The sequence below is a fragment of the Aphelocoma coerulescens genome (genome assembly GCF_041296385.1).
Source record: "Aphelocoma coerulescens isolate FSJ_1873_10779 chromosome W unlocalized genomic scaffold, UR_Acoe_1.0 ChrW_unloc_scaf_1, whole genome shotgun sequence".
Classification (NCBI taxonomy): Eukaryota; Metazoa; Chordata; class Aves; order Passeriformes; family Corvidae; genus Aphelocoma; species Aphelocoma coerulescens.
Window position 1 is genome coordinate 15,886,209 of NW_027184080.1, and position 288,358 is coordinate 16,174,566.

A 288,358-nucleotide genomic window follows, 5' to 3' on the forward strand; every position below is an offset into this window, starting at 1 on the left:
CCTGACTGGGCCGAGGGCTACTGCATGAGCGATTTCCTGCTTGATCTGGGCAAAGGCTTGCTGCTGTTCAGGGCCCCAGTGGAAATCGTTCTTCTTGCGGGTAACCAGGTAAGGAGGGCTCACAATCTGGCTGTACTCAGGAATATGCATCCTCCAAAAGCCTATGGCACCTAGGAAAGCTTGTGTTTCCTTCTTGTTGGTTGGTGGAGACATTGCAGTGATCTTATTGATAACCTCAGCGGAAATCTGACGCCGTCCATCTCGCCATTTCACTCCCAGGAACTGGATCTCTCGGGCAGGTCCCTTGACTTTGCTCTTCTTGATGGCGAAACCAGCTTCCAGGAGAATCCGGATAACTTCCTCTCCTTTCTCAAACACTTCTGCTGCCGTGTTCCCCCACACAATGATGTCGTCAATGTACTGCAGATGTTCTGGAGCCTCACCCTTTTCTAGTGCAATCTGGATCAGCCCATGGCAGATGGTGGGACTGTGCTTCCACCCCTGGGGCAGTCGGTTCCAGGTGTACTGCACACCCCTCCAGGTGAAGGCAAACTGAGGCCTGCACTCTGCTGCCAAAGGAATGGAGAAAAATGCATTAGCAATGTCAATAGTGGCATACCACTTTGCTGCTTTGGACTCCAGCTCATACTGGAGCTCCAACATGTCTGGCACAGCAGCCCTCAGTGGTGGAGTCACTTCATTCAAGGCACGATAGTCCACAGTCAATCTCCATTCTCCTTCAGATTTGCGCACAGGCCAAATGGGACTATTGAAGGGTGAGTGGGTCTTGCTGACCACCCCTTGGCTCTCCAGCTCACGGATCATCTTGTGGATGGGAATCACAGCATCTCCACTTGTCCGGTACTGTTGGCGATGCACTGTCGAGGTAGCAATTGGCACTCTTTGTTCTTCCACCTTCAGAAGGCCGACTGCAGACGGGTTCTCTGATAGCCCAGGCAAAGTGTTCAATTGCTTAATGCCCTCTGTCTCCACAGCAGCTATTCCAAAAGCCCACTTGAGTCCCTTTGGGTCTCTAAAATACCCGTTCCGGAGGAAATCTATGCCCAAAATGCACGGGGCCTCTGGGCCAGTCACAATGAGATGTTTCTTCCACTCAGTTCCAGTCAGGCTCACCTCAGCTTCCACCAAGGTCAAATTTTGTGATCCACCTGTTACACCAGAAATAGAAACAGATTCTACCCCCACATGCTGCGATGGAATTATTGTACACTGCGCACCAGTGTCAACCAAGGCATCATATTTTTTGTGGTTCTGATGTACCAGGCTGTACCGGTTTGGCCAAATTTAGAGAGAAGGCACAACCACCCCTCCCCCACCAGGTTCGGGAAAAAAATAAATTTTCCTCGAAGGAAAGTGAAGGAGATAAAACTATTTATTTAACAAACACACGGGAAAGGAAAATGAGGTTAAATGGTAAAATCTTTCGCTGTGGAGGAAAAACCTGGGAAAGCGTTAGAGTCCTCCCTTTGGTCTCCTCGGAGCTGGGGCTTGGCCTAGGGCCAGGCCCTCTGTGACGGGTGGAAAGTCCTCCCGATGTGCTCTGAGCTTGAAAGCAGTCCAGTAGCAAAGGGAGAAAATCCGGAATTCTAGAGAAAGAAAAGCAAAGTCCAACTCTCAGTCTCTCTCCAAAGAACCAGAAACTGAAAAAAAAAACAACTGGCCAAAAGCTGACTGGAACACAGCAAGCCAGGTGCTTCCTCGCTCCCCTGCCGCGGCTGGGGAAAAAAACCCCCTCCTATCTTTATGCGACTTTCAACAAGCTGCAAACTGCTTTGAGAAAGTTTTGCTCAGTTTTTTCTTCTCCCTCTCAGGCTCAGTTTAGAGGCATAGAAAGGCACAAAACTTAATTTCTGGGCATAGGCAGCGATATGGGATACACATCATAACGTCACCCCAAGACATTCCACCCCTTATCCCATATTGTTGGCTCAATGCCCAAACTAAGATATTCTAATTCTACACACACATTAATACACACATCTATATATATATAAACACAGCTATATACGAACAGTGACAGTGACAATCAGCAAGCAGGGGTATACAAGCATTTCACACTACAGGTGGTTTTCACACAACAATCAGATCTCCCTGCGGTACACAACGTGTTGTTCCGTCTTTCTGCATTACCCACCGTGTGCAACCAGGTCCCTGAGCAAAGACAACCCCACGGGTGGGTTTGTCTGTACTCGAGGCAGAATTTATCCACACAGTCTTTCCTAACAGACCTCTGACATGCACTACTGGAGCCTTATCTCCATCTGTTGTATGCAGGGATTCAGATTGGGCTGGACCAGCTCTATTGGTGGAACCTCGGGTGTTAACTAACCAGGTGGCCTTTGCTAGATGCTGTTCCCAATTTTTGAAAGTTCCCCCACCTAGTGCCTTCAAAGTGGTCTTCAACAACCCATTGCACCGTTCCACTTTGCCTGCAGCTGGTGCACGGTAAGGGATGTGGTACACCCACTCAATGCCATGTTCTCTAGCCCAGGTGTTAATAAGGCTGTTCTTAAAATGAGTCCCATTGTCAGATTCAATTCTCTCAGGGGTACCATGCCTCCAAAGGACTTGCTTTTCAAGGCCCAGGTTGGTGTTCCGGGCTGTAGCATGAGGCACAGGGTAGGTCTCCAGCCATCCTGTGGTGGCTTCTACCATTGTGAGCACATAGCGCTTGCCTTGGCGGGTTTGAGGCAGTGTGATGTAATCAATCTGCCAGGCCTCCCCATACTTGTATTTGGACCACCGCCCACCATACCACAGGGGCTTCACCCGCTTGGCCTGCTTGATCGCAGCGCATGTCTCACAATCATGGATGACCTGGGAGATACTGTCCATGGTCAGATCCACCCCTCGATCTCGTGCCCACTTATAGGTGGCGTCTCTGCCCTGATGGCCTGAGGCATCAGGGGCCCATCGAGCTAGGAACAACTCTCCCTTGTGTTTCCAGTCCAAGTCTACCTGTGACACTTCTATCTTTGCAGCCTGATCTACCTGCTCGTTGTTTTGGTGTTCCTCATTAGCCCTACTCTTGGTGACATGGGCATCTACATGGCGGACTTTCACAACCAGCTCTCTTACTCGGGCAGCAATGTTTATCCACTCTTCAGCAGCCCAGATTGGTTTTCCCCTACGCTGCCAATTAGCTTTTCCCCCCTTTTCTAACCATCCCCACAGAGCATTGGCTACCATCCATGAATCAGTGTAGAGGTAGAGCTTTGGCCACTTCTCTCTTTCAGCAATGTCCAGGGCTAGTTGAACAGCTTTGAGTTCAGCGAGTTGGCTTGATCCACCTTCTCCTTCAGTAGCTTTGGCAACCCGTCGTGTGGGACTCCATACGGCTGCTTTCCACTTTCGTTTCATCCCTACGATGCGACAAGAACCGTCGGTGAAAAGAGCGTAGCGTGTGTCTTCTGATGGCAGTTGGTTGTACGGTGGAGCTTCTTCAGCACGTGTCACTTGTTCTTCTTCATCAGCGAGACCAAAGTTTTCACCTTCAGGCCAGTTTGTGGTTATTTCCAAAATCCCAGGGCGATTCAGTTTTCCGATACGGGCGCGCTGTGTGATGAGAGCAATCCATTTGCTCCATGTGGCATTGGTGGCGTGGTGGGAAGAGGGAACCTCTGCTTTGAACATCCACCCCAGCACCGGTAGTCGGGGCGCCAGGAGGAGTTGTGCCTCAGTGCCAATTACCTCTGAGTCGGCTTGGATTCCTTCATAGGCCGCCAAGATTTCCTTCTCTGTTGGAGTGTAGTTGGCTTCAGACCCTCTGTAGCTTCGGCTCCATAATCCCAGTGGTCGGCCCCGAGTCTCACCAGGCACCTTCTGCCAAAGGCTCCAGGACGGGCCGTTGTTCCCGGCTGCAGAGTAGAGCACGTTCTTCACTTCTGGTCCTGTCCTGACTGGGCCGAGGGCTACTGCATGAGCGATTTCCTGCTTGATCTGGGCAAAGGCTTGCTGCTGTTCAGGGCCCCAGTGGAAATCGTTCTTCTTGCGGGTAACCAGGTAAGGAGGGCTCACAATCTGGCTGTACTCAGGAATATGCATCCTCCAAAAGCCTATGGCACCTAGGAAAGCTTGTGTTTCCTTCTTGTTGGTTGGTGGAGACATTGCAGTGATCTTATTGATAACCTCAGCGGAAATCTGACGCCGTCCATCTCGCCATTTCACTCCCAGGAACTGGATCTCTCGGGCAGGTCCCTTGACTTTGCTCTTCTTGATGGCGAAACCAGCTTCCAGGAGAATCCGGATAACTTCCTCTCCTTTCTCAAACACTTCTGCTGCCGTGTTCCCCCACACAATGATGTCGTCAATGTACTGCAGATGTTCTGGAGCCTCACCCTTTTCTAGTGCAATCTGGATCAGCCCATGGCAGATGGTGGGACTGTGCTTCCACCCCTGGGGCAGTCGGTTCCAGGTGTACTGCACACCCCTCCAGGTGAAGGCAAACTGAGGCCTGCACTCTGCTGCCAAAGGAATGGAGAAAAATGCATTAGCAATGTCAATAGTGGCATACCACTTTGCTGCTTTGGACTCCAGCTCATACTGGAGCTCCAACATGTCTGGCACAGCAGCCCTCAGTGGTGGAGTCACTTCATTCAAGGCACGATAGTCCACAGTCAATCTCCATTCTCCTTCAGATTTGCGCACAGGCCAAATGGGACTATTGAAGGGTGAGTGGGTCTTGCTGACCACCCCTTGGCTCTCCAGCTCACGGATCATCTTGTGGATGGGAATCACAGCATCTCCACTTGTCCGGTACTGTTGGCGATGCACTGTCGAGGTAGCAATTGGCACTCTTTGTTCTTCCACCTTCAGAAGGCCGACTGCAGACGGGTTCTCTGATAGCCCAGGCAAAGTGTTCAATTGCTTAATGCCCTCTGTCTCCACAGCAGCTGTTCCAAAAGCCCACTTGAGTCCCTTTGGGTCTCTAAAATACCCGTTCCGGAGGAAATCTATGCCCAAAATGCACGGGGCCTCTGGGCCAGTCACAATGAGATGTTTCTTCCACTCAGTTCCAGTCAGGCTCACCTCAGCTTCCACCAAGGTCAAATTTTGTGATCCACCTGTTACACCAGAAATAGAAACAGATTCTACCCCCACATGCTGCGATGGAATTATTGTACACTGCGCACCAGTGTCAACCAAGGCATCATATTTTTTGTGGTTCTGATGTACCAGGCTGTACCGGTTTGGCCAAATTTAGAGAGAAGGCACAACCACCCCTCCCCCACCAGGTTCGGGAAAAAAATAAATTTTCCTCGAAGGAAAGTGAAGGAGATAAAACTATTTATTTAACAAACACACGGGAAAGGAAAATGAGGTGAAATTGTAAAATCTTTCGCTGTGGAGGAAAAACCTGGGAAAGCGTTAGAGTCCTCCCTTTGGTCTCCTCGGAGCTGGGGCTTGGCCTAGGGCCAGGCCCTCTGTGACGGGTGGAAAGTCCTCCCGATGTGCTCTGAGCTTGAAAGCAGTCCAGTAGCAAAGGGAGAAAATCCGGAATTCTAGAGAAAGAAAAGCAAAGTCCAACTCTCAGTCTCTCTCCAAAGAACCAGAAACTGAAAAAAAAAACAACTGGCCAAAAGCTGACTGGAACACAGCAAGCCGGGTGCTTCCTCGCTCCCCTGCCGCGGCTGGGGAAAAAAAACCCCTCCTATCTTTATGCGACTTTCAACAAGCTGCAAACTGCTTTGAGAAAGTTTTGCTCAGTTTTTTCTTCTCCCTCTCAGGCTCAGTTTAGAGGCATAGAAAGGCACAAAACTTAATTTCTGGGCATAGGCAGCGATATGGGATACACATCATAACGTCACCCCAAGACATTCCACCCCTTATCCCATATTGTTGGCTCAATGCCCAAACTAAGATATTCTAATTCTACACACACATTAATACACACATCTATATATATATAAACACAGCTATATACGAACAGTGACAGTGACAATCAGCAAGCAGGGGTATACAAGCATTTCACACTACAGGTGGTTTTCACACAACAATCAGATCTCCCTGCGGTACACAACGTGTTGTTCCGTCTTTCTGCATTACCCACCGTGTGCAACCAGGTCCCTGAGCAAAGACAACCCCACGGGTGGGTTTGTCTGTACTCGAGGCAGAATTTATCCACACAGTCTTTCCTAACAGACCTCTGACATGCACTACTGGAGCCTTATCTCCATCTGTTGTATGCAGGGATTCAGATTGGGCTGGACCAGCTCTATTGGTGGAACCTCGGGTGTTAACTAACCAGGTGGCCTTTGCTAGATGCTGTTCCAAATTTTTGAAAGTTCCCCCACCTAGTGCCTTCAAAGTGGTCTTCAACAACCCATTGCACCGTTCCACTTTGCCTGCAGCTGGTGCACGGTAAGGGATGTGGTACACCCACTCAATGCCATGTTCTCTAGCCCAGGTGTTAATAAGGCTGTTCTTAAAATGAGTCCCATTGTCAGATTCAATTCTCTCAGGGGTACCATGCCTCCAAAGGACTTGCTTTTCAAGGCCCAGGTTGGTGTTCCGGGCTGTAGCATGAGGCACAGGGTAGGTCTCCAGCCATCCTGTGGTGGCTTCTACCATTGTGAGCACATAGCGCTTGCCTTGGCGGGTTTGAGGCAGTGTGATGTAATCAATCTGCCAGGCCTCCCCATACTTGTATTTGGACCACCGCCCACCATACCACAGGGGCTTCACCCGCTTGGCCTGCTTGATCGCAGCGCATGTCTCACAATCATGGATGACCTGGGAGATACTGTCCATGGTCAGATCCACCCCTCGATCTCGTGCCCACTTATAGGTGGCGTCTCTGCCCTGATGGCCTGAGGCATCAGGGGCCCATCGAGCTAGGAACAACTCTCCCTTGTGTTTCCAGTCCAAGTCTACCTGTGACACTTCTATCTTTGCAGCCTGATCTACCTGCTCGTTGTTTTGGTGTTCCTCATTAGCCCTACTCTTGGTGACATGGGCATCTACATGGCGGACTTTCACAACCAGCTCTCTTACTCGGGCAGCAATGTTTATCCACTCTTCAGCAGCCCAGATTGGTTTTCCCCTACGCTGCCAATTAGCTTTTTCCCCCTTTTCTAACCATCCCCACAGAGCATTGGCTACCATCCATGAATCAGTGTAGAGGTAGAGCTTTGGCCACTTCTCTCTTTCAGCAATGTCCAGGGCTAGTTGAACAGCTTTGAGTTCAGCGAGTTGGCTTGATCCACCTTCTCCTTCAGTAGCTTCGGCAACCCGTCGTGTGGGACTCCATACGGCTGCTTTCCACTTTCGTTTCATCCCTACGATGCGACAAGAACCGTCGGTGAAAAGAGCGTAGCGTGTGTCTTCTGATGGCAGTTGGTTGTACGATGGAGCTTCTTCAGCACGTGTCACTTGTTCTTCTTCATCAGCGAGACCAAAGTTTTCACCTTCAGGCCAGTTTGTGGTTATTTCCAAAATCCCAGGGCGATTCAGTTTTCCGATACGGGCGCGCTGTGTGATGAGAGCAATCCATTTGCTCCATGTGGCATTGGTGGCGTGGTGGGAAGAGGGAACCTCTGCTTTGAACATCCACCCCAGCACCGGTAGTCGGGGCGCCAGGAGGAGTTGTGCCTCAGTGCCAATTACCTCTGAGTCGGCTTGGATTCCTTCATAGGCCGCCAAGATTTCCTTCTCTGTTGGAGTGTAGTTGGCTTCAGACCCTCTGTAGCTTCGGCTCCATAATCCCAGTGGTCGGCCCCGAGTCTCACCAGGCACATTCTGCCAAAGGCTCCAGGACAGGCCGTTGTTCCCGGCTGCAGAGTAGAGCACGTTCTTCACTTCTGGTCCTGTCCTGACTGGGCCGAGGGCTATTGCATGAGCGATTTCCTGCTTGATCTGGGCAAAGGCTTGCTGCTGTTCAGGGCCCCAGTGGAAATCGTTCTTCTTGCGGGTAACCAGGTAAGGAGGGCTCACAATCTGGCTGTACTCAGGAATATGCATCCTCCAGAAGCCTATGGCACCTAGGAAAGCTTGTGTTTCCTTCTTGTTGGTTGGTGGAGACATTGCAGTGATCTTATTGATAACCTCAGCGGGAATCTGACGCCGTCCATCTTGCCATTTCACTCCCAGGAACTGGATCTCTCGGGCAGGTCCCTTGACTTTGCTCTTCTTGATGGCGAAACCAGCTTCCAGGAGAATCCGGATAACTTCCTCTCCTTTCTCAAACACTTCTGCTGCCGTGTTCCCCCACACAATGATGTCGTCAATGTACTGCAGATGTTCTGGAGCCTCACCCTTTTCTAGTGCAATCTGGATCAGCCCATGGCAGATGGTGGGACTGTGCTTCCACCCCTGGGGCAGTCGGTTCCAGGTGTACTGCACACCCCTCCAGGTGAAGGCAAACTGAGGCCTGCACTCTGCTGCCAAAGGAATGGAGAAAAATGCATTAGCAATGTCAATAGTGGCATACCACTTTGCTGCTTTGGACTCCAGCTCATACTGGAGCTCCAACATGTCTGGCACAGCAGCCCTCAGTGGTGGAGTCACTTCATTCAAGGCACGATAGTCCACAGTCAATCTCCATTCTCCTTCAGATTTGCGCACAGGCCAAATGGGACTATTGAAGGGTGAGTGGGTCTTGCTGACCACCCCTTGGCTCTCCAGCTCACGGATCATCTTGTGGATGGGAATCACAGCATCTCCACTTGTCCGGTACTGTTGGCGATGCACTGTCGAGGTAGCAATTGGCACTCTTTGTTCTTCCACCTTCAGAAGGCCGACTGCAGACGGGTTCTCTGATAGCCCAGGCAAAGTGTTCAATTGCTTAATGCCCTCTGTCTCCACAGCAGCTGTTCCAAAAGCCCACTTGAGTCCCTTTGGGTCTCTAAAATACCCGTTCCGGAGGAAATCTATGCCCAAAATGCACGGGGCCTCTGGGCCAGTCACAATGAGATGTTTCTTCCACTCAGTTCCAGTCAGGCTCACCTCAGCTTCCACCAAGGTCAAATTTTGTGATCCACCTGTTACACCAGAAATAGAAACAGATTCTACCCCCACATGCTGCGATGGAATTATTGTACACTGCGCACCAGTGTCAACCAAGGCATCATATTTTTTGTGGTTCTGATGTACCAGGCTGTACCGGTTTGGCCAAATTTAGAGAGAAGGCACAACCACCCCTCCCCCACCAGGTTCGGGAAAAAAATAAATTTTCCTCGAAGGAAAGTGAAGGAGATAAAACTATTTATTTAACAAACACACGGGAAAGGAAAATGAGGTGAAATTGTAAAATCTTTCGCTGTGGAGGAAAAACCTGGGAAAGCGTTAGAGTCCTCCCTTTGGTCTCCTCGGAGCTGGGGCTTGGCCTAGGGCCAGGCCCTCTGTGACGGGTGGAAAGTCCTCCCGATGTGCTCTGAGCTTGAAAGCAGTCCAGTAGCAAAGGGAGAAAATCCGGAATTCTAGAGAAAGAAAAGCAAAGTCCAACTCTCAGTCTCTCTCCAAAGAACCAGAAACTGAAAAAAAAAACAACTGGCCAAAAGCTGACTGGAACACAGCAAGCCGGGTGCTTCCTCGCTCCCCTGCCGCGGCTGGGGAAAAAAACCCCGTCCTATCTTTATGCGACTTTCAACAAGCTGCAAACTGCTTTGAGAAAGTTTTGCTCAGTTTTTTCTTCTCCCTCTCAGGCTCAGTTTAGAGGCATAGAAAGGCACAAAACTTAATTTCTGGGCATAGGCAGCGATATGGGATACACATCATAACGTCACCCCAAGACATTCCACCCCTTATCCCATATTGTTGGCTCAATGCCCAAACTAAGATATTCTAATTCTACACACACATTAATACACACATCTATATATATATAAACACAGCTATATACGAACAGTGACAGTGACAATCAGCAAGCAGGGGTATACAAGCATTTCACACTACAGGTGGTTTTCACACAACAATCAGATCTCCCTGCGGTACACAACGTGTTGTTCCGTCTTTCTGCATTACCCACCGTGTGCAACCAGGTCCCTGAGCAAAGACAACCCCACGGGTGGGTTTGTCTGTACTCGAGGCAGAATTTATCCACACAGTCTTTCCTAACAGACCTCTGACATGCACTACTGGAGCCTTATCTCCATCTGTTGTATGCAGGGATTCAGATTGGGCTGGACCAGCTCTATTGGTGGAACCTCGGGTGTTAACTAACCAGGTGGCCTTTGCTAGATGCTGTTCCCAATTTTTGAAAGTTCCCCCACCTAGTGCCTTCAAAGTGGTCTTCAACAACCCATTGCACCGTTCCACTTTGCCTGCAGCTGGTGCACGGTAAGGGATGTGGTACACCCACTCAATGCCATGTTCTCTAGCCCAGGTGTTAATAAGGCTGTTCTTAAAATGAGTCCCATTGTCAGATTCAATTCTCTCAGGGGTACCATGCCTCCAAAGGACTTGCTTTTCAAGGCCCAGGTTGGTGTTCCGGGCTGTAGCATGAGGCACAGGGTAGGTCTCCAGCCATCCTGTGGTGGCTTCTACCATTGTGAGCACATAGCGCTTGCCTTGGCGGGTTTGAGGCAGTGTGATGTAATCAATCTGCCAGGCCTCCCCATACTTGTATTTGGACCACCGCCCACCATACCACAGGGGCTTCACCCGCTTGGCCTGCTTGATCGCAGCGCATGTCTCACAATCATGGATGACCTGGGAGATACTGTCCATGGTCAGATCCACCCCTCGATCTCGTGCCCACTTATAGGTGGCGTCTCTGCCCTGATGGCCTGAGGCATCAGGGGCCCATCGAGCTAGGAACAACTCTCCCTTGTGTTTCCAGTCCAAGTCTACCTGTGACACTTCTATCTTTGCAGCCTGATCTACCTGCTCGTTGTTTTGGTGTTCCTCATTAGCCCTACTCTTGGTGACATGGGCATCTACATGGCGGACTTTCACAACCAGCTCTCTTACTCGGGCAGCAATGTTTATCCACTCTTCAGCAGCCCAGATTGGTTTTCCCCTACGCTGCCAATTAGCTTTTCCCCCCTTTTCTAACCATCCCCACAGAGCATTGGCTACCATCCATGAATCAGTGTAGAGGTAGAGCTTTGGCCACTTCTCTCTTTCAGCAATGTCCAGGGCTAGTTGAACAGCTTTGAGTTCAGCGAGTTGGCTTGATCCACCTTCTCCTTCAGTAGCTTTGGCAACCCGTCGTGTGGGACTCCATACGGCTGCTTTCCACTTTCGTTTCATCCCTAAGATGCAACAAGAACCGTCGGTGAAAAGAGCGTAGCGTGTGTCTTCTGATGGCAGTTGGTTGTACGGTGGAGCTTCTTCAGCACGTGTCACTTGTTCTTCTTCATCAGCGAGACCAAAGTTTTCACCTTCAGGCCAGTTTGTGGTTATTTCCAAAATCCCAGGGCGATTCAGTTTTCCGATACGGGCGCGCTGTGTGATGAGAGCAATCCATTTGCTCCATGTGGCATTGGTGGCGTGGTGGGAAGAGGGAACCTCTGCTTTGAACATCCACCCCAGCACCGGTAGTCGGGGCGCCAGGAGGAGTTGTGCCTCAGTGCCAATTACCTCTGAGTCGGCTTGGATTCCTTCATAGGCCGCCAAGATTTCCTTCTCTGTTGGAGTGTAGTTGGCTTCAGACCCTCTGTAGCTTCGGCTCCATAATCCCAGTGGTCGGCCCCGAGTCTCACCAGGCACCTTCTGCCAAAGGCTCCAGGACGGGCCGTTGTTCCCGGCTGCAGAGTAGAGCACGTTCTTCACTTCTGGTCCTGTCCTGACTGGGCCGAGGGCTACTGCATGAGCGATTTCCTGCTTGATCTGGGCAAAGGCTTGCTGCTGTTCAGGGCCCCAGTGGAAATCGTTCTTCTTGCGGGTAACCAGGTAAGGAGGGCTCACAATCTGGCTGTACTCAGGAATATGCATCCTCCAAAAGCCTATGGCACCTAGGAAAGCTTGTGTTTCCTTCTTGTTGGTTGGTGGAGACATTGCAGTGATCTTATTGATAACCTCAGCGGAAATCTGACGCCGTCCATCTCGCCATTTCACTCCCAGGAACTGGATCTCTCGGGCAGGTCCCTTGACTTTGCTCTTCTTGATGGCGAAACCAGCTTCCAGGAGAATCCGGATAACTTCCTCTCCTTTCTCAAACACTTCTGCTGCCGTGTTCCCCCACACAATGATGTCGTCAATGTACTGCAGATGTTCTGGAGCCTCACCCTTTTCTAGTGCAATCTGGATCAGCCCATGGCAGATGGTGGGACTGTGCTTCCACCCCTGGGGCAGTCGGTTCCAGGTGTACTGCACACCCCTCCAGGGGAAGGCAAACTGAGGCCTGCACTCTGCTGCCAAAGGAATGGAGAAAAATGCATTAGCAATGTCAATAGTGGCATACCACTTTGCTGCTTTGGACTCCAGCTCATACTGGAGCTCCAACATGTCTGGCACAGCAGCCCTCAGTGGTGGAGTCACTTCATTCAAGGCACGATAGTCCACAGTCAATCTCCATTCTCCTTCAGATTTGCGCACAGGCCAAATGGGACTATTGAAGGGTGAGTGGGTCTTGCTGACCACCCCTTGGCTCTCCAGCTCACGGATCATCTTGTGGATGGGAATCACAGCATCTCCACTTGTCCGGTACTGTTGGCGATGCACTGTCGAGGTAGCAATTGGCACTCTTTGTTCTTCCACCTTCAGAAGGCCGACTGCAGACGGGTTCTCTGATAGCCCAGGCAAAGTGTTCAATTGCTTAATGCCCTCTGTCTCCACAGCAGCTGTTCCAAAAGCCCACTTGAGTCCCTTTGGGTCTCTAAAATACCCGTTCCGGAGGAAATCTATGCCCAAAATGCACGGGGCCTCTGGGCCAGTCACAATGAGATGTTTCTTCCACTCAGTTCCAGTCAGGCTCACCTCAGCTTCCACCAAGGTCAAATTTTGTGATCCACCTGTTACACCAGAAATAGAAACAGATTCTACCCCCACATGCTGCGATGGAATTATTGTACACTGCGCACCAGTGTCAACCAAGGCATCATATTTTTTGTGGTTCTGATGTACCAGGCTGTACCGGTTTGGCCAAATTTAGAGAGAAGGCACAACCACCCCTCCCCCACCAGGTTCGGGAAAAAAATAAATTTTCCTCGAAGGAAAGTGAAGGAGATAAAACTATTTATTTAACAAACACACGGGAAAGGAAAATGAGGTTAAATGGTAAAATCTTTCGCTGTGGAGGAAAAACCTGGGAAAGCGTTAGAGTCCTCCCTTTGGTCTCCTCGGAGCTGGGGCTTGGCCTAGGGCCAGGCCCTCTGTGACGGGTGGAAAGTCCTCCCGATGTGCTCTGAGCTTGAAAGCAGTCCAGTAGCAAAGGGAGAAAATCCGGAATTCTAGAGAAAGAAAAGCAAAGTCCAACTCTCAGTCTCTCTCCAAAGAACCAGAAACTGAAAAAAAAAACAACTGGCCAAAAGCTGACTGGAACACAGCAAGCCAGGTGCTTCCTCGCTCCCCTGCCGCGGCTGGGGAAAAAAAACCCCTCCTATCTTTATGCGACTTTCAACAAGCTGCAAACTGCTTTGAGAAAGTTTTGCTCAGTTTTTTCTTCTCCCTCTCAGGCTCAGTTTAGAGGCATAGAAAGGCACAAAACTTAATTTCTGGGCATAGGCAGCGATATGGGATACACATCATAACGTCACCCCAAGACATTCCACCCCTTATCCCATATTGTTGGCTCAATGCCCAAACTAAGATATTCTAATTCTACACACACATTAATACACACATCTATATATATATAAACACAGCTATATACGAACAGTGACAGTGACAATCAGCAAGCAGGGGTATACAAGCATTTCACACTACAGGTGGTTTTCACACAACAATCAGATCTCCCTGCGGTACACAACGTGTTGTTCCGTCTTTCTGCATTACCCACCGTGTGCAACCAGGTCCCTGAGCAAAGACAACCCCACGGGTGGGTTTGTCTGTACTCGAGGCAGAATTTATCCACACAGTCTTTCCTAACAGACCTCTGACATGCACTACTGGAGCCTTATCTCCATCTGTTGTATGCAGGGATTCAGATTGGGCTGGACCAGCTCTATTGGTGGAACCTCGGGTGTTAACTAACCAGGTGGCCTTTGCTAGATGCTGTTCCCAATTTTTGAAAGTTCCCCCACCTAGTGCCTTCAAAGTGGTCTTCAACAACCCATTGCACCGTTCCACTTTGCCTGCAGCTGGTGCACGGTAAGGGATGTGGTACACCCACTCAATGCCATGTTCTCTAGCCCAGGTGTTAATAAGGCTGTTCTTAAAATGAGTCCCATTGTCAGATTCAATTCTCTCAGGGGTACCATGCCTCCAAAGGACTTGCTTTTCAAGGCCCAGGTTGGTGTTCCGGGCTGTAGCATGAGGCACAGGGTAGGTCTCCAGCCATCCTGTGGTGGCTTCTACCATTGTGAGCACATAGCGCTTGCCTTGGCGGGTTTGAGGCAGTGTGATGTAATCAATCTGCCAGGCCTCCCCATACTTGTATTTGGACCACCGCCCACCATACCACAGGGGCTTCACCCGCTTGGCCTGCTTGATCGCAGCGCATGTCTCACAATCATGGATGACCTGGGAGATACTGTCCATGGTCAGATCCACCCCTCGATCTCGTGCCCACTTATAGGTGGCGTCTCTGCCCTGATGGCCTGAGGCATCAGGGGCCCATCGAGCTAGGAACAACTCTCCCTTGTGTTTCCAGTCCAAGTCTACCTGTGACACTTCTATCTTTGCAGCCTGATCTACCTGCTCGTTGTTTTGGTGTTCCTCATTAGCCCTACTCTTGGTGACATGGGCATCTACATGGCGGACTTTCACAACCAGCTCTCTTACTCGGGCAGCAATGTTTATCCACTCTTCAGCAGCCCAGATTGGTTTTCCCCTACGCTGCCAATTAGCTTTTCCCCCCTTTTCTAACCATCCCCACAGAGCATTGGCTACCATCCATGAATCAGTGTAGAGGTAGAGCTTTGGCCACTTCTCTCTTTCAGCAATGTCCAGGGCTAGTTGAACAGCTTTGAGTTCAGCGAGTTGGCTTGATCCACCTTCTCCTTCAGTAGCTTTGGCAACCCGTCGTGTGGGACTCCATACGGCTGCTTTCCACTTTCGTTTCATCCCTACGATGCGACAAGAACCGTCGGTGAAAAGAGCGTAGCGTGTGTCTTCTGATGGCAGTTGGTTGTACGGTGGAGCTTCTTCAGCACGTGTCACTTGTTCTTCTTCATCAGCGAGACCAAAGTTTTCACCTTCAGGCCAGTTTGTGGTTATTTCCAAAATCCCAGGGCGATTCAGTTTTCCGATACGGGCGCGCTGTGTGATGAGAGCAATCCATTTGCTCCATGTGGCATTGGTGGCGTGGTGGGAAGAGGGAACCTCTGCTTTGAACATCCACCCCAGCACCGGTAGTCGGGGCGCCAGGAGGAGTTGTGCCTCAGTGCCAATTACCTCTGAGTCGGCTTGGATTCCTTCATAGGCCGCCAAGATTTCCTTCTCTGTTGGAGTGTAGTTGGCTTCAGACCCTCTGTAGCTTCGGCTCCATAATCCCAGTGGTCGGCCCCGAGTCTCACCAGGCACCTTCTGCCAAAGGCTCCAGGACGGGCCGTTGTTCCCGGCTGCAGAGTAGAGCACGTTCTTCACTTCTGGTCCTGTCCTGACTGGGCCGAGGGCTACTGCATGAGCGATTTCCTGCTTGATCTGGGCAAAGGCTTGCTGCTGTTCAGGGCCCCAGTGGAAATCGTTCTTCTTGCGGGTAACCAGGTAAGGAGGGCTCACAATCTGGCTGTACTCAGGAATATGCATCCTCCAAAAGCCTATGGCACCTAGGAAAGCTTGTGTTTCCTTCTTGTTGGTTGGTGGAGACATTGCAGTGATCTTATTGATAACCTCAGCGGAAATCTGACGCCGTCCATCTCGCCATTTCACTCCCAGGAACTGGATCTCTCGGGCAGGTCCCTTGACTTTGCTCTTCTTGATGGCGAAACCAGCTTCCAGGAGAATCCGGATAACTTCCTCTCCTTTCTCAAACACTTCTGCTGCCGTGTTCCCCCACACAATGATGTCGTCAATGTACTGCAGATGTTCTGGAGCCTCACCCTTTTCTAGTGCAATCTGGATCAGCCCATGGCAGATGGTGGGACTGTGCTTCCACCCCTGGGGCAGTCGGTTCCAGGTGTACTGCACACCCCTCCAGGTGAAGGCAAACTGAGGCCTGCACTCTGCTGCCAAAGGAATGGAGAAAAATGCATTAGCAATGTCAATAGTGGCATACCACTTTGCTGCTTTGGACTCCAGCTCATACTGGAGCTCCAACATGTCTGGCACAGCAGCCCTCAGTGGTGGAGTCACTTCATTCAAGGCACGATAGTCCACAGTCAATCTCCATTCTCCTTCAGATTTGCGCACAGGCCAAATGGGACTATTGAAGGGTGAGTGGGTCTTGCTGACCACCCCTTGGCTCTCCAGCTCACGGATCATCTTGTGGATGGGAATCACAGCATCTCCACTTGTCCGGTACTGTTGGCGATGCACTGTCGAGGTAGCAATTGGCACTCTTTGTTCTTCCACCTTCAGAAGGCCGACTGCAGACGGGTTCTCTGATAGCCCAGGCAAAGTGTTCAATTGCTTAATGCCCTCTGTCTCCACAGCAGCTGTTCCAAAAGCCCACTTGAGTCCCTTTGGGTCTCTAAAATACCCGTTCCGGAGGAAATCTATGCCCAAAATGCACGGGGCCTCTGGGCCAGTCACAATGAGATGTTTCTTCCACTCAGTTCCAGTCAGGCTCACCTCAGCTTCCACCAAGGTCAAATTTTGTGATCCACCTGTTACACCAGAAATAGAAACAGATTCTACCCCCACATGCTGCGATGGAATTATTGTACACTGCGCACCAGTGTCAACCAAGGCATCATATTTTTTGTGGTTCTGATGTACCAGGCTGTACCGGTTTGGCCAAATTTAGAGAGAAGGCACAACCACCCCTCCCCCACCAGGTTCGGGAAAAAAATAAATTTTCCTCGAAGGAAAGTGAAGGAGATAAAACTATTTATTTAACAAACACACGGGAAAGGAAAATGAGGTGAAACTGTAAAATCTTTCGCTGTGGAGGAAAAACCTGGGAAAGCGTTAGAGTCCTCCCTTTGGTCTCCTCGGAGCTGGGGCTTGGCCTAGGGCCAGGCCCTCTGTGACGGGTGGAAAGTCCTCCCGATGTGCTCTGAGCTTGAAAGCAGTCCAGTAGCAAAGGGAGAAAATCCGGAATTCTAGAGAAAGAAAAGCAAAGTCCAACTCTCAGTCTCTCTCCAAAGAACCAGAAACTGAAAAAAAAAACAACTGGCCAAAAGCTGACTGGAACACAGCAAGCCAGGTGCTTCCTCGCTCCCCTGCCGCGGCTGGGGAAAAAAAACCCCTCCTATCTTTATGCGACTTTCAACAAGCTGCAAACTGCTTTGAGAAAGTTTTGCTCAGTTTTTTCTTCTCCCTCTCAGGCTCAGTTTAGAGGCATAGAAAGGCACAAAACTTAATTTCTGGGCATAGGCAGCGATATGGGATACACATCATAACGTCACCCCAAGACATTCCACCCCTTATCCCATATTGTTGGCTCAATGCCCAAACTAAGATATTCTAATTCTACACACACATTAATACACACATCTATATATATATAAACACAGCTATATACGAACAGTGACAGTGACAATCAGCAAGCAGGGGTATACAAGCATTTCACACTACAGGTGGTTTTCACACAACAATCAGATCTCCCTGCGGTACACAACGTGTTGTTCCGTCTTTCTGCATTACCCACCGTGTGCAACCAGGTCCCTGAGCAAAGACAACCCCACGGGTGGGTTTGTCTGTACTCGAGGCAGAATTTATCCACACAGTCTTTCCTAACAGACCTCTGACATGCACTACTGGAGCCTTATCTCCATCTGTTGTATGCAGGGATTCAGATTGGGCTGGACCAGCTCTATTGGTGGAACCTCGGGTGTTAACTAACCAGGTGGCCTTTGCTAGATGCTGTTCCAAATTTTTGAAAGTTCCCCCACCTAGTGCCTTCAAAGTGGTCTTCAACAACCCATTGCACCGTTCCACTTTGCCTGCAGCTGGTGCACGGTAAGGGATGTGGTACACCCACTCAATGCCATGTTCTCTAGCCCAGGTGTTAATAAGGCTGTTCTTAAAATGAGTCCCATTGTCAGATTCAATTCTCTCAGGGGTACCATGCCTCCAAAGGACTTGCTTTTCAAGGCCCAGGTTGGTGTTCCGGGCTGTAGCATGAGGCACAGGGTAGGTCTCCAGCCATCCTGTGGTGGCTTCTACCATTGTGAGCACATAGCGCTTGCCTTGGCGGGTTTGAGGCAGTGTGATGTAATCAATCTGCCAGGCCTCCCCATACTTGTATTTGGACCACCGCCCACCATACCACAGGGGCTTCACCCGCTTGGCCTGCTTGATCGCAGCGCATGTCTCACAATCATGGATGACCTGGGAGATACTGTCCATGGTCAGATCCACCCCTCGATCTCGTGCCCACTTATAGGTGGCGTCTCTGCCCTGATGGCCTGAGGCATCAGGGGCCCATCGAGCTAGGAACAACTCTCCCTTGTGTTTCCAGTCCAAGTCTACCTGTGACACTTCTATCTTTGCAGCCTGATCTACCTGCTCGTTGTTTTGGTGTTCCTCATTAGCCCTACTCTTGGTGACATGGGCATCTACATGGCGGACTTTCACAACCAGCTCTCTTACTCGGGCAGCAATGTTTATCCACTCTTCAGCAGCCCAGATTGGTTTTCCCCTACGCTGCCAATTAGCTTTTCCCCCCTTTTCTAACCATCCCCACAGAGCATTGGCTACCATCCATGAATCAGTGTAGAGGTAGAGCTTTGGCCACTTCTCTCTTTCAGCAATGTCCAGGGCTAGTTGAACAGCTTTGAGTTCAGCGAGTTGGCTTGATCCACCTTCTCCTTCAGTAGCTTTGGCAACCCGTCGTGTGGGACTCCATACGGCTGCTTTCCACTTTCGTTTCATCCCTACGATGCGACAAGAACCGTCGGTGAAAAGAGCGTAGCGTGTGTCTTCTGATGGCAGTTGGTTGTACGGTGGAGCTTCTTCAGCACGTGTCACTTGTTCTTCTTCATCAGCGAGACCAAAGTTTTCACCTTCAGGCCAGTTTGTGGTTATTTCCAAAATCCCAGGGCGATTCAGTTTTCCGATACGGGCGCGCTGTGTGATGAGAGCAATCCATTTGCTCCATGTGGCATTGGTGGCGTGGTGGGAAGAGGGAACCTCTGCTTTGAACATCCACCCCAGCACCGGTAGTCGGGGCGCCAGGAGGAGTTGTGCCTCAGTGCCAATTACCTCTGAGTCGGCTTGGATTCCTTCATAGGCCGCCAAGATTTCCTTCTCTGTTGGAGTGTAGTTGGCTTCAGACCCTCTGTAGCTTCGGCTCCATAATCCCAGTGGTCGGCCCCGAGTCTCACCAGGCACCTTCTGCCAAAGGCTCCAGGACGGGCCGTTGTTCCCGGCTGCAGAGTAGAGCACGTTCTTCACTTCTGGTCCTGTCCTGACTGGGCCGAGGGCTACTGCATGAGCGATTTCCTGCTTGATCTGGGCAAAGGCTTGCTGCTGTTCAGGGCCCCAGTGGAAATCGTTCTTCTTGCGGGTAACCAGGTAAGGAGGGCTCACAATCTGGCTGTACTCAGGAATATGCATCCTCCAAAAGCCTATGGCACCTAGGAAAGCTTGTGTTTCCTTCTTGTTGGTTGGTGGAGACATTGCAGTGATCTTATTGATAACCTCAGCGGAAATCTGACGCCGTCCATCTCGCCATTTCACTCCCAGGAACTGGATCTCTCGGGCAGGTCCCTTGACTTTGCTCTTCTTGATGGCGAAACCAGCTTCCAGGAGAATCCGGATAACTTCCTCTCCTTTCTCAAACACTTCTGCTGCCGTGTTCCCCCACACAATGATGTCGTCAATGTACTGCAGATGTTCTGGAGCCTCACCCTTTTCTAGTGCAATCTGGATCAGCCCATGGCAGATGGTGGGACTGTGCTTCCACCCCTGGGGCAGTCGGTTCCAGGTGTACTGCACACCCCTCCAGGTGAAGGCAAACTGAGGCCTGCACTCTGCTGCCAAAGGAATGGAGAAAAATGCATTAGCAATGTCAATAGTGGCATACCACTTTGCTGCTTTGGACTCCAGCTCATACTGGAGCTCCAACATGTCTGGCACAGCAGCCCTCAGTGGTGGAGTCACTTCATTCAAGGCACGATAGTCCACAGTCAATCTCCATTCTCCTTCAGATTTGCGCACAGGCCAAATGGGACTATTGAAGGGTGAGTGGGTCTTGCTGACCACCCCTTGGCTCTCCAGCTCACGGATCATCTTGTGGATGGGAATCACAGCATCTCCACTTGTCCGGTACTGTTGGCGATGCACTGTCGAGGTAGCAATTGGCACTCTTTGTTCTTCCACCTTCAGAAGGCCGACTGCAGACGGGTTCTCTGATAGCCCAGGCAAAGTGTTCAATTGCTTAATGCCCTCTGTCTCCACAGCAGCTGTTCCAAAAGCCCACTTGAGTCCCTTTGGGTCTCTAAAATACCCGTTCCGGAGGAAATCTATGCCCAAAATGCACGGGGCCTCTGGGCCAGTCACAATGAGATGTTTCTTCCACTCAGTTCCAGTCAGGCTCACCTCAGCTTCCACCAAGGTCAAATTTTGTGATCCACCTGTTACACCAGAAATAGAAACAGATTCTACCCCCACATGCTGCGATGGAATTATTGTACACTGCGCACCAGTGTCAACCAAGGCATCATATTTTTTGTGGTTCTGATGTACCAGGCTGTACCGGTTTGGCCAAATTTAGAGAGAAGGCACAACCACCCCTCCCCCACCAGGTTCGGGAAAAAAATAAATTTTCCTCGAAGGAAAGTGAAGGAGATAAAACTATTTATTTAACAAACACACGGGAAAGGAAAATGAGGTGAAACTGTAAAATCTTTCGCTGTGGAGGAAAAACCTGGGAAAGCGTTAGAGTCCTCCCTTTGGTCTCCTCGGAGCTGGGGCTTGGCCTAGGGCCAGGCCCTCTGTGACGGGTGGAAAGTCCTCCCGATGTGCTCTGAGCTTGAAAGCAGTCCAGTAGCAAAGGGAGAAAATCCGGAATTCTAGAGAAAGAAAAGCAAAGTCCAACTCTCAGTCTCTCTCCAAAGAACCAGAAACTGAAAAAAAAAACAACTGGCCAAAAGCTGACTGGAACACAGCAAGCCAGGTGCTTCCTCGCTCCCCTGCCGCGGCTGGGGAAAAAAAACCCCTCCTATCTTTATGCGACTTTCAACAAGCTGCAAACTGCTTTGAGAAAGTTTTGCTCAGTTTTTTCTTCTCCCTCTCAGGCTCAGTTTAGAGGCATAGAAAGGCACAAAACTTAATTTCTGGGCATAGGCAGCGATATGGGATACACATCATAACGTCACCCCAAGACATTCCACCCCTTATCCCATATTGTTGGCTCAATGCCCAAACTAAGATATTCTAATTCTACACACACATTAATACACACATCTATATATATATAAACACAGCTATATACGAACAGTGACAGTGACAATCAGCAAGCAGGGGTATACAAGCATTTCACACTACAGGTGGTTTTCACACAACAATCAGATCTCCCTGCGGTACACAACGTGTTGTTCCGTCTTTCTGCATTACCCACCGTGTGCAACCAGGTCCCTGAGCAAAGACAACCCCACGGGTGGGTTTGTCTGTACTCGAGGCAGAATTTATCCACACAGTCTTTCCTAACAGACCTCTGACATGCACTACTGGAGCCTTATCTCCATCTGTTGTATGCAGGGATTCAGATTGGGCTGGACCAGCTCTATTGGTGGAACCTCGGGTGTTAACTAACCAGGTGGCCTTTGCTAGATGCTGTTCCAAATTTTTGAAAGTTCCCCCACCTAGTGCCTTCAAAGTGGTCTTCAACAACCCATTGCACCGTTCCACTTTGCCTGCAGCTGGTGCACGGTAAGGGATGTGGTACACCCACTCAATGCCATGTTCTCTAGCCCAGGTGTTAATAAGGCTGTTCTTAAAATGAGTCCCATTGTCAGATTCAATTCTCTCAGGGGTACCATGCCTCCAAAGGACTTGCTTTTCAAGGCCCAGGTTGGTGTTCCGGGCTGTAGCATGAGGCACAGGGTAGGTCTCCAGCCATCCTGTGGTGGCTTCTACCATTGTGAGCACATAGCGCTTGCCTTGGCGGGTTTGAGGCAGTGTGATGTAATCAATCTGCCAGGCCTCCCCATACTTGTATTTGGACCACCGCCCACCATACCACAGGGGCTTCACCCGCTTGGCCTGCTTGATCGCAGCGCATGTCTCACAATCATGGATGACCTGGGAGATACTGTCCATGGTCAGATCCACCCCTCGATCTCGTGCCCACTTATAGGTGGCGTCTCTGCCCTGATGGCCTGAGGCATCAGGGGCCCATCGAGCTAGGAACAACTCTCCCTTGTGTTTCCAGTCCAAGTCTACCTGTGACACTTCTATCTTTGCAGCCTGATCTACCTGCTCGTTGTTTTGGTGTTCCTCATTAGCCCTACTCTTGGTGACATGGGCATCTACATGGCGGACTTTCACAACCAGCTCTCTTACTCGGGCAGCAATGTTTATCCACTCTTCAGCAGCCCAGATTGGTTTTCCCCTACGCTGCCAATTAGCTTTTTCCCCCTTTTCTAACCATCCCCACAGAGCATTGGCTACCATCCATGAATCAGTGTAGAGGTAGAGCTTTGGCCACTTCTCTCTTTCAGCAATGTCCAGGGCTAGTTGAACAGCTTTGAGTTCAGCGAGTTGGCTTGATCCACCTTCACCTTCAGTAGCTTCGGCAACCCGTCGTGTGGGACTCCATACGGCTGCTTTCCACTTTCGTTTCATCCCTACGATGCGACAAGAACCGTCGGTGAAAAGAGCGTAGCGTGTGTCTTCTGATGGCAGTTGGTTGTACGATGGAGCTTCTTCAGCACGTGTCACTTGTTCTTCTTCATCAGCGAGACCAAAGTTTTCACCTTCAGGCCAGTTTGTGGTTATTTCCAAAATCCCAGGGCGATTCAGTTTTCCGATACAGGCGCGCTGTGTGATGAGAGCAATCCATTTGCTCCATGTGGCATTGGTGGCGTGGTGGGAAGAGGGAACCTCTGCTTTGAACATCCACCCCAGCACCGGTAGTCGGGGCGCCAGGAGGAGTTGTGCCTCAGTGCCAATTACCTCTGAGTCGGCTTGGATTCCTTCATAGGCCGCCAAGATTTCCTTCTCTGTTGGAGTGTAGTTGGCTTCAGACCCTCTGTAGCTTCGGCTCCATAATCCCAGTGGTCGGCCCCGAGTCTCACCAGGCACCTTCTGCCAAAGGCTCCAGGACAGGCCGTTGTTCCCGGCTGCAGAGTAGAGCACGTTCTTCACTTCTGGTCCTGTCCTGACTGGGCCAAGGGCTATTGCATGAGCGATTTCCTGCTTGATCTGGGCAAAGGCTTGCTGCTGTTCAGGGCCCCAGTGGAAATCGTTCTTCTTGCGGGTAACCAGGTAAGGAGGGCTCACAATCTGGCTGTACTCAGGAATATGCATCCTCCAGAAGCCTATGGCACCTAGGAAAGCTTGTGTTTCCTTCTTGTTGGTTGGTGGAGACATTGCAGTGATCTTATTGATAACCTCAGCGGGAATCTGACGCCGTCCATCTTGCCATTTCACTCCCAGGAACTGGATCTCTCGGGCAGGTCCCTTGACTTTGCTCTTCTTGATGGCGAAACCAGCTTCCAGGAGAATCCGGATAACTTCCTCTCCTTTCTCAAACACTTCTGCTGCCGTGTTCCCCCACACAATGATGTCGTCAATGTACTGCAGATGTTCTGGAGCCTCACCCTTTTCTAGTGCAATCTGGATCAGCCCATGGCAGATGGTGGGACTGTGCTTCCACCCCTGGGGCAGTCGGTTCCAGGTGTACTGCACACCCCTCCAGGTGAAGGCAAACTGAGGCCTGCACTCTGCTGCCAAAGGAATGGAGAAAAATGCATTAGCAATGTCAATAGTGGCATACCACTTTGCTGCTTTGGACTCCAGCTCATACTGGAGCTCCAACATGTCTGGCACAGCAGCCCTCAGTGGTGGAGTCACTTCATTCAAGGCACGATAGTCCACAGTCAATCTCCATTCTCCTTCAGATTTGCGCACAGGCCAAATGGGACTATTGAAGGGTGAGTGGGTCTTGCTGACCACCCCTTGGCTCTCCAGCTCACGGATCATCTTGTGGATGGGAATCACAGCATCTCCACTTGTCCGGTACTGTTGGCGATGCACTGTCGAGGTAGCAATTGGCACTCTTTGTTCTTCCACCTTCAGAAGGCCGACTGCAGACGGGTTCTCTGATAGCCCAGGCAAAGTGTTCAATTGCTTAATGCCCTCTGTCTCCACAGCAGCTGTTCCAAAAGCCCACTTGAGTCCCTTTGGGTCTCTAAAATACCCGTTCCGGAGGAAATCTATGCCCAAAATGCACGGGGCCTCTGGGCCAGTCACAATGAGATGTTTCTTCCACTCAGTTCCAGTCAGGCTCACCTCAGCTTCCACCAAGGTCAAATTTTGTGATCCACCTGTTACACCAGAAATAGAAACAGATTCTACCCCCACATGCTGCGATGGAATTATTGTACACTGCGCACCAGTGTCAACCAAGGCATCATATTTTTTGTGGTTCTGATGTACCAGGCTGTACCGGTTTGGCCAAATTTAGAGAGAAGGCACAACCACCCCTCCCCCACCAGGTTCGGGAAAAAAATAAATTTTCCTCGAAGGAAAGTGAAGGAGATAAAACTATTTATTTAACAAACACACGGGAAAGGAAAATGAGGTGAAATTGTAAAATCTTTCGCTGTGGAGGAAAAACCTGGGAAAGCGTTAGAGTCCTCCCTTTGGTCTCCTCGGAGCTGGGGCTTGGCCTAGGGCCAGGCCCTCTGTGACGGGTGGAAAGTCCTCCCGATGTGCTCTGAGCTTGAAAGCAGTCCAGTAGCAAAGGGAGAAAATCCGGAATTCTAGAGAAAGAAAAGCAAAGTCCAACTCTCAGTCTCTCTCCAAAGAACCAGAAACTGAAAAAAAAAACAACTGGCCAAAAGCTGACTGGAACACAGCAAGCCAGGTGCTTCCTCGCTCCCCTGCCGCGGCTGGGGAAAAAAACCCCGTCCTATCTTTATGCGACTTTCAACAAGCTGCAAACTGCTTTGAGAAAGTTTTGCTCAGTTTTTTCTTCTCCCTCTCAGGCTCAGTTTAGAGGCATAGAAAGGCACAAAACTTAATTTCTGGGCATAGGCAGCGATATGGGATACACATCATAACGTCACCCCAAGACATTCCACCCCTTATCCCATATTGTTGGCTCAATGCCCAAACTAAGATATTCTAATTCTACACACACATTAATACACACATCTATATATATATAAACACAGCTATATACGAACAGTGACAGTGACAATCAGCAAGCAGGGGTATACAAGCATTTCACACTACAGGTGGTTTTCACACAACAATCAGATCTCCCTGCGGTACACAACGTGTTGTTCCGTCTTTCTGCATTACCCACCGTGTGCAACCAGGTCCCTGAGCAAAGACAACCCCACGGGTGGGTTTGTCTGTACTCGAGGCAGAATTTATCCACACAGTCTTTCCTAACAGACCTCTGACATGCACTACTGGAGCCTTATCTCCATCTGTTGTATGCAGGGATTCAGATTGGGCTGGACCAGCTCTATTGGTGGAACCTCGGGTGTTAACTAACCAGGTGGCCTTTGCTAGATGCTGTTCCCAATTTTTGAAAGTTCCCCCACCTAGTGCCTTCAAAGTGGTCTTCAACAACCCATTGCACCGTTCCACTTTGCCTGCAGCTGGTGCACAGTAAGGGATGTGGTACACCCACTCAATGCCATGTTCTCTAGCCCAGGTGTTAATAAGGCTGTTCTTAAAATGAGTCCCATTGTCAGATTCAATTCTCTCAGGGGTACCATGCCTCCAAAGGACTTGCTTTTCAAGGCCCAGGTTGGTGTTCCGGGCTGTAGCATGAGGCACAGGGTAGGTCTCCAGCCATCCTGTGGTGGCTTCTACCATTGTGAGCACATAGCGCTTGCCTTGGCGGGTTTGAGGCAGTGTGATGTAATCAATCTGCCAGGCCTCCCCATACTTGTATTTGGACCACCGCCCACCATACCACAGGGGCTTCACCCGCTTGGCCTGCTTGATCGCAGCGCATGTCTCACAATCATGGATGACCTGGGAGATACTGTCCATGGTCAGATCCACCCCTCGATCTCGTGCCCACTTATAGGTGGCGTCTCTGCCCTGATGGCCTGAGGCATCAGGGGCCCATCGAGCTAGGAACAACTCTCCCTTGTGTTTCCAGTCCAAGTCTACCTGTGACACTTCTATCTTTGCAGCCTGATCTACCTGCTCGTTGTTTTGGTGTTCCTCATTAGCCCTACTCTTGGTGACATGGGCATCTACATGGCGGACTTTCACAACCAGCTCTCTTACTCGGGCAGCAATGTTTATCCACTCTTCAGCAGCCCAGATTGGTTTTCCCCTACGCTGCCAATTAGCTTTTCCCCCCTTTTCTAACCATCCCCACAGAGCATTGGCTACCATCCATGAATCAGTGTAGAGGTAGAGCTTTGGCCACTTCTCTCTTTCAGCAATGTCCAGGGCTAGTTGAACAGCTTTGAGTTCAGCGAGTTGGCTTGATCCACCTTCTCCTTCAGTAGCTTTGGCAACCCGTCGTGTGGGACTCCATACGGCTGCTTTCCACTTTCGTTTCATCCCTACGATGCGACAAGAACCGTCGGTGAAAAGAGCGTAGCGTGTGTCTTCTGATGGCAGTTGGTTGTACGGTGGAGCTTCTTCAGCACGTGTCACTTGTTCTTCTTCATCAGCGAGACCAAAGTTTTCACCTTCAGGCCAGTTTGTGGTTATTTCCAAAATCCCAGGGCGATTCAGTTTTCCGATACGGGCGCGCTGTGTGATTAGAGCAATCCATTTGCTCCATGTGGCATTGGTGGCGTGGTGGGAAGAGGGAACCTCTGCTTTGAACATCCACCCCAGCACCGGTAGTCGGGGCGCCAGGAGGAGTTGTGCCTCAGTGCCAATTACCTCTGAGTCGGCTTGGATTCCTTCATAGGCCGCCAAGATTTCCTTCTCTGTTGGAGTGTAGTTGGCTTCAGACCCTCTGTAGCTTCGGCTCCATAATCCCAGTGGTCGGCCCCGAGTCTCACCAGGCACCTTCTGCCAAAGGCTCCAGGACGGGCCGTTGTTCCCGGCTGCAGAGTAGAGCACGTTCTTCACTTCTGGTCCTGTCCTGACTGGGCCGAGGGCTACTGCATGAGCGATTTCCTGCTTGATCTGGGCAAAGGCTTGCTGCTGTTCAGGGCCCCAGTGGAAATCGTTCTTCTTGCGGGTAACCAGGTAAGGAGGGCTCACAATCTGGCTGTACTCAGGAATATGCATCCTCCAAAAGCCTATGGCACCTAGGAAAGCTTGTGTTTCCTTCTTGTTGGTTGGTGGAGACATTGCAGTGATCTTATTGATAACCTCAGCGGAAATCTGACGCCGTCCATCTCGCCATTTCACTCCCAGGAACTGGATCTCTCGGGCAGGTCCCTTGACTTTGCTCTTCTTGATGGCGAAACCAGCTTCCAGGAGAATCCGGATAACTTCCTCTCCTTTCTCAAACACTTCTGCTGCCGTGTTCCCCCACACAATGATGTCGTCAATGTACTGCAGATGTTCTGGAGCCTCACCCTTTTCTAGTGCAATCTGGATCAGCCCATGGCAGATGGTGGGACTGTGCTTCCACCCCTGGGGCAGTCGGTTCCAGGTGTACTGCACACCCCTCCAGGTGAAGGCAAACTGAGGCCTGCACTCTGCTGCCAAAGGAATGGAGAAAAATGCATTAGCAATGTCAATAGTGGCATACCACTTTGCTGCTTTGGACTCCAGCTCATACTGGAGCTCCAACATGTCTGGCACAGCAGCCCTCAGTGGTGGAGTCACTTCATTCAAGGCACGATAGTCCACAGTCAATCTCCATTCTCCTTCAGATTTGCGCACAGGCCAAATGGGACTATTGAAGGGTGAGTGGGTCTTGCTGACCACCCCTTGGCTCTCCAGCTCACGGATCATCTTGTGGATGGGAATCACAGCATCTCCACTTGTCCGGTACTGTCGGCGATGCACTGTCGAGGTAGCAATTGGCACTCTTTGTTCTTCCACCTTCAGAAGGCCGACTGCAGACGGGTTCTCTGATAGCCCAGGCAAAGTGTTCAATTGCTTAATGCCCTCTGTCTCCACAGCAGCTGTTCCAAAAGCCCACTTGAGTCCCTTTGGGTCTCTAAAATACCCGTTCCGGAGGAAATCTATGCCCAAAATGCACGGGGCCTCTGGGCCAGTCACAATGAGATGTTTCTTCCACTCAGTTCCAGTCAGGCTCACCTCAGCTTCCACCAAGGTCAAATTTTGTGATCCACCTGTTACACCAGAAATAGAAACAGATTCTACCCCCACATGCTGCGATGGAATTATTGTACACTGCGCACCAGTGTCAACCAAGGCATCATATTTTTTGTGGTTCTGATGTACCAGGCTGTACCGGTTTGGCCAAATTTAGAGAGAAGGCACAACCACCCCTCCCCCACCAGGTTCGGGAAAAAAATAAATTTTCCTCGAAGGAAAGTGAAGGAGATAAAACTATTTATTTAACAAACACACGGGAAAGGAAAATGAGGTTAAATGGTAAAATCTTTCGCTGTGGAGGAAAAACCTGGGAAAGCGTTAGAGTCCTCCCTTTGGTCTCCTCGGAGCTGGGGCTTGGCCTAGGGCCAGGCCCTCTGTGACGGGTGGAAAGTCCTCCCGATGTGCTCTGAGCTTGAAAGCAGTCCAGTAGCAAAGGGAGAAAATCCGGAATTCTAGAGAAAGAAAAGCAAAGTCCAACTCTCAGTCTCTCTCCAAAGAACCAGAAACTGAAAAAAAAAACAACTGGCCAAAAGCTGACTGGAACACAGCAAGCCAGGTGCTTCCTCGCTCCCCTGCCGCGGCTGGGGAAAAAAAACCCCTCCTATCTTTATGCGACTTTCAACAAGCTGCAAACTGCTTTGAGAAAGTTTTGCTCAGTTTTTTCTTCTCCCTCTCAGGCTCAGTTTAGAGGCATAGAAAGGCACAAAACTTAATTTCTGGGCATAGGCAGCGATATGGGATACACATCATAACGTCACCCCAAGACATTCCACCCCTTATCCCATATTGTTGGCTCAATGCCCAAACTAAGATATTCTAATTCTACACACACATTAATACACACATCTATATATATATAAACACAGCTATATACGAACAGTGACAGTGACAATCAGCAAGCAGGGGTATACAAGCATTTCACACTACAGGTGGTTTTCACACAACAATCAGATCTCCCTGCGGTACACAACGTGTTGTTCCGTCTTTCTGCATTACCCACCGTGTGCAACCAGGTCCCTGAGCAAAGACAACCCCACGGGTGGGTTTGTCTGTACTCGAGGCAGAATTTATCCACACAGTCTTTCCTAACAGACCTCTGACATGCACTACTGGAGCCTTATCTCCATCTGTTGTATGCAGGGATTCAGATTGGGCTGGACCAGCTCTATTGGTGGAACCTCGGGTGTTAACTAACCAGGTGGCCTTTGCTAGATGCTGTTCCCAATTTTTGAAAGTTCCCCCACCTAGTGCCTTCAAAGTGGTCTTCAACAACCCATTGCACCGTTCCACTTTGCCTGCAGCTGGTGCACGGTAAGGGATGTGGTACACCCACTCAATGCCATGTTCTCTAGCCCAGGTGTTAATAAGGCTGTTCTTAAAATGAGTCCCATTGTCAGATTCAATTCTCTCAGGGGTACCATGCCTCCAAAGGACTTGCTTTTCAAGGCCCAGGTTGGTGTTCCGGGCTGTAGCATGAGGCACAGGGTAGGTCTCCAGCCATCCTGTGGTGGCTTCTACCATTGTGAGCACATAGCGCTTGCCTTGGCGGGTTTGAGGCAGTGTGATGTAATCAATCTGCCAGGCCTCCCCATACTTGTATTTGGACCACCGCCCACCATACCACAGGGGCTTCACCCGCTTGGCCTGCTTGATCGCAGCGCATGTCTCACAATCATGGATGACCTGGGAGATACTGTCCATGGTCAGATCCACCCCTCGATCTCGTGCCCACTTATAGGTGGCGTCTCTGCCCTGATGGCCTGAGGCATCAGGGGCCCATCGAGCTAGGAACAACTCTCCCTTGTGTTTCCAGTCCAAGTCTACCTGTGACACTTCTATCTTTGCAGCCTGATCTACCTGCTCGTTGTTTTGGTGTTCCTCATTAGCCCTACTCTTGGTGACATGGGCATCTACATGGCGGACTTTCACAACCAGCTCTCTTACTCGGGCAGCAATGTTTATCCACTCTTCAGCAGCCCAGATTGGTTTTCCCCTACGCTGCCAATTAGCTTTCCCCCCCTTTTCTAACCATCCCCACAGAGCATTGGCTACCATCCATGAATCAGTGTAGAGGTAGAGCTTTGGCCACTTCTCTCTTTCAGCAATGTCCAGGGCTAGTTGAACAGCTTTGAGTTCAGCGAGTTGGCTTGATCCACCTTCTCCTTCAGTAGCTTCGGCAACCCGTCGTGTGGGACTCCATACGGCTGCTTTCCACTTTCGTTTCATCCCTACGATGCGACAAGAACCGTCGGTGAAAAGAGCGTAGCGTGTGTCTTCTGATGGCAGTTGGTTGTACGGTGGAGCTTCTTCAGCACGTGTCACTTGTTCTTCTTCATCAGCGAGACCAAAGTTTTCACCTTCAGGCCAGTTTGTGGTTATTTCCAAAATCCCAGGGCGATTCAGTTTTCCGATACGGGCGCGCTGTGTGATGAGAGCAATCCATTTGCTCCATGTGGCATTGGTGGCGTGGTGGGAAGAGGGAACCTCTGCTTTGAACATCCACCCCAGCACCGGTAGTCGGGGCGCCAGGAGGAGTTGTGCCTCAGTGCCAATTACCTCTGAGTCGGCTTGGATTCCTTCATAGGCCGCCAAGATTTCCTTCTCTGTTGGAGTGTAGTTGGCTTCAGACCCTCTGTAGCTTCGGCTCCATAATCCCAGTGGTCGGCCCCGAGTCTCACCAGGCACCTTCTGCCAAAGGCTCCAGGACGGGCCGTTGTTCCCGGCTGCAGAGTAGAGCACGTTCTTCACTTCTGGTCCTGTCCTGACTGGGCCGAGGGCTACTGCATGAGCGATTTCCTGCTTGATCTGGGCAAAGGCTTGCTGCTGTTCAGGGCCCCAGTGGAAATCGTTCTTCTTGCGGGTAACCAGGTAAGGAGGGCTCACAATCTGGCTGTACTCAGGAATATGCATCCTCCAAAAGCCTATGGCACCTAGGAAAGCTTGTGTTTCCTTCTTGTTGGTTGGTGGAGACATTGCAGTGATCTTATTGATAACCTCAGCGGAAATCTGACGCCGTCCATCTCGCCATTTCACTCCCAGGAACTGGATCTCTCGGGCAGGTCCCTTGACTTTGCTCTTCTTGATGGCGAAACCAGCTTCCAGGAGAATCCGGATAACTTCCTCTCCTTTCTCAAACACTTCTGCTGCCGTGTTCCCCCACACAATGATGTCGTCAATGTACTGCAGATGTTCTGGAGCCTCACCCTTTTCTAGTGCAATCTGGATCAGCCCATGGCAGATGGTGGGACTGTGCTTCCACCCCTGGGGCAGTCGGTTCCAGGTGTACTGCACACCCCTCCAGGTGAAGGCAAACTGAGGCCTGCACTCTGCTGCCAAAGGAATGGAGAAAAATGCATTAGCAATGTCAATAGTGGCATACCACTTTGCTGCTTTGGACTCCAGCTCATACTGGAGCTCCAACATGTCTGGCACAGCAGCCCTCAGTGGTGGAGTCACTTCATTCAAGGCACGATAGTCCACAGTCAATCTCCATTCTCCTTCAGATTTGCGCACAGGCCAAATGGGACTATTGAAGGGTGAGTGGGTCTTGCTGACCACCCCTTGGCTCTCCAGCTCACGGATCATCTTGTGGATGGGAATCACAGCATCTCCACTTGTCCGGTACTGTTGGCGATGCACTGTCGAGGTAGCAATTGGCACTCTTTGTTCTTCCACCTTCAGAAGGCCGACTGCAGACGGGTTCTCTGATAGCCCAGGCAAAGTGTTCAATTGCTTAATGCCCTCTGTCTCCACAGCAGCTGTTCCAAAAGCCCACTTGAGTCCCTTTGGGTCTCTAAAATACCCGTTCCGGAGGAAATCTATGCCCAAAATGCACGGGGCCTCTGGGCCAGTCACAATGAGATGTTTCTTCCACTCAGTTCCAGTCAGGCTCACCTCAGCTTCCACCAAGGTCAAATTTTGTGATCCACCTGTTACACCAGAAATAGAAACAGATTCTACCCCCACATGCTGCGATGGAATTATTGTACACTGCGCACCAGTGTCAACCAAGGCATCATATTTTTTGTGGTTCTGATGTACCAGGCTGTACCGGTTTGGCCAAATTTAGAGAGAAGGCACAACCACCCCTCCCCCACCAGGTTCGGGAAAAAAATAAATTTTCCTCGAAGGAAAGTGAAGGAGATAAAACTATTTATTTAACAAACACACGGGAAAGGAAAATGAGGTTAAATGGTAAAATCTTTCGCTGTGGAGGAAAAACCTGGGAAAGCGTTAGAGTCCTCCCTTTGGTCTCCTCGGAGCTGGGGCTTGGCCTAGGGCCAGGCCCTCTGTGACGGGTGGAAAGTCCTCCCGATGTGCTCTGAGCTTGAAAGCAGTCCAGTAGCAAAGGGAGAAAATCCGGAATTCTAGAGAAAGAAAAGCAAAGTCCAACTCTCAGTCTCTCTCCAAAGAACCAGAAACTGAAAAAAAAAACAACTGGCCAAAAGCTGACTGGAACACAGCAAGCCAGGTGCTTCCTCGCTCCCCTGCCGCGGCTGGGGAAAAAAAACCCCTCCTATCTTTATGCGACTTTCAACAAGCTGCAAACTGCTTTGAGAAAGTTTTGCTCAGTTTTTTCTTCTCCCTCTCAGGCTCAGTTTAGAGGCATAGAAAGGCACAAAACTTAATTTCTGGGCATAGGCAGCGATATGGGATACACATCATAACGTCACCCCAAGACATTCCACCCCTTATCCCATATTGTTGGCTCAATGCCCAAACTAAGATATTCTAATTCTACACACACATTAATACACACATCTATATATATATAAACACAGCTATATACGAACAGTGACAGTGACAATCAGCAAGCAGGGGTATACAAGCATTTCACACTACAGGTGGTTTTCACACAACAATCAGATCTCCCTGCGGTACACAACGTGTTGTTCCGTCTTTCTGCATTACCCACCGTGTGCAACCAGGTCCCTGAGCAAAGACAACCCCACGGGTGGGTTTGTCTGTACTCGAGGCAGAATTTATCCACACAGTCTTTCCTAACAGACCTCTGACATGCACTACTGGAGCCTTATCTCCATCTGTTGTATGCAGGGATTCAGATTGGGCTGGACCAGCTCTATTGGTGGAACCTCGGGTGTTAACTAACCAGGTGGCCTTTGCTAGATGCTGTTCCCAATTTTTGAAAGTTCCCCCACCTAGTGCCTTCAAAGTGGTCTTCAACAACCCATTGCACCGTTCCACTTTGCCTGCAGCTGGTGCACGGTAAGGGATGTGGTACACCCACTCAATGCCATGTTCTCTAGCCCAGGTGTTAATAAGGCTGTTCTTAAAATGAGTCCCATTGTCAGATTCAATTCTCTCAGGGGTACCATGCCTCCAAAGGACTTGCTTTTCAAGGTCCAGGTTGGTGTTCCGGGCTGTAGCATGAGGCACAGGGTAGGTCTCCAGCCATCCTGTGGTGGCTTCTACCATTGTGAGCACATAGCGCTTGCCTTGGCGGGTTTGAGGCAGTGTGATGTAATCAATCTGCCAGGCCTCCCCATACTTGTATTTGGACCACCGCCCACCATACCACAGGGGCTTCACCCGCTTGGCCTGCTTGATCGCAGCGCATGTCTCACAATCATGGATGACCTGGGAGATACTGTCCATGGTCAGATCCACCCCTCGATCTCGTGCCCACTTATAGGTGGCGTCTCTGCCCTGATGGCCTGAGGCATCAGGGGCCCATCGAGCTAGGAACAACTCTCCCTTGTGTTTCCAGTCCAAGTCTACCTGTGACACTTCTATCTTTGCAGCCTGATCTACCTGCTCGTTGTTTTGGTGTTCCTCATTAGCCCTACTCTTGGTGACATGGGCATCTACATGGCGGACTTTCACAACCAGCTCTCTTACTCGGGCAGCAATGTTTATCCACTCTTCAGCAGCCCAGATTGGTTTTCCCCTACGCTGCCAATTAGCTTTCCCCCCCTTTTCTAACCATCCCCACAGAGCATTGGCTACCATCCATGAATCAGTGTAGAGGTAGAGCTTTGGCCACTTCTCTCTTTCAGCAATGTCCAGGGCTAGTTGAACAGCTTTGAGTTCAGCGAGTTGGCTTGATCCACCTTCTCCTTCAGTAGCTTCGGCAACCCGTCGTGTGGGACTCCATACGGCTGCTTTCCACTTTCGTTTCATCCCTACGATGCGACAAGAACCGTCGGTGAAAAGAGCGTAGCGTGTGTCTTCTGATGGCAGTTGGTTGTACGGTGGAGCTTCTTCAGCACGTGTCACTTGTTCTTCTTCATCAGCGAGACCAAAGTTTTCACCTTCAGGCCAGTTTGTGGTTATTTCCAAAATCCCAGGGCGATTCAGTTTTCCGATACGGGCGCGCTGTGTGATGAGAGCAATCCATTTGCTCCATGTGGCATTGGTGGCGTGGTGGGAAGAGGGAACCTCTGCTTTGAACATCCACCCCAGCACCGGTAGTCGGGGCGCCAGGAGGAGTTGTGCCTCAGTGCCAATTACCTCTGAGTCGGCTTGGATTCCTTCATAGGCCGCCAAGATTTCCTTCTCTGTTGGAGTGTAGTTGGCTTCAGACCCTCTGTAGCTTCGGCTCCATAATCCCAGTGGTCGGCCCCGAGTCTCACCAGGCACCTTCTGCCAAAGGCTCCAGGACGGGCCGTTGTTCCCGGCTGCAGAGTAGAGCACGTTCTTCACTTCTGGTCCTGTCCTGACTGGGCCGAGGGCTACTGCATGAGCGATTTCCTGCTTGATCTGGGCAAAGGCTTGCTGCTGTTCAGGGCCCCAGTGGAAATCGTTCTTCTTGCGGGTAACCAGGTAAGGAGGGCTCACAATCTGGCTGTACTCAGGAATATGCATCCTCCAAAAGCCTATGGCACCTAGGAAAGCTTGTGTTTCCTTCTTGTTGGTTGGTGGAGACATTGCAGTGATCTTATTGATAACCTCAGCGGAAATCTGACGCCGTCCATCTCGCCATTTCACTCCCAGGAACTGGATCTCTCGGGCAGGTCCCTTGACTTTGCTCTTCTTGATGGCGAAACCAGCTTCCAGGAGAATCCGGATAACTTCCTCTCCTTTCTCAAACACTTCTGCTGCCGTGTTCCCCCACACAATGATGTCGTCAATGTACTGCAGATGTTCTGGAGCCTCACCCTTTTCTAGTGCAATCTGGATCAGCCCATGGCAGATGGTGGGACTGTGCTTCCACCCCTGGGGCAGTCGGTTCCAGGTGTACTGCACACCCCTCCAGGTGAAGGCAAACTGAGGCCTGCACTCTGCTGCCAAAGGAATGGAGAAAAATGCATTAGCAATGTCAATAGTGGCATACCACTTTGCTGCTTTGGACTCCAGCTCATACTGGAGCTCCAACATGTCTGGCACAGCAGCCCTCAGTGGTGGAGTCACTTCATTCAAGGCACGATAGTCCACAGTCAATCTCCATTCTCCTTCAGATTTGCGCACAGGCCAAATGGGACTATTGAAGGGTGAGTGGGTCTTGCTGACCACCCCTTGGCTCTCCAGCTCACGGATCATCTTGTGGATGGGAATCACAGCATCTCCACTTGTCCGGTACTGTTGGCGATGCACTGTCGAGGTAGCAATTGGCACTCTTTGTTCTTCCACCTTCAGAAGGCCGACTGCAGACGGGTTCTCTGATAGCCCAGGCAAAGTGTTCAATTGCTTAATGCCCTCTGTCTCCACAGCAGCTGTTCCAAAAGCCCACTTGAGTCCCTTTGGGTCTCTAAAATACCCGTTCCGGAGGAAATCTATGCCCAAAATGCACGGGGCCTCTGGGCCAGTCACAATGAGATGTTTCTTCCACTCAGTTCCAGTCAGGCTCACCTCAGCTTCCACCAAGGTCAAATTTTGTGATCCACCTGTTACACCAGAAATAGAAACAGATTCTACCCCCACATGCTGCGATGGAATTATTGTACACTGCGCGCCAGTGTCAACCAAGGCATCATATTTTTTGTGGTTCTGATGTACCAGGCTGTACCGGTTTGGCCAAATTTAGAGAGAAGGCACAACCACCCCTCCCCCACCAGGTTCGGGAAAAAAATAAATTTTCCTCGAAGGAAAGTGAAGGAGATAAAACTATTTATTTAACAAACACACGGGAAAGGAAAATGAGGTTAAATGGTAAAATCTTTCGCTGTGGAGGAAAAACCTGGGAAAGCGTTAGAGTCCTCCCTTTGGTCTCCTCGGAGCTGGGGCTTGGCCTAGGGCCAGGCCCTCTGTGACGGGTGGAAAGTCCTCCCGATGTGCTCTGAGCTTGAAAGCAGTCCAGTAGCAAAGGGAGAAAATCCGGAATTCTAGAGAAAGAAAAGCAAAGTCCAACTCTCAGTCTCTCTCCAAAGAACCAGAAACTGAAAAAAAAAACAACTGGCCAAAAGCTGACTGGAACACAGCAAGCCAGGTGCTTCCTCGCTCCCCTGCCGCGGCTGGGGAAAAAAAACCCCTCCTATCTTTATGCGACTTTCAACAAGCTGCAAACTGCTTTGAGAAAGTTTTGCTCAGTTTTTTCTTCTCCCTCTCAGGCTCAGTTTAGAGGCATAGAAAGGCACAAAACTTAATTTCTGGGCATAGGCAGCGATATGGGATACACATCATAACGTCACCCCAAGACATTCCACCCCTTATCCCATATTGTTGGCTCAATGCCCAAACTAAGATATTCTAATTCTACACACACATTAATACACACATCTATATATATATAAACACAGCTATATACGAACAGTGACAGTGACAATCAGCAAGCAGGGGTATACAAGCATTTCACACTACAGGTGGTTTTCACACAACAATCAGATCTCCCTGCGGTACACAACGTGTTGTTCCGTCTTTCTGCATTACCCACCGTGTGCAACCAGGTCCCTGAGCAAAGACAACCCCACGGGTGGGTTTGTCTGTACTCGAGGCAGAATTTATCCACACAGTCTTTCCTAACAGACCTCTGACATGCACTACTGGAGCCTTATCTCCATCTGTTGTATGCAGGGATTCAGATTGGGCTGGACCAGCTCTATTGGTGGAACCTCGGGTGTTAACTAACCAGGTGGCCTTTGCTAGATGCTGTTCCCAATTTTTGAAAGTTCCCCCACCTAGTGCCTTCAAAGTGGTCTTCAACAACCCATTGCACCGTTCCACTTTGCCTGCAGCTGGTGCACGGTAAGGGATGTGGTACACCCACTCAATGCCATGTTCTCTAGCCCAGGTGTTAATAAGGCTGTTCTTAAAATGAGTCCCATTGTCAGATTCAATTCTCTCAGGGGTACCATGCCTCCAAAGGACTTGCTTTTCAAGGTCCAGGTTGGTGTTCCGGGCTGTAGCATGAGGCACAGGGTAGGTCTCCAGCCATCCTGTGGTGGCTTCTACCATTGTGAGCACATAGCGCTTGCCTTGGCGGGTTTGAGGCAGTGTGATGTAATCAATCTGCCAGGCCTCCCCATACTTGTATTTGGACCACCGCCCACCATACCACAGGGGCTTCACCCGCTTGGCCTGCTTGATCGCAGCGCATGTCTCACAATCATGGATGACCTGGGAGATACTGTCCATGGTCAGATCCACCCCTCGATCTCGTGCCCACTTATAGGTGGCGTCTCTGCCCTGATGGCCTGAGGCATCAGGGGCCCATCGAGCTAGGAACAACTCTCCCTTGTGTTTCCAGTCCAAGTCTACCTGTGACACTTCTATCTTTGCAGCCTGATCTACCTGCTCGTTGTTTTGGTGTTCCTCATTAGCCCTACTCTTGGTGACATGGGCATCTACATGGCGGACTTTCACAACCAGCTCTCTTACTCGGGCAGCAATGTTTATCCACTCTTCAGCAGCCCAGATTGGTTTTCCCCTACGCTGCCAATTAGCTTTTCCCCCCTTTTCTAACCATCCCCACAGAGCATTGGCTACCATCCATGAATCAGTGTAGAGGTAGAGCTTTGGCCACTTCTCTCTTTCAGCAATGTCCAGGGCTAGTTGAACAGCTTTGAGTTCAGCGAGTTGGCTTGATCCACCTTCTCCTTCAGTAGCTTCGGCAACCCGTCGTGTGGGACTCCATACGGCTGCTTTCCACTTTCGTTTCATCCCTACGATGCGACAAGAACCGTCGGTGAAAAGAGCGTAGCGTGTGTCTTCTGATGGCAGTTGGTTGTACGGTGGAGCTTCTTCAGCACGTGTCACTTGTTCTTCTTCATCAGCGAGACCAAAGTTTTCACCTTCAGGCCAGTTTGTGGTTATTTCCAAAATCCCAGGGCGATTCAGTTTTCCGATACGGGCGCGCTGTGTGATGAGAGCAATCCATTTGCTCCATGTGGCATTGGTGGCGTGGTGGGAAGAGGGAACCTCTGCTTTGAACATCCACCCCAGCACCGGTAGTCGGGGCGCCAGGAGGAGTTGTGCCTCAGTGCCAATTACCTCTGAGTCGGCTTGGATTCCTTCATAGGCCGCCAAGATTTCCTTCTCTGTTGGAGTGTAGTTGGCTTCAGACCCTCTGTAGCTTCGGCTCCATAATCCCAGTGGTCGGCCCCGAGTCTCACCAGGCACCTTCTGCCAAAGGCTCCAGGACGGGCCGTTGTTCCCGGCTGCAGAGTAGAGCACGTTCTTCACTTCTGGTCCTGTCCTGACTGGGCCGAGGGCTACTGCATGAGCGATTTCCTGCTTGATCTGGGCAAAGGCTTGCTGCTGTTCAGGGCCCCAGTGGAAATCGTTCTTCTTGCGGGTAACCAGGTAAGGAGGGCTCACAATCTGGCTGTACTCAGGAATATGCATCCTCCAAAAGCCTATGGCACCTAGGAAAGCTTGTGTTTCCTTATTGTTGGTTGGTGGAGACATTGCAGTGATCTTATTGATAACCTCAGCGGAAATCTGACGCCGTCCATCTTGCCATTTCACTCCCAGGAACTGGATCTCTCGGGCAGGTCCCTTGACTTTGCTCTTCTTGATGGCGAAACCAGCTTCCAGGAGAATCCGGATAACTTCCTCTCCTTTCTCAAACACTTCTGCTGCCGTGTTCCCCCACACAATGATGTCGTCAATGTACTGCAGATGTTCTGGAGCCTCACCCTTTTCTAGTGCAATCTGGATCAGCCCATGGCAGATGGTGGGACTGTGCTTCCACCCCTGGGGCAGTCGGTTCCAGGTGTACTGCACACCCCTCCAGGTGAAGGCAAACTGAGGCCTGCACTCTGCTGCCAAAGGAATGGAGAAAAATGCATTAGCAATGTCAATAGTGGCATACCACTTTGCTGCTTTGGACTCCAGCTCATACTGGAGCTCCAACATGTCTGGCACAGCAGCCCTCAGTGGTGGAGTCACTTCATTCAAGGCACGATAGTCCACAGTCAATCTCCATTCTCCTTCAGATTTGCGCACAGGCCAAATGGGACTATTGAAGGGTGAGTGGGTCTTGCTGACCACCCCTTGGCTCTCCAGCTCACGGATCATCTTGTGGATGGGAATCACAGCATCTCCACTTGTCCGGTACTGTCGGCGATGCACTGTCGAGGTAGCAATTGGCACTCTTTGTTCTTCCACCTTCAGAAGGCCGACTGCAGACGGGTTCTCTGATAGCCCAGGCAAAGTGTTCAATTGCTTAATGCCCTCTGTCTCCACAGCAGCTATTCCAAAAGCCCACTTGAGTCCCTTTGGGTCTCTAAAATACCCGTTCCGGAGGAAATCTATGCCCAAAATGCACGGGGCCTCTGGGCCAGTCACAATGAGATGTTTCTTCCACTCAGTTCCAGTCAGGCTCACCTCAGCTTCCACCAAGGTCAAATTTTGTGATCCACCTGTTACACCAGAAATAGAAACAGATTCTACCCCCACATGCTGCGATGGAATTATTGTACACTGCGCGCCAGTGTCAACCAAGGCATCATATTTTTTGTGGTTCTGATGTACCAGGCTGTACCGGTTTGGCCAAATTTAGAGAGAAGGCACAACCACCCCTCCCCCACCAGGTTCGGGAAAAAAATAAATTTTCCTCGAAGGAAAGTGAAGGAGATAAAACTATTTATTTAACAAACACACGGGAAAGGAAAATGAGGTGAAATTGTAAAATCTTTCGCTGTGGAGGAAAAACCTGGGAAAGCGTTAGAGTCCTCCCTTTGGTCTCCTCGGAGCTGGGGCTTGGCCTAGGGCCAGGCCCTCTGTGCCCGGTGGAAAGTCCTCCCGATGTGCTCTGAGCTTGAAAGCAGTCCAGTAGCAAAGGGAGAAAATCCGGAATTCTAGAGAAAGAAAAGCAAAGTCCAACTCTCAGTCTCTCTCCGGAGAACCAGAAACTGAAAAAAAAAACAACTGGCCAAAAGCTGACTGGAACACAGCAAGCCGGGTGCTTCCTCGCTCCCCTGCCGCGGCTGGGGAAAAAAACCCCCTCCTATCTTTATGCGACTTTCAACAAGCTGCAAACTGCTTTGAGAAAGTTGCTCAGTTTTTTCTTCTCCCTCTCAGGCTCAGTTTAGAGGCATAGAAAGGCACAAAACTTAATTTCTGGGCATAGGCAGCGATATGGGATACACATCATAACGTCACCCCAAGACATTCCACCCCTTATCCCATATTGTTGGCTCAATGCCCAAACTAAGATATTCTAATTCTACACACACATTAATACACACATCTATATATATATAAACACAGCTATATACGAACAGTGACAGTGACAATCAGCAAGCAGGGGTATACAAGCATTTCACACTACAGGTGGTTTTCACACAACAATCAGATCTCCCTGCGGTACACAACGTGTTGTTCCATCTTTCTGCATTACCCACCGTGTGCAACCAGGTCCCTGAGCAAAGACAACCCCACGGGTGGGTTTGTCTGTACTCGAGGCAGAATTTATCCACACAGTCTTTCCTAACAGACCTCTGACATGCACTACTGGAGCCTTATCTCCATCTGTTGTATGCAGGGATTCAGATTGGGCTGGACCAGCTCTATTGGTGGAACCTCGGGTGTTAACTAACCAGGTGGCCTTTGCTAGATGCTGTTCCCAATTTTTGAAAGTTCCCCCACCTAGTGCCTTCAAAGTGGTCTTCAACAACCCATTGCACCGTTCCACTTTGCCTGCAGCTGGTGCACGGTAAGGGATGTGGTACACCCACTCAATGCCATGTTCTCTAGCCCAGGTGTTAATAAGGCTGTTCTTAAAATGAGTCCCATTGTCAGATTCAATTCTCTCAGGGGTACCATGCCTCCAAAGGACTTGCTTTTCAAGGCCCAGGTTGGTGTTCCGGGCTGTAGCATGAGGCACAGGGTAGGTCTCCAGCCATCCTGTGGTGGCTTCTACCATTGTGAGCACATAGCGCTTGCCTTGGCGGGTTTGAGGCAGTGTGATGTAATCAATCTGCCAGGCCTCCCCATACTTGTATTTGGACCACCGCCCACCATACCACAGGGGCTTCACCCGCTTGGCCTGCTTGATCGCAGCGCATGTCTCACAATCATGGATGACCTGGGAGATACTGTCCATGGTCAGATCCACCCCTCGATCTCGTGCCCACTTATAGGTGGCGTCTCTGCCCTGATGGCCTGAGGCATCAGGGGCCCATCGAGCTAGGAACAACTCTCCCTTGTGTTTCCAGTCCAAGTCTACCTGTGACACTTCTATCTTTGCAGCCTGATCTACCTGCTCGTTGTTTTGGTGTTCCTCATTAGCCCTACTCTTGGTGACATGGGCATCTACATGGCGGACTTTCACAACCAGCTCTCTTACTCGGGCAGCAATGTTTATCCACTCTTCAGCAGCCCAGATTGGTTTTCCCCTACGCTGCCAATTAGCTTTCCCCCCCTTTTCTAACCATCCCCACAGAGCATTGGCTACCATCCATGAATCAGTGTAGAGGTAGAGCTTTGGCCACTTCTCTCTTTCAGCAATGTCCAGGGCTAGTTGAACAGCTTTGAGTTCAGCGAGTTGGCTTGATCCACCTTCACCTTCAGTAGCTTTGGCAACCCGTCGTGTGGGACTCCATACGGCTGCTTTCCACTTTCGTTTCATCCCTAAGATGCGACAAGAACCGTCGGTGAAAAGAGCGTAGCGTGTGTCTTCTGATGGCAGTTGGTTGTACGGTGGAGCTTCTTCAGCACGTGTCACTTGTTCTTCTTCATCAGCGAGACCAAAGTTTTCACCTTCAGGCCAGTTTGTGGTTATTTCCAAAATCCCAGGGCGATTCAGTTTTCCGATACGGGCGCGCTGTGTGATGAGAGCAATCCATTTGCTCCATGTGGCATTGGTGGCGTGGTGGGAAGAGGGAACCTCTGCTTTGAACATCCACCCCAGCACCGGTAGTCGGGGCGCCAGGAGGAGTTGTGCCTCAGTGCCAATTACCTCTGAGTCGGCTTGGATTCCTTCATAGGCCGCCAAGATTTCCTTCTCTGTTGGAGTGTAGTTGGCTTCAGACCCTCTGTAGCTTCGGCTCCATAATCCCAGTGGTCGGCCCCGAGTCTCACCAGGCACCTTCTGCCAAAGGCTCCAGGATGGGCCGTTGTTCCCGGCTGCAGAGTAGAGCACGTTCTTCACTTCTGGTCCTGTCCTGACTGGGCCGAGGGCTACTGCATGAGCGATTTCCTGCTTGATCTGGGCAAAGGCTTGCTGCTGTTCAGGGCCCCAGTGGAAATCGTTCTTCTTGCGGGTAACCAGGTAAGGAGGGCTCACAATCTGGCTGTACTCAGGAATATGCATCCTCCAAAAGCCTATGGCACCTAGGAAAGCTTGTGTTTCCTTCTTGTTGGTTGGTGGAGACATTGCAGTGATCTTATTGATAACCTCAGCGGAAATCTGACGCCGTCCATCTCGCCATTTCACTCCCAGGAACTGGATCTCTCGGGCAGGTCCCTTGACTTTGCTCTTCTTGATGGCGAAACCAGCTTCCAGGAGAATCCGGATAACTTCCTCTCCTTTCTCAAACACTTCTGCTGCCGTGTTCCCCCACACAATGATGTCGTCAATGTACTGCAGATGTTCTGGAGCCTCACCCTTTTCTAGTGCAATCTGGATCAGCCCATGGCAGATGGTGGGACTGTGCTTCCACCCCTGGGGCAGTCGGTTCCAGGTGTACTGCACACCCCTCCAGGTGAAGGCAAACTGAGGCCTGCACTCTGCTGCCAAAGGAATGGAGAAAAATGCATTAGCAATGTCAATAGTGGCATACCACTTTGCTGCTTTGGACTCCAGCTCATACTGGAGCTCCAACATGTCTGGCACAGCAGCCCTCAGTGGTGGAGTCACTTCATTCAAGGCACGATAGTCCACAGTCAATCTCCATTCTCCTTCAGATTTGCGCACAGGCCAAATGGGACTATTGAAGGGTGAGTGGGTCTTGCTGACCACCCCTTGGCTCTCCAGCTCACGGATCATCTTGTGGATGGGAATCACAGCATCTCCACTTGTCCGGTACTGTTGGCGATGCACTGTCGAGGTAGCAATTGGCACTCTTTGTTCTTCCACCTTCAGAAGGCCGACTGCAGACGGGTTCTCTGATAGCCCAGGCAAAGTGTTCAATTGCTTAATGCCCTCTGTCTCCACAGCAGCTGTTCCAAAAGCCCACTTGAGTCCCTTTGGGTCTCTAAAATACCCGTTCCGGAGGAAATCTATGCCCAAAATGCACGGGGCCTCTGGGCCAGTCACAATGAGATGTTTCTTCCACTCAGTTCCAGTCAGGCTCACCTCAGCTTCCACCAAGGTCAAATTTTGTGATCCACCTGTTACACCAGAAATAGAAACAGATTCTACCCCCACATGCTGCGATGGAATTATTGTACACTGCGCACCAGTGTCAACCAAGGCATCATATTTTTTGTGGTTCTGATGTACCAGGCTGTACCGGTTTGGCCAAATTTAGAGAGAAGGCACAACCACCCCTCCCCCACCAGGTTCGGGAAAAAAATAAATTTTCCTCGAAGGAAAGTGAAGGAGATAAAACTATTTATTTAACAAACACACGGGAAAGGAAAATGAGGTGAAACTGTAAAATCTTTCGCTGTGGAGGAAAAACCTGGGAAAGCGTTAGAGTCCTCCCTTTGGTCTCCTCGGAGCTGGGGCTTGGCCTAGGGCCAGGCCCTCTGTGACGGGTGGAAAGTCCTCCCGATGTGCTCTGAGCTTGAAAGCAGTCCAGTAGCAAAGGGAGAAAATCCGGAATTCTAGAGAAAGAAAAGCAAAGTCCAACTCTCAGTCTCTCTCCAAAGAACCAGAAACTGAAAAAAAAAACAACTGGCCAAAAGCTGACTGGAACACAGCAAGCCAGGTGCTTCCTCGCTCCCCTGCCGCGGCTGGGGAAAAAAAACCCCTCCTATCTTTATGCGACTTTCAACAAGCTGCAAACTGCTTTGAGAAAGTTTTGCTCAGTTTTTTCTTCTCCCTCTCAGGCTCAGTTTAGAGGCATAGAAAGGCACAAAACTTAATTTCTGGGCATAGGCAGCGATATGGGATACACATCATAACGTCACCCCAAGACATTCCACCCCTTATCCCATATTGTTGGCTCAATGCCCAAACTAAGATATTCTAATTCTACACACACATTAATACACACATCTATATATATATAAACACAGCTATATACGAACAGTGACAGTGACAATCAGCAAGCAGGGGTATACAAGCATTTCACACTACAGGTGGTTTTCACACAACAATCAGATCTCCCTGCGGTACACAACGTGTTGTTCCGTCTTTCTGCATTACCCACCGTGTGCAACCAGGTCCCTGAGCAAAGACAACCCCACGGGTGGGTTTGTCTGTACTCGAGGCAGAATTTATCCACACAGTCTTTCCTAACAGACCTCTGACATGCACTACTGGAGCCTTATCTCCATCTGTTGTATGCAGGGATTCAGATTGGGCTGGACCAGCTCTATTGGTGGAACCTCGGGTGTTAACTAACCAGGTGGCCTTTGCTAGATGCTGTTCCCAATTTTTGAAAGTTCCCCCACCTAGTGCCTTCAAAGTGGTCTTCAACAACCCATTGCACCGTTCCACTTTGCCTGCAGCTGGTGCACGGTAAGGGATGTGGTACACCCACTCAATGCCATGTTCTCTAGCCCAGGTGTTAATAAGGCTGTTCTTAAAATGAGTCCCATTGTCAGATTCAATTCTCTCAGGGGTACCATGCCTCCAAAGGACTTGCTTTTCAAGGTCCAGGTTGGTGTTCCGGGCTGTAGCATGAGGCACAGGGTAGGTCTCCAGCCATCCTGTGGTGGCTTCTACCATTGTGAGCACATAGCGCTTGCCTTGGCGGGTTTGAGGCAGTGTGATGTAATCAATCTGCCAGGCCTCCCCATACTTGTATTTGGACCACCGCCCACCATACCACAGGGGCTTCACCCGCTTGGCCTGCTTGATCGCAGCGCATGTCTCACAATCATGGATGACCTGGGAGATACTGTCCATGGTCAGATCCACCCCTCGATCTCGTGCCCACTTATAGGTGGCATCTCTGCCCTGATGGCCTGAGGCATCAGGGGCCCATCGAGCTAGGAACAACTCTCCCTTGTGTTTCCAGTCCAAGTCTACCTGTGACACTTCTATCTTTGCAGCCTGATCTACCTGCTCGTTGTTTTGGTGTTCCTCATTAGCCCTACTCTTGGTGACATGGGCATCTACATGGCGGACTTTCACAACCAGCTCTCTTACTCGGGCAGCAATGTTTATCCACTCTTCAGCAGCCCAGATTGGTTTTCCCCTACGCTGCCAATTAGCTTTTCCCCCCTTTTCTAACCATCCCCACAGAGCATTGGCTACCATCCATGAATCAGTGTAGAGGTAGAGCTTTGGCCACTTCTCTCTTTCAGCAATGTCCAGGGCTAGTTGAACAGCTTTGAGTTCAGCGAGTTGGCTTGATCCACCTTCTCCTTCAGTAGCTTCGGCAACCCGTCGTGTGGGACTCCATACGGCTGCTTTCCACTTTCGTTTCATCCCTACGATGCGACAAGAACCGTCGGTGAAAAGAGCGTAGCGTGTGTCTTCTGATGGCAGTTGGTTGTACGGTGGAGCTTCTTCAGCACGTGTCACTTGTTCTTCTTCATCAGCGAGACCAAAGTTTTCACCTTCAGGCCAGTTTGTGGTTATTTCCAAAATCCCAGGGCGATTCAGTTTTCCGATACGGGCGCGCTGTGTGATGAGAGCAATCCATTTGCTCCATGTGGCATTGGTGGCGTGGTGGGAAGAGGGAACCTCTGCTTTGAACATCCACCCCAGCACCGGTAGTCGGGGCGCCAGGAGGAGTTGTGCCTCAGTGCCAATTACCTCTGAGTCGGCTTGGATTCCTTCATAGGCCGCCAAGATTTCCTTCTCTGTTGGAGTGTAGTTGGCTTCAGACCCTCTGTAGCTTCGGCTCCATAATCCCAGTGGTCGGCCCCGAGTCTCACCAGGCACCTTCTGCCAAAGGCTCCAGGACGGGCCGTTGTTCCCGGCTGCAGAGTAGAGCACGTTCTTCACTTCTGGTCCTGTCCTGACTGGGCCGAGGGCTACTGCATGAGCGATTTCCTGCTTGATCTGGGCAAAGGCTTGCTGCTGTTCAGGGCCCCAGTGGAAATCGTTCTTCTTGCGGGTAACCAGGTAAGGAGGGCTCACAATCTGGCTGTACTCAGGAATATGCATCCTCCAAAAGCCTATGGCACCTAGGAAAGCTTGTGTTTCCTTCTTGTTGGTTGGTGGAGACATTGCAGTGATCTTATTGATAACCTCAGCGGAAATCTGACGCCGTCCATCTTGCCATTTCACTCCCAGGAACTGGATCTCTCGGGCAGGTCCCTTGACTTTGCTCTTCTTGATGGCGAAACCAGCTTCCAGGAGAATCCGGATAACTTCCTCTCCTTTCTCAAACACTTCTGCTGCCGTGTTCCCCCACACAATGATGTCGTCAATGTACTGCAGATGTTCTGGAGCCTCACCCTTTTCTAGTGCAATCTGGATCAGCCCATGGCAGATGGTGGGACTGTGCTTCCACCCCTGGGGCAGTCGGTTCCAGGTGTACTGCACACCCCTCCAGGTGAAGGCAAACTGAGGCCTGCACTCTGCTGCCAAAGGAATGGAGAAAAATGCATTAGCAATGTCAATAGTGGCATACCACTTTGCTGCTTTGGACTCCAGCTCATACTGGAGCTCCAACATGTCTGGCACAGCAGCCCTCAGTGGTGGAGTCACTTCATTCAAGGCACGATAGTCCACAGTCAATCTCCATTCTCCTTCAGATTTGCGCACAGGCCAAATGGGACTATTGAAGGGTGAGTGGGTCTTGCTGACCACCCCTTGGCTCTCCAGCTCACGGATCATCTTGTGGATGGGAATCACAGCATCTCCACTTGTCCGGTACTGTCGGCGATGCACTGTCGAGGTAGCAATTGGCACTCTTTGTTCTTCCACCTTCAGAAGGCCGACTGCAGACGGGTTCTCTGATAGCCCAGGCAAAGTGTTCAATTGCTTAATGCCCTCTGTCTCCACAGCAGCTATTCCAAAAGCCCACTTGAGTCCCTTTGGGTCTCTAAAATACCCGTTCCGGAGGAAATCTATGCCCAAAATGCACGGGGCCTCTGGGCCAGTCACAATGAGATGTTTCTTCCACTCAGTTCCAGTCAGGCTCACCTCAGCTTCCACCAAGGTCAAATTTTGTGATCCACCTGTTACACCAGAAATAGAAACAGATTCTACCCCCACATGCTGCGATGGAATTATTGTACACTGCGCGCCAGTGTCAACCAAGGCATCATATTTTTTGTGGTTCTGATGTACCAGGCTGTACCGGTTTGGCCAAATTTAGAGAGAAGGCACAACCACCCCTCCCCCACCAGGTTCGGGAAAAAAATAAATTTTCCTCGAAGGAAAGTGAAGGAGATAAAACTATTTATTTAACAAACACACGGGAAAGGAAAATGAGGTTAAATGGTAAAATCTTTCGCTGTGGAGGAAAAACCTGGGAAAGCGTTAGAGTCCTCCCTTTGGTCTCCTCGGAGCTGGGGCTTGGCCTAGGGCCAGGCCCTCTGTGCCCGGTGGAAAGTCCTCCCGATGTGCTCTGAGCTTGAAAGCAGTCCAGTAGCAAAGGGAGAAAATCCGGAATTCTAGAGAAAGAAAAGCAAAGTCCAACTCTCAGTCTCTCTCCGGAGAACCAGAAACTGAAAAAAAAAACAACTGGCCAAAAGCTGACTGGAACACAGCAAGCCGGGTGCTTCCTCGCTCCCCTGCCGCGGCTGGGGAAAAAAACCCCCTCCTATCTTTATGCGACTTTCAACAAGCTGCAAACTGCTTTGAGAAAGTTGCTCAGTTTTTTCTTCTCCCTCTCAGGCTCAGTTTAGAGGCATAGAAAGGCACAAAACTTAATTTCTGGGCATAGGCAGCGATATGGGATACACATCATAACGTCACCCCAAGACATTCCACCCCTTATCCCATATTGTTGGCTCAATGCCCAAACTAAGATATTCTAATTCTACACACACATTAATACACACATCTATATATATATAAACACAGCTATATACGAACAGTGACAGTGACAATCAGCAAGCAGGGGTATACAAGCATTTCACACTACAGGTGGTTTTCACACAACAATCAGATCTCCCTGCGGTACACAACGTGTTGTTCCGTCTTTCTGCATTACCCACCGTGTGCAACCAGGTCCCTGAGCAAAGACAACCCCACGGGTGGGTTTGTCTGTACTCGAGGCAGAATTTATCCACACAGTCTTTCCTAACAGACCTCTGACATGCACTACTGGAGCCTTATCTCCATCTGTTGTATGCAGGGATTCAGATTGGGCTGGACCAGCTCTATTGGTGGAACCTCGGGTGTTAACTAACCAGGTGGCCTTTGCTAGATGCTGTTCCCAATTTTTGAAAGTTCCCCCACCTAGTGCCTTCAAAGTGGTCTTCAACAACCCATTGCACCGTTCCACTTTGCCTGCAGCTGGTGCACGGTAAGGGATGTGGTACACCCACTCAATGCCATGTTCTCTAGCCCAGGTGTTAATAAGGCTGTTCTTAAAATGAGTCCCATTGTCAGATTCAATTCTCTCAGGGGTACCATGCCTCCAAAGGACTTGCTTTTCAAGGCCCAGGTTGGTGTTCCGGGCTGTAGCATGAGGCACAGGGTAGGTCTCCAGCCATCCTGTGGTGGCTTCTACCATTGTGAGCACATAGCGCTTGCCTTGGCGGGTTTGAGGCAGTGTGATGTAATCAATCTGCCAGGCCTCCCCATACTTGTATTTGGACCACCGCCCACCATACCACAGGGGCTTCACCCGCTTGGCCTGCTTGATCGCAGCGCATGTCTCACAATCATGGATGACCTGGGAGATACTGTCCATGGTCAGATCCACCCCTCGATCTCGTGCCCACTTATAGGTGGCGTCTCTGCCCTGATGGCCTGAGGCATCAGGGGCCCATCGAGCTAGGAACAACTCTCCCTTGTGTTTCCAGTCCAAGTCTACCTGTGACACTTCTATCTTTGCAGCCTGATCTACCTGCTCGTTGTTTTGGTGTTCCTCATTAGCCCTACTCTTGGTGACATGGGCATCTACATGGCGGACTTTCACAACCAGCTCTCTTACTCGGGCAGCAATGTTTATCCACTCTTCAGCAGCCCAGATTGGTTTTCCCCTACGCTGCCAATTAGCTTTTCCCCCCTTTTCTAACCATCCCCACAGAGCATTGGCTACCATCCATGAATCAGTGTAGAGGTAGAGCTTTGGCCACTTCTCTCTTTCAGCAATGTCCAGGGCTAGTTGAACAGCTTTGAGTTCAGCGAGTTGGCTTGATCCACCTTCTCCTTCAGTAGCTTTGGCAACCCGTCGTGTGGGACTCCATACGGCTGCTTTCCACTTTCGTTTCATCCCTAAGATGCGACAAGAACCGTCGGTGAAAAGAGCGTAGCGTGTGTCTTCTGATGGCAGTTGGTTGTACGGTGGAGCTTCTTCAGCACGTGTCACTTGTTCTTCTTCATCAGCGAGACCAAAGTTTTCACCTTCAGGCCAGTTTGTGGTTATTTCCAAAATCCCAGGGCGATTCAGTTTTCCGATACGGGCGCGCTGTGTGATGAGAGCAATCCATTTGCTCCATGTGGCATTGGTGGCGTGGTGGGAAGAGGGAACCTCTGCTTTGAACATCCACCCCAGCACCGGTAGTCGGGGCGCCAGGAGGAGTTGTGCCTCAGTGCCAATTACCTCTGAGTCGGCTTGGATTCCTTCATAGGCCGCCAAGATTTCCTTCTCTGTTGGAGTGTAGTTGGCTTCAGACCCTCTGTAGCTTCGGCTCCATAATCCCAGTGGTCGGCCCCGAGTCTCACCAGGCACCTTCTGCCAAAGGCTCCAGGATGGGCCGTTGTTCCCGGCTGCAGAGTAGAGCACGTTCTTCACTTCTGGTCCTGTCCTGACTGGGCCGAGGGCTACTGCATGAGCGATTTCCTGCTTGATCTGGGCAAAGGCTTGCTGCTGTTCAGGGCCCCAGTGGAAATCGTTCTTCTTGCGGGTAACCAGGTAAGGAGGGCTCACAATCTGGCTGTACTCAGGAATATGCATCCTCCAAAAGCCTATGGCACCTAGGAAAGCTTGTGTTTCCTTCTTGTTGGTTGGTGGAGACATTGCAGTGATCTTATTGATAACCTCAGCGGAAATCTGACGCCGTCCATCTCGCCATTTCACTCCCAGGAACTGGATCTCTCGGGCAGGTCCCTTGACTTTGCTCTTCTTGATGGCGAAACCAGCTTCCAGGAGAATCCGGATAACTTCCTCTCCTTTCTCAAACACTTCTGCTGCCGTGTTCCCCCACACAATGATGTCGTCAATGTACTGCAGATGTTCTGGAGCCTCACCCTTTTCTAGTGCAATCTGGATCAGCCCATGGCAGATGGTGGGACTGTGCTTCCACCCCTGGGGCAGTCGGTTCCAGGTGTACTGCACACCCCTCCAGGTGAAGGCAAACTGAGGCCTGCACTCTGCTGCCAAAGGAATGGAGAAAAATGCATTAGCAATGTCAATAGTGGCATACCACTTTGCTGCTTTGGACTCCAGCTCATACTGGAGCTCCAACATGTCTGGCACAGCAGCCCTCAGTGGTGGAGTCACTTCATTCAAGGCACGATAGTCCACAGTCAATCTCCATTCTCCTTCAGATTTGCGCACAGGCCAAATGGGACTATTGAAGGGTGAGTGGGTCTTGCTGACCACCCCTTGGCTCTCCAGCTCACGGATCATCTTGTGGATGGGAATCACAGCATCTCCACTTGTCCGGTACTGTTGGCGATGCACTGTCGAGGTAGCAATTGGCACTCTTTGTTCTTCCACCTTCAGAAGGCCGACTGCAGACGGGTTCTCTGATAGCCCAGGCAAAGTGTTCAATTGCTTAATGCCCTCTGTCTCCACAGCAGCTGTTCCAAAAGCCCACTTGAGTCCCTTTGGGTCTCTAAAATACCCGTTCCGGAGGAAATCTATGCCCAAAATGCACGGGGCCTCTGGGCCAGTCACAATGAGATGTTTCTTCCACTCAGTTCCAGTCAGGCTCACCTCAGCTTCCACCAAGGTCAAATTTTGTGATCCACCTGTTACACCAGAAATAGAAACAGATTCTACCCCCACATGCTGCGATGGAATTATTGTACACTGCGCACCAGTGTCAACCAAGGCATCATATTTTTTGTGGTTCTGATGTACCAGGCTGTACCGGTTTGGCCAAATTTAGAGAGAAGGCACAACCACCCCTCCCCCACCAGGTTCGGGAAAAAAATAAATTTTCCTCGAAGGAAAGTGAAGGAGATAAAACTATTTATTTAACAAACACACGGGAAAGGAAAATGAGGTTAAATGGTAAAATCTTTCGCTGTGGAGGAAAAACCTGGGAAAGCGTTAGAGTCCTCCCTTTGGTCTCCTCGGAGCTGGGGCTTGGCCTAGGGCCAGGCCCTCTGTGACGGGTGGAAAGTCCTCCCGATGTGCTCTGAGCTTGAAAGCAGTCCAGTAGCAAAGGGAGAAAATCCGGAATTCTAGAGAAAGAAAAGCAAAGTCCAACTCTCAGTCTCTCTCCAAAGAACCAGAAACTGAAAAAAAAAACAACTGGCCAAAAGCTGACTGGAACACAGCAAGCCAGGTGCTTCCTCGCTCCCCTGCCGCGGCTGGGGAAAAAAAACCCCTCCTATCTTTATGCGACTTTCAACAAGCTGCAAACTGCTTTGAGAAAGTTTTGCTCAGTTTTTTCTTCTCCCTCTCAGGCTCAGTTTAGAGGCATAGAAAGGCACAAAACTTAATTTCTGGGCATAGGCAGCGATATGGGATACACATCATAACGTCACCCCAAGACATTCCACCCCTTATCCCATATTGTTGGCTCAATGCCCAAACTAAGATATTCTAATTCTACACACACATTAATACACACATCTATATATATATAAACACAGCTATATACGAACAGTGACAGTGACAATCAGCAAGCAGGGGTATACAAGCATTTCACACTACAGGTGGTTTTCACACAACAATCAGATCTCCCTGCGGTACACAACGTGTTGTTCCGTCTTTCTGCATTACCCACCGTGTGCAACCAGGTCCCTGAGCAAAGACAACCCCACGGGTGGGTTTGTCTGTACTCGAGGCAGAATTTATCCACACAGTCTTTCCTAACAGACCTCTGACATGCACTACTGGAGCCTTATCTCCATCTGTTGTATGCAGGGATTCAGATTGGGCTGGACCAGCTCTATTGGTGGAACCTCGGGTGTTAACTAACCAGGTGGCCTTTGCTAGATGCTGTTCCCAATTTTTGAAAGTTCCCCCACCTAGTGCCTTCAAAGTGGTCTTCAACAACCCATTGCACCGTTCCACTTTGCCTGCAGCTGGTGCACGGTAAGGGATGTGGTACACCCACTCAATGCCATGTTCTCTAGCCCAGGTGTTAATAAGGCTGTTCTTAAAATGAGTCCCATTGTCAGATTCAATTCTCTCAGGGGTACCATGCCTCCAAAGGACTTGCTTTTCAAGGCCCAGGTTGGTGTTCCGGGCTGTAGCATGAGGCACAGGGTAGGTCTCCAGCCATCCTGTGGTGGCTTCTACCATTGTGAGCACATAGCGCTTGCCTTGGCGGGTTTGAGGCAGTGTGATGTAATCAATCTGCCAGGCCTCCCCATACTTGTATTTGGACCACCGCCCACCATACCACAGGGGCTTCACCCGCTTGGCCTGCTTGATCGCAGCGCATGTCTCACAATCATGGATGACCTGGGAGATACTGTCCATGGTCAGATCCACCCCTCGATCTCGTGCCCACTTATAGGTGGCGTCTCTGCCCTGATGGCCTGAGGCATCAGGGGCCCATCGAGCTAGGAACAACTCTCCCTTGTGTTTCCAGTCCAAGTCTACCTGTGACACTTCTATCTTTGCAGCCTGATCTACCTGCTCGTTGTTTTGGTGTTCCTCATTAGCCCTACTCTTGGTGACATGGGCATCTACATGGCGGACTTTCACAACCAGCTCTCTTACTCGGGCAGCAATGTTTATCCACTCTTCAGCAGCCCAGATTGGTTTTCCCCTACGCTGCCAATTAGCTTTTCCCCCCTTTTCTAACCATCCCCACAGAGCATTGGCTACCATCCATGAATCAGTGTAGAGGTAGAGCTTTGGCCACTTCTCTCTTTCAGCAATGTCCAGGGCTAGTTGAACAGCTTTGAGTTCAGCGAGTTGGCTTGATCCACCTTCTCCTTCAGTAGCTTTGGCAACCCGTCGTGTGGGACTCCATACGGCTGCTTTCCACTTTCGTTTCATCCCTACGATGCGACAAGAACCGTCGGTGAAAAGAGCGTAGCGTGTGTCTTCTGATGGCAGTTGGTTGTACGGTGGAGCTTCTTCAGCACGTGTCACTTGTTCTTCTTCATCAGCGAGACCAAAGTTTTCACCTTCAGGCCAGTTTGTGGTTATTTCCAAAATCCCAGGGCGATTCAGTTTTCCGATACGGGCGCGCTGTGTGATGAGAGCAATCCATTTGCTCCATGTGGCATTGGTGGCGTGGTGGGAAGAGGGAACCTCTGCTTTGAACATCCACCCCAGCACCGGTAGTCGGGGCGCCAGGAGGAGTTGTGCCTCAGTGCCAATTACCTCTGAGTCGGCTTGGATTCCTTCATAGGCCGCCAAGATTTCCTTCTCTGTTGGAGTGTAGTTGGCTTCAGACCCTCTGTAGCTTCGGCTCCATAATCCCAGTGGTCGGCCCCGAGTCTCACCAGGCACCTTCTGCCAAAGGCTCCAGGACGGGCCGTTGTTCCCGGCTGCAGAGTAGAGCACGTTCTTCACTTCTGGTCCTGTCCTGACTGGGCCGAGGGCTACTGCATGAGCGATTTCCTGCTTGATCTGGGCAAAGGCTTGCTGCTGTTCAGGGCCCCAGTGGAAATCGTTCTTCTTGCGGGTAACCAGGTAAGGAGGGCTCACAATCTGGCTGTACTCAGGAATATGCATCCTCCAAAAGCCTATGGCACCTAGGAAAGCTTGTGTTTCCTTCTTGTTGGTTGGTGGAGACATTGCAGTGATCTTATTGATAACCTCAGCGGAAATCTGACGCCGTCCATCTCGCCATTTCACTCCCAGGAACTGGATCTCTCGGGCAGGTCCCTTGACTTTGCTCTTCTTGATGGCGAAACCAGCTTCCAGGAGAATCCGGATAACTTCCTCTCCTTTCTCAAACACTTCTGCTGCCGTGTTCCCCCACACAATGATGTCGTCAATGTACTGCAGATGTTCTGGAGCCTCACCCTTTTCTAGTGCAATCTGGATCAGCCCATGGCAGATGGTGGGACTGTGCTTCCACCCCTGGGGCAGTCGGTTCCAGGTGTACTGCACACCCCTCCAGGTGAAGGCAAACTGAGGCCTGCACTCTGCTGCCAAAGGAATGGAGAAAAATGCATTAGCAATGTCAATAGTGGCATACCACTTTGCTGCTTTGGACTCCAGCTCATACTGGAGCTCCAACATGTCTGGCACAGCAGCCCTCAGTGGTGGAGTCACTTCATTCAAGGCACGATAGTCCACAGTCAATCTCCATTCTCCTTCAGATTTGCGCACAGGCCAAATGGGACTATTGAAGGGTGAGTGGGTCTTGCTGACCACCCCTTGGCTCTCCAGCTCACGGATCATCTTGTGGATGGGAATCACAGCATCTCCACTTGTCCGGTACTGTTGGCGATGCACTGTCGAGGTAGCAATTGGCACTCTTTGTTCTTCCACCTTCAGAAGGCCGACTGCAGACGGGTTCTCTGATAGCCCAGGCAAAGTGTTCAATTGCTTAATGCCCTCTGTCTCCACAGCAGCTGTTCCAAAAGCCCACTTGAGTCCCTTTGGGTCTCTAAAATACCCGTTCCGGAGGAAATCTATGCCCAAAATGCACGGGGCCTCTGGGCCAGTCACAATGAGATGTTTCTTCCACTCAGTTCCAGTCAGGCTCACCTCAGCTTCCACCAAGGTCAAATTTTGTGATCCACCTGTTACACCAGAAATAGAAACAGATTCTACCCCCACATGCTGCGATGGAATTATTGTACACTGCGCACCAGTGTCAACCAAGGCATCATATTTTTTGTGGTTCTGATGTACCAGGCTGTACCGGTTTGGCCAAATTTAGAGAGAAGGCACAACCACCCCTCCCCCACCAGGTTCGGGAAAAAAATAAATTTTCCTCGAAGGAAAGTGAAGGAGATAAAACTATTTATTTAACAAACACACGGGAAAGGAAAATGAGGTGAAACTGTAAAATCTTTCGCTGTGGAGGAAAAACCTGGGAAAGCGTTAGAGTCCTCCCTTTGGTCTCCTCGGAGCTGGGGCTTGGCCTAGGGCCAGGCCCTCTGTGACGGGTGGAAAGTCCTCCCGATGTGCTCTGAGCTTGAAAGCAGTCCAGTAGCAAAGGGAGAAAATCCGGAATTCTAGAGAAAGAAAAGCAAAGTCCAACTCTCAGTCTCTCTCCAAAGAACCAGAAACTGAAAAAAAAAACAACTGGCCAAAAGCTGACTGGAACACAGCAAGCCAGGTGCTTCCTCGCTCCCCTGCCGCGGCTGGGGAAAAAAAACCCCTCCTATCTTTATGCGACTTTCAACAAGCTGCAAACTGCTTTGAGAAAGTTTTGCTCAGTTTTTTCTTCTCCCTCTCAGGCTCAGTTTAGAGGCATAGAAAGGCACAAAACTTAATTTCTGGGCATAGGCAGCGATATGGGATACACATCATAACGTCACCCCAAGACATTCCACCCCTTATCCCATATTGTTGGCTCAATGCCCAAACTAAGATATTCTAATTCTACACACACATTAATACACACATCTATATATATATAAACACAGCTATATACGAACAGTGACAGTGACAATCAGCAAGCAGGGGTATACAAGCATTTCACACTACAGGTGGTTTTCACACAACAATCAGATCTCCCTGCGGTACACAACGTGTTGTTCCGTCTTTCTGCATTACCCACCGTGTGCAACCAGGTCCCTGAGCAAAGACAACCCCACGGGTGGGTTTGTCTGTACTCGAGGCAGAATTTATCCACACAGTCTTTCCTAACAGACCTCTGACATGCACTACTGGAGCCTTATCTCCATCTGTTGTATGCAGGGATTCAGATTGGGCTGGACCAGCTCTATTGGTGGAACCTCGGGTGTTAACTAACCAGGTGGCCTTTGCTAGATGCTGTTCCCAATTTTTGAAAGTTCCCCCACCTAGTGCCTTCAAAGTGGTCTTCAACAACCCATTGCACCGTTCCACTTTGCCTGCAGCTGGTGCACGGTAAGGGATGTGGTACACCCACTCAATGCCATGTTCTCTAGCCCAGGTGTTAATAAGGCTGTTCTTAAAATGAGTCCCATTGTCAGATTCAATTCTCTCAGGGGTACCATGCCTCCAAAGGACTTGCTTTTCAAGGCCCAGGTTGGTGTTCCGGGCTGTAGCATGAGGCACAGGGTAGGTCTCCAGCCATCCTGTGGTGGCTTCTACCATTGTGAGCACATAGCGCTTGCCTTGGCGGGTTTGAGGCAGTGTGATGTAATCAATCTGCCAGGCCTCCCCATACTTGTATTTGGACCACCGCCCACCATACCACAGGGGCTTCACCCGCTTGGCCTGCTTGATCGCAGCGCATGTCTCACAATCATGGATGACCTGGGAGATACTGTCCATGGTCAGATCCACCCCTCGATCTCGTGCCCACTTATAGGTGGCGTCTCTGCCCTGATGGCCTGAGGCATCAGGGGCCCATCGAGCTAGGAACAACTCTCCCTTGTGTTTCCAGTCCAAGTCTACCTGTGACACTTCTATCTTTGCAGCCTGATCTACCTGCTCGTTGTTTTGGTGTTCCTCATTAGCCCTACTCTTGGTGACATGGGCATCTACATGGCGGACTTTCACAACCAGCTCTCTTACTCGGGCAGCAATGTTTATCCACTCTTCAGCAGCCCAGATTGGTTTTCCCCTACGCTGCCAATTAGCTTTTCCCCCCTTTTCTAACCATCCCCACAGAGCATTGGCTACCATCCATGAATCAGTGTAGAGGTAGAGCTTTGGCCACTTCTCTCTTTCAGCAATGTCCAGGGCTAGTTGAACAGCTTTGAGTTCAGCGAGTTGGCTTGATCCACCTTCTCCTTCAGTAGCTTCGGCAACCCGTCGTGTGGGACTCCATACGGCTGCTTTCCACTTTCGTTTCATCCCTACGATGCGACAAGAACCGTCGGTGAAAAGAGCGTAGCGTGTGTCTTCTGATGGCAGTTGGTTGTACGGTGGAGCTTCTTCAGCACGTGTCACTTGTTCTTCTTCATCAGCGAGACCAAAGTTTTCACCTTCAGGCCAGTTTGTGGTTATTTCCAAAATCCCAGGGCGATTCAGTTTTCCGATACGGGCGCGCTGTGTGATGAGAGCAATCCATTTGCTCCATGTGGCATTGGTGGCGTGGTGGGAAGAGGGAACCTCTGCTTTGAACATCCACCCCAGCACCGGTAGTCGGGGCGCCAGGAGGAGTTGTGCCTCAGTGCCAATTACCTCTGAGTCGGCTTGGATTCCTTCATAGGCCGCCAAGATTTCCTTCTCTGTTGGAGTGTAGTTGGCTTCAGACCCTCTGTAGCTTCGGCTCCATAATCCCAGTGGTCGGCCCCGAGTCTCACCAGGCACCTTCTGCCAAAGGCTCCAGGACGGGCCGTTGTTCCCGGCTGCAGAGTAGAGCACGTTCTTCACTTCTGGTCCTGTCCTGACTGGGCCGAGGGCTACTGCATGAGCGATTTCCTGCTTGATCTGGGCAAAGGCTTGCTGCTGTTCAGGGCCCCAGTGGAAATCGTTCTTCTTGCGGGTAACCAGGTAAGGAGGGCTCACAATCTGGCTGTACTCAGGAATATGCATCCTCCAAAAGCCTATGGCACCTAGGAAAGCTTGTGTTTCCTTCTTGTTGGTTGGTGGAGACATTGCAGTGATCTTATTGATAACCTCAGCGGAAATCTGACGCCGTCCATCTTGCCATTTCACTCCCAGGAACTGGATCTCTCGGGCAGGTCCCTTGACTTTGCTCTTCTTGATGGCGAAACCAGCTTCCAGGAGAATCCGGATAACTTCCTCTCCTTTCTCAAACACTTCTGCTGCCGTGTTCCCCCACACAATGATGTCGTCAATGTACTGCAGATGTTCTGGAGCCTCACCCTTTTCTAGTGCAATCTGGATCAGCCCATGGCAGATGGTGGGACTGTGCTTCCACCCCTGGGGCAGTCGGTTCCAGGTGTACTGCACACCCCTCCAGGTGAAGGCAAACTGAGGCCTGCACTCTGCTGCCAAAGGAATGGAGAAAAATGCATTAGCAATGTCAATAGTGGCATACCACTTTGCTGCTTTGGACTCCAGCTCATACTGGAGCTCCAACATGTCTGGCACAGCAGCCCTCAGTGGTGGAGTCACTTCATTCAAGGCACGATAGTCCACAGTCAATCTCCATTCTCCTTCAGATTTGCGCACAGGCCAAATGGGACTATTGAAGGGTGAGTGGGTCTTGCTGACCACCCCTTGGCTCTCCAGCTCACGGATCATCTTGTGGATGGGAATCACAGCATCTCCACTTGTCCGGTACTGTCGGCGATGCACTGTCGAGGTAGCAATTGGCACTCTTTGTTCTTCCACCTTCAGAAGGCCGACTGCAGACGGGTTCTCTGATAGCCCAGGCAAAGTGTTCAATTGCTTAATGCCCTCTGTCTCCACAGCAGCTATTCCAAAAGCCCACTTGAGTCCCTTTGGGTCTCTAAAATACCCGTTCCGGAGGAAATCTATGCCCAAAATGCACGGGGCCTCTGGGCCAGTCACAATGAGATGTTTCTTCCACTCAGTTCCAGTCAGGCTCACCTCAGCTTCCACCAAGGTCAAATTTTGTGATCCACCTGTTACACCAGAAATAGAAACAGATTCTACCCCCACATGCTGCGATGGAATTATTGTACACTGCGCGCCAGTGTCAACCAAGGCATCATATTTTTTGTGGTTCTGATGTACCAGGCTGTACCGGTTTGGCCAAATTTAGAGAGAAGGCACAACCACCCCTCCCCCACCAGGTTCGGGAAAAAAATAAATTTTCCTCGAAGGAAAGTGAAGGAGATAAAACTATTTATTTAACAAACACACGGGAAAGGAAAATGAGGTTAAATGGTAAAATCTTTCGCTGTGGAGGAAAAACCTGGGAAAGCGTTAGAGTCCTCCCTTTGGTCTCCTCGGAGCTGGGGCTTGGCCTAGGGCCAGGCCCTCTGTGCCCGGTGGAAAGTCCTCCCGATGTGCTCTGAGCTTGAAAGCAGTCCAGTAGCAAAGGGAGAAAATCCGGAATTCTAGAGAAAGAAAAGCAAAGTCCAACTCTCAGTCTCTCTCCGGAGAACCAGAAACTGAAAAAAAAAACAACTGGCCAAAAGCTGACTGGAACACAGCAAGCCGGGTGCTTCCTCGCTCCCCTGCCGCGGCTGGGGAAAAAAACCCCCTCCTATCTTTATGCGACTTTCAACAAGCTGCAAACTGCTTTGAGAAAGTTGCTCAGTTTTTTCTTCTCCCTCTCAGGCTCAGTTTAGAGGCATAGAAAGGCACAAAACTTAATTTCTGGGCATAGGCAGCGATATGGGATACACATCATAACGTCACCCCAAGACATTCCACCCCTTATCCCATATTGTTGGCTCAATGCCCAAACTAAGATATTCTAATTCTACACACACATTAATACACACATCTATATATATATAAACACAGCTATATACGAACAGTGACAGTGACAATCAGCAAGCAGGGGTATACAAGCATTTCACACTACAGGTGGTTTTCACACAACAATCAGATCTCCCTGCGGTACACAACGTGTTGTTCCGTCTTTCTGCATTACCCACCGTGTGCAACCAGGTCCCTGAGCAAAGACAACCCCACGGGTGGGTTTGTCTGTACTCGAGGCAGAATTTATCCACATAGTCTTTCCTAACAGACCTCTGACATGCACTACTGGAGCCTTATCTCCATCTGTTGTATGCAGGGATTCAGATTGGGCTGGACCAGCTCTATTGGTGGAACCTCGGGTGTTAACTAACCAGGTGGCCTTTGCTAGATGCTGTTCCCAATTTTTGAAAGTTCCCCCACCTAGTGCCTTCAAAGTGGTCTTCAACAACCCATTGCACCGTTCCACTTTGCCTGCAGCTGGTGCACAGTAAGGGATGTGGTACACCCACTCAATGCCATGTTCTCTAGCCCAGGTGTTAATAAGGCTGTTCTTAAAATGAGTCCCATTGTCAGATTCAATTCTCTCAGGGGTACCATGCCTCCAAAGGACTTGCTTTTCAAGGCCCAGGTTGGTGTTCCGGGCTGTAGCATGAGGCACAGGGTAGGTCTCCAGCCATCCTGTGGTGGCTTCTACCATTGTGAGCACATAGCGCTTGCCTTGGCGGGTTTGAGGCAGTGTGATGTAATCAATCTGCCAGGCCTCCCCATACTTGTATTTGGACCACCGCCCACCATACCACAGGGGCTTCACCCGCTTGGCCTGCTTGATCGCAGCGCATGTCTCACAATCATGGATGACCTGGGAGATACTGTCCATGGTCAGATCCACCCCTCGATCTCGTGCCCACTTATAGGTGGCGTCTCTGCCCTGATGGCCTGAGGCATCAGGGGCCCATCGAGCTAGGAACAACTCTCCCTTGTGTTTCCAGTCCAAGTCTACCTGTGACACTTCTATCTTTGCAGCCTGATCTACCTGCTCGTTGTTTTGGTGTTCCTCATTAGCCCTACTCTTGGTGACATGGGCATCTACATGGCGGACTTTCACAACCAGCTCTCTTACTCGGGCAGCAATGTTTATCCACTCTTCAGCAGCCCAGATTGGTTTTCCCCTACGCTGCCAATTAGCTTTTCCCCCCTTTTCTAACCATCCCCACAGAGCATTGGCTACCATCCATGAATCAGTGTAGAGGTAGAGCTTTGGCCACTTCTCTCTTTCAGCAATGTCCAGGGCTAGTTGAACAGCTTTGAGTTCAGCGAGTTGGCTTGATCCACCTTCTCCTTCAGTAGCTTCGGCAACCCGTCGTGTGGGACTCCATACGGCTGCTTTCCACTTTCGTTTCATCCCTAAGATGCGACAAGAACCGTCGGTGAAAAGAGCGTAGCGTGTGTCTTCTGATGGCAGTTGGTTGTACGGTGGAGCTTCTTCAGCACGTGTCACTTGTTCTTCTTCATCAGCGAGACCAAAGTTTTCACCTTCAGGCCAGTTTGTGGTTATTTCCAAAATCCCAGGGCGATTCAGTTTTCCGATACGGGCGCGCTGTGTGATGAGAGCAATCCATTTGCTCCATGTGGCATTGGTGGCGTGGTGGGAAGAGGGAACCTCTGCTTTGAACATCCACCCCAGCACCGGTAGTCGGGGCGCCAGGAGGAGTTGTGCCTCAGTGCCAATTACCTCTGAGTCGGCTTGGATTCCTTCATAGGCCGCCAAGATTTCCTTCTCTGTTGGAGTGTAGTTGGCTTCAGACCCTCTGTAGCTTCGGCTCCATAATCCCAGTGGTCGGCCCCGAGTCTCACCAGGCACCTTCTGCCAAAGGCTCCAGGATGGGCCGTTGTTCCCGGCTGCAGAGTAGAGCACGTTCTTCACTTCTGGTCCTGTCCTGACTGGGCCGAGGGCTACTGCATGAGCGATTTCCTGCTTGATCTGGGCAAAGGCTTGCTGCTGTTCAGGGCCCCAGTGGAAATCGTTCTTCTTGCGGGTAACCAGGTAAGGAGGGCTCACAATCTGGCTGTACTCAGGAATATGCATCCTCCAAAAGCCTATGGCACCTAGGAAAGCTTGTGTTTCCTTCTTGTTGGTTGGTGGAGACATTGCAGTGATCTTATTGATAACCTCAGCGGAAATCTGACGCCGTCCATCTTGCCATTTCACTCCCAGGAACTGGATCTCTCGGGCAGGTCCCTTGACTTTGCTCTTCTTGATGGCGAAACCAGCTTCCAGGAGAATCCGGATAACTTCCTCTCCTTTCTCAAACACTTCTGCTGCCGTGTTCCCCCACACAATGATGTCGTCAATGTACTGCAGATGTTCTGGAGCCTCACCCTTTTCTAGTGCAATCTGGATCAGCCCATGGCAGATGGTGGGACTGTGCTTCCACCCCTGGGGCAGTCGGTTCCAGGTGTACTGCACACCCCTCCAGGTGAAGGCAAACTGAGGCCTGCACTCTGCTGCCAAAGGAATGGAGAAAAATGCATTAGCAATGTCAATAGTGGCATACCACTTTGCTGCTTTGGACTCCAGCTCATACTGGAGCTCCAACATGTCTGGCACAGCAGCCCTCAGTGGTGGAGTCACTTCATTCAAGGCACGATAGTCCACAGTCAATCTCCATTCTCCTTCAGATTTGCGCACAGGCCAAATGGGACTATTGAAGGGTGAGTGGGTCTTGCTGACCACCCCTTGGCTCTCCAGCTCACGGATCATCTTGTGGATGGGAATCACAGCATCTCCACTTGTCCGGTACTGTCGGCGATGCACTGTCGAGGTAGCAATTGGCACTCTTTGTTCTTCCACCTTCAGAAGGCCGACTGCAGACGGGTTCTCTGATAGCCCAGGCAAAGTGTTCAATTGCTTAATGCCCTCTGTCTCCACAGCAGCTATTCCAAAAGCCCACTTGAGTCCCTTTGGGTCTCTAAAATACCCGTTCCGGAGGAAATCTATGCCCAAAATGCACGGGGCCTCTGGGCCAGTCACAATGAGATGTTTCTTCCACTCAGTTCCAGTCAGGCTCACCTCAGCTTCCACCAAGGTCAAATTTTGTGATCCACCTGTTACACCAGAAATAGAAACAGATTCTACCCCCACATGCTGCGATGGAATTATTGTACACTGCGCGCCAGTGTCAACCAAGGCATCATATTTTTTGTGGTTCTGATGTACCAGGCTGTACCGGTTTGGCCAAATTTAGAGAGAAGGCACAACCACCCCTCCCCCACCAGGTTCGGGAAAAAAATAAATTTTCCTCGAAGGAAAGTGAAGGAGATAAAACTATTTATTTAACAAACACACGGGAAAGGAAAATGAGGTTAAATGGTAAAATCTTTCGCTGTGGAGGAAAAACCTGGGAAAGCGTTAGAGTCCTCCCTTTGGTCTCCTCGGAGCTGGGGCTTGGCCTAGGGCCAGGCCCTCTGTGCCCGGTGGAAAGTCCTCCCGATGTGCTCTGAGCTTGAAAGCAGTCCAGTAGCAAAGGGAGAAAATCCGGAATTCTAGAGAAAGAAAAGCAAAGTCCAACTCTCAGTCTCTCTCCGGAGAACCAGAAACTGAAAAAAAAAACAACTGGCCAAAAGCTGACTGGAACACAGCAAGCCGGGTGCTTCCTCGCTCCCCTGCCGCGGCTGGGGAAAAAAACCCCCTCCTATCTTTATGCGACTTTCAACAAGCTGCAAACTGCTTTGAGAAAGTTGCTCAGTTTTTTCTTCTCCCTCTCAGGCTCAGTTTAGAGGCATAGAAAGGCACAAAACTTAATTTCTGGGCATAGGCAGCGATATGGGATACACATCATAACGTCACCCCAAGACATTCCACCCCTTATCCCATATTGTTGGCTCAATGCCCAAACTAAGATATTCTAATTCTACACACACATTAATACACACATCTATATATATATAAACACAGCTATATACGAACAGTGACAGTGACAATCAGCAAGCAGGGGTATACAAGCATTTCACACTACAGGTGGTTTTCACACAACAATCAGATCTCCCTGCGGTACACAACGTGTTGTTCCGTCTTTCTGCATTACCCACCGTGTGCAACCAGGTCCCTGAGCAAAGACAACCCCACGGGTGGGTTTGTCTGTACTCGAGGCAGAATTTATCCACATAGTCTTTCCTAACAGACCTCTGACATGCACTACTGGAGCCTTATCTCCATCTGTTGTATGCAGGGATTCAGATTGGGCTGGACCAGCTCTATTGGTGGAACCTCGGGTGTTAACTAACCAGGTGGCCTTTGCTAGATGCTGTTCCCAATTTTTGAAAGTTCCCCCACCTAGTGCCTTCAAAGTGGTCTTCAACAACCCATTGCACCGTTCCACTTTGCCTGCAGCTGGTGCACAGTAAGGGATGTGGTACACCCACTCAATGCCATGTTCTCTAGCCCAGGTGTTAATAAGGCTGTTCTTAAAATGAGTCCCATTGTCAGATTCAATTCTCTCAGGGGTACCATGCCTCCAAAGGACTTGCTTTTCAAGGCCCAGGTTGGTGTTCCGGGCTGTAGCATGAGGCACAGGGTAGGTCTCCAGCCATCCTGTGGTGGCTTCTACCATTGTGAGCACATAGCGCTTGCCTTGGCGGGTTTGAGGCAGTGTGATGTAATCAATCTGCCAGGCCTCCCCATACTTGTATTTGGACCACCGCCCACCATACCACAGGGGCTTCACCCGCTTGGCCTGCTTGATCGCAGCGCATGTCTCACAATCATGGATGACCTGGGAGATACTGTCCATGGTCAGATCCACCCCTCGATCTCGTGCCCACTTATAGGTGGCGTCTCTGCCCTGATGGCCTGAGGCATCAGGGGCCCATCGAGCTAGGAACAACTCTCCCTTGTGTTTCCAGTCCAAGTCTACCTGTGACACTTCTATCTTTGCAGCCTGATCTACCTGCTCGTTGTTTTGGTGTTCCTCATTAGCCCTACTCTTGGTGACATGGGCATCTACATGGCGGACTTTCACAACCAGCTCTCTTACTCGGGCAGCAATGTTTATCCACTCTTCAGCAGCCCAGATTGGTTTTCCCCTACGCTGCCAATTAGCTTTTCCCCCCTTTTCTAACCATCCCCACAGAGCATTGGCTACCATCCATGAATCAGTGTAGAGGTAGAGCTTTGGCCACTTCTCTCTTTCAGCAATGTCCAGGGCTAGTTGAACAGCTTTGAGTTCAGCGAGTTGGCTTGATCCACCTTCTCCTTCAGTAGCTTCGGCAACCCGTCGTGTGGGACTCCATACGGCTGCTTTCCACTTTCGTTTCATCCCTACGATGCGACAAGAACCGTCGGTGAAAAGAGCGTAGCGTGTGTCTTCTGATGGCAGTTGGTTGTACGGTGGAGCTTCTTCAGCACGTGTCACTTGTTCTTCTTCATCAGCGAGACCAAAGTTTTCACCTTCAGGCCAGTTTGTGGTTATTTCCAAAATCCCAGGGCGATTCCGTTTTCCGATACGGGCGCGCTGTGTGATGAGAGCAATCCATTTGCTCCATGTGGCATTGGTGGCGTGGTGGGAAGAGGGAACCTCTGCTTTGAACATCCACCCCAGCACCGGTAGTCGGGGCGCCAGGAGGAGTTGTGCCTCAGTGCCAATTACCTCTGAGTCGGCTTGGATTCCTTCATAGGCCGCCAAGATTTCCTTCTCTGTTGGAGTGTAGTTGGCTTCAGACCCTCTGTAGCTTCGGCTCCATAATCCCAGTGGTCGGCCCCGAGTCTCACCAGGCACCTTCTGCCAAAGGCTCCAGGACGGGCCGTTGTTCCCGGCTGCAGAGTAGAGCACGTTCTTCACTTCTGGTCCTGTCCTGACTGGGCCAAGGGCTATTGCATGAGCGATTTCCTGCTTGATCTGGGCAAAGGCTTGCTGCTGTTCAGGGCCCCAGTGGAAATCGTTCTTCTTGCGGGTAACCAGGTAAAGAGGGCTCACAATCTGGCTGTACTCAGGAATATGCATCCTCCAAAAGCCTATGGCACCTAGGAAAGCTTGTGTTTCCTTCTTGTTGGTTGGTGGAGACATTGCAGTGATCTTATTGATAACCTCAGCGGAAATCTGACGCCGTCCATCTCGCCATTTCACTCCCAGGAACTGGATCTCTCGGGCAGGTCCCTTGACTTTGCTCTTCTTGATGGCGAAACCAGCTTCCAGGAGAATCCGGATAACTTCCTCTCCTTTCTCAAACACTTCTGCTGCCGTGTTCCCCCACACAATGATGTCGTCAATGCACTGCAGATGTTCTGGAGCCTCACCCTTTTCTAGTGCAATCTGGATCAGCCCATGGCAGATGGTGGGACTGTGCTGCCACCCCTGGGGCAGTCGGTTCCAGGTGCACACCCCTCCAGGTGAAGGCAAACTGAGGCCTGCACTCTGCTGCCAAAGGAATGGAGAAAAATGCATTAGCAATGTCAATAGTGGCATACCACTTTGCTGCTTTGGACTCCAGCTCATACTGGAGCTCCAACATGTCTGGCACAGCAGCCCTCAGTGGTGGAGTCACTTCATTCAAGGCACGATAGTCCACAGTCAATCTCCATTCTCCTTCAGATTTGCGCACAGGCCAAATGGGACTATTGAAGGGTGAGTGGGTCTTGCTGACCACCCCTTGGCTCTCCAGCTCACGGATCATCTTGTGGATGGGAATCACAGCATCTCCACTTGTCCGGTACTGTCGGCGATGCACTGTCGAGGTAGCAATTGGCACTCTTTGTTCTTCCACCTTCAGAAGGCCGACTGCAGACGGGTTCTCTGATAGCCCAGGCAAAGTGTTCAATTGCTTAATGCCCTCTGTCTCCACAGCAGCTATTCCAAAAGCCCACTTGAGTCCCTTTGGGTCTCTAAAATACCCGTTCCGGAGGAAATCTATGCCCAAAATGCACGGGGCCTCTGGGCCAGTCACAATGAGATGTTTCTTCCACTCAGTTCCAGTCAGGCTCACCTCAGCTTCCACCAAGGTCAAATTTTGTGATCCACCTGTTACACCAGAAATAGAAACAGATTCTACCCCCACATGCTGCGATGGAATTATTGTACACTGCGCGCCAGTGTCAACCAAGGCATCATATTTTTTGTGGTTCTGATGTACCAGGCTGTACCGGTTTGGCCAAATTTAGAGAGAAGGCACAACCACCCCTCCCCCACCAGGTTCGGGAAAAAAATAAATTTTCCTCGAAGGAAAGTGAAGGAGATAAAACTATTTATTTAACAAACACACGGGAAAGGAAAATGAGGTTAAATGGTAAAATCTTTCGCTGTGGAGGAAAAACCTGGGAAAGCGTTAGAGTCCTCCCTTTGGTCTCCTCGGAGCTGGGGCTTGGCCTAGGGCCAGGCCCTCTGTGCCCGGTGGAAAGTCCTCCCGATGTGCTCTGAGCTTGAAAGCAGTCCAGTAGCAAAGGGAGAAAATCCGGAATTCTAGAGAAAGAAAAGCAAAGTCCAACTCTCAGTCTCTCTCCGGAGAACCAGAAACTGAAAAAAAAAACAACTGGCCAAAAGCTGACTGGAACACAGCAAGCCGGGTGCTTCCTCGCTCCCCTGCCGCGGCTGGGGAAAAAAACCCCCTCCTATCTTTATGCGACTTTCAACAAGCTGCAAACTGCTTTGAGAAAGTTGCTCAGTTTTTTCTTCTCCCTCTCAGGCTCAGTTTAGAGGCATAGAAAGGCACAAAACTTAATTTCTGGGCATAGGCAGCGATATGGGATACACATCATAACGTCACCCCAAGACATTCCACCCCTTATCCCATATTGTTGGCTCAATGCCCAAACTAAGATATTCTAATTCTACACACACATTAATACACACATCTATATATATATAAACACAGCTATATACGAACAGTGACAGTGACAATCAGCAAGCAGGGGTATACAAGCATTTCACACTACAGGTGGTTTTCACACAACAATCAGATCTCCCTGCGGTACACAACGTGTTGTTCCGTCTTTCTGCATTACCCACCGTGTGCAACCAGGTCCCTGAGCAAAGACAACCCCACGGGTGGGTTTGTCTGTACTCGAGGCAGAATTTATCCACACAGTCTTTCCTAACAGACCTCTGACATGCACTACTGGAGCCTTATCTCCATCTGTTGTATGCAGGGATTCAGATTGGGCTGGACCAGCTCTATTGGTGGAACCTCGGGTGTTAACTAACCAGGTGGCCTTTGCTAGATGCTGTTCCCAATTTTTGAAAGTTCCCCCACCTAGTGCCTTCAAAGTGGTCTTCAACAACCCATTGCACCGTTCCACTTTGCCTGCAGCTGGTGCACGGTAAGGGATGTGGTACACCCACTCAATGCCATGTTCTCTAGCCCAGGTGTTAATAAGGCTGTTCTTAAAATGAGTCCCATTGTCAGATTCAATTCTCTCAGGGGTACCATGCCTCCAAAGGACTTGCTTTTCAAGGCCCAGGTTGGTGTTCCGGGCTGTAGCATGAGGCACAGGGTAGGTCTCCAGCCATCCTGTGGTGGCTTCTACCATTGTGAGCACATAGCGCTTGCCTTGGCGGGTTTGAGGCAGTGTGATGTAATCAATCTGCCAGGCCTCCCCATACTTGTATTTGGACCACCGCCCACCATACCACAGGGGCTTCACCCGCTTGGCCTGCTTGATCGCAGCGCATGTCTCACAATCATGGATGACCTGGGAGATACTGTCCATGGTCAGATCCACCCCTCGATCTCGTGCCCACTTATAGGTGGCGTCTCTGCCCTGATGGCCTGAGGCATCAGGGGCCCATCGAGCTAGGAACAACTCTCCCTTGTGTTTCCAGTCCAAGTCTACCTGTGACACTTCTATCTTTGCAGCCTGATCTACCTGCTCGTTGTTTTGGTGTTCCTCATTAGCCCTACTCTTGGTGACATGGGCATCTACATGGCGGACTTTCACAACCAGCTCTCTTACTCGGGCAGCAATGTTTATCCACTCTTCAGCAGCCCAGATTGGTTTTCCCCTACGCTGCCAATTAGCTTTTCCCCCCTTTTCTAACCATCCCCACAGAGCATTGGCTACCATCCATGAATCAGTGTAGAGGTAGAGCTTTGGCCACTTCTCTCTTTCAGCAATGTCCAGGGCTAGTTGAACAGCTTTGAGTTCAGCGAGTTGGCTTGATCCACCTTCTCCTTCAGTAGCTTCGGCAACCCGTCGTGTGGGACTCCATACGGCTGCTTTCCACTTTCGTTTCATCCCTACGATGCGACAAGAACCGTCGGTGAAAAGAGCGTAGCGTGTGTCTTCTGATGGCAGTTGGTTGTACGGTGGAGCTTCTTCAGCACGTGTCACTTGTTCTTCTTCATCAGCGAGACCAAAGTTTTCACCTTCAGGCCAGTTTGTGGTTATTTCCAAAATCCCAGGGCGATTCCGTTTTCCGATACGGGCGCGCTGTGTGATGAGAGCAATCCATTTGCTCCATGTGGCATTGGTGGCGTGGTGGGAAGAGGGAACCTCTGCTTTGAACATCCACCCCAGCACCGGTAGTCGGGGCGCCAGGAGGAGTTGTGCCTCAGTGCCAATTACCTCTGAGTCGGCTTGGATTCCTTCATAGGCCGCCAAGATTTCCTTCTCTGTTGGAGTGTAGTTGGCTTCAGACCCTCTGTAGCTTCGGCTCCATAATCCCAGTGGTCGGCCCCGAGTCTCACCAGGCACCTTCTGCCAAAGGCTCCAGGACAGGCCGTTGTTCCCGGCTGCAGAGTAGAGCACGTTCTTCACTTCTGGTCCTGTCCTGACTGGGCCAAGGGCTATTGCATGAGCGATTTCCTGCTTGATCTGGGCAAAGGCTTGCTGCTGTTCAGGGCCCCAGTGGAAATCGTTCTTCTTGCGGGTAACCAGGTAAAGAGGGCTCACAATCTGGCTGTACTCAGGAATATGCATCCTCCAAAAGCCTATGGCACCTAGGAAAGCTTGTGTTTCCTTCTTGTTGGTTGGTGGAGACATTGCAGTGATCTTATTGATAACCTCAGCGGGAATCTGACGCCGTCCATCTTGCCATTTCACTCCCAGGAACTGGATCTCTCGGGCAGGTCCCTTGACTTTGCTCTTCTTGATGGCGAAACCAGCTTCCAGGAGAATCCGGATAACTTCCTCTCCTTTCTCAAACACTTCTGCTGCCGTGTTCCCCCACACAATGATGTCGTCAATGCACTGCAGATGTTCTGGAGCCTCACCCTTTTCTAGTGCAATCTGGATCAGCCCATGGCAGATGGTGGGACTGTGCTGCCACCCCTGGGGCAGTCGGTTCCAGGTGCACACCCCTCCAGGTGAAGGCAAACTGAGGCCTGCACTCTGCTGCCAAAGGAATGGAGAAAAATGCATTAGCAATGTCAATAGTGGCATACCACTTTGCTGCTTTGGACTCCAGCTCATACTGGAGCTCCAACATGTCTGGCACAGCAGCCCTCAGTGGTGGAGTCACTTCATTCAAGGCACGATAGTCCACAGTCAATCTCCATTCTCCTTCAGATTTGCGCACAGGCCAAATGGGACTATTGAAGGGTGAGTGGGTCTTGCTGACCACCCCTTGGCTCTCCAGCTCACGGATCATCTTGTGGATGGGAATCACAGCATCTCCACTTGTCCGGTACTGTCGGCGATGCACTGTCGAGGTAGCAATTGGCACTCTTTGTTCTTCCACCTTCAGAAGGCCGACTGCAGACGGGTTCTCTGATAGCCCAGGCAAAGTGTTCAATTGCTTAATGCCCTCTGTCTCCACAGCAGCTATTCCAAAAGCCCACTTGAGTCCCTTTGGGTCTCTAAAATACCCGTTCCGGAGGAAATCTATGCCCAAAATGCACGGGGCCTCTGGGCCAGTCACAATGAGATGTTTCTTCCACTCAGTTCCAGTCAGGCTCACCTCAGCTTCCACCAAGGTCAAATTTTGTGATCCACCTGTTACACCAGAAATAGAAACAGATTCTACCCCCACATGCTGCGATGGAATTATTGTACACTGCGCGCCAGTGTCAACCAAGGCATCATATTTTTTGTGGTTCTGATGTACCAGGCTGTACCGGTTTGGCCAAATTTAGAGAGAAGGCACAACCACCCCTCCCCCACCAGGTTCGGGAAAAAAATAAATTTTCCTCGAAGGAAAGTGAAGGAGATAAAACTATTTATTTAACAAACACACGGGAAAGGAAAATGAGGTTAAATGGTAAAATCTTTCGCTGTGGAGGAAAAACCTGGGAAAGCGTTAGAGTCCTCCCTTTGGTCTCCTCGGAGCTGGGGCTTGGCCTAGGGCCAGGCCCTCTGTGACGGGTGGAAAGTCCTCCCGATGTGCTCTGAGCTTGAAAGCAGTCCAGTAGCAAAGGGAGAAAATCCGGAATTCTAGAGAAAGAAAAGCAAAGTCCAACTCTCAGTCTCTCTCCGGAGAACCAGAAACTGAAAAAAAAAACAACTGGCCAAAAGCTGACTGGAACACAGCAAGCCTGGTGCTTCCTCGCTCCCCTGCCGCGGCTGGGGAAAAAAACCCCCTCCTATCTTTATGCGACTTTCAACAAGCTGCAAACTGCTTTGAGAAAGTTTTGCTCAGTTTTTTCTTCTCCCTCTCAGGCTCAGTTTAGAGGCATAGAAAGGCACAAAAATTAATTTCTGGGCATAGGCAGCGATATGGGATACACATCATAACGTCACCCCAAGACATTCCACCCCTTATCCCATATTGTTGGCTCAATGCCCAAACTAAGATATTCTAATTCTACACACACATTAATACACACATCTATATATATATATACACAGCTATATACGAACAGTGACAGTGACAATCAGCAAGCAGGGGTATACAAGCATTTCACACTACAGGTGGTTTTCTCACAACAATCAGATCTCCCTGCGGTACACAACGTGTTGTTCCGTCTTTCTGCATTACCCACCGTGTGCAACCAGGTCCCTGAGCAAAGACAACCCCGCGGGTGGGTTTGTCTGTACTCGAGGCAGAATTTATCCACACAGTCTTTCCTAACAGACCTCTGACATGCACTACTGGGACCTTATCTCCATCTGTTGTATGCAGGGATTCAGATTGGGCTGGACCAGCTCTATTGGTGGAACCTCGGGTGTTAACTAACCAGGTGGCCTTTGCTAGATGCTGTTCCCAATTTTTGAAAGTTCCCCCACCTAGTGCCTTCAAAGTGGTCTTCAACAACCCATTGCACCGTTCCACTTTGCCTGCAGCTGGTGCACGGTAAGGGATGTGGTACACCCACTCAATGCCATGTTCTCTAGCCCAGGTGTTAATAAGGCTGTTCTTAAAATGAGTCCCATTGTCAGATTCAATTCTCTCAGGGGTACCATGCCTCCAAAGGACTTGCTTTTCAAGGCCCAGGTTGGTGTTCCGGGCTGTAGCATGAGGCACAGGGTAGGTCTCCAGCCATCCTGTGGTGGCTTCTACCATTGTGAGCACATAGCGCTTGCCTTGGCGGGTTTGAGGCAGTGTGATGTAATCAATCTGCCAGGCCTCCCCATACTTGTATTTGGACCACCGCCCACCATACCACAGGGGCTTCACCCGCTTGGCCTGCTTGATCGCAGCGCATGTCTCACAATCATGGATGACCTGGGAGATACTGTCCATGGTCAGATCCACCCCTCGATCTCGTGCCCACTTATAGGTGGCGTCTCTGCCCTGATGGCCTGAGGCATCAGGGGCCCATCGAGCTAGGAACAACTCTCCCTTGTGTTTCCAGTCCAAGTCTACCTGTGACACTTCTATCTTTGCAGCCTGATCTACCTGCTCGTTGTTTTGGTGTTCCTCATTAGCCCTACTCTTGGTGACATGGGCATCTACATGGCGGACTTTCACAACCAGCTCTCTTACTCGGGCAGCAATGTTTATCCACTCTTCAGCAGCCCAGATTGGTTTTCCCCTACGCTGCCAATTAGCTTTTCCCCCCTTTTCTAACCATCCCCACAGAGCATTGGCTACCATCCATGAATCAGTGTAGAGGTAGAGCTTTGGCCACTTCTCTCTTTCAGCAATGTCCAGGGCTAGTTGAACAGCTTTGAGTTCAGCGAGTTGGCTTGATCCACCTTCTCCTTCAGTAGCTTCGGCAACCCGTCGTGTGGGACTCCATACGGCTGCTTTCCACTTTCGTTTCATCCCTACGATGCGACAAGAACCGTCGGTGAAAAGAGCGTAGCGTGTGTCTTCTGATGGCAGTTGGTTGTACGGTGGAGCTTCTTCAGCACGTGTCACTTGTTCTTCTTCATCAGCGAGACCAAAGTTTTCACCTTCAGGCCAGTTTGTGGTTATTTCCAAAATCCCAGGGCGATTCAGTTTTCCGATACGGGCGCGCTGTGTGATGAGAGCAATCCATTTGCTCCATGTGGCATTGGTGGCGTGGTGGGAAGAGGGAACCTCTGCTTTGAACATCCACCCCAGCACCGGTAGTCGGGGCGCCAGGAGGAGTTGTGCCTCAGTGCCAATTACCTCTGAGTCGGCTTGGATTCCTTCATAGGCCGCCAAGATTTCCTTCTCTGTTGGAGTGTAGTTGGCTTCAGACCCTCTGTAGCTTCGGCTCCATAATCCCAGTGGTCGGCCCCGAGTCTCACCAGGCACCTTCTGCCAAAGGCTCCAGGACAGGCCGTTGTTCCCGGCTGCAGAGTAGAGCACGTTCTTCACTTCTGGTCCTGTCCTGACTGGGCCAAGGGCTATTGCATGAGCGATTTCCTGCTTGATCTGGGCAAAGGCTTGCTGCTGTTCAGGGCCCCAGTGGAAATCGTTCTTCTTGCGGGTAACCAGGTAAAGAGGGCTCACAATCTGGCTGTACTCAGGAATATGCATCCTCCAAAAGCCTATGGCACCTAGGAAAGCTTGTGTTTCCTTCTTGTTGGTTGGTGGAGACATTGCAGTGATCTTATTGATAACCTCAGCGGGAATCTGACGCCGTCCATCTTGCCATTTCACTCCCAGGAACTGGATCTCTCGGGCAGGTCCCTTGACTTTGCTCTTCTTGATGGCGAAACCAGCTTCCAGGAGAATCCGGATAACTTCCTCTCCTTTCTCAAACACTTCTGCTGCCGTGTTCCCCCACACAATGATGTCGTCAATGCACTGCAGATGTTCTGGAGCCTCACCCTTTTCTAGTGCAATCTGGATCAGCCCATGGCAGATGGTGGGACTGTGCTGCCCCCCCTGGGGCAGTCGGTTCCAGGTGCACACCCCTCCAGGTGAAGGCAAACTGAGGCCTGCACTCTGCTGCCAAAGGAATGGAGAAAAATGCATTAGCAATGTCAATAGTGGCATACCACTTTGCTGCTTTGGACTCCAGCTCATACTGGAGCTCCAACATGTCTGGCACAGCAGCCCTCAGTGGTGGAGTCACTTCATTCAAGGCACGATAGTCCACAGTCAATCTCCATTCTCCTTCAGATTTGCGCACAGGCCAAATGGGACTATTGAAGGGTGAGTGGGTCTTGCTGACCACCCCTTGGCTCTCCAGCTCACGGATCATCTTGTGGATGGGAATCACAGCATCTCCACTTGTCCGGTACTGTCGGCGATGCACTGTCGAGGTAGCAATTGGCACTCTTTGTTCTTCCACCTTCAGAAGGCCGACTGCAGACGGGTTCTCTGATAGCCCAGGCAAAGTGTTCAATTGCTTAATGCCCTCTGTCTCCACAGCAGCTATTCCAAAAGCCCACTTGAGTCCCTTTGGGTCTCTAAAATACCCGTTCCGGAGGAAATCTATGCCCAAAATGCACGGGGCCTCTGGGCCAGTCACAATGAGATGTTTCTTCCACTCAGTTCCAGTCAGGCTCACCTCAGCTTCCACCAAGGTCAAATTTTGTGATCCACCTGTTACACCAGAAATAGAAACAGATTCTACCCCCACATGCTGCGATGGAATTATTGTACACTGCGCACCAGTGTCAACCAAGGCATCATATTTTTTGTGGTTCTGATGTACCAGGCTGTACCGGTTTGGCCAAATTTAGAGAGAAGGCACAACCACCCCTCCCCCACCAGGTTCGGGAAAAAAATAAATTTTCCTTGAAGGAAAGTGAAGGAGATAAAACTATTTATTTAACAAACACACGGGAAAGGAAAATGAGGTTAAATGGTAAAATCTTTCGCTGTGGAGGAAAAACCTGGGAAAGCGTTAGAGTCCTCCCTTTGGTCTCCTCGGAGCTGGGGCTTGGCCTAGGGCCAGGCCCTCTGTGACGGGTGGAAAGTCCTCCCGATGTGCTCTGAGCTTGAAAGCAGTCCAGTAGCAAAGGGAGAAAATCCGGAATTCTAGAGAAAGAAAAGCAAAGTCCAACTCTCAGTCTCTCTCCAAAGAACCAGAAACTGAAAAAAAAAACAACTGGCCAAAAGCTGACTGGAACACAGCAAGCCAGGTGCTTCCTCGCTCCCCTGCCTCGGCTGGGGAAAAAAACCCCCTCCTATCTTTATGCGACTTTCAACAAGCTGCAAACTGCTTTGAGAAAGTTTTGCTCAGTTTTTTCTTCTCCCTCTCAGGCTCAGTTTAGAGGCATAGAAAGGCACAAAACTTAATTTCTGGGCATAGGCAGCGATATGGGATACACATCATAACGTCACCCCAAGACATTCCACCCCTTATCCCATATTGTTGGCTCAATGCCCAAACTAAGATATTCTAATTCTACACACACATTAATACACACATCTATATATATATAAACACAGCTATATACGAACAGTGACAGTGACAATCAGCAAGCAGGGGTATACAAGCATTTCACACTACAGGTGGTTTTCACACAACAATCAGATCTCCCTGCGGTACACAACGTGTTGTTCCGTCTTTCTGCATTACCCACCGTGTGCAACCAGGTCCCTGAGCAAAGACAACCCCACGGGTGGGTTTGTCTGTACTCGAGGCAGAATTTATCCACACAGTCTTTCCTAACAGACCTCTGACATGCACTACTGGAGCCTTATCTCCATCTGTTGTATGCAGGGATTCAGATTGGGCTGGACCAGCTCTATTGGTGGAACCTCGGGTGTTAACTAACCAGGTGGCCTTTGCTAGATGCTGTTCCCAATTTTTGAAAGTTCCCCCACCTAGTGCCTTCAAAGTGGTCTTCAACAACCCATTGCACCGTTCCACTTTGCCTGCAGCTGGTGCACGGTAAGGGATGTGGTACACCCACTCAATGCCATGTTCTCTAGCCCAGGTGTTAATAAGGCTGTTCTTAAAATGAGTCCCATTGTCAGATTCAATTCTCTCAGGGGTACCATGCCTCCAAAGGACTTGCTTTTCAAGGCCCAGGTTGGTGTTCCGGGCTGTAGCATGAGGCACAGGGTAGGTCTCCAGCCATCCTGTGGTGGCTTCTACCATTGTGAGCACATAGCGCTTGTCTTGGCGGGTTTGAGGCAGTGTGATGTAATCAATCTGCCAGGCCTCCCCATACTTGTATTTGGACCACCGCCCACCATACCACAGGGGCTTCACCCGCTTGGCCTGCTTGATCGCAGCGCATGTCTCACAATCATGGATGACCTGGGAGATACTGTCCATGGTCAGATCCACCCCTCGATCTCGTGCCCACTTATAGGTGGCGTCTCTGCCCTGATGGCCTGAGGCATCAGGGGCCCATCGAGCTAGGAACAACTCTCCCTTGTGTTTCCAGTCCAAGTCTACCTGTGACACTTCTATCTTTGCAGCCTGATCTACCTGCTCGTTGTTTTGGTGTTCCTCATTAGCCCTACTCTTGGTGACATGGGCATCTACATGGCGGACTTTCACAACCAGCTCTCTTACTCGGGCAGCAATGTTTATCCACTCTTCAGCAGCCCAGATTGGTTTTCCCCTACGCTGCCAATTAGCTTTTCCCCCCTTTTCTAACCATCCCCACAGAGCATTGGCTACCATCCATGAATCAGTGTAGAGGTAGAGCTTTGGCCACTTCTCTCTTTCAGCAATGTCCAGGGCTAGTTGAACAGCTTTGAGTTCAGCGAGTTGGCTTGATCCACCTTCTCCTTCAGTAGCTTCGGCAACCCGTCGTGTGGGACTCCATACGGCTGCTTTCCACTTTCGTTTCATCCCTACGATGCGACAAGAACCGTCGGTGAAAAGAGCGTAGCGTGTGTCTTCTGATGGCAGTTGGTTGTACGGTGGAGCTTCTTCAGCACGTGTCACTTGTTCTTCTTCATCAGCGAGACCAAAGTTTTCACCTTCAGGCCAGTTTGTGGTTATTTCCAAAATCCCAGGGCGATTCAGTTTTCCGATACGGGCGCGCTGTGTGATGAGAGCAATCCATTTGCTCCATGTGGCATTGGTGGCGTGGTGGGAAGAGGGAACCTCTGCTTTGAACATCCACCCCAGCACCGGTAGTCGGGGCGCCAGGAGGAGTTGTGCCTCAGTGCCAATTACCTCTGAGTCGGCTTGGATTCCTTCATAGGCCGCCAAGATTTCCTTCTCTGTTGGAGTGTAGTTGGCTTCAGACCCTCTGTAGCTTCGGCTCCATAATCCCAGTGGTCGGCCCCGAGTCTCACCAGGCACCTTCTGCCAAAGGCTCCAGGACGGGCCGTTGTTCCCGGCTGCAGAGTAGAGCACGTTCTTCACTTCTGGTCCTGTCCTGACTGGGCCGAGGGCTATTGCATGAGCGATTTCCTGCTTGATCTGGGCAAAGGCTTGCTGCTGTTCAGGGCCCCAGTGGAAATCGTTCTTCTTGCGGGTAACCAGGTAAAGAGGGCTCACAATCTGGCTGTACTCAGGAATATGCATCCTCCAAAAGCCTATGGCACCTAGGAAAGCTTGTGTTTCCTTCTTGTTGGTTGGTGGAGACATTGCAGTGATCTTATTGATAACCTCAGCGGGAATCTGACGCCGTCCATCTTGCCACTTCACTCCCAGGAACTGGATCTCTCGGGCAGGTCCCTTGACTTTGCTCTTCTTGATGGCGAAACCAGCTTCCAGGAGAATCCGGATAACTTCCTCTCCTTTCTCAAACACTTCTGCTGCCGTGTTCCCCCACACAATGATGTCGTCAATGTACTGCAGATGTTCTGGAGCCTCACCCTTTTCTAGTGCAATCTGGATCAGCCCATGGCAGATGGTGGGACTGTGCTGCCACCCCTGGGGCAGTCGGTTCCAGGTGCACACCCCTCCAGGTGAAGGCAAACTGAGGCCTGCACTCTGCTGCCAAAGGAATGGAGAAAAATGCATTAGCAATGTCACTAGTGGCATACCACTTTGCTGCTTTGGACTCCAGCTCATACTGGAGCTCCAACATGTCTGGCACAGCAGCCCTCAGTGGTGGAGTCACTTCATTCAAGGCACGATAGTCCACAGTCAATCTCCATTCTCCTTCAGATTTGCGCACAGGCCAAATGGGACTATTGAAGGGTGAGTGGGTCTTGCTGACCACCCCTTGGCTCTCCAGCTCACGGATCATCTTGTGGATGGGAATCACAGCATCTCCACTTGTCCGGTACTGTCGGCGATGCACTGTCGAGGTAGCAATTGGCACTCTTTGTTCTTCCACCTTCAGAAGGCCGACTGCAGACGGGTTCTCTGATAGCCCAGGCAAAGTGTTCAATTGCTTAATGCCCTCTGTCTCCACAGCAGCTATTCCAAAAGCCCCCTTGAGTCCCTTTGGGTCTCTAAAATACCCGTTCCGGAGGAAATCTATGCCCAAAATGCACGGGGCCTCTGGGCCAGTCACAATGAGATGTTTCTTCCACTCAGTTCCAGTCAGGCTCACCTCAGCTTCCACCAAGGTCAAATTTTGTGATCCACCTGTTACACCAGAAATAGAAACAGATTCTACCCCCACATGCTGCGATGGAATTATTGTACACTGCGCGCCAGTGTCAACCAAGGCATCATATTTTTTGTGGTTCTGATGTACCAGGCTGTACCGGTTTGGCCAAATTTAGAGAGAAGGCACAACCACCCCTCCCCCACCAGGTTCGGGAAAAAAATAAATTTTCCTCGAAGGAAAGTGAAGGAGATAAAACTATTTATTTAACAAACACACGGGAAAGGAAAATGAGGTTAAATGGTAAAATCTTTCGCTGTGGAGGAAAAACCTGGGAAAGCGTTAGAGTCCTCCCTTTGGTCTCCTCGGAGCTGGGGCTTGGCCTAGGGCCAGGCCCTCTGTGACGGGTGGAAAGTCCTCCCGATGTGCTCTGAGCTTGAAAGCAGTCCAGTAGCAAAGGGAGAAAATCCGGAATTCTAGAGAAAGAAAAGCAAAGTCCAACTCTCAGTCTCTCTCCGGAGAACCAGAAACTGAAAAAAAAAACAACTGGCCAAAAGCTGACTGGAACACAGCAAGCCGGGTGCTTCCTCGCTCCCCTGCCGCGGCTGGGGAAAAAAACCCCCTCCTATCTTTATGCGACTTTCAACAAGCTGCAAACTGCTTTGAGAAAGTTTTGCTCAGTTTTTTCTTCTCCCTCTCAGGCTCAGTTTAGAGGCATAGAAAGGCACAAAAATTAATTTCTGGGCATAGGCAGCGATATGGGATACACATCATAACGTCACCCCAAGACATTCCACCCCTTATCCCATATTGTTGGCTCAATGCCCAAACTAAGATATTCTAATTCTACACACACATTAATACACACATCTATATATATATATACACAGCTATATACGAACAGTGACAGTGACAATCAGCAAGCAGGGGTATACAAGCATTTCACACTACAGGTGGTTTTCTCACAACAATCAGATCTCCCTGCGGTACACAACGTGTTGTTCCGTCTTTCTGCATTACCCACCGTGTGCAACCAGGTCCCTGAGCAAAGACAACCCCGCGGGTGGGTTTGTCTGTACTCGAGGCAGAATTTATCCACACAGTCTTTCCTAACAGACCTCTGACATGCACTACTGGGACCTTATCTCCATCTGTTGTATGCAGGGATTCAGATTGGGCTGGACCAGCTCTATTGGTGGAACCTCGGGTGTTAACTAACCAGGTGGCCTTTGCTAGATGCTGTTCCCAATTTTTGAAAGTTCCCCCACCTAGTGCCTTCAAAGTGGTCTTCAACAACCCATTGCACCGTTCCACTTTGCCTGCAGCTGGTGCACGGTAAGGGATGTGGTACACCCACTCAATGCCATGTTCTCTAGCCCAGGTGTTAATAAGGCTGTTCTTAAAATGAGTCCCATTGTCAGATTCAATTCTCTCAGGGGTACCATGCCTCCAAAGGACTTGCTTTTCAAGGCCCAGGTTGGTGTTCCGGGCTGTAGCATGAGGCACAGGGTAGGTCTCCAGCCATCCTGTGGTGGCTTCTACCATTGTGAGCACATAGCGCTTGCCTTGGCGGGTTTGAGGCAGTGTGATGTAATCAATCTGCCAGGCCTCCCCATACTTGTATTTGGACCACCGCCCACCATACCACAGGGGCTTCACCCGCTTGGCCTGCTTGATCGCAGCGCATGTCTCACAATCATGGATGACCTGGGAGATACTGTCCATGGTCAGATCCACCCCTCGATCTCGTGCCCACTTATAGGTGGCGTCTCTGCCCTGATGGCCTGAGGCATCAGGGGCCCATCGAGCTAGGAACAACTCTCCCTTGTGTTTCCAGTCCAAGTCTACCTGTGACACTTCTATCTTTGCAGCCTGATCTACCTGCTCGTTGTTTTGGTGTTCCTCATTAGCCCTACTCTTGGTGACATGGGCATCTACATGGCGGACTTTCACAACCAGCTCTCTTACTCGGGCAGCAATGTTTATCCACTCTTCAGCAGCCCAGATTGGTTTTCCCCTACGCTGCCAATTAGCTTTTCCCCCCTTTTCTAACCATCCCCACAGAGCATTGGCTACCATCCATGAATCAGTGTAGAGGTAGAGCTTTGGCCACTTCTCTCTTTCAGCAATGTCCAGGGCTAGTTGAACAGCTTTGAGTTCAGCGAGTTGGCTTGATCCACCTTCACCTTCAGTAGCTTCGGCAACCCGTCGTGTGGGACTCCATACGGCTGCTTTCCACTTTCGTTTCATCCCTACGATGCGACAAGAACCGTCGGTGAAAAGAGCGTAGCGTGTGTCTTCTGATGGCAGTTGGTTGTACGGTGGAGCTTCTTCAGCACGTTTCTCTTGTTCTTCTTCATCAGCGAGACCAAAGTTTTCACCTTCAGGCCAGTTTGTGGTTATTTCCAAAATCCCAGGGCGATTCCGTTTTCCGATACGGGCGCGCTGTGTGATGAGAGCAATCCATTTGCTCCATGTGGCATTGGTGGCGTGGTGGGAAGAGGGAACCTCTGCTTTGAACATCCACCCCAGCACCGGTAGTCGGGGCGCCAGGAGGAGTTGTGCCTCAGTGCCAATTACCTCTGAGTCGGCTTGGATTCCTTCATAGGCCGCCAAGATTTCCTTCTCTGTTGGAGTGTAGTTGGCTTCAGACCCTCTGTAGCTTCGGCTCCATAATCCCAGTGGTCGGCCCCGAGTCTAACCAGGCACCTTCTGCCAAAGGCTCCAGGACAGGCCGTTGTTCCCGGCTGCAGAGTAGAGCACGTTCTTCACTTCTGGTCCTGTCCTGACTGGGCCAAGGGCTATTGCATGAGCGATTTCCTGCTTGATCTGGGCAAAGGCTTGCTGCTGTTCAGGGCCCCAGTGGAAATCGTTCTTCTTGCGGGTAACCAGGTAAAGAGGGCTCACAATCTGGCTGTACTCAGGAATATGCATCCTCCAAAAGCCTATGGCACCTAGGAAAGCTTGTGTTTCCTTCTTGTTGGTTGGTGGAGACATTGCAGTGATCTTATTGATAACCTCAGCGGGAATCTGACGCCGTCCATCTTGCCATTTCACTCCCAGGAACTGGATCTCTCGGGCAGGTCCCTTGACTTTGCTCTTCTTGATGGCGAAACCAGCTTCCAGGAGAATCCGGATAACTTCCTCTCCTTTCTCAAACACTTCTGCTGCCGTGTTCCCCCACACAATGATGTCGTCAATGCACTGCAGATGTTCTGGAGCCTCACCCTTTTCTAGTGCAATCTGGATCAGCCCATGGCAGATGGTGGGACTGTGCTGCCACCCCTGGGGCAGTCGGTTCCAGGTGCACACCCCTCCAGGTGAAGGCAAACTGAGGCCTGCACTCTGCTGCCAAAGGAATGGAGAAAAATGCATTAGCAATGTCAATAGTGGCATACCACTTTGCTGCTTTGGACTCCAGCTCATACTGGAGCTCCAACATGTCTGGCACAGCAGCCCTCAGTGGTGGAGTCACTTCATTCAAGGCACGATAGTCCACAGTCAATCTCCATTCTCCTTCAGATTTGCGCACAGGCCAAATGGGACTATTGAAGGGTGAGTGGGTCTTGCTGACCACCCCTTGGCTCTCCAGCTCACGGATCATCTTGTGGATGGGAATCACAGCATCTCCACTTGTCCGGTACTGTCGGCGATGCACTGTCGAGGTAGCAATTGGCACTCTTTGTTCTTCCACCTTCAGAAGGCCGACTGCAGACGGGTTCTCTGATAGCCCAGGCAAAGTGTTCAATTGCTTAATGCCCTCTGTCTCCACAGCAGCTATTCCAAAAGCCCACTTGAGTCCCTTTGGGTCTCTAAAATACCCGTTCCGGAGGAAATCTATGCCCAAAATGCACGGGGCCTCTGGGCCAGTCACAATGAGATGTTTCTTCCACTCAGTTCCAGTCAGGCTCACCTCAGCTTCCACCAAGGTCAAATTTTGTGATCCACCTGTTACACCAGAAATAGAAACAGATTCTACCCCCACATGCTGCGATGGAATTATTGTACACTGCGCGCCAGTGTCAACCAAGGCATCATATTTTTTGTGGTTCTGATGTACCAGGCTGTACCGGTTTGGCCAAATTTAGAGAGAAGGCACAACCACCCCTCCCCCACCAGGTTCGGGAAAAAAATAAATTTTCCTTGAAGGAAAGTGAAGGAGATAAAACTATTTATTTAACAAACACACGGGAAAGGAAAATGAGGTTAAATGGTAAAATCTTTCGCTGTGGAGGAAAAACCTGGGAAAGCGTTAGAGTCCTCCCTTTGGTCTCCTCGGAGCTGGGGCTTGGCCTAGGGCCAGGCCCTCTGTGACGGGTGGAAAGTCCTCCCGATGTGCTCTGAGCTTGAAAGCAGTCCAGTAGCAAAGGGAGAAAATCCGGAATTCTAGAGAAAGAAAAGCAAAGTCCAACTCTCAGTCTCTCTCCAAAGAACCAGAAACTGAAAAAAAAAACAACTGGCCAAAAGCTGACTGGAACACAGCAAGCCAGGTGCTTCCTCGCTCCCCTGCCTCGGCTGGGGAAAAAAACCCCCTCCTATCTTTATGCGACTTTCAACAAGCTGCAAACTGCTTTGAGAAAGTTTTGCTCAGTTTTTTCTTCTCCCTCTCAGGCTCAGTTTAGAGGCATAGAAAGGCACAAAACTTAATTTCTGGGCATAGGCAGCGATATGGGATACACATCATAACGTCACCCCAAGACATTCCACCCCTTATCCCATATTGTTGGCTCAATGCCCAAACTAAGATATTCTAATTCTACACACACATTAATACACACATCTATATATATATAAACACAGCTATATACGAACAGTGACAGTGACAATCAGCAAGCAGGGGTATACAAGCATTTCACACTACAGGTGGTTTTCACACAACAATCAGATCTCCCTGCGGTACACAACGTGTTGTTCCGTCTTTCTGCATTACCCACCGTGTGCAACCAGGTCCCTGAGCAAAGACAACCCCACGGGTGGGTTTGTCTGTACTCGAGGCAGAATTTATCCACACAGTCTTTCCTAACAGACCTCTGACATGCACTACTGGAGCCTTATCTCCATCTGTTGTATGCAGGGATTCAGATTGGGCTGGACCAGCTCTATTGGTGGAACCTCGGGTGTTAACTAACCAGGTGGCCTTTGCTAGATGCTGTTCCCAATTTTTGAAAGTTCCCCCACCTAGTGCCTTCAAAGTGGTCTTCAACAACCCATTGCACCGTTCCACTTTGCCTGCAGCTGGTGCACGGTAAGGGATGTGGTACACCCACTCAATGCCATGTTCTCTAGCCCAGGTGTTAATAAGGCTGTTCTTAAAATGAGTCCCATTGTCAGATTCAATTCTCTCAGGGGTACCATGCCTCCAAAGGACTTGCTTTTCAAGGCCCAGGTTGGTGTTCCGGGCTGTAGCATGAGGCACAGGGTAGGTCTCCAGCCATCCTGTGGTGGCTTCTACCATTGTGAGCACATAGCGCTTGTCTTGGCGGGTTTGAGGCAGTGTGATGTAATCAATCTGCCAGGCCTCCCCATACTTGTATTTGGACCACCGCCCACCATACCACAGGGGCTTCACCCGCTTGGCCTGCTTGATCGCAGCGCATGTCTCACAATCATGGATGACCTGGGAGATACTGTCCATGGTCAGATCCACCCCTCGATCTCGTGCCCACTTATAGGTGGCGTCTCTGCCCTGATGGCCTGAGGCATCAGGGGCCCATCGAGCTAGGAACAACTCTCCCTTGTGTTTCCAGTCCAAGTCTACCTGTGACACTTCTATCTTTGCAGCCTGATCTACCTGCTCGTTGTTTTGGTGTTCCTCATTAGCCCTACTCTTGGTGACATGGGCATCTACATGGCGGACTTTCACAACCAGCTCTCTTACTCGGGCAGCAATGTTTATCCACTCTTCAGCAGCCCAGATTGGTTTTCCCCTACGCTGCCAATTAGCTTTTCCCCCCTTTTCTAACCATCCCCACAGAGCATTGGCTACCATCCATGAATCAGTGTAGAGGTAGAGCTTTGGCCACTTCTCTCTTTCAGCAATGTCCAGGGCTAGTTGAACAGCTTTGAGTTCAGCGAGTTGGCTTGATCCACCTTCTCCTTCAGTAGCTTTGGCAACCCGTCGTGTGGGACTCCATACGGCTGCTTTCCACTTTCGTTTCATCCCTACGATGCGACAAGAACCGTCGGTGAAAAGAGCGTAGCGTGTGTCTTCTGATGGCAGTTGGTTGTACGGTGGAGCTTCTTCAGCACGTGTCACTTGTTCTTCTTCATCAGCGAGACCAAAGTTTTCACCTTCAGGCCAGTTTGTGGTTATTTCCAAAATCCCAGGGCGATTCAGTTTTCCGATACGGGCGCGCTGTGTGATGAGAGCAATCCATTTGCTCCATGTGGCATTGGTGGCGTGGTGGGAAGAGGGAACCTCTGCTTTGAACATCCACCCCAGCACCGGTAGTCGGGGCGCCAGGAGGAGTTGTGCCTCAGTGCCAATTACCTCTGAGTCGGCTTGGATTCCTTCATAGGCCGCCAAGATTTCCTTCTCTGTTGGAGTGTAGTTGGCTTCAGACCCTCTGTAGCTTCGGCTCCATAATCCCAGTGGTCGGCCCCGAGTCTCACCAGGCACCTTCTGCCAAAGGCTCCAGGACGGGCCGTTGTTCCCGGCTGCAGAGTAGAGCACGTTCTTCACTTCTGGTCCTGTCCTGACTGGGCCGAGGGCTATTGCATGAGCGATTTCCTGCTTGATCTGGGCAAAGGCTTGCTGCTGTTCAGGGCCCCAGTGGAAATCGTTCTTCTTGCGGGTAACCAGGTAAAGAGGGCTCACAATCTGGCTGTACTCAGGAATATGCATCCTCCAAAAGCCTATGGCACCTAGGAAAGCTTGTGTTTCCTTCTTGTTGGTTGGTGGAGACATTGCAGTGATCTTATTGATAACCTCAGCGGGAATCTGACGCCGTCCATCTTGCCACTTCACTCCCAGGAACTGGATCTCTCGGGCAGGTCCCTTGACTTTGCTCTTCTTGATGGCGAAACCAGCTTCCAGGAGAATCCGGATAACTTCCTCTCCTTTCTCAAACACTTCTGCTGCCGTGTTCCCCCACACAATGATGTCGTCAATGTACTGCAGATGTTCTGGAGCCTCACCCTTTTCTAGTGCAATCTGGATCAGCCCATGGCAGATGGTGGGACTGTGCTGCCACCCCTGGGGCAGTCGGTTCCAGGTGCACACCCCTCCAGGTGAAGGCAAACTGAGGCCTGCACTCTGCTGCCAAAGGAATGGAGAAAAATGCATTAGCAATGTCACTAGTGGCATACCACTTTGCTGCTTTGGACTCCAGCTCATACTGGAGCTCCAACATGTCTGGCACAGCAGCCCTCAGTGGTGGAGTCACTTCATTCAAGGCACGATAGTCCACAGTCAATCTCCATTCTCCTTCAGATTTGCGCACAGGCCAAATGGGACTATTGAAGGGTGAGTGGGTCTTGCTGACCACCCCTTGGCTCTCCAGCTCACGGATCATCTTGTGGATGGGAATCACAGCATCTCCACTTGTCCGGTACTGTCGGCGATGCACTGTCGAGGTAGCAATTGGCACTCTTTGTTCTTCCACCTTCAGAAGGCCGACTGCAGACGGGTTCTCTGATAGCCCAGGCAAAGTGTTCAATTGCTTAATGCCCTCTGTCTCCACAGCAGCTATTCCAAAAGCCCACTTGAGTCCCTTTGGGTCTCTAAAATACCCGTTCCGGAGGAAATCTATGCCCAAAATGCACGGGGCCTCTGGGCCAGTCACAATGAGATGTTTCTTCCACTCAGTTCCAGTCAGGCTCACCTCAGCTTCCACCAAGGTCAAATTTTGTGATCCACCTGTTACACCAGAAATAGAAACAGATTCTACCCCCACATGCTGCGATGGAATTATTGTACACTGCGCGCCAGTGTCAACCAAGGCATCATATTTTTTGTGGTTCTGATGTACCAGGCTGTACCGGTTTGGCCAAATTTAGAGAGAAGGCACAACCACCCCTCCCCCACCAGGTTCGGGAAAAAAATAAATTTTCCTCGAAGGAAAGTGAAGGAGATAAAACTATTTATTTAACAAACACACGGGAAAGGAAAATGAGGTTAAATGGTAAAATCTTTCGCTGTGGAGGAAAAACCTGGGAAAGCGTTAGAGTCCTCCCTTTGGTCTCCTCGGAGCTGGGGCTTGGCCTAGGGCCAGGCCCTCTGTGACGGGTGGAAAGTCCTCCCGATGTGCTCTGAGCTTGAAAGCAGTCCAGTAGCAAAGGGAGAAAATCCGGAATTCTAGAGAAAGAAAAGCAAAGTCCAACTCTCAGTCTCTCTCCGGAGAACCAGAAACTGAAAAAAAAAACAACTGGCCAAAAGCTGACTGGAACACAGCAAGCCGGGTGCTTCCTCGCTCCCCTGCCGCGGCTGGGGAAAAAAACCCCCTCCTATCTTTATGCGACTTTCAACAAGCTGCAAACTGCTTTGAGAAAGTTTTGCTCAGTTTTTTCTTCTCCCTCTCAGGCTCAGTTTAGAGGCATAGAAAGGCACAAAAATTAATTTCTGGGCATAGGCAGCGATATGGGATACACATCATAACGTCACCCCAAGACATTCCACCCCTTATCCCATATTGTTGGCTCAATGCCCAAACTAAGATATTCTAATTCTACACACACATTAATACACACATCTATATATATATAAACACAGCTATATACGAACAGTGACAGTGACAATCAGCAAGCAGGGGTATACAAGCATTTCACACTACAGGTGGTTTTCACACAACAATCAGATCTCCCTGCGGTACACAACGTGTTGTTCCGTCTTTCTGCATTACCCACCGTGTGCAACCAGGTCCCTGAGCAAAGACAACCCCACGGGTGGGTTTGTCTGTACTCGAGGCAGAATTTATCCACACAGTCTTTCCTAACAGACCTCTGACATGCACTACTGGAGCCTTATCTCCATCTGTTGTATGCAGGGATTCAGATTGGGCTGGACCAGCTCTATTGGTGGAACCTCGGGTGTTAACTAACCAGGTGGCCTTTGCTAGATGCTGTTCCCAATTTTTGAAAGTTCCCCCACCTAGTGCCTTCAAAGTGGTCTTCAACAACCCATTGCACCGTTCCACTTTGCCTGCAGCTGGTGCACGGTAAGGGATGTGGTACACCCACTCAATGCCATGTTCTCTAGCCCAGGTGTTAATAAGGCTGTTCTTAAAATGAGTCCCATTGTCAGATTCAATTCTCTCAGGGGTACCATGCCTCCAAAGGACTTGCTTTTCAAGGCCCAGGTTGGTGTTCCGGGCTGTAGCATGAGGCACAGGGTAGGTCTCCAGCCATCCTGTGGTGGCTTCTACCATTGTGAGCACATAGCGCTTGCCTTGGCGGGTTTGAGGCAGTGTGATGTAATCAATCTGCCAGGCCTCCCCATACTTGTATTTGGACCACCGCCCACCATACCACAGGGGCTTCACCCGCTTGGCCTGCTTGATCGCAGCGCATGTCTCACAATCATGGATGACCTGGGAGATACTGTCCATGGTCAGATCCACCCCTCGATCTCGTGCCCACTTATAGGTGGCGTCTCTGCCCTGATGGCCTGAGGCATCAGGGGCCCATCGAGCTAGGAACAACTCTCCCTTGTGTTTCCAGTCCAAGTCTACCTGTGACACTTCTATCTTTGCAGCCTGATCTACCTGCTCGTTGTTTTGGTGTTCCTCATTAGCCCTACTCTTGGTGACATGGGCATCTACATGGCGGACTTTCACAACCAGCTCTCTTACTCGGGCAGCAATGTTTATCCACTCTTCAGCAGCCCAGATTGGTTTTCCCCTACGCTGCCAATTAGCTTTTCCCCCCTTTTCTAACCATCCCCACAGAGCATTGGCTACCATCCATGAATCAGTGTAGAGGTAGAGCTTTGGCCACTTCTCTCTTTCAGCAATGTCCAGGGCTAGTTGAACAGCTTTGAGTTCAGCGAGTTGGCTTGATCCACCTTCTCCTTCAGTAGCTTTGGCAACCCGTCGTGTGGGACTCCATACGGCTGCTTTCCACTTTCGTTTCATCCCTACGATGCGACAAGAACCGTCGGTGAAAAGAGCGTAGCGTGTGTCTTCTGATGGCAGTTGGTTGTACGGTGGAGCTTCTTCAGCACGTGTCACTTGTTCTTCTTCATCAGCGAGACCAAAGTTTTCACCTTCAGGCCAGTTTGTGGTTATTTCCAAAATCCCAGGGCGATTCAGTTTTCCGATACGGGCGCGCTGTGTGATGAGAGCAATCCATTTGCTCCATGTGGCATTGGTGGCGTGGTGGGAAGAGGGAACCTCTGCTTTGAACATCCACCCCAGCACCGGTAGTCGGGGCGCCAGGAGGAGTTGTGCCTCAGTGCCAATTACCTCTGAGTCGGCTTGGATTCCTTCATAGGCCGCCAAGATTTCCTTCTCTGTTGGAGTGTAGTTGGCTTCAGACCCTCTGTAGCTTCGGCTCCATAATCCCAGTGGTCGGCCCCGAGTCTCACCAGGCACCTTCTGCCAAAGGCTCCAGGACGGGCCGTTGTTCCCGGCTGCAGAGTAGAGCACGTTCTTCACTTCTGGTCCTGTCCTGACTGGGCCGAGGGCTATTGCATGAGCGATTTCCTGCTTGATCTGGGCAAAGGCTTGCTGCTGTTCAGGGCCCCAGTGGAAATCGTTCTTCTTGCGGGTAACCAGGTAAAGAGGGCTCACAATCTGGCTGTACTCAGGAATATGCATCCTCCAAAAGCCTATGGCACCTAGGAAAGCTTGTGTTTCCTTCTTGTTGGTTGGTGGAGACATTGCAGTGATCTTATTGATAACCTCAGCGGGAATCTGACGCCGTCCATCTTGCCACTTCACTCCCAGGAACTGGATCTCTCGGGCAGGTCCCTTGACTTTGCTCTTCTTGATGGCGAAACCAGCTTCCAGGAGAATCCGGATAACTTCCTCTCCTTTCTCAAACACTTCTGCTGCCGTGTTCCCCCACACAATGATGTCGTCAATGTACTGCAGATGTTCTGGAGCCTCACCCTTTTCTAGTGCAATCTGGATCAGCCCATGGCAGATGGTGGGACTGTGCTGCCACCCCTGGGGCAGTCGGTTCCAGGTGCACACCCCTCCAGGTGAAGGCAAACTGAGGCCTGCACTCTGCTGCCAAAGGAATGGAGAAAAATGCATTAGCAATGTCACTAGTGGCATACCACTTTGCTGCTTTGGACTCCAGCTCATACTGGAGCTCCAACATGTCTGGCACAGCAGCCCTCAGTGGTGGAGTCACTTCATTCAAGGCACGATAGTCCACAGTCAATCTCCATTCTCCTTCAGATTTGCGCACAGGCCAAATGGGACTATTGAAGGGTGAGTGGGTCTTGCTGACCACCCCTTGGCTCTCCAGCTCACGGATCATCTTGTGGATGGGAATCACAGCATCTCCACTTGTCCGGTACTGTCGGCGATGCACTGTCGAGGTAGCAATTGGCACTCTTTGTTCTTCCACCTTCAGAAGGCCGACTGCAGACGGGTTCTCTGATAGCCCAGGCAAAGTGTTCAATTGCTTAATGCCCTCTGTCTCCACAGCAGCTATTCCAAAAGCCCACTTGAGTCCCTTTGGGTCTCTAAAATACCCGTTCCGGAGGAAATCTATGCCCAAAATGCACGGGGCCTCTGGGCCAGTCACAATGAGATGTTTCTTCCACTCAGTTCCAGTCAGGCTCACCTCAGCTTCCACCAAGGTCAAATTTTGTGATCCACCTGTTACACCAGAAATAGAAACAGATTCTACCCCCACATGCTGCGATGGAATTATTGTACACTGCGCGCCAGTGTCAACCAAGGCATCATATTTTTTGTGGTTCTGATGTACCAGGCTGTACCGGTTTGGCCAAATTTAGAGAGAAGGCACAACCACCCCTCCCCCACCAGGTTCGGGAAAAAAATAAATTTTCCTCGAAGGAAAGTGAAGGAGATAAAACTATTTATTTAACAAACACACGGGAAAGGAAAATGAGGTTAAATGGTAAAATCTTTCGCTGTGGAGGAAAAACCTGGGAAAGCGTTAGAGTCCTCCCTTTGGTCTCCTCGGAGCTGGGGCTTGGCCTAGGGCCAGGCCCTCTGTGACGGGTGGAAAGTCCTCCCGATGTGCTCTGAGCTTGAAAGCAGTCCAGTAGCAAAGGGAGAAAATCCGGAATTCTAGAGAAAGAAAAGCAAAGTCCAACTCTCAGTCTCTCTCCGGAGAACCAGAAACTGAAAAAAAAAACAACTGGCCAAAAGCTGACTGGAACACAGCAAGCCGGGTGCTTCCTCGCTCCCCTGCCGCGGCTGGGGAAAAAAACCCCCTCCTATCTTTATGCGACTTTCAACAAGCTGCAAACTGCTTTGAGAAAGTTTTGCTCAGTTTTTTCTTCTCCCTCTCAGGCTCAGTTTAGAGGCATAGAAAGGCACAAAAATTAATTTCTGGGCATAGGCAGCGATATGGGATACACATCATAACGTCACCCCAAGACATTCCACCCCTTATCCCATATTGTTGGCTCAATGCCCAAACTAAGATATTCTAATTCTACACACACATTAATACACACATCTATATATATATATACACAACTATATACGAACAGTGACAGTGACAATCAGCAAGCAGGGGTATACAAGCATTTCACACTACAGGTGGTTTTCTCACAACAATCAGATCTCCCTGCGGTACACAACGTGTTGTTCCGTCTTTCTGCATTACCCACCGTGTGCAACCAGGTCCCTGAGCAAAGACAACCCCGCGGGTGGGTTTGTCTGTACTCGAGGCAGAATTTATCCACACAGTCTTTCCTAACAGACCTCTGACATGCACTACTGGGACCTTATCTCCATCTGTTGTATGCAGGGATTCAGATTGGGCTGGACCAGCTCTATTGGTGGAACCTCGGGTGTTAACTAACCAGGTGGCCTTTGCTAGATGCTGTTCCCAATTTTTGAAAGTTCCCCCACCTAGTGCCTTCAAAGTGGTCTTCAACAACCCATTGCACCGTTCCACTTTGCCTGCAGCTGGTGCACGGTAAGGGATGTGGTACACCCACTCAATGCCATGTTCTCTAGCCCAGGTGTTAATAAGGCTGTTCTTAAAATGAGTCCCATTGTCAGATTCAATTCTCTCAGGGGTACCATGCCTCCAAAGGACTTGCTTTTCAAGGCCCAGGTTGGTGTTCCGGGCTGTAGCATGAGGCACAGGGTAGGTCTCCAGCCATCCGGTGGTGGCTTCTACCATTGTGAGCACATAGCGCTTGCCTTGGCGGGTTTGAGGCAGTGTGATGTAATCAATCTGCCAGGCCTCCCCATACTTGTATTTGGACCACCGCCCACCATACCACAGGGGCTTCACCCGCTTGGCCTGCTTGATCGCAGCGCATGTCTCACAATCATGGATGACCTGGGAGATACTGTCCATGGTCAGATCCACCCCTCGATCTCGTGCCCACTTATAGGTGGCGTCTCTGCCCTGATGGCCTGAGGCATCAGGGGCCCATCGAGCTAGGAACAACTCTCCCTTGTGTTTCCAGTCCAAGTCTACCTGTGACACTTCTATCTTTGCAGCCTGATCTACCTGCTCGTTGTTTTGGTGTTCCTCATTAGCCCTACTCTTGGTGACATGGGCATCTACATGGCGGACTTTCACAACCAGCTCTCTTACTCGGGCAGCAATGTTTATCCACTCTTCAGCAGCCCAGATTGGTTTTCCCCTACGCTGCCAATTAGCTTTTCCCCCCTTTTCTAACCATCCCCACAGAGCATTGGCTACCATCCATGAATCAGTGTAGAGGTAGAGCTTTGGCCACTTCTCTCTTTCAGCAATGTCCAGGGCTAGTTGAACAGCTTTGAGTTCAGCGAGTTGGCTTGATCCACCTTCACCTTCAGTAGCTTCGGCAACCCGTCGTGTGGGACTCCATACGGCTGCTTTCCACTTTCGTTTCATCCCTACGATGCGACAAGAACCGTCGGTGAAAAGAGCGTAGCGTGTGTCTTCTGATGGCAGTTGGTTGTACGGTGGAGCTTCTTCAGCACGTGTCTCTTGTTCTTCTTCATCAGCGAGACCAAAGTTTTCACCTTCAGGCCAGTTTGTGGTTATTTCCAAAATCCCAGGGCGATTCCGTTTTCCGATACGGGCGCGCTGTGTGATGAGAGCAATCCATTTGCTCCATGTGGCATTGGTGGCGTGGTGGGAAGAGGGAACCTCTGCTTTGAACATCCACCCCAGCACCGGTAGTCGGGGCGCCAGGAGGAGTTGTGCCTCAGTGCCAATTACCTCTGAGTCGGCTTGGATTCCTTCATAGGCCGCCAAGATTTCCTTCTCTGTTGGAGTGTAGTTGGCTTCAGACCCTCTGTAGCTTCGGCTCCATAATCCCAGTGGTCGGCCCCGAGTCTCACCAGGCACCTTCTGCCAAAGGCTCCAGGACAGGCCGTTGTTCCCGGCTGCAGAGTAGAGCACGTTCTTCACTTCTGGTCCTGTCCTGACTGGGCCAAGGGCTATTGCATGAGCGATTTCCTGCTTGATCTGGGCAAAGGCTTGCTGCTGTTCAGGGCCCCAGTGGAAATCGTTCTTCTTGCGGGTAACCAGGTAAAGAGGGCTCACAATCTGGCTGTACTCAGGAATATGCATCCTCCAAAAGCCTATGGCACCTAGGAAAGCTTGTGTTTCCTTCTTGTTGGTTGGTGGAGACATTGCAGTGATCTTATTGATAACCTCAGCGGGAATCTGACGCCGTCCATCTTGCCATTTCACTCCCAGGAACTGGATCTCTCGGGCAGGTCCCTTGACTTTGCTCTTCTTGATGGCGAAACCAGCTTCCAGGAGAATCCGGATAACTTCCTCTCCTTTCTCAAACACTTCTGCTGCCGTGTTCCCCCACACAATGATGTCGTCAATGCACTGCAGATGTTCTGGAGCCTCACCCTTTTCTAGTGCAATCTGGATCAGCCCATGGCAGATGGTGGGACTGTGCTGCCACCCCTGGGGCAGTCGGTTCCAGGTGCACACCCCTCCAGGTGAAGGCAAACTGAGGCCTGCACTCTGCTGCCAAAGGAATGGAGAAAAATGCATTAGCAATGTCACTAGTGGCATACCACTTTGCTGCTTTGGACTCCAGCTCATACTGGAGCTCCAACATGTCTGGCACAGCAGCCCTCAGTGGTGGAGTCACTTCATTCAAGGCACGATAGTCCACAGTCAATCTCCATTCTCCTTCAGATTTGCGCACAGGCCAAATGGGACTATTGAAGGGTGAGTGGGTCTTGCTGACCACCCCTTGGCTCTCCAGCTCACGGATCATCTTGTGGATGGGAATCACAGCATCTCCACTTGTCCGGTACTGTCGGCGATGCACTGTCGAGGTAGCAATTGGCACTCTTTGTTCTTCCACCTTCAGAAGGCCGACTGCAGACGGGTTCTCTGATAGCCCAGGCAAAGTGTTCAATTGCTTAATGCCCTCTGTCTCCACAGCAGCTATTCCAAAAGCCCACTTGAGTCCCTTTGGGTCTCTAAAATACCCGTTCCGGAGGAAATCTATGCCCAAAATGCACGGGGCCTCTGGGCCAGTCACAATGAGATGTTTCTTCCACTCAGTTCCAGTCAGGCTCACCTCAGCTTCCACCAAGGTCAAATTTTGTGATCCACCTGTTACACCAGAAATAGAAACAGATTCTACCCCCACATGCTGCGATGGAATTATTGTACACTGCGCGCCAGTGTCAACCAAGGCATCATATTTTTTGTGGTTCTGATGTACCAGGCTGTACCGGTTTGGCCAAATTTAGAGAGAAGGCACAACCACCCCTCCCCCACCAGGTTCGGGAAAAAAATAAATTTTCCTCGAAGGAAAGTGAAGGAGATAAAACTATTTATTTAACAAACACACGGGAAAGGAAAATGAGGTTAAATGGTAAAATCTTTCGCTGTGGAGGAAAAACCTGGGAAAGCGTTAGAGTCCTCCCTTTGGTCTCCTCGGAGCTGGGGCTTGGCCTAGGGCCAGGCCCTCTGTGACGGGTGGAAAGTCCTCCCGATGTGCTCTGAGCTTGAAAGCAGTCCAGTAGCAAAGGGAGAAAATCCGGAATTCTAGAGAAAGAAAAGCAAAGTCCAACTCTCAGTCTCTCTCCGGAGAACCAGAAACTGAAAAAAAAAACAACTGGCCAAAAGCTGACTGGAACACAGCAAGCCGGGTGCTTCCTCGCTCCCCTGCCGCGGCTGGGGAAAAAAACCCCCTCCTATCTTTATGCGACTTTCAACAAGCTGCAAACTGCTTTGAGAAAGTTTTGCTCAGTTTTTTCTTCTCCCTCTCAGGCTCAGTTTAGAGGCATAGAAAGGCACAAAAATTAATTTCTGGGCATAGGCAGCGATATGGGATACACATCATAACGTCACCCCAAGACATTCCACCCCTTATCCCATATTGTTGGCTCAATGCCCAAACTAAGATATTCTAATTCTACACACACATTAATACACACATCTATATATATATATACACAACTATATACGAACAGTGACAGTGACAATCAGCAAGCAGGGGTATACAAGCATTTCACACTACAGGTGGTTTTCTCACAACAATCAGATCTCCCTGCGGTACACAACGTGTTGTTCCGTCTTTCTGCATTACCCACCGTGTGCAACCAGGTCCCTGAGCAAAGACAACCCCGCGGGTGGGTTTGTCTGTACTCGAGGCAGAATTTATCCACACAGTCTTTCCTAACAGACCTCTGACATGCACTACTGGGACCTTATCTCCATCTGTTGTATGCAGGGATTCAGATTGGGCTGGACCAGCTCTATTGGTGGAACCTCGGGTGTTAACTAACCAGGTGGCCTTTGCTAGATGCTGTTCCCAATTTTTGAAAGTTCCCCCACCTAGTGCCTTCAAAGTGGTCTTCAACAACCCATTGCACCGTTCCACTTTGCCTGCAGCTGGTGCACGGTAAGGGATGTGGTACACCCACTCAATGCCATGTTCTCTAGCCCAGGTGTTAATAAGGCTGTTCTTAAAATGAGTCCCATTGTCAGATTCAATTCTCTCAGGGGTACCATGCCTCCAAAGGACTTGCTTTTCAAGGCCCAGGTTGGTGTTCCGGGCTGTAGCATGAGGCACAGGGTAGGTCTCCAGCCATCCTGTGGTGGCTTCTACCATTGTGAGCACATAGCGCTTGCCTTGGCGGGTTTGAGGCAGTGTGATGTAATCAATCTGCCAGGCCTCCCCATACTTGTATTTGGACCACCGCCCACCATACCACAGGGGCTTCACCCGCTTGGCCTGCTTGATCGCAGCGCATGTCTCACAATCATGGATGACCTGGGAGATACTGTCCATGGTCAGATCCACCCCTCGATCTCGTGCCCACTTATAGGTGGCGTCTCTGCCCTGATGGCCTGAGGCATCAGGGGCCCATCGAGCTAGGAACAACTCTCCCTTGTGTTTCCAGTCCAAGTCTACCTGTGACACTTCTATCTTTGCAGCCTGATCTACCTGCTCGTTGTTTTGGTGTTCCTCATTAGCCCTACTCTTGGTGACATGGGCATCTACATGGCGGACTTTCACAACCAGCTCTCTTACTCGGGCAGCAATGTTTATCCACTCTTCAGCAGCCCAGATTGGTTTTCCCCTACGCTGCCAATTAGCTTTTCCCCCCTTTTCTAACCATCCCCACAGAGCATTGGCTACCATCCATGAATCAGTGTAGAGGTAGAGCTTTGGCCACTTCTCTCTTTCAGCAATGTCCAGGGCTAGTTGAACAGCTTTGAGTTCAGCGAGTTGGCTTGATCCACCTTCACCTTCAGTAGCTTCGGCAACCCGTCGTGTGGGACTCCATACGGCTGCTTTCCACTTTCGTTTCATCCCTACGATGCGACAAGAACCGTCGGTGAAAAGAGCGTAGCGTGTGTCTTCTGATGGCAGTTGGTTGTACGGTGGAGCTTCTTCAGCACGTGTCTCTTGTTCTTCTTCATCAGCGAGACCAAAGTTTTCACCTTCAGGCCAGTTTGTGGTTATTTCCAAAATCCCAGGGCGATTCCGTTTTCCGATACGGGCGCGCTGTGTGATGAGAGCAATCCATTTGCTCCATGTGGCATTGGTGGCGTGGTGGGAAGAGGGAACCTCTGCTTTGAACATCCACCCCAGCACCGGTAGTCGGGGCGCCAGGAGGAGTTGTGCCTCAGTGCCAATTACCTCTGAGTCGGCTTGGATTCCTTCATAGGCCGCCAAGATTTCCTTCTCTGTTGGAGTGTAGTTGGCTTCAGACCCTCTGTAGCTTCGGCTCCATAATCCCAGTGGTCGGCCCCGAGTCTCACCAGGCACCTTCTGCCAAAGGCTCCAGGACAGGCCGTTGTTCCCGGCTGCAGAGTAGAGCACGTTCTTCACTTCTGGTCCTGTCCTGACTGGGCCAAGGGCTATTGCATGAGCGATTTCCTGCTTGATCTGGGCAAAGGCTTGCTGCTGTTCAGGGCCCCAGTGGAAATCGTTCTTCTTGCGGGTAACCAGGTAAAGAGGGCTCACAATCTGGCTGTACTCAGGAATATGCATCCTCCAAAAGCCTATGGCACCTAGGAAAGCTTGTGTTTCCTTCTTGTTGGTTGGTGGAGACATTGCAGTGATCTTATTGATAACCTCAGCGGGAATCTGACGCCGTCCATCTTGCCATTTCACTCCCAGGAACTGGATCTCTCGGGCAGGTCCCTTGACTTTGCTCTTCTTGATGGCGAAACCAGCTTCCAGGAGAATCCGGATAACTTCCTCTCCTTTCTCAAACACTTCTGCTGCCGTGTTCCCCCACACAATGATGTCGTCAATGCACTGCAGATGTTCTGGAGCCTCACCCTTTTCTAGTGCAATCTGGATCAGCCCATGGCAGATGGTGGGACTGTGCTGCCACCCCTGGGGCAGTCGGTTCCAGGTGCACACCCCTCCAGGTGAAGGCAAACTGAGGCCTGCACTCTGCTGCCAAAGGAATGGAGAAAAATGCATTAGCAATGTCAATAGTGGCATACCACTTTGCTGCTTTGGACTCCAGCTCATACTGGAGCTCCAACATGTCTGGCACAGCAGCCCTCAGTGGTGGAGTCACTTCATTCAAGGCACGATAGTCCACAGTCAATCTCCATTCTCCTTCAGATTTGCGCACAGGCCAAATGGGACTATTGAAGGGTGAGTGGGTCTTGCTGACCACCCCTTGGCTCTCCAGCTCACGGATCATCTTGTGGATGGGAATCACAGCATCTCCACTTGTCCGGTACTGTCGGCGATGCACTGTCGAGGTAGCAATTGGCACTCTTTGTTCTTCCACCTTCAGAAGGCCGACTGCAGACGGGTTCTCTGATAGCCCAGGCAAAGTGTTCAATTGCTTAATGCCCTCTGTCTCCACAGCAGCTATTCCAAAAGCCCACTTGAGTCCCTTTGGGTCTCTAAAATACCCGTTCCGGAGGAAATCTATGCCCAAAATGCACGGGGCCTCTGGGCCAGTCACAATGAGATGTTTCTTCCACTCAGTTCCAGTCAGGCTCACCTCAGCTTCCACCAAGGTCAAATTTTGTGATCCACCTGTTACACCAGAAATAGAAACAGATTCTACCCCCACATGCTGCGATGGAATTATTGTACACTGCGCGCCAGTGTCAACCAAGGCATCATATTTTTTGTGGTTCTGATGTACCAGGCTGTACCGGTTTGGCCAAATTTAGAGAGAAGGCACAACCACCCCTCCCCCACCAGGTTCGGGAAAAAAATAAATTTTCCTTGAAGGAAAGTGAAGGAGATAAAACTATTTATTTAACAAACACACGGGAAAGGAAAATGAGGTTAAATGGTAAAATCTTTCGCTGTGGAGGAAAAACCTGGGAAAGCGTTAGAGTCCTCCCTTTGGTCTCCTCGGAGCTGGGGCTTGGCCTAGGGCCAGGCCCTCTGTGACGGGTGGAAAGTCCTCCCGATGTGCTCTGAGCTTGAAAGCAGTCCAGTAGCAAAGGGAGAAAATCCGGAATTCTAGAGAAAGAAAAGCAAAGTCCAACTCTCAGTCTCTCTCCAAAGAACCAGAAACTGAAAAAAAAAACAACTGGCCAAAAGCTGACTGGAACACAGCAAGCCAGGTGCTTCCTCGCTCCCCTGCCTCGGCTGGGGAAAAAAACCCCCTCCTATCTTTATGCGACTTTCAACAAGCTGCAAACTGCTTTGAGAAAGTTTTGCTCAGTTTTTTCTTCTCCCTCTCAGGCTCAGTTTAGAGGCATAGAAAGGCACAAAACTTAATTTCTGGGCATAGGCAGCGATATGGGATACACATCATAACGTCACCCCAAGACATTCCACCCCTTATCCCATATTGTTGGCTCAATGCCCAAACTAAGATATTCTAATTCTACACACACATTAATACACACATCTATATATATATAAACACAGCTATATACGAACAGTGACAGTGACAATCAGCAAGCAGGGGTATACAAGCATTTCACACTACAGGTGGTTTTCACACAACAATCAGATCTCCCTGCGGTACACAACGTGTTGTTCCGTCTTTCTGCATTACCCACCGTGTGCAACCAGGTCCCTGAGCAAAGACAACCCCACGGGTGGGTTTGTCTGTACTCGAGGCAGAATTTATCCACACAGTCTTTCCTAACAGACCTCTGACATGCACTACTGGAGCCTTATCTCCATCTGTTGTATGCAGGGATTCAGATTGGGCTGGACCAGCTCTATTGGTGGAACCTCGGGTGTTAACTAACCAGGTGGCCTTTGCTAGATGCTGTTCCCAATTTTTGAAAGTTCCCCCACCTAGTGCCTTCAAAGTGGTCTTCAACAACCCATTGCACCGTTCCACTTTGCCTGCAGCTGGTGCACGGTAAGGGATGTGGTACACCCACTCAATGCCATGTTCTCTAGCCCAGGTGTTAATAAGGCTGTTCTTAAAATGAGTCCCATTGTCAGATTCAATTCTCTCAGGGGTACCATGCCTCCAAAGGACTTGCTTTTCAAGGCCCAGGTTGGTGTTCCGGGCTGTAGCATGAGGCACAGGGTAGGTCTCCAGCCATCCTGTGGTGGCTTCTACCATTGTGAGCACATAGCGCTTGCCTTGGCGGGTTTGAGGCAGTGTGATGTAATCAATCTGCCAGGCCTCCCCATACTTGTATTTGGACCACCGCCCACCATACCACAGGGGCTTCACCCGCTTGGCCTGCTTGATCGCAGCGCATGTCTCACAATCATGGATGACCTGGGAGATACTGTCCATGGTCAGATCCACCCCTCGATCTCGTGCCCACTTATAGGTGGCGTCTCTGCCCTGATGGCCTGAGGCATCAGGGGCCCATCGAGCTAGGAACAACTCTCCCTTGTGTTTCCAGTCCAAGTCTACCTGTGACACTTCTATCTTTGCAGCCTGATCTACCTGCTCGTTGTTTTGGTGTTCCTCATTAGCCCTACTCTTGGTGACATGGGCATCTACATGGCGGACTTTCACAACCAGCTCTCTTACTCGGGCAGCAATGTTTATCCACTCTTCAGCAGCCCAGATTGGTTTTCCCCTACGCTGCCAATTAGCTTTTCCCCCCTTTTCTAACCATCCCCACAGAGCATTGGCTACCATCCATGAATCAGTGTAGAGGTAGAGCTTTGGCCACTTCTCTCTTTCAGCAATGTCCAGGGCTAGTTGAACAGCTTTGAGTTCAGCGAGTTGGCTTGATCCACCTTCTCCTTCAGTAGCTTTGGCAACCCGTCGTGTGGGACTCCATACGGCTGCTTTCCACTTTCGTTTCATCCCTACGATGCGACAAGAACCGTCGGTGAAAAGAGCGTAGCGTGTGTCTTCTGATGGCAGTTGGTTGTACGGTGGAGCTTCTTCAGCACGTGTCACTTGTTCTTCTTCATCAGCGAGACCAAAGTTTTCACCTTCAGGCCAGTTTGTGGTTATTTCCAAAATCCCAGGGCGATTCAGTTTTCCGATACGGGCGCGCTGTGTGATGAGAGCAATCCATTTGCTCCATGTGGCATTGGTGGCGTGGTGGGAAGAGGGAACCTCTGCTTTGAACATCCACCCCAGCACCGGTAGTCGGGGCGCCAGGAGGAGTTGTGCCTCAGTGCCAATTACCTCTGAGTCGGCTTGGATTCCTTCATAGGCCGCCAAGATTTCCTTCTCTGTTGGAGTGTAGTTGGCTTCAGACCCTCTGTAGCTTCGGCTCCATAATCCCAGTGGTCGGCCCCGAGTCTCACCAGGCACCTTCTGCCAAAGGCTCCAGGACGGGCCGTTGTTCCCGGCTGCAGAGTAGAGCACGTTCTTCACTTCTGGTCCTGTCCTGACTGGGCCGAGGGCTATTGCATGAGCGATTTCCTGCTTGATCTGGGCAAAGGCTTGCTGCTGTTCAGGGCCCCAGTGGAAATCGTTCTTCTTGCGGGTAACCAGGTAAAGAGGGCTCACAATCTGGCTGTACTCAGGAATATGCATCCTCCAAAAGCCTATGGCACCTAGGAAAGCTTGTGTTTCCTTCTTGTTGGTTGGTGGAGACATTGCAGTGATCTTATTGATAACCTCAGCGGGAATCTGACGCCGTCCATCTTGCCACTTCACTCCCAGGAACTGGATCTCTCGGGCAGGTCCCTTGACTTTGCTCTTCTTGATGGCGAAACCAGCTTCCAGGAGAATCCGGATAACTTCCTCTCCTTTCTCAAACACTTCTGCTGCCGTGTTCCCCCACACAATGATGTCGTCAATGTACTGCAGATGTTCTGGAGCCTCACCCTTTTCTAGTGCAATCTGGATCAGCCCATGGCAGATGGTGGGACTGTGCTGCCACCCCTGGGGCAGTCGGTTCCAGGTGCACACCCCTCCAGGTGAAGGCAAACTGAGGCCTGCACTCTGCTGCCAAAGGAATGGAGAAAAATGCATTAGCAATGTCACTAGTGGCATACCACTTTGCTGCTTTGGACTCCAGCTCATACTGGAGCTCCAACATGTCTGGCACAGCAGCCCTCAGTGGTGGAGTCACTTCATTCAAGGCACGATAGTCCACAGTCAATCTCCATTCTCCTTCAGATTTGCGCACAGGCCAAATGGGACTATTGAAGGGTGAGTGGGTCTTGCTGACCACCCCTTGGCTCTCCAGCTCACGGATCATCTTGTGGATGGGAATCACAGCATCTCCACTTGTCCGGTACTGTCGGCGATGCACTGTCGAGGTAGCAATTGGCACTCTTTGTTCTTCCACCTTCAGAAGGCCGACTGCAGACGGGTTCTCTGATAGCCCAGGCAAAGTGTTCAATTGCTTAATGCCCTCTGTCTCCACAGCAGCTATTCCAAAAGCCCACTTGAGTCCCTTTGGGTCTCTAAAATACCCGTTCCGGAGGAAATCTATGCCCAAAATGCACGGGGCCTCTGGGCCAGTCACAATGAGATGTTTCTTCCACTCAGTTCCAGTCAGGCTCACCTCAGCTTCCACCAAGGTCAAATTTTGTGATCCACCTGTTACACCAGAAATAGAAACAGATTCTACCCCCACATGCTGCGATGGAATTATTGTACACTGCGCGCCAGTGTCAACCAAGGCATCATATTTTTTGTGGTTCTGATGTACCAGGCTGTACCGGTTTGGCCAAATTTAGAGAGAAGGCACAACCACCCCTCCCCCACCAGGTTCGGGAAAAAAATAAATTTTCCTCGAAGGAAAGTGAAGGAGATAAAACTATTTATTTAACAAACACACGGGAAAGGAAAAAGGTTAAATGGTAAAATCTTTCGCTGTGGAGGAAAAACCTGGGAAAGCGTTAGAGTCCTCCCTTTGGTCTCCTCGGAGCTGGGGCTTGGCCTAGGGCCAGGCCCTCTGTGACGGGTGGAAAGTCCTCCCGATGTGCTCTGAGCTTGAAAGCAGTCCAGTAGCAAAGGGAGAAAATCCGGAATTCTAGAGAAAGAAAAGCAAAGTCCAACTCTCAGTCTCTCTCCGGAGAAGCAGAAACTGAAAAAAAAAACAACTGGCCAAAAGCTGACTGGAACACAGCAAGCCGGGTGCTTCCTCGCTCCCCTGCCGCGGCTGGGGAAAAAAAACCCCTCCTATCTTTATGCGACTTTCAACAAGCTGCAAACTGCTTTGAGAAAGTTTTGCTCAGTTTTTTCTTCTCCCTCTCAGGCTCAGTTTAGAGGCATAGAAAGGCACAAAACTTAATTTCTGGGCATAGGCAGCGATATGGGATACACATCATAACGTCACCCCAAGACATTCCACCCCTTATCCCATATTGTTGGCTCAATGCCCAAACTAAGATATTCTAATTCTACACACACATTAATACACACATCTATATATATATAAACACAGCTATATACGAACAGTGACAGTGACAATCAGCAAGCAGGGGTATACAAGCATTTCACACTACAGGTGGTTTTCACACAACAATCAGATCTCCCTGCGGTACACAACGTGTTGTTCCGTCTTTCTGCATTACCCACCGTGTGCAACCAGGTCCCTGAGCAAAGACAACCCCACGGGTGGGTTTGTCTGTACTCGAGGCAGAATTTATCCACACAGTCTTTCCTAACAGACCTCTGACATGCACTACTGGAGCCTTATCTCCATCTGTTGTATGCAGGGATTCAGATTGGGCTGGACCAGCTCTATTGGTGGAACCTCGGGTGTTAACTAACCAGGTGGCCTTTGCTAGATGCTGTTCCCAATTTTTGAAAGTTCCCCCACCTAGTGCCTTCAAAGTGGTCTTCAACAACCCATTGCACCGTTCCACTTTGCCTGCAGCTGGTGCACGGTAAGGGATGTGGTACACCCACTCAATGCCATGTTCTCTAGCCCAGGTGTTAATAAGGCTGTTCTTAAAATGAGTCCCATTGTCAGATTCAATTCTCTCAGGGGTACCATGCCTCCAAAGGACTTGCTTTTCAAGGCCCAGGTTGGTGTTCCGGGCTGTAGCATGAGGCACAGGGTAGGTCTCCAGCCATCCTGTGGTGGCTTCTACCATTGTGAGCACATAGCGCTTGCTTTGGCGGGTTTGAGGCAGTGTGATGTAATCAATCTGCCAGGCCTCCCCATACTTGTATTTGGACCACCGCCCACCATACCACAGGGGCTTCACCCGCTTGGCCTGCTTGATCGCAGCGCATGTCTCACAATCATGGATGACCTGGGAGATACTGTCCATGGTCAGATGCACCCCTCGATCTCGTGCCCACTTATAGGTGGCGTCTCTGCCCTGATGGCCTGAGGCATCAGGGGCCCATCGAGCTAGGAACAACTCTCCCTTGTGTTTCCAGTCCAAGTCTACCTGTGACACTTCTATCTTTGCAGCCTGATCTACCTGCTCGTTGTTTTGGTGTTCCTCATTAGCCCTACTCTTGGTGACATGGGCATCTACATGGCGGACTTTCACAACCAGCTCTCTTACTCGGGCAGCAATGTTTATCCACTCTTCAGCAGCCCAGATTGGTTTTCCCCTACGCTGCCAATTAGCTTTTCCCCCCTTTTCTAACCATCCCCACAGAGCATTGGCTACCATCCATGAATCAGTGTAGAGGTAGAGCTTTGGCCACTTCTCTCTTTCAGCAATGTCCAGGGCTAGTTGAACAGCTTTGAGTTCAGCGAGTTGGCTTGATCCACCTTCTCCTTCAGTAGCTTTGGCAACCCGTCGTGTGGGACTCCATACGGCTGCTTTCCACTTTCGTTTCATCCCTACGATGCGACAAGAACCGTCGGTGAAAAGAGCGTAGCGTGTGTCTTCTGATGGCAGTTGGTTGTACGGTGGAGCTTCTTCAGCACGTGTCACTTGTTCTTCTTCATCAGCGAGACCAAAGTTTTCACCTTCAGGCCAGTTTGTGGTTATTTCCAAAATCCCAGGGCGATTCCGTTTTCCGATACGGGCGCGCTGTGTGATGAGAGCAATCCATTTGCTCCATGTGGCATTGGTGGCGTGGTGGGAAGAGGGAACCTCTGCTTTGAACATCCACCCCAGCACCGGTAGTCGGGGCGCCAGGAGGAGTTGTGCCTCAGTGCCAATTACCTCTGAGTCGGCTTGGATTCCTTCATAGGCCGCCAAGATTTCCTTCTCTGTTGGAGTGTAGTTGGCTTCAGACCCTCTGTAGCTTCGGCTCCATAATCCCAGTGGTCGGCCCCGAGTCTCACCAGGCACCTTCTGCCAAAGGCTCCAGGACGGGCCGTTGTTCCCGGCTGCAGAGTAGAGCACGTTCTTCACTTCTGGTCCTGTCCTGACTGGGCCGAGGGCTATTGCATGAGCGATTTCCTGCTTGATCTGGGCAAAGGCTTGCTGCTGTTCAGGGCCCCAGTGGAAATCGTTCTTCTTGCGGGTAACCAGGTAAAGAGGGCTCACAATCTGGCTGTACTCAGGAATATGCATCCTCCAAAAGCCTATGGCACCTAGGAAAGCTTGTGTTTCCTTCTTGTTGGTTGGTGGAGACATTGCAGTGATCTTATTGATAACCTCAGCGGGAATCTGACGCCGTCCATCTTGCCACTTCACTCCCAGGAACTGGATCTCTCGGGCAGGTCCCTTGACTTTGCTCTTCTTGATGGCGAAACCAGCTTCCAGGAGAATCCGGATAACTTCCTCTCCTTTCTCAAACACTTCTGCTGCCGTGTTCCCCCACACAATGATGTCGTCAATGTACTGCAGATGTTCTGGAGCCTCACCCTTTTCTAGTGCAATCTGGATCAGCCCATGGCAGATGGTGGGACTGTGCTTCCACCCCTGGGGCAGTCGGTTCCAGGTGTACTGCACACCCCTCCAGGTGAAGGCAAACTGAGGCCTGCACTCTGCTGCCAAAGGAATGGAGAAAAATGCATTAGCAATGTCACTAGTGGCATACCACTTTGCTGCTTTGGACTCCAGCTCATACTGGAGCTCCAACATGTCTGGCACAGCAGCCCTCAGTGGTGGAGTCACTTCATTCAAGGCACGATAGTCCACAGTCAATCTCCATTCTCCTTCAGATTTGCGCACAGGCCAAATGGGACTATTGAAGGGTGAGTGGGTCTTGCTGACCACCCCTTGGCTCTCCAGCTCACGGATCATCTTGTGGATGGGAATCACAGCATCTCCACTTGTCCGGTACTGTCGGCGATGCACTGTCGAGGTAGCAATTGGCACTCTTTGTTCTTCCACCTTCAGAAGGCCGACTGCAGACGGGTTCTCTGATAGCCCAGGCAAAGTGTTCAATTGCTTAATGCCCTCTGTCTCCACAGCAGCTATTCCAAAAGCCCACTTGAGTCCCTTTGGGTCTCTAAAATACCCGTTCCGGAGGAAATCTATGCCCAAAATGCACGGGGCCTCTGGGCCAGTCACAATGAGATGTTTCTTCCACTCAGTTCCAGTCAGGCTCACCTCAGCTTCCACCAAGGTCAAATTTTGTGATCCACCTGTTACACCAGAAATAGAAACAGATTCTACCCCCACATGCTGCGATGGAATTATTGTACACTGCGCGCCAGTGTCAACCAAGGCATCATATTTTTTGTGGTTCTGATGTACCAGGCTGTACCGGTTTGGCCAAATTTAGAGAGAAGGCACAACCACCCCTCCCCCACCAGGTTCGGGAAAAAAATAAATTTTCCTCGAAGGAAAGTGAAGGAGATAAAACTATTTATTTAACAAACACACGGGAAAGGAAAATGAGGTTAAATGGTAAAATCTTTCGCTGTGGAGGAAAAACCTGGGAAAGCGTTAGAGTCCTCCCTTTGGTCTCCTCGGAGCTGGGGCTTGGCCTAGGGCCAGGCCCTCTGTGACGGGTGGAAAGTCCTCCCGATGTGCTCTGAGCTTGAAAGCAGTCCAGTAGCAAAGGGAGAAAATCCGGAATTCTAGAGAAAGAAAAGCAAAGTCCAACTCTCAGTCTCTCTCCGGAGAACCAGAAACTGAAAAAAAAAACAACTGGCCAAAAGCTGACTGGAACACAGCAAGCCTGGTGCTTCCTCGCTCCCCTGCCGCGGCTGGGGAAAAAAACCCCCTCCTATCTTTATGCGACTTTCAACAAGCTGCAAACTGCTTTGAGAAAGTTTTGCTCAGTTTTTTCTTCTCCCTCTCAGGCTCAGTTTAGAGGCATAGAAAGGCACAAAAATTAATTTCTGGGCATAGGCAGCGATATGGGATACACATCATAACGTCACCCCAAGACATTCCACCCCTTATCCCATATTGTTGGCTCAATGCCCAAACTAAGATATTCTAATTCTACACACACATTAATACACACATCTATATATATATATACACAGCTATATACGAACAGTGACAGTGACAATCAGCAAGCAGGGGTATACAAGCATTTCACACTACAGGTGGTTTTCTCACAACAATCAGATCTCCCTGCGGTACACAACGTGTTGTTCCGTCTTTCTGCATTACCCACCGTGTGCAACCAGGTCCCTGAGCAAAGACAACCCCGCGGGTGGGTTTGTCTGTACTCGAGGCAGAATTTATCCACACAGTCTTTCCTAACAGACCTCTGACATGCACTACTGGAGCCTTATCTCCATCTGTTGTATGCAGGGATTCAGATTGGGCTGGACCAGCTCTATTGGTGGAACCTCGGGTGTTAACTAACCAGGTGGCCTTTGCTAGATGCTGTTCCCAATTTTTGAAAGTTCCCCCACCTAGTGCCTTCAAAGTGGTCTTCAACAACCCATTGCACCGTTCCACTTTGCCTGCAGCTGGTGCACGGTAAGGGATGTGGTACACCCACTCAATGCCATGTTCTCTAGCCCAGGTGTTAATAAGGCTGTTCTTAAAATGAGTCCCATTGTCAGATTCAATTCTCTCAGGGGTACCATGCCTCCAAAGGACTTGCTTTTCAAGGCCCAGGTTGGTGTTCCGGGCTGTAGCATGAGGCACAGGGTAGGTCTCCAGCCATCCTGTGGTGGCTTCTACCATTGTGAGCACATAGCGCTTGCCTTGGCGGGTTTGAGGCAGTGTGATGTAATCAATCTGCCAGGCCTCCCCATACTTGTATTTGGACCACCGCCCACCATACCACAGGGGCTTCACCCGCTTGGCCTGCTTGATCGCAGCGCATGTCTCACAATCATGGATGACCTGGGAGATACTGTCCATGGTCAGATCCACCCCTCGATCTCGTGCCCACTTATAGGTGGCGTCTCTGCCCTGATGGCCTGAGGCATCAGGGGCCCATCGAGCTAGGAACAACTCTCCCTTGTGTTTCCAGTCCAAGTCTACCTGTGACACTTCTATCTTTGCAGCCTGATCTACCTGCTCGTTGTTTTGGTGTTCCTCATTAGCCCTACTCTTGGTGACATGGGCATCTACATGGCGGACTTTCACAACCAGCTCTCTTACTCGGGCAGCAATGTTTATCCACTCTTCAGCAGCCCAGATTGGTTTTCCCCTACGCTGCCAATTAGCTTTTCCCCCCTTTTCTAACCATCCCCACAGAGCATTGGCTACCATCCATGAATCAGTGTAGAGGTAGAGCTTTGGCCACTTCTCTCTTTCAGCAATGTCCAGGGCTAGTTGAACAGCTTTGAGTTCAGCGAGTTGGCTTGATCCACCTTCACCTTCAGTAGCTTCGGCAACCCGTCGTGTGGGACTCCATACGGCTGCTTTCCACTTTCGTTTCATCCCTACGATGCGACAAGAACCGTCGGTGAAAAGAGCGTAGCGTGTGTCTTCTGATGGCAGTTGGTTGTACGGTGGAGCTTCTTCAGCACGTGTCTCTTGTTCTTCTTCATCAGCGAGACCAAAGTTTTCACCTTCAGGCCAGTTTGTGGTTATTTCCAAAATCCCAGGGCGATTCCGTTTTCCGATACGGGCGCGCTGTGTGATGAGAGCAATCCATTTGCTCCATGTGGCATTGGTGGCGTGGTGGGAAGAGGGAACCTCTGCTTTGAACATCCACCCCAGCACCGGTAGTCGGGGCGCCAGGAGGAGTTGTGCCTCAGTGCCAATTACCTCTGAGTCGGCTTGGATTCCTTCATAGGCCGCCAAGATTTCCTTCTCTGTTGGAGTGTAGTTGGCTTCAGACCCTCTGTAGCTTCGGCTCCATAATCCCAGTGGTCGGCCCCGAGTCTCACCAGGCACCTTCTGCCAAAGGCTCCAGGACAGGCCGTTGTTCCCGGCTGCAGAGTAGAGCACGTTCTTCACTTCTGGTCCTGTCCTGACTGGGCCAAGGGCTATTGCATGAGCGATTTCCTGCTTGATCTGGGCAAAGGCTTGCTGCTGTTCAGGGCCCCAGTGGAAATCGTTCTTCTTGCGGGTAACCAGGTAAAGAGGGCTCACAATCTGGCTGTACTCAGGAATATGCATCCTCCAAAAGCCTATGGCACCTAGGAAAGCTTGTGTTTCCTTCTTGTTGGTTGGTGGAGACATTGCAGTGATCTTATTGATAACCTCAGCGGGAATCTGACGCCGTCCATCTTGCCATTTCACTCCCAGGAACTGGATCTCTCGGGCAGGTCCCTTGACTTTGCTCTTCTTGATGGCGAAACCAGCTTCCAGGAGAATCCGGATAACTTCCTCTCCTTTCTCAAACACTTCTGCTGCCGTGTTCCCCCACACAATGATGTCGTCAATGCACTGCAGATGTTCTGGAGCCTCACCCTTTTCTAGTGCAATCTGGATCAGCCCATGGCAGATGGTGGGACTGTGCTGCCACCCCTGGGGCAGTCGGTTCCAGGTGCACACCCCTCCAGGTGAAGGCAAACTGAGGCCTGCACTCTGCTGCCAAAGGAATGGAGAAAAATGCATTAGCAATGTCAATAGTGGCATACCACTTTGCTGCTTTGGACTCCAGCTCATACTGGAGCTCCAACATGTCTGGCACAGCAGCCCTCAGTGGTGGAGTCACTTCATTCAAGGCACGATAGTCCACAGTCAATCTCCATTCTCCTTCAGATTTGCGCACAGGCCAAATGGGACTATTGAAGGGTGAGTGGGTCTTGCTGACCACCCCTTGGCTCTCCAGCTCACGGATCATCTTGTGGATGGGAATCACAGCATCTCCACTTGTCCGGTACTGTCGGCGATGCACTGTCGAGGTAGCAATTGGCACTCTTTGTTCTTCCACCTTCAGAAGGCCGACTGCAGACGGGTTCTCTGATAGCCCAGGCAAAGTGTTCAATTGCTTAATGCCCTCTGTCTCCACAGCAGCTATTCCAAAAGCCCACTTGAGTCCCTTTGGGTCTCTAAAATACCCGTTCCGGAGGAAATCTATGCCCAAAATGCACGGGGCCTCTGGGCCAGTCACAATGAGATGTTTCTTCCACTCAGTTCCAGTCAGGCTCACCTCAGCTTCCACCAAGGTCAAATTTTGTGATCCACCTGTTACACCAGAAATAGAAACAGATTCTACCCCCACATGCTGCGATGGAATTATTGTACACTGCGCGCCAGTGTCAACCAAGGCATCATATTTTTTGTGGTTCTGATGTACCAGGCTGTACCGGTTTGGCCAAATTTAGAGAGAAGGCACAACCACCCCTCCCCCACCAGGTTCGGGAAAAAAATAAATTTTCCTCGAAGGAAAGTGAAGGAGATAAAACTATTTATTTAACAAACACACGGGAAAGGAAAATGAGGTTAAATGGTAAAATCTTTCGCTGTGGAGGAAAAACCTGGGAAAGCGTTAGAGTCCTCCCTTTGGTCTCCTCGGAGCTGGGGCTTGGCCTAGGGCCAGGCCCTCTGTGACGGGTGGAAAGTCCTCCCGATGTGCTCTGAGCTTGAAAGCAGTCCAGTAGCAAAGGGAGAAAATCCGGAATTCTAGAGAAAGAAAAGCAAAGTCCAACTCTCAGTCTCTCTCCGGAGAACCAGAAACTGAAAAAAAAAACAACTGGCCAAAAGCTGACTGGAACACAGCAAGCCTGGTGCTTCCTCGCTCCCCTGCCGCGGCTGGGGAAAAAAACCCCCTCCTATCTTTATGCGACTTTCAACAAGCTGCAAACTGCTTTGAGAAAGTTTTGCTCAGTTTTTTCTTCTCCCTCTCAGGCTCAGTTTAGAGGCATAGAAAGGCACAAAAATTAATTTCTGGGCATAGGCAGCGATATGGGATACACATCATAACGTCACCCCAAGACATTCCACCCCTTATCCCATATTGTTGGCTCAATGCCCAAACTAAGATATTCTAATTCTACACACACATTAATACACACATCTATATATATATATACACAGCTATATACGAACAGTGACAGTGACAATCAGCAAGCAGGGGTATACAAGCATTTCACACTACAGGTGGTTTTCTCACAACAATCAGATCTCCCTGCGGTACACAACGTGTTGTTCCGTCTTTCTGCATTACCCACCGTGTGCAACCAGGTCCCTGAGCAAAGACAACCCCGCGGGTGGGTTTGTCTGTACTCGAGGCAGAATTTATCCACACAGTCTTTCCTAACAGACCTCTGACATGCACTACTGGAGCCTTATCTCCATCTGTTGTATGCAGGGATTCAGATTGGGCTGGACCAGCTCTATTGGTGGAACCTCGGGTGTTAACTAACCAGGTGGCCTTTGCTAGATGCTGTTCCCAATTTTTGAAAGTTCCCCCACCTAGTGCCTTCAAAGTGGTCTTCAACAACCCATTGCACCGTTCCACTTTGCCTGCAGCTGGTGCACGGTAAGGGATGTGGTACACCCACTCAATGCCATGTTCTCTAGCCCAGGTGTTAATAAGGCTGTTCTTAAAATGAGTCCCATTGTCAGATTCAATTCTCTCAGGGGTACCATGCCTCCAAAGGACTTGCTTTTCAAGGCCCAGGTTGGTGTTCCGGGCTGTAGCATGAGGCACAGGGTAGGTCTCCAGCCATCCTGTGGTGGCTTCTACCATTGTGAGCACATAGCGCTTGCCTTGGCGGGTTTGAGGCAGTGTGATGTAATCAATCTGCCAGGCCTCCCCATACTTGTATTTGGACCACCGCCCACCATACCACAGGGGCTTCACCCGCTTGGCCTGCTTGATCGCAGCGCATGTCTCACAATCATGGATGACCTGGGAGATACTGTCCATGGTCAGATCCACCCCTCGATCTCGTGCCCACTTATAGGTGGCGTCTCTGCCCTGATGGCCTGAGGCATCAGGGGCCCATCGAGCTAGGAACAACTCTCCCTTGTGTTTCCAGTCCAAGTCTACCTGTGACACTTCTATCTTTGCAGCCTGATCTACCTGCTCGTTGTTTTGGTGTTCCTCATTAGCCCTACTCTTGGTGACATGGGCATCTACATGGCGGACTTTCACAACCAGCTCTCTTACTCGGGCAGCAATGTTTATCCACTCTTCAGCAGCCCAGATTGGTTTTCCCCTACGCTGCCAATTAGCTTTTCCCCCCTTTTCTAACCATCCCCACAGAGCATTGGCTACCATCCATGAATCAGTGTAGAGGTAGAGCTTTGGCCACTTCTCTCTTTCAGCAATGTCCAGGGCTAGTTGAACAGCTTTGAGTTCAGCGAGTTGGCTTGATCCACCTTCACCTTCAGTAGCTTCGGCAACCCGTCGTGTGGGACTCCATACGGCTGCTTTCCACTTTCGTTTCATCCCTACGATGCGACAAGAACCGTCGGTGAAAAGAGCGTAGCGTGTGTCTTCTGATGGCAGTTGGTTGTACGGTGGAGCTTCTTCAGCACGTGTCTCTTGTTCTTCTTCATCAGCGAGACCAAAGTTTTCACCTTCAGGCCAGTTTGTGGTTATTTCCAAAATCCCAGGGCGATTCCGTTTTCCGATACGGGCGCGCTGTGTGATGAGAGCAATCCATTTGCTCCATGTGGCATTGGTGGCGTGGTGGGAAGAGGGAACCTCTGCTTTGAACATCCACCCCAGCACCGGTAGTCGGGGCGCCAGGAGGAGTTGTGCCTCAGTGCCAATTACCTCTGAGTCGGCTTGGATTCCTTCATAGGCCGCCAAGATTTCCTTCTCTGTTGGAGTGTAGTTGGCTTCAGACCCTCTGTAGCTTCGGCTCCATAATCCCAGTGGTCGGCCCCGAGTCTCACCAGGCACCTTCTGCCAAAGGCTCCAGGACAGGCCGTTGTTCCCGGCTGCAGAGTAGAGCACGTTCTTCACTTCTGGTCCTGTCCTGACTGGGCCAAGGGCTATTGCATGAGCGATTTCCTGCTTGATCTGGGCAAAGGCTTGCTGCTGTTCAGGGCCCCAGTGGAAATCGTTCTTCTTGCGGGTAACCAGGTAAAGAGGGCTCACAATCTGGCTGTACTCAGGAATATGCATCCTCCAAAAGCCTATGGCACCTAGGAAAGCTTGTGTTTCCTTCTTGTTGGTTGGTGGAGACATTGCAGTGATCTTATTGATAACCTCAGCGGGAATCTGACGCCGTCCATCTTGCCATTTCACTCCCAGGAACTGGATCTCTCGGGCAGGTCCCTTGACTTTGCTCTTCTTGATGGCGAAACCAGCTTCCAGGAGAATCCGGATAACTTCCTCTCCTTTCTCAAACACTTCTGCTGCCGTGTTCCCCCACACAATGATGTCGTCAATGCACTGCAGATGTTCTGGAGCCTCACCCTTTTCTAGTGCAATCTGGATCAGCCCATGGCAGATGGTGGGACTGTGCTGCCACCCCTGGGGCAGTCGGTTCCAGGTGCACACCCCTCCAGGTGAAGGCAAACTGAGGCCTGCACTCTGCTGCCAAAGGAATGGAGAAAAATGCATTAGCAATGTCAATAGTGGCATACCACTTTGCTGCTTTGGACTCCAGCTCATACTGGAGCTCCAACATGTCTGGCACAGCAGCCCTCAGTGGTGGAGTCACTTCATTCAAGGCACGATAGTCCACAGTCAATCTCCATTCTCCTTCAGATTTGCGCACAGGCCAAATGGGACTATTGAAGGGTGAGTGGGTCTTGCTGACCACCCCTTGGCTCTCCAGCTCACGGATCATCTTGTGGATGGGAATCACAGCATCTCCACTTGTCCGGTACTGTCGGCGATGCACTGTCGAGGTAGCAATTGGCACTCTTTGTTCTTCCACCTTCAGAAGGCCGACTGCAGACGGGTTCTCTGATAGCCCAGGCAAAGTGTTCAATTGCTTAATGCCCTCTGTCTCCACAGCAGCTATTCCAAAAGCCCACTTGAGTCCCTTTGGGTCTCTAAAATACCCGTTCCGGAGGAAATCTATGCCCAAAATGCACGGGGCCTCTGGGCCAGTCACAATGAGATGTTTCTTCCACTCAGTTCCAGTCAGGCTCACCTCAGCTTCCACCAAGGTCAAATTTTGTGATCCACCTGTTACACCAGAAATAGAAACAGATTCTACCCCCACATGCTGCGATGGAATTATTGTACACTGCGCACCAGTGTCAACCAAGGCATCATATTTTTTGTGGTTCTGATGTACCAGGCTGTACCGGTTTGGCCAAATTTAGAGAGAAGGCACAACCACCCCTCCCCCACCAGGTTCGGGAAAAAAATAAATTTTCCTTGAAGGAAAGTGAAGGAGATAAAACTATTTATTTAACAAACACACGGGAAAGGAAAATGAGGTTAAATGGTAAAATCTTTCGCTGTGGAGGAAAAACCTGGGAAAGCGTTAGAGTCCTCCCTTTGGTCTCCTCGGAGCTGGGGCTTGGCCTAGGGCCAGGCCCTCTGTGACGGGTGGAAAGTCCTCCCGATGTGCTCTGAGCTTGAAAGCAGTCCAGTAGCAAAGGGAGAAAATCCGGAATTCTAGAGAAAGAAAAGCAAAGTCCAACTCTCAGTCTCTCTCCAAAGAACCAGAAACTGAAAAAAAAAACAACTGGCCAAAAGCTGACTGGAACACAGCAAGCCAGGTGCTTCCTCGCTCCCCTGCCTCGGCTGGGGAAAAAAACCCCCTCCTATCTTTATGCGACTTTCAACAAGCTGCAAACTGCTTTGAGAAAGTTTTGCTCAGTTTTTTCTTCTCCCTCTCAGGCTCAGTTTAGAGGCATAGAAAGGCACAAAACTTAATTTCTGGGCATAGGCAGCGATATGGGATACACATCATAACGTCACCCCAAGACATTCCACCCCTTATCCCATATTGTTGGCTCAATGCCCAAACTAAGATATTCTAATTCTACACACACATTAATACACACATCTATATATATATAAACACAGCTATATACGAACAGTGACAGTGACAATCAGCAAGCAGGGGTATACAAGCATTTCACACTACAGGTGGTTTTCACACAACAATCAGATCTCCCTGCGGTACACAACGTGTTGTTCCGTCTTTCTGCATTACCCACCGTGTGCAACCAGGTCCCTGAGCAAAGACAACCCCACGGGTGGGTTTGTCTGTACTCGAGGCAGAATTTATCCACACAGTCTTTCCTAACAGACCTCTGACATGCACTACTGGAGCCTTATCTCCATCTGTTGTATGCAGGGATTCAGATTGGGCTGGACCAGCTCTATTGGTGGAACCTCGGGTGTTAACTAACCAGGTGGCCTTTGCTAGATGCTGTTCCCAATTTTTGAAAGTTCCCCCACCTAGTGCCTTCAAAGTGGTCTTCAACAACCCATTGCACCGTTCCACTTTGCCTGCAGCTGGTGCACGGTAAGGGATGTGGTACACCCACTCAATGCCATGTTCTCTAGCCCAGGTGTTAATAAGGCTGTTCTTAAAATGAGTCCCATTGTCAGATTCAATTCTCTCAGGGGTACCATGCCTCCAAAGGACTTGCTTTTCAAGGCCCAGGTTGGTGTTCCGGGCTGTAGCATGAGGCACAGGGTAGGTCTCCAGCCATCCTGTGGTGGCTTCTACCATTGTGAGCACATAGCGCTTGTCTTGGCGGGTTTGAGGCAGTGTGATGTAATCAATCTGCCAGGCCTCCCCATACTTGTATTTGGACCACCGCCCACCATACCACAGGGGCTTCACCCGCTTGGCCTGCTTGATCGCAGCGCATGTCTCACAATCATGGATGACCTGGGAGATACTGTCCATGGTCAGATCCACCCCTCGATCTCGTGCCCACTTATAGGTGGCGTCTCTGCCCTGATGGCCTGAGGCATCAGGGGCCCATCGAGCTAGGAACAACTCTCCCTTGTGTTTCCAGTCCAAGTCTACCTGTGACACTTCTATCTTTGCAGCCTGATCTACCTGCTCGTTGTTTTGGTGTTCCTCATTAGCCCTACTCTTGGTGACATGGGCATCTACATGGCGGACTTTCACAACCAGCTCTCTTACTCGGGCAGCAATGTTTATCCACTCTTCAGCAGCCCAGATTGGTTTTCCCCTACGCTGCCAATTAGCTTTTCCCCCCTTTTCTAACCATCCCCACAGAGCATTGGCTACCATCCATGAATCAGTGTAGAGGTAGAGCTTTGGCCACTTCTCTCTTTCAGCAATGTCCAGGGCTAGTTGAACAGCTTTGAGTTCAGCGAGTTGGCTTGATCCACCTTCTCCTTCAGTAGCTTTGGCAACCCGTCGTGTGGGACTCCATACGGCTGCTTTCCACTTTCGTTTCATCCCTACGATGCGACAAGAACCGTCGGTGAAAAGAGCGTAGCGTGTGTCTTCTGATGGCAGTTGGTTGTACGGTGGAGCTTCTTCAGCACGTGTCACTTGTTCTTCTTCATCAGCGAGACCAAAGTTTTCACCTTCAGGCCAGTTTGTGGTTATTTCCAAAATCCCAGGGCGATTCAGTTTTCCGATACGGGCGCGCTGTGTGATGAGAGCAATCCATTTGCTCCATGTGGCATTGGTGGCGTGGTGGGAAGAGGGAACCTCTGCTTTGAACATCCACCCCAGCACCGGTAGTCGGGGCGCCAGGAGGAGTTGTGCCTCAGTGCCAATTACCTCTGAGTCGGCTTGGATTCCTTCATAGGCCGCCAAGATTTCCTTCTCTGTTGGAGTGTAGTTGGCTTCAGACCCTCTGTAGCTTCGGCTCCATAATCCCAGTGGTCGGCCCCGAGTCTCACCAGGCACCTTCTGCCAAAGGCTCCAGGACGGGCCGTTGTTCCCGGCTGCAGAGTAGAGCACGTTCTTCACTTCTGGTCCTGTCCTGACTGGGCCGAGGGCTATTGCATGAGCGATTTCCTGCTTGATCTGGGCAAAGGCTTGCTGCTGTTCAGGGCCCCAGTGGAAATCGTTCTTCTTGCGGGTAACCAGGTAAAGAGGGCTCACAATCTGGCTGTACTCAGGAATATGCATCCTCCAAAAGCCTATGGCACCTAGGAAAGCTTGTGTTTCCTTCTTGTTGGTTGGTGGAGACATTGCAGTGATCTTATTGATAACCTCAGCGGGAATCTGACGCCGTCCATCTTGCCACTTCACTCCCAGGAACTGGATCTCTCGGGCAGGTCCCTTGACTTTGCTCTTCTTGATGGCGAAACCAGCTTCCAGGAGAATCCGGATAACTTCCTCTCCTTTCTCAAACACTTCTGCTGCCGTGTTCCCCCACACAATGATGTCGTCAATGTACTGCAGATGTTCTGGAGCCTCACCCTTTTCTAGTGCAATCTGGATCAGCCCATGGCAGATGGTGGGACTGTGCTGCCACCCCTGGGGCAGTCGGTTCCAGGTGCACACCCCTCCAGGTGAAGGCAAACTGAGGCCTGCACTCTGCTGCCAAAGGAATGGAGAAAAATGCATTAGCAATGTCACTAGTGGCATACCACTTTGCTGCTTTGGACTCCAGCTCATACTGGAGCTCCAACATGTCTGGCACAGCAGCCCTCAGTGGTGGAGTCACTTCATTCAAGGCACGATAGTCCACAGTCAATCTCCATTCTCCTTCAGATTTGCGCACAGGCCAAATGGGACTATTGAAGGGTGAGTGGGTCTTGCTGACCACCCCTTGGCTCTCCAGCTCACGGATCATCTTGTGGATGGGAATCACAGCATCTCCACTTGTCCGGTACTGTCGGCGATGCACTGTCGAGGTAGCAATTGGCACTCTTTGTTCTTCCACCTTCAGAAGGCCGACTGCAGACGGGTTCTCTGATAGCCCAGGCAAAGTGTTCAATTGCTTAATGCCCTCTGTCTCCACAGCAGCTATTCCAAAAGCCCACTTGAGTCCCTTTGGGTCTCTAAAATACCCGTTCCGGAGGAAATCTATGCCCAAAATGCACGGGGCCTCTGGGCCAGTCACAATGAGATGTTTCTTCCACTCAGTTCCAGTCAGGCTCACCTCAGCTTCCACCAAGGTCAAATTTTGTGATCCACCTGTTACACCAGAAATAGAAACAGATTCTACCCCCACATGCTGCGATGGAATTATTGTACACTGCGCGCCAGTGTCAACCAAGGCATCATATTTTTTGTGGTTCTGATGTACCAGGCTGTACCGGTTTGGCCAAATTTAGAGAGAAGGCACAACCACCCCTCCCCCACCAGGTTCGGGAAAAAAATAAATTTTCCTCGAAGGAAAGTGAAGGAGATAAAACTATTTATTTAACAAACACACGGGAAAGGAAAATGAGGTTAAATGGTAAAATCTTTCGCTGTGGAGGAAAAACCTGGGAAAGCGTTAGAGTCCTCCCTTTGGTCTCCTCGGAGCTGGGGCTTGGCCTAGGGCCAGGCCCTCTGTGACGGGTGGAAAGTCCTCCCGATGTGCTCTGAGCTTGAAAGCAGTCCAGTAGCAAAGGGAGAAAATCCGGAATTCTAGAGAAAGAAAAGCAAAGTCCAACTCTCAGTCTCTCTCCGGAGAACCAGAAACTGAAAAAAAAAACAACTGGCCAAAAGCTGACTGGAACACAGCAAGCCTGGTGCTTCCTCGCTCCCCTGCCGCGGCTGGGGAAAAAAACCCCCTCCTATCTTTATGCGACTTTCAACAAGCTGCAAACTGCTTTGAGAAAGTTTTGCTCAGTTTTTTCTTCTCCCTCTCAGGCTCAGTTTAGAGGCATAGAAAGGCACAAAAATTAATTTCTGGGCATAGGCAGCGATATGGGATACACATCATAACGTCACCCCAAGACATTCCACCCCTTATCCCATATTGTTGGCTCAATGCCCAAACTAAGATATTCTAATTCTACACACACATTAATACACACATCTATATATATATATACACAGCTATATACGAACAGTGACAGTGACAATCAGCAAGCAGGGGTATACAAGCATTTCACACTACAGGTGGTTTTCTCACAACAATCAGATCTCCCTGCGGTACACAACGTGTTGTTCCGTCTTTCTGCATTACCCACCGTGTGCAACCAGGTCCCTGAGCAAAGACAACCCCGCGGGTGGGTTTGTCTGTACTCGAGGCAGAATTTATCCACACAGTCTTTCCTAACAGACCTCTGACATGCACTACTGGGACCTTATCTCCATCTGTTGTATGCAGGGATTCAGATTGGGCTGGACCAGCTCTATTGGTGGAACCTCGGGTGTTAACTAACCAGGTGGCCTTTGCTAGATGCTGTTCCCAATTTTTGAAAGTTCCCCCACCTAGTGCCTTCAAAGTGGTCTTCAACAACCCATTGCACCGTTCCACTTTGCCTGCAGCTGGTGCACGGTAAGGGATGTGGTACACCCACTCAATGCCATGTTCTCTAGCCCAGGTGTTAATAAGGCTGTTCTTAAAATGAGTCCCATTGTCAGATTCAATTCTCTCAGGGGTACCATGCCTCCAAAGGACTTGCTTTTCAAGGCCCAGGTTGGTGTTCCGGGCTGTAGCATGAGGCACAGGGTAGGTCTCCAGCCATCCTGTGGTGGCTTCTACCATTGTGAGCACATAGCGCTTGCCTTGGCGGGTTTGAGGCAGTGTGATGTAATCAATCTGCCAGGCCTCCCCATACTTGTATTTGGACCACCGCCCACCATACCACAGGGGCTTCACCCGCTTGGCCTGCTTGATCGCAGCGCATGTCTCACAATCATGGATGACCTGGGAGATACTGTCCATGGTCAGATCCACCCCTCGATCTCGTGCCCACTTATAGGTGGCGTCTCTGCCCTGATGGCCTGAGGCATCAGGGGCCCATCGAGCTAGGAACAACTCTCCCTTGTGTTTCCAGTCCAAGTCTACCTGTGACACTTCTATCTTTGCAGCCTGATCTACCTGCTCGTTGTTTTGGTGTTCCTCATTAGCCCTACTCTTGGTGACATGGGCATCTACATGGCGGACTTTCACAACCAGCTCTCTTACTCGGGCAGCAATGTTTATCCACTCTTCAGCAGCCCAGATTGGTTTTCCCCTACGCTGCCAATTAGCTTTTTCCCCCTTTTCTAACCATCCCCACAGAGCATTGGCTACCATCCATGAATCAGTGTAGAGGTAGAGCTTTGGCCACTTCTCTCTTTCAGCAATGTCCAGGGCTAGTTGAACAGCTTTGAGTTCAGCGAGTTGGCTTGATCCACCTTCACCTTCAGTAGCTTCGGCAACCCGTCGTGTGGGACTCCATACGGCTGCTTTCCACTTTCGTTTCATCCCTACGATGCGACAAGAACCGTCGGTGAAAAGAGCGTAGCGTGTGTCTTCTGATGGCAGTTGGTTGTACGGTGGAGCTTCTTCAGCACGTGTCTCTTGTTCTTCTTCATCAGCGAGACCAAAGTTTTCACCTTCAGGCCAGTTTGTGGTTATTTCCAAAATCCCAGGGCGATTCCGTTTTCCGATACGGGCGCGCTGTGTGATGAGAGCAATCCATTTGCTCCATGTGGCATTGGTGGCGTGGTGGGTAGAGGGAACCTCTGCTTTGAACATCCACCCCAGCACCGGTAGTCGGGGCGCCAGGAGGAGTTGTGCCTCAGTGCCAATTACCTCTGAGTCGGCTTGGATTCCTTCATAGGCCGCCAAGATTTCCTTCTCTGTTGGAGTGTAGTTGGCTTCAGACCCTCTGTAGCTTCGGCTCCATAATCCCAGTGGTCGGCCCCGAGTCTCACCAGGCACCTTCTGCCAAAGGCTCCAGGACGGGCCGTTGTTCCTGGCTGCAGAGTAGAGCACGTTCTTCACTTCTGGTCCTGTCCTGACTGGGCTGAGGGCTACTGCATGAGCGATTTCCTGCTTGATCTGGGCAAAGGCTTGCTGCTGTTCAAGGCCCCAGTGGAAATCGTTCTTCTTGCGGGTAACCAGGTAAAGAGGGCTCACAATCTGGCTGTACTCAGGAATATGCATCCTCCAAAAGCCTATGGCACCTAGGAAAGCTTGTGTTTCCTTCTTGTTGGTTGGTGGAGACATTGCAGTGATCTTATTGATAACCTCAGCGGGAATCTGACGCCGTCCATCTTGCCACTTCACTCCCAGGAACTGGATCTCTCGGGCAGGTCCCTTGACTTTGCTCTTCTTGATGGCGAAACCAGCTTCCAGGAGAATCCGGATAACTTCCTCTCCTTTCTCAAACACTTCTGCTGCCGTGTTCCCCCACACAATGATGTCGTCAATGTACTGCAGATGTTCTGGAGCCTCACCCTTTTCTAGTGCAATCTGGATCAGCCCATGGCAGATGGTGGGACTGTGCTTCCACCCCTGGGGCAGTCGGTTCCAGGTGTACTGCACACCCCTCCAGGTGAAGGCAAACTGAGGCCTGCACTCTGCTGCCAATGGAATGGAGAAAAATGCATTAGCAATGTCACTAGTGACATACCACTTTGCTGCTTTGGACTCCAGCTCATACTGGAGCTCCAACATGTCTGGCACAGCAGCCCTCAGTGGTGGAGTCACTTCATTCAAGGCACGATAGTCCACAGTCAATCTCCATTCTCCTTCAGATTTGCGCACAGGCCAAATGGGACTATTGAAGGGTGAGTGGGTCTTGCTGACCACCCCTTGGCTCTCCAGCTCACGGATCATCTTGTGGATGGGAATCACAGCATCTCCACTTGTCCGGTACTGTCGGCGATGCACTGTCGAGGTAGCAATTGGCACTCTTTGTTCTTCCACCTTCAGAAGGCCGACTGCAGACGGGTTCTCTGATAGCCCAGGCAAAGTGTTCAATTGCTTAATGCCCTCTGTCTCCACAGCAGCTATTCCAAAAGCCCACTTGAGTCCCTTTGGGTCTCTAAAATACCCGTTCCGGAGGAAATCTATGCCCAAAATGCACGGGGCCTCTGGGCCAGTCACAATGAGATGTTTCTTCCACTCAGTTCCAGTCAGGCTCACCTCAGCTTCCACCAAGGTCAAATTTTGTGATCCACCTGTTACACCAGAAATAGAAACAGATTCTACCCCCACATGCTGCGATGGAATTATTGTACACTGCGCGCCAGTGTCAACCAAGGCATCATATTTTTTGTGGTTCTGATGTACCAGGCTGTACCGGTTTGGCCAAATTTAGAGAGAAGGCACAACCACCCCTCCCCCACCAGGTTCGGGAAAAAAATAAATTTTCCTCGAAGGAAAGTGAAGGAGATAAAACTATTTATTTAACAAACACACGGGAAAGGAAAATGAGGTTAAATGGTAAAATCTTTCGCTGTGGAGGAAAAACCTGGGAAAGCGTTAGAGTCCTCCCTTTGGTCTCCTCGGAGCTGGGGCTTGGCCCAGGGCCAGGCCCTCTGTGACGGGTGGAAAGTCCTCCCGATGTGCTCTGAGCTTGAAAGCAGTCCAGTAGCAAAGGGAGAAAATCCGGAATTCTAGAGAAAGAAAAGCAAAGTCCAACTCTCAGTCTCTCTCCGGAGAACCAGAAACTGAAAAAAAAAACAACTGGCCAAAAGCTGACTGGAACACAGCAAGCCGGGTGCTTCCTCGCTTCCCTGCCGCGGCTGGGGAAAAAAACCCCCTCCTATCTTTATGCGACTTTCAACAAGCTGCAAACTGCTTTGAGAAAGTTTTGCTCAGTTTTTTCTTCTCCCTCTCAGGCTCAGTTTAGAGGCATAGAAAGGCACAAAAATTAATTTCTGGGCATAGGCAGCGATATGGGATACACATCATAACGTCACCCCAAGACATTCCACCCCTTATCCCATATTGTTGGCTCAATGCCCAAACTAAGATATTCTAATTCTACACACACATTAATACACACATCTATATATATATATATACACAGCTATATACGAACAGTGACAGTGACAATCAGCAAGCAGGGGTATACAAGCATTTCACACTACAGGTGGTTTTCTCACAACAATCAGATCTCCCTGCGGTACACAACGTGTTGTTCCGTCTTTCTGCATTACCCACCGTGTGCAACCAGGTCCCTGAGCAAAGACAACCCCACGGGTGGGTTTGTCTGTACTCGAGGCAGAATTTATCCACACAGTCTTTCCTAACAGACCTCTGACATGCACTACTGGAGCCTTATCTCCATCTGTTGTATGCAGGGATTCAGATTGGGCTGGACCAGCTCTATTGGTGGAACCTCGGGTGTTAACTAACCAGGTGGCCTTTGCTAGATGCTGTTCCCAATTTTTGAAAGTTCCCCCACCTAGTGCCTTCAAAGTGGTCTTCAACAACCCATTGCACCGTTCCACTTTGCCTGCAGCTGGTGCACGGTAAGGGATGTGGTACACCCACTCAATGCCATGTTCTCTAGCCCAGGTGTTAATAAGGCTGTTCTTAAAATGAGTCCCATTGTCAGATTCAATTCTCTCAGGGGTACCATGCCTCCAAAGGACTTGCTTTTCAAGGCCCAGGTTGGTGTTCCGGGCTGTAGCATGAGGCACAGGGTAGGTCTCCAGCCATCCTGTGGTGGCTTCTACCATTGTGAGCACATAGCGCTTGCTTTGGCGGGTTTGAGGCAGTGTGATGTAATCAATCTGCCAGGCCTCCCCATACTTGTATTTGGACCACCGCCCACCATACCACAGGGGCTTCACCCGCTTGGCCTGCTTGATCGCAGCGCATGTCTCACAATCATGGATGACCTGGGAGATACTGTCCATGGTCAGATCCACCCCTCGATCTCGTGCCCACTTATAGGTGGCGTCTCTGCCCTGATGGCCTGAGGCATCAGGGGCCCATCGAGCTAGGAACAACTCTCCCTTGTGTTTCCAGTCCAAGTCTACCTGTGACACTTCTATCTTTGCAGCCTGATCTACCTGCTCGTTGTTTTGGTGTTCCTCATTAGCCCTACTCTTGGTGACATGGGCATCTACATGGCGGACTTTCACAACCAGCTCTCCTACTCGGGCAGCAATGTTTATCCACTCTTCAGCAGCCCAGATTGGTTTTCCCCTACGCTGCCAATTAGCTTTTCCCCCCTTTTCTAACCATCCCCACAGAGCATTGGCTACCATCCATGAATCAGTGTAGAGGTAGAGCTTTGGCCACTTCTCTCTTTCAGCAATGTCCAGGGCTAGTTGAACAGCTTTGAGTTCAGCGAGTTGGCTTGATCCACCTTCTCCTTCAGTAGCTTCGGCAACCCGTCGTGTGGGACTCCATACGGCTGCTTTCCACTTTCGTTTCATCCCTACGATGCGACAAGAACCGTCGGTGAAAAGAGCGTAGCGTGTGTCATCTGATGGCAGTTGGTTGTACGGTGGAGCTTCTTCAGCACGTGTCTCTTGTTCTTCTTCATCAGCGAGACCAAAGTTTTCACCTTCAGGCCAGTTTGTGGTTATTTCCAAAATCCCAGGGCGATTCCGTTTTCCGATACGGGCGCGCTGTGTGATGAGAGCAATCCATTTGCTCCATGTGGCATTGGTGGCGTGGTGGGAAGAGGGAACCTCTGCTTTGAACATCCACCCCAGCACCGGTAGTCGGGGCGCCAGGAGGAGTTGTGCCTCAGTGCCAATTACCTCTGAGTCGGCTTGGATTCCTTCATAGGCCGCCAAGATTTCCTTCTCTGTTGGAGTGTAGTTGGCTTCAGACCCTCTGCAGCTTTGGCTCCATAATCCCAGTGGTCGGCCCCGAGTCTCACCAGGCACCTTCTGCCAAAGGCTCCAGGACGGGCCGTTGTTCCCGGCTGCAGAGTAGAGCATGTTCTTCACTTCTGGTCCTGTCCTGACTATGCTGAGGGCTACTGCATGAGCAATTTCCTGCTTGATCTGGGCAAAGGCTTGCTGCTGTTCAGGGCCCCAGTGGAAATCGTTCTTCTTGCGGGTAACCAGGTAAAGAGGGCTCACAATCTGGCTGTACTCAGGAATATGCATCCTCCAAAAGCCTATGGCACCTAGGAAAGCTTGTGTTTCCTTCTTGTTGGTTGGTGGAGACATTGCAGTGATCTTATTGATAACCTCAGCGGAAATCTGACGCCGTCCATCTTGCCATTTCACTCCCAGGAACTGGATCTCTCGGGCAGGTCCCTTGACTTTGCTCTTCTTGATGGCGAAACCAGCTTCCAGGAGAATCCGGATAACTTCCTCTCCTTTCTCAAACACTTCTGCTGCCATGTTCCCCCACACAATGATGTCGTCAATGTACTGCAGATGTTCTGGAGCCTCACCCTTTTCTAGTGCAATCTGGATCAGCCCATGGCAGATGGTGGGACTGTGCTTCCACCCCTGGGGCAGTCGGTTCCAGGTGTACTGCACACCCCTCCAGGGGAAGGCAAACTGAGGCCTGCACTCTGCTGCCAAAGGAATGGAGAAAAATGCATTAGCAATGTCAATAGTGGCATACCACTTTGCTGCTTTGGACTCCAGCTCATACTGGAGCTCCAACATGTCTGGCACAGCAGCCCTCAGTGGTGGAGTCACTTCATTCAAGGCACGATAGTCCACAGTCAATCTCCATTCTCCTTCAGATTTGCACACAGGCCAAATGGGACTATTGAAGGGTGAGTGGGTCTTGCTGACCACCCCTCTGCTCTCCAGCTCACGGATCATCTTGTGGATGGGAATCACAGCATCTCCACTTGTCCGGTACTGTCGGCGATGCACTGTCGAGGTAGCAATTGGCACTCTTTGTTCTTCCACCTTCAGAAGGCCGACTGCAGACGGGTTCTCTGATAGCCCAGGCAAAGTGTTCAATTGCTTAATGCCCTCTGTCTCCACAGCAGCTATTCCAAAAGCCCACTTGAGTCCCTTTGGGTCTCTAAAATACCCGTTCCGGAGGAAATCTATGCCCAAAATGCACGGGGCCTCTGGGCCAGTCACAATGAGATGTTTCTTCCACTCAGTTCCAGTCAGGCTCACCTCAGCTTCCACCAAGGTCAAATTTTGTGATCCACCTGTTACACCAGAAATAGAAACAGATTCTACCCCCACATGCTGCGATGGAATTATTGTACACTGCGCACCAGTGTCAACCAAGGCATCATATTTTTTGTGGTTCTGATGTACCAGGCTGTACCGGTTTGGCCAAATTTAGAGAGAAGGCACAACCACCCCTCCCCCACCAGGTTCGGGAAAAAAATAAATTTTCCTCGAAGGAAAGTGAAGGAGATAAAACTATTTATTTAACAAACACAAGGGAAAGGAAAATGAGGTTAAATGGTAAAATCTTTCGCTGTGGAGGAAAAACCTGGGAAAGCGTTAGAGTCCTCCCTTTGGTCTCCTCGGAGCTGGGGCTTGGCCTAGGGCCAGGCCCTCTGTGCCCGGTGGAAAGTCCTCCCGATGTGCTCTGAGCTTGAAAGCAGTCCAGTAGCAAAGGGAGAAAATCCGGAATTCTAGAGAAAGAAAAGCAAAGTCCAACTCTCAGTCTCTCTCCGGAGAAGCAGAAACTGAAAAAAAAAACAACTGGCCAAAAGCTGACTGGAACACAGCAAGCCGGGTGCTTCCTCGCTCCCCTGCCGCGGCTGGGGAAAAAAAACCCCTCCTATCTTTATGCGACTTTCAACAAGCTGCAAACTGCTTTGAGAAAGTTTTGCTCAGTTTTTTCTTCTCCCTCTCAGGCTCAGTTTAGAGGCATAGAAAGGCACAAAAATTAATTTCTGGGCATAGGCAGCGATATGGGATACACATCATAACGTCACCCCAAGACATTCCACCCCTTATCCCATATTGTTGGCTCAATGCCCAAACTAAGATATTCTAATTCTACACACACATTAATACACACATCTATATATATATAAACACAGCTATATACGAACAGTGACAGTGACAATCAGCAAGCAGGGGTATACAAGCATTTCACACTACAGGTGGTTTTCACACAACAATCAGATCTCCCTGCGGTACACAACGTGTTGTTCCGTCTTTCTGCATTACCCACCGTGTGCAACCAGGTCCCTGAGCAAAGACAACCCCACGGGTGGGTTTGTCTGTACTCGAGGCAGAATTTATCCACACAGTCTTTCCTAACAGACCTCTGACATGCACTACTGGAGCCTTATCTCCATCTGTTGTATGCAGGGATTCAGATTGGGCTGGACCAGCTCTATTGGTGGAACCTCGGGTGTTAACTAACCAGGTGGCCTTTGCTAGATGCTGTTCCCAATTTTTGAAAGTTCCCCCACCTAGTGCCTTCAAAGTGGTCTTCAACAACCCATTGCACCGTTCCACTTTGCCTGCAGCTGGTGCACGGTAAGGGATGTGGTACACCCACTCAATGCCATGTTCTCTAGCCCAGGTGTTAATAAGGCTGTTCTTAAAATGAGTCCCATTGTCAGATTCAATTCTCTCAGGGGTACCATGCCTCCAAAGGACTTGCTTTTCAAGGCCCAGGTTGGTGTTCCGGGCTGTAGCATGAGGCACAGGGTAGGTCTCCAGCCATCCTGTGGTGGCTTCTACCATTGTGAGCACATAGCGCTTGCCTTGGCGGGTTTGAGGCAGTGTGATGTAATCAATCTGCCAGGCCTCCCCATACTTGTATTTGGACCACCGCCCACCATACCACAGGGGCTTCACCCGCTTGGCCTGCTTGATCGCAGCGCATGTCTCACAATCATGGATGACCTGGGAGATACTGTCCATGGTCAGATCCACCCCTCGATCTCGTGCCCACTTATAGGTGGCGTCTCTGCCCTGATGGCCTGAGGCATCAGGGGCCCATCGAGCTAGGAACAACTCTCCCTTGTGTTTCCAGTCCAAGTCTACCTGTGACACTTCTATCTTTGCAGCCTGATCTACCTGCTCGTTGTTTTGGTGTTCCTCATTAGCCCTACTCTTGGTGACATGGGCATCTACATGGCGGACTTTCACAACCAGCTCTCTTACTCGGGCAGCAATGTTTATCCACTCTTCAGCAGCCCAGATTGGTTTTCCCCTACGCTGCCAATTAGCTTTTCCCCCCTTTTCTAACCATCCCCACAGAGCATTGGCTACCATCCATGAATCAGTGTAGAGGTAGAGCTTTGGCCACTTCTCTCTTTCAGCAATGTCCAGGGCTAGTTGAACAGCTTTGAGTTCAGCGAGTTGGCTTGATCCACCTTCACCTTCAGTAGCTTCGGCAACCCGTCGTGTGGGACTCCATACGGCTGCTTTCCACTTTCGTTTCATCCCTACGATGCGACAAGAACCGTCGGTGAAAAGAGCGTAGCGTGTGTCTTCTGATGGCAGTTGGTTGTACGGTGGAGCTTCTTCAGCACGTGTCACTTGTTCTTCTTCATCAGCGAGACCAAAGTTTTCACCTTCAGGCCAGTTTGTGGTTATTTCCAAAATCCCAGGGCGATTCCGTTTTCCGATACGGGCGCGCTGTGTGATGAGAGCAATCCATTTGCTCCATGTGGCATTGGTGGCGTGGTGGGAAGAGGGAACCTCTGCTTTGAACATCCACCCCAGCACCGGTAGTCGGGGCGCCAGGAGGAGTTGTGCCTCAGTGCCAATTACCTCTGAGTCGGCTTGGATTCCTTCATAGGCCGCCAAGATTTCCTTCTCTGTTGGAGTGTAGTTGGCTTCAGACCCTCTGTAGCTTCGGCTCCATAATCCCAGTGGTCGGCCCCGAGTCTCACCAGGCACCTTCTGCCAAAGGCTCCAGGACGGGCCGTTGTTCCCGGCTGCAGAGTAGAGCACGTTCTTCACTTCTGGTCCGGTCCTGACTGGGCCGAGGGCTACTGCATGAGCGATTTCCTGCTTGATCTGGGCAAAGGCTTGCTGCTGTTCAGGGCCCCAGTGGAAATCGTTCTTCTTGCGGGTAACCAGGTAAAGAGGGCTCACAATCTGGCTGTACTCAGGAATATGCATCCTCCAAAAGCCTATGGCACCTAGGAAAGCTTGTGTTTCCTTCTTGTTGGTTGGTGGAGACATTGCAGTGATCTTATTGATAACCTCAGCGGGAATCTGACGCCGTCCATCTTGCCATTTCACTCCCAGGAACTGGATCTCTCGGGCAGGTCCCTTGACTTTGCTCTTCTTGATGGCGAAACCAGCTTCCAGGAGAATCCGGATAACTTCCTCTCCTTTCTCAAACACTTCTGCTGCCGTGTTCCCCCACACAATGATGTCGTCAATGTACTGCAGATGTTCTGGAGCCTCACCCTTTTCTAGTGCAATCTGGATCAGCCCATGGCAGATGGTGGGACTGTGCTTCCACCCCTGGGGCAGTCGGTTCCAGGTGTACTGCACACCCCTCCAGGGGAAGGCAAACTGAGGCCTGCACTCTGCTGCCAAAGGAATGGAGAAAAATGCATTAGCAATGTCAATAGTGGCATACCACTTTGCTGCTTTGGACTCCAGCTCATACTGGAGCTCCAACATGTCTGGCACAGCAGCCCTCAGTGGTGGAGTCACTTCATTCAAGGCACGATAGTCCACAGTCAATCTCCATTCTCCTTCAGATTTGCGCACAGGCCAAATGGGACTATTGAAGGGTGAGTGGGTCTTGCTGACCACCCCTTGGCTCTCCAGCTCACGGATCATCTTGTGGATGGGAATCACAGCATCTCCACTTGTCCGGTACTGTCGGCGATGCACTGTCGAGGTAGCAATTGGCACTCTTTGTTCTTCCACCTTCAGAAGGCCGACTGCAGACGGGTTCTCTGATAGCCCAGGCAAAGTGTTCAATTGCTTAATGCCCTCTGTCTCCACAGCAGCTATTCCAAAAGCCCACTTGAGTCCCTTTGGGTCTCTAAAATACCCGTTCCGGAGGAAATCTATGCCCAAAATGCACGGGGCCTCTGGGCCAGTCACAATGAGATGTTTCTTCCACTCAGTTCCAGTCAGGCTCACCTCAGCTTCCACCAAGGTCAAATTTTGTGATCCACCTGTTACACCAGAAATAGAAACAGATTCTACCCCCACATGCTGCGATGGAATTATTGTACACTGCGCACCAGTGTCAACCAAGGCATCATATTTTTTGTGGTTCTGATGTACCAGGCTGTACCGGTTTGGCCAAATTTAGAGAGAAGGCACAACCACCCCTCCCCCACCAGGTTCGGGAAAAAAATAAATTTTCCTCGAAGGAAAGTGAAGGAGATAAAACTATTTATTTAACAAACACAAGGGAAAGGAAAATGAGGTTAAATGGTAAAATCTTTCGCTGTGGAGGAAAAACCTGGGAAAGCGTTAGAGTCCTCCCTTTGGTCTCCTCGGAGCTGGGGCTTGGCCTAGGGCCAGGCCCTCTGTGCCCGGTGGAAAGTCCTCCCGATGTGCTCTGAGCTTGAAAGCAGTCCAGTAGCAAAGGGAGAAAATCCGGAATTCTAGAGAAAGAAAAGCAAAGTCCAACTCTCAGTCTCTCTCCGGAGAAGCAGAAACTGAAAAAAAAAACAACTGGCCAAAAGCTGACTGGAACACAGCAAGCCGGGTGCTTCCTCGCTCCCCTGCCGCGGCTGGGGAAAAAAAACCCCTCCTATCTTTATGCGACTTTCAACAAGCTGCAAACTGCTTTGAGAAAGTTTTGCTCAGTTTTTTCTTCTCCCTCTCAGGCTCAGTTTAGAGGCATAGAAAGGCACAAAACTTAATTTCTGGGCATAGGCAGCGATATGGGATACACATCATAACGTCACCCCAAGACATTCCACCCCTTATCCCATATTGTTGGCTCAATGCCCAAACTAAGATATTCTAATTCTACACACACATTAATACACACATCTATATATATATAAACACAGCTATATACGAACAGTGACAGTGACAATCAGCAAGCAGGGGTATACAAGCATTTCACACTACAGGTGGTTTTCACACAACAATCAGATCTCCCTGCGGTACACAACGTGTTGTTCCGTCTTTCTGCATTACCCACCGTGTGCAACCAGGTCCCTGAGCAAAGACAACCCCACGGGTGGGTTTGTCTGTACTCGAGGCAGAATTTATCCACACAGTCTTTCCTAACAGACCTCTGACATGCACTACTGGAGCCTTATCTCCATCTGTTGTATGCAGGGATTCAGATTGGGCTGGACCAGCTCTATTGGTGGAACCTCGGGTGTTAACTAACCAGGTGGCCTTTGCTAGATGCTGTTCCCAATTTTTGAAAGTTCCCCCACCTAGTGCCTTCAAAGTGGTCTTCAACAACCCATTGCACCGTTCCACTTTGCCTGCAGCTGGTGCACGGTAAGGGATGTGGTACACCCACTCAATGCCATGTTCTCTAGCCCAGGTGTTAATAAGGCTGTTCTTAAAATGAGTCCCATTGTCAGATTCAATTCTCTCAGGGGTACCATGCCTCCAAAGGACTTGCTTTTCAAGGCCCAGGTTGGTGTTCCGGGCTGTAGCATGAGGCACAGGGTAGGTCTCCAGCCATCCTGTGGTGGCTTCTACCATTGTGAGCACATAGCGCTTGCTTTGGCGGGTTTGAGGCAGTGTGATGTAATCAATCTGCCAGGCCTCCCCATACTTGTATTTGGACCACCGCCCACCATACCACAGGGGCTTCACCCGCTTGGCCTGCTTGATCGCAGCGCATGTCTCACAATCATGGATGACCTGGGAGATACTGTCCATGGTCAGATCCACCCCTCGATCTCGTGCCCACTTATAGGTGGCGTCTCTGCCCTGATGGCCTGAGGCATCAGGGGCCCATCGAGCTAGGAACAACTCTCCCTTGTGTTTCCAGTCCAAGTCTACCTGTGACACTTCTATCTTTGCAGCCTGATCTACCTGCTCGTTGTTTTGGTGTTCCTCATTAGCCCTACTCTTGGTGACATGGGCATCTACATGGCGGACTTTCACAACCAGCTCTCTTACTCGGGCAGCAATGTTTATCCACTCTTCAGCAGCCCAGATTGGTTTTCCCCTACGCTGCCAATTAGCTTTTCCCCCCTTTTCTAACCATCCCCACAGAGCATTGGCTACCATCCATGAATCAGTGTAGAGGTAGAGCTTTGGCCACTTCTCTCTTTCAGCAATGTCCAGGGCTAGTTGAACAGCTTTGAGTTCAGCGAGTTGGCTTGATCCACCTTCACCTTCAGTAGCTTCGGCAACCCGTCGTGTGGGACTCCATACGGCTGCTTTCCACTTTCGTTTCATCCCTACGATGCGACAAGAACCGTCGGTGAAAAGAGCGTAGCGTGTGTCTTCTGATGGCAGTTGGTTGTACGGTGGAGCTTCTTCAGCACGTGTCACTTGTTCTTCTTCATCAGCGAGACCAAAGTTTTCACCTTCAGGCCAGTTTGTGGTTATTTCCAAAATCCCAGGGCGATTCCGTTTTCCGATACGGGCGCGCTGTGTGATGAGAGCAATCCATTTGCTCAATGTGGCATTGGTGGCGTGGTGGGTAGAGGGAACCTCTGCTTTGAACATCCACCCCAGCACCGGTAGTCGGGGCGCCAGGAGGAGTTGTGCCTCAGTGCCAATTACCTCTGAGTCGGCTTGGATTCCTTCATAGGCCGCCAAGATTTCCTTCTCTGTTGGAGTGTAGTTGGCTTCAGACCCTCTGTAGCTTCGGCTCCATAATCCCAGTGGTCGGCCCCGAGTCTCACCAGGCACCTTCTGCCAAAGGCTCCAGGACGGGCCGTTGTTCCTGGCTGCAGTGTAGAGCACGTTCTTCACTTCTGGTCCTGTCCTGACTGGGCTGAGGGCTACTGCATGAGCGATTTCCTGCTTGATCTGGGCAAAGGCTTGCTGCTGTTCAAGGCCCCAGTGGAAATCGTTCTTCTTGCGGGTAACCAGGTAAAGAGGGCTCACAATCTGGCTGTACTCAGGAATATGCATCCTCCAAAAGCCTATGGCACCTAGGAAAGCTTGTGTTTCCTTCTTGTTGGTTGGTGGAGACATTGCAGTGATCTTATTGATAACCTCAGCGGGAATCTGACGCCGTCCATCTTGCCATTTAACTCCCAGGAACTGGATCTCTCGGGCAGGTCCCTTGACTTTGCTCTTCTTGATGGCGAAACCAGCTTCCAGGAGAATCCGGATAACTTCCTCTCCTTTCTCAAACACTTCTGCTGCCGTGTTCCCCCACACAATGATGTCGTCAGTGTACTGCAGATGTTCTGGAGCCTCACCCTTTTCTAGTGCAATCTGGATCAGCCCATGGCAGATGGTGGGACTGTGCTTCCACCCCTGGGGCAGTCGGTTCCAGGTGTACTGCACACCCCTCCAGGGGAAGGCAAACTGAGGCCTGCACTCTGCTGCCAAAGGAATGGAGAAAAATGCATTAGCAATGTCACTAGTGACATACCACTTTGCTGCTTTGGACTCCAGCTCATACTGGAGCTCCAACATGTCTGGCACAGCAGCCCTCAGTGGTGGAGTCACTTCATTCAAGGCACGATAGTCCACAGTCAATCTCCATTCTCCTTCAGATTTGCGCACAGGCCAAATGGGACTATTGAAGGGTGAGTGGGTCTTGCTGACCACCCCTTGGCTCTCCAGCTCACGGATCATCTTGTGGATGGGAATCACAGCATCTCCACTTGTCCGGTACTGTTGGCGATGCACTGTCGAGGTAGCAATTGGCACTCTTTGTTCTTCCACCTTCAGAAGGCCGACTGCAGACGGGTTCTCTGATAGCCCAGGCAAAGTGTTCAATTGCTTAATGCCCTCTGTCTCCACAGCAGCTGTTCCAAAAGCCCACTTGAGTCCCTTTGGGTCTCTAAAATACCCGTTCCGGAGGAAATCTATGCCCAAAATGCACGGGGCCTCTGGGCCAGTCACAATGAGATGTTTCTTCCACTCAGTTCCAGTCAGGCTCACCTCAGCTTCCACCAAGGTCAAATTTTGTGATCCACCTGTTACACCAGAAATAGAAACAGATTCTACCCCCACATGCTGCGATGGAATTATTGTACACTGCGCACCAGTGTCAACCAAGGCATCATATTTTTTGTGGTTCTGATGTACCAGGCTGTACCGGTTTGGCCAAATTTAGAGAGAAGGCACAACCACCCCTCCCCCACCAGGTTCGGGAAAAAAATAAATTTTCCTCGAAGGAAAGTGAAGGAGATAAAACTATTTATTTAACAAACACACGGGAAAGGAAAATGAGGTTAAATGGTAAAATCTTTCGCTGTGGAGGAAAAACCTGGGAAAGCGTTAGAGTCCTCCCTTTGGTCTCCTCAGAGCTGGGGCTTGGCCTAGGGCCAGGCCCTCTGTGACGGGTGGAAAGTCCTCCCGATGTGCTCTGAGCTTGAAAGCAGTCCAGTAGCAAAGGGAGAAAATCCGGAATTCTAGAGAAAGAAAAGCAAAGTCCAACTCTCAGTCTCTCTCCGGAGAAGCAGAAACTGAAAAAAAAAACAACTGGCCAAAAGCTGACTGGAACACAGCAAGCCGGGTGCTTCCTCGCTCCCCTGCCGCGGCTGGGGAAAAAAAACCCCTCCTATCTTTATGCGACTTTCAACAAGCTGCAAACTGCTTTGAGAAAGTTTTGCTCAGTTTTTTCTTCTCCCTCTCAGGCTCAGTTTAGAGGCATAGAAAGGCACAAAACTTAATTTCTGGGCATAGGCAGCGATATGGGATACACATCATAACGTCACCCCAAGACATTCCACCCCTTATCCCATATTGTTGGCTCAATGCCCAAACTAAGATATTCTAATTCTACACACACATTAATACACACATCTATATATATATAAACACAGCTATATACGAACAGTGACAGTGACAATCAGCAAGCAGGGGTATACAAGCATTTCACACTACAGGTGGTTTTCACACAACAATCAGATCTCCCTGCGGTACACAACGTGTTGTTCCGTCTTTCTGCATTACCCACCGTGTGCAACCAGGTCCCTGAGCAAAGACAACCCCACGGGTGGGTTTGTCTGTACTCGAGGCAGAATTTATCCACACAGTCTTTCCTAACAGACCTCTGACATGCACTACTGGAGCCTTATCTCCATCTGTTGTATGCAGGGATTCAGATTGGGCTGGACCAGCTCTATTGGTGGAACCTCGGGTGTTAACTAACCAGGTGGCCTTTGCTAGATGCTGTTCCCAATTTTTGAAAGTTCCCCCACCTAGTGCCTTCAAAGTGGTCTTCAACAACCCATTGCACCGTTCCACTTTGCCTGCAGCTGGTGCACGGTAAGGGATGTGGTACACCCACTCAATGCCATGTTCTCTAGCCCAGGTGTTAATAAGGCTGTTCTTAAAATGAGTCCCATTGTCAGATTCAATTCTCTCAGGGGTACCATGCCTCCAAAGGACTTGCTTTTCAAGGCCCAGGTTGGTGTTCCGGGCTGTAGCATGAGGCACAGGGTAGGTCTCCAGCCATCCTGTGGTGGCTTCTACCATTGTGAGCACATAGCGCTTGCTTTGGCGGGTTTGAGGCAGTGTGATGTAATCAATCTGCCAGGCCTCCCCATACTTGTATTTGGACCACCGCCCACCATACCACAGGGGCTTCACCCGCTTGGCCTGCTTGATCGCAGCGCATGTCTCACAATCATGGATGACCTGGGAGATACTGTCCATGGTCAGATCCACCCCTCGATCTCGTGCCCACTTATAGGTGGCGTCTCTGCCCTGATGGCCTGAGGCATCAGGGGCCCATCGAGCTAGGAACAACTCTCCCTTGTGTTTCCAGTCCAAGTCTACCTGTGACACTTCTATCTTTGCAGCCTGATCTACCTGCTCGTTGTTTTGGTGTTCCTCATTAGCCCTACTCTTGGTGACATGGGCATCTACATGGCGGACTTTCACAACCAGCTCTCTTACTCGGGCAGCAATGTTTATCCACTCTTCAGCAGCCCAGATTGGTTTTCCCCTACGCTGCCAATTAGCTTTTCCCCCCTTTTCTAACCATCCCCACAGAGCATTGGCTACCATCCATGAATCAGTGTAGAGGTAGAGCTTTGGCCACTTCTCTCTTTCAGCAATGTCCAGGGCTAGTTGAACAGCTTTGAGTTCAGCGAGTTGGCTTGATCCACCTTCACCTTCAGTAGCTTCGGCAACCCGTCGTGTGGGACTCCATACGGCTGCTTTCCACTTTCGTTTCATCCCTACGATGCGACAAGAACCGTCGGTGAAAAGAGCGTAGCGTGTGTCTTCTGATGGCAGTTGGTTGTACGGTGGAGCTTCTTCAGCACGTGTCACTTGTTCTTCTTCATCAGCGAGACCAAAGTTTTCACCTTCAGGCCAGTTTGTGGTTATTTCCAAAATCCCAGGGCGATTCCGTTTTCCGATACGGGCGCGCTGTGTGATGAGAGCAATCCATTTGCTCAATGTGGCATTGGTGGCGTGGTGGGTAGAGGGAACCTCTGCTTTGAACATCCACCCCAGCACCGGTAGTCGGGGCGCCAGGAGGAGTTGTGCCTCAGTGCCAATTACCTCTGAGTCGGCTTGGATTCCTTCATAGGCCGCCAAGATTTCCTTCTCTGTTGGAGTGTAGTTGGCTTCAGACCCTCTGTAGCTTCGGCTCCATAATCCCAGTGGTCGGCCCCGAGTCTCACCAGGCACCTTCTGCCAAAGGCTCCAGGACGGGCCGTTGTTCCTGGCTGCAGAGTAGAGCACGTTCTTCACTTCTGGTCCTGTCCTGACTGGGCTGAGGGCTACTGCATGAGCGATTTCCTGCTTGATCTGGGCAAAGGCTTGCTGCTGTTCAAGGCCCCAGTGGAAATCGTTCTTCTTGCGGGTAACCAGGTAAAGAGGGCTCACAATCTGGCTGTACTCAGGAATATGCATCCTCCAAAAGCCTATGGCACCTAGGAAAGCTTGTGTTTCCTTCTTGTTGGTTGGTGGAGACATTGCAGTGATCTTATTGATAACCTCAGCGGGAATCTGACGCCGTCCATCTTGCCATTTAACTCCCAGGAACTGGATCTCTCGGGCAGGTCCCTTGACTTTGCTCTTCTTGATGGCGAAACCAGCTTCCAGGAGAATCCGGATAACTTCCTCTCCTTTCTCAAACACTTCTGCTGCCGTGTTCCCCCACACAATGATGTCGTCAGTGTACTGCAGATGTTCTGGAGCCTCACCCTTTTCTAGTGCAATCTGGATCAGCCCATGGCAGATGGTGGGACTGTGCTTCCACCCCTGGGGCAGTCGGTTCCAGGTGTACTGCACACCCCTCCAGGGGAAGGCAAACTGAGGCCTGCACTCTGCTGCCAAAGGAATGGAGAAAAATGCATTAGCAATGTCACTAGTGACATACCACTTTGCTGCTTTGGACTCCAGCTCATACTGGAGCTCCAACATGTCTGGCACAGCAGCCCTCAGTGGTGGAGTCACTTCATTCAAGGCACGATAGTCCACAGTCAATCTCCATTCTCCTTCAGATTTGCGCACAGGCCAAATGGGACTATTGAAGGGTGAGTGGGTCTTGCTGACCACCCCTTGGCTCTCCAGCTCACGGATCATCTTGTGGATGGGAATCACAGCATCTCCACTTGTCCGGTACTGTCGGCGATGCACTGTCGAGGTAGCAATTGGCACTCTTTGTTCTTCCACCTTCAGAAGGCCGACTGCAGACGGGTTCTCTGATAGCCCAGGCAAAGTGTTCAATTGCTTAATGCCCTCTGTCTCCACAGCAGCTGTTCCAAAAGCCTACTTGAGTCCCTTTGGGTCTCTAAAATACCCGTTCCGGAGGAAATCTATGCCCAAAATGCACGGGGCCTCTGGGCCAGTCACAATGAGATGTTTCTTCCACTCAGTTCCAGTCAGGCTCACCTCAGCTTCCACCAAGGTCAAATTTTGTGATCCACCTGTTACACCAGAAATAGAAACAGATTCTACCCCCACATGCTGCGATGGAATTATTGTACACTGCGCACCAGTGTCAACCAAGGCATCATATTTTTTGTGGTTCTGATGTACCAGGCTGTACCGGTTTGGCCAAATTTAGAGAGAAGGCACAACCACCCCTCCCCCACCAGGTTCGGGAAAAAAATAAATTTTCCTCGAAGGAAAGTGAAGGAGATAAAACTATTTATTTAACAAACACACGGGAAAGGAAAATGAGGTTAAATGGTAAAATCTTTCGCTGTGGAGGAAAAACCTGGGAAAGCGTTAGAGTCCTCCCTTTGGTCTCCTCAGAGCTGGGGCTTGGCCTAGGGCCAGGCCCTCTGTGACGGGTGGAAAGTCCTCCCGATGTGCTCTGAGCTTGAAAGCAGTCCAGTAGCAAAGGGAGAAAATCCGGAATTCTAGAGAAAGAAAAGCAAAGTCCAACTCTCAGTCTCTCTCCGGAGAAGCAGAAACTGAAAAAAAAAACAACTGGCCAAAAGCTGACTGGAACACAGCAAGCCGGGTGCTTCCTCGCTCCCCTGCCGCGGCTGGGGAAAAAAACCCCCTCCTATCTTTATGCGACTTTCAACAAGCTGCAAACTGCTTTGAGAAAGTTTTGCTCAGTTTTTTCTTCTCCCTCTCAGGCTCAGTTTAGAGGCATAGAAAGGCACAAAACTTAATTTCTGGGCATAGGCAGCGATATGGGATACACATCATAACGTCACCCCAAGACATTCCACCCCTTATCCCATATTGTTGGCTCAATGCCCAAACTAAGATATTCTAATTCTACACACACATTAATACACACATCTATATATATATAAACACAGCTATATACGAACAGTGACAGTGACAATCAGCAAGCAGGGGTATACAAGCATTTCACACTACAGGTGGTTTTCACACAACAATCAGATCTCCCTGCGGTACACAACGTGTTGTTCCGTCTTTCTGCATTACCCACCGTGTGCAACCAGGTCCCTGAGCAAAGACAACCCCGCGGGTGGGTTTGTCTGTACTCGAGGCAGAATTTATCCACACAGTCTTTCCTAACAGACCTCTGACATGCACTACTGGAGCCTTATCTCCATCTGTTGTATGCAGGGATTCAGATTGGGCTGGACCAGCTCTATTGGTGGAACCTCGGGTGTTAACTAACCAGGTGGCCTTTGCTAGATGCTGTTCCCAATTTTTGAAAGTTCCCCCACCTAGTGCCTTCAAAGTGGTCTTCAACAACCCATTGCACCGTTCCACTTTGCCTGCAGCTGGTGCACGGTAAGGGATGTGGTACACCCACTCAATGCCATGTTCTCTAGCCCAGGTGTTAATAAGGCTGTTCTTAAAATGAGTCCCATTGTCAGATTCAATTCTCTCAGGGGTACCATGCCTCCAAAGGACTTGCTTTTCAAGGCCCAGGTTGGTGTTCCGGGCTGTAGCATGAGGCACAGGGTAGGTCTCCAGCCATCCTGTGGTGGCTTCTACCATTGTGAGCACATAGCGCTTGCCTTGGCGGGTTTGAGGCAGTGTGATGTAATCAATCTGCCAGGCCTCCCCATACTTGTATTTGGACCACCGCCCACCATACCACAGGGGCTTCACCCGCTTGGCCTGCTTGATCGCAGCGCATGTCTCACAATCATGGATGACCTGGGAGATACTGTCCATGGTCAGATCCACCCCTCGATCTCGTGCCCACTTATAGGTGGCGTCTCTGCCCTGATGGCCTGAGGCATCAGGGGCCCATCGAGCTAGGAACAACTCTCCCTTGTGTTTCCAGTCCAAGTCTACCTGTGACACTTCTATCTTTGCAGCCTGATCTACCTGCTCGTTGTTTTGGTGTTCCTCATTAGCCCTACTCTTGGTGACATGGGCATCTACATGGCGGACTTTCACAACCAGCTCTCTTACTCGGGCAGCAATGTTTATCCACTCTTCAGCAGCCCAGATTGGTTTTCCCCTACGCTGCCAATTAGCTTTTTCCCCCTTTTCTAACCATCCCCACAGAGCATTGGCTACCATCCATGAATCAGTGTAGAGGTAGAGCTTTGGCCACTTCTCTCTTTCAGCAATGTCCAGGGCTAGTTGAACAGCTTTGAGTTCAGCGAGTTGGCTTGATCCACCTTCTCCTTCAGTAGCTTCGGCAACCCGTCGTGTGGGACTCCATACGGCTGCTTTCCACTTTCGTTTCATCCCTACGATGCGACAAGAACCGTCGGTGAAAAGAGCGTAGCGTGTGTCTTCTGATGGCAGTTGGTTGTACGGTGGAGCTTCTTCAGCACGTGTCACTTGTTCTTCTTCATCAGCGAGACCAAAGTTTTCACCTTCAGGCCAGTTTGTGGTTATTTCCAAAATCCCAGGGCGATTCCGTTTTCCGATACGGGCGCGCTGTGTGATGAGAGCAATCCATTTGCTCCATGTGGCATTGGTGGCGTGGTGGGAAGAGGGAACCTCTGCTTTGAACATCCACCCCAGCACCGGTAGTCGGGGCGCCAGGAGGAGTTGTGCCTCAGTGCCAATTACCTCTGAGTTGGCTTGGATTCCTTCATAGGCCCCCAAGATTTCCTTCTCTGTTGGAGTGTAGTTGGCTTCAGACCCTCTGTAGCTTCGGCTCCATAATCCCAGTGGTCGGCCCCGAGTCTCACCAGGCACCTTCTGCCAAAGGCTCCAGGACGGGCCGTTGTTCCCGGCTGCAGAGTAGAGCACGTTCTTCACTTCTGGTCCTGTCCTGACTGGGCTGAGGGCTACTGCATGAGCGATTTCCTGCTTGATCTGGGCAAAGGCTTGCTGCTGTTCAGGGCCCCAGTGGAAATCGTTCTTCTTGCGGGTAACCAGGTAAAGAGGGCTCACAATCTGGCTGTACTCAGGAATATGCATCCTCCAAAAGCCTATGGCACCTAGGAAAGCTTGTGTTTCCTTCTTGTTGGTTGGTGGAGACATTGCAGTGATCTTATTGATAACCTCAGCGGGAATCTGACGCCGTCCATCTTGCCATTTCACTCCCAGGAACTGGATCTCTCGGGCAGGTCCCTTGACTTTGCTCTTCTTGATGGCGAAACCAGCTTCCAGGAGAATCCGGAAAACTTCCTCTCCTTTCTCAAACACTTCTGCTGCCGTGTTCCCCCACACAATGATGTCGTCAATGTACTGCAGATGTTCTGGAGCCTCACCCTTTTCTAGTGCAATCTGGATCAGCCCATGGCAGATGGTGGGACTGTGCTTCCACCCCTGGGGCAGTCGGTTCCAGGTGTACTGCACACCCCTCCAGGGGAAGGCAAACTGAGGCCTGCACTCTGCTGCCAAAGGAATGGAGAAAAATGCATTAGCAATGTCACTAGTGACATACCACTTTGCTGCTTTGGACTCCAGCTCATACTGGAGCTCCAACATGTCTGGCACAGCAGCCCTCAGTGGTGGAGTCACTTCATTCAAGGCACGATAGTCCACAGTCAATCTCCATTCTCATTCAGATTTGCGCACAGGCCAAATGGGACTATTGAAGGGTGAGTGGGTCTTGCTGACCACCCCTTGGCTCTCCAGCTCACGGATCATCTTGTGGATGGGAATCACAGCATCTCCACTTGTCCGGTACTGTCGGCGATGCACTGTCGAGGTAGCAATTGGCACTCTTTGTTCTTCCACCTTCAGAAGGCCGACTGCAGACGGGTTCTCTGATAGCCCAGGCAAAGTGTTCAATTGCTTAATGCCCTCTGTCTCCACAGCAGCTGTTCCAAAAGCCCACTTGAGTCCCTTTGGGTCTCTAAAATACCCGTTCCGGAGGAAATCTATGCCCAAAATGCACGGGGCCTCTGGGCCAGTCACAATGAGATGTTTCTTCCACTCAGTTCCAGTCAGGCTCACCTCAGCTTCCACCAAGGTCAAATTTTGTGATCCACCTGTTACACCAGAAATAGAAACAGATTCTACCCCCACATGCTGCGATGGAATTATTGTACACTGGGCACCAGTGTCAACCAAGGCATCATATTTTTTGTGGTTCTGATGTACCAGGCTGTACCGGTTTGGCCAAATTTAGAGAGAAGGCACAACCACCCCTCCCCCACCAGGTTCGGGAAAAAAATAAATTTTCCTCGAAGGAAAGTGAAGGAGATAAAACTATTTATTTAACAAACACACGGGAAAGGAAAATGAGGTTAAATGGTAAAATCTTTCGCTGTGGAGGAAAAACCTGGGAAAGCGTTAGAGTCCTCCCTTTGGTCTCCTCGGAGCTGGGGCTTGGCACAGGGCCAGGCCCTCTGTGCCCGGTGGAAAGTCCTCCCGATGTGCTCTGAGCTTGAAAGCAGTCCAGTAGCAAAGGGAGAAAATCCGGAATTCTAGAGAAAGAAAAGCAAAGTCCAACTCTCAGTCTCTCTCCGGAGAAGCAGAAACTGAAAAAAAAAACAACTGGCCAAAAGCTGACTGGAACACAGCAAGCCGGGTGCTTCCTCGCTCCCCTGCCGCGGCTGGGGAAAAAAAACCCCTCCTATCTTTATGCGACTTTCAACAAGCTGCAAACTGCTTTGAGAAAGTTTTGCTCAGTTTTTTCTTCTCCCTCTCAGGCTCAGTTTAGAGGCATAGAAAGGCACAAAACTTAATTTCTGGGCATAGGCAGCGATATGGGATACACATCATAACGTCACCCCAAGACATTCCACCCCTTATCCCATATTGTTGGCTCAATGCCCAAACTAAGATATTCTAATTCTACACACACATTAATACACACATCTATATATATATAAACACAGCTATATACGAACAGTGACAGTGACAATCAGCAAGCAGGGGTATACAAGCATTTCACACTACAGGTGGTTTTCACACAACAATCAGATCTCCCTGCGGTACACAACGTGTTGTTCCGTCTTTCTGCATTACCCACCGTGTGCAACCAGGTCCCTGAGCAAAGACAACCCCACGGGTGGGTTTGTCTGTACTCGAGGCAGAATTTATCCACACAGTCTTTCCTAACAGACCTCTGACATGCACTACTGGAGCCTTATCTCCATCTGTTGTATGCAGGGATTCAGATTGGGCTGGACCAGCTCTATTGGTGGAACCTCGGGTGTTAACTAACCAGGTGGCCTTTGCTAGATGCTGTTCCCAATTTTTGAAAGTTCCCCCACCTAGTGCCTTCAAAGTGGTCTTCAACAACCCATTGCACCGTTCCACTTTGCCTGCAGCTGGTGCACGGTAAGGGATGTGGTACACCCACTCAATGCCATGTTCTCTAGCCCAGGTGTTAATAAGGCTGTTCTTAAAATGAGTCCCATTGTCAGATTCAATTCTCTCAGGGGTACCATGCCTCCAAAGGACTTGCTTTTCAAGGCCCAGGTTGGTGTTCCGGGCTGTAGCATGAGGCACAGGGTAGGTCTCCAGCCATCCTGTGGTGGCTTCTACCATTGTGAGCACATAGCGCTTGCCTTGGCGGGTTTGAGGCAGTGTGATGTAATCAATCTGCCAGGCCTCCCCATACTTGTATTTGGACCACCGCCCACCATACCACAGGGGCTTCACCCGCTTGGCCTGCTTGATCGCAGCGCATGTCTCACAATCATGGATGACCTGGGAGATACTGTCCATGGTCAGATCCACCCCTCGATCTCGTGCCCACTTATAGGTGGCGTCTCTGCCCTGATGGCCTGAGGCATCAGGGGCCCATCGAGCTAGGAACAACTCTCCCTTGTGTTTCCAGTCCAAGTCTACCTGTGACACTTCTATCTTTGCAGCCTGATCTACCTGCTCGTTGTTTTGGTGTTCCTCATTAGCCCTACTCTTGGTGACATGGGCATCTACATGGCGGACTTTCACAACCAGCTCTCTTACTCGGGCAGCAATGTTTATCCACTCTTCAGCAGCCCAGATTGGTTTTCCCCTACGCTGCCAATTAGCTTTTCCCCCCTTTTCTAACCATCCCCACAGAGCATTGGCTACCATCCATGAATCAGTGTAGAGGTAGAGCTTTGGCCACTTCTCTCTTTCAGCAATGTCCAGGGCTAGTTGAACAGCTTTGAGTTCAGCGAGTTGGCTTGATCCACCTTCACCTTCAGTAGCTTCGGCAACCCGTCGTGTGGGACTCCATACGGCTGCTTTCCACTTTCGTTTCATCCCTACGATGCGACAAGAACCGTCGGTGAAAAGAGCGTAGCGTGTGTCTTCTGATGGCAGTTGGTTGTACGGTGGAGCTTCTTCAGCACGTGTCACTTGTTCTTCTTCATCAGCGAGACCAAAGTTTTCACCTTCAGGCCAGTTTGTGGTTATTTCCAAAATCCCAGGGCGATTCCGTTTTCCGATACGGGCGCGCTGTGTGATGAGAGCAATCCATTTGCTCCATGTGGCATTGGTGGCGTGGTGGGTAGAGGGAACCTCTGCTTTGAACATCCACCCCAGCACCGGTAGTCGGGGCGCCAGGAGGAGTTGTGCCTCAGTGCCAATTACCTCTGAGTTGGCTTGGATTCCTTCATAGGCCGCCAAGATTTCCTTCTCTGTTGGAGTGTAGTTGGCTTCAGACCCTCTGTAGCTTCGGCTCCATAATCCCAGTGGTCGGCCCCGAGTCTCACCAGGCACCTTCTGCCAAAGGCTCCAGGACGGGCCGTTGTTCCTGGCTGCAGTGTAGAGCACGTTCTTCACTTCTGGTCCTGTCCTGACTGGGCCGAGGGCTACTGCATGAGCGATTTCCTGCTTGATCTGGGCAAAGGCTTGCTGCTGTTCAAGGCCCCAGTGGAAATCGTTCTTCTTGCGGGTAACCAGGTAAAGAGGGCTCACAATCTGGCTGTACTCAGGAATATGCATCCTCCAAAAGCCTATGGCACCTAGGAAAGCTTGTGTTTCCTTCTTGTTGGTTGGTGGAGACATTGCAGTGATCTTATTGATAACCTCAGCGGAAATCTGACGCCGTCCATCTTGCCATTTAACTCCCAGGAACTGGATCTCTCGGGCAGGTCCCTTGACTTTGCTCTTCTTGATGGCGAAACCAGCTTCCAGGAGAATCCGGATAACTTCCTCTCCTTTCTCAAACACTTCTGCTGCCGTGTTCCCCCACACAATGATGTCGTCAATGTACTGCAGATGTTCTGGAGCCTCACCCTTTTCTAGTGCAATCTGGATCAGCCCATGGCAGATGGTGGGACTGTGCTTCCACCCCTGGGGCAGTCGGTTCCAGGTGTACTGCACACCCCTCCAGGGGAAGGCAAACTGAGGCCTGCACTCTGCTGCCAAAGGAATGGAGAAAAATGCATTAGCAATGTCACTAGTGACATACCACTTTGCTGCTTTGGACTCCAGCTCATACTGGAGCTCCAACATGTCTGGCACAGCAGCCCTCAGTGGTGGAGTCACTTCATTCAAGGCACGATAGTCCACAGTCAATCTCCATTCTCCTTCAGATTTGCGCACAGGCCAAATGGGACTATTGAAGGGTGAGTGGGTCTTGCTGACCACCCCTTGGCTCTCCAGCTCACGGATCATCTTGTGGATGGGAATCACAGCATCTCCACTTGTCCGGTACTGTCGGCGATGCACTGTCGAGGTAGCAATTGGCACTCTTTGTTCTTCCACCTTCAGAAGGCCGACTGCAGACGGGTTCTCTGATAGCCCAGGCAAAGTGTTCAATTGCTTAATGCCCTCTGTCTCCACAGCAGCTGTTCCAAAAGCCCACTTGAGTCCCTTTGGGTCTCTAAAATACCCGTTCCGGAGGAAATCTATGCCCAAAATGCACGGGGCCTCTGGGCCAGTCACAATGAGATGTTTCTTCCACTCAGTTCCAGTCAGGCTCACCTCAGCTTCCACCAAGGTCAAATTTTGTGATCCACCTGTTACACCAGAAATAGAAACAGATTCTACCCCCACATGCTGCGATGGAATTATTGTACACTGGGCACCAGTGTCAACCAAGGCATCATATTTTTTGTGCTTCTGATGTACCAGGCTGTACCGGTTTGGCCAAATTTAGAGAGAAGGCACAACCACCCCTCCCCCACCAGGTTCGGGAAAAAAATAAATTTTCCTCGAAGGAAAGTGAAGGAGATAAAACTATTTATTTAACAAACACAAGGGAAAGGAAAATGAGGTTAAATGGTAAAATCTTTCGCTGTGGAGGAAAAACCTGGGAAAGCGTTAGAGTCCTCCCTTTGGTCTCCTCGGAGCTGGGGCTTGGCCCAGGGCCAGGCCCTCTGTGCCCGGTGGAAAGTCCTCCCGATGTGCTCTGAGCTTGAAAGCAGTCCAGTAGCAAAGGGAGAAAATCCGGAATTCTAGAGAAAGAAAAGCAAAGTCCAACTCTCAGTCTCTCTCCGGAGAAGCAGAAACTGAAAAAAAAAACAACTGGCCAAAAGCTGACTGGAACACAGCAAGCCGGGTGCTTCCTCGCTCCCCTGCCGCGGCTGGGGAAAAAAAACCCCTCCTATCTTTATGCGACTTTCAACAAGCTGCAAACTGCTTTGAGAAAGTTTTGCTCAGTTTTTTCTTCTCCCTCTCAGGCTCAGTTTAGAGGCATAGAAAGGCACAAAACTTAATTTCTGGGCATAGGCAGCGATATGGGATACACATCATAACGTCACCCCAAGACATTCCACCCCTTATCCCATATTGTTGGCTCAATGCCCAAACTAAGATATTCTAATTCTACACACACATTAATACACACATCTATATATATATAAACACAGCTATATACGAACAGTGACAGTGACAATCAGCAAGCAGGGGTATACAAGCATTTCACACTACAGGTGGTTTTCTCACAACAATCAGATCTCCCTGCGGTACACAACGTGTTGTTCCGTCTTTCTGCATTACCCACCGTGTGCAACCAGGTCCCTGAGCAAAGACAACCCCACGGGTGGGTTTGTCTGTACTCGAGGCAGAATTTATCCACACAGTCTTTCCTAACAGACCTCTGACATGCACTACTGGGACCTTATCTCCATCTGTTGTATGCAGGGATTCAGATTGGGCTGGACCAGCTCTATTGGTGGAACCTCGGGTGTTAACTAACCAGGTGGCCTTTGCTAGATGCTGTTCCCAATTTTTGAAAGTTCCCCCACCTAGTGCCTTCAAAGTGGTCTTCAACAACCCATTGCACCGTTCCACTTTGCCTGCAGCTGGTGCACGGTAAGGGATGTGGTACACCCACTCAATGCCATGTTCTCTAGCCCAGGTGTTAATAAGGCTGTTCTTAAAATGAGTCCCATTGTCAGATTCAATTCTCTCAGGGGTACCATGCCTCCAAAGGACTTGCTTTTCAAGGCCCAGGTTGGTGTTCCGGGCTGTAGCATGAGGCACAGGGTAGGTCTCCAGCCATCCTGTGGTGGCTTCTACCATTGTGAGCACATAGCGCTTGCCTTGGCGGGTTTGAGGCAGTGTGATGTAATCAATCTGCCAGGCCTCCCCATACTTGTATTTGGACCACCGCCCACCATACCACAGGGGCTTCACCCGCTTGGCCTGCTTGATCGCAGCGCATGTCTCACAATCATGGATGACCTGGGAGATACTGTCCATGGTCAGATCCACCCCTCGATCTCGTGCCCACTTATAGGTGGCGTCTCTGCCCTGATGGCCTGAGGCATCAGGGGCCCATCGAGCTAGGAACAACTCTCCCTTGTGTTTCCAGTCCAAGTCTACCTGTGACACTTCTATCTTTGCAGCCTGATCTACCTGCTCGTTGTTTTGGTGTTCCTCATTAGCCCTACTCTTGGTGACATGGGCATCTACATGGCGGACTTTCACAACCAGCTCTCTTACTCGGGCAGCAATGTTTATCCACTCTTCAGCAGCCCAGATTGGTTTTCCCCTACGCTGCCAATTAGCTTTTCCCCCCTTTTCTAACCATCCCCACAGAGCATTGGCTACCATCCATGAATCAGTGTAGAGGTAGAGCTTTGGCCACTTCTCTCTTTCAGCAATGTCCAGGGCTAGTTGAACAGCTTTGAGTTCAGCGAGTTGGCTTGATCCACCTTCTCCTTCAGTAGCTTCGGCAACCCGTCGTGTGGGACTCCATACGGCTGCTTTCCACTTTCGTTTCATCCCTACGATGCGACAAGAACCGTCGGTGAAAAGAGCGTAGCGTGTGTCTTCTGATGGCAGTTGGTTGTACGGTGGAGCTTCTTCAGCACGTGTCACTTGTTCTTCTTCATCAGCGAGACCAAAGTTTTCACCTTCAGGCCAGTTTGTGGTTATTTCCAAAATCCCAGGGCGATTCCGTTTTCCGATACGGGCGCGCTGTGTGATGAGAGCAATCCATTTGCTCCATGTGGCATTGGTGGCGTGGTGGGTAGAGGGAACCTCTGTTTTGAACATCCACCCCAGCACCGGTAGTCGGGGCGCCAGGAGGAGTTGTGCCTCAGTGCCACTTACCTCTGAGTTGGCTTGGATTCCTTCATAGGCCCCCAAGATTTCCTTCTCTGTTGGAGTGTAGTTGGCTTCAGACCCTCTGTAGCTTTGGCTCCATAATCCCAGTGATCGGCCCCGAGTCTCACCAGGCACCTTCTGCCAAAGGCTCCAGGACAGGCCGTTGTTCCCGGCTGCAGTGTAGAGCACGTTCTTCACTTCTGGTCCTGTCCTGACTGGGCTGAGGGCTACTGCATGAGCGATTTCCTGCTTGATCTGGGCAAAGGCTTGCTGCTGTTCAGGGCCCCAGTGGAAATCGTTCTTCTTGCGGGTAACCAGGTAAAGAGGGCTCACAATCTGGCTGTACTCAGGAATATGCATCCTCCAAAAGCCTATGGCACCTAGGAAAGCTTGTGTTTCCTTCTTGTTGGTTGGTGGAGACATTGCAGTGATCTTATTGATAACCTCAGCGGGAATCTGACGCCGTCCATCTTGCCACTTCACTCCCAGGAACTGGATCTCTCGGGCAGGTCCCTTGACTTTGCTCTTCTTGATGGCGAAACCAGCTTCCAGGAGAATCCGGATAACTTCCTCTCCTTTCTCAAACACTTCTGCTGCCGTGTTCCCCCACACAATGATGTCGTCAATGTACTGCAGATGTTCTGGAGCCTCACCCTTTTCTAGTGCAATCTGGATCAGCCCATGGCAGATGGTGGGACTGTGCTTCCACCCCTGGGGCAGTTGGTTCCAGGTGTACTGCACACCCCTCCAGGGGAAGGCAAACTGAGGCCTGCACTCTGCTGCCAAAGGAATGGAGAAAAATGCATTAGCAATGTCAATAGTGGCATACCACTTTGCTGCTTTGGACTCCAGCTCATACTGGAGCTCCAACATGTCTGGCACAGCAGCCCTCAGTGGTGGAGTCACTTCATTCAAGGCACGATAGTCCACAGTCAATCTCCATTCTCCTTCAGATTTGCGCACAGGCCAAATGGGACTATTGAAGGGTGAGTGGGTCTTGCTGACCACCCCTTGGCTCTCCAGCTCACGGATCATCTTGTGGATGGGAATCACAGCATCTCCACTTGTCCGGTACTGTCGGCGATGCACTGTCGAGGTAGCAATTGGCACTCTTTGTTCTTCCACCTTCAGAAGGCCGACTGCAGACGGGTTCTCTGATAGCCCAGGCAAAGTGTTCAATTGCTTAATGCCCTCTGTCTCCACAGCAGCTATTCCAAAAGCCCACTTGAGTCCCTTTGGGTCTCTAAAATACCCGTTCCGGAGGAAATCTATGCCCAAAATGCACGGGGCTTCTGGGCCAGTCACAATGAGATGTTTCTTCCACTCAGTTCCAGTCAGGCTCACCTCAGCTTCCACCAAGGTCAAATTTTGTGATCCACCTGTTACACCAGAAATAGAAACAGATTCTACCCCCACATGCTGCGATGGAATTATTGTACACTGGGCACCAGTGTCAACCAAGGCATCATATTTTTTGTGCTTCTGATGTACCAGGCTGTACCGGTTTGGCCAAATTTAGAGAGAAGGCACAACCACCCCTCCCCCACCAGGTTCGGGAAAAAAATAAATTTTCCTCGAAGGAAAGTGAAGGAGATAAAACTATTTATTTAACAAACACAAGGGAAAGGAAAATGAGGTTAAATGGTAAAATCTTTCGCTGTGGAGGAAAAACCTGGGAAAGCGTTAGAGTCCTCCCTTTGGTCCCCTCGGAGCTGGGGCTTGGCCCAGGGCCAGGCCTTCTGTGCCCGGTGGAAAGTCCTCCCGATGTGCTCTGAGCTTGAAAGCAGTCCAGTAGCAAAGGGAGAAAATCCGGAATTCTAGAGAAAGAAAAGCAAAGTCCAACTCTCAGTCTCTCTCCGGAGAAGCAGAAACTGAAAAAAAAAACAACTGGCCAAAAGCTGACTGGAACACAGCAAGCCGGGTGCTTCCTCGCTCCCCTGCCGCGGCTGGGGAAAAAAAACCCCTCCTATCTTTATGCGACTTTCAACAAGCTGCAAACTGCTTTGAGAAAGTTTTGCTCAGTTTTTTCTTCTCCCTCTCAGGCTCAGTTTAGAGGCATAGAAAGGCACAAAACTTAATTTCTGGGCATAGGCAGCGATATGGGATACACATCATAACGTCACCCCAAGACATTCCACCCCTTATCCCATATTGTTGGCTCAATGCCCAAACTAAGATATTCTAATTCTACACACACATTAATACACACATCTATATATATATAAACACAGCTATATACGAACAGTGACAGTGACAATCAGCAAGCAGGGGTATACAAGCATTTCACACTACAGGTGGTTTTCACACAACAATCAGATCTCCCTGCGGTACACAACGTGTTGTTCCGTCTTTCTGCATTACCCACCGTGTGCAACCAGGTCCCTGAGCAAAGACAACCCCACGGGTGGGTTTGTCTGTACTCGAGGCAGAATTTATCCACACAGTCTTTCCTAACAGACCTCTGACATGCACTACTGGAGCCTTATCTCCATCTGTTGTATGCAGGGATTCAGATTGGGCTGGACCAGCTCTATTGGTGGAACCTCGGGTGTTAACTAACCAGGTGGCCTTTGCTAGATGCTGTTCCCAATTTTTGAAAGTTCCCCCACCTAGTGCCTTCAAAGTGGTCTTCAACAACCCATTGCACCGTTCCACTTTGCCTGCAGCTGGTGCACGGTAAGGGATGTGGTACACCCACTCAATGCCATGTTCTCTAGCCCAGGTGTTAATAAGGCTGTTCTTAAAATGAGTCCCATTGTCAGATTCAATTCTCTCAGGGGTACCATGCCTCCAAAGGACTTGCTTTTCAAGGCCCTTGTTGGTGTTCCGGGCTGTAGCATGAGGCACAGGGTAGGTCTCCAGCCATCCTGTGGTGGCTTCTACCATTGTGAGCACATAGCGCTTGCCTTGGCGGGTTTGAGGCAGTGTGATGTAATCAATCTGCCAGGCCTCCCCATACTTGTATTTGGACCACCGCCCACCATACCACAGGGGCTTCACCCGCTTGGCCTGCTTGATCGCAGCGCATGTCTCACAATCATGGATGACCTGGGAGATACTGTCCATGGTCAGATCCACCCCTCGATCTCGTGCCCACTTATAGGTGGCGTCTCTGCCCTGATGGCCTGAGGCATCAGGGGCCCATCGAGCTAGGAACAACTCTCCCTTGTGTTTCCAGTCCAAGTCTACCTGTGACACTTCTATCTTTGCAGCCTGATCTACCTGCTCGTTGTTTTGGTGTTCCTCATTAGCCCTACTCTTGGTGACATGGGCATCTACATGGCGGACTTTCACAACCAGCTCTCTTACTCGGGCAGCAATGTTTATCCACTCTTCAGCAGCCCAGATTGGTTTTCCCCTACGCTGCCAATTAGCTTTTCCCCCCTTTTCTAACCATCCCCACAGAGCATTGGCTACCATCCATGAATCAGTGTAGAGGTAGAGCTTTGGCCACTTCTCTCTTTCAGCAATGTCCAGGGCTAGTTGAACAGCTTTGAGTTCAGCGAGTTGGCTTGATCCACCTTCTCCTTCAGTAGCTTCGGCAACCCGTCGTGTGGGACTCCATACGGCTGCTTTCCACTTTCGTTTCATCCCTACGATGCGACAAGAACCGTCGGTGAAAAGAGCGTAGCGTGTGTCTTCTGATGGCAGTTGGTTGTACGGTGGAGCTTCTTCAGCACGTGTCACTTGTTCTTCTTCATCAGCGAGACCAAAGTTTTCACCTTCAGGCCAGTTTGTGGTTATTTCCAAAATCCCAGGGCGATTCCGTTTTCCGATACGGGCGCGCTGTGTGATGAGAGCAATCCATTTGCTCCATGTGGCATTGGTGGCGTGGTGGGTAGAGGGAACCTCTGTTTTGAACATCCACCCCAGCACCGGTAGTCGGGGCGCCAGGAGGAGTTGTGCCTCAGTGCCACTTACCTCTGAGTTGGCTTGGATTCCTTCATAGGCCCCCAAGATTTCCTTCTCTGTTGGAGTGTAGTTGGCTTCAGACCCTCTGTAGCTTTGGCTCCATAATCCCAGTGATCGGCCCCGAGTCTCACCAGGCACCTTCTGCCAAAGGCTCCAGGACAGGCCGTTGTTCCCGGCTGCAGTGTAGAGCACGTTCTTCACTTCTGGTCCTGTCCTGACTGGGCTGAGGGCTACTGCATGAGCGATTTCCTGCTTGATCTGGGCAAAGGCTTGCTGCTGTTCAGGGCCCCAGTGGAAATCGTTCTTCTTGCGGGTAACCAGGTAAAGAGGGCTCACAATCTGGCTGTACTCAGGAATATGCATCCTCCAAAAGCCTATGGCACCTAGGAAAGCTTGTGTTTCCTTCTTGTTGGTTGGTGGAGACATTGCAGTGATCTTATTGATAACCTCAGCGGGAATCTGACGCCGTCCATCTTGCCATTTCACTCCCAGGAACTGGATCTCTCGGGCAGGTCCCTTGACTTTGCTCTTCTTGATGGCGAAACCAGCTTCCAGGAGAATCCGGATAACTTCCTCTCCTTTCTCAAACACTTCTGCTGCCGTGTTCCCCCACACAATGATGTCGTCAATGTACTGCAGATGTTCTGGAGCCTCACCCTTTTCTAGTGCAATCTGGATCAGCCCATGGCAGATGGTGGGACTGTGCTTCCACCCCTGGGGCAGTTGGTTCCAGGTGTACTGCACACCCCTCCAGGGGAAGGCAAACTGAGGCCTGCACTCTGCTGCCAAAGGAATGGAGAAAAATGCATTAGCAATGTCAATAGTGGCATACCACTTTGCTGCTTTGGACTCCAGCTCATACTGGAGCTCCAACATGTCTGGCACAGCAGCCCTCAGTGGTGGAGTCACTTCATTCAAGGCACGATAGTCCACAGTCAATCTCCATTCTCCTTCAGATTTGCGCACAGGCCAAATGGGACTATTGAAGGGTGAGTGGGTCTTGCTGACCACCCCTTGGCTCTCCAGCTCACGGATCATCTTGTGGATGGGAATCACAGCATCTCCACTTGTCCGGTACTGTCGGCGATGCACTGTCGAGGTAGCAATTGGCACTCTTTGTTCTTCCACCTTCAGAAGGCCGACTGCAGACGGGTTCTCTGATAGCCCAGGCAAAGTGTTCAATTGCTTAATGCCCTCTGTCTCCACAGCAGCTATTCCAAAAGCCCACTTGAGTCCCTTTGGGTCTCTAAAATACCCGTTCCGGAGGAAATCTATGCCCAAAATGCACGGGGCTTCTGGGCCAGTCACAATGAGATGTTTCTTCCACTCAGTTCCAGTCAGGCTCACCTCAGCTTCCACCAAGGTCAAATTTTGTGATCCACCTGTTACACCAGAAATAGAAACAGATTCTACCCCCACATGCTGCGATGGAATTATTGTACACTGCGCACCAGTGTCAACCAAGGCATCATATTTTTTGTGGTTCTGATGTACCAGGCTGTACCGGTTTGGCCAAATTTAGAGAGAAGGCACAACCACCCCTCCCCCACCAGGTTCGGGAAAAAAATAAATTTTCCTCGAAGGAAAGTGAAGGAGATAAAACTATTTATTTAACAAACACAAGGGAAAGGAAAATGAGGTTAAATGGTAAAATCTTTCGCTGTGGAGGAAAAACCTGGGAAAGCGTTAGAGTCCTCCCTTTGGTCCCCTCGGAGCTGGGGCTTGGCCCAGGGCCAGGCCCTCTGTGCCCGGTGGAAAGTCCTCCCGATGTGCTCTGAGCTTGAAAGCAGTCCAGTAGCAAAGGGAGAAAATCCGGAATTCTAGAGAAAGAAAAGCAAAGTCCAACTCTCAGTCTCTCTCCGGAGAAGCAGAAACTGAAAAAAAAAACAACTGGCCAAAAGCTGACTGGAACACAGCAAGCCGGGTGCTTCCTCGCTCCCCTGCCGCGGCTGGGGAAAAAAAACCCCTCCTATCTTTATGCGACTTTCAACAAGCTGCAAACTGCTTTGAGAAAGTTTTGCTCAGTTTTTTCTTCTCCCTCTCAGGCTCAGTTTAGAGGCATAGAAAGGCACAAAACTTAATTTCTGGGCATAGGCAGCGATATGGGATACACATCATAACGTCAGCCCAAGACATTCCACCCCTTATCCCATATTGTTGGCTCAATGCCCAAACTAAGATATTCTAATTCTACACACACATTAATACACACATCTATATATATATAAACACAGCTATATACGAACAGTGACAGTGACAATCAGCAAGCAGGGGTATACAAGCATTTCACACTACAGGTGGTTTTCACACAACAATCAGCTCTCCCTGCGGTACACAACGTGTTGTTCCGTCTTTCTGCATTACCCACCGTGTGCAACCAGGTCCCTGAGCAAAGACAACCCCACGGGTGGGTTTGTCTGTACTCGAGGCAGAATTTATCCACACAGTCTTTCCTAACAGACCTCTGACATGCACTACTGGAGCCTTATCTCCATCTGTTGTATGCAGGGATTCAGATTGGGCTGGACCAGCTCTATTGGTGGAACCTCGGGTGTTAACTAACCAGGTGGCCTTTGCTAGATGCTGTTCCCAATTTTTGAAAGTTCCCCCACCTAGTGCCTTCAAAGTGGTCTTCAACAACCCATTGCACCGTTCCACTTTGCCTGCAGCTGGTGCATGGTAAGGGATGTGGTACACCCACTCAATGCCATGTTCTCTAGCCCAGGTGTTAATAAGGCTGTTCTTAAAATAAGTCCCATTGTCAGATTCAATTCTCTCAGGGGTACCATGCCTCCAAAGGACTTGCTTTTCAAGGCCCAGGTTGGTGTTCCGGGCTGTAGCATGAGGCACAGGGTAGGTCTCCAGCCATCCTGTGGTGGCTTCTACCATTGTGAGCACATAGCGCTTGCCTTGGCGGGTTTGAGGCAGTGTGATGTAATCAATCTGCCAGGCCTCCCCATACTTGTATTTGGACCACCGCCCACCATACCACAGGGGCTTCACCCGCTTGGCCTGCTTGATCGCAGCGCATGTCTCACAATCATGGATGACCTGGGAGATACTGTCCATGGTCAGATCCACCCCTCAATCTCGTGCCCACTTATAGGTGGCGTCTCTGCCCTGATGGCCTGAGGCATCAGGGGCCCATCGAGCTAGGAACAACTCTCCCTTGTGTTTCCAGTCCAAGTCTACCTGTGACACTTCTATCTTTGCAGCCTGATCTACCTGCTCGTTGTTTTGGTGTTCCTCATTAGCCCTACTCTTGGTGACATGGGCATCTACATGGCGGACTTTCACAACCAGCTCTCTTACTCGGGCAGCAATGTTTATCCACTCTTCAGCAGCCCAGATTGGTTTTCCCCTACGCTGCCAATTAGCTTTTCCCCCCTTTTCTAACCATCCCCACAGAGCATTGGCTACCATCCATGAATCAGTGTAGAGGTAGAGCTTTGGCCACTTCTCTCTTTCAGCAATGTCCAGGGCTAGTTGAACAGCTTTGAGTTCAGCGAGTTGGCTTGATCCACCTTCTCCTTCAGTAGCTTCGGCAACCCGTCGTGTGGGACTCCATACGGCTGCTTTCCACTTTCGTTTCATCCCTACGATGCGACAAGAACCGTCGGTGAAAAGAGCGTAGCGTGTGTCTTCTGATGGCAGTTGGTTGTACGGTGGAGCTTCTTCAGCACGTGTCACTTGTTCTTCTTCATCAGCGAGACCAAAGTTTTCACCTTCAGGCCAGTTTGTGGTTATTTCCAAAATCCCAGGGCGATTCCGTTTTCCGATACGGGCGCGCTGTGTGATGAGAGCAATCCATTTGCTCCATGTGGCATTGGTGGCGTGGTGGGTAGAGGGAACCTCTGTTTTGAACATCCACCCCCGCACCGGTAGTCGGGGCGCCAGGAGGAGTTGTGCCTCAGTGCCAATTACCTCTGAGTCGGCTTGGATTCCTTCATAGGCCCCCAAGATTTCCTTCTCTGTTGGAGTGTAGTTGGCTTCAGACCCTCTGTAGCTTCGGCTCCATAATCCCAGTGGTCGGCCCCGAATCTCACCAGGCACCTTCTGCCAAAGGCTCCAGGACGGGCCGTTGTTCCCGGCTGCAGAGTAGAGCACGTTCTTCACTTCTGGTCCTGTCCTGACTGGGCTGAGGGCTACTGCATGAGCGATTTCCTGCTTGATCTGGGCAAAGGCTTGCTGCTGTTCAGGGCCCCAGTGGAAATCGTTCTTCTTGCGGGTAACCAGGTAAAGAGGGCTCACAATCTGGCTGTACTCAGGAATATGCATCCTCCAAAAGCCTATGGCACCTAGGAAAGCTTGTGTTTCCTTCTTGTTGGTTGGTGGAGACATTGCAGTGATCTTATTGATAACCTCAGCGGGAATCTGACGCCGTCCATCTTGCCATTTCACTCCCAGGAACTGGATCTCTCGGGCAGGTCCCTTGACTTTGCTCTTCTTGATGGCGAAACCAGCTTCCAGGAGAATCCGGATAACTTCCTCTCCTTTCTCAAACACTTCTGCTGCCGTGTTCCCCCACACAATGATGTCGTCAATGTACTGCAGATGTTCTGGAGCCTCACCCTTTTCTAGTGCAATCTGGATCAGCCCATGGCAGATGGTGGGACTGTGCTTCCACCCCTGGGGCAGTCGGTTCCAGGTGTACTGCACACCCCTCCAGGGGAAGGCAAACTGAGGCCTGCACTCTGCTGCCAAAGGAATGGAGAAAAATGCATTAGCAATGTCAATAGTGGCATACCACTTTGCTGCTTTGGACTCCAGCTCATACTGGAGCTCCAACATGTCTGGCACAGCAGCCCTCAGTGGTGGAGTCACTTCATTCAAGGCACGATAGTCCACAGTCAATCTCCATTCTCCTTCAGATTTGCGCACAGGCCAAATGGGACTATTGAAGGGTGAGTGGGTCTTGCTGACCACCCCTTGGCTCTCCAGCTCACGGATCATCTTGTGGATGGGAATCACAGCATCTCCACTTGTCCGGTACTGTCGGCGATGCACTGTCGAGGTAGCAATTGGCACTCTTTGTTCTTCCACCTTCAGAAGGCCGACTGCAGACGGGTTCTCTGATAGCCCAGGCAAAGTGTTCAATTGCTTAATGCCCTCTGTCTCCACAGCAGCTATTCCAAAAGCCCACTTGAGTCCCTTTGGGTCTCTAAAATACCCGTTCCGGAGGAAATCTATGCCCAAAATGCACGGGGCTTCTGGGCCAGTCACAATGAGATGTTTCTTCCACTCAGTTCCAGTCAGGCTCACCTCAGCTTCCACCAAGGTCAAATTTTGTGATCCACCTGTTACACCAGAAATAGAAACAGATTCTACCCCCACATGCTGCGATGGAATTATTGTACACTGGGCACCAGTGTCAACCAAGGCATCATATTTTTTGTGCTTCTGATGTACCAGGCTGTACCGGTTTGGCCAAATTTAGAGAGAAGGCACAACCACCCCTCCCCCACCAGGTTCGGGAAAAAAATAAATTTTCCTCGAAGGAAAGTGAAGGAGATAAAACTATTTATTTAACAAACACAAGGGAAAGGAAAATGAGGTTAAATGGTAAAATCTTTCGCTGTGGAGGAAAAACCTGGGAAAGCGTTAGAGTCCTCCCTTTGGTCCCCTCGGAGCTGGGGCTTGGCCCAGGGCCAGGCCCTCTGTGCCCGGTGGAAAGTCCTCCCGATGTGCTCTGAGCTTGAAAGCAGTCCAGTAGCAAAGGGAGAAAATCCGGAATTCTAGAGAAAGAAAAGCAAAGTCCAACTCTCAGTCTCTCTCCGGAGAAGCAGAAACTGAAAAAAAAAACAACTGGCCAAAAGCTGACTGGAACACAGCAAGCCGGGTGCTTCCTCGCTCCCCTGCCGCGGCTGGGGAAAAAAAACCCCTCCTATCTTTATGCGACTTTCAACAAGCTGCAAACTGCTTTGAGAAAGTTTTGCTCAGTTTTTTCTTCTCCCTCTCAGGCTCAGTTTAGAGGCATAGAAAGGCACAAAAATTAATTTCTGGGCATAGGCAGCGATATGGGATACACATCATAACGTCACCCCAAGACATTCCACCCCTTATCCCATATTGTTGGCTCAATGCCCAAACTAAGATATTCTAATTCTACACACACATTAATACACACATCTATATATATATAAACACAGCTATATACGAACAGTGACAGTGACAATCAGCAAGCAGGGGTATACAAGCATTTCACACTACAGGTGGTTTTCACACAACAATCAGATCTCCCTGCGGTACACAACGTGTTGTTCCGTCTTTCTGCATTACCCACCGTGTGCAACCAGGTCCCTGAGCAAAGACAACCCCACGGGTGGGTTTGTCTGTACTCGAGGCAGAATTTATCCACACAGTCTTTCCTAACAGACCTCTGACATGCACTACTGGAGCCTTATCTCCATCTGTTGTATGCAGGGATTCAGATTGGGCTGGACCAGCTCTATTGGTGGAACCTCGGGTGTTAACTAACCAGGTGGCCTTTGCTAGATGCTGTTCCCAATTTTTGAAAGTTCCCCCACCTAGTGCCTTCAAAGTGGTCTTCAACAACCCATTGCACCGTTCCACTTTGCCTGCAGCTGGTGCACGGTAAGGGATGTGGTACACCCACTCAATGCCATGTTCTCTAGCCCAGGTGTTAATAAGGCTGTTCTTAAAATGAGTCCCATTGTCAGATTCAATTCTCTCAGGGGTACCATGCCTCCAAAGGACTTGCTTTTCAAGGCCCTTGTTGGTGTTCCGGGCTGTAGCATGAGGCACAGGGTAGGTCTCCAGCCATCCTGTGGTGGCTTCTACCATTGTGAGCACATAGCGCTTGCCTTGGCGGGTTTGAGGCAGTGTGATGTAATCAATCTGCCAGGCCTCCCCATACTTGTATTTGGACCACCGCCCACCATACCACAGGGGCTTCACCCGCTTGGCCTGCTTGATCGCAGCGCATGTCTCACAATCATGGATGACCTGGGAGATACTGTCCATGGTCAGATCCACCCCTCGATCTCGTGCCCACTTATAGGTGGCGTCTCTGCCCTGATGGCCTGAGGCATCAGGGGCCCATCGAGCTAGGAACAACTCTCCCTTGTGTTTCCAGTCCAAGTCTACCTGTGACACTTCTATCTTTGCAGCCTGATCTACCTGCTCGTTGTTTTGGTGTTCCTCATTAGCCCTACTCTTGGTGACATGGGCATCTACATGGCGGACTTTCACAACCAGCTCTCTTACTCGGGCAGCAATGTTTATCCACTCTTCAGCAGCCCAGATTGGTTTTCCCCTACGCTGCCAATTAGCTTTTCCCCCCTTTTCTAACCATCCCCACAGAGCATTGGCTACCATCCATGAATCAGTGTAGAGGTAGAGCTTTGGCCACTTCTCTCTTTCAGCAATGTCCAGGGCTAGTTGAACAGCTTTGAGTTCAGCGAGTTGGCTTGATCCACCTTCACCTTCAGTAGCTTCGGCAACCCGTCGTGTGGGACTCCATACGGCTGCTTTCCACTTTCGTTTCATCCCTACGATGCGACAAGAACCGTCGGTGAAAAGAGCGTAGCGTGTGTCTTCTGATGGCAGTTGGTTGTACGGTGGAGCTTCTTCAGCACGTGTCACTTGTTCTTCTTCATCAGCGAGACCAAAGTTTTCACCTTCAGGCCAGTTTGTGGTTATTTCCAAAATCCCAGGGCGATTCCGTTTTCCGATACGGGCGCGCTGTGTGATGAGAGCAATCCATTTGCTCCATGTGGCATTGGTGGCGTGGTGGGTAGAGGGAACCTCTGTTTTGAACATCCACCCCCGCACCGGTAGTCGGGGCGCCAGGAGGAGTTGTGCCTCAGTGCCAATTACCTCTGAGTTGGCTTGGATTCCTTCATAGGCCCCCAAGATTTCCTTCTCTGTTGGAGTGTAGTTGGCTTCAGACCCTCTGTAGCTTTGGCTCCATAATCCCAGTGGTCGGCCCCGAATCTCACCAGGCACCTTCTGCCAAAGGCTCCAGGACGGGCCGTTGTTCCCGGCTGCAGAGTAGAGCACGTTCTTCACTTCTGGTCCTGTCCTGACTGGGCTGAGGGCTACTGCATGAGCGATTTCCTGCTTGATCTGGGCAAAGGCTTGCTGCTGTTCAGGGCCCCAGTGGAAATCGTTCTTCTTGCGGGTAACCAGGTAAAGAGGGCTCACAATCTGGCTGTACTCAGGAATATGCATCCTCCAAAAGCCTATGGCACCTAGGAAAGCTTGTGTTTCCTTCTTGTTGGTTGGTGGAGACATTGCAGTGATCTTATTGATAACCTCAGCGGGAATCTGACGCCGTCCATCTTGCCATTTCACTCCCAGGAACTGGATCTCTCGGGCAGGTCCCTTGACTTTGCTCTTCTTGATGGCGAAACCAGCTTCCAGGAGAATCCGGATAACTTCCTCTCCTTTCTCAAACACTTCTGCTGCCGTGTTCCCCCACACAATGATGTCGTCAATGTACTGCAGATGTTCTGGAGCCTCACCCTTTTCTAGTGCAATCTGGATCAGCCCATGGCAGATGGTGGGACTGTGCTTCCACCCCTGGGGCAGTCGGTTCCAGGTGTACTGCACACCCCTCCAGGGGAAGGCAAACTGAGGCCTGCACTCTGCTGCCAAAGGAATGGAGAAAAATGCATTAGCAATGTCAATAGTGGCATACCACTTTGCTGCTTTGGACTCCAGCTCATACTGGAGCTCCAACATGTCTGGCACAGCAGCCCTCAGTGGTGGAGTCACTTCATTCAAGGCACGATAGTCCACAGTCAATCTCCATTCTCCTTCAGATTTGCGCACAGGCCAAATGGGACTATTGAAGGGTGAGTGGGTCTTGCTGACCACCCCTTGGCTCTCCAGCTCACGGATCATCTTGTGGATGGGAATCACAGCATCTCCACTTGTCCGGTACTGTCGGCGATGCACTGTCGAGGTAGCAATTGGCACTCTTTGTTCTTCCACCTTCAGAAGGCCGACTGCAGACGGGTTCTCTGATAGCCCAGGCAAAGTGTTCAATTGCTTAATGCCCTCTGTCTCCACAGCAGCTATTCCAAAAGCCCACTTGAGTCCCTTTGGGTCTCTAAAATACCCGTTCCGGAGGAAATCTATGCCCAAAATGCACGGGGCTTCTGGGCCAGTCACAATGAGATGTTTCTTCCACTCAGTTCCAGTCAGGCTCACCTCAGCTTCCACCAAGGTCAAATTTTGTGATCCACCTGTTACACCAGAAATAGAAACAGATTCTACCCCCACATGCTGCGATGGAATTATTGTACACTGGGCACCAGTGTCAACCAAGGCATCATATTTTTTGTGCTTCTGATGTACCAGGCTGTACCGGTTTGGCCAAATTTAGAGAGAAGGCACAACCACCCCTCCCCCACCAGGTTCGGGAAAAAAATAAATTTTCCTCGAAGGAAAGTGAAGGAGATAAAACTATTTATTTAACAAACACAAGGGAAAGGAAAATGAGGTTAAATGGTAAAATCTTTCGCTGTGGAGGAAAAACCTGGGAAAGCGTTAGAGTCCTCCCTTTGGTCCCCTCGGAGCTGGGGCTTGGCCCAGGGCCAGGCCCTCTGTGCCCGGTGGAAAGTCCTCCCGATGTGCTCTGAGCTTGAAAGCAGTCCAGTAGCAAAGGGAGAAAATCCGGAATTCTAGAGAAAGAAAAGCAAAGTCCAACTCTCAGTCTCTCTCCGGAGAAGCAGAAACTGAAAAAAAAAACAACTGGCCAAAAGCTGACTGGAACACAGCAAGCCGGGTGCTTCCTCGCTCCCCTGCCGCGGCTGGGGAAAAAAAACCCCTCCTATCTTTATGCGACTTTCAACAAGCTGCAAACTGCTTTGAGAAAGTTTTGCTCAGTTTTTTCTTCTCCCTCTCAGGCTCAGTTTAGAGGCATAGAAAGGCACAAAAATTAATTTCTGGGCATAGGCAGCGATATGGGATACACATCATAACGTCACCCCAAGACATTCCACCCCTTATCCCATATTGTTGGCTCAATGCCCAAACTAAGATATTCTAATTCTACACACACATTAATACACACATCTATATATATATAAACACAGCTATATACGAACAGTGACAGTGACAATCAGCAAGCAGGGGTATACAAGCATTTCACACTACAGGTGGTTTTCACACAACAATCAGATCTCCCTGCGGTACACAACGTGTTGTTCCGTCTTTCTGCATTACCCACCGTGTGCAACCAGGTCCCTGAGCAAAGACAACCCCACGGGTGGGTTTGTCTGTACTCGAGGCAGAATTTATCCACACAGTCTTTCCTAACAGACCTCTGACATGCACTACTGGAGCCTTATCTCCATCTGTTGTATGCAGGGATTCAGATTGGGCTGGACCAGCTCTATTGGTGGAACCTCGGGTGTTAACTAACCAGGTGGCCTTTGCTAGATGCTGTTCCCAATTTTTGAAAGTTCCCCCACCTAGTGCCTTCAAAGTGGTCTTCAACAACCCATTGCACCGTTCCACTTTGCCTGCAGCTGGTGCACGGTAAGGGATGTGGTACACCCACTCAATGCCATGTTCTCTAGCCCAGGTGTTAATAAGGCTGTTCTTAAAATGAGTCCCATTGTCAGATTCAATTCTCTCAGGGGTACCATGCCTCCAAAGGACTTGCTTTTCAAGGCCCTTGTTGGTGTTCCGGGCTGTAGCATGAGGCACAGGGTAGGTCTCCAGCCATCCTGTGGTGGCTTCTACCATTGTGAGCACATAGCGCTTGCCTTGGCGGGTTTGAGGCAGTGTGATGTAATCAATCTGCCAGGCCTCCCCATACTTGTATTTGGACCACCGCCCACCATACCACAGGGGCTTCACCCGCTTGGCCTGCTTGATCGCAGCGCATGTCTCACAATCATGGATGACCTGGGAGATACTGTCCATGGTCAGATCCACCCCTCGATCTCGTGCCCACTTATAGGTGGCGTCTCTGCCCTGATGGCCTGAGGCATCAGGGGCCCATCGAGCTAGGAACAACTCTCCCTTGTGTTTCCAGTCCAAGTCTACCTGTGACACTTCTATCTTTGCAGCCTGATCTACCTGCTCGTTGTTTTGGTGTTCCTCATTAGCCCTACTCTTGGTGACATGGGCATCTACATGGCGGACTTTCACAACCAGCTCTCTTACTCGGGCAGCAATGTTTATCCACTCTTCAGCAGCCCAGATTGGTTTTCCCCTACGCTGCCAATTAGCTTTTCCCCCCTTTTCTAACCATCCCCACAGAGCATTGGCTACCATCCATGAATCAGTGTAGAGGTAGAGCTTTGGCCACTTCTCTCTTTCAGCAATGTCCAGGGCTAGTTGAACAGCTTTGAGTTCAGCGAGTTGGCTTGATCCACCTTCTCCTTCAGTAGCTTCGGCAACCCGTCGTGTGGGACTCCATACGGCTGCTTTCCACTTTCGTTTCATCCCTACGATGCGACAAGAACCGTCGGTGAAAAGAGCGTAGCGTGTGTCTTCTGATGGCAGTTGGTTGTACGGTGGAGCTTCTTCAGCACGTGTCACTTGTTCTTCTTCATCAGCGAGACCAAAGTTTTCACCTTCAGGCCAGTTTGTGGTTGTTTCCAAAATCCCAGGGCGATTCCGTTTTCCGATACGGGCGCGCTGTGTGATGAGAGCAATCCATTTGCTCCATGTGGCATTGGTGGCGTGGTGGGTAGAGGGAACCTCTGTTTTGAACATCCACCCCCGCACCGGTAGTCGGGGCGCCAGGAGGAGTTGTGCCTCAGTGCCAATTACCTCTGAGTTGGCTTGGATTCCTTCATAGGCCGCCAAGATTTCCTTCTCTGTTGGAGTGTAGTTGGCTTCAGACCCTCTGTAGCTTTGGCTCCATAATCCCAGTGGTCGGCCCCGAATCTCACCAGGCACCTTCTGCCAAAGGCTCCAGGACGGGCCGTTGTTCCCGGCTGCAGAGTAGAGCACGTTCTTCACTTCTGGTCCTGTCCTGACTGGGCTGAGGGCTACTGCATGAGCGATTTCCTGCTTGATCTGGGCAAAGGCTTGCTGCTGTTCAGGGCCCCAGTGGAAATCGTTCTTCTTGCGGGTAACCAGGTAAAGAGGGCTCACAATCTGGCTGTACTCAGGAATATGCATCCTCCAAAAGCCTATGGCACCTAGGAAAGCTTGTGTTTCCTTCTTGTTGGTTGGTGGAGACATTGCAGTGATCTTATTGATAACCTCAGCGGGAATCTGACGCCGTCCATCTTGCCATTTCACTCCCAGGAACTGGATCTCTCGGGCAGGTCCCTTGACTTTGCTCTTCTTGATGGCGAAACCAGCTTCCAGGAGAATCCGGATAACTTCCTCTCCTTTCTCAAACACTTCTGCTGCCGTGTTCCCCCACACAATGATGTCGTCAATGTACTGCAGATGTTCTGGAGCCTCACCCTTTTCTAGTGCAATCTGGATCAGCCCATGGCAGATGGTGGGACTGTGCTTCCACCTCTGGGGCAGTCGGTTCCAGGTGTACTGCACACCCCTCCAGGGGAAGGCAAACTGAGGCCTGCACTCTGCTGCCAAAGGAATGGAGAAAAATGCATTAGCAATGTCAATAGTGGCATACCACTTTGCTGCTTTGGACTCCAGCTCATACTGGAGCTCCAACATGTCTGGCACAGCAGCCCTCAGTGGTGGAGTCACTTCATTCAAGGCACGATAGTCCACAGTCAATCTCCATTCTCCTTCAGATTTGCGCACAGGCCAAATGGGACTATTGAAGGGTGAGTGGGTCTTGCTGACCACCCCTTGGCTCTCCAGCTCACGGATCATCTTGTGGATGGGAATCACAGCATCTCCACTTGTCCGGTACTGTCGGCGATGCACTGTCGAGGTAGCAATTGGCACTCTTTGTTCTTCCACCTTCAGAAGGCCGACTGCAGACGGGTTCTCTGATAGCCCAGGCAAAGTGTTCAATTGCTTAATGCCCTCTGTCTCCACAGCAGCTATTCCAAAAGCCCACTTGAGTCCCTTTGGGTCTCTAAAATACCCGTTCCGGAGGAAATCTATGCCCAAAATGCACGGGGCTTCTGGGCCAGTCACAATGAGATGTTTCTTCCACTCAGTTCCAGTCAGGCTCACCTCAGCTTCCACCAAGGTCAAATTTTGTGATCCACCTGTTACACCAGAAATAGAAACAGATTCTACCCCCACATGCTGCGATGGAATTATTGTACACTGCGCACCAGTGTCAACCAAGGCATCATATTTTTTGTGGTTCTGATGTACCAGGCTGTACCGGTTTGGCCAAATTTAGAGAGAAGGCACAACCACCCCTCCCCCACCAGGTTCGGGAAAAAAATAAATTTTCCTCGAAGGAAAGTGAAGGAGATAAAACTATTTATTTAACAAACACAAGGGAAAGGAAAATGAGGTTAAATGGTAAAATCTTTCGCTGTGGAGGAAAAACCTGGGAAAGCGTTAGAGTCCTCCCTTTGGTCCCCTCGGAGCTGGGGCTTGGCCCAGGGCCAGGCCCTCTGTGCCCGGTGGAAAGTCCTCCCGATGTGCTCTGAGCTTGAAAGCAGTCCAGTAGCAAAGGGAGAAAATCCGGAATTCTAGAGAAAGAAAAGCAAAGTCCAACTCTCAGTCTCTCTCCGGAGAAGCAGAAACTGAAAAAAAAAACAACTGGCCAAAAGCTGACTGGAACACAGCAAGCCGGGTGCTTCCTCGCTCCCCTGCCGCGGCTGGGGAAAAAAAACCCCTCCTATCTTTATGCGACTTTCAACAAGCTGCAAACTGCTTTGAGAAAGTTTTGCTCAGTTTTTTCTTCTCCCTCTCAGGCTCAGTTTAGAGGCATAGAAAGGCACAAAAATTAATTTCTGGGCATAGGCAGCGATATGGGATACACATCATAACGTCAGCCCAAGACATTCCACCCCTTATCCCATATTGTTGGCTCAATGCCCAAACTAAGATATTCTAATTCTACACACACATTAATACACACATCTATATATATATAAACACAGCTATATACGAACAGTGACAGTGACAATCAGCAAGCAGGGGTATACAAGCATTTCACACTACAGGTGGTTTTCACACAACAATCAGATCTCCCTGCGGTACACAACGTGTTGTTCCGTCTTTCTGCATTACCCACCGTGTGCAACCAGGTCCCTGAGCAAAGACAACCCCACGGGTGGGTTTGTCTGTACTCGAGGCAGAATTTATCCACACAGTCTTTCCTAACAGACCTCTGACATGCACTACTGGAGCCTTATCTCCATCTGTTGTATGCAGGGATTCAGATTGGGCTGGACCAGCTCTATTGGTGGAACCTCGGGTGTTAACTAACCAGGTGGCCTTTGCTAGATGCTGTTCCCAATTTTTGAAAGTTCCCCCACCTAGTGCCTTCAAAGTGGTCTTCAACAACCCATTGCACCGTTCCACTTTGCCTGCAGCTGGTGCACGGTAAGGGATGTGGTACACCCACTCAATGCCATGTTCTCTAGCCCAGGTGTTAATAAGGCTGTTCTTAAAATGAGTCCCATTGTCAGATTCAATTCTCTCAGGGGTACCATGCCTCCAAAGGACTTGCTTTTCAAGGCCCAGGTTGGTGTTCCGGGCTGTAGCATGAGGCACAGGGTAGGTCTCCAGCCATCCTGTGGTGGCTTCTACCATTGTGAGCACATAGCGCTTGCCTTGGCGGGTTTGAGGCAGTGTGATGTAATCAATCTGCCAGGCCTCCCCATACTTGTATTTGGACCACCGCCCACCATACCACAGGGGCTTCACCCGCTTGGCCTGCTTGATCGCAGCGCATGTCTCACAATCATGGATGACCTGGGAGATACTGTCCATGGTCAGATCCACCCCTCGATCTCGTGCCCACTTATAGGTGGCGTCTCTGCCCTGATGGCCTGAGGCATCAGGGGCCCATCGAGCTAGGAACAACTCTCCCTTGTGTTTCCAGTCCAAGTCTACCTGTGACACTTCTATCTTTGCAGCCTGATCTACCTGCTCGTTGTTTTGGTGTTCCTCATTAGCCCTACTCTTGGTGACATGGGCATCTACATGGCGGACTTTCACAACCAGCTCTCTTACTCGGGCAGCAATGTTTATCCACTCTTCAGCAGCCCAGATTGGTTTTCCCCTACGCTGCCAATTAGCTTTTCCCCCCTTTTCTAACCATCCCCACAGAGCATTGGCTACCATCCATGAATCAGTGTAGAGGTAGAGCTTTGGCCACTTCTCTCTTTCAGCAATGTCCAGGGCTAGTTGAACAGCTTTGAGTTCAGCGAGTTGGCTTGATCCACCTTCTCCTTCAGTAGCTTCGGCAACCCGTCGTGTGGGACTCCATACGGCTGCTTTCCACTTTCGTTTCATCCCTACGATGCGACAAGAACCGTCGGTGAAAAGAGCGTAGCGTGTGTCTTCTGATGGCAGTTGGTTGTACGGTGGAGCTTCTTCAGCACGTGTCACTTGTTCTTCTTCATCAGCGAGACCAAAGTTTTCACCTTCAGGCCAGTTTGTGGTTATTTCCAAAATCCCAGGGCGATTCCGTTTTCCGATACGGGCGCGCTGTGTGATGAGAGCAATCCATTTGCTCCATGTGGCATTGGTGGCGTGGTGGGTAGAGGGAACCTCTGTTTTGAACATCCACCCCAGCACCGGTAGTCGGGGCGCCAGGAGGAGTTGTGCCTCAGTGCCAATTACCTCTGAGTCGGCTTGGATTCCTTCATAGGCCGCCAAGATTTCCTTCTCTGTTGGAGTGTAGTTGGCTTCAGACCCTCTGTAGCTTCGGCTCCATAATCCCTGTGGTCGGCCCCGAGTCTCACCAGGCACCTTCTGCCAAAGGCTCCAGGACGGGCCGTTGTTCCCGGCTGCAGAGTAGAGCACGTTCTTCACTTCTGGTCCTGTCCTGACTGGGCTGAGGGCTACTGCATGAGCGATTTCCTGCTTGATCTGGGCAAAGGCTTGCTGCTGTTCAGGGCCCCAGTGGAAATCGTTCTTCTTGCGGGTAACCAGGTAAAGAGGGCTCACAATCTGGCTGTACTCAGGAATATGCATCCTCCAAAAGCCTATGGCACCTAGGAAAGCTTGTGTTTCCTTCTTGTTGGTTGGTGGAGACATTGCAGTGATCTTATTGATAACCTCAGCGGGAATCTGACGCCGTCCATCTTGCCATTTCACTCCCAGGAACTGGATCTCTCGGGCAGGTCCCTTGACTTTGCTCTTCTTGATGGCGAAACCAGCTTCCAGGAGAATCCGGATAACTTCCTCTCCTTTCTCAAACACTTCTGCTGCCGTGTTCCCCCACACAATGATGTCGTCAATGTACTGCAGATGTTCTGGAGCCTCACCCTTTTCTAGTGCAATCTGGATCAGCCCATGGCAGATGGTGGGACTGTGCTTCCACCCCTGGGGCAGTCGGTTCCAGGTGTACTGCACACCCCTCCAGGGGAAGGCAAACTGAGGCCTGCACTCTGCTGCCAAAGGAATGGAGAAAAATGCATTAGCAATGTCAATAGTGGCATACCACTTTGCTGCTTTGGACTCCAGCTCATACTGGAGCTCCAACATGTCTGGCACAGCAGCCCTCAGTGGTGGAGTCACTTCATTCAAGGCACGATAGTCCACAGTCAATCTCCATTCTCCTTCAGATTTGCGCACAGGCCAAATGGGACTATTGAAGGGTGAGTGGGTCTTGCTGACCACCCCTTGGCTCTCCAGCTCACGGATCATCTTGTGGATGGGAATCACAGCATCTCCACTTGTCCGGTACTGTCGGCGATGCACTGTCGAGGTAGCAATTGGCACTCTTTGTTCTTCCACCTTCAGAAGGCCGACTGCAGACGGGTTCTCTGATAGCCCAGGCAAAGTGTTCAATTGCTTAATGCCCTCTGTCTCCACAGCAGCTATTCCAAAAGCCCACTTGAGTCCCTTTGGGTCTCTAAAATACCCGTTCCGGAGGAAATCTATGCCCAAAATGCACGGGGCTTCTGGGCCAGTCACAATGAGATGTTTCTTCCACTCAGTTCCAGTCAGGCTCACCTCAGCTTCCACCAAGGTCAAATTTTGTGATCCACCTGTTACACCAGAAATAGAAACAGATTCTACCCCCACATGCTGCGATGGAATTATTGTACACTGCGCACCAGTGTCAACCAAGGCATCATATTTTTTGTGGTTCTGATGTACCAGGCTGTACCGGTTTGGCCAAATTTAGAGAGAAGGCACAACCACCCCTCCCCCACCAGGTTCGGGAAAAAAATAAATTTTCCTCGAAGGAAAGTGAAGGAGATAAAACTATTTATTTAACAAACACAAGGGAAAGGAAAATGAGGTTAAATGGTAAAATCTTTCGCTGTGGAGGAAAAACCTGGGAAAGCGTTAGAGTCCTCCCTTTGGTCCCCTCGGAGCTGGGGCTTGGCCCAGGGCCAGGCCCTCTGTGCCCGGTGGAAAGTCCTCCCGATGTGCTCTGAGCTTGAAAGCAGTCCAGTAGCAAAGGGAGAAAATCTGGAATTCTAGAGAAAGAAAAGCAAAGTCCAACTCTCAGTCTCTCTCCGGAGAAGCAGAAACTGAAAAAAAAAACAACTGGCCAAAAGCTGACTGGAACACAGCAAGCCGGGTGCTTCCTCGCTCCCCTGCCGCGGCTGGGGAAAAAAAACCCCTCCTATCTTTATGCGACTTTCAACAAGCTGCAAACTGCTTTGAGAAAGTTTTGCTCAGTTTTTTCTTCTCCCTCTCAGGCTCAGTTTAGAGGCATAGAAAGGCACAAAAATTAATTTCTGGGCATAGGCAGCGATATGGGATACACATCATAACGTCAGCCCAAGACATTCCACCCCTTATCCCATATTGTTGGCTCAATGCCCAAACTAAGATATTCTAATTCTACACACACATTAATACACACATCTATATATATATAAACACAGCTATATACGAACAGTGACAGTGACAATCAGCAAGCAGGGGTATACAAGCATTTCACACTACAGGTGGTTTTCACACAACAATCAGATCTCCCTGCGGTACACAACGTGTTGTTCCGTCTTTCTGCATTACCCACCGTGTGCAACCAGGTCCCTGAGCAAAGACAACCCCACGGGTGGGTTTGTCTGTACTCGAGGCAGAATTTATCCACACAGTCTTTCCTAACAGACCTCTGACATGCACTACTGGAGCCTTATCTCCATCTGTTGTATGCAGGGATTCAGATTGGGCTGGACCAGCTCTATTGGTGGAACCTCGGGTGTTAACTAACCAGGTGGCCTTTGCTAGATGCTGTTCCCAATTTTTGAAAGTTCCCCCACCTAGTGCCTTCAAAGTGGTCTTCAACAACCCATTGCACCGTTCCACTTTGCCTGCAGCTGGTGCACGGTAAGGGATGTGGTACACCCACTCAATGCCATGTTCTCTAGCCCAGGTGTTAATAAGGCTGTTCTTAAAATGAGTCCCATTGTCAGATTCAATTCTCTCAGGGGTACCATGCCTCCAAAGGACTTGCTTTTCAAGGCCCAGGTTGGTGTTCCGGGCTGTAGCATGAGGCACAGGGTAGGTCTCCAGCCATCCTGTGGTGGCTTCTACCATTGTGAGCACATAGCGCTTGCCTTGGCGGGTTTGAGGCAGTGTGATGTAATCAATCTGCCAGGCCTCCCCATACTTGTATTTGGACCACCGCCCACCATACCACAGGGGCTTCACCCGCTTGGCCTGCTTGATCGCAGCGCATGTCTCACAATCATGGATGACCTGGGAGATACTGTCCATGGTCAGATCCACCCCTCGATCTCGTGCCCACTTATAGGTGGCGTCTCTGCCTGATGGCCTGAGGCATCAGGGGCCCATCGAGCTAGGAACAACTCTCCCTTGTGTTTCCAGTCCAAGTCTACCTGTGACACTTCTATCTTTGCAGCCTGATCTACCTGCTCGTTGTTTTGGTGTTCCTCATTAGCCCTACTCTTGGTGACATGGGCATCTACATGGCGGACTTTCACAACCAGCTCTCTTACTCGGGCAGCAATGTTTATCCACTCTTCAGCAGCCCAGATTGGTTTTCCCCTACGCTGCCAATTAGCTTTTCCCCCCTTTTCTAACCATCCCCACAGAGCATTGGCTACCATCCATGAATCAGTGTAGAGGTAGAGCTTTGGCCACTTCTCTCTTTCAGCAATGTCCAGGGCTAGTTGAACAGCTTTGAGTTCAGCGAGTTGGCTTGATCCACCTTCTCCTTCAGTAGCTTCGGCAACCCGTCGTGTGGGACTCCATACGGCTGCTTTCCACTTTCGTTTCATCCCTACGATGCGACAAGAACCGTCGGTGAAAAGAGCGTAGCGTGTGTCTTCTGATGGCAGTTGGTTGTACGGTGGAGCTTCTTCAGCACGTGCCACTTGTTCTTCTTCATCAGCGAGACCAAAGTTTTCACCTTCAGGCCAGTTTGTGGTTATTTCCAAAATCCCAGGGCGATTCAGTTTTCCGATACGGGCGCGCTGTGTGATGAGAGCAATCCATTTGCTCCATGTGGCATTGGTGGCGTGGTGGGTAGAGGGAACCTCTGTTTTGAACATCCACCCCCGCACCGGTAGTCGGGGCGCCAGGAGGAGTTGTGCCTCAGTGCCAATTACCTCTGAGTCGGCTTGGATTCCTTCATAGGCCGCCAAGATTTCCTTCTCTGTTGGAGTGTAGTTGGCTTCAGACCCTCTGTAGCTTCGGCTCCATAATCCCAGTGGTCGGCCCCGAGTCTCACCAGGCACCTTCTGCCAAAGGCTCCAGGACGGGCCGTTGTTCCCGGCTGCAGAGTAGAGCACGTTCTTCACTTCTGGTCCTGTCCTGACTGGGCTGAGGGCTACTGCATGAGCGATTTCCTGCTTGATCTGGGCAAAGGCTTGCTGCTGTTCAGGGCCCCAGTGGAAATCGTTCTTCTTGCGGGTAACCAGGTAAAGAGGGCTCACAATCTGGCTGTACTCAGGAATATGCATCCTCCAAAAGCCTATGGCACCTAGGAAAGCTTGTGTTTCCTTCTTGTTGGTTGGTGGAGACATTGCAGTGATCTTATTGATAACCTCAGCGGGAATCTGACGCCGTCCATCTTGCCATTTCACTCCCAGGAACTGGATCTCTCGGGCAGATCCCTTGACTTTGCTCTTCTTGATGGCGAAACCAGCTTCCAGGAGAATCCGGATAACTTCCTCTCCTTTCTCAAACACTTCTGCTGCCGTGTTCCCCCACACAATGATGTCGTCAATGTACTGCAGATGTTCTGGAGCCTCACCCTTTTCTAGTGCAATCTGGATCAGCCCATGGCAGATGGTGGGACTGTGCTTCCACCCCTGGGGCAGTCGGTTCCAGGTGTACTGCACACCCCTCCAGGGGAAGGCAAACTGAGGCCTGCACTCTGCTGCCAAAGGAATGGAGAAAAATGCATTAGCAATGTCAATAGTGGCATACCACTTTGCTGCTTTGGACTCCAGCTCATACTGGAGCTCCAACATGTCTGGCACAGCAGCCCTCAGTGGTGGAGTCACTTCATTCAAGGCACGATAGTCCACAGTCAATCTCCATTCTCCTTCAGATTTGCGCACAGGCCAAATGGGACTATTGAAGGGTGAGTGGGTCTTGCTGACCACCCCTTGGCTCTCCAGCTCACGGATCATCTTGTGGATGGGAATCACAGCATCTCCACTTGTCCGGTACTGTCGGCGATGCACTGTCGAGGTAGCAATTGGCACTCTTTGTTCTTCCACCTTCAGAAGGCCGACTGCAGACGGGTTCTCTGATAGCCCAGGCAAAGTGTTCAATTGCTTAATGCCCTCTGTCTCCACAGCAGCTATTCCAAAAGCCCACTTGAGTCCCTTTGGGTCTCTAAAATACCCGTTCCGGAGGAAATCTATGCCCAAAATGCACGGGGCTTCTGGGCCAGTCACAATGAGATGTTTCTTCCACTCAGTTCCAGTCAGGCTCACCTCAGCTTCCACCAAGGTCAAATTTTGTGATCCACCTGTTACACCAGAAATAGAAACAGATTCTACCCCCACATGCTGCGATGGAATTATTGTACACTGCGCACCAGTGTCAACCAAGGCATCATATTTTTTGTGGTTCTGATGTACCAGGCTGTACCGGTTTGGCCAAATTTAGAGAGAAGGCACAACCACCCCTCCCCCACCAGGTTCGGGAAAAAAATAAATTTTCCTCGAAGGAAAGTGAAGGAGATAAAACTATTTATTTAACAAACACAAGGGAAAGGAAAATGAGGTTAAATGGTAAAATCTTTCGCTGTGGAGGAAAAACCTGGGAAAGCGTTAGAGTCCTCCCTTTGGTCTCCTCGGAGCTGGGGCTTGGCCCAGGGCCAGGCCCTCTGTGCCCGGTGGAAAGTCCTCCCGATGTGCTCTGAGCTTGAAAGCAGTCCAGTAGCAAAGGGAGAAAATCTGGAATTCTAGAGAAAGAAAAGCAAAGTCCAACTCTCAGTCTCTCTCCGGAGAAGCAGAAACTGAAAAAAAAAACAACTGGCCAAAAGCTGACTGGAACACAGCAAGCCGGGTGCTTCCTCGCTCCCCTGCCGCGGCTGGGGAAAAAAAACCCCTCCTATCTTTATGCGACTTTCAACAAGCTGCAAACTGCTTTGAGAAAGTTTTGCTCAGTTTTTTCTTCTCCCTCTCAGGCTCAGTTTAGAGGCATAGAAAGGCACAAAACTTAATTTCTGGGCATAGGCAGCGATATGGGATACACATCATAACGTCACCCCAAGACATTCCACCCCTTATCCCATATTGTTGGCTCAATGCCCAAACTAAGATATTCTAATTCTACACACACATTAATACACACATCTATATATATATAAACACAGCTATATACGAACAGTGACAGTGACAATCAGCAAGCAGGGGTATACAAGCATTTCACACTACAGGTGGTTTTCACACAACAATCAGATCTCCCTGCGGTACACAACGTGTTGTTCCGTCTTTCTGCATTACCCACCGTGTGCAACCAGGTCCCTGAGCAAAGACAACCCCACGGGTGGGTTTGTCTGTACTCGAGGCAGAATTTATCCACACAGTCTTTCCTAACAGACCTCTGACATGCACTACTGGAGCCTTATCTCCATCTGTTGTATGCAGAGATTCAGATTGGGCTGGACCAGCTCTATTGGTGGAACCTCGGGTGTTAACTAACCAGGTGGCCTTTGCTAGATGCTGTTCCCAATTTTTGAAAGTTCCCCCACCTAGTGCCTTCAAAGTGGTCTTCAACAACCCATTGCACCGTTCCACTTTGCCTGCAGCTGGTGCACGGTAAGGGATGTGGTACACCCACTCAATGCCATGTTCTCTAGCCCAGGTGTTAATAAGGCTGTTCTTAAAATGAGTCCCATTGTCAGATTCAATTCTCTCAGGGGTACCATGCCTCCAAAGGACTTGCTTTTCAAGGCCCAGGTTGGTGTTCCGGGCTGTAGCATGAGGCACAGGGTAGGTCTCCAGCCATCCTGTGGTGGCTTCTACCATTGTGAGCACATAGCGCTTGCCTTGGCGGGTTTGAGGCAGTGTGATGTAATCAATCTGCCAGGCCTCCCCATACTTGTATTTGGACCACCGCCCACCATACCACAGGGGCTTCACCCGCTTGGCCTGCTTGATCGCAGCGCATGTCTCACAATCATGGATGACCTGGGAGATACTGTCCATGGTCAGATCCACCCCTCGATCTCGTGCCCACTTATAGGTGGCGTCTCTGCCCTGATGGCCTGAGGCATCAGGGGCCCATCGAGCTAGGAACAACTCTCCCTTGTGTTTCCAGTCCAAGTCTACCTGTGACACTTCTATCTTTGCAGCCTGATCTACCTGCTCGTTGTTTTGGTGTTCCTCATTAGCCCTACTCTTGGTGACATGGGCATCTACATGGCGGACTTTCACAACCAGCTCTCTTACTCGGGCAGCAATGTTTATCCACTCTTCAGCAGCCCAGATTGGTTTTCCCCTACGCTGCCAATTAGCTTTTCCCCCCTTTTCTAACCATCCCCACAGAGCATTGGCTACCATCCATGAATCAGTGTAGAGGTAGAGCTTTGGCCACTTCTCTCTTTCAGCAATGTCCAGGGCTAGTTGAACAGCTTTGAGTTCAGCGAGTTGGCTTGATCCACCTTCTCCTTCAGTAGCTTCGGCAACCCGTCGTGTGGGACTCCATACGGCTGCTTTCCACTTTCGTTTCATCCCTACGATGCGACAAGAACCGTCGGTGAAAAGAGCGTAGCGTGTGTCTTCTGATGGCAGTTGGTTGTACGGTGGAGCTTCTTCAGCACGTGTCACTTGTTCTTCTTCATCAGCGAGACCAAAGTTTTCACCTTCAGGCCAGTTTGTGGTTATTTCCAAAATCCCAGGGCGATTCCGTTTTCCGATACGGGCGCGCTGTGTGATGAGAGCAATCCATTTGCTCCATGTGGCATTGGTGGCGTGGTGGGTAGAGGGAACCTCTGCTTTGAACATCCACCCCAGCACCGGTAGTCGGGGCGCCAGGAGGAGTTGTGCCTCAGTGCCAATTACCTCTGAGTCGGCTTGGATTCCTTCATAGGCCGCCAAGATTTCCTTCTCTGTTGGAGTGTAGTTGGCTTCAGACCCTCTGTAGCTTCGGCTCCATAATCCCAGTGGTCGGCCCCGAGTCTCACCAGGCACCTTCTGCCAAAGGCTCCAGGACGGGCCGTTGTTCCCGGCTGCAGAGTAGAGCACGTTCTTCACTTCTGGTCCTGTCCTGACTGGGCTGAGGGCTACTGCATGAGCGATTTCCTGCTTGATCTGGGCAAAGGCTTGCTGCTGTTCAGGGCCCCAGTGGAAATCGTTCTTCTTGCGGGTAACCAGGTAAAGAGGGCTCACAATCTTGCTGTACTCAGGAATATGCATCCTCCAAAAGCCTATGGCACCTAGGAAAGCTTGTGTTTCCTTCTTGTTGGTTGGTGGAGACATTGCAGTGATCTTATTGATAACCTCAGCGGGAATCTGACGCCGTCCATCTTGCCATTTCACTCCCAGGAACTGGATCTCTCGGGCAGGTCCCTTGACTTTGCTCTTCTTGATGGCGAAACCAGCTTCCAGGAGAATCCGGATAACTTCCTCTCCTTTCTCAAACACTTCTGCTGCCGTGTTCCCCCACACAATGATGTCGTCAATGTACTGCAGATGTTCTGGAGCCTCACCCTTTTCTAGTGCAATCTGGATCAGCCCATGGCAGATGGTGGGACTGTGCTTCCACCCCTGGGGCAGTCGGTTCCAGGTGTACTGCACACCCCTCCAGGGGAAGGCAAACTGAGGCCTGCACTCTGCTGCCAAAGGAATGGAGAAAAATGCATTAGCAATGTCAATAGTGGCATACCACTTTGCTGCTTTGGACTCCAGCTCATACTGGAGCTCCAACATGTCTGGCACAGCAGCCCTCAGTGGTGGAGTCACTTCATTCAAGGCACGATAGTCCACAGTCAATCTCCATTCTCCTTCAGATTTGCGCACAGGCCAAATGGGACTATTGAAGGGTGAGTGGGTCTTGCTGACCACCCCTTGGCTCTCCAGCTCACGGATCATCTTGTGGATGGGAATCACAGCATCTCCACTTGTCCGGTACTGTCGGCGATGCACTGTCGAGGTAGCAATTGGCACTCTTTGTTCTTCCACCTTCAGAAGGCCGACTGCAGACGGGTTCTCTGATAGCCCAGGCAAAGTGTTCAATTGCTTAATGCCCTCTGTCTCCACAGCAGCTATTCCAAAAGCCCACTTGAGTCCCTTTGGGTCTCTAAAATACCCGTTCCGGAGGAAATCTATGCCCAAAATGCACGGGGCTTCTGGGCCAGTCACAATGAGATGTTTCTTCCACTCAGTTCCAGTCAGGCTCACCTCAGCTTCCACCAAGGTCAAATTTTGTGATCCACCTGTTACACCAGAAATAGAAACAGATTCTACCCCCACATGCTGCGATGGAATTATTGTACACTGCGCACCAGTGTCAACCAAGGCATCATATTTTTTGTGGTTCTGATGTACCAGGCTGTACCGGTTTGGCCAAATTTAGAGAGAAGGCACAACCACCCCTCCCCCACCAGGTTCGGGAAAAAAATAAATTTTCCTCGAAGGAAAGTGAAGGAGATAAAACTATTTATTTAACAAACACAAGGGAAAGGAAAATGAGGTTAAATGGTAAAATCTTTCGCTGTGGAGGAAAAACCTGGGAAAGCGTTAGAGTCCTCCCTTTGGTCCCCTCGGAGCTGGGGCTTGGCCCAGGGCCAGGCCCTCTGTGCCCGGTGGAAAGTCCTCCCGATGTGCTCTGAGCTTGAAAGCAGTCCAGTAGCAAAGGGAGAAAATCTGGAATTCTAGAGAAAGAAAAGCAAAGTCCAACTCTCAGTCTCTCTCCGGAGAAGCAGAAACTGAAAAAAAAAACAACTGGCCAAAAGCTGACTGGAACACAGCAAGCCGGGTGCTTCCTCGCTCCCCTGCCGCGGCTGGGGAAAAAAAACCCCTCCTATCTTTATGCGACTTTCAACAAGCTGCAAACTGCTTTGAGAAAGTTTTGCTCAGTTTTTTCTTCTCCCTCTCAGGCTCAGTTTAGAGGCATAGAAAGGCACAAAACTTAATTTCTGGGCATAGGCAGCTATATGGGATACACATCATAACGTCAGCCCAAGACATTCCACCCCTTATCCCATATTGTTGGCTCAATGCCCAAACTAAGATATTCTAATTCTACACACACATTAATACACACATCTATATATATATAAACACAGCTATATACGAACAGTGACAGTGACAATCAGCAAGCAGGGGTATACAAGCATTTCACACTACAGGTGGTTTTCACACAACAATCAGATCTCCCTGCGGTACACAACGTGTTGTTCCGTCTTTCTGCATTACCCACCGTGTGCAACCAGGTCCCTGAGCAAAGACAACCCCACGGGTGGGTTTGTCTGTACTCGAGGCAGAATTTATCCACACAGTCTTTCCTAACAGACCTCTGACATGCACTACTGGAGCCTTATCTCCATCTGTTGTATGCAGGGATTCAGATTGGGCTGGACCAGCTCTATTGGTGGAACCTCGGGTGTTAACTAACCAGGTGGCCTTTGCTAGATGCTGTTCCCAATTTTTGAAAGTTCCCCCACCTAGTGCCTTCAAAGTGGTCTTCAACAACCCATTGCACCGTTCCACTTTGCCTGCAGCTGGTGCACGGTAAGGGATGTGGTACACCCACTCAATGCCATGTTCTCTAGCCCAGGTGTTAATAAGGCTGTTCTTAAAATGAGTCCCATTGTCAGATTCAATTCTCTCAGGGGTACCATGCCTCCAAAGGACTTGCTTTTCAAGGCCCTTGTTGGTGTTCCGGGCTGTAGCATGAGGCACAGGGTAGGTCTCCAGCCATCCTGTGGTGGCTTCTACCATTGTGAGCACATAGCGCTTGCCTTGGCGGGTTTGAGGCAGTGTGATGTAATCAATCTGCCAGGCCTCCCCATACTTGTATTTGGACCACCGCCCACCATACCACAGGGGCTTCACCCGCTTGGCCTGCTTGATCGCAGCGCATGTCTCACAATCATGGATGACCTGGGAGATACTGTCCATGGTCAGATCCACCCCTCGATCTCGTGCCCACTTATAGGTGGCGTCTCTGCCCTGATGGCCTGAGGCATCAGGGGCCCATCGAGCTAGGAACAACTCTCCCTTGTGTTTCCAGTCCAAGTCTACCTGTGACACTTCTATCTTTGCAGCCTGATCTACCTGCTCGTTGTTTTGGTGTTCCTCATTAGCCCTACTCTTGGTGACATGGGCATCTACATGGCGGACTTTCACAACCAGCTCTCTTACTCGGGCAGCAATGTTTATCCACTCTTCAGCAGCCCAGATTGGTTTTCCCCTACGCTGCCAATTAGCTTTTCCCCCCTTTTCTAACCATCCCCACAGAGCATTGGCTACCATCCATGAATCAGTGTAGAGGTAGAGCTTTGGCCACTTCTCTCTTTCAGCAATGTCCAGGGCTAGTTGAACAGCTTTGAGTTCAGCGAGTTGGCTTGATCCACCTTCACCTTCAGTAGCTTCGGCAACCCGTCGTGTGGGACTCCATACGGCTGCTTTCCACTTTCGTTTCATCCCTACGATGCGACAAGAACCGTCGGTGAAAAGAGCGTAGCGTGTGTCTTCTGATGGCAGTTGGTTGTACGGTGGAGCTTCTTCAGCACGTGTCACTTGTTCTTCTTCATCAGCGAGACCAAAGTTTTCACCTTCAGGCCAGTTTGTGGTTATTTCCAAAATCCCAGGGCGATTCCGTTTTCCGATACGGGCGCGCTGTGTGATGAGAGCAATCCATTTGCTCCATGTGGCATTGGTGGCGTGGTGGGTAGAGGGAACCTCTGCTTTGAACATCCACCCCAGCACCGGTAGTCGGGGCGCCAGGAGGAGTTGTGCCTCAGTGCCAATTACCTCTGAGTCGGCTTGGATTCCTTCATAGGCCGCCAAGATTTCCTTCTCTGTTGGAGTGTAGTTGGCTTCAGACCCTCTGTAGCTTCGGCTCCATAATCCCAGTGGTCGGCCCCGAGTCTCACCAGGCACCTTCTGCCAAAGGCTCCAGGACGGGCCGTTGTTCCCGGCTGCAGAGTAGAGCACGTTCTTCACTTCTGGTCCTGTCCTGACTGGGCTGAGGGCTACTGCATGAGTGATTTCCTGCTTGATCTGGGCAAAGGCTTGCTGCTGTTCAGGGCCCCAGTGGAAATCGTTCTTCTTGCGGGTAACCAGGTAAAGAGGGCTCACAATCTGGCTGTACTCAGGAATATGCATCCTCCAAAAGCCTATGGCACCTAGGAAAGCTTGTGTTTCCTTCTTGTTGGTTGGTGGAGACATTGCAGTGATCTTATTGATAACCTCAGCGGGAATCTGACGCCGTCCATCTTGCCATTTCACTCCCAGGAACTGGATCTCTCGGGCAGGTCCCTTGACTTTGCTCTTCTTGATGGCGAAACCAGCTTCCAGGAGAATCCGGATAACTTCCTCTCCTTTCTCAAACACTTCTGCTGCCGTGTTCCCCCACACAATGATGTCGTCAATGTACTGCAGATGTTCTGGAGCCTCACCCTTTTCTAGTGCAATCTGGATCAGCCCATGGCAGATGGTGGGACTGTGCTTCCACCCCTGGGGCAGTCGGTTCCAGGTGTACTGCACACCCCTCCAGGGGAAGGCAAACTGAGGCCTGCACTCTGCTGCCAAAGGAATGGAGAAAAATGCATTAGCAATGTCAATAGTGGCATACCACTTTGCTGCTTTGGACTCCAGCTCATACTGGAGCTCCAACATGTCTGGCACAGCAGCCCTCAGTGGTGGAGTCACTTCATTCAAGGCACGATAGTCCACAGTCAATCTCCATTCTCCTTCAGATTTGCGCACAGGCCAAATGGGACTATTGAAGGGTGAGTGGGTCTTGCTGACCACCCCTTGGCTCTCCAGCTCACGGATCATCTTGTGGATGGGAATCACAGCATCTCCACTTGTCCGGTACTGTCGGCGATGCACTGTCGAGGTAGCAATTGGCACTCTTTGTTCTTCCACCTTCAGAAGGCCGACTGCAGACGGGTTCTCTGATAGCCCAGGCAAAGTGTTCAATTGCTTAATGCCCTCTGTCTCCACAGCAGCTATTCCAAAAGCCCACTTGAGTCCCTTTGGGTCTCTAAAATACCCGTTCCGGAGGAAATCTATGCCCAAAATGCACGGGGCTTCTGGGCCAGTCACAATGAGATGTTTCTTCCACTCAGTTCCAGTCAGGCTCACCTCAGCTTCCACCAAGGTCAAATTTTGTGATCCACCTGTTACACCAGAAATAGAAACAGATTCTACCCCCACATGCTGCGATGGAATTATTGTACACTGCGCACCAGTGTCAACCAAGGCATCATATTTTTTGTGGTTCTGATGTACCAGGCTGTACCGGTTTGGCCAAATTTAGAGAGAAGGCACAACCACCCCTCCCCCACCAGGTTCGGGAAAAAAATAAATTTTCCTCGAAGGAAAGTGAAGGAGATAAAACTATTTATTTAACAAACACAAGGGAAAGGAAAATGAGGTTAAATGGTAAAATCTTTCGCTGTGGAGGAAAAACCTGGGAAAGCGTTAGAGTCCTCCCTTTGGTCTCCTCGGAGCTGGGGCTTGGCCCAGGGCCAGGCCCTCTGTGCCCGGTGGAAAGTCCTCCCGATGTGCTCTGAGCTTGAAAGCAGTCCAGTAGCAAAGGGAGAAAATCTGGAATTCTAGAGAAAGAAAAGCAAAGTCCAACTCTCAGTCTCTCTCCGGAGAAGCAGAAACTGAAAAAAAAAACAACTGGCCAAAAGCTGACTGGAACACAGCAAGCCGGGTGCTTCCTCGCTCCCCTGCCGCGGCTGGGGAAAAAAAACCCCTCCTATCTTTATGCGACTTTCAACAAGCTGCAAACTGCTTTGAGAAAGTTTTGCTCAGTTTTTTCTTCTCCCTCTCAGGCTCAGTTTAGAGGCATAGAAAGGCACAAAAATTAATTTCTGGGCATAGGCAGCGATATGGGATACACATCATAACGTCCCCCCAAGACATTCCACCCCTTATCCCATATTGTTGGCTCAATGCCCAAACTAAGATATTCTAATTCTACACACACATTAATACACACATCTATATATATATAAACACAGCTATATACGAACAGTGACAGTGACAATCAGCAAGCAGGGGTATACAAGCATTTCACACTACAGGTGGTTTTCACACAACAATCAGATCTCCCTGCGGTACACAACGTGTTGTTCCGTCTTTCTGCATTACCCACCGTGTGCAACCAGGTCCCTGAGCAAAGACAACCCCACGGGTGGGTTTGTCTGTACTCGAGGCAGAATTTATCCACACAGTCTTTCCTAACAGACCTCTGACATGCACTACTGGAGCCTTATCTCCATCTGTTGTATGCAGGGATTCAGATTGGGCTGGACCAGCTCTATTGGTGGAACCTCGGGTGTTAACTAACCAGGTGGCCTTTGCTAGATGCTGTTCCCAATTTTTGAAAGTTCCCCCACCTAGTGCCTTCAAAGTGGTCTTCAACAACCCATTGCACCGTTCCACTTTGCCTGCAGCTGGTGCATGGTAAGGGATGTGGTACACCCACTCAATGCCATGTTCTCTAGCCCAGGTGTTAATAAGGCTGTTCTTAAAATGAGTCCCATTGTCAGATTCAATTCTCTCAGGGGTACCATGCCTCCAAAGGACTTGCTTTTCAAGGCCCAGGTTGGTGTTCCGGGCTGTAGCATGAGGCACAGGGTAGGTCTCCAGCCATCCTGTGGTGGCTTCTACCATTGTGAGCACATAGCGCTTGCCTTGGCGGGTTTGAGGCAGTGTGATGTAATCAATCTGCCAGGCCTCCCCATACTTGTATTTGGACCACCGCCCACCATACCACAGGGGCTTCACCCGCTTGGCCTGCTTGATCGCAGCGCATGTCTCACAATCATGGATGACCTGGGAGATACTGTCCATGGTCAGATCCACCCCTCGATCTCGTGCCCACTTATAGGTGGCGTCTCTGCCCTGATGGCCTGAGGCATCAGGGGCCCATCGAGCTAGGAACAACTCTCCCTTGTGTTTCCAGTCCAAGTCTACCTGTGACACTTCTATCTTTGCAGCCTGATCTACCTGCTCGTTGTTTTGGTGTTCCTCATTAGCCCTACTCTTGGTGACATGGGCATCTACATGGCGGACTTTCACAACCAGCTCTCTTACTCGGGCAGCAATGTTTATCCACTCTTCAGCAGCCCAGATTGGTTTTCCCCTACGCTGCCAATTAGCTTTTCCCCCCTTTTCTAACCATCCCCACAGAGCATTGGCTACCATCCATGAATCAGTGTAGAGGTAGAGCTTTGGCCACTTCTCTCTTTCAGCAATGTCCAGGGCTAGTTGAACAGCTTTGAGTTCAGCGAGTTGGCTTGATCCACCTTCTCCTTCAGTAGCTTCGGCAACCCGTCGTGTGGGACTCCATACGGCTGCTTTCCACTTTCGTTTCATCCCTACGATGCGACAAGAACCGTCGGTGAAAAGAGCGTAGCGTGTGTCTTCTGATGGCAGTTGGTTGTACGGTGGAGCTTCTTCAGCACGTGTCACTTGTTCTTCTTCATCAGCGAGACCAAAGTTTTCACCTTCAGGCCAGTTTGTGGTTATTTCCAAAATCCCAGGGCGATTCCGTTTTCCGATACGGGCGCGCTGTGTGATGAGAGCAATCCATTTGCTCCATGTGGCATTGGTGGCGTGGTGGGTAGAGGGAACCTCTGCTTTGAACATCCACCCCAGCACCGGTAGTCGGGGCGCCAGGAGGAGTTGTGCCTCAGTGCCAATTACCTCTGAGTCGGCTTGGATTCCTTCATAGGCCGCCAAGATTTCCTTCTCTGTTGGAGTGTAGTTGGCTTCAGACCCTCTGTAGCTTCGGCTCCATAATCCCAGTGGTCGGCCCCGAGTCTCACCAGGCACCTTCTGCCAAAGGCTCCAGGACGGGCCGTTGTTCCCGGCTGCAGAGTAGAGCACGTTCTTCACTTCTGGTCCTGTCCTGACTGGGCTGAGGGCTACTGCATGAGCGATTTCCTGCTTGATCTGGGCAAAGGCTTGCTGCTGTTCAGGGCCCCAGTGGAAATCGTTCTTCTTGCGGGTAACCAGGTAAAGAGGGCTCACAATCTGGCTGTACTCAGGAATATGCATCCTCCAAAAGCCTATGGCACCTAGGAAAGCTTGTGTTTCCTTCTTGTTGGTTGGTGGAGACATTGCAGTGATCTTATTGATAACCTCAGCGGGAATCTGACGCCGTCCATCTTGCCATTTCACTCCCAGGAACTGGATCTCTCGGGCAGGTCCCTTGACTTTGCTCTTCTTGATGGCGAAACCAGCTTCCAGGAGAATCCGGATAACTTCCTCTCCTTTCTCAAACACTTCTGCTGCCGTGTTCCCCCACACAATGATGTCGTCAATGTACTGCAGATGTTCTGGAGCCTCACCCTTTTCTAGTGCAATCTGGATCAGCCCATGGCAGATGGTGGGACTGTGCTTCCACCCCTGGGGCAGTCGGTTCCAGGTGTACTGCACACCCCTCCAGGGGAAGGCAAACTGAGGCCTGCACTCTGCTGCCAAAGGAATGGAGAAAAATGCATTAGCAATGTCAATAGTGGCATACCACTTTGCTGCTTTGGACTCCAGCTCTTCTGGAGCTCCAACATGTCTGGCACAGCAGCCCTCAGTGGTGGAGTCACTTCATTCAAGGCACGATAGTCCACAGTCAATCTCCATTCTCCTTCAGATTTGCGCACAGGCCAAATGGGACTATTGAAGGGTGAGTGGGTCTTGCTGACCACCCCTTGGCTCTCCAGCTCACGGATCATCTTGTGGATGGGAATCACAGCATCTCCACTTGTCCGGTACTGTCGGCGATGCACTGTCGAGGTAGCAATTGGCACTCTTTGTTCTTCCACCTTCAGAAGGCCGACTGCAGACGGGTTCTCTGATAGCCCAGGCAAAGTGTTCAATTGCTTAATGCCCTCTGTCTCCACAGCAGCTATTCCAAAAGCCCACTTGAGTCCCTTTGGGTCTCTAAAATACCCGTTCCGGAGGAAATCTATGCCCAAAATGCACGGGGCTTCTGGGCCAGTCACAATGAGATGTTTCTTCCACTCAGTTCCAGTCAGGCTCACCTCAGCTTCCACCAAGGTCAAATTTTGTGATCCACCTGTTACACCAGAAATAGAAACAGATTCTACCCCCACATGCTGCGATGGAATTATTGTACACTGCGCACCAGTGTCAACCAAGGCATCATATTTTTTGTGGTTCTGATGTACCAGGCTGTACCGGTTTGGCCAAATTTAGAGAGAAGGCACAACCACCCCTCCCCCACCAGGTTCGGGAAAAAAATAAATTTTCCTCGAAGGAAAGTGAAGGAGATAAAACTATTTATTTAACAAACACAAGGGAAAGGAAAATGAGGTTAAATGGTAAAATCTTTCGCTGTGGAGGAAAAACCTGGGAAAGCGTTAGAGTCCTCCCTTTGGTCTCCTCGGAGCTGGGGCTTGGCCCAGGGCCAGGCCCTCTGTGCCCGGTGGAAAGTCCTCCCGATGTGCTCTGAGCTTGAAAGCAGTCCAGTAGCAAAGGGAGAAAATCTGGAATTCTAGAGAAAGAAAAGCAAAGTCCAACTCTCAGTCTCTCTCCGGAGAAGCAGAAACTGAAAAAAAAAACAACTGGCCAAAAGCTGACTGGAACACAGCAAGCCGGGTGCTTCCTCGCTCCCCTGCCGCGGCTGGGGAAAAAAAACCCCTCCTATCTTTATGCGACTTTCAACAAGCTGCAAACTGCTTTGAGAAAGTTTTGCTCAGTTTTTTCTTCTCCCTCTCAGGCTCAGTTTAGAGGCATAGAAAGGCACAAAAATTAATTTCTGGGCATAGGCAGCGATATGGGATACACATCATAACGTCCCCCCAAGACATTCCACCCCTTATCCCATATTGTTGGCTCAATGCCCAAACTAAGATATTCTAATTCTACACACACATTAATACACACATCTATATATATATAAACACAGCTATATACGAACAGTGACAGTGACAATCAGCAAGCAGGGGTATACAAGCATTTCACACTACAGGTGGTTTTCACACAACAATCAGATCTCCCTGCGGTACACAACGTGTTGTTCCGTCTTTCTGCATTACCCACCGTGTGCAACCAGGTCCCTGAGCAAAGACAACCCCACGGGTGGGTTTGTCTGTACTCGAGGCAGAATTTATCCACACAGTCTTTCCTAACAGACCTCTGACATGCACTACTGGAGCCTTATCTCCATCTGTTGTATGCAGGGATTCAGATTGGGCTGGACCAGCTCTATTGGTGGAACCTCGGGTGTTAACTAACCAGGTGGCCTTTGCTAGATGCTGTTCCCAATTTTTGAAAGTTCCCCCACCTAGTGCCTTCAAAGTGGTCTTCAACAACCCATTGCACCGTTCCACTTTGCCTGCAGCTGGTGCATGGTAAGGGATGTGGTACACCCACTCAATGCCATGTTCTCTAGCCCAGGTGTTAATAAGGCTGTTCTTAAAATGAGTCCCATTGTCAGATTCAATTCTCTCAGGGGTACCATGCCTCCAAAGGACTTGCTTTTCAAGGCCCAGGTTGGTGTTCCGGGCTGTAGCATGAGGCACAGGGTAGGTCTCCAGCCATCCTGTGGTGGCTTCTACCATTGTGAGCACATAGCGCTTGCCTTGGCGGGTTTGAGGCAGTGTGATGTAATCAATCTGCCAGGCCTCCCCATACTTGTATTTGGACCACCGCCCACCATACCACAGGGGCTTCACCCGCTTGGCCTGCTTGATCGCAGCGCATGTCTCACAATCATGGATGACCTGGGAGATACTGTCCATGGTCAGATCCACCCCTCGATCTCGTGCCCACTTATAGGTGGCGTCTCTGCCCTGATGGCCTGAGGCATCAGGGGCCCATCGAGCTAGGAACAACTCTCCCTTGTGTTTCCAGTCCAAGTCTACCTGTGACACTTCTATCTTTGCAGCCTGATCTACCTGCTCGTTGTTTTGGTGTTCCTCATTAGCCCTACTCTTGGTGACATGGGCATCTACATGGCGGACTTTCACAACCAGCTCTCTTACTCGGGCAGCAATGTTTATCCACTCTTCAGCAGCCCAGATTGGTTTTCCCCTACGCTGCCAATTAGCTTTTCCCCCCTTTTCTAACCATCCCCACAGAGCATTGGCTACCATCCATGAATCAGTGTAGAGGTAGAGCTTTGGCCACTTCTCTCTTTCAGCAATGTCCAGGGCTAGTTGAACAGCTTTGAGTTCAGCGAGTTGGCTTGATCCACCTTCTCCTTCAGTAGCTTCGGCAACCCGTCGTGTGGGACTCCATACGGCTGCTTTCCACTTTCGTTGCATCCCTACGATGCGACAAGAACCGTCGGTGAAAAGAGCGTAGCGTGTGTCTTCTGATGGCAGTTGGTTGTACGGTGGAGCTTCTTCAGCACGTGTCACTTGTTCTTCTTCATCAGCGAGACCAAAGTTTTCACCTTCAGGCCAGTTTGTGGTTATTTCCAAAATCCCAGGGCGATTCCGTTTTCCGATACGGGCGCGCTGTGTGATGAGAGCAATCCATTTGCTCCATGTGGCATTGGTGGCGTGGTGGGTAGAGGGAACCTCTGCTTTGAACATCCACCCCAGCACCGGTAGTCGGGGCGCCAGGAGGAGTTGTGCCTCAGTGCCAATTACCTCTGAGTCGGCTTGGATTCCTTCATAGGCCGCCAAGATTTCCTTCTCTGTTGGAGTGTAGTTGGCTTCAGACCCTCTGTAGCTTCGGCTCCATAATCCCAGTGGTCGGCCCCGAGTCTCACCAGGCACCTTCTGCCAAAGGCTCCAGGACGGGCCGTTGTTCCCGGCTGCAGAGTAGAGCACGTTCTTCACTTCTGGTCCTGTCCTGACTGGGCTGAGGGCTACTGCATGAGCGATTTCCTGCTTGATCTGGGCAAAGGCTTGCTGCTGTTCAGGGCCCCAGTGGAAATCGTTCTTCTTGCGGGTAACCAGGTAAAGAGGGCTCACAATCTGGCTGTACTCAGGAATATGCATCCTCCAAAAGCCTATGGCACCTAGGAAAGCTTGTGTTTCCTTCTTGTTGGTTGGTGGAGACATTGCAGTGATCTTATTGATAACCTCAGCGGGAATCTGACGCCGTCCATCTTGCCATTTCACTCCCAGGAACTGGATCTCTCGGGCAGGTCCCTTGACTTTGCTCTTCTTGATGGCGAAACCAGCTTCCAGGAGAATCCGGATAACTTCCTCTCCTTTCTCAAACCCTTCTGCTGCCGTGTTCCCCCACACAATGATGTCGTCAATGTACTGCAGATGTTCTGGAGCCTCACCCTTTTCTAGTGCAATCTGGATCAGCCCATGGCAGATGGTGGGACTGTGCTTCCACCCCTGGGGCAGTCGGTTCCAGGTGTACTGCACACCCCTCCAGGTGAAGGCAAACTGAGGCCTGCACTCTGCTGCCAAAGGAATGGAGAAAAATGCATTAGCAATGTCAATAGTGGCATACCACTTTGCTGCTTTGGACTCCAGCTCATACTGGAGCTCCAACATGTCTGGCACAGCAGCCCTCAGTGGTGGAGTCACTTCATTCAAGGCACGATAGTCCACAGTCAATCTCCATTCTCCTTCAGATTTGCGCACAGGCCAAATGGGACTATTGAAGGGTGAGTGGGTCTTGCTGACCACCCCTTGGCTCTCCAGCTCACGGATCATCTTGTGGATGGGAATCACAGCATCTCCACTTGTCCGGTACTGTCGGCGATGCACTGTCGAGGTAGCAATTGGCACTCTTTGTTCTTCCACCTTCAGAAGGCCGACTGCAGACGGGTTCTCTGATAGCCCAGGCAAAGTGTTCAATTGCTTAATGCCCTCTGTCTCCACAGCAGCTATTCCAAAAGCCCACTTGAGTCCCTTTGGGTCTCTAAAATACCCGTTCCGGAGGAAATCTATGCCCAAAATGCACGGGGCTTCTGGGCCAGTCACAATGAGATGTTTCTTCCACTCAGTTCCAGTCAGGCTCACCTCAGCTTCCACCAAGGTCAAATTTTGTGATCCACCTGTTACACCAGAAATAGAAACAGATTCTACCCCCACATGCTGCGATGGAATTATTGTACACTGCGCACCAGTGTCAACCAAGGCATCATATTTTTTGTGGTTCTGATGTACCAGGCTGTACCGGTTTGGCCAAATTTAGAGAGAAGGCACAACCACCCCTCCCCCACCAGGTTCGGGAAAAAAATAAATTTTCCTCGAAGGAAAGTGAAGGAGATAAAACTATTTATTTAACAAACACAAGGGAAAGGAAAATGAGGTTAAATGGTAAAATCTTTCGCTGTGGAGGAAAAACCTGGGAAAGCGTTAGAGTCCTCCCTTTGGTCTCCTCGGAGCTGGGGCTTGGCCCAGGGCCAGGCCCTCTGTGCCCGGTGGAAAGTCCTCCCGATGTGCTCTGAGCTTGAAAGCAGTCCAGTAGCAAAGGGAGAAAATCTGGAATTCTAGAGAAAGAAAAGCAAAGTCCAACTCTCAGTCTCTCTCCGGAGAAGCAGAAACTGAAAAAAAAAACAACTGGCCAAAAGCTGACTGGAACACAGCAAGCCGGGTGCTTCCTCGCTCCCCTGCCGCGGCTGGGGAAAAAAAACCCCTCCTATCTTTATGCGACTTTCAACAAGCTGCAAACTGCTTTGAGAAAGTTTTGCTCAGTTTTTTCTTCTCCCTCTCAGGCTCAGTTTAGAGGCATAGAAAGGCACAAAAATTAATTTCTGGGCATAGGCAGCGATATGGGATACACATCATAACGTCCCCCCAAGACATTCCACCCCTTATCCCATATTGTTGGCTCAATGCCCAAACTAAGATATTCTAATTCTACACACACATTAATACACACATCTATATATATATAAACACAGCTATATACGAACAGTGACAGTGACAATCAGCAAGCAGGGGTATACAAGCATTTCACACTACAGGTGGTTTTCACACAACAATCAGATCTCCCTGCGGTACACAACGTGTTGTTCCGTCTTTCTGCATTACCCACCGTGTGCAACCAGGTCCCTGAGCAAAGACAACCCCACGGGTGGGTTTGTCTGTACTCGAGGCAGAATTTATCCACACAGTCTTTCCTAACAGACCTCTGACATGCACTACTGGAGCCTTATCTCCATCTGTTGTATGCAGGGATTCAGATTGGGCTGGACCAGCTCTATTGGTGGAACCTCGGGTGTTAACTAACCAGGTGGCCTTTGCTAGATGCTGTTCCCAATTTTTGAAAGTTCCCCCACCTAGTGCCTTCAAAGTGGTCTTCAACAACCCATTGCACCGTTCCACTTTGCCTGCAGCTGGTGCATGGTAAGGGATGTGGTACACCCACTCAATGCCATGTTCTCTAGCCCAGGTGTTAATAAGGCTGTTCTTAAAATGAGTCCCATTGTCAGATTCAATTCTCTCAGGGGTACCATGCCTCCAAAGGACTTGCTTTTCAAGGCCCAGGTTGGTGTTCCGGGCTGTAGCATGAGGCACAGGGTAGGTCTCCAGCCATCCTGTGGTGGCTTCTACCATTGTGAGCACATAGCGCTTGCCTTGGCGGGTTTGAGGCAGTGTGATGTAATCAATCTGCCAGGCCTCCCCATACTTGTATTTGGACCACCGCCCACCATACCACAGGGGCTTCACCCGCTTGGCCTGCTTGATCGCAGCGCATGTCTCACAATCATGGATGACCTGGGAGATACTGTCCATGGTCAGATCCACCCCTCGATCTCGTGCCCACTTATAGGTGGCGTCTCTGCCCTGATGGCCTGAGGCATCAGGGGCCCATCGAGCTAGGAACAACTCTCCCTTGTGTTTCCAGTCCAAGTCTACCTGTGACACTTCTATCTTTGCAGCCTGATCTACCTGCTCGTTGTTTTGGTGTTCCTCATTAGCCCTACTCTTGGTGACATGGGCATCTACATGGCGGACTTTCACAACCAGCTCTCTTACTCGGGCAGCAATGTTTATCCACTCTTCAGCAGCCCAGATTGGTTTTCCCCTACGCTGCCAATTAGCTTTTCCCCCCTTTTCTAACCATCCCCACAGAGCATTGGCTACCATCCATGAATCAGTGTAGAGGTAGAGCTTTGGCCACTTCTCTCTTTCAGCAATGTCCAGGGCTAGTTGAACAGCTTTGAGTTCAGCGAGTTGGCTTGATCCACCTTCTCCTTCAGTAGCTTCGGCAACCCGTCGTGTGGGACTCCATACGGCTGCTTTCCACTTTCGTTGCATCCCTACGATGCGACAAGAACCGTCGGTGAAAAGAGCGTAGCGTGTGTCTTCTGATGGCAGTTGGTTGTACGGTGGAGCTTCTTCAGCACGTGTCACTTGTTCTTCTTCATCAGCGAGACCAAAGTTTTCACCTTCAGGCCAGTTTGTGGTTATTTCCAAAATCCCAGGGCGATTCCGTTTTCCGATACGGGCGCGCTGTGTGATGAGAGCAATCCATTTGCTCCATGTGGCATTGGTGGCGTGGTGGGTAGAGGGAACCTCTGCTTTGAACATCCACCCCAGCACCGGTAGTCGGGGCGCCAGGAGGAGTTGTGCCTCAGTGCCAATTACCTCTGAGTCGGCTTGGATTCCTTCATAGGCCGCCAAGATTTCCTTCTCTGTTGGAGTGTAGTTGGCTTCAGACCCTCTGTAGCTTCGGCTCCATAATCCCAGTGGTCGGCCCCGAGTCTCACCAGGCACCTTCTGCCAAAGGCTCCAGGACGGGCCGTTGTTCCCGGCTGCAGAGTAGAGCACGTTCTTCACTTCTGGTCCTGTCCTGACTGGGCTGAGGGCTACTGCATGAGCGATTTCCTGCTTGATCTGGGCAAAGGCTTGCTGCTGTTCAGGGCCCCAGTGGAAATCGTTCTTCTTGCGGGTAACCAGGTAAAGAGGGCTCACAATCTGGCTGTACTCAGGAATATGCATCCTCCAAAAGCCTATGGCACCTAGGAAAGCTTGTGTTTCCTTCTTGTTGGTTGGTGGAGACATTGCAGTGATCTTATTGATAACCTCAGCGGGAATCTGACGCCGTCCATCTTGCCATTTCACTCCCAGGAACTGGATCTCTCGGGCAGGTCCCTTGACTTTGCTCTTCTTGATGGCGAAACCAGCTTCCAGGAGAATCCGGATAACTTCCTCTCCTTTCTCAAACACTTCTGCTGCCGTGTTCCCCCACACAATGATGTCGTCAATGTACTGCAGATGTTCTGGAGCCTCACCCTTTTCTAGTGCAATCTGGATCAGCCCATGGCAGATGGTGGGACTGTGCTTCCACCCCTGGGGCAGTCGGTTCCAGGTGTACTGCACACCCCTCCAGGGGAAGGCAAACTGAGGCCTGCACTCTGCTGCCAAAGGAATGGAGAAAAATGCATTAGCAATGTCAATAGTGGCATACCACTTTGCTGCTTTGGACTCCAGCTCATACTGGAGCTCCAACATGTCTGGCACAGCAGCCCTCAGTGGTGGAGTCACTTCATTCAAGGCACGATAGTCCACAGTCAATCTCCATTCTCCTTCAGATTTGCGCACAGGCCAAATGGGACTATTGAAGGGTGAGTGGGTCTTGCTGACCACCCCTTGGCTCTCCAGCTCACGGATCATCTTGTGGATGGGAATCACAGCATCTCCACTTGTCCGGTACTGTCGGCGATGCACTGTCGAGGTAGCAATTGGCACTCTTTGTTCTTCCACCTTCAGAAGGCCGACTGCAGACGGGTTCTCTGATAGCCCAGGCAAAGTGTTCAATTGCTTAATGCCCTCTGTCTCCACAGCAGCTATTCCAAAAGCCCACTTGAGTCCCTTTGGGTCTCTAAAATACCCGTTCCGGAGGAAATCTATGCCCAAAATGCACGGGGCTTCTGGGCCAGTCACAATGAGATGTTTCTTCCACTCAGTTCCAGTCAGGCTCACCTCAGCTTCCACCAAGGTCAAATTTTGTGATCCACCTGTTACACCAGAAATAGAAACAGATTCTACCCCCACATGCTGCGATGGAATTATTGTACACTGCGCACCAGTGTCAACCAAGGCATCATATTTTTTGTGGTTCTGATGTACCAGGCTGTACCGGTTTGGCCAAATTTAGAGAGAAGGCACAACCACCCCTCCCCCACCAGGTTCGGGAAAAAAATAAATTTTCCTCGAAGGAAAGTGAAGGAGATAAAACTATTTATTTAACAAACACAAGGGAAAGGAAAATGAGGTTAAATGGTAAAATCTTTCGCTGTGGAGGAAAAACCTGGGAAAGCGTTAGAGTCCTCCCTTTGGTCTCCTCGGAGCTGGGGCTTGGCCCAGGGCCAGGCCCTCTGTGCCCGGTGGAAAGTCCTCCCGATGTGCTCTGAGCTTGAAAGCAGTCCAGTAGCAAAGGGAGAAAATCTGGAATTCTAGAGAAAGAAAAGCAAAGTCCAACTCTCAGTCTCTCTCCGGAGAAGCAGAAACTGAAAAAAAAAACAACTGGCCAAAAGCTGACTGGAACACAGCAAGCCGGGTGCTTCCTCGCTCCCCTGCCGCGGCTGGGGAAAAAAAACCCCTCCTATCTTTATGCGACTTTCAACAAGCTGCAAACTGCTTTGAGAAAGTTTTGCTCAGTTTTTTCTTCTCCCTCTCAGGCTCAGTTTAGAGGCATAGAAAGGCACAAAAATTAATTTCTGGGCATAGGCAGCGATATGGGATACACATCATAACGTCCCCCCAAGACATTCCACCCCTTATCCCATATTGTTGGCTCAATGCCCAAACTAAGATATTCTAATTCTACACACACATTAATACACACATCTATATATATATAAACACAGCTATATACGAACAGTGACAGTGACAATCAGCAAGCAGGGGTATACAAGCATTTCACACTACAGGTGGTTTTCACACAACAATCAGATCTCCCTGCGGTACACAACGTGTTGTTCCGTCTTTCTGCATTACCCACCGTGTGCAACCAGGTCCCTGAGCAAAGACAACCCCACGGGTGGGTTTGTCTGTACTCGAGGCAGAATTTATCCACACAGTCTTTCCTAACAGACCTCTGACATGCACTACTGGAGCCTTATCTCCATCTGTTGTATGCAGGGATTCAGATTGGGCTGGACCAGCTCTATTGGTGGAACCTCGGGTGTTAACTAACCAGGTGGCCTTTGCTAGATGCTGTTCCCAATTTTTGAAAGTTCCCCCACCTAGTGCCTTCAAAGTGGTCTTCAACAACCCATTGCACCGTTCCACTTTGCCTGCAGCTGGTGCATGGTAAGGGATGTGGTACACCCACTCAATGCCATGTTCTCTAGCCCAGGTGTTAATAAGGCTGTTCTTAAAATGAGTCCCATTGTCAGATTCAATTCTCTCAGGGGTACCATGCCTCCAAAGGACTTGCTTTTCAAGGCCCAGGTTGGTGTTCCGGGCTGTAGCATGAGGCACAGGGTAGGTCTCCAGCCATCCTGTGGTGGCTTCTACCATTGTGAGCACATAGCGCTTGCCTTGGCGGGTTTGAGGCAGTGTGATGTAATCAATCTGCCAGGCCTCCCCATACTTGTATTTGGACCACCGCCCACCATACCACAGGGGCTTCACCCGCTTGGCCTGCTTGATCGCAGCGCATGTCTCACAATCATGGATGACCTGGGAGATACTGTCCATGGTCAGATCCACCCCTCGATCTCGTGCCCACTTATAGGTGGCGTCTCTGCCCTGATGGCCTGAGGCATCAGGGGCCCATCGAGCTAGGAACAACTCTCCCTTGTGTTTCCAGTCCAAGTCTACCTGTGACACTTCTATCTTTGCAGCCTGATCTACCTGCTCGTTGTTTTGGTGTTCCTCATTAGCCCTACTCTTGGTGACATGGGCATCTACATGGCGGACTTTCACAACCAGCTCTCTTACTCGGGCAGCAATGTTTATCCACTCTTCAGCAGCCCAGATTGGTTTTCCCCTACGCTGCCAATTAGCTTTTCCCCCCTTTTCTAACCATCCCCACAGAGCATTGGCTACCATCCATGAATCAGTGTAGAGGTAGAGCTTTGGCCACTTCTCTCTTTCAGCAATGTCCAGGGCTAGTTGAACAGCTTTGAGTTCAGCGAGTTGGCTTGATCCACCTTCTCCTTCAGTAGCTTCGGCAACCCGTCGTGTGGGACTCCATACGGCTGCTTTCCACTTTCGTTGCATCCCTACGATGCGACAAGAACCGTCGGTGAAAAGAGCGTAGCGTGTGTCTTCTGATGGCAGTTGGTTGTACGGTGGAGCTTCTTCAGCACGTGTCACTTGTTCTTCTTCATCAGCGAGACCAAAGTTTTCACCTTCAGGCCAGTTTGTGGTTATTTCCAAAATCCCAGGGCGATTCCGTTTTCCGATACGGGCGCGCTGTGTGATGAGAGCAATCCATTTGCTCCATGTGGCATTGGTGGCGTGGTGGGTAGAGGGAACCTCTGCTTTGAACATCCACCCCAGCACCGGTAGTCGGGGCGCCAGGAGGAGTTGTGCCTCAGTGCCAATTACCTCTGAGTCGGCTTGGATTCCTTCATAGGCCGCCAAGATTTCCTTCTCTGTTGGAGTGTAGTTGGCTTCAGACCCTCTGTAGCTTCGGCTCCATAATCCCAGTGGTCGGCCCCGAGTCTCACCAGGCACCTTCTGCCAAAGGCTCCAGGACGGGCCGTTGTTCCCGGCTGCAGAGTAGAGCACGTTCTTCACTTCTGGTCCTGTCCTGACTGGGCTGAGGGCTACTGCATGAGCGATTTCCTGCTTGATCTGGGCAAAGGCTTGCTGCTGTTCAGGGCCCCAGTGGAAATCGTTCTTCTTGCGGGTAACCAGGTAAAGAGGGCTCACAATCTGGCTGTACTCAGGAATATGCATCCTCCAAAAGCCTATGGCACCTAGGAAAGCTTGTGTTTCCTTCTTGTTGGTTGGTGGAGACATTGCAGTGATCTTATTGATAACCTCAGCGGGAATCTGACGCCGTCCATCTTGCCATTTCACTCCCAGGAACTGGATCTCTCGGGCAGGTCCCTTGACTTTGCTCTTCTTGATGGCGAAACCAGCTTCCAGGAGAATCCGGATAACTTCCTCTCCTTTCTCAAACCCTTCTGCTGCCGTGTTCCCCCACACAATGATGTCGTCAATGTACTGCAGATGTTCTGGAGCCTCACCCTTTTCTAGTGCAATCTGGATCAGCCCATGGCAGATGGTGGGACTGTGCTTCCACCCCTGGGGCAGTCGGTTCCAGGTGTACTGCACACCCCTCCAGGTGAAGGCAAACTGAGGCCTGCACTCTGCTGCCAAAGGAATGGAGAAAAATGCATTAGCAATGTCAATAGTGGCATACCACTTTGCTGCTTTGGACTCCAGCTCATACTGGAGCTCCAACATGTCTGGCACAGCAGCCCTCAGTGGTGGAGTCACTTCATTCAAGGCACGATAGTCCACAGTCAATCTCCATTCTCCTTCAGATTTGCGCACAGGCCAAATGGGACTATTGAAGGGTGAGTGGGTCTTGCTGACCACCCCTTGGCTCTCCAGCTCACGGATCATCTTGTGGATGGGAATCACAGCATCTCCACTTGTCCGGTACTGTCGGCGATGCACTGTCGAGGTAGCAATTGGCACTCTTTGTTCTTCCACCTTCAGAAGGCCGACTGCAGACGGGTTCTCTGATAGCCCAGGCAAAGTGTTCAATTGCTTAATGCCCTCTGTCTCCACAGCAGCTATTCCAAAAGCCCACTTGAGTCCCTTTGGGTCTCTAAAATACCCGTTCCGGAGGAAATCTATGCCCAAAATGCACGGGGCTTCTGGGCCAGTCACAATGAGATGTTTCTTCCACTCAGTTCCAGTCAGGCTCACCTCAGCTTCCACCAAGGTCAAATTTTGTGATCCACCTGTTACACCAGAAATAGAAACAGATTCTACCCCCACATGCTGCGATGGAATTATTGTACACTGCGCACCAGTGTCAACCAAGGCATCATATTTTTTGTGGTTCTGATGTACCAGGCTGTACCGGTTTGGCCAAATTTAGAGAGAAGGCACAACCACCCCTCCCCCACCAGGTTCGGGAAAAAAATAAATTTTCCTCGAAGGAAAGTGAAGGAGATAAAACTATTTATTTAACAAACACAAGGGAAAGGAAAATGAGGTTAAATGGTAAAATCTTTCGCTGTGGAGGAAAAACCTGGGAAAGCGTTAGAGTCCTCCCTTTGGTCTCCTCGGAGCTGGGGCTTGGCCTAGGGCCAGGCCCTCTGTGACGGGTGGAAAGTCCTCCCGATGTGCTCTGAGCTTGAAAGCAGTCCAGTAGCAAAGGGAGAAAATCCGGAATTCTAGAGAAAGAAAAGCAAAGTCCAACTCTCAGTCTCTCTCCGGAGAAGCAGAAACTGAAAAAAAAAACAACTGGCCAAAAGCTGACTGGAACACAGCAAGCCGGGTGCTTCCTCGCTCCCCTGCCGCGGCTGGGGAAAAAAAACCCCTCCTATCTTTATGTGACTTTCAACAAGCTGCAAACTGCTTTGAGAAAGTTTTGCTCAGTTTTTTCTTCTCCCTCTCAGGCTCAGTTTAGAGGCATAGAAAGGCACAAAAATTAATTTCTGGGCATAGGCAGCGATATGGGATACACATCATAACGTCCCCCCAAGACATTCCACCCCTTATCCCATATTGTTGGCTCAATGCCCAAACTAAGATATTCTAATTCTACACACACATTAATACACACATCTATATATATATAAACACAGCTATATACGAACAGTGACAGTGACAATCAGCAAGCAGGGGTATACAAGCATTTCACACTACAGGTGGTTTTCACACAACAATCAGATCTCCCTGCGGTACACAACGTGTTGTTCCGTCTTTCTGCATTACCCACCGTGTGCAACCAGGTCCCTGAGCAAAGACAACCCCACGGGTGGGTTTGTCTGTACTCGAGGCAGAATTTATCCACACAGTCTTTCCTAACAGACCTCTGACATGCACTACTGGAGCCTTATCTCCATCTGTTGTATGCAGGGATTCAGATTGGGCTGGACCAGCTCTATTGGTGGAACCTCGGGTGTTAACTAACCAGGTGGCCTTTGCTAGATGCTGTTCCCAATTTTTGAAAGTTCCCCCACCTAGTGCCTTCAAAGTGGTCTTCAACAACCCATTGCACCGTTCCACTTTGCCTGCAGCTGGTGCATGGTAAGGGATGTGGTACACCCACTCAATGCCATGTTCTCTAGCCCAGGTGTTAATAAGGCTGTTCTTAAAATGAGTCCCATTGTCAGATTCAATTCTCTCAGGGGTACCATGCCTCCAAAGGACTTGCTTTTCAAGGCCCAGGTTGGTGTTCCGGGCTGTAGCATGAGGCACAGGGTAGGTCTCCAGCCATCCTGTGGTGGCTTCTACCATTGTGAGCACATAGCGCTTGCCTTGGCGGGTTTGAGGCAGTGTGATGTAATCAATCTGCCAGGCCTCCCCATACTTGTATTTGGACCACCGCCCACCATACCACAGGGGCTTCACCCGCTTGGCCTGCTTGATCGCAGCGCATGTCTCACAATCATGGATGACCTGGGAGATACTGTCCATGGTCAGATCCACCCCTCGATCTCGTGCCCACTTATAGGTGGCGTCTCTGCCCTGATGGCCTGAGGCATCAGGGGCCCATCGAGCTAGGAACAACTCTCCCTTGTGTTTCCAGTCCAAGTCTACCTGTGACACTTCTATCTTTGCAGCCTGATCTACCTGCTCGTTGTTTTGGTGTTCCTCATTAGCCCTACTCTTGGTGACATGGGCATCTACATGGCGGACTTTCACAACCAGCTCTCTTACTCGGGCAGCAATGTTTATCCACTCTTCAGCAGCCCAGATTGGTTTTCCCCTACGCTGCCAATTAGCTTTTCCCCCCTTTTCTAACCATCCCCACAGAGCATTGGCTACCATCCATGAATCAGTGTAGAGGTAGAGCTTTGGCCACTTCTCTCTTTCAGCAATGTCCAGGGCTAGTTGAAGAGCTTTGAGTTCAGCGAGTTGGCTTGATCCACCTTCTCCTTCAGTAGCTTCGGCAACCCGTCGTGTGGGACTCCATACGGCTGCTTTCCACTTTCGTTTCATCCCTACGATGCGACAAGAACCGTCGGTGAAAAGAGCGTAGCGTGTGTCTTCTGATGGCAGTTGGTTGTACGGTGGAGCTTCTTCAGCACGTGTCACTTGTTCTTCTTCATCAGCGAGACCAAAGTTTTCACCTTCAGGCCAGTTTGTGGTTATTTCCAAAATCCCAGGGCGATTCCGTTTTCCGATACGGGCGCGCTGTGTGATGAGAGCAATCCATTTGCTCCATGTGGCATTGGTGGCGTGGTGGGTAGAGGGAACCTCTGCTTTGAACATCCACCCCCGCACCGGTAGTCGGGGCGCCAGGAGGAGTTGTGCCTCAGTGCCAATTACCTCTGAGTCGGCTTGGATTCCTTCATAGGCCGCCAAGATTTCCTTCTCTGTTGGAGTGTAGTTGGCTTCAGACCCTCTGTAGCTTCGGCTCCATAATCCCAGTGGTCGGCCCCGAGTCTCACCAGGCACCTTCTGCCAAAGGCTCCAGGACGGGCCGTTGTTCCCGGCTGCAGAGTAGAGCACGTTCTTCACTTCTGGTCCTGTCCTGACTGGGCTGAGGGCTACTGCATGAGCGATTTCCTGCTTGATCTGGGCAAAGGCTTGCTGCTGTTCAGGGCCCCAGTGGAAATCGTTCTTCTTGCGGGTAACCAGGTAAAGAGGGCTCACAATCTGGCTGTACTCAGGAATATGCATCCTCCAAAAGCCTATGGCACCTAGGAAAGCTTGTGTTTCCTTCTTGTTGGTTGGTGGAGACATTGCAGTGATCTTATTGATAACCTCAGCGGGAATCTGACGCCGTCCATCTTGCCATTTCACTCCCAGGAACTGGATCTCTCGGGCAGGTCCCTTGACTTTGCTCTTCTTGATGGCGAAACCAGCTTCCAGGAGAATCCGGATAACTTCCTCTCCTTTCTCAAACCCTTCTGCTGCCGTGTTCCCCCACACAATGATGTCGTCAATGTACTGCAGATGTTCTGGAGCCTCACCCTTTTCTAGTGCAATCTGGATCAGCCCATGGCAGATGGTGGGACTGTGCTTCCACCCCTGGGGCAGTCGGTTCCAGGTGTACTGCACACCCCTCCAGGGGAAGGCAAACTGAGGCCTGCACTCTGCTGCCAAAGGAATGGAGAAAAATGCATTAGCAATGTCAATAGTGGCATACCACTTTGCTGCTTTGGACTCCAGCTCATACTGGAGCTCCAACATGTCTGGCACAGCAGCCCTCAGTGGTGGAGTCACTTCATTCAAGGCACGATAGTCCACAGTCAATCTCCATTCTCCTTCAGATTTGCGCACAGGCCAAATGGGACTATTGAAGGGTGAGTGGGTCTTGCTGACCACCCCTTGGCTCTCCAGCTCACGGATCATCTTGTGGATGGGAATCACAGCATCTCCACTTGTCCGGTACTGTCGGCGATGCACTGTCGAGGTAGCAATTGGCACTCTTTGTTCTTCCACCTTCAGAAGGCCGACTGCAGACGGGTTCTCTGATAGCCCAGGCAAAGTGTTCAATTGCTTAATGCCCTCTGTCTCCACAGCAGCTATTCCAAAAGCCCACTTGAGTCCCTTTGGGTCTCTAAAATACCCGTTCCGGAGGAAATCTATGCCCAAAATGCACGGGGCTTCTGGGCCAGTCACAATGAGATGTTTCTTCCACTCAGTTCCAGTCAGGCTCACCTCAGCTTCCACCAAGGTCAAATTTTGTGATCCACCTGTTACACCAGAAATAGAAACAGATTCTACCCCCACATGCTGCGATGGAATTATTGTACACTGCGCACCAGTGTCAACCAAGGCATCATATTTTTTGTGGTTCTGATGTACCAGGCTGTACCGGTTTGGCCAAATTTAGAGAGAAGGCAAAACCACCCCTCCCCCACCAGGTTCGGGAAAAAAATAAATTTTCCTCGAAGGAAAGTGAAGGAGATAAAACTATTTATTTAACAAACACAAGGGAAAGGAAAATGAGGTTAAATGGTAAAATCTTTCGCTGTGGAGGAAAAACCTGGGAAAGCGTTAGAGTCCTCCCTTTGGTCTCCTCGGAGCTGGGGCTTGGCCCAGGGCCAGGCCCTCTGTGCCCGGTGGAAAGTCCTCCCGATGTGCTCTGAGCTTGAAAGCAGTCCAGTAGCAAAGGGAGAAAATCTGGAATTCTAGAGAAAGAAAAGCAAAGTCCAACTCTCAGTCTCTCTCCGGAGAAGCAGAAACTGAAAAAAAAAACAACTGGCCAAAAGCTGACTGGAACACAGCAAGCCGGGTGCTTCCTCGCTCCCCTGCCGCGGCTGGGGAAAAAAACCCCTCCTATCTTTATGCGACTTTCAACAAGCTGCAAACTGCTTTGAGAAAGTTTTGCTCAGTTTTTTCTTCTCCCTCTCAGGCTCAGTTTAGAGGCATAGAAAGGCACAAAAATTAATTTCTGGGCATAGGCAGCGATATGGGATACACATCATAACGTCCCCCCAAGACATTCCACCCCTTATCCCATATTGTTGGCTCAATGCCCAAACTAAGATATTCTAATTCTACACACACATTAATACACACATCTATATATATATAAACACAGCTATATACGAACAGTGACAGTGACAATCAGCAAGCAGGGGTATACAAGCATTTCACACTACAGGTGGTTTTCACACAACAATCAGATCTCCCTGCGGTACACAACGTGTTGTTCCGTCTTTCTGCATTACCCACCGTGTGCAACCAGGTCCCTGAGCAAAGACAACCCCACGGGTGGGTTTGTCTGTACTCGAGGCAGAATTTATCCACACAGTCTTTCCTAACAGACCTCTGACATGCACTACTGGAGCCTTATCTCCATCTGTTGTATGCAGGGATTCAGATTGGGCTGGACCAGCTCTATTGGTGGAACCTCGGGTGTTAACTAACCAGGTGGCCTTTGCTAGATGCTGTTCCCAATTTTTGAAAGTTCCCCCACCTAGTGCCTTCAAAGTGGTCTTCAACAACCCATTGCACCGTTCCACTTTGCCTGCAGCTGGTGCACGGTAAGGGATGTGGTACACCCACTCAATGCCATGTTCTCTAGCCCAGGTGTTAATAAGGCTGTTCTTAAAATGAGTCCCATTGTCAGATTCAATTCTCTCAGGGGTACCATGCCTCCAAAGGACTTGCTTTTCAAGGCCCAGGTTGGTGTTCCGGGCTGTAGCATGAGGCACAGGGTAGGTCTCCAGCCATCCTGTGGTGGCTTCTACCATTGTGAGCACATAGCGCTTGCCTTGGCGGGTTTGAGGCAGTGTGATGTAATCAATCTGCCAGGCCTCCCCATACTTGTATTTGGACCACCGCCCACCATACCACAGGGGCTTCACCCGCTTGGCCTGCTTGATCGCAGCGCATGTCTCACAATCATGGATGACCTGGGAGATACTGTCCATGGTCAGATCCACCCCTCGATCTCGTGCCCACTTATAGGTGGCGTCTCTGCCCTGATGGCCTGAGGCATCAGGGGCCCATCGAGCTAGGAACAACTCTCCCTTGTGTTTCCAGTCCAAGTCTACCTGTGACACTTCTATCTTTGCAGCCTGATCTACCTGCTCGTTGTTTTGGTGTTCCTCATTAGCCCTACTCTTGGTGACATGGGCATCTACATGGCGGACTTTCACAACCAGCTCTCTTACTCGGGCAGCAATGTTTATCCACTCTTCAGCAGCCCAGATTGGTTTTCCCCTACGCTGCCAATTAGCTTTTCCCCCCTTTTCTAACCATCCCCACAGAGCATTGGCTACCATCCATGAATCAGTGTAGAGGTAGAGCTTTGGCCACTTCTCTCTTTCAGCAATGTCCAGGGCTAGTTGAACAGCTTTGAGTTCAGCGAGTTGGCTTGATCCACCTTCTCCTTCAGTAGCTTCGGCAACCCGTCGTGTGGGACTCCATACGGCTGCTTTCCACTTTCGTTGCATCCCTACGATGCGACAAGAACCGTCGGTGAAAAGAGCGTAGCGTGTGTCTTCTGATGGCAGTTGGTTGTACGGTGGAGCTTCTTCAGCACGTGTCACTTGTTCTTCTTCATCAGCGAGACCAAAGTTTTCACCTTCAGGCCAGTTTGTGGTTATTTCCAAAATCCCAGGGCGATTCCGTTTTTCGATACGGGCGCGCTGTGTGATGAGAGCAATCCATTTGCTCCATGTGGCATTGGTGGCGTGGTGGGTAGAGGGAACCTCTGCTTTGAACATCCACCCCAGCACCGGTAGTCGGGGCGCCAGGAGGAGTTGTGCCTCAGTGCCAATTACCTCTGAGTCGGCTTGGATTCCTTCATAGGCCGCCAAGATTTCCTTCTCTGTTGGAGTGTAGTTGGCTTCAGACCCTCTGTAGCTTTGGCTCCATAATCCCAGTGGTCGGCCCCGAGTCTCACCAGGCACCTTCTGCCAAAGGCTCCAGGACGGGCCGTTGTTCCCGGCTGCAGAGTAGAGCACGTTCTTCACTTCTGGTCCTGTCCTGACTGGGCTGAGGGCTACTGCATGAGCGATTTCCTGCTTGATCTGGGCAAAGGCTTGCTGCTGTTCAGGGCCCCAGTGGAAATCGTTCTTCTTGCGGGTAACCAGGTAAAGAGGGCTCACAATCTGGCTGTACTCAGGAATATGCATCCTCCAAAAGCCTATGGCACCTAGGAAAGCTTGTGTTTCCTTCTTGTTGGTTGGTGGAGACATTGCAGTGATCTTATTGATAACCTCAGCGGGAATCTGACGCCGTCCATCTTGCCATTTCACTCCCAGGAACTGGATCTCTCGGGCAGGTCCCTTGACTTTGCTCTTCTTGATGGCGAAACCAGCTTCCAGGAGAATCCGGATAACTTCCTCTCCTTTCTCAAACACTTCTGCTGCCGTGTTCCCCCACACAATGATGTCGTCAATGTACTGCAGATGTTCTGGAGCCTCACCCTTTTCTAGTGCAATCTGGATCAGCCCATGGCAGATGGTGGGACTGTGCTTCCACCCCTGGGGCAGTCGGTTCCAGGTGTACTGCACACCCCTCCAGGGGAAGGCAAACTGAGGCCTGCACTCTGCTGCCAAAGGAATGGAGAAAAATGCATTAGCAATGTCAATAGTGGCATACCACTTTGCTGCTTTGGACTCCAGCTCATACTGGAGCTCCAACATGTCTGGCACAGCAGCCCTCAGTGGTGGAGTCACTTCATTCAAGGCACGATAGTCCACAGTCAATCTCCATTCTCCTTCAGATTTGCGCACAGGCCAAATGGGACTATTGAAGGGTGAGTGGGTCTTGCTGACCACCCCTTGGCTCTCCAGCTCACGGATCATCTTGTGGATGGGAATCACAGCATCTCCACTTGTCCGGTACTGTCGGCGATGCACTGTCGAGGTAGCAATTGGCACTCTTTGTTCTTCCACCTTCAGAAGGCCGACTGCAGACGGGTTCTCTGATAGCCCAGGCAAAGTGTTCAATTGCTTAATGCCCTCTGTCTCCACAGCAGCTATTCCAAAAGCCCACTTGAGTCCCTTTGGGTCTCTAAAATACCCGTTCCGGAGGAAATCTATGCCCAAAATGCACGGGGCTTCTGGGCCAGTCACAATGAGATGTTTCTTCCACTCAGTTCCAGTCAGGCTCACCTCAGCTTCCACCAAGGTCAAATTTTGTGATCCACCTGTTACACCAGAAATAGAAACAGATTCTACCCCCACATGCTGCGATGGAATTATTGTACACTGCGCACCAGTGTCAACCAAGGCATCATATTTTTTGTGGTTCTGATGTACCAGGCTGTACCGGTTTGGCCAAATTTAGAGAGAAGGCACAACCACCCCTCCCCCACCAGGTTCGGGAAAAAAATAAATTTTCCTCGAAGGAAAGTGAAGGAGATAAAACTATTTATTTAACAAACACAAGGGAAAGGAAAATGAGGTTAAATGGTAAAATCTTTCGCTGTGGAGGAAAAACCTGGGAAAGCGTTAGAGTCCTCCCTTTGGTCTCCTCGGAGCTGGGGCTTGGCCCAGGGCCAGGCCCTCTGTGCCCGGTGGAAAGTCCTCCCGATGTGCTCTGAGCTTGAAAGCAGTCCAGTAGCAAAGGGAGAAAATCTGGAATTCTAGAGAAAGAAAAGCAAAGTCCAACTCTCAGTCTCTCTCCGGAGAAGCAGAAACTGAAAAAAAAAACAACTGGCCAAAAGCTGACTGGAACACAGCAAGCCGGGTGCTTCCTCGCTCCCCTGCCGCGGCTGGGGAAAAAAAACCCCTCCTATCTTTATGCGACTTTCAACAAGCTGCAAACTGCTTTGAGAAAGTTTTGCTCAGTTTTTTCTTCTCCCTCTCAGGCTCAGTTTAGAGGCATAGAAAGGCACAAAAATTAATTTCTGGGCATAGGCAGCGATATGGGATACACATCATAACGTCCCCCCAAGACATTCCACCCCTTATCCCATATTGTTGGCTCAATGCCCAAACTAAGATATTCTAATTCTACACACACATTAATACACACATCTATATATATATAAACACAGCTATATACGAACAGTGACAGTGACAATCAGCAAGCAGGGGTATACAAGCATTTCACACTACAGGTGGTTTTCACACAACAATCAGATCTCCCTGCGGTACACAACGTGTTGTTCCGTCTTTCTGCATTACCCACCGTGTGCAACCAGGTCCCTGAGCAAAGACAACCCCACGGGTGGGTTTGTCTGTACTCGAGGCAGAATTTATCCACACAGTCTTTCCTAACAGACCTCTGACATGCACTACTGGAGCCTTATCTCCATCTGTTGTATGCAGGGATTCAGATTGGGCTGGACCAGCTCTATTGGTGGAACCTCGGGTGTTAACTAACCAGGTGGCCTTTGCTAGATGCTGTTCCCAATTTTTGAAAGTTCCCCCACCTAGTGCCTTCAAAGTGGTCTTCAACAACCCATTGCACCGTTCCACTTTGCCTGCAGCTGGTGCACGGTAAGGGATGTGGTACACCCACTCAATGCCATGTTCTCTAGCCCAGGTGTTAATAAGGCTGTTCTTAAAATGAGTCCCATTGTCAGATTCAATTCTCTCAGGGGTACCATGCCTCCAAAGGACTTGCTTTTCAAGGCCCAGGTTGGTGTTCCGGGCTGTAGCATGAGGCACAGGGTAGGTCTCCAGCCATCCTGTGGTGGCTTCTACCATTGTGAGCACATAGCGCTTGCCTTGGCGGGTTTGAGGCAGTGTGATGTAATCAATCTGCCAGGCCTCCCCATACTTGTATTTGGACCACCGCCCACCATACCACAGGGGCTTCACCCGCTTGGCCTGCTTGATCGCAGCGCATGTCTCACAATCATGGATGACCTGGGAGATACTGTCCATGGTCAGATCCACCCCTCGATCTCGTGCCCACTTATAGGTGGCGTCTCTGCCCTGATGGCCTGAGGCATCAGGGGCCCATCGAGCTAGGAACAACTCTCCCTTGTGTTTCCAGTCCAAGTCTACCTGTGACACTTCTATCTTTGCAGCCTGATCTACCTGCTCGTTGTTTTGGTGTTCCTCATTAGCCCTACTCTTGGTGACATGGGCATCTACATGGCGGACTTTCACAACCAGCTCTCTTACTCAGGCAGCAATGTTTATCCACTCTTCAGCAGCCCAGATTGGTTTTCCCCTACGCTGCCAATTAGCTTTTCCCCCCTTTTCTAACCATCCCCACAGAGCATTGGCTACCATCCATGAATCAGTGTAGAGGTAGAGCTTTGGCCACTTCTCTCTTTCAGCAATGTCCAGGGCTAGTTGAACAGCTTTGAGTTCAGCGAGTTGGCTTGATCCACCTTCACCTTCAGTAGCTTCGGCAACCCGTCGTGTGGGACTCCATACGGCTGCTTTCCACTTTCGTTTCATCCCTACGATGCGACAAGAACCGTCGGTGAAAAGAGCGTAGCGTGTGTCTTCTGATGGCAGTTGGTTGTACGGTGGAGCTTCTTCAGCACGTGTCACTTGTTCTTCTTCATCAGCGAGACCAAAGTTTTCACCTTCAGGCCAGTTTGTGGTTATTTCCAAAATCCCAGGGCGATTCCGTTTTCCGATACGGGCGCGCTGTGTGATGAGAGCAATCCATTTGCTCCATGTGGCATTGGTGGCGTGGTGGGTAGAGGGAACCTCTGTTTTGAACATCCACCCCAGCACCGGTAGTCGGGGCGCCAGGAGGAGTTGTGCCTCAGTGCCAATTACCTCTGAGTCGGCTTGGATTCCTTCATAGGCCGCCAAGATTTCCTTCTCTGTTGGAGTGTAGTTGGCTTCAGACCCTCTGTAGCTTCGGCTCCATAATCCCAGTGGTCGGCCCCGAGTCTCACCAGGCACCTTCTGCCAAAGGCTCCAGGACGGGCCGTTGTTCCCGGCTGCAGAGTAGAGCACGTTCTTCACTTCTGGTCCTGTCCTGACTGGGCTGAGGGCTACTGCATGAGCGATTTCCTGCTTGATCTGGGCAAAGGCTTGCTGCTGTTCAGGGCCCCAGTGGAAATCGTTCTTCTTGCGGGTAACCAGGTAAAGAGGGCTCACAATCTGGCTGTACTCAGGAATATGCATCCTCCAAAAGCCTATGGCACCTAGGAAAGCTTGTGTTTCCTTCTTGTTGGTTGGTGGAGACATTGCAGTGATCTTATTGATAACCTCAGCGGGAATCTGACGCCGTCCATCTTGCCATTTCACTCCCAGGAACTGGATCTCTCGGGCAGGTCCCTTGACTTTGCTCTTCTTGATGGCGAAACCAGCTTCCAGGAGAATCCGGATAACTTCCTCTCCTTTCTCAAACCCTTCTGCTGCCGTGTTCCCCCACACAATGATGTCGTCAATGTACTGCAGATGTTCTGGAGCCTCACCCTTTTCTAGTGCAATCTGGATCAGCCCATGGCAGATGGTGGGACTGTGCTTCCACCCCTGGGGCAGTCGGTTCCAGGTGTACTGCACACCCCTCCAGGGGAAGGCAAACTGAGGCCTGCACTCTGCTGCCAAAGGAATGGAGAAAAATGCATTAGCAATGTCAATAGTGGCATACCACTTTGCTGCTTTGGACTCCAGCTCATACTGGAGCTCCAACATGTCTGGCACAGCAGCCCTCAGTGGTGGAGTCACTTCATTCAAGGCACGATAGTCCACAGTCAATCTCCATTCTCCTTCAGATTTGCGCACAGGCCAAATGGGACTATTGAAGGGTGAGTGGGTCTTGCTGACCACCCCTTGGCTCTCCAGCTCACGGATCATCTTGTGGATGGGAATCACAGCATCTCCACTTGTCCGGTACTGTCGGCGATGCACTGTCGAGGTAGCAATTGGCACTCTTTGTTCTTCCACCTTCAGAAGGCCGACTGCAGACGGGTTCTCTGATAGCCCAGGCAAAGTGTTCAATTGCTTAATGCCCTCTGTCTCCACAGCAGCTATTCCAAAAGCCCACTTGAGTCCCTTTGGGTCTCTAAAATACCCGTTCCGGAGGAAATCTATGCCCAAAATGCACGGGGCTTCTGGGCCAGTCACAATGAGATGTTTCTTCCACTCAGTTCCAGTCAGGCTCACCTCAGCTTCCACCAAGGTCAAATTTTGTGATCCACCTGTTACACCAGAAATAGAAACAGATTCTACCCCCACATGCTGCGATGGAATTATTGTACACTGCGCACCAGTGTCAACCAAGGCATCATATTTTTTGTGGTTCTGATGTACCAGGCTGTACCGGTTTGGCCAAATTTAGAGAGAAGGCACAACCACCCCTCCCCCACCAGGTTCGGGAAAAAAATAAATTTTCCTCGAAGGAAAGTGAAGGAGATAAAACTATTTATTTAACAAACACAAGGGAAAGGAAAATGAGGTTAAATGGTAAAATCTTTCGCTGTGGAGGAAAAACCTGGGAAAGCGTTAGAGTCCTCCCTTTGGTCCCCTCGGAGCTGGGGCTTGGCCCAGGGCCAGGCCCTCTGTGCCCGGTGGAAAGTCCTCCCGATGTGCTCTGAGCTTGAAAGCAGTCCAGTAGCAAAGGGAGAAAATCTGGAATTCTAGAGAAAGAAAAGCAAAGTCCAACTCTCAGTCTCTCTCCGGAGAAGCAGAAACTGAAAAAAAAAACAACTGGCCAAAAGCTGACTGGAACACAGCAAGCCGGGTGCTTCCTCGCTCCCCTGCCGCGACTGGGGAAAAAAAAACCCCTCCTATCTTTATGCGACTTTCAACAAGCTGCAAACTGCTTTGAGAAAGTTTTGCTCAGTTTTTTCTTCTCCCTCTCAGGCTCAGTTTAGAGGCATAGAAAGGCACAAAAATTAATTTCTGGGCATAGGCAGCGATATGGGATACACATCATAACGTCCCCCCAAGACATTCCACCCCTTATCCCATATTGTTGGCTCAATGCCCAAACTAAGATATTCTAATTCTACACACACATTAATACACACATCTATATATATATAAACACAGCTATATACGAACAGTGACAGTGACAATCAGCAAGCAGGGGTATACAAGCATTTCACACTACAGGTGGTTTTCACACAACAATCAGATCTCCCTGCGGTACACAACGTGTTGTTCCGTCTTTCTGCATTACCCACCGTGTGCAACCAGGTCCCTGAGCAAAGACAACCCCACGGGTGGGTTTGTCTGTACTCGAGGCAGAATTTATCCACACAGTCTTTCCTAACAGACCTCTGACATGCACTACTGGAGCCTTATCTCCATCTGTTGTATGCAGGGATTCAGATTGGGCTGGACCAGCTCTATTGGTGGAACCTCGGGTGTTAACTAACCAGGTGGCCTTTGCTAGATGCTGTTCCCAATTTTTGAAAGTTCCCCCACCTAGTGCCTTCAAAGTGGTCTTCAACAACCCATTGCACCGTTCCACTTTGCCTGCAGCTGGTGCATGGTAAGGGATGTGGTACACCCACTCAATGCCATGTTCTCTAGCCCAGGTGTTAATAAGGCTGTTCTTAAAATGAGTCCCATTGTCAGATTCAATTCTCTCAGGGGTACCATGCCTCCAAAGGACTTGCTTTTCAAGGCCCAGGTTGGTGTTCCGGGCTGTAGCATGAGGCACAGGGTAGGTCTCCAGCCATCCTGTGGTGGCTTCTACCATTGTGAGCACATAGCGCTTGCCTTGGCGGGTTTGAGGCAGTGTGATGTAATCAATCTGCCAGGCCTCCCCATACTTGTATTTGGACCACCGCCCACCATACCACAGGGGCTTCACCCGCTTGGCCTGCTTGATCGCAGCGCATGTCTCACAATCATGGATGACCTGGGAGATACTGTCCATGGTCAGATCCACCCCTCGATCTCGTGCCCACTTATAGGTGGCGTCTCTGCCCTGATGGCCTGAGGCATCAGGGGCCCATCGAGCTAGGAACAACTCTCCCTTGTGTTTCCAGTCCAAGTCTACCTGTGACACTTCTATCTTTGCAGCCTGATCTACCTGCTCGTTGTTTTGGTGTTCCTCATTAGCCCTACTCTTGGTGACATGGGCATCTACATGGCGGACTTTCACAACCAGCTCTCTTACTCAGGCAGCAATGTTTATCCACTCTTCAGCAGCCCAGATTGGTTTTCCCCTACGCTGCCAATTAGCTTTTCCCCCCTTTTCTAACCATCCCCACAGAGCATTGGCTACCATCCATGAATCAGTGTAGAGGTAGAGCTTTGGCCACTTCTCTCTTTCAGCAATGTCCAGGGCTAGTTGAACAGCTTTGAGTTCAGCGAGTTGGCTTGATCCACCTTCACCTTCAGTAGCTTCGGCAACCCGTCGTGTGGGACTCCATACGGCTGCTTTCCACTTTCGTTTCATCCCTACGATGCGACAAGAACCGTCGGTGAAAAGAGCGTAGCGTGTGTCTTCTGATGGCAGTTGGTTGTACGGTGGAGCTTCTTCAGCACGTGTCACTTGTTCTTCTTCATCAGCGAGACCAAAGTTTTCACCTTCAGGCCAGTTTGTGGTTATTTCCAAAATCCCAGGGCGATTCCGTTTTCCGATACGGGCGCGCTGTGTGATGAGAGCAATCCATTTGCTCCATGTGGCATTGGTGGCGTGGTGGGTAGAGGGAACCTCTGTTTTGAACATCCACCCCCGCACCGGTAGTCGGGGCGCCAGGAGGAGTTGTGCCTCAGTGCCAATTACCTCTGAGTCGGCTTGGATTCCTTCATAGGCCGCCAAGATTTCCTTCTCTGTTGGAGTGTAGTTGGCTTCAGACCCTCTGTAGCTTCGGCTCCATAATCCCAGTGGTCGGCCCCGAGTCTCACCAGGCACCTTCTGCCAAAGGCTCCAGGACGGGCCGTTGTTCCCGGCTGCAGAGTAGAGCACGTTCTTCACTTCTGGTCCTGTCCTGACTGGGCTGAGGGCTACTGCATGAGCGATTTCCTGCTTGATCTGGGCAAAGGCTTGCTGCTGTTCAGGGCCCCAGTGGAAATCGTTCTTCTTGCGGGTAACCAGGTAAAGAGGGCTCACAATCTGGCTGTACTCAGGAATATGCATCCTCCAAAAGCCTATGGCACCTAGGAAAGCTTGTGTTTCCTTCTTGTTGGTTGGTGGAGACATTGCAGTGATCTTATTGATAACCTCAGCGGGAATCTGACGCCGTCCATCTTGCCATTTCACTCCCAGGAACTGGATCTCTCGGGCAGGTCCCTTGACTTTGCTCTTCTTGATGGCGAAACCAGCTTCCAGGAGAATCCGGATAACTTCCTCTCCTTTCTCAAACACTTCTGCTGCCGTGTTCCCCCACACAATGATGTCGTCAATGTACTGCAGATGTTCTGGAGCCTCACCCTTTTCTAGTGCAATCTGGATCAGCCCATGGCAGATGGTGGGACTGTGCTTCCACCCCTGGGGCAGTCGGTTCCAGGTGTACTGCACACCCCTCCAGGGGAAGGCAAACTGAGGCCTGCACTCTGCTGCCAAAGGAATGGAGAAAAATGCATTAGCAATGTCAATAGTGGCATACCACTTTGCTGCTTTGGACTCCAGCTCATACTGGAGCTCCAACATGTCTGGCACAGCAGCCCTCAGTGGTGGAGTCACTTCATTCAAGGCACGATAGTCCACAGTCAATCTCCATTCTCCTTCAGATTTGCGCACAGGCCAAATGGGACTATTGAAGGGTGAGTGGGTCTTGCTGACCACCCCTTGGCTCTCCAGCTCACGGATCATCTTGTGGATGGGAATCACAGCATCTCCACTTGTCCGGTACTGTCGGCGATGCACTGTCGAGGTAGCAATTGGCACTCTTTGTTCTTCCACCTTCAGAAGGCCGACTGCAGACGGGTTCTCTGATAGCCCAGGCAAAGTGTTCAATTGCTTAATGCCCTCTGTCTCCACAGCAGCTATTCCAAAAGCCCACTTGAGTCCCTTTGGGTCTCTAAAATACCCGTTCCGGAGGAAATCTATGCCCAAAATGCACGGGGCCTCTGGGCCAGTCACAATGAGATGTTTCTTCCACTCAGTTCCAGTCAGGCTCACCTCAGCTTCCACCAAGGTCAAATTTTGTGATCCACCTGTTACACCAGAAATAGAAACAGATTCTACCCCCACATGCTGCGATGGAATTATTGTACACTGCGCACCAGTGTCAACCAAGGCATCATATTTTTTGTGGTTCTGATGTACCAGGCTGTACCGGTTTGGCCAAATTTAGAGAGAAGGCACAACCACCCCTCCCCCACCAGGTTCGGGAAAAAAATAAATTTTCCTCGAAGGAAAGTGAAGGAGATAAAACTATTTATTTAACAAACACAAGGGAAAGGAAAATGAGGTTAAATGGTAAAATCTTTCGCTGTGGAGGAAAAACCTGGGAAAGCGTTAGAGTCCTCCCTTTGGTCTCCTCGGAGCTGGGGCTTGGCCCAGGGCCAGGCCCTCTGTGCCCGGTGGAAAGTCCTCCCGATGTGCTCTGAGCTTGAAAGCAGTCCAGTAGCAAAGGGAGAAAATCTGGAATTCTAGAGAAAGAAAAGCAAAGTCCAACTCTCAGTCTCTCTCCGGAGAAGCAGAAACTGAAAAAAAAAACAACTGGCCAAAAGCTGACTGGAACACAGCAAGCCGGGTGCTTCCTCGCTCCCCTGCCGCGACTGGGGAAAAAAAACCCCTCCTATCTTTATGCGACTTTCAACAAGCTGCAAACTGCTTTGAGAAAGTTTTGCTCAGTTTTTTCTTCTCCCTCTCAGGCTCAGTTTAGAGGCATAGAAAGGCACAAAAATTAATTTCTGGGCATAGGCAGCGATATGGGATACACATCATAACGTCACCCCAAGACATTCCACCCCTTATCCCATATTGTTGGCTCAATGCCCAAACTAAGATATTCTAATTCTACACACACATTAATACACACATCTATATATATATAAACACAGCTATATACGAACAGTGACAGTGACAATCAGCAAGCAGGGGTATACAAGCATTTCACACTACAGGTGGTTTTCACACAACAATCAGATCTCCCTGCGGTACACAACGTGTTGTTCCGTCTTTCTGCATTACCCACCGTGTGCAACCAGGTCCCTGAGCAAAGACAACCCCACGGGTGGGTTTGTCTGTACTCGAGGCAGAATTTATCCACACAGTCTTTCCTAACAGACCTCTGACATGCACTACTGGAGCCTTATCTCCATCTGTTGTATGCAGGGATTCAGATTGGGCTGGACCAGCTCTATTGGTGGAACCTCGGGTGTTAACTAACCAGGTGGCCTTTGCTAGATGCTGTTCCCAATTTTTGAAAGTTCCCCCACCTAGTGCCTTCAAAGTGGTCTTCAACAACCCATTGCACCGTTCCACTTTGCCTGCAGCTGGTGCACGGTAAGGGATGTGGTACACCCACTCAATGCCATGTTCTCTAGCCCAGGTGTTAATAAGGCTGTTCTTAAAATGAGTCCCATTGTCAGATTCAATTCTCTCAGGGGTACCATGCCTCCAAAGGACTTGCTTTTCAAGGCCCAGGTTGGTGTTCCGGGCTGTAGCATGAGGCACAGGGTAGGTCTCCAGCCATCCTGTGGTGGCTTCTACCATTGTGAGCACATAGCGCTTGCCTTGGCGGGTTTGAGGCAGTGTGATGTAATCAATCTGCCAGGCCTCCCCATACTTGTATTTGGACCACCGCCCACCATACCACAGGGGCTTCACCCGCTTGGCCTGCTTGATCGCAGCGCATGTCTCACAATCATGGATGACCTGGGAGATACTGTCCATGGTCAGATCCACCCCTCGATCTCGTGCCCACTTATAGGTGGCGTCTCTGCCCTGATGGCCTGAGGCATCAGGGGCCCATCGAGCTAGGAACAACTCTCCCTTGTGTTTCCAGTCCAAGTCTACCTGTGACACTTCTATCTTTGCAGCCTGATCTACCTGCTCGTTGTTTTGGTGTTCCTCATTAGCCCTACTCTTGGTGACATGGGCATCTACATGGCGGACTTTCACAACCAGCTCTCTTACTCAGGCAGCAATGTTTATCCACTCTTCAGCAGCCCAGATTGGTTTTCCCCTACGCTGCCAATTAGCTTTTCCCCCCTTTTCTAACCATCCCCACAGAGCATTGGCTACCATCCATGAATCAGTGTAGAGGTAGAGCTTTGGCCACTTCTCTCTTTCAGCAATGTCCAGGGCTAGTTGAACAGCTTTGAGTTCAGCGAGTTGGCTTGATCCACCTTCACCTTCAGTAGCTTCGGCAACCCGTCGTGTGGGACTCCATACGGCTGCTTTCCACTTTCGTTTCATCCCTACGATGCGACAAGAACCGTCGGTGAAAAGAGCGTAGCGTGTGTCTTCTGATGGCAGTTGGTTGTACGGTGGAGCTTCTTCAGCACGTGTCACTTGTTCTTCTTCATCAGCGAGACCAAAGTTTTCACCTTCAGGCCAGTTTGTGGTTATTTCCAAAATCCCAGGGCGATTCCGTTTTCCGATACGGGCGCGCTGTGTGATGAGAGCAATCCATTTGCTCCATGTGGCATTGGTGGCGTGGTGGGTAGAGGGAACCTCTGTTTTGAACATCCACCCCAGCACCGGTAGTCGGGGCGCCAGGAGGAGTTGTGCCTCAGTGCCAATTACCTCTGAGTCGGCTTGGATTCCTTCATAGGCCGCCAAGATTTCCTTCTCTGTTGGAGTGTAGTTGGCTTCAGACCCTCTGTAGCTTCGGCTCCATAATCCCAGTGGTCGGCCCCGAGTCTCACCAGGCACCTTCTGCCAAAGGCTCCAGGACGGGCCGTTGTTCCCGGCTGCAGAGTAGAGCACGTTCTTCACTTCTGGTCCTGTCCTGACTGGGCTGAGGGCTACTGCATGAGCGATTTCCTGCTTGATCTGGGCAAAGGCTTGCTGCTGTTCAGGGCCCCAGTGGAAATCGTTCTTCTTGCGGGTAACCAGGTAAAGAGGGCTCACAATCTGGCTGTACTCAGGAATATGCATCCTCCAAAAGCCTATGGCACCTAGGAAAGCTTGTGTTTCCTTCTTGTTGGTTGGTGGAGACATTGCAGTGATCTTATTGATAACCTCAGCGGGAATCTGACGCCGTCCATCTTGCCATTTCACTCCCAGGAACTGGATCTCTCGGGCAGGTCCCTTGACTTTGCTCTTCTTGATGGCGAAACCAGCTTCCAGGAGAATCCGGATAACTTCCTCTCCTTTCTCAAACCCTTCTGCTGCCGTGTTCCCCCACACAATGATGTCGTCAATGTACTGCAGATGTTCTGGAGCCTCACCCTTTTCTAGTGCAATCTGGATCAGCCCATGGCAGATGGTGGGACTGTGCTTCCACCCCTGGGGCAGTCGGTTCCAGGTGTACTGCACACCCCTCCAGGGGAAGGCAAACTGAGGCCTGCACTCTGCTGCCAAAGGAATGGAGAAAAATGCATTAGCAATGTCAATAGTGGCATACCACTTTGCTGCTTTGGACTCCAGCTCATACTGGAGCTCCAACATGTCTGGCACAGCAGCCCTCAGTGGTGGAGTCACTTCATTCAAGGCACGATAGTCCACAGTCAATCTCCATTCTCCTTCAGATTTGCGCACAGGCCAAATGGGACTATTGAAGGGTGAGTGGGTCTTGCTGACCACCCCTTGGCTCTCCAGCTCACGGATCATCTTGTGGATGGGAATCACAGCATCTCCACTTGTCCGGTACTGTCGGCGATGCACTGTCGAGGTAGCAATTGGCACTCTTTGTTCTTCCACCTTCAGAAGGCCGACTGCAGACGGGTTCTCTGATAGCCCAGGCAAAGTGTTCAATTGCTTAATGCCCTCTGTCTCCACAGCAGCTATTCCAAAAGCCCACTTGAGTCCCTTTGGGTCTCTAAAATACCCGTTCCGGAGGAAATCTATGCCCAAAATGCACGGGGCTTCTGGGCCAGTCACAATGAGATGTTTCTTCCACTCAGTTCCAGTCAGGCTCACCTCAGCTTCCACCAAGGTCAAATTTTGTGATCCACCTGTTACACCAGAAATAGAAACAGATTCTACCCCCACATGCTGCGATGGAATTATTGTACACTGCGCACCAGTGTCAACCAAGGCATCATATTTTTTGTGGTTCTGATGTACCAGGCTGTACCGGTTTGGCCAAATTTAGAGAGAAGGCACAACCACCCCTCCCCCACCAGGTTCGGGAAAAAAATAAATTTTCCTCGAAGGAAAGTGAAGGAGATAAAACTATTTATTTAACAAACACAAGGGAAAGGAAAATGAGGTTAAATGGTAAAATCTTTCGCTGTGGAGGAAAAACCTGGGAAAGCGTTAGAGTCCTCCCTTTGGTCTCCTCGGAGCTGGGGCTTGGCCTAGGGCCAGGCCCTCTGTGACGGGTGGAAAGTCCTCCCGATGTGCTCTGAGCTTGAAAGCAGTCCAGTAGCAAAGGGAGAAAATCCGGAATTCTAGAGAAAGAAAAGCAAAGTCCAACTCTCAGTCTCTCTCCGGAGAAGCAGAAACTGAAAAAAAAAACAACTGGCCAAAAGCTGACTGGAACACAGCAAGCCGGGTGCTTCCTCGCTCCCCTGCCGCGACTGGGGAAAAAAAAACCCCTCCTATCTTTATGCGACTTTCAACAAGCTGCAAACTGCTTTGAGAAAGTTTTGCTCAGTTTTTTCTTCTCCCTCTCAGGCTCAGTTTAGAGGCATAGAAAGGCACAAAACTTAATTTCTGGGCATAGGCAGCGATATGGGATACACATCATAACGTCACCCCAAGACATTCCACCCCTTATCCCATATTGTTGGCTCAATGCCCAAACTAAGATATTCTAATTCTACACACACATTAATACACACATCTATATATATATAAACACAGCTATATACGAACAGTGACAGTGACAATCAGCAAGCAGGGGTATACAAGCATTTCACACTACAGGTGGTTTTCACACAACAATCAGATCTCCCTGCGGTACACAACGTGTTGTTCCGTCTTTCTGCATTACCCACCGTGTGCAACCAGGTCCCTGAGCAAAGACAACCCCACGGGTGGGTTTGTCTGTACTCGAGGCAGAATTTATCCACACAGTCTTTCCTAACAGACCTCTGACATGCACTACTGGAGCCTTATCTCCATCTGTTGTATGCAGGGATTCAGATTGGGCTGGACCAGCTCTATTGGTGGAACCTCGGGTGTTAACTAACCAGGTGGCCTTTGCTAGATGCTGTTCCCAATTTTTGAAAGTTCCCCCACCTAGTGCCTTCAAAGTGGTCTTCAACAACCCATTGCACCGTTCCACTTTGCCTGCAGCTGGTGCACGGTAAGGGATGTGGTACACCCACTCAATGCCATGTTCTCTAGCCCAGGTGTTAATAAGGCTGTTCTTAAAATGAGTCCCATTGTCAGATTCAATTCTCTCAGGGGTACCATGCCTCCAAAGGACTTGCTTTTCAAGGCCCAGGTTGGTGTTCCGGGCTGTAGCATGAGGCACAGGGTAGGTCTCCAGCCATCCTGTGGTGGCTTCTACCATTGTGAGCACATAGCGCTTGCCTTGGCGGGTTTGAGGCAGTGTGATGTAATCAATCTGCCAGGCCTCCCCATACTTGTATTTGGACCACCGCCCACCATACCACAGGGGCTTCACCCGCTTGGCCTGCTTGATCGCAGCGCATGTCTCACAATCATGGATGACCTGGGAGATACTGTCCATGGTCAGATCCACCCCTCGATCTCGTGCCCACTTATAGGTGGCGTCTCTGCCCTGATGGCCTGAGGCATCAGGGGCCCATCGAGCTAGGAACAACTCTCCCTTGTGTTTCCAGTCCAAGTCTACCTGTGACACTTCTATCTTTGCAGCCTGATCTACCTGCTCGTTGTTTTGGTGTTCCTCATTAGCCCTACTCTTGGTGACATGGGCATCTACATGGCGGACTTTCACAACCAGCTCTCTTACTCGGGCAGCAATGTTTATCCACTCTTCAGCAGCCCAGATTGGTTTTCCCCTACGCTGCCAATTAGCTTTTCCCCCCTTTTCTAACCATCCCCACAGAGCATTGGCTACCATCCATGAATCAGTGTAGAGGTAGAGCTTTGGCCACTTCTCTCTTTCAGCAATGTCCAGGGCTAGTTGAACAGCTTTGAGTTCAGCGAGTTGGCTTGATCCACCTTCTCCTTCAGTAGCTTTGGCAACCCGTCGTGTGGGACTCCATACGGCTGCTTTCCACTTTCGTTTCATCCCTACGATGCGACAAGAACCGTCGGTGAAAAGAGCGTAGCGTGTGTCTTCTGATGGCAGTTGGTTGTACGGTGGAGCTTCTTCAGCACGTGTCACTTGTTCTTCTTCATCAGCGAGACCAAAGTTTTCACCTTCAGGCCAGTTTGTGGTTATTTCCAAAATCCCAGGGCGATTCCGTTTTCCGATACGGGCGCGCTGTGTGATGAGAGCAATCCATTTGCTCCATGTGGCATTGGTGGCGTGGTGGGAAGAGGGAACCTCTGCTTTGAACATCCACCCCAGCACCGGTAGTCGGGGCGCCAGGAGGAGTTGTGCCTCAGTGCCAATTACCTCTGAGTCGGCTTGGATTCCTTCATAGGCCGCCAAGATTTCCTTCTCTGTTGGAGTGTAGTTGGCTTCAGACCCTCTGTAGCTTCGGCTCCATAATCCCAGTGGTCGGCCCCGAGTCTCACCAGGCACCTTCTGCCAAAGGCTCCAGGACGGGCCGTTGTTCCCGGCTGCAGAGTAGAGCACGTTCTTCACTTCTGGTCCTGTCCTGACTGGGCCGAGGGCTACTGCATGAGCGATTTCCTGCTTGATCTGGGCAAAGGCTTGCTGCTGTTCAGGGCCCCAGTGGAAATCGTTCTTCTTGCGGGTAACCAGGTAAGGAGGGCTCACAATCTGGCTGTACTCAGGAATATGCATCCTCCAAAAGCCTATGGCACCTAGGAAAGCTTGTGTTTCCTTCTTGTTGGTTGGTGGAGACATTGCAGTGATCTTATTGATAACCTCAGCGGAAATCTGACGCCGTCCATCTTGCCATTTCACTCCCAGGAACTGGATCTCTCGGGCAGGTCCCTTGACTTTGCTCTTCTTGATGGCGAAACCAGCTTCCAGGAGAATCCGGATAACTTCCTCTCCTTTCTCAAACACTTCTGCTGCCGTGTTCCCCCACACAATGATGTCGTCAATGTACTGCAGATGTTCTGGAGCCTCACCCTTTTCTAGTGCAATCTGGATCAGCCCATGGCAGATGGTGGGACTGTGCTTCCACCCCTGGGGCAGTCGGTTCCAGGTGTACTGCACACCCCTCCAGGTGAAGGCAAACTGAGGCCTGCACTCTGCTGCCAAAGGAATGGAGAAAAATGCATTAGCAATGTCAATAGTGGCATACCACTTTGCTGCTTTGGACTCCAGCTCATACTGGAGCTCCAACATGTCTGGCACAGCAGCCCTCAGTGGTGGAGTCACTTCATTCAAGGCACGATAGTCCACAGTCAATCTCCATTCTCCTTCAGATTTGCGCACAGGCCAAATGGGACTATTGAAGGGTGAGTGGGTCTTGCTGACCACCCCTTGGCTCTCCAGCTCACGGATCATCTTGTGGATGGGAATCACAGCATCTCCACTTGTCCGGTACTGTCGGCGATGCACTGTCGAGGTAGCAATTGGCACTCTTTGTTCTTCCACCTTCAGAAGGCCGACTGCAGACGGGTTCTCTGATAGCCCAGGCAAAGTGTTCAATTGCTTAATGCCCTCTGTCTCCACAGCAGCTATTCCAAAAGCCCACTTGAGTCCCTTTGGGTCTCTAAAATACCCGTTCCGGAGGAAATCTATGCCCAAAATGCACGGGGCCTCTGGGCCAGTCACAATGAGATGTTTCTTCCACTCAGTTCCAGTCAGGCTCACCTCAGCTTCCACCAAGGTCAAATTTTGTGATCCACCTGTTACACCAGAAATAGAAACAGATTCTACCCCCACATGCTGCGATGGAATTATTGTACACTGCGCGCCAGTGTCAACCAAGGCATCATATTTTTTGTGGTTCTGATGTACCAGGCTGTACCGGTTTGGCCAAATTTAGAGAGAAGGCACAACCACCCCTCCCCCACCAGGTTCGGGAAAAAAATAAATTTTCCTCGAAGGAAAGTGAAGGAGATAAAACTATTTATTTAACAAACACACGGGAAAGGAAAATGAGGTTAAATGGTAAAATCTTTCGCTGTGGAGGAAAAACCTGGGAAAGCGTTAGAGTCCTCCCTTTGGTCTCCTCGGAGCTGGGGCTTGGCCTAGGGCCAGGCCCTCTGTGCCCGGTGGAAAGTCCTCCCGATGTGCTCTGAGCTTGAAAGCAGTCCAGTAGCAAAGGGAGAAAATCCGGAATTCTAGAGAAAGAAAAGCAAAGTCCAACTCTCAGTCTCTCTCCGGAGAACCAGAAACTGAAAAAAAAAACAACTGGCCAAAAGCTGACTGGAACACAGCAAGCCGGGTGCTTCCTCGCTCCCCTGCCGCGGCTGGGGAAAAAAACCCCCTCCTATCTTTATGCGACTTTCAACAAGCTGCAAACTGCTTTGAGAAAGTTGCTCAGTTTTTTCTTCTCCCTCTCAGGCTCAGTTTAGAGGCATAGAAAGGCACAAAACTTAATTTCTGGGCATAGGCAGCGATATGGGATACACATCATAACGTCACCCCAAGACATTCCACCCCTTATCCCATATTGTTGGCTCAATGCCCAAACTAAGATATTCTAATTCTACACACACATTAATACACACATCTATATATATATAAACACAGCTATATACGAACAGTGACAGTGACAATCAGCAAGCAGGGGTATACAAGCATTTCACACTACAGGTGGTTTTCACACAACAATCAGATCTCCCTGCGGTACACAACGTGTTGTTCCGTCTTTCTGCATTACCCACCGTGTGCAACCAGGTCCCTGAGCAAAGACAACCCCACGGGTGGGTTTGTCTGTACTCGAGGCAGAATTTATCCACACAGTCTTTCCTAACAGACCTCTGACATGCACTACTGGAGCCTTATCTCCATCTGTTGTATGCAGGGATTCAGATTGGGCTGGACCAGCTCTATTGGTGGAACCTCGGGTGTTAACTAACCAGGTGGCCTTTGCTAGATGCTGTTCCCAATTTTTGAAAGTTCCCCCACCTAGTGCCTTCAAAGTGGTCTTCAACAACCCATTGCACCGTTCCACTTTGCCTGCAGCTGGTGCACGGTAAGGGATGTGGTACACCCACTCAATGCCATGTTCTCTAGCCCAGGTGTTAATAAGGCTGTTCTTAAAATGAGTCCCATTGTCAGATTCAATTCTCTCAGGGGTACCATGCCTCCAAAGGACTTGCTTTTCAAGGCCCAGGTTGGTGTTCCGGGCTGTAGCATGAGGCACAGGGTAGGTCTCCAGCCATCCTGTGGTGGCTTCTACCATTGTGAGCACATAGCGCTTGCCTTGGCGGGTTTGAGGCAGTGTGATGTAATCAATCTGCCAGGCCTCCCCATACTTGTATTTGGACCACCGCCCACCATACCACAGGGGCTTCACCCGCTTGGCCTGCTTGATCGCAGCGCATGTCTCACAATCATGGATGACCTGGGAGATACTGTCCATGGTCAGATCCACCCCTCGATCTCGTGCCCACTTATAGGTGGCGTCTCTGCCCTGATGGCCTGAGGCATCAGGGGCCCATCGAGCTAGGAACAACTCTCCCTTGTGTTTCCAGTCCAAGTCTACCTGTGACACTTCTATCTTTGCAGCCTGATCTACCTGCTCGTTGTTTTGGTGTTCCTCATTAGCCCTACTCTTGGTGACATGGGCATCTACATGGCGGACTTTCACAACCAGCTCTCTTACTCGGGCAGCAATGTTTATCCACTCTTCAGCAGCCCAGATTGGTTTTCCCCTACGCTGCCAATTAGCTTTTCCCCCCTTTTCTAACCATCCCCACAGAGCATTGGCTACCATCCATGAATCAGTGTAGAGGTAGAGCTTTGGCCACTTCTCTCTTTCAGCAATGTCCAGGGCTAGTTGAACAGCTTTGAGTTCAGCGAGTTGGCTTGATCCACCTTCTCCTTCAGTAGCTTCGGCAACCCGTCGTGTGGGACTCCATACGGCTGCTTTCCACTTTCGTTTCATCCCTACGATGCGACAAGAACCGTCGGTGAAAAGAGCGTAGCGTGTGTCTTCTGATGGCAGTTGGTTGTACGGTGGAGCTTCTTCAGCACGTGTCACTTGTTCTTCTTCATCAGCGAGACCAAAGTTTTCACCTTCAGGCCAGTTTGTGGTTATTTCCAAAATCCCAGGGCGATTCCGTTTTCCGATACGGGCGCGCTGTGTGATGAGAGCAATCCATTTGCTCCATGTGGCATTGGTGGCGTGGTGGGAAGAGGGAACCTCTGCTTTGAACATCCACCCCAGCACCGGTAGTCGGGGCGCCAGGAGGAGTTGTGCCTCAGTGCCAATTACCTCTGAGTCGGCTTGGATTCCTTCATAGGCCGCCAAGATTTCCTTCTCTGTTGGAGTGTAGTTGGCTTCAGACCCTCTGTAGCTTCGGCTCCATAATCCCAGTGGTCGGCCCCGAGTCTCACCAGGCACCTTCTGCCAAAGGCTCCAGGACGGGCCGTTGTTCCCGGCTGCAGAGTAGAGCACGTTCTTCACTTCTGGTCCTGTCCTGACTGGGCCGAGGGCTACTGCATGAGCGATTTCCTGCTTGATCTGGGCAAAGGCTTGCTGCTGTTCAGGGCCCCAGTGGAAATCGTTCTTCTTGCGGGTAACCAGGTAAGGAGGGCTCACAATCTGGCTGTACTCAGGAATATGCATCCTCCAAAAGCCTATGGCACCTAGGAAAGCTTGTGTTTCCTTCTTGTTGGTTGGTGGAGACATTGCAGTGATCTTATTGATAACCTCAGCGGAAATCTGACGCCGTCCATCTTGCCATTTCACTCCCAGGAACTGGATCTCTCGGGCAGGTCCCTTGACTTTGCTCTTCTTGATGGCGAAACCAGCTTCCAGGAGAATCCGGATAACTTCCTCTCCTTTCTCAAACACTTCTGCTGCCGTGTTCCCCCACACAATGATGTCGTCAATGTACTGCAGATGTTCTGGAGCCTCACCCTTTTCTAGTGCAATCTGGATCAGCCCATGGCAGATGGTGGGACTGTGCTTCCACCCCTGGGGCAGTCGGTTCCAGGTGTACTGCACACCCCTCCAGGTGAAGGCAAACTGAGGCCTGCACTCTGCTGCCAAAGGAATGGAGAAAAATGCATTAGCAATGTCAATAGTGGCATACCACTTTGCTGCTTTGGACTCCAGCTCATACTGGAGCTCCAACATGTCTGGCACAGCAGCCCTCAGTGGTGGAGTCACTTCATTCAAGGCACGATAGTCCACAGTCAATCTCCATTCTCCTTCAGATTTGCGCACAGGCCAAATGGGACTATTGAAGGGTGAGTGGGTCTTGCTGACCACCCCTTGGCTCTCCAGCTCACGGATCATCTTGTGGATGGGAATCACAGCATCTCCACTTGTCCGGTACTGTCGGCGATGCACTGTCGAGGTAGCAATTGGCACTCTTTGTTCTTCCACCTTCAGAAGGCCGACTGCAGACGGGTTCTCTGATAGCCCAGGCAAAGTGTTCAATTGCTTAATGCCCTCTGTCTCCACAGCAGCTATTCCAAAAGCCCACTTGAGTCCCTTTGGGTCTCTAAAATACCCGTTCCGGAGGAAATCTATGCCCAAAATGCACGGGGCCTCTGGGCCAGTCACAATGAGATGTTTCTTCCACTCAGTTCCAGTCAGGCTCACCTCAGCTTCCACCAAGGTCAAATTTTGTGATCCACCTGTTACACCAGAAATAGAAACAGATTCTACCCCCACATGCTGCGATGGAATTATTGTACACTGCGCGCCAGTGTCAACCAAGGCATCATATTTTTTGTGGTTCTGATGTACCAGGCTGTACCGGTTTGGCCAAATTTAGAGAGAAGGCACAACCACCCCTCCCCCACCAGGTTCGGGAAAAAAATAAATTTTCCTCGAAGGAAAGTGAAGGAGATAAAACTATTTATTTAACAAACACACGGGAAAGGAAAATGAGGTTAAATGGTAAAATCTTTCGCTGTGGAGGAAAAACCTGGGAAAGCGTTAGAGTCCTCCCTTTGGTCTCCTCGGAGCTGGGGCTTGGCCTAGGGCCAGGCCCTCTGTGCCCGGTGGAAAGTCCTCCCGATGTGCTCTGAGCTTGAAAGCAGTCCAGTAGCAAAGGGAGAAAATCCGGAATTCTAGAGAAAGAAAAGCAAAGTCCAACTCTCAGTCTCTCTCCGGAGAACCAGAAACTGAAAAAAAAAACAACTGGCCAAAAGCTGACTGGAACACAGCAAGCCGGGTGCTTCCTCGCTCCCCTGCCGCGGCTGGGGAAAAAAACCCCCTCCTATCTTTATGCGACTTTCAACAAGCTGCAAACTGCTTTGAGAAAGTTGCTCAGTTTTTTCTTCTCCCTCTCAGGCTCAGTTTAGAGGCATAGAAAGGCACAAAACTTAATTTCTGGGCATAGGCAGCGATATGGGATACACATCATAACGTCACCCCAAGACATTCCACCCCTTATCCCATATTGTTGGCTCAATGCCCAAACTAAGATATTCTAATTCTACACACACATTAATACACACATCTATATATATATAAACACAGCTATATACGAACAGTGACAGTGACAATCAGCAAGCAGGGGTATACAAGCATTTCACACTACAGGTGGTTTTCACACAACAATCAGATCTCCCTGCGGTACACAACGTGTTGTTCCGTCTTTCTGCATTACCCACCGTGTGCAACCAGGTCCCTGAGCAAAGACAACCCCACGGGTGGGTTTGTCTGTACTCGAGGCAGAATTTATCCACACAGTCTTTCCTAACAGACCTCTGACATGCACTACTGGAGCCTTATCTCCATCTGTTGTATGCAGGGATTCAGATTGGGCTGGACCAGCTCTATTGGTGGAACCTCGGGTGTTAACTAACCAGGTGGCCTTTGCTAGATGCTGTTCCCAATTTTTGAAAGTTCCCCCACCTAGTGCCTTCAAAGTGGTCTTCAACAACCCATTGCACCGTTCCACTTTGCCTGCAGCTGGTGCACGGTAAGGGATGTGGTACACCCACTCAATGCCATGTTCTCTAGCCCAGGTGTTAATAAGGCTGTTCTTAAAATGAGTCCCATTGTCAGATTCAATTCTCTCAGGGGTACCATGCCTCCAAAGGACTTGCTTTTCAAGGCCCAGGTTGGTGTTCCGGGCTGTAGCATGAGGCACAGGGTAGGTCTCCAGCCATCCTGTGGTGGCTTCTACCATTGTGAGCACATAGCGCTTGCCTTGGCGGGTTTGAGGCAGTGTGATGTAATCAATCTGCCAGGCCTCCCCATACTTGTATTTGGACCACCGCCCACCATACCACAGGGGCTTCACCCGCTTGGCCTGCTTGATCGCAGCGCATGTCTCACAATCATGGATGACCTGGGAGATACTGTCCATGGTCAGATCCACCCCTCGATCTCGTGCCCACTTATAGGTGGCGTCTCTGCCCTGATGGCCTGAGGCATCAGGGGCCCATCGAGCTAGGAACAACTCTCCCTTGTGTTTCCAGTCCAAGTCTACCTGTGACACTTCTATCTTTGCAGCCTGATCTACCTGCTCGTTGTTTTGGTGTTCCTCATTAGCCCTACTCTTGGTGACATGGGCATCTACATGGCGGACTTTCACAACCAGCTCTCTTACTCGGGCAGCAATGTTTATCCACTCTTCAGCAGCCCAGATTGGTTTTCCCCTACGCTGCCAATTAGCTTTTCCCCCCTTTTCTAACCATCCCCACAGAGCATTGGCTACCATCCATGAATCAGTGTAGAGGTAGAGCTTTGGCCACTTCTCTCTTTCAGCAATGTCCAGGGCTAGTTGAACAGCTTTGAGTTCAGCGAGTTGGCTTGATCCACCTTCTCCTTCAGTAGCTTCGGCAACCCGTCGTGTGGGACTCCATACGGCTGCTTTCCACTTTCGTTTCATCCCTACGATGCGACAAGAACCGTCGGTGAAAAGAGCGTAGCGTGTGTCTTCTGATGGCAGTTGGTTGTACGGTGGAGCTTCTTCAGCACGTGTCACTTGTTCTTCTTCATCAGCGAGACCAAAGTTTTCACCTTCAGGCCAGTTTGTGGTTATTTCCAAAATCCCAGGGCGATTCCGTTTTCCGATACGGGCGCGCTGTGTGATGAGAGCAATCCATTTGCTCCATGTGGCATTGGTGGCGTGGTGGGAAGAGGGAACCTCTGCTTTGAACATCCACCCCAGCACCGGTAGTCGGGGCGCCAGGAGGAGTTGTGCCTCAGTGCCAATTACCTCTGAGTCGGCTTGGATTCCTTCATAGGCCGCCAAGATTTCCTTCTCTGTTGGAGTGTAGTTGGCTTCAGACCCTCTGTAGCTTCGGCTCCATAATCCCAGTGGTCGGCCCCGAGTCTCACCAGGCACCTTCTGCCAAAGGCTCCAGGACGGGCCGTTGTTCCCGGCTGCAGAGTAGAGCACGTTCTTCACTTCTGGTCCTGTCCTGACTGGGCCGAGGGCTATTGCATGAGCGATTTCCTGCTTGATCTGGGCAAAGGCTTGCTGCTGTTCAGGGCCCCAGTGGAAATCGTTCTTCTTGCGGGTAACCAGGTAAAGAGGGCTCACAATCTGGCTGTACTCAGGAATATGCATCCTCCAAAAGCCTATGGCACCTAGGAAAGCTTGTGTTTCCTTCTTGTTGGTTGGTGGAGACATTGCAGTGATCTTATTGATAACCTCAGCGGGAATCTGACGCCGTCCATCTTGCCATTTCACTCCCAGGAACTGGATCTCTCGGGCCGGTCCCTTGACTTTGCTCTTCTTGATGGCGAAACCAGCTTCCAGGAGAATCCGGATAACTTCCTCTCCTTTCTCAAACACTTCTGCTGCCGTGTTCCCCCACACAATGATGTCGTCAATGCACTGCAGATGTTCTGGAGCCTCACCCTTTTCTAGTGCAATCTGGATCAGCCCATGGCAGATGGTGGGACTGTGCTGCCACCCCTGGGGCAGTCGGTTCCAGGTGCACACCCCTCCAGGTGAAGGCAAACTGAGGCCTGCACTCTGCTGCCAAAGGAATGGAGAAAAATGCATTAGCAATGTCAATAGTGGCATACCACTTTGCTGCTTTGGACTCCAGCTCATACTGGAGCTCCAACATGTCTGGCACAGCAGCCCTCAGTGGTGGAGTCACTTCATTCAAGGCACGATAGTCCACAGTCAATCTCCATTCTCCTTCAGATTTGCGCACAGGCCAAATGGGACTATTGAAGGGTGAGTGGGTCTTGCTGACCACCCCTTGGCTCTCCAGCTCACGGATCATCTTGTGGATGGGAATCACAGCATCTCCACTTGTCCGGTACTGTCGGCGATGCACTGTCGAGGTAGCAATTGGCACTCTTTGTTCTTCCACCTTCAGAAGGCCGACTGCAGACGGGTTCTCTGATAGCCCAGGCAAAGTGTTCAATTGCTTAATGCCCTCTGTCTCCACAGCAGCTATTCCAAAAGCCCACTTGAGTCCCTTTGGGTCTCTAAAATACCCGTTCCGGAGGAAATCTATGCCCAAAATGCACGGGGCCTCTGGGCCAGTCACAATGAGATGTTTCTTCCACTCAGTTCCAGTCAGGCTCACCTCAGCTTCCACCAAGGTCAAATTTTGTGATCCACCTGTTACACCAGAAATAGAAACAGATTCTACCCCCACATGCTGCGATGGAATTATTGTACACTGCGCGCCAGTGTCAACCAAGGCATCATATTTTTTGTGGTTCTGATGTACCAGGCTGTACCGGTTTGGCCAAATTTAGAGAGAAGGCACAACCACCCCTCCCCCACCAGGTTCGGGAAAAAAATAAATTTTCCTCGAAGGAAAGTGAAGGAGATAAAACTATTTATTTAACAAACACACGGGAAAGGAAAATGAGGTTAAATGGTAAAATCTTTCGCTGTGGAGGAAAAACCTGGGAAAGCGTTAGAGTCCTCCCTTTGGTCTCCTCGGAGCTGGGGCTTGGCCTAGGGCCAGGCCCTCTGTGACGGGTGGAAAGTCCTCCCGATGTGCTCTGAGCTTGAAAGCAGTCCAGTAGCAAAGGGAGAAAATCCGGAATTCTAGAGAAAGAAAAGCAAAGTCCAACTCTCAGTCTCTCTCCGGAGAACCAGAAACTGAAAAAAAAAACAACTGGCCAAAAGCTGACTGGAACACAGCAAGCCTGGTGCTTCCTCGCTCCCCTGCCGCGGCTGGGGAAAAAAACCCCCTCCTATCTTTATGCGACTTTCAACAAGCTGCAAACTGCTTTGAGAAAGTTTTGCTCAGTTTTTTCTTCTCCCTCTCAGGCTCAGTTTAGAGGCATAGAAAGGCACAAAAATTAATTTCTGGGCATAGGCAGCGATATGGGATACACATCATAACGTCACCCCAAGACATTCCACCCCTTATCCCATATTGTTGGCTCAATGCCCAAACTAAGATATTCTAATTCTACACACACATTAATACACACATCTATATATATATAAACACAGCTATATACGAACAGTGACAGTGACAATCAGCAAGCAGGGGTATACAAGCATTTCACACTACAGGTGGTTTTCACACAACAATCAGATCTCCCTGCGGTACACAACGTGTTGTTCCGTCTTTCTGCATTACCCACCGTGTGCAACCAGGTCCCTGAGCAAAGACAACCCCACGGGTGGGTTTGTCTGTACTCGAGGCAGAATTTATCCACACAGTCTTTCCTAACAGACCTCTGACATGCACTACTGGAGCCTTATCTCCATCTGTTGTATGCAGGGATTCAGATTGGGCTGGACCAGCTCTATTGGTGGAACCTCGGGTGTTAACTAACCAGGTGGCCTTTGCTAGATGCTGTTCCCAATTTTTGAAAGTTCCCCCACCTAGTGCCTTCAAAGTGGTCTTCAACAACCCATTGCACCGTTCCACTTTGCCTGCAGCTGGTGCACGGTAAGGGATGTGGTACACCCACTCAATGCCATGTTCTCTAGCCCAGGTGTTAATAAGGCTGTTCTTAAAATGAGTCCCATTGTCAGATTCAATTCTCTCAGGGGTACCATGCCTCCAAAGGACTTGCTTTTCAAGGCCCAGGTTGGTGTTCCGGGCTGTAGCATGAGGCACAGGGTAGGTCTCCAGCCATCCTGTGGTGGCTTCTACCATTGTGAGCACATAGCGCTTGCCTTGGCGGGTTTGAGGCAGTGTGATGTAATCAATCTGCCAGGCCTCCCCATACTTGTATTTGGACCACCGCCCACCATACCACAGGGGCTTCACCCGCTTGGCCTGCTTGATCGCAGCGCATGTCTCACAATCATGGATGACCTGGGAGATACTGTCCATGGTCAGATCCACCCCTCGATCTCGTGCCCACTTATAGGTGGCGTCTCTGCCCTGATGGCCTGAGGCATCAGGGGCCCATCGAGCTAGGAACAACTCTCCCTTGTGTTTCCAGTCCAAGTCTACCTGTGACACTTCTATCTTTGCAGCCTGATCTACCTGCTCGTTGTTTTGGTGTTCCTCATTAGCCCTACTCTTGGTGACATGGGCATCTACATGGCGGACTTTCACAACCAGCTCTCTTACTCGGGCAGCAATGTTTATCCACTCTTCAGCAGCCCAGATTGGTTTTCCCCTACGCTGCCAATTAGCTTTTCCCCCCTTTTCTAACCATCCCCACAGAGCATTGGCTACCATCCATGAATCAGTGTAGAGGTAGAGCTTTGGCCACTTCTCTCTTTCAGCAATGTCCAGGGCTAGTTGAACAGCTTTGAGTTCAGCGAGTTGGCTTGATCCACCTTCTCCTTCAGTAGCTTCGGCAACCCGTCGTGTGGGACTCCATACGGCTGCTTTCCACTTTCGTTTCATCCCTACGATGCGACAAGAACCGTCGGTGAAAAGAGCGTAGCGTGTGTCTTCTGATGGCAGTTGGTTGTACGGTGGAGCTTCTTCAGCACGTGTCACTTGTTCTTCTTCATCAGCGAGACCAAAGTTTTCACCTTCAGGCCAGTTTGTGGTTATTTCCAAAATCCCAGGGCGATTCCGTTTTCCGATACGGGCGCGCTGTGTGATGAGAGCAATCCATTTGCTCCATGTGGCATTGGTGGCGTGGTGGGAAGAGGGAACCTCTGCTTTGAACATCCACCCCAGCACCGGTAGTCGGGGCGCCAGGAGGAGTTGTGCCTCAGTGCCAATTACCTCTGAGTCGGCTTGGATTCCTTCATAGGCCGCCAAGATTTCCTTCTCTGTTGGAGTGTAGTTGGCTTCAGACCCTCTGTAGCTTCGGCTCCATAATCCCAGTGGTCGGCCCCGAGTCTCACCAGGCACCTTCTGCCAAAGGCTCCAGGACAGGCCGTTGTTCCCGGCTGCAGAGTAGAGCACGTTCTTCACTTCTGGTCCTGTCCTGACTGGGCCAAGGGCTATTGCATGAGCGATTTCCTGCTTGATCTGGGCAAAGGCTTGCTGCTGTTCAGGGCCCCAGTGGAAATCGTTCTTCTTGCGGGTAACCAGGTAAAGAGGGCTCACAATCTGGCTGTACTCAGGAATATGCATCCTCCAAAAGCCTATGGCACCTAGGAAAGCTTGTGTTTCCTTCTTGTTGGTTGGTGGAGACATTGCAGTGATCTTATTGATAACCTCAGCGGGAATCTGACGCCGTCCATCTTGCCATTTCACTCCCAGGAACTGGATCTCTCGGGCCGGTCCCTTGACTTTGCTCTTCTTGATGGCGAAACCAGCTTCCAGGAGAATCCGGATAACTTCCTCTCCTTTCTCAAACACTTCTGCTGCCGTGTTCCCCCACACAATGATGTCGTCAATGCACTGCAGATGTTCTGGAGCCTCACCCTTTTCTAGTGCAATCTGGATCAGCCCATGGCAGATGGTGGGACTGTGCTGCCACCCCTGGGGCAGTCGGTTCCAGGTGCACACCCCTCCAGGTGAAGGCAAACTGAGGCCTGCACTCTGCTGCCAAAGGAATGGAGAAAAATGCATTAGCAATGTCAATAGTGGCATACCACTTTGCTGCTTTGGACTCCAGCTCATACTGGAGCTCCAACATGTCTGGCACAGCAGCCCTCAGTGGTGGAGTCACTTCATTCAAGGCACGATAGTCCACAGTCAATCTCCATTCTCCTTCAGATTTGCGCACAGGCCAAATGGGACTATTGAAGGGTGAGTGGGTCTTGCTGACCACCCCTTGGCTCTCCAGCTCACGGATCATCTTGTGGATGGGAATCACAGCATCTCCACTTGTCCGGTACTGTCGGCGATGCACTGTCGAGGTAGCAATTGGCACTCTTTGTTCTTCCACCTTCAGAAGGCCGACTGCAGACGGGTTCTCTGATAGCCCAGGCAAAGTGTTCAATTGCTTAATGCCCTCTGTCTCCACAGCAGCTATTCCAAAAGCCCACTTGAGTCCCTTTGGGTCTCTAAAATACCCGTTCCGGAGGAAATCTATGCCCAAAATGCACGGGGCCTCTGGGCCAGTCACAATGAGATGTTTCTTCCACTCAGTTCCAGTCAGGCTCACCTCAGCTTCCACCAAGGTCAAATTTTGTGATCCACCTGTTACACCAGAAATAGAAACAGATTCTACCCCCACATGCTGCGATGGAATTATTGTATACTGCGCGCCAGTGTCAACCAAGGCATCATATTTTTTGTGGTTCTGATGTACCAGGCTGTACCGGTTTGGCCAAATTTAGAGAGAAGGCACAACCACCCCTCCCCCACCAGGTTCGGGAAAAAAATAAATTTTCCTCGAAGGAAAGTGAAGGAGATAAAACTATTTATTTAACAAACACACGGGAAAGGAAAATGAGGTTAAATGGTAAAATCTTTCGCTGTGGAGGAAAAACCTGGGAAAGCGTTAGAGTCCTCCCTTTGGTCTCCTCGGAGCTGGGGCTTGGCCTAGGGCCAGGCCCTCTGTGACGGGTGGAAAGTCCTCCCGATGTGCTCTGAGCTTGAAAGCAGTCCAGTAGCAAAGGGAGAAAATCCGGAATTCTAGAGAAAGAAAAGCAAAGTCCAACTCTCAGTCTCTCTCCGGAGAACCAGAAACTGAAAAAAAAAACAACTGGCCAAAAGCTGACTGGAACACAGCAAGCCTGGTGCTTCCTCGCTCCCCTGCCGCGGCTGGGGAAAAAAACCCCCTCCTATCTTTATGCGACTTTCAACAAGCTGCAAACTGCTTTGAGAAAGTTTTGCTCAGTTTTTTCTTCTCCCTCTCAGGCTCAGTTTAGAGGCATAGAAAGGCACAAAAATTAATTTCTGGGCATAGGCAGCGATATGGGATACACATCATAACGTCACCCCAAGACATTCCACCCCTTATCCCATATTGTTGGCTCAATGCCCAAACTAAGATATTCTAATTCTACACACACATTAATACACACATCTATATATATATAAACACAGCTATATACGAACAGTGACAGTGACAATCAGCAAGCAGGGGTATACAAGCATTTCACACTACAGGTGGTTTTCACACAACAATCAGATCTCCCTGCGGTACACAACGTGTTGTTCCGTCTTTCTGCATTACCCACCGTGTGCAACCAGGTCCCTGAGCAAAGACAACCCCACGGGTGGGTTTGTCTGTACTCGAGGCAGAATTTATCCACACAGTCTTTCCTAACAGACCTCTGACATGCACTACTGGAGCCTTATCTCCATCTGTTGTATGCAGGGATTCAGATTGGGCTGGACCAGCTCTATTGGTGGAACCTCGGGTGTTAACTAACCAGGTGGCCTTTGCTAGATGCTGTTCCCAATTTTTGAAAGTTCCCCCACCTAGTGCCTTCAAAGTGGTCTTCAACAACCCATTGCACCGTTCCACTTTGCCTGCAGCTGGTGCACGGTAAGGGATGTGGTACACCCACTCAATGCCATGTTCTCTAGCCCAGGTGTTAATAAGGCTGTTCTTAAAATGAGTCCCATTGTCAGATTCAATTCTCTCAGGGGTACCATGCCTCCAAAGGACTTGCTTTTCAAGGCCCAGGTTGGTGTTCCGGGCTGTAGCATGAGGCACAGGGTAGGTCTCCAGCCATCCTGTGGTGGCTTCTACCATTGTGAGCACATAGCGCTTGCCTTGGCGGGTTTGAGGCAGTGTGATGTAATCAATCTGCCAGGCCTCCCCATACTTGTATTTGGACCACCGCCCACCATACCACAGGGGCTTCACCCGCTTGGCCTGCTTGATCGCAGCGCATGTCTCACAATCATGGATGACCTGGGAGATACTGTCCATGGTCAGATCCACCCCTCGATCTCGTGCCCACTTATAGGTGGCGTCTCTGCCCTGATGGCCTGAGGCATCAGGGGCCCATCGAGCTAGGAACAACTCTCCCTTGTGTTTCCAGTCCAAGTCTACCTGTGACACTTCTATCTTTGCAGCCTGATCTACCTGCTCGTTGTTTTGGTGTTCCTCATTAGCCCTACTCTTGGTGACATGGGCATCTACATGGCGGACTTTCACAACCAGCTCTCTTACTCGGGCAGCAATGTTTATCCACTCTTCAGCAGCCCAGATTGGTTTTCCCCTACGCTGCCAATTAGCTTTTCCCCCCTTTTCTAACCATCCCCACAGAGCATTGGCTACCATCCATGAATCAGTGTAGAGGTAGAGCTTTGGCCACTTCTCTCTTTCAGCAATGTCCAGGGCTAGTTGAACAGCTTTGAGTTCAGCGAGTTGGCTTGATCCACCTTCTCCTTCAGTAGCTTCGGCAACCCGTCGTGTGGGACTCCATACGGCTGCTTTCCACTTTCGTTTCATCCCTACGATGCGACAAGAACCGTCGGTGAAAAGAGCGTAGCGTGTGTCTTCTGATGGCAGTTGGTTGTACGGTGGAGCTTCTTCAGCACGTGTCACTTGTTCTTCTTCATCAGCGAGACCAAAGTTTTCACCTTCAGGCCAGTTTGTGGTTATTTCCAAAATCCCAGGGCGATTCCGTTTTCCGATACGGGCGCGCTGTGTGATGAGAGCAATCCATTTGCTCCATGTGGCATTGGTGGCGTGGTGGGTAGAGGGAACCTCTGCTTTGAACATCCACCCCAGCACCGGTAGTCGGGGCGCCAGGAGGAGTTGTGCCTCAGTGCCAATTACCTCTGAGTCGGCTTGGATTCCTTCATAGGCCGCCAAGATTTCCTTCTCTGTTGGAGTGTAGTTGGCTTCAGACCCTCTGTAGCTTTGGCTCCATAATCCCAGTGGTCGGCCCCGAGTCTCACCAGGCACCTTCTGCCAAAGGCTCCAGGACGGGCCGTTGTTCCCGGCTGCAGAGTAGAGCACGTTCTTCACTTCTGGTCCTGTCCTGACTGGGCCGAGGGCTATTGCATGAGCGATTTCCTGCTTGATCTGGGCAAAGGCTTGCTGCTGTTCAGGGCCCCAGTGGAAATCGTTCTTCTTGCGGGTAACCAGGTAAAGAGGGCTCACAATCTGGCTGTACTCAGGAATATGCATCCTCCAAAAGCCTATGGCACCTAGGAAAGCTTGTGTTTCCTTCTTGTTGGTTGGTGGAGACATTGCAGTGATCTTATTGATAACCTCAGCGGGAATCTGACGCCGTCCATCTTGCCACTTCACTCCCAGGAACTGGATCTCTCGGGCAGGTCCCTTGACTTTGCTCTTCTTGATGGCGAAACCAGCTTCCAGGAGAATCCGGATAACTTCCTCTCCTTTCTCAAACACTTCTGCTGCCGTGTTCCCCCACACAATGATGTCGTCAATGTACTGCAGATGTTCTGGAGCCTCACCCTTTTCTAGTGCAATCTGGATCAGCCCATGGCAGATGGTGGGACTGTGCTTCCACCCCTGGGGCAGTCGGTTCCAGGTGTACTGCACACCCCTCCAGGTGAAGGCAAACTGAGGCCTGCACTCTGCTGCCAAAGGAATGGAGAAAAATGCATTAGCAATGTCAATAGTGGCATACCACATTGCTGCTTTGGACTCCAGCTCATACTGGAGCTCCAACATGTCTGGCACAGCAGCCCTCAGTGGTGGAGTCACTTCATTCAAGGCACGATAGTCCACAGTCAATCTCCATTCTCCTTCAGATTTGCGCACAGGCCAAATGGGACTATTGAAGGGTGAGTGGGTCTTGCTGACCACCCCTTGGCTCTCCAGCTCACGGATCATCTTGTGGATGGGAATCACAGCATCTCCACTTGTCCGGTACTGTCGGCGATGCACTGTCGAGGTAGCAATTGGCACTCTTTGTTCTTCCACCTTCAGAAGGCCGACTGCAGACGGGTTCTCTGATAGCCCAGGCAAAGTGTTCAATTGCTTAATGCCCTCTGTCTCCACAGCAGCTATTCCAAAAGCCCACTTGAGTCCCTTTGGGTCTCTAAAATACCCGTTCCGGAGGAAATCTATGCCCAAAATGCACGGGGCCTCTGGGCCAGTCACAATGAGATGTTTCTTCCACTCAGTTCCAGTCAGGCTCACCTCAGCTTCCACCAAGGTCAAATTTTGTGATCCACCTGTTACACCAGAAATAGAAACAGATTCTACCCCCACATGCTGCGATGGAATTATTGTACACTGCGCGCCAGTGTCAACCAAGGCATCATATTTTTTGTGGTTCTGATGTACCAGGCTGTACCGGTTTGGCCAAATTTAGAGAGAAGGCACAACCACCCCTCCCCCACCAGGTTCGGGAAAAAAATAAATTTTCCTCGAAGGAAAGTGAAGGAGATAAAACTATTTATTTAACAAACACACGGGAAAGGAAAATGAGGTTAAATGGTAAAATCTTTCGCTGTGGAGGAAAAACCTGGGAAAGCGTTAGAGTCCTCCCTTTGGTCTCCTCGGAGCTGGGGCTTGGCCTAGGGCCAGGCCCTCTGTGCCCGGTGGAAAGTCCTCCCGATGTGCTCTGAGCTTGAAAGCAGTCCAGTAGCAAAGGGAGAAAATCCGGAATTCTAGAGAAAGAAAAGCAAAGTCCAACTCTCAGTCTCTCTCCGGAGAACCAGAAACTGAAAAAAAAAACAACTGGCCAAAAGCTGACTGGAACACAGCAAGCCTGGTGCTTCCTCGCTCCCCTGCCGCGGCTGGGGAAAAAAACCCCCTCCTATCTTTATGCGACTTTCAACAAGCTGCAAACTGCTTTGAGAAAGTTTTGCTCAGTTTTTTCTTCTCCCTCTCAGGCTCAGTTTAGAGGCATAGAAAGGCACAAAACTTAATTTCTGGGCATAGGCAGCGATATGGGATACACATCATAACGTCACCCCAAGACATTCCACCCCTTATCCCATATTGTTGGCTCAATGCCCAAACTAAGATATTCTAATTCTACACACACATTAATACACACATCTATATATATATAAACACAGCTATATACGAACAGTGACAGTGACAATCAGCAAGCAGGGGTATACAAGCATTTCACACTACAGGTGGTTTTCACACAACAATCAGATCTCCCTGCGGTACACAACGTGTTGTTCCGTCTTTCTGCATTACCCACCGTGTGCAACCAGGTCCCTGAGCAAAGACAACCCCGCGGGTGGGTTTGTCTGTACTCGAGGCAGAATTTATCCACACAGTCTTTCCTAACAGACCTCTGACATGCACTACTGGAGCCTTATCTCCATCTGTTGTATGCAGGGATTCAGATTGGGCTGGACCAGCTCTATTGGTGGAACCTCGGGTGTTAACTAACCAGGTGGCCTTTGCTAGATGCTGTTCCCAATTTTTGAAAGTTCCCCCACCTAGTGCCTTCAAAGTGGTCTTCAACAACCCATTGCACCGTTCCACTTTGCCTGCAGCTGGTGCACGGTAAGGGATGTGGTACACCCACTCAATGCCATGTTCTCTAGCCCAGGTGTTAATAAGGCTGTTCTTAAAATGAGTCCCATTGTCAGATTCAATTCTCTCAGGGGTACCATGCCTCCAAAGGACTTGCTTTTCAAGGCCCAGGTTGGTGTTCCGGGCTGTAGCATGAGGCACAGGGTAGGTCTCCAGCCATCCTGTGGTGGCTTCTACCATTGTGAGCACATAGCGCTTGCCTTGGCGGGTTTGAGGCAGTGTGATGTAATCAATCTGCCAGGCCTCCCCATACTTGTATTTGGACCACCGCCCACCATACCACAGGGGCTTCACCCGCTTGGCCTGCTTGATCGCAGCGCATGTCTCACAATCATGGATGACCTGGGAGATACTGTCCATGGTCAGATCCACCCCTCGATCTCGTGCCCACTTATAGGTGGCGTCTCTGCCCTGATGGCCTGAGGCATCAGGGGCCCATCGAGCTAGGAACAACTCTCCCTTGTGTTTCCAGTCCAAGTCTACCTGTGACACTTCTATCTTTGCAGCCTGATCTACCTGCTCGTTGTTTTGGTGTTCCTCATTAGCCCTACTCTTGGTGACATGGGCATCTACATGGCGGACTTTCACAACCAGCTCTCTTACTCGGGCAGCAATGTTTATCCACTCTTCAGCAGCCCAGATTGGTTTTCCCCTACGCTGCCAATTAGCTTTTTCCCCCTTTTCTAACCATCCCCACAGAGCATTGGCTACCATCCATGAATCAGTGTAGAGGTAGAGCTTTGGCCACTTCTCTCTTTCAGCAATGTCCAGGGCTAGTTGAACAGCTTTGAGTTCAGCGAGTTGGCTTGATCCACCTTCTCCTTCAGTAGCTTCGGCAACCCGTCGTGTGGGACTCCATACGGCTGCTTTCCACTTTCGTTTCATCCCTACGATGCGACAAGAACCGTCGGTGAAAAGAGCGTAGCGTGTGTCTTCTGATGGCAGTTGGTTGTACGGTGGAGCTTCTTCAGCACGTGTCACTTGTTCTTCTTCATCAGCGAGACCAAAGTTTTCACCTTCAGGCCAGTTTGTGGTTATTTCCAAAATCCCAGGGCGATTCCGTTTTCCGATACGGGCGCGCTGTGTGATGAGAGCAATCCATTTGCTCCATGTGGCATTGGTGGCGTGGTGGGAAGAGGGAACCTCTGCTTTGAACATCCACCCCAGCACCGGTAGTCGGGGCGCCAGGAGGAGTTGTGCCTCAGTGCCAATTACCTCTGAGTTGGCTTGGATTCCTTCATAGGCCCCCAAGATTTCCTTCTCTGTTGGAGTGTAGTTGGCTTCAGACCCTCTGTAGCTTCGGCTCCATAATCCCAGTGGTCGGCCCCGAGTCTCACCAGGCACCTTCTGCCAAAGGCTCCAGGACGGGCCGTTGTTCCCGGCTGCAGAGTAGAGCACGTTCTTCACTTCTGGTCCTGTCCTGACTGGGCTGAGGGCTACTGCATGAGCGATTTCCTGCTTGATCTGGGCAAAGGCTTGCTGCTGTTCAGGGCCCCAGTGGAAATCGTTCTTCTTGCGGGTAACCAGGTAAAGAGGGCTCACAATCTGGCTGTACTCAGGAATATGCATCCTCCAAAAGCCTATGGCACCTAGGAAAGCTTGTGTTTCCTTCTTGTTGGTTGGTGGAGACATTGCAGTGATCTTATTGATAACCTCAGCGGGAATCTGACGCCGTCCATCTTGCCATTTCACTCCCAGGAACTGGATCTCTCGGGCAGGTCCCTTGACTTTGCTCTTCTTGATGGCGAAACCAGCTTCCAGGAGAATCCGGATAACTTCCTCTCCTTTCTCAAACACTTCTGCTGCCGTGTTCCCCCACACAATGATGTCGTCAATGCACTGCAGATGTTGTGGAGCCTCACCCTTTTCTAGTGCAATCTGGATCAGCCCATGGCAGATGGTGGGACTGTGCTGCCACCCCTGGGGCAGTCGGTTCCAGGTGCACACCCCTCCAGGTGAAGGCAAACTGAGGCCTGCACTCTGCTGCCAAAGGAATGGAGAAAAATGCATTAGCAATGTCAATAGTGGCATACCACTTTGCTGCTTTGGACTCCAGCTCATACTGGAGCTCCAACATGTCTGGCACAGCAGCCCTCAGTGGTGGAGTCACTTCATTCAAGGCACGATAGTCCACAGTCAATCTCCATTCTCCTTCAGATTTGCGCACAGGCCAAATGGGACTATTGAAGGGTGAGTGGGTCTTGCTGACCACCCCTTGGCTCTCCAGCTCACGGATCATCTTGTGGATGGGAATCACAGCATCTCCACTTGTCCGGTACTGTCGGCGATGCACTGTCGAGGTAGCAATTGGCACTCTTTGTTCTTCCACCTTCAGAAGGCCGACTGCAGACGGGTTCTCTGATAGCCCAGGCAAAGTGTTCAATTGCTTAATGCCCTCTGTCTCCACAGCAGCTATTCCAAAAGCCCACTTGAGTCCCTTTGGGTCTCTAAAATACCCGTTCCGGAGGAAATCTATGCCCAAAATGCACGGGGCCTCTGGGCCAGTCACAATGAGATGTTTCTTCCACTCAGTTCCAGTCAGGCTCACCTCAGCTTCCACCAAGGTCAAATTTTGTGATCCACCTGTTACACCAGAAATAGAAACAGATTCTACCCCCACATGCTGCGATGGAATTATTGTACACTGCGCGCCAGTGTCAACCAAGGCATCATATTTTTTGTGGTTCTGATGTACCAGGCTGTACCGGTTTGGCCAAATTTAGAGAGAAGGCAAGACCACCCCTCCCCCACCAGGTTCGGGAAAAAAATAAATTTTCCTCGAAGGAAAGTGAAGGAGATAAAACTATTTATTTAACAAACACACGGGAAAGGAAAATGAGGTTAAATGGTAAAATCTTTCGCTGTGGAGGAAAAACCTGGGAAAGCGTTAGAGTCCTCCCTTTGGTCTCCTCGGAGCTGGGGCTTGGCCTAGGGCCAGGCCCTCTGTGCCCGGTGGAAAGTCCTCCCGATGTGCTCTGAGCTTGAAAGCAGTCCAGTAGCAAAGGGAGAAAATCCGGAATTCTAGAGAAAGAAAAGCAAAGTCCAACTCTCAGTCTCTCTCCGGAGAACCAGAAACTGAAAAAAAAAACAACTGGCCAAAAGCTGACTGGAACACAGCAAGCCTGGTGCTTCCTCGCTCCCCTGCCGCGGCTGGGGAAAAAAACCCCCTCCTATCTTTATGCGACTTTCAACAAGCTGCAAACTGCTTTGAGAAAGTTTTGCTCAGTTTTTTCTTCTCCCTCTCAGGCTCAGTTTAGAGGCATAGAAAGGCACAAAACTTAATTTCTGGGCATAGGCAGCGATATGGGATACACATCATAACGTCACCCCAAGACATTCCACCCCTTATCCCATATTGTTGGCTCAATGCCCAAACTAAGATATTCTAATTCTACACACACATTAATACACACATCTATATATATATAAACACAGCTATATACGAACAGTGACAGTGACAATCAGCAAGCAGGGGTATACAAGCATTTCACACTACAGGTGGTTTTCACACAACAATCAGATCTCCCTGCGGTACACAACGTGTTGTTCCGTCTTTCTGCATTACCCACCGTGTGCAACCAGGTCCCTGAGCAAAGACAACCCCACGGGTGGGTTTGTCTGTACTCGAGGCAGAATTTATCCACACAGTCTTTCCTAACAGACCTCTGACATGCACTACTGGAGCCTTATCTCCATCTGTTGTATGCAGGGATTCAGATTGGGCTGGACCAGCTCTATTGGTGGAACCTCGGGTGTTAACTAACCAGGTGGCCTTTGCTAGATGCTGTTCCCAATTTTTGAAAGTTCCCCCACCTAGTGCCTTCAAAGTGGTCTTCAACAACCCATTGCACCGTTCCACTTTGCCTGCAGCTGGTGCACGGTAAGGGATGTGGTACACCCACTCAATGCCATGTTCTCTAGCCCAGGTGTTAATAAGGCTGTTCTTAAAATGAGTCCCATTGTCAGATTCAATTCTCTCAGGGGTACCATGCCTCCAAAGGACTTGCTTTTCAAGGCCCAGGTTGGTGTTCCGGGCTGTAGCATGAGGCACAGGGTAGGTCTCCAGCCATCCTGTGGTGGCTTCTACCATTGTGAGCACATAGCGCTTGCCTTGGCGGGTTTGAGGCAGTGTGATGTAATCAATCTGCCAGGCCTCCCCATACTTGTATTTGGACCACCGCCCACCATACCACAGGGGCTTCACCCGCTTGGCCTGCTTGATCGCAGCGCATGTCTCACAATCATGGATGACCTGGGAGATACTGTCCATGGTCAGATCCACCCCTCGATCTCGTGCCCACTTATAGGTGGCGTCTCTGCCCTGATGGCCTGAGGCATCAGGGGCCCATCGAGCTAGGAACAACTCTCCCTTGTGTTTCCAGTCCAAGTCTACCTGTGACACTTCTATCTTTGCAGCCTGATCTACCTGCTCGTTGTTTTGGTGTTCCTCATTAGCCCTACTCTTGGTGACATGGGCATCTACATGGCGGACTTTCACAACCAGCTCTCTTACTCGGGCAGCAATGTTTATCCACTCTTCAGCAGCCCAGATTGGTTTTCCCCTACGCTGCCAATTAGCTTTTCCCCCCTTTTCTAACCATCCCCACAGAGCATTGGCTACCATCCATGAATCAGTGTAGAGGTAGAGCTTTGGCCACTTCTCTCTTTCAGCAATGTCCAGGGCTAGTTGAACAGCTTTGAGTTCAGCGAGTTGGCTTGATCCACCTTCTCCTTCAGTAGCTTCGGCAACCCGTCGTGTGGGACTCCATACGGCTGCTTTCCACTTTCGTTTCATCCCTACGATGCGACAAGAACCGTCGGTGAAAAGAGCGTAGCGTGTGTCTTCTGATGGCAGTTGGTTGTACGGTGGAGCTTCTTCAGCACGTGTCACTTGTTCTTCTTCATCAGCGAGACCAAAGTTTTCACCTTCAGGCCAGTTTGTGGTTATTTCCAAAATCCCAGGGCGATTCCGTTTTCCGATACGGGCGCGCTGTGTGATGAGAGCAATCCATTTGCTCCATGTGGCATTGGTGGCGTGGTGGGAAGAGGGAACCTCTGCTTTGAACATCCACCCCAGCACCGGTAGTCGGGGCGCCAGGAGGAGTTGTGCCTCAGTGCCAATTACCTCTGAGTCGGCTTGGATTCCTTCATAGGCCGCCAAGATTTCCTTCTCTGTTGGAGTGTAGTTGGCTTCAGACCCTCTGTAGCTTCGGCTCCATAATCCCAGTGGTCGGCCCCGAGTCTCACCAGGCACCTTCTGCCAAAGGCTCCAGGACGGGCCGTTGTTCCCGGCTGCAGAGTAGAGCACGTTCTTCACTTCTGGTCCTGTCCTGACTGGGCCAAGGGCTATTGCATGAGCGATTTCCTGCTTGATCTGGGCAAAGGCTTGCTGCTGTTCAGGGCCCCAGTGGAAATCGTTCTTCTTGCGGGTAACCAGGTAAAGAGGGCTCACAATCTGGCTGTACTCAGGAATATGCATCCTCCAAAAGCCTATGGCACCTAGGAAAGCTTGTGTTTCCTTCTTGTTGGTTGGTGGAGACATTGCAGTGATCTTATTGATAACCTCAGCGGAAATCTGACGCCGTCCATCTCGCCATTTCACTCCCAGGAACTGGATCTCTCGGGCAGGTCCCTTGACTTTGCTCTTCTTGATGGCGAAACCAGCTTCCAGGAGAATCCGGATAACTTCCTCTCCTTTCTCAAACACTTCTGCTGCCGTGTTCCCCCACACAATGATGTCGTCAATGCACTGCAGATGTTCTGGAGCCTCACCCTTTTCTAGTGCAATCTGGATCAGCCCATGGCAGATGGTGGGACTGTGCTGCCACCCCTGGGGCAGTCGGTTCCAGGTGCACACCCCTCCAGGTGAAGGCAAACTGAGGCCTGCACTCTGCTGCCAAAGGAATGGAGAAAAATGCATTAGCAATGTCAATAGTGGCATACCACTTTGCTGCTTTGGACTCCAGCTCATACTGGAGCTCCAACATGTCTGGCACAGCAGCCCTCAGTGGTGGAGTCACTTCATTCAAGGCACGATAGTCCACAGTCAATCTCCATTCTCCTTCAGATTTGCGCACAGGCCAAATGGGACTATTGAAGGGTGAGTGGGTCTTGCTGACCACCCCTTGGCTCTCCAGCTCACGGATCATCTTGTGGATGGGAATCACAGCATCTCCACTTGTCCGGTACTGTCGGCGATGCACTGTCGAGGTAGCAATTGGCACTCTTTGTTCTTCCACCTTCAGAAGGCCGACTGCAGACGGGTTCTCTGATAGCCCAGGCAAAGTGTTCAATTGCTTAATGCCCTCTGTCTCCACAGCAGCTATTCCAAAAGCCCACTTGAGTCCCTTTGGGTCTCTAAAATACCCGTTCCGGAGGAAATCTATGCCCAAAATGCACGGGGCCTCTGGGCCAGTCACAATGAGATGTTTCTTCCACTCAGTTCCAGTCAGGCTCACCTCAGCTTCCACCAAGGTCAAATTTTGTGATCCACCTGTTACACCAGAAATAGAAACAGATTCTACCCCCACATGCTGCGATGGAATTATTGTACACTGCGCGCCAGTGTCAACCAAGGCATCATATTTTTTGTGGTTCTGATGTACCAGGCTGTACCGGTTTGGCCAAATTTAGAGAGAAGGCACAACCACCCCTCCCCCACCAGGTTCGGGAAAAAAATAAATTTTCCTCGAAGGAAAGTGAAGGAGATAAAACTATTTATTTAACAAACACACGGGAAAGGAAAATGAGGTTAAATGGTAAAATCTTTCGCTGTGGAGGAAAAACCTGGGAAAGCGTTAGAGTCCTCCCTTTGGTCTCCTCGGAGCTGGGGCTTGGCCTAGGGCCAGGCCCTCTGTGCCCGGTGGAAAGTCCTCCCGATGTGCTCTGAGCTTGAAAGCAGTCCAGTAGCAAAGGGAGAAAATCCGGAATTCTAGAGAAAGAAAAGCAAAGTCCAACTCTCAGTCTCTCTCCGGAGAACCAGAAACTGAAAAAAAAAACAACTGGCCAAAAGCTGACTGGAACACAGCAAGCCGGGTGCTTCCTCGCTCCCCTGCCGCGGCTGGGGAAAAAAACCCCCTCCTATCTTTATGCGACTTTCAACAAGCTGCAAACTGCTTTGAGAAAGTTTTGCTCAGTTTTTTCTTCTCCCTCTCAGGCTCAGTTTAGAGGCATAGAAAGGCACAAAAATTAATTTCTGGGCATAGGCAGCGATATGGGATACACATCATAACGTCACCCCAAGACATTCCACCCCTTATCCCATATTGTTGGCTCAATGCCCAAACTAAGATATTCTAATTCTACACACACATTAATACACACATCTATATATATATATACACAGCTATATACGAACAGTGACAGTGACAATCAGCAAGCAGGGGTATACAAGCATTTCACACTACAGGTGGTTTTCTCACAACAATCAGATCTCCCTGCGGTACACAACGTGTTGTTCCGTCTTTCTGCATTACCCACCGTGTGCAACCAGGTCCCTGAGCAAAGACAACCCCGCGGGTGGGTTTGTCTGTACTCGAGGCAGAATTTATCCACACAGTCTTTCCTAACAGACCTCTGACATGCACTACTGGGACCTTATCTCCATCTGTTGTATGCAGGGATTCAGATTGGGCTGGACCAGCTCTATTGGTGGAACCTCGGGTGTTAACTAACCAGGTGGCCTTTGCTAGATGCTGTTCCCAATTTTTGAAAGTTCCCCCACCTAGTGCCTTCAAAGTGGTCTTCAACAACCCATTGCACCGTTCCACTTTGCCTGCAGCTGGTGCACGGTAAGGGATGTGGTACACCCACTCAATGCCATGTTCTCTAGCCCAGGTGTTAATAAGGCTGTTCTTAAAATGAGTCCCATTGTCAGATTCAATTCTCTCAGGGGTACCATGCCTCCAAAGGACTTGCTTTTCAAGGCCCAGGTTGGTGTTCCGGGCTGTAGCATGAGGCACAGGGTAGGTCTCCAGCCATCCTGTGGTGGCTTCTACCATTGTGAGCACATAGCGCTTGCCTTGGCGGGTTTGAGGCAGTGTGATGTAATCAATCTGCCAGGCCTCCCCATACTTGTATTTGGACCACCGCCCACCATACCACAGGGGCTTCACCCGCTTGGCCTGCTTGATCGCAGCGCATGTCTCACAATCATGGATGACCTGGGAGATACTGTCCATGGTCAGATCCACCCCTCGATCTCGTGCCCACTTATAGGTGGCGTCTCTGCCCTGATGGCCTGAGGCATCAGGGGCCCATCGAGCTAGGAACAACTCTCCCTTGTGTTTCCAGTCCAAGTCTACCTGTGACACTTCTATCTTTGCAGCCTGATCTACCTGCTCGTTGTTTTGGTGTTCCTCATTAGCCCTACTCTTGGTGACATGGGCATCTACATGGCGGACTTTCACAACCAGCTCTCTTACTCGGGCAGCAATGTTTATCCACTCTTCAGCAGCCCAGATTGGTTTTCCCCTACGCTGCCAATTAGCTTTTCCCCCCTTTTCTAACCATCCCCACAGAGCATTGGCTACCATCCATGAATCAGTGTAGAGGTAGAGCTTTGGCCACTTCTCTCTTTCAGCAATGTCCAGGGCTAGTTGAACAGCTTTGAGTTCAGCGAGTTGGCTTGATCCACCTTCACCTTCAGTAGCTTCGGCAACCCGTCGTGTGGGACTCCATACGGCTGCTTTCCACTTTCGTTTCATCCCTACGATGCGACAAGAACCGTCGGTGAAAAGAGCGTAGCGTGTGTCTTCTGATGGCAGTTGGTTGTACGGTGGAGCTTCTTCAGCACGTGTCTCTTGTTCTTCTTCATCAGCGAGACCAAAGTTTTCACCTTCAGGCCAGTTTGTGGTTATTTCCAAAATCCCAGGGCGATTCCGTTTTCCGATACGGGCGCGCTGTGTGATGAGAGCAATCCATTTGCTCCATGTGGCATTGGTGGCGTGGTGGGAAGAGGGAACCTCTGCTTTGAACATCCACCCCAGCACCGGTAGTCGGGGCGCCAGGAGGAGTTGTGCCTCAGTGCCAATTACCTCTGAGTCGGCTTGGATTCCTTCATAGGCCGCCAAGATTTCCTTCTCTGTTGGAGTGTAGTTGGCTTCAGACCCTCTGTAGCTTCGGCTCCATAATCCCAGTGGTCGGCCCCGAGTCTCACCAGGCACCTTCTGCCAAAGGCTCCAGGACAGGCCGTTGTTCCCGGCTGCAGAGTAGAGCACGTTCTTCACTTCTGGTCCTGTCCTGACTGGGCCAAGGGCTATTGCATGAGCGATTTCCTGCTTGATCTGGGCAAAGGCTTGCTGCTGTTCAGGGCCCCAGTGGAAATCGTTCTTCTTGCGGGTAACCAGGTAAAGAGGGCTCACAATCTGGCTGTACTCAGGAATATGCATCCTCCAAAAGCCTATGGCACCTAGGAAAGCTTGTGTTTCCTTCTTGTTGGTTGGTGGAGACATTGCAGTGATCTTATTGATAACCTCAGCGGGAATCTGACGCCGTCCATCTTGCCATTTCACTCCCAGGAACTGGATCTCTCGGGCAGGTCCCTTGACTTTGCTCTTCTTGATGGCGAAACCAGCTTCCAGGAGAATCCGGATAACTTCCTCTCCTTTCTCAAACACTTCTGCTGCCGTGTTCCCCCACACAATGATGTCGTCAATGCACTGCAGATGTTCTGGAGCCTCACCCTTTTCTAGTGCAATCTGGATCAGCCCATGGCAGATGGTGGGACTGTGCTGCCACCCCTGGGGCAGTCGGTTCCAGGTGCACACCCCTCCAGGTGAAGGCAAACTGAGGCCTGCACTCTGCTGCCAAAGGAATGGAGAAAAATGCATTAGCAATGTCAATAGTGGCATACCACTTTGCTGCTTTGGACTCCAGCTCATACTGGAGCTCCAACATGTCTGGCACAGCAGCCCTCAGTGGTGGAGTCACTTCATTCAAGGCACGATAGTCCACAGTCAATCTCCATTCTCCTTCAGATTTGCGCACAGGCCAAATGGGACTATTGAAGGGTGAGTGGGTCTTGCTGACCACCCCTTGGCTCTCCAGCTCACGGATCATCTTGTGGATGGGAATCACAGCATCTCCACTTGTCCGGTACTGTCGGCGATGCACTGTCGAGGTAGCAATTGGCACTCTTTGTTCTTCCACCTTCAGAAGGCTGACTGCAGACGGGTTCTCTGATAGCCCAGGCAAAGTGTTCAATTGCTTAATGCCCTCTGTCTCCACAGCAGCTATTCCAAAAGCCCACTTGAGTCCCTTTGGGTCTCTAAAATACCCGTTCCGGAGGAAATCTATGCCCAAAATGCACGGGGCCTCTGGGCCAGTCACAATGAGATGTTTCTTCCACTCAGTTCCAGTCAGGCTCACCTCAGCTTCCACCAAGGTCAAATTTTGTGATCCACCTGTTACACCAGAAATAGAAACAGATTCTACCCCCACATGCTGCGATGGAATTATTGTACACTGCGCGCCAGTGTCAACCAAGGCATCATATTTTTTGTGGTTCTGATGTACCAGGCTGTACCGGTTTGGCCAAATTTAGAGAGAAGGCACAACCACCCCTCCCCCACCAGGTTCGGGAAAAAAATAAATTTTCCTTGAAGGAAAGTGAAGGAGATAAAACTATTTATTTAACAAACACACGGGAAAGGAAAATGAGGTTAAATGGTAAAATCTTTCGCTGTGGAGGAAAAACCTGGGAAAGCGTTAGAGTCCTCCCTTTGGTCTCCTCGGAGCTGGGGCTTGGCCTAGGGCCAGGCCCTCTGTGACGGGTGGAAAGTCCTCCCGATGTGCTCTGAGCTTGAAAGCAGTCCAGTAGCAAAGGGAGAAAATCCGGAATTCTAGAGAAAGAAAAGCAAAGTCCAACTCTCAGTCTCTCTCCAAAGAACCAGAAACTGAAAAAAAAAACAACTGGCCAAAAGCTGACTGGAACACAGCAAGCCAGGTGCTTCCTCGCTCCCCTGCCTCGGCTGGGGAAAAAAACCCCCTCCTATCTTTATGCGACTTTCAACAAGCTGCAAACTGCTTTGAGAAAGTTTTGCTCAGTTTTTTCTTCTCCCTCTCAGGCTCAGTTTAGAGGCATAGAAAGGCACAAAACTTAATTTCTGGGCATAGGCAGCGATATGGGATACACATCATAACGTCACCCCAAGACATTCCACCCCTTATCCCATATTGTTGGCTCAATGCCCAAACTAAGATATTCTAATTCTACACACACATTAATACACACATCTATATATATATAAACACAGCTATATACGAACAGTGACAGTGACAATCAGCAAGCAGGGGTATACAAGCATTTCACACTACAGGTGGTTTTCACACAACAATCAGATCTCCCTGCGGTACACAACGTGTTGTTCCGTCTTTCTGCATTACCCACCGTGTGCAACCAGGTCCCTGAGCAAAGACAACCCCACGGGTGGGTTTGTCTGTACTCGAGGCAGAATTTATCCACACAGTCTTTCCTAACAGACCTCTGACATGCACTACTGGAGCCTTATCTCCATCTGTTGTATGCAGGGATTCAGATTGGGCTGGACCAGCTCTATTGGTGGAACCTCGGGTGTTAACTAACCAGGTGGCCTTTGCTAGATGCTGTTCCCAATTTTTGAAAGTTCCCCCACCTAGTGCCTTCAAAGTGGTCTTCAACAACCCATTGCACCGTTCCACTTTGCCTGCAGCTGGTGCACGGTAAGGGATGTGGTACACCCACTCAATGCCATGTTCTCTAGCCCAGGTGTTAATAAGGCTGTTCTTAAAATGAGTCCCATTGTCAGATTCAATTCTCTCAGGGGTACCATGCCTCCAAAGGACTTGCTTTTCAAGGCCCAGGTTGGTGTTCCGGGCTGTAGCATGAGGCACAGGGTAGGTCTCCAGCCATCCTGTGGTGGCTTCTACCATTGTGAGCACATAGCGCTTGTCTTGGCGGGTTTGAGGCAGTGTGATGTAATCAATCTGCCAGGCCTCCCCATACTTGTATTTGGACCACCGCCCACCATACCACAGGGGCTTCACCCGCTTGGCCTGCTTGATCGCAGCGCATGTCTCACAATCATGGATGACCTGGGAGATACTGTCCATGGTCAGATCCACCCCTCGATCTCGTGCCCACTTATAGGTGGCGTCTCTGCCCTGATGGCCTGAGGCATCAGGGGCCCATCGAGCTAGGAACAACTCTCCCTTGTGTTTCCAGTCCAAGTCTACCTATGACACTTCTATCTTTGCAGCCTGATCTACCTGCTCGTTGTTTTGGTGTTCCTCATTAGCCCTACTCTTGGTGACATGGGCATCTACATGGCGGACTTTCACAACCAGCTCTCTTACTCGGGCAGCAATGTTTATCCACTCTTCAGCAGCCCAGATTGGTTTTCCCCTACGCTGCCAATTAGCTTTTCCCCCCTTTTCTAACCATCCCCACAGAGCATTGGCTACCATCCATGAATCAGTGTAGAGGTAGAGCTTTGGCCACTTCTCTCTTTCAGCAATGTCCAGGGCTAGTTGAACAGCTTTGAGTTCAGCGAGTTGGCTTGATCCACCTTCTCCTTCAGTAGCTTTGGCAACCCGTCGTGTGGGACTCCATACGGCTGCTTTCCACTTTCGTTTCATCCCTACGATGCGACAAGAACCGTCGGTGAAAAGAGCGTAGCGTGTGTCTTCTGATGGCAGTTGGTTGTACGGTGGAGCTTCTTCAGCACGTGTCACTTGTTCTTCTTCATCAGCGAGACCAAAGTTTTCACCTTCAGGCCAGTTTGTGGTTATTTCCAAAATCCCAGGGCGATTCAGTTTTCCGATACGGGCGCGCTGTGTGATGAGAGCAATCCATTTGCTCCATGTGGCATTGGTGGCGTGGTGGGAAGAGGGAACCTCTGCTTTGAACATCCACCCCAGCACCGGTAGTCGGGGCGCCAGGAGGAGTTGTGCCTCAGTGCCAATTACCTCTGAGTCGGCTTGGATTCCTTCATAGGCCGCCAAGATTTCCTTCTCTGTTGGAGTGTAGTTGGCTTCAGACCCTCTGTAGCTTCGGCTCCATAATCCCAGTGGTCGGCCCCGAGTCTCACCAGGCACCTTCTGCCAAAGGCTCCAGGACGGGCCGTTGTTCCCGGCTGCAGAGTAGAGCACGTTCTTCACTTCTGGTCCTGTCCTGACTGGGCCGAGGGCTATTGCATGAGCGATTTCCTGCTTGATCTGGGCAAAGGCTTGCTGCTGTTCAGGGCCCCAGTGGAAATCGTTCTTCTTGCGGGTAACCAGGTAAAGAGGGCTCACAATCTGGCTGTACTCAGGAATATGCATCCTCCAAAAGCCTATGGCACCTAGGAAAGCTTGTGTTTCCTTCTTGTTGGTTGGTGGAGACATTGCAGTGATCTTATTGATAACCTCAGCGGGAATCTGACGCCGTCCATCTTGCCATTTCACTCCCAGGAACTGGATCTCTCGGGCAGGTCCCTTGACTTTGCTCTTCTTGATGGCGAAACCAGCTTCCAGGAGAATCCGGATAACTTCCTCTCCTTTCTCAAACACTTCTGCTGCCGTGTTCCCCCACACAATGATGTCGTCAATGTACTGCAGATGTTCTGGAGCCTCACCCTTTTCTAGTGCAATCTGGATCAGCCCATGGCAGATGGTGGGACTGTGCTGCCACCCCTGGGGCAGTCGGTTCCAGGTGCACACCCCTCCAGGTGAAGGCAAACTGAGGCCTGCACTCTGCTGCCAAAGGAATGGAGAAAAATGCATTAGCAATGTCACTAGTGGCATACCACTTTGCTGCTTTGGACTCCAGCTCATACTGGAGCTCCAACATGTCTGGCACAGCAGCCCTCAGTGGTGGAGTCACTTCATTCAAGGCACGATAGTCCACAGTCAATCTCCATTCTCCTTCAGATTTGCGCACAGGCCAAATGGGACTATTGAAGGGTGAGTGGGTCTTGCTGACCACCCCTTGGCTCTCCAGCTCACGGATCATCTTGTGGATGGGAATCACAGCATCTCCACTTGTCCGGTACTGTCGGCGATGCACTGTCGAGGTAGCAATTGGCACTCTTTGTTCTTCCACCTTCAGAAGGCCGACTGCAGACGGGTTCTCTGATAGCCCAGGCAAAGTGTTCAATTGCTTAATGCCCTCTGTCTCCACAGCAGCTATTCCAAAAGCCCACTTGAGTCCCTTTGGGTCTCTAAAATACCCGTTCCGGAGGAAATCTATGCCCAAAATGCACGGGGCCTCTGGGCCAGTCACAATGAGATGTTTCTTCCACTCAGTTCCAGTCAGGCTCACCTCAGCTTCCACCAAGGTCAAATTTTGTGATCCACCTGTTACACCAGAAATAGAAACAGATTCTACCCCCACATGCTGCGATGGAATTATTGTACACTGCGCGCCAGTGTCAACCAAGGCATCATATTTTTTGTGGTTCTGATGTACCAGGCTGTACCGGTTTGGCCAAATTTAGAGAGAAGGCACAACCACCCCTCCCCCACCAGGTTCGGGAAAAAAATAAATTTTCCTCGAAGGAAAGTGAAGGAGATAAAACTATTTATTTAACAAACACACGGGAAAGGAAAAAGGTTAAATGGTAAAATCTTTCGCTGTGGAGGAAAAACCTGGGAAAGCGTTAGAGTCCTCCCTTTGGTCTCCTCGGAGCTGGGGCTTGGCCTAGGGCCAGGCCCTCTGTGACCGGTGGAAAGTCCTCCCGATGTGCTCTGAGCTTGAAAGCAGTCCAGTAGCAAAGGGAGAAAATCCGGAATTCTAGAGAAAGAAAAGCAAAGTCCAACTCTCAGTCTCTCTCCGGAGAACCAGAAACTGAAAAAAAAAACAACTGGCCAAAAGCTGACTGGAACACAGCAAGCCTGGTGCTTCCTCGCTCCCCTGCCGCGGCTGGGGAAAAAAACCCCCTCCTATCTTTATGCGACTTTCAACAAGCTGCAAACTGCTTTGAGAAAGTTTTGCTCAGTTTTTTCTTCTCCCTCTCAGGCTCAGTTTAGAGGCATAGAAAGGCACAAAAATTAATTTCTGGGCATAGGCAGCGATATGGGATACACATCATAACGTCACCCCAAGACATTCCACCCCTTATCCCATATTGTTGGCTCAATGCCCAAACTAAGATATTCTAATTCTACACACACATTAATACACACATCTATATATATATATACACAGCTATATACGAACAGTGACAGTGACAATCAGCAAGCAGGGGTATACAAGCATTTCACACTACAGGTGGTTTTCTCACAACAATCAGATCTCCCTGCGGTACACAACGTGTTGTTCCGTCTTTCTGCATTACCCACCGTGTGCAACCAGGTCCCTGAGCAAAGACAACCCCGCGGGTGGGTTTGTCTGTACTCGAGGCAGAATTTATCCACACAGTCTTTCCTAACAGACCTCTGACATGCACTACTGGAGCCTTATCTCCATCTGTTGTATGCAGGGATTCAGATTGGGCTGGACCAGCTCTATTGGTGGAACCTCGGGTGTTAACTAACCAGGTGGCCTTTGCTAGATGCTGTTCCCAATTTTTGAAAGTTCCCCCACCTAGTGCCTTCAAAGTGGTCTTCAACAACCCATTGCACCGTTCCACTTTGCCTGCAGCTGGTGCACGGTAAGGGATGTGGTACACCCACTCAATGCCATGTTCTCTAGCCCAGGTGTTAATAAGGCTGTTCTTAAAATGAGTCCCATTGTCAGATTCAATTCTCTCAGGGGTACCATGCCTCCAAAGGACTTGCTTTTCAAGGCCCAGGTTGGCGTTCCGGGCTGTAGCATGAGGCACAGGGTAGGTCTCCAGCCATCCTGTGGTGGCTTCTACCATTGTGAGCACATAGCGCTTGCCTTGGCGGGTTTGAGGCAGTGTGATGTAATCAATCTGCCAGGCCTCCCCATACTTGTATTTGGACCACCGCCCACCATACCACAGGGGCTTCACCCGCTTGGCCTGCTTGATCGCAGCGCATGTCTCACAATCATGGATGACCTGGGAGATACTGTCCATGGTCAGATCCACCCCTCGATCTCGTGCCCACTTATAGGTGGCGTCTCTGCCCTGATGGCCTGAGGCATCAGGGGCCCATCGAGCTAGGAACAACTCTCCCTTGTGTTTCCAGTCCAAGTCTACCTGTGACACTTCTATCTTTGCAGCCTGATCTACCTGCTCGTTGTTTTGGTGTTCCTCATTAGCCCTACTCTTGGTGACATGGGCATCTACATGGCGGACTTTCACAACCAGCTCTCTTACTCGGGCAGCAATGTTTATCCACTCTTCAGCAGCCCAGATTGGTTTTCCCCTACGCTGCCAATTAGCTTTTTCCCCCTTTTCTAACCATCCCCACAGAGCATTGGCTACCATCCATGAATCAGTGTAGAGGTAGAGCTTTGGCCACTTCTCTCTTTCAGCAATGTCCAGGGCTAGTTGAACAGCTTTGAGTTCAGCGAGTTGGCTTGATCCACCTTCACCTTCAGTAGCTTCGGCAACCCGTCGTGTGGGACTCCATACGGCTGCTTTCCACTTTCGTTTCATCCCTACGATGCGACAAGAACCGTCGGTGAAAAGAGCGTAGCGTGTGTCTTCTGATGGCAGTTGGTTGTACGGTGGAGCTTCTTCAGCACGTGTCTCTTGTTCTTCTTCATCAGCGAGACCAAAGTTTTCACCTTCAGGCCAGTTTGTGGTTATTTCCAAAATCCCAGGGCGATTCCGTTTTCCGATACGGGCGCGCTGTGTGATGAGAGCAATCCATTTGCTCCATGTGGCATTGGTGGCGTGGTGGGTAGAGGGAACCTCTGCTTTGAACATCCACCCCAGCACCGGTAGTCGGGGCGCCAGGAGGAGTTGTGCCTCAGTGCCAATTACCTCTGAGTCGGCTTGGATTCCTTCATAGGCCGCCAAGATTTCCTTCTCTGTTGGAGTGTAGTTGGCTTCAGACCCTCTGTAGCTTCGGCTCCATAATCCCAGTGGTCGGCCCCGAGTCTCACCAGGCACCTTCTGCCAAAGGCTCCAGGACGGGCCGTTGTTCCTGGCTGCAGAGTAGAGCACGTTCTTCACTTCTGGTCCTGTCCTGACTGGGCTGAGGGCTACTGCATGAGCGATTTCCTGCTTGATCTGGGCAAAGGCTTGCTGCTGTTCAAGGCCCCAGTGGAAATCGTTCTTCTTGCGGGTAACCAGGTAAAGAGGGCTCACAATCTGGCTGTACTCAGGAATATGCATCCTCCAAAAGCCTATGGCACCTAGGAAAGCTTGTGTTTCCTTCTTGTTGGTTGGTGGAGACATTGCAGTGATCTTATTGATAACCTCAGCGGGAATCTGACGCCGTCCATCTTGCCATTTCACTCCCAGGAACTGGATCTCTCGGGCAGGTCCCTTGACTTTGCTCTTCTTGATGGCGAAACCAGCTTCCAGGAGAATCCGGATAACTTCCTCTCCTTTCTCAAACACTTCTGCTGCCGTGTTCCCCCACACAATGATGTCGTCAATGTACTGCAGATGTTCTGGAGCCTCACCCTTTTCTAGTGCAATCTGGATCAGCCCATGGCAGATGGTGGGACTGTGCTTCCACCCCTGGGGCAGTCGGTTCCAGGTGTACTGCACACCCCTCCAGGTGAAGGCAAACTGAGGCCTGCACTCTGCTGCCAAAGGAATGGAGAAAAATGCATTAGCAATGTCACTAGTGACATACCACTTTGCTGCTTTGGACTCCAGCTCATACTGGAGCTCCAACATGTCTGGCACAGCAGCCCTCAGTGGTGGAGTCACTTCATTCAAGGCACGATAGTCCACAGTCAATCTCCATTCTCCTTCAGATTTGCGCACAGGCCAAATGGGACTATTGAAGGGTGAGTGGGTCTTGCTGACCACCCCTTGGCTCTCCAGCTCACGGATCATCTTGTGGATGGGAATCACAGCATCTCCACTTGTCCGGTACTGTCGGCGATGCACTGTCGAGGTAGCAATTGGCACTCTTTGTTCTTCCACCTTCAGAAGGCCGACTGCAGACGGGTTCTCTGATAGCCCAGGCAAAGTGTTCAATTGCTTAATGCCCTCTGTCTCCACAGCAGCTATTCCAAAAGCCCACTTGAGTCCCTTTGGGTCTCTAAAATACCCGTTCCGGAGGAAATCTATGCCCAAAATGCACGGGGCCTCTGGGCCAGTCACAATGAGATGTTTCTTCCACTCAGTTCCAGTCAGGCTCACCTCAGCTTCCACCAAGGTCAAATTTTGTGATCCACCTGTTACACCAGAAATAGAAACAGATTCTACCCCCACATGCTGCGATGGAATTATTGTACACTGCGCGCCAGTGTCAACCAAGGCATCATATTTTTTGTGGTTCTGATGTACCAGGCTGTACCGGTTTGGCCAAATTTAGAGAGAAGGCACAACCACCCCTCCCCCACCAGGTTCGGGAAAAAAATAAATTTTCCTCGAAGGAAAGTGAAGGAGATAAAACTATTTATTTAACAAACACACGGGAAAGGAAAATGAGGTTAAATGGTAAAATCTTTCGCTGTGGAGGAAAAACCTGGGAAAGCGTTAGAGTCCTCCCTTTGGTCTCCTCGGAGCTGGGGCTTGGCCCAGGGCCAGGCCCTCTGTGACGGGTGGAAAGTCCTCCCGATGTGCTCTGAGCTTGAAAGCAGTCCAGTAGCAAAGGGAGAAAATCCGGAATTCTAGAGAAAGAAAAGCAAAGTCCAACTCTCAGTCTCTCTCCGGAGAACCAGAAACTGAAAAAAAAAACAACTGGCCAAAAGCTGACTGGAACACAGCAAGCCTGGTGCTTCCTCGCTCCCCTGCCGCGGCTGGGGAAAAAAACCCCCTCCTATCTTTATGCGACTTTCAACAAGCTGCAAACTGCTTTGAGAAAGTTTTGCTCAGTTTTTTCTTCTCCCTCTCAGGCTCAGTTTAGAGGCATAGAAAGGCACAAAAATTAATTTCTGGGCATAGGCAGCGATATGGGATACACATCATAACGTCACCCCAAGACATTCCACCCCTTATCCCATATTGTTGGCTCAATGCCCAAACTAAGATATTCTAATTCTACACACACATTAATACACACATCTATATATATATAAACACAGCTATATACGAACAGTGACAGTGACAATCAGCAAGCAGGGGTATACAAGCATTTCACACTACAGGTGGTTTTCACACAACAATCAGATCTCCCTGCGGTACACAACGTGTTGTTCCGTCTTTCTGCATTACCCACCGTGTGCAACCAGGTCCCTGAGCAAAGACAACCCCACGGGTGGGTTTGTCTGTACTCGAGGCAGAATTTATCCACACAGTCTTTCCTAACAGACCTCTGACATGCACTACTGGAGCCTTATCTCCATCTGTTGTATGCAGGGATTCAGATTGGGCTGGACCAGCTCTATTGGTGGAACCTCGGGTGTTAACTAACCAGGTGGCCTTTGCTAGATGCTGTTCCCAATTTTTGAAAGTTCCCCCACCTAGTGCCTTCAAAGTGGTCTTCAACAACCCATTGCACCGTTCCACTTTGCCTGCAGCTGGTGCACGGTAAGGGATGTGGTACACCCACTCAATGCCATGTTCTCTAGCCCAGGTGTTAATAAGGCTGTTCTTAAAATGAGTCCCATTGTCAGATTCAATTCTCTCAGGGGTACCATGCCTCCAAAGGACTTGCTTTTCAAGGCCCAGGTTGGTGTTCCGGGCTGTAGCATGAGGCACAGGGTAGGTCTCCAGCCATCCTGTGGTGGCTTCTACCATTGTGAGCACATAGCGCTTGCCTTGGCGGGTTTGAGGCAGTGTGATGTAATCAATCTGCCAGGCCTCCCCATACTTGTATTTGGACCACCGCCCACCATACCACAGGGGCTTCACCCGCTTGGCCTGCTTGATCGCAGCGCATGTCTCACAATCATGGATGACCTGGGAGATACTGTCCATGGTCAGATCCACCCCTCGATCTCGTGCCCACTTATAGGTGGCGTCTCTGCCCTGATGGCCTGAGGCATCAGGGGCCCATCGAGCTAGGAACAACTCTCCCTTGTGTTTCCAGTCCAAGTCTACCTGTGACACTTCTATCTTTGCAGCCTGATCTACCTGCTCGTTGTTTTGGTGTTCCTCATTAGCCCTACTCTTGGTGACATGGGCATCTACATGGCGGACTTTCACAACCAGCTCTCTTACTCGGGCAGCAATGTTTATCCACTCTTCAGCAGCCCAGATTGGTTTTCCCCTACGCTGCCAATTAGCTTTTCCCCCCTTTTCTAACCATCCCCACAGAGCATTGGCTACCATCCATGAATCAGTGTAGAGGTAGAGCTTTGGCCACTTCTCTCTTTCAGCAATGTCCAGGGCTAGTTGAACAGCTTTGAGTTCAGCGAGGTGGCTTGATCCACCTTCTCCTTCAGTAGCTTCGGCAACCCGTCGTGTGGGACTCCATACGGCTGCTTTCCACTTTCGTTTCATCCCTACGATGCGACAAGAACCGTCGGTGAAAAGAGCGTAGCGTGTGTCTTCTGATGGCAGTTGGTTGTACGGTGGAGCTTCTTCAGCACGTGTCACTTGTTCTTCTTCATCAGCGAGACCAAAGTTTTCACCTTCAGGCCAGTTTGTGGTTATTTCCAAAATCCCAGGGCGATTCCGTTTTCCGATACGGGCGCGCTGTGTGATGAGAGCAATCCATTTGCTCCATGTGGCATTGGTGGCGTGGTGGGTAGAGGGAACCTCTGCTTTGAACATCCACCCCAGCACCGGTAGTCGGGGCGCCAGGAGGAGTTGTGCCTCAGTGCCAATTACCTCTGAGTCGGCTTGGATTCCTTCATAGGCCGCCAAGATTTCCTTCTCTGTTGGAGTGTAGTTGGCTTCAGACCCTCTGTAGCTTTGGCTCCATAATCCCAGTGGTCGGCCCCGAGTCTCACCAGGCACCTTCTGCCAAAGGCTCCAGGACGGGCCGTTGTTCCCGGCTGCAGAGTAGAGCACGTTCTTCACTTCTGGTCCTGTCCTGACTGGGCCGAGGGCTATTGCATGAGCGATTTCCTGCTTGATCTGGGCAAAGGCTTGCTGCTGTTCAGGGCCCCAGTGGAAATCGTTCTTCTTGCGGGTAACCAGGTAAAGAGGGCTCACAATCTGGCTGTACTCAGGAATATGCATCCTCCAAAAGCCTATGGCACCTAGGAAAGCTTGTGTTTCCTTCTTGTTGGTTGGTGGAGACATTGCAGTGATCTTATTGATAACCTCAGCGGGAATCTGACGCCGTCCATCTTGCCACTTCACTCCCAGGAACTGGATCTCTCGGGCAGGTCCCTTGACTTTGCTCTTCTTGATGGCGAAACCAGCTTCCAGGAGAATCCGGATAACTTCCTCTCCTTTCTCAAACACTTCTGCTGCCGTGTTCCCCCACACAATGATGTCGTCAATGTACTGCAGATGTTCTGGAGCCTCACCCTTTTCTAGTGCAATCTGGATCAGCCCATGGCAGATGGTGGGACTGTGCTTCCACCCCTGGGGCAGTCGGTTCCAGGTGTACTGCACACCCCTCCAGGTGAAGGCAAACTGAGGCCTGCACTCTGCTGCCAAAGGAATGGAGAAAAATGCATTAGCAATGTCAATAGTGGCATACCACTTTGCTGCTTTGGACTCCAGCTCATACTGGAGCTCCAACATGTCTGGCACAGCAGCCCTCAGTGGTGGAGTCACTTCATTCAAGGCACGATAGTCCACAGTCAATCTCCATTCTCCTTCAGATTTGCGCACAGGCCAAATGGGACTATTGAAGGGTGAGTGGGTCTTGCTGACCACCCCTTGGCTCTCCAGCTCACGGATCATCTTGTGGATGGGAATCACAGCATCTCCACTTGTCCGGTACTGTCGGCGATGCACTGTCGAGGTAGCAATTGGCACTCTTTGTTCTTCCACCTTCAGAAGGCCGACTGCAGACGGGTTCTCTGATAGCCCAGGCAAAGTGTTCAATTGCTTAATGCCCTCTGTCTCCACAGCAGCTATTCCAAAAGCCCACTTGAGTCCCTTTGGGTCTCTAAAATACCCGTTCCGGAGGAAATCTATGCCCAAAATGCACGGGGCCTCTGGGCCAGTCACAATGAGATGTTTCTTCCACTCAGTTCCAGTCAGGCTCACCTCAGCTTCCACCAAGGTCAAATTTTGTGATCCACCTGTTACACCAGAAATAGAAACAGATTCTACCCCCACATGCTGCGATGGAATTATTGTACACTGCGCGCCAGTGTCAACCAAGGCATCATATTTTTTGTGGTTCTGATGTACCAGGCTGTACCGGTTTGGCCAAATTTAGAGAGAAGGCACAACCACCCCTCCCCCACCAGGTTCGGGAAAAAAATAAATTTTCCTCGAAGGAAAGTGAAGGAGATAAAACTATTTATTTAACAAACACACGGGAAAGGAAAAAGGTTAAATGGTAAAATCTTTCGCTGTGGAGGAAAAACCTGGGAAAGCGTTAGAGTCCTCCCTTTGGTCTCCTCGGAGCTGGGGCTTGGCCTAGGGCCAGGCCCTCTGTGACGGGTGGAAAGTCCTCCCGATGTGCTCTGAGCTTGAAAGCAGTCCAGTAGCAAAGGGAGAAAATCCGGAATTCTAGAGAAAGAAAAGCAAAGTCCAACTCTCAGTCTCTCTCCGGAGAACCAGAAACTGAAAAAAAAAACAACTGGCCAAAAGCTGACTGGAACACAGCAAGCCTGGTGCTTCCTCGCTCCCCTGCCGCGGCTGGGGAAAAAAACCCCCTCCTATCTTTATGCGACTTTCAACAAGCTGCAAACTGCTTTGAGAAAGTTTTGCTCAGTTTTTTCTTCTCCCTCTCAGGCTCAGTTTAGAGGCATAGAAAGGCACAAAAATTAATTTCTGGGCATAGGCAGCGATATGGGATACACATCATAACGTCACCCCAAGACATTCCACCCCTTATCCCATATTGTTGGCTCAATGCCCAAACTAAGATATTCTAATTCTACACACACATTAATACACACATCTATATATATATATACACAGCTATATACGAACAGTGACAGTGACAATCAGCAAGCAGGGGTATACAAGCATTTCACACTACAGGTGGTTTTCTCACAACAATCAGATCTCCCTGCGGTACACAACGTGTTGTTCCGTCTTTCTGCATTACCCACCGTGTGCAACCAGGTCCCTGAGCAAAGACAACCCCGCGGGTGGGTTTGTCTGTACTCGAGGCAGAATTTATCCACACAGTCTTTCCTAACAGACCTCTGACATGCACTACTGGAGCCTTATCTCCATCTGTTGTATGCAGGGATTCAGATTGGGCTGGACCAGCTCTATTGGTGGAACCTCGGGTGTTAACTAACCAGGTGGCCTTTGCTAGATGCTGTTCCCAATTTTTGAAAGTTCCCCCACCTAGTGCCTTCAAAGTGGTCTTCAACAACCCATTGCACCGTTCCACTTTGCCTGCAGCTGGTGCACGGTAAGGGATGTGGTACACCCACTCAATGCCATGTTCTCTAGCCCAGGTGTTAATAAGGCTGTTCTTAAAATGAGTCCCATTGTCAGATTCAATTCTCTCAGGGGTACCATGCCTCCAAAGGACTTGCTTTTCAAGGCCCAGGTTGGTGTTCCGGGCTGTAGCATGAGGCACAGGGTAGGTCTCCAGCCATCCTGTGGTGGCTTCTACCATTGTGAGCACATAGCGCTTGCCTTGGCGGGTTTGAGGCAGTGTGATGTAATCAATCTGCCAGGCCTCCCCATACTTGTATTTGGACCACCGCCCACCATACCACAGGGGCTTCACCCGCTTGGCCTGCTTGATCGCAGCGCATGTCTCACAATCATGGATGACCTGGGAGATACTGTCCATGGTCAGATCCACCCCTCGATCTCGTGCCCACTTATAGGTGGCGTCTCTGCCCTGATGGCCTGAGGCATCAGGGGCCCATCGAGCTAGGAACAACTCTCCCTTGTGTTTCCAGTCCAAGTCTACCTGTGACACTTCTATCTTTGCAGCCTGATCTACCTGCTCGTTGTTTTGGTGTTCCTCATTAGCCCTACTCTTGGTGACATGGGCATCTACATGGCGGACTTTCACAACCAGCTCTCTTACTCGGGCAGCAATGTTTATCCACTCTTCAGCAGCCCAGATTGGTTTTCCCCTACGCTGCCAATTAGCTTTTCCCCCCTTTTCTAACCATCCCCACAGAGCATTGGCTACCATCCATGAATCAGTGTAGAGGTAGAGCTTTGGCCACTTCTCTCTTTCAGCAATGTCCAGGGCTAGTTGAACAGCTTTGAGTTCAGCGAGTTGGCTTGATCCACCTTCTCCTTCAGTAGCTTCGGCAACCCGTCGTGTGGGACTCCATACGGCTGCTTTCCACTTTCGTTTCATCCCTACGATGCGACAAGAACCGTCGGTGAAAAGAGCGTAGCGTGTGTCTTCTGATGGCAGTTGGTTGTACGGTGGAGCTTCTTCAGCACGTGTCACTTGTTCTTCTTCATCAGCGAGACCAAAGTTTTCACCTTCAGGCCAGTTTGTGGTTATTTCCAAAATCCCAGGGCGATTCCGTTTTCCGATACGGGCGCGCTGTGTGATGAGAGCAATCCATTTGCTCCATGTGGCATTGGTGGCGTGGTGGGTAGAGGGAACCTCTGCTTTGAACATCCACCCCAGCACCGGTAGTCGGGGCGCCAGGAGGAGTTGTGCCTCAGTGCCAATTACCTCTGAGTCGGCTTGGATTCCTTCATAGGCCGCCAAGATTTCCTTCTCTGTTGGAGTGTAGTTGGCTTCAGACCCTCTGTAGCTTTGGCTCCATAATCCCAGTGGTCGGCCCCGAGTCTCACCAGGCACCTTCTGCCAAAGGCTCCAGGACGGGCCGTTGTTCCCGGCTGCAGAGTAGAGCACGTTCTTCACTTCTGGTCCTGTCCTGACTGGGCCGAGGGCTATTGCATGAGCGATTTCCTGCTTGATCTGGGCAAAGGCTTGCTGCTGTTCAGGGCCCCAGTGGAAATCGTTCTTCTTGCGGGTAACCAGGTAAAGAGGGCTCACAATCTGGCTGTACTCAGGAATATGCATCCTCCAAAAGCCTATGGCACCTAGGAAAGCTTGTGTTTCCTTCTTGTTGGTTGGTGGAGACATTGCAGTGATCTTATTGATAACCTCAGCGGGAATCTGACGCCGTCCATCTTGCCACTTCACTCCCAGGAACTGGATCTCTCGGGCAGGTCCCTTGACTTTGCTCTTCTTGATGGCGAAACCAGCTTCCAGGAGAATCCGGATAACTTCCTCTCCTTTCTCAAACACTTCTGCTGCCGTGTTCCCCCACACAATGATGTCGTCAATGTACTGCAGATGTTCTGGAGCCTCACCCTTTTCTAGTGCAATCTGGATCAGCCCATGGCAGATGGTGGGACTGTGCTTCCACCCCTGGGGCAGTCGGTTCCAGGTGTACTGCACACCCCTCCAGGTGAAGGCAAACTGAGGCCTGCACTCTGCTGCCAAAGGAATGGAGAAAAATGCATTAGCAATGTCACTAGTGGCATACCACTTTGCTGCTTTGGACTCCAGCTCATACTGGAGCTCCAACATGTCTGGCACAGCAGCCCTCAGTGGTGGAGTCACTTCATTCAAGGCACGATAGTCCACAGTCAATCTCCATTCTCCTTCAGATTTGCGCACAGGCCAAATGGGACTATTGAAGGGTGAGTGGGTCTTGCTGACCACCCCTTGGCTCTCCAGCTCACGGATCATCTTGTGGATGGGAATCACAGCATCTCCACTTGTCCGGTACTGTCGGCGATGCACTGTCGAGGTAGCAATTGGCACTCTTTGTTCTTCCACCTTCAGAAGGCCGACTGCAGACGGGTTCTCTGATAGCCCAGGCAAAGTGTTCAATTGCTTAATGCCCTCTGTCTCCACAGCAGCTATTCCAAAAGCCCACTTGAGTCCCTTTGGGTCTCTAAAATACCCGTTCCGGAGGAAATCTATGCCCAAAATGCACGGGGCCTCTGGGCCAGTCACAATGAGATGTTTCTTCCACTCAGTTCCAGTCAGGCTCACCTCAGCTTCCACCAAGGTCAAATTTTGTGATCCACCTGTTACACCAGAAATAGAAACAGATTCTACCCCCACATGCTGCGATGGAATTATTGTACACTGCGCGCCAGTGTCAACCAAGGCATCATATTTTTTGTGGTTCTGATGTACCAGGCTGTACCGGTTTGGCCAAATTTAGAGAGAAGGCACAACCACCCCTCCCCCACCAGGTTCGGGAAAAAAATAAATTTTCCTCGAAGGAAAGTGAAGGAGATAAAACTATTTATTTAACAAACACACGGGAAAGGAAAATGAGGTTAAATGGTAAAATCTTTCGCTGTGGAGGAAAAACCTGGGAAAGCGTTAGAGTCCTCCCTTTGGTCTCCTCGGAGCTGGGGCTTGGCCTAGGGCCAGGCCCTCTGTGCCCGGTGGAAAGTCCTCCCGATGTGCTCTGAGCTTGAAAGCAGTCCAGTAGCAAAGGGAGAAAATCCGGAATTCTAGAGAAAGAAAAGCAAAGTCCAACTCTCAGTCTCTCTCCGGAGAACCAGAAACTGAAAAAAAAAACAACTGGCCAAAAGCTGACTGGAACACAGCAAGCCTGGTGCTTCCTCGCTCCCCTGCCGCGGCTGGGGAAAAAAACCCCCTCCTATCTTTATGCGACTTTCAACAAGCTGCAAACTGCTTTGAGAAAGTTTTGCTCAGTTTTTTCTTCTCCCTCTCAGGCTCAGTTTAGAGGCATAGAAAGGCACAAAACTTAATTTCTGGGCATAGGCAGCGATATGGGATACACATCATAACGTCACCCCAAGACATTCCACCCCTTATCCCATATTGTTGGCTCAATGCCCAAACTAAGATATTCTAATTCTACACACACATTAATACACACATCTATATATATATAAACACAGCTATATACGAACAGTGACAGTGACAATCAGCAAGCAGGGGTATACAAGCATTTCACACTACAGGTGGTTTTCACACAACAATCAGATCTCCCTGCGGTACACAACGTGTTGTTCCGTCTTTCTGCATTACCCACCGTGTGCAACCAGGTCCCTGAGCAAAGACAACCCCGCGGGTGGGTTTGTCTGTACTCGAGGCAGAATTTATCCACACAGTCTTTCCTAACAGACCTCTGACATGCACTACTGGAGCCTTATCTCCATCTGTTGTATGCAGGGATTCAGATTGGGCTGGACCAGCTCTATTGGTGGAACCTCGGGTGTTAACTAACCAGGTGGCCTTTGCTAGATGCTGTTCCCAATTTTTGAAAGTTCCCCCACCTAGTGCCTTCAAAGTGGTCTTCAACAACCCATTGCACCGTTCCACTTTGCCTGCAGCTGGTGCACGGTAAGGGATGTGGTACACCCACTCAATGCCATGTTCTCTAGCCCAGGTGTTAATAAGGCTGTTCTTAAAATGAGTCCCATTGTCAGATTCAATTCTCTCAGGGGTACCATGCCTCCAAAGGACTTGCTTTTCAAGGCCCAGGTTGGTGTTCCGGGCTGTAGCATGAGGCACAGGGTAGGTCTCCAGCCATCCTGTGGTGGCTTCTACCATTGTGAGCACATAGCGCTTGCCTTGGCGGGTTTGAGGCAGTGTGATGTAATCAATCTGCCAGGCCTCCCCATACTTGTATTTGGACCACCGCCCACCATACCACAGGGGCTTCACCCGCTTGGCCTGCTTGATCGCAGCGCATGTCTCACAATCATGGATGACCTGGGAGATACTGTCCATGGTCAGATCCACCCCTCGATCTCGTGCCCACTTATAGGTGGCGTCTCTGCCCTGATGGCCTGAGGCATCAGGGGCCCATCGAGCTAGGAACAACTCTCCCTTGTGTTTCCAGTCCAAGTCTACCTGTGACACTTCTATCTTAGCAGCCTGATCTACCTGCTCGTTGTTTTGGTGTTCCTCATTAGCCCTACTCTTGGTGACATGGGCATCTACATGGCGGACTTTCACAACCAGCTCTCTTACTCGGGCAGCAATGTTTATCCACTCTTCAGCAGCCCAGATTGGTTTTCCCCTACGCTGCCAATTAGCTTTTCCCCCCTTTTCTAACCATCCCCACAGAGCATTGGCTACCATCCATGAATCAGTGTAGAGGTAGAGCTTTGGCCACTTCTCTCTTTCAGCAATGTCCAGGGCTAGTTGAACAGCTTTGAGTTCAGCGAGTTGGCTTGATCCACCTTCTCCTTCAGTAGCTTCGGCAACCCGTCGTGTGGGACTCCATACGGCTGCTTTCCACTTTCGTTTCATCCCTACGATGCGACAAGAACCGTCGGTGAAAAGAGCGTAGCGTGTGTCTTCTGATGGCAGTTGGTTGTACGGTGGAGCTTCTTCAGCACGTGTCACTTGTTCTTCTTCATCAGCGAGACCAAAGTTTTCACCTTCAGGCCAGTTTGTGGTTATTTCCAAAATCCCAGGGCGATTCCGTTTTCCGATACGGGCGCGCTGTGTGATGAGAGCAATCCATTTGCTCCATGTGGCATTGGTGGCGTGGTGGGTAGAGGGAACCTCTGCTTTGAACATCCACCCCAGCACCGGTAGTCGGGGCGCCAGGAGGAGTTGTGCCTCAGTGCCAATTACCTCTGAGTCGGCTTGGATTCCTTCATAGGCCGCCAAGATTTCCTTCTCTGTTGGAGTGTAGTTGGCTTCAGACCCTCTGTAGCTTTGGCTCCATAATCCCAGTGGTCGGCCCCGAGTCTCACCAGGCACCTTCTGCCAAAGGCTCCAGGACGGGCCGTTGTTCCCGGCTGCAGAGTAGAGCACGTTCTTCACTTCTGGTCCTGTCCTGACTGGGCCGAGGGCTACTGCATGAGCGATTTCCTGCTTGATCTGGGCAAAGGCTTGCTGCTGTTCAGGGCCCCAGTGGAAATCGTTCTTCTTGCGGGTAACCAGGTAAAGAGGGCTCACAATCTGGCTGTACTCAGGAATATGCATCCTCCAAAAGCCTATGGCACCTAGGAAAGCTTGTGTTTCCTTCTTGTTGGTTGGTGGAGACATTGCAGTGATCTTATTGATAACCTCAGCGGGAATCTGACGCCGTCCATCTTGCCACTTCACTCCCAGGAACTGGATCTCTCGGGCAGGTCCCTTGACTTTGCTCTTCTTGATGGCGAAACCAGCTTCCAGGAGAATCCGGATAACTTCCTCTCCTTTCTCAAACACTTCTGCTGCCGTGTTCCCCCACACAATGATGTCGTCAATGTACTGCAGATGTTCTGGAGCCTCACCCTTTTCTAGTGCAATCTGGATCAGCCCATGGCAGATGGTGGGACTGTGCTGCCACCCCTGGGGCAGTCGGTTCCAGGTGTACTGCACACCCCTCCAGGTGAAGGCAAACTGAGGCCTGCACTCTGCTGCCAAAGGAATGGAGAAAAATGCATTAGCAATGTCAATAGTGGCATACCACTTTGCTGCTTTGGACTCCAGCTCATACTGGAGCTCCAACATGTCTGGCACAGCAGCCCTCAGTGGTGGAGTCACTTCATTCAAGGCACGATAGTCCACAGTCAATCTCCATTCTCCTTCAGATTTGCGCACAGGCCAAATGGGACTATTGAAGGGTGAGTGGGTCTTGCTGACCACCCCTTGGCTCTCCAGCTCACGGATCATCTTGTGGATGGGAATCACAGCATCTCCACTTGTCCGGTACTGTCGGCGATGCACTGTCGAGGTAGCAATTGGCACTCTTTGTTCTTCCACCTTCAGAAGGCCGACTGCAGACGGGTTCTCTGATAGCCCAGGCAAAGTGTTCAATTGCTTAATGCCCTCTGTCTCCACAGCAGCTATTCCAAAAGCCCACTTGAGTCCCTTTGGGTCTCTAAAATACCCGTTCCGGAGGAAATCTATGCCCAAAATGCACGGGGCCTCTGGGCCAGTCACAATGAGATGTTTCTTCCACTCAGTTCCAGTCAGGCTCACCTCAGCTTCCACCAAGGTCAAATTTTGTGATCCACCTGTTACACCAGAAATAGAAACAGATTCTACCCCCACATGCTGCGATGGAATTATTGTACACTGCGCGCCAGTGTCAACCAAGGCATCATATTTTTTGTGGTTCTGATGTACCAGGCTGTACCGGTTTGGCCAAATTTAGAGAGAAGGCACAACCACCCCTCCCCCACCAGGTTCGGGAAAAAAATAAATTTTCCTCGAAGGAAAGTGAAGGAGATAAAACTATTTATTTAACAAACACACGGGAAAGGAAAATGAGGTTAAATGGTAAAATCTTTCGCTGTGGAGGAAAAACCTGGGAAAGCGTTAGAGTCCTCCCTTTGGTCTCCTCGGAGCTGGGGCTTGGCCTAGGGCCAGGCCCTCTGTGCCCGGTGGAAAGTCCTCCCGATGTGCTCTGAGCTTGAAAGCAGTCCAGTAGCAAAGGGAGAAAATCCGGAATTCTAGAGAAAGAAAAGCAAAGTCCAACTCTCAGTCTCTCTCCGGAGAACCAGAAACTGAAAAAAAAAACAACTGGCCAAAAGCTGACTGGAACACAGCAAGCCTGGTGCTTCCTCGCTCCCCTGCCGCGGCTGGGGAAAAAAACCCCCTCCTATCTTTATGCGACTTTCAACAAGCTGCAAACTGCTTTGAGAAAGTTTTGCTCAGTTTTTTCTTCTCCCTCTCAGGCTCAGTTTAGAGGCATAGAAAGGCACAAAACTTAATTTCTGGGCATAGGCAGCGATATGGGATACACATCATAACGTCACCCCAAGACATTCCACCCCTTATCCCATATTGTTGGCTCAATGCCCAAACTAAGATATTCTAATTCTACACACACATTAATACACACATCTATATATATATAAACACAGCTATATACGAACAGTGACAGTGACAATCAGCAAGCAGGGGTATACAAGCATTTCACACTACAGGTGGTTTTCACACAACAATCAGATCTCCCTGCGGTACACAACGTGTTGTTCCGTCTTTCTGCATTACCCACCGTGTGCAACCAGGTCCCTGAGCAAAGACAACCCCGCGGGTGGGTTTGTCTGTACTCGAGGCAGAATTTATCCACACAGTCTTTCCTAACAGACCTCTGACATGCACTACTGGAGCCTTATCTCCATCTGTTGTATGCAGGGATTCAGATTGGGCTGGACCAGCTCTATTGGTGGAACCTCGGGTGTTAACTAACCAGGTGGCCTTTGCTAGATGCTGTTCCCAATTTTTGAAAGTTCCCCCACCTAGTGCCTTCAAAGTGGTCTTCAACAACCCATTGCACCGTTCCACTTTGCCTGCAGCTGGTGCACGGTAAGGGATGTGGTACACCCACTCAATGCCATGTTCTCTAGCCCAGGTGTTAATAAGGCTGTTCTTAAAATGAGTCCCATTGTCAGATTCAATTCTCTCAGGGGTACCATGCCTCCAAAGGACTTGCTTTTCAAGGCCCAGGTTGGTGTTCCGGGCTGTAGCATGAGGCACAGGGTAGGTCTCCAGCCATCCTGTGGTGGCTTCTACCATTGTGAGCACATAGCGCTTGCCTTGGCGGGTTTGAGGCAGTGTGATGTAATCAATCTGCCAGGCCTCCCCATACTTGTATTTGGACCACCGCCCACCATACCACAGGGGCTTCACCCGCTTGGCCTGCTTGATCGCAGCGCATGTCTCACAATCATGGATGACCTGGGAGATACTGTCCATGGTCAGATCCACCCCTCGATCTCGTGCCCACTTATAGGTGGCGTCTCTGCCCTGATGGCCTGAGGCATCAGGGGCCCATCGAGCTAGGAACAACTCTCCCTTGTGTTTCCAGTCCAAGTCTACCTGTGACACTTCTATCTTTGCAGCCTGATCTACCTGCTCGTTGTTTTGGTGTTCCTCATTAGCCCTACTCTTGGTGACATGGGCATCTACATGGCGGACTTTCACAACCAGCTCTCTTACTCGGGCAGCAATGTTTATCCACTCTTCAGCAGCCCAGATTGGTTTTCCCCTACGCTGCCAATTAGCTTTTTCCCCCTTTTCTAACCATCCCCACAGAGCATTGGCTACCATCCATGAATCAGTGTAGAGGTAGAGCTTTGGCCACTTCTCTCTTTCAGCAATGTCCAGGGCTAGTTGAACAGCTTTGAGTTCAGCGAGTTGGCTTGATCCACCTTCTCCTTCAGTAGCTTCGGCAACCCGTCGTGTGGGACTCCATACGGCTGCTTTCCACTTTCGTTTCATCCCTACGATGCGACAAGAACCGTCGGTGAAAAGAGCGTAGCGTGTGTCTTCTGATGGCAGTTGGTTGTACGGTGGAGCTTCTTCAGCACGTGTCACTTGTTCTTCTTCATCAGCGAGACCAAAGTTTTCACCTTCAGGCCAGTTTGTGGTTATTTCCAAAATCCCAGGGCGATTCCGTTTTCCGATACGGGCGCGCTGTGTGATGAGAGCAATCCATTTGCTCCATGTGGCATTGGTGGCGTGGTGGGAAGAGGGAACCTCTGCTTTGAACATCCACCCCAGCACCGGTAGTCGGGGCGCCAGGAGGAGTTGTGCCTCAGTGCCAATTACCTCTGAGTTGGCTTGGATTCCTTCATAGGCCCCCAAGATTTCCTTCTCTGTTGGAGTGTAGTTGGCTTCAGACCCTCTGTAGCTTCGGCTCCATAATCCCAGTGGTCGGCCCCGAGTCTCACCAGGCACCTTCTGCCAAAGGCTCCAGGACGGGCCGTTGTTCCCGGCTGCAGAGTAGAGCACGTTCTTCACTTCTGGTCCTGTCCTGACTGGGCTGAGGGCTACTGCATGAGCGATTTCCTGCTTGATCTGGGCAAAGGCTTGCTGCTGTTCAGGGCCCCAGTGGAAATCGTTCTTCTTGCGGGTAACCAGGTAAAGAGGGCTCACAATCTGGCTGTACTCAGGAATATGCATCCTCCAAAAGCCTATGGCACCTAGGAAAGCTTGTGTTTCCTTCTTGTTGGTTGGTGGAGACATTGCAGTGATCTTATTGATAACCTCAGCGGGAATCTGACGCCGTCCATCTTGCCATTTCACTCCCAGGAACTGGATCTCTCGGGCAGGTCCCTTGACTTTGCTCTTCTTGATGGCGAAACCAGCTTCCAGGAGAATCCGGATAACTTCCTCTCCTTTCTCAAACACTTCTGCTGCCGTGTTCCCCCACACAATGATGTCGTCAATGCACTGCAGATGTTCTGGAGCCTCACCCTTTTCTAGTGCAATCTGGATCAGCCCATGGCAGATGGTGGGACTGTGCTGCCACCCCTGGGGCAGTCGGTTCCAGGTGCACACCCCTCCAGGTGAAGGCAAACTGAGGCCTGCACTCTGCTGCCAAAGGAATGGAGAAAAATGCATTAGCAATGTCAATAGTGGCATACCACTTTGCTGCTTTGGACTCCAGCTCATACTGGAGCTCCAACATGTCTGGCACAGCAGCCCTCAGTGGTGGAGTCACTTCATTCAAGGCACGATAGTCCACAGTCAATCTCCATTCTCCTTCAGATTTGCGCACAGGCCAAATGGGACTATTGAAGGGTGAGTGGGTCTTGCTGACCACCCCTTGGCTCTCCAGCTCACGGATCATCTTGTGGATGGGAATCACAGCATCTCCACTTGTCCGGTACTGTCGGCGATGCACTGTCGAGGTAGCAATTGGCACTCTTTGTTCTTCCACCTTCAGAAGGCCGACTGCAGACGGGTTCTCTGATAGCCCAGGCAAAGTGTTCAATTGCTTAATGCCCTCTGTCTCCACAGCAGCTATTCCAAAAGCCCACTTGAGTCCCTTTGGGTCTCTAAAATACCCGTTCCGGAGGAAATCTATGCCCAAAATGCACGGGGCCTCTGGGCCAGTCACAATGAGATGTTTCTTCCACTCAGTTCCAGTCAGGCTCACCTCAGCTTCCACCAAGGTCAAATTTTGTGATCCACCTGTTACACCAGAAATAGAAACAGATTCTACCCCCACATGCTGCGATGGAATTATTGTACACTGCGCGCCAGTGTCAACCAAGGCATCATATTTTTTGTGGTTCTGATGTACCAGGCTGTACCGGTTTGGCCAAATTTAGAGAGAAGGCACAACCACCCCTCCCCCACCAGGTTCGGGAAAAAAATAAATTTTCCTCGAAGGAAAGTGAAGGAGATAAAACTATTTATTTAACAAACACACGGGAAAGGAAAATGAGGTTAAATGGTAAAATCTTTCGCTGTGGAGGAAAAACCTGGGAAAGCGTTAGAGTCCTCCCTTTGGTCTCCTCGGAGCTGGGGCTTGGCCTAGGGCCAGGCCCTCTGTGCCCGGTGGAAAGTCCTCCCGATGTGCTCTGAGCTTGAAAGCAGTCCAGTAGCAAAGGGAGAAAATCCGGAATTCTAGAGAAAGAAAAGCAAAGTCCAACTCTCAGTCTCTCTCCGGAGAACCAGAAACTGAAAAAAAAAACAACTGGCCAAAAGCTGACTGGAACACAGCAAGCCTGGTGCTTCCTCGCTCCCCTGCCGCGGCTGGGGAAAAAAAACCCCTCCTATCTTTATGCGACTTTCAACAAGCTGCAAACTGCTTTGAGAAAGTTTTGCTCAGTTTTTTCTTCTCCCTCTCAGGCTCAGTTTAGAGGCATAGAAAGGCACAAAACTTAATTTCTGGGCATAGGCAGCGATATGGGATACACATCATAACGTCACCCCAAGACATTCCACCCCTTATCCCATATTGTTGGCTCAATGCCCAAACTAAGATATTCTAATTCTACACACACATTAATACACACATCTATATATATATAAACACAGCTATATACGAACAGTGACAGTGACAATCAGCAAGCAGGGGTATACAAGCATTTCACACTACAGGTGGTTTTCACACAACAATCAGATCTCCCTGCGGTACACAACGTGTTGTTCCGTCTTTCTGCATTACCCACCGTGTGCAACCAGGTCCCTGAGCAAAGACAACCCCACGGGTGGGTTTGTCTGTACTCGAGGCAGAATTTATCCACACAGTCTTTCCTAACAGACCTCTGACATGCACTACTGGAGCCTTATCTCCATCTGTTGTATGCAGGGATTCAGATTGGGCTGGACCAGCTCTATTGGTGGAACCTCGGGTGTTAACTAACCAGGTGGCCTTTGCTAGATGCTGTTCCCAATTTTTGAAAGTTCCCCCACCTAGTGCCTTCAAAGTGGTCTTCAACAACCCATTGCACCGTTCCACTTTGCCTGCAGCTGGTGCACGGTAAGGGATGTGGTACACCCACTCAATGCCATGTTCTCTAGCCCAGGTGTTAATAAGGCTGTTCTTAAAATGAGTCCCATTGTCAGATTCAATTCTCTCAGGGGTACCATGCCTCCAAAGGACTTGCTTTTCAAGGCCCAGGTTGGTGTTCCGGGCTGTAGCATGAGGCACAGGGTAGGTCTCCAGCCATCCTGTGGTGGCTTCTACCATTGTGAGCACATAGCGCTTGCCTTGGCGGGTTTGAGGCAGTGTGATGTAATCAATCTGCCAGGCCTCCCCATACTTGTATTTGGACCACCGCCCACCATACCACAGGGGCTTCACCCGCTTGGCCTGCTTGATCGCAGCGCATGTCTCACAATCATGGATGACCTGGGAGATACTGTCCATGGTCAGATCCACCCCTCGATCTCGTGCCCACTTATAGGTGGCGTCTCTGCCCTGATGGCCTGAGGCATCAGGGGCCCATCGAGCTAGGAACAACTCTCCCTTGTGTTTCCAGTCCAAGTCTACCTGTGACACTTCTATCTTTGCAGCCTGATCTACCTGCTCGTTGTTTTGGTGTTCCTCATTAGCCCTACTCTTGGTGACATGGGCATCTACATGGCGGACTTTCACAACCAGCTCTCTTACTCGGGCAGCAATGTTTATCCACTCTTCAGCAGCCCAGATTGGTTTTCCCCTACGCTGCCAATTAGCTTTTCCCCCCTTTTCTAACCATCCCCACAGAGCATTGGCTACCATCCATGAATCAGTGTAGAGGTAGAGCTTTGGCCACTTCTCTCTTTCAGCAATGTCCAGGGCTAGTTGAACAGCTTTGAGTTCAGCGAGTTGGCTTGATCCACCTTCTCCTTCAGTAGCTTCGGCAACCCGTCGTGTGGGACTCCATACGGCTGCTTTCCACTTTCGTTTCATCCCTACGATGCGACAAGAACCGTCGGTGAAAAGAGCGTAGCGTGTGTCTTCTGATGGCAGTTGGTTGTACGGTGGAGCTTCTTCAGCACGTGTCACTTGTTCTTCTTCATCAGCGAGACCAAAGTTTTCACCTTCAGGCCAGTTTGTGGTTATTTCCAAAATCCCAGGGCGATTCCGTTTTCCGATACGGGCGCGCTGTGTGATGAGAGCAATCCATTTGCTCCATGTGGCATTGGTGGCGTGGTGGGAAGAGGGAACCTCTGCTTTGAACATCCACCCCAGCACCGGTAGTCGGGGCGCCAGGAGGAGTTGTGCCTCAGTGCCAATTACCTCTGAGTCGGCTTGGATTCCTTCATAGGCCGCCAAGATTTCCTTCTCTGTTGGAGTGTAGTTGGCTTCAGACCCTCTGTAGCTTCGGCTCCATAATCCCAGTGGTCGGCCCCGAGTCTCACCAGGCACCTTCTGCCAAAGGCTCCAGGACGGGCCGTTGTTCCCGGCTGCAGAGTAGAGCACGTTCTTCACTTCTGGTCCTGTCCTGACTGGGCCAAGGGCTATTGCATGAGCGATTTCCTGCTTGATCTGGGCAAAGGCTTGCTGCTGTTCAGGGCCCCAGTGGAAATCGTTCTTCTTGCGGGTAACCAGGTAAAGAGGGCTCACAATCTGGCTGTACTCAGGAATATGCATCCTCCAAAAGCCTATGGCACCTAGGAAAGCTTGTGTTTCCTTCTTGTTGGTTGGTGGAGACATTGCAGTGATCTTATTGATAACCTCAGCGGAAATCTGACGCCGTCCATCTCGCCATTTCACTCCCAGGAACTGGATCTCTCGGGCAGGTCCCTTGACTTTGCTCTTCTTGATGGCGAAACCAGCTTCCAGGAGAATCCGGATAACTTCCTCTCCTTTCTCAAACACTTCTGCTGCCGTGTTCCCCCACACAATGATGTCGTCAATGCACTGCAGATGTTCTGGAGCCTCACCCTTTTCTAGTGCAATCTGGATCAGCCCATGGCAGATGGTGGGACTGTGCTGCCACCCCTGGGGCAGTCGGTTCCAGGTGCACACCCCTCCAGGTGAAGGCAAACTGAGGCCTGCACTCTGCTGCCAAAGGAATGGAGAAAAATGCATTAGCAATGTCAATAGTGGCATACCACTTTGCTGCTTTGGACTCCAGCTCATACTGGAGCTCCAACATGTCTGGCACAGCAGCCCTCAGTGGTGGAGTCACTTCATTCAAGGCACGATAGTCCACAGTCAATCTCCATTCTCCTTCAGATTTGCGCACAGGCCAAATGGGACTATTGAAGGGTGAGTGGGTCTTGCTGACCACCCCTTGGCTCTCCAGCTCACGGATCATCTTGTGGATGGGAATCACAGCATCTCCACTTGTCCGGTACTGTCGGCGATGCACTGTCGAGGTAGCAATTGGCACTCTTTGTTCTTCCACCTTCAGAAGGCCGACTGCAGACGGGTTCTCTGATAGCCCAGGCAAAGTGTTCAATTGCTTAATGCCCTCTGTCTCCACAGCAGCTATTCCAAAAGCCCACTTGAGTCCCTTTGGGTCTCTAAAATACCCGTTCCGGAGGAAATCTATGCCCAAAATGCACGGGGCCTCTGGGCCAGTCACAATGAGATGTTTCTTCCACTCAGTTCCAGTCAGGCTCACCTCAGCTTCCACCAAGGTCAAATTTTGTGATCCACCTGTTACACCAGAAATAGAAACAGATTCTACCCCCACATGCTGCGATGGAATTATTGTACACTGCGCGCCAGTGTCAACCAAGGCATCATATTTTTTGTGGTTCTGATGTACCAGGCTGTACCGGTTTGGCCAAATTTAGAGAGAAGGCACAACCACCCCTCCCCCACCAGGTTCGGGAAAAAAATAAATTTTCCTCGAAGGAAAGTGAAGGAGATAAAACTATTTATTTAACAAACACACGGGAAAGGAAAATGAGGTTAAATGGTAAAATCTTTCGCTGTGGAGGAAAAACCTGGGAAAGCGTTAGAGTCCTCCCTTTGGTCTCCTCGGAGCTGGGGCTTGGCCTAGGGCCAGGCCCTCTGTGCCCGGTGGAAAGTCCTCCCGATGTGCTCTGAGCTTGAAAGCAGTCCAGTAGCAAAGGGAGAAAATCCGGAATTCTAGAGAAAGAAAAGCAAAGTCCAACTCTCAGTCTCTCTCCGGAGAACCAGAAACTGAAAAAAAAAACAACTGGCCAAAAGCTGACTGGAACACAGCAAGCCGGGTGCTTCCTCGCTCCCCTGCCGCGGCTGGGGAAAAAAACCCCCTCCTATCTTTATGCGACTTTCAACAAGCTGCAAACTGCTTTGAGAAAGTTTTGCTCAGTTTTTTCTTCTCCCTCTCAGGCTCAGTTTAGAGGCATAGAAAGGCACAAAAATTAATTTCTGGGCATAGGCAGCGATATGGGATACACATCATAACGTCACCCCAAGACATTCCACCCCTTATCCCATATTGTTGGCTCAATGCCCAAACTAAGATATTCTAATTCTACACACACATTAATACACACATCTATATATATATATACACAGCTATATACGAACAGTGACAGTGACAATCAGCAAGCAGGGGTATACAAGCATTTCACACTACAGGTGGTTTTCTCACAACAATCAGATCTCCCTGCGGTACACAACGTGTTGTTCCGTCTTTCTGCATTACCCACCGTGTGCAACCAGGTCCCTGAGCAAAGACAACCCCGCGGGTGGGTTTGTCTGTACTCGAGGCAGAATTTATCCACACAGTCTTTCCTAACAGACCTCTGACATGCACTACTGGGACCTTATCTCCATCTGTTGTATGCAGGGATTCAGATTGGGCTGGACCAGCTCTATTGGTGGAACCTCGGGTGTTAACTAACCAGGTGGCCTTTGCTAGATGCTGTTCCCAATTTTTGAAAGTTCCCCCACCTAGTGCCTTCAAAGTGGTCTTCAACAACCCATTGCACCGTTCCACTTTGCCTGCAGCTGGTGCACGGTAAGGGATGTGGTACACCCACTCAATGCCATGTTCTCTAGCCCAGGTGTTAATAAGGCTGTTCTTAAAATGAGTCCCATTGTCAGATTCAATTCTCTCAGGGGTACCATGCCTCCAAAGGACTTGCTTTTCAAGGCCCAGGTTGGTGTTCCGGGCTGTAGCATGAGGCACAGGGTAGGTCTCCAGCCATCCTGTGGTGGCTTCTACCATTGTGAGCACATAGCGCTTGCCTTGGCGGGTTTGAGGCAGTGTGATGTAATCAATCTGCCAGGCCTCCCCATACTTGTATTTGGACCACCGCCCACCATACCACAGGGGCTTCACCCGCTTGGCCTGCTTGATCGCAGCGCATGTCTCACAATCATGGATGACCTGGGAGATACTGTCCATGGTCAGATCCACCCCTCGATCTCGTGCCCACTTATAGGTGGCGTCTCTGCCCTGATGGCCTGAGGCATCAGGGGCCCATCGAGCTAGGAACAACTCTCCCTTGTGTTTCCAGTCCAAGTCTACCTGTGACACTTCTATCTTTGCAGCCTGATCTACCTGCTCGTTGTTTTGGTGTTCCTCATTAGCCCTACTCTTGGTGACATGGGCATCTACATGGCGGACTTTCACAACCAGCTCTCTTACTCGGGCAGCAATGTTTATCCACTCTTCAGCAGCCCAGATTGGTTTTCCCCTACGCTGCCAATTAGCTTTTCCCCCCTTTTCTAACCATCCCCACAGAGCATTGGCTACCATCCATGAATCAGTGTAGAGGTAGAGCTTTGGCCACTTCTCTCTTTCAGCAATGTCCAGGGCTAGTTGAACAGCTTTGAGTTCAGCGAGTTGGCTTGATCCACCTTCACCTTCAGTAGCTTCGGCAACCCGTCGTGTGGGACTCCATACGGCTGCTTTCCACTTTCGTTTCATCCCTACGATGCGACAAGAACCGTCGGTGAAAAGAGCGTAGCGTGTGTCTTCTGATGGCAGTTGGTTGTACGGTGGAGCTTCTTCAGCACGTGTCTCTTGTTCTTCTTCATCAGCGAGACCAAAGTTTTCACCTTCAGGCCAGTTTGTGGTTATTTCCAAAATCCCAGGGCGATTCCGTTTTCCGATACGGGCGCGCTGTGTGATGAGAGCAATCCATTTGCTCCATGTGGCATTGGTGGCGTGGTGGGAAGAGGGAACCTCTGCTTTGAACATCCACCCCAGCACCGGTAGTCGGGGCGCCAGGAGGAGTTGTGCCTCAGTGCCAATTACCTCTGAGTCGGCTTGGATTCCTTCATAGGCCGCCAAGATTTCCTTCTCTGTTGGAGTGTAGTTGGCTTCAGACCCTCTGTAGCTTCGGCTCCATAATCCCAGTGGTCGGCCCCGAGTCTCACCAGGCACCTTCTGCCAAAGGCTCCAGGACGGGCCGTTGTTCCCGGCTGCAGAGTAGAGCACGTTCTTCACTTCTGGTCCTGTCCTGACTGGGCCAAGGGCTATTGCATGAGCGATTTCCTGCTTGATCTGGGCAAAGGCTTGCTGCTGTTCAGGGCCCCAGTGGAAATCGTTCTTCTTGCGGGTAACCAGGTAAAGAGGGCTCACAATCTGGCTGTACTCAGGAATATGCATCCTCCAAAAGCCTATGGCACCTAGGAAAGCTTGTGTTTCCTTCTTGTTGGTTGGTGGAGACATTGCAGTGATCTTATTGATAACCTCAGCGGGAATCTGACGCCGTCCATCTTGCCATTTCACTCCCAGGAACTGGATCTCTCGGGCAGGTCCCTTGACTTTGCTCTTCTTGATGGCGAAACCAGCTTCCAGGAGAATCCGGATAACTTCCTCTCCTTTCTCAAACACTTCTGCTGCCGTGTTCCCCCACACAATGATGTCGTCAATGCACTGCAGATGTTCTGGAGCCTCACCCTTTTCTAGTGCAATCTGGATCAGCCCATGGCAGATGGTGGGACTGTGCTGCCACCCCTGGGGCAGTCGGTTCCAGGTGCACACCCCTCCAGGTGAAGGCAAACTGAGGCCTGCACTCTGCTGCCAAAGGAATGGAGAAAAATGCATTAGCAATGTCAATAGTGGCATACCACTTTGCTGCTTTGGACTCCAGCTCATACTGGAGCTCCAACATGTCTGGCACAGCAGCCCTCAGTGGTGGAGTCACTTCATTCAAGGCACGATAGTCCACAGTCAATCTCCATTCTCCTTCAGATTTGCGCACAGGCCAAATGGGACTATTGAAGGGTGAGTGGGTCTTGCTGACCACCCCTTGGCTCTCCAGCTCACGGATCATCTTGTGGATGGGAATCACAGCATCTCCACTTGTCCGGTACTGTCGGCGATGCACTGTCGAGGTAGCAATTGGCACTCTTTGTTCTTCCACCTTCAGAAGGCTGACTGCAGACGGGTTCTCTGATAGCCCAGGCAAAGTGTTCAATTGCTTAATGCCCTCTGTCTCCACAGCAGCTATTCCAAAAGCCCACTTGAGTCCCTTTGGGTCTCTAAAATACCCGTTCCGGAGGAAATCTATGCCCAAAATGCACGGGGCCTCTGGGCCAGTCACAATGAGATGTTTCTTCCACTCAGTTCCAGTCAGGCTCACCTCAGCTTCCACCAAGGTCAAATTTTGTGATCCACCTGTTACACCAGAAATAGAAACAGATTCTACCCCCACATGCTGCGATGGAATTACTGTACACTGCGCGCCAGTGTCAACCAAGGCATCATATTTTTTGTGGTTCTGATGTACCAGGCTGTACCGGTTTGGCCAAATTTAGAGAGAAGGCACAACCACCCCTCCCCCACCAGGTTCGGGAAAAAAATAAATTTTCCTTGAAGGAAAGTGAAGGAGATAAAACTATTTATTTAACAAACACACGGGAAAGGAAAATGAGGTTAAATGGTAAAATCTTTCGCTGTGGAGGAAAAACCTGGGAAAGCGTTAGAGTCCTCCCTTTGGTCTCCTCGGAGCTGGGGCTTGGCCTAGGGCCAGGCCCTCTGTGACGGGTGGAAAGTCCTCCCGATGTGCTCTGAGCTTGAAAGCAGTCCAGTAGCAAAGGGAGAAAATCCGGAATTCTAGAGAAAGAAAAGCAAAGTCCAACTCTCAGTCTCTCTCCAAAGAACCAGAAACTGAAAAAAAAAACAACTGGCCAAAAGCTGACTGGAACACAGCAAGCCAGGTGCTTCCTCGCTCCCCTGCCTCGGCTGGGGAAAAAAACCCCCTCCTATCTTTATGCGACTTTCAACAAGCTGCAAACTGCTTTGAGAAAGTTTTGCTCAGTTTTTTCTTCTCCCTCTCAGGCTCAGTTTAGAGGCATAGAAAGGCACAAAACTTAATTTCTGGGCATAGGCAGCGATATGGGATACACATCATAACGTCACCCCAAGACATTCCACCCCTTATCCCATATTGTTGGCTCAATGCCCAAACTAAGATATTCTAATTCTACACACACATTAATACACACATCTATATATATATAAACACAGCTATATACGAACAGTGACAGTGACAATCAGCAAGCAGGGGTATACAAGCATTTCACACTACAGGTGGTTTTCACACAACAATCAGATCTCCCTGCGGTACACAACGTGTTGTTCCGTCTTTCTGCATTACCCACCGTGTGCAACCAGGTCCCTGAGCAAAGACAACCCCGCGGGTGGGTTTGTCTGTACTCGAGGCAGAATTTATCCACACAGTCTTTCCTAACAGACCTCTGACATGCACTACTGGAGCCTTATCTCCATCTGTTGTATGCAGGGATTCAGATTGGGCTGGACCAGCTCTATTGGTGGAACCTCGGGTGTTAACTAACCAGGTGGCCTTTGCTAGATGCTGTTCCCAATTTTTGAAAGTTCCCCCACCTAGTGCCTTCAAAGTGGTCTTCAACAACCCATTGCACCGTTCCACTTTGCCTGCAGCTGGTGCACGGTAAGGGATGTGGTACACCCACTCAATGCCATGTTCTCTAGCCCAGGTGTTAATAAGGCTGTTCTTAAAATGAGTCCCATTGTCAGATTCAATTCTCTCAGGGGTACCATGCCTCCAAAGGACTTGCTTTTCAAGGCCCAGGTTGGTGTTCCGGGCTGTAGCATGAGGCACAGGGTAGGTCTCCAGCCATCCTGTGGTGGCTTCTACCATTGTGAGCACATAGCGCTTGCCTTGGCGGGTTTGAGGCAGTGTGATGTAATCAATCTGCCAGGCCTCCCCATACTTGTATTTGGACCACCGCCCACCATACCACAGGGGCTTCACCCGCTTGGCCTGCTTGATCGCAGCGCATGTCTCACAATCATGGATGACCTGGGAGATACTGTCCATGGTCAGATCCACCCCTCGATCTCGTGCCCACTTATAGGTGGCGTCTCTGCCCTGATGGCCTGAGGCATCAGGGGCCCATCGAGCTAGGAACAACTCTCCCTTGTGTTTCCAGTCCAAGTCTACCTATGACACTTCTATCTTTGCAGCCTGATCTACCTGCTCGTTGTTTTGGTGTTCCTCATTAGCCCTACTCTTGGTGACATGGGCATCTACATGGCGGACTTTCACAACCAGCTCTCTTACTCGGGCAGCAATGTTTATCCACTCTTCAGCAGCCCAGATTGGTTTTCCCCTACGCTGCCAATTAGCTTTTCCCCCCTTTTCTAACCATCCCCACAGAGCATTGGCTACCATCCATGAATCAGTGTAGAGGTAGAGCTTTGGCCACTTCTCTCTTTCAGCAATGTCCAGGGCTAGTTGAACAGCTTTGAGTTCAGCGAGTTGGCTTGATCCACCTTCTCCTTCAGTAGCTTTGGCAACCCGTCGTGTGGGACTCCATACGGCTGCTTTCCACTTTCGTTTCATCCCTACGATGCGACAAGAACCGTCGGTGAAAAGAGCGTAGCGTGTGTCTTCTGATGGCAGTTGGTTGTACGGTGGAGCTTCTTCAGCACGTGTCACTTGTTCTTCTTCATCAGCGAGACCAAAGTTTTCACCTTCAGGCCAGTTTGTGGTTATTTCCAAAATCCCAGGGCGATTCCGTTTTCCGATACGGGCGCGCTGTGTGATGAGAGCAATCCATTTGCTCCATGTGGCATTGGTGGCGTGGTGGGAAGAGGGAACCTCTGCTTTGAACATCCACCCCAGCACCGGTAGTCGGGGCGCCAGGAGGAGTTGTGCCTCAGTGCCAATTACCTCTGAGTCGGCTTGGATTCCTTCATAGGCCGCCAAGATTTCCTTCTCTGTTGGAGTGTAGTTGGCTTCAGACCCTCTGTAGCTTCGGCTCCATAATCCCAGTGGTCGGCCCCGAGTCTCACCAGGCACCTTCTGCCAAAGGCTCCAGGACGGGCCGTTGTTCCCGGCTGCAGAGTAGAGCACGTTCTTCACTTCTGGTCCTGTCCTGACTGGGCCGAGGGCTATTGCATGAGCGATTTCCTGCTTGATCTGGGCAAAGGCTTGCTGCTGTTCAGGGCCCCAGTGGAAATCGTTCTTCTTGCGGGTAACCAGGTAAAGAGGGCTCACAATCTGGCTGTACTCAGGAATATGCATCCTCCAAAAGCCTATGGCACCTAGGAAAGCTTGTGTTTCCTTCTTGTTGGTTGGTGGAGACATTGCAGTGATCTTATTGATAACCTCAGCGGGAATCTGACGCCGTCCATCTTGCCATTTCACTCCCAGGAACTGGATCTCTCGGGCAGGTCCCTTGACTTTGCTCTTCTTGATGGCGAAACCAGCTTCCAGGAGAATCCGGATAACTTCCTCTCCTTTCTCAAACACTTCTGCTGCCGTGTTCCCCCACACAATGATGTCGTCAATGTACTGCAGATGTTCTGGAGCCTCACCCTTTTCTAGTGCAATCTGGATCAGCCCATGGCAGATGGTGGGACTGTGCTGCCACCCCTGGGGCAGTCGGTTCCAGGTGCACACCCCTCCAGGTGAAGGCAAACTGAGGCCTGCACTCTGCTGCCAAAGGAATGGAGAAAAATGCATTAGCAATGTCACTAGTGGCATACCACTTTGCTGCTTTGGACTCCAGCTCATACTGGAGCTCCAACATGTCTGGCACAGCAGCCCTCAGTGGTGGAGTCACTTCATTCAAGGCACGATAGTCCACAGTCAATCTCCATTCTCCTTCAGATTTGCGCACAGGCCAAATGGGACTATTGAAGGGTGAGTGGGTCTTGCTGACCACCCCTTGGCTCTCCAGCTCACGGATCATCTTGTGGATGGGAATCACAGCATCTCCACTTGTCCGGTACTGTCGGCGATGCACTGTCGAGGTAGCAATTGGCACTCTTTGTTCTTCCACCTTCAGAAGGCCGACTGCAGACGGGTTCTCTGATAGCCCAGGCAAAGTGTTCAATTGCTTAATGCCCTCTGTCTCCACAGCAGCTATTCCAAAAGCCCACTTGAGTCCCTTTGGGTCTCTAAAATACCCGTTCCGGAGGAAATCTATGCCCAAAATGCACGGGGCCTCTGGGCCAGTCACAATGAGATGTTTCTTCCACTCAGTTCCAGTCAGGCTCACCTCAGCTTCCACCAAGGTCAAATTTTGTGATCCACCTGTTACACCAGAAATAGAAACAGATTCTACCCCCACATGCTGCGATGGAATTATTGTACACTGCGCGCCAGTGTCAACCAAGGCATCATATTTTTTGTGGTTCTGATGTACCAGGCTGTACCGGTTTGGCCAAATTTAGAGAGAAGGCACAACCACCCCTCCCCCACCAGGTTCGGGAAAAAAATAAATTTTCCTCGAAGGAAAGTGAAGGAGATAAAACTATTTATTTAACAAACACACGGGAAAGGAAAAAGGTTAAATGGTAAAATCTTTCGCTGTGGAGGAAAAACCTGGGAAAGCGTTAGAGTCCTCCCTTTGGTCTCCTCGGAGCTGGGGCTTGGCCTAGGGCCAGGCCCTCTGTGACGGGTGGAAAGTCCTCCCGATGTGCTCTGAGCTTGAAAGCAGTCCAGTAGCAAAGGGAGAAAATCCGGAATTCTAGAGAAAGAAAAGCAAAGTCCAACTCTCAGTCTCTCTCCGGAGAACCAGAAACTGAAAAAAAAAACAACTGGCCAAAAGCTGACTGGAACACAGCAAGCCTGGTGCTTCCTCGCTCCCCTGCCGCGGCTGGGGAAAAAAACCCCCTCCTATCTTTATGCGACTTTCAACAAGCTGCAAACTGCTTTGAGAAAGTTTTGCTCAGTTTTTTCTTCTCCCTCTCAGGCTCAGTTTAGAGGCATAGAAAGGCACAAAAATTAATTTCTGGGCATAGGCAGCGATATGGGATACACATCATAATGTCACCCCAAGACATTCCACCCCTTATCCCATATTGTTGGCTCAATGCCCAAACTAAGATATTCTAATTCTACACACACATTAATACACACATCTATATATATATATACACAGCTATATACGAACAGTGACAGTGACAATCAGCAAGCAGGGGTATACAAGCATTTCACACTACAGGTGGTTTTCTCACAACAATCAGATCTCCCTGCGGTACACAACGTGTTGTTCCGTCTTTCTGCATTACCCACCGTGTGCAACCAGGTCCCTGAGCAAAGACAACCCCGCGGGTGGGTTTGTCTGTACTCGAGGCAGAATTTATCCACACAGTCTTTCCTAACAGACCTCTGACATGCACTACTGGAGCCTTATCTCCATCTGTTGTATGCAGGGATTCAGATTGGGCTGGACCAGCTCTATTGGTGGAACCTCGGGTGTTAACTAACCAGGTGGCCTTTGCTAGATGCTGTTCCCAATTTTTGAAAGTTCCCCCACCTAGTGCCTTCAAAGTGGTCTTCAACAACCCATTGCACCGTTCCACTTTGCCTGCAGCTGGTGCACGGTAAGGGATGTGGTACACCCACTCAATGCCATGTTCTCTAGCCCAGGTGTTAATAAGGCTGTTCTTAAAATGAGTCCCATTGTCAGATTCAATTCTCTCAGGGGTACCATGCCTCCAAAGGACTTGCTTTTCAAGGCCCAGGTTGGTGTTCCGGGCTGTAGCATGAGGCACAGGGTAGGTCTCCAGCCATCCTGTGGTGGCTTCTACCATTGTGAGCACATAGCGCTTGCCTTGGCGGGTTTGAGGCAGTGTGATGTAATCAATCTGCCAGGCCTCCCCATACTTGTATTTGGACCACCGCCCACCATACCACAGGGGCTTCACCCGCTTGGCCTGCTTGATCGCAGCGCATGTCTCACAATCATGGATGACCTGGGAGATACTGTCCATGGTCAGATCCACCCCTCGATCTCGTGCCCACTTATAGGTGGCGTCTCTGCCCTGATGGCCTGAGGCATCAGGGGCCCATCGAGCTAGGAACAACTCTCCCTTGTGTTTCCAGTCCAAGTCTACCTGTGACACTTCTATCTTTGCAGCCTGATCTACCTGCTCGTTGTTTTGGTGTTCCTCATTAGCCCTACTCTTGGTGACATGGGCATCTACATGGCGGACTTTCACAACCAGCTCTCTTACTCGGGCAGCAATGTTTATCCACTCTTCAGCAGCCCAGATTGGTTTTCCCCTACGCTGCCAATTAGCTTTTTCCCCCTTTTCTAACCATCCCCACAGAGCATTGGCTACCATCCATGAATCAGTGTAGAGGTAGAGCTTTGGCCACTTCTCTCTTTCAGCAATGTCCAGGGCTAGTTGAACAGCTTTGAGTTCAGCGAGTTGGCTTGATCCACCTTCACCTTCAGTAGCTTCGGCAACCCGTCGTGTGGGACTCCATACGGCTGCTTTCCACTTTCGTTTCATCCCTACGATGCGACAAGAACCGTCGGTGAAAAGAGCGTAGCGTGTGTCTTCTGATGGCAGTTGGTTGTACGGTGGAGCTTCTTCAGCACGTGTCTCTTGTTCTTCTTCATCAGCGAGACCAAAGTTTTCACCTTCAGGCCAGTTTGTGGTTATTTCCAAAATCCCAGGGCGATTCCGTTTTCCGATACGGGCGCGCTGTGTGATGAGAGCAATCCATTTGCTCCATGTGGCATTGGTGGCGTGGTGGGTAGAGGGAACCTCTGCTTTGAACATCCACCCCAGCACCGGTAGTCGGGGCGCCAGGAGGAGTTGTGCCTCAGTGCCAATTACCTCTGAGTCGGCTTGGATTCCTTCATAGGCCGCCAAGATTTCCTTCTCTGTTGGAGTGTAGTTGGCTTCAGACCCTCTGTAGCTTCGGCTCCATAATCCCAGTGGTCGGCCCCGAGTCTCACCAGGCACCTTCTGCCAAAGGCTCCAGGACGGGCCGTTGTTCCTGGCTGCAGAGTAGAGCACGTTCTTCACTTCTGGTCCTGTCCTGACTGGGCTGAGGGCTACTGCATGAGCGATTTCCTGCTTGATCTGGGCAAAGGCTTGCTGCTGTTCAAGGCCCCAGTGGAAATCGTTCTTCTTGCGGGTAACCAGGTAAAGAGGGCTCACAATCTGGCTGTACTCAGGAATATGCATCCTCCAAAAGCCTATGGCACCTAGGAAAGCTTGTGTTTCCTTCTTGTTGGTTGGTGGAGACATTGCAGTGATCTTATTGATAACCTCAGCGGGAATCTGACGCCGTCCATCTTGCCATTTCACTCCCAGGAACTGGATCTCTCGGGCAGGTCCCTTGACTTTGCTCTTCTTGATGGCGAAACCAGCTTCCAGGAGAATCCGGATAACTTCCTCTCCTTTCTCAAACACTTCTGCTGCCGTGTTCCCCCACACAATGATGTCGTCAATGTACTGCAGATGTTCTGGAGCCTCACCCTTTTCTAGTGCAATCTGGATCAGCCCATGGCAGATGGTGGGACTGTGCTTCCACCCCTGGGGCAGTCGGTTCCAGGTGTACTGCACACCCCTCCAGGTGAAGGCAAACTGAGGCCTGCACTCTGCTGCCAAAGGAATGGAGAAAAATGCATTAGCAATGTCACTAGTGACATACCACTTTGCTGCTTTGGACTCCAGCTCATACTGGAGCTCCAACATGTCTGGCACAGCAGCCCTCAGTGGTGGAGTCACTTCATTCAAGGCACGATAGTCCACAGTCAATCTCCATTCTCCTTCAGATTTGCGCACAGGCCAAATGGGACTATTGAAGGGTGAGTGGGTCTTGCTGACCACCCCTTGGCTCTCCAGCTCACGGATCATCTTGTGGATGGGAATCACAGCATCTCCACTTGTCCGGTACTGTCGGCGATGCACTGTCGAGGTAGCAATTGGCACTCTTTGTTCTTCCACCTTCAGAAGGCCGACTGCAGACGGGTTCTCTGATAGCCCAGGCAAAGTGTTCAATTGCTTAATGCCCTCTGTCTCCACAGCAGCTATTCCAAAAGCCCACTTGAGTCCCTTTGGGTCTCTAAAATACCCGTTCCGGAGGAAATCTATGCCCAAAATGCACGGGGCCTCTGGGCCAGTCACAATGAGATGTTTCTTCCACTCAGTTCCAGTCAGGCTCACCTCAGCTTCCACCAAGGTCAAATTTTGTGATCCACCTGTTACACCAGAAATAGAAACAGATTCTACCCCCACATGCTGCGATGGAATTATTGTACACTGCGCGCCAGTGTCAACCAAGGCATCATATTTTTTGTGGTTCTGATGTACCAGGCTGTACCGGTTTGGCCAAATTTAGAGAGAAGGCACAACCACCCCTCCCCCACCAGGTTCGGGAAAAAAATAAATTTTCCTCGAAGGAAAGTGAAGGAGATAAAACTATTTATTTAACAAACACACGGGAAAGGAAAATGAGGTTAAATGGTAAAATCTTTCGCTGTGGAGGAAAAACCTGGGAAAGCGTTAGAGTCCTCCCTTTGGTCTCCTCGGAGCTGGGGCTTGGCCCAGGGCCAGGCCCTCTGTGACGGGTGGAAAGTCCTCCCGATGTGCTCTGAGCTTGAAAGCAGTCCAGTAGCAAAGGGAGAAAATCCGGAATTCTAGAGAAAGAAAAGCAAAGTCCAACTCTCAGTCTCTCTCCGGAGAACCAGAAACTGAAAAAAAAAACAACTGGCCAAAAGCTGACTGGAACACAGCAAGCCGGGTGCTTCCTCGCTTCCCTGCCGCGGCTGGGGAAAAAAACCCCCTCCTATCTTTATGCGACTTTCAACAAGCTGCAAACTGCTTTGAGAAAGTTTTGCTCAGTTTTTTCTTCTCCCTCTCAGGCTCAGTTTAGAGGCATAGAAAGGCACAAAACTTAATTTCTGGGCATAGGCAGCGATATGGGATACACATCATAACGTCACCCCAAGACATTCCACCCCTTATCCCATATTGTTGGCTCAATGCCCAAACTAAGATATTCTAATTCTACACACACATTAATACACACATCTATATATATATAAACACAGCTATATACGAACAGTGACAGTGACAATCAGCAAGCAGGGGTATACAAGCATTTCACACTACAGGTGGTTTTCACACAACAATCAGATCTCCCTGCGGTACACAACGTGTTGTTCCGTCTTTCTGCATTACCCACCGTGTGCAACCAGGTCCCTGAGCAAAGACAACCCCACGGGTGGGTTTGTCTGTACTCGAGGCAGAATTTATCCACACAGTCTTTCCTAACAGACCTCTGACATGCACTACTGGAGCCTTATCTCCATCTGTTGTATGCAGGGATTCAGATTGGGCTGGACCAGCTCTATTGGTGGAACCTCGGGTGTTAACTAACCAGGTGGCCTTTGCTAGATGCTGTTCCCAATTTTTGAAAGTTCCCCCACCTAGTGCCTTCAAAGTGGTCTTCAACAACCCATTGCACCGTTCCACTTTGCCTGCAGCTGGTGCACGGTAAGGGATGTGGTACACCCACTCAATGCCATGTTCTCTAGCCCAGGTGTTAATAAGGCTGTTCTTAAAATGAGTCCCATTGTCAGATTCAATTCTCTCAGGGGTACCATGCCTCCAAAGGACTTGCTTTTCAAGGCCCAGGTTGGTGTTCCGGGCTGTAGCATGAGGCACAGGGTAGGTCTCCAGCCATCCTGTGGTGGCTTCTACCATTGTGAGCACATAGCGCTTGCCTT